Source organism: Gymnogyps californianus, chromosome 3 (genome assembly GCF_018139145.2).
Source record: "Gymnogyps californianus isolate 813 chromosome 3, ASM1813914v2, whole genome shotgun sequence".
Classification (NCBI taxonomy): Eukaryota; Metazoa; Chordata; class Aves; order Accipitriformes; family Cathartidae; genus Gymnogyps; species Gymnogyps californianus.
Window position 1 is genome coordinate 6,077,256 of NC_059473.1, and position 288,358 is coordinate 6,365,613.

Genomic DNA, 288,358 nt, shown 5'->3' on the forward strand with positions numbered 1-288,358 from the left:
TGCCCACAAGTGTGTACCAGCTGGCACTATCTTATCAAAGACCTAGGGTCAGAGTGAGAGTGATTTCTTTCAGGTTTTTTGGTTTTGTGTGTTGGTGGGTGTTTTTGTGGTTTTTGGGGTTTGGTGGTTTTTTTTCCCAGATCCTGAAAAAATTTACAAAGTAAGAAAGGACCTTTTAGAATCTATATGTCCAGATTGCTGTATAGGGAATTTAGGTCTGAAAAGTGTTAAAAATTGTGTGCCTAAAAATAACTAATAAACAGATAAACTATGGTTCATGTTCCTTTTTGGTACAAAATGAGTGAAAGTTTGGTAGGTAGTGACTGTTTCAGGATATATTGACGGAATAAAATTGTCATGTTTAAGTTTCTAATGGTCTTTTCTAAATTGGGTACTTGTACTTCACTTTTAATTAGAATCAGGCAGAAGGTCCTTATTGGAATTCTAAAGTTTCAGTCTCCCAGTGGGTAACTCAAGGAGGTGCTCTTTATCTGTAGCCAAGTGTCTATAGATGGGAAACAGTTACAGACTTCCAGAAGTGTGTTCCTGTCAGGTCATTCTCCCTGATCATTTCAGAGAATGACAGGTGAAAAAGAAACTTGTATGTTATATCCCTGTTGATTAAAAACTTGTTTTCTCCTTTAACATAAAAAAAAAAAAAATAAAAAAAAAATCTGTTGACAAGCCCAGAGTCTCGATGAAGGCTGTCCATCCTTTTGAAGGATTATCATGATTTAGCTGGGGGTTTTGAAAACTTAAGTCCATATGGACTTAAGTCCATAGTAGGTTACTAGAGGGTTAAGTCACATGGAGAGAGAGAGAGAGAGAGGCAACCCATATGGTATATTTAAGGTGATAGGAAAGTTCAGGTGACTAGTCAAGAAGCAAGTCTTGCCTTACTGAACAGTAGTTAAGAAATCTGTGTTGTGGCTAATGATGGACGTTGGACACTTCAGAATTTGAAGCCTCAACACCTGGTTAGGTGTTCAGTTGCAATTGTGAACACCAAACCAGATAGATACCACAGGATCTCAAAGTGAAGAACATAAAATTAATGATCCTCTGCAAAAAAGTAGGTATCAAGGTACTTAAGACCAGCTTATTCACCTCTTCTTAAAAATTATTTATTTATTTTTTTTTTCTTTGGAACAGGGGAGAAATGAAAATTGTTAGGTTTTTCCTATTTTAGCCTTTACAGCCAGCTGTGGAACAAAGGATAAACCTGAGGCTGCAGCTGCTGTCCGTTACCCCATCAGTAGTTAGGTTACTGTGAATTACGAATTGCTCAGTGTTTCTGCCTCTGTAACTGAGACTTGACTCTGGCTCTAAGTGTTTCCCTCAAAGAATTTACAGTCTTACTAAAAGGGCCATTGGAGATTTTGAACACAAACAAGCTTCTGAAGAAATACTTAACTCGTGAAAAGAAAAAGATTTTTGGTATTTGCATAACTAAAAAGAAACTGTTTTTTTTCGTTAAATTTATGAGATTGTACTCATCTGTTTACATGGAACATGAGAAATTTCAGAGCCCAATGGCAATTTTACCCAGAAAGCTGTAAATAATTAAAACCAGTTGAGAAACAGATTCTGTTTCTGTTATGTGCATTAGGTATGGTATGATGCTACTGATTTCAGTGGAACTGTGCTGGATTTTACACTGATGTAACCGTGTTGAAATTTGACCACAATCTGCAAGAGAACAAAAGTATCTGAGGTGCATCTCTCATTGCACACTAATAGAGTAGCTTGTATGCTTGAAAATGTTTTTGTAATGTCCTTGTTTTTCCAACAGAAACATGTTTTGAATAGCGAGCTTATTTTAGCATTAATTTAGTTGACCCTGGAAGTAAGTGTAAGGACACTTTTGTATGCAGCTGTGAGATGGTGGAGACCCAGTGATATCTTGTCATGTAATTATGAGCTACTGAGGCCAGCCTGAAAGTGCACTAGCAAAATGAGAGAGTTTCAGGCCTTTAAAAAAAAAAAAAAAAAAAACAAACAAAAAAAAAAAAGGCACTGTGTAGTCTTTTACTAGAAGAGTGTGCTGTCAATATTTAATGAGAACAAAGTACCTAGCCATCATCCTCTCAGAGTCGCTATTTATGTTTTGGAAAAACTTCTGTTTTAATGGAAGTTTTTGGCAACTTTGGGAGAACTCAACAGAACAGGAAACTATTTTCTTTAACTGCTCTCATTGCTATAATTGTGATTGCTGTGGTTCTCAGTCCCTCTAGTATACTACTTAGGGCATTTTATGCACCGTGAGTTTTCAAGGCAAACACTAGACCTACAATATGCTCTGGCCTCTCTTGGCTGAGATACTTGTTTTCTAGAACTTCTCTGTTTCTGATCTTGCTGAGGCTTTTTCTTTTCTTCTTTTCTTTTCTTTCTCTTCTTCTGTACCTCATAAACCTTAAAGTATCAGGTCAGATTTAATCCTGAGTATGCGCATAGTGGATGCTCTCAATTTTAGGCTTCAATTTATTTTAAAGGAAAAAAGATGAAGCTTAATGGGATAGAGAAAAAATACAGCTTCTGTCCTAATGTGCAGGAGCTCTTGATAGAGATTCATTTGAAAGAGCTACAGTTAATTTCATATTATTTTCAATGCTGAACACACGTTATTTTTTTTCTTTTAAAACATCTTCTAATACATCAATTTTTAATCTAAATTTGGATTTGACTTCATTTTTGAACACTCTTGCGTCCTTTTCATTCCGGTTTCTGTAAATCTGCTGCTTTGCTTGTTGAGTGGCTGTTGTGCTCATGTCCCTTTTAAGCTCTCATACAAATGACTTAGATAAATCAATTGGTTTTGTGCATTTTAAGAGAGGGGAAAAAAGTAACAACAGCAAAGCAGTTGGTATTATTGATACAGATGTGACAGCCACAAGATCTGTACAAGTGCTTCCTCAGAGGAAGCTTGGGAAGAGGTCAGTTTTTCCTTGAACCACGCAACTTCATGATGCACAGAGTATATTGCAGGAGATGAAAATACTAGAATGTCACTAGGACTCTGCTGTGACCCTACTGCTGCCCTGCTGTCTGGAGCTGAGGGAACAGTGTGAATCCCTTTACCCACTTGTGCTGCCCAGAAGAACGGAAGTGTTGAATGCCCCTGTGCTGCCAGCCCTTTTCCCACAAAAATAGAAGGGGGAAAGACAAGTGGACATCAGTGAATTAGTTGATGCTTTCATCCTTCTAAAGTGTTGGCAAAAGCAATGGGGAAGTATGTTTTAGCACTAATAATGATGGCATAATTTACTTTTTACCCGAAGATGGGATGAGAAAAAGACCTGATTATATACCTCAGAATAAAATACATTTTTTTTTTTTTTTTTTTCTTCTCTGCTCCTGACACACTGCTCCATTCTTGGCCTCCATTGTGTAGGGTTACTTTCTAGTTTTAAATGCTTGGAAGAATGGATACCACATGCTAGTTTCACCTGCAGCTATGATGCTTTTGCTTAGGTAACAAAGAAGGGAATTTCAAAATAAAATGAACTTCAAACAAAAACTCACTGAGCGTGCAATATTTATGCTTGCCATAGTGTACGTATTCTGATCCATAAGGAGAAATTACTTCTGGGGGAAAAAGAAGGTCTTGAAGTAGTTCACTGTTTTTATTAGGTAATTAAATATTAGTATGCACAATTAAGGCTTTTTTCTTTTTCTTTTAGGGAAAGGAAGACATTCTCTACAATGGAAATTCCTACAGAGTAATTTCTGATTTTCAAAAGGTATGTGTTTTTCTGTTCTTTTAACATTTTAAATTTGTTTTTTTACTAGATTATTTACTTTAGGTTTAAAATGTGGTTTAATGTCTCAATGCTGCGCTGTCCGTATTAGCAGAATGAGAAATGTATTCTGAAAAAACAACGGCTGGGGTTCACGAGAGGAGAGAAGTTATTAGAAATTTAGGTCATAACTCTGCAAATTCAGAGTATGCTGCGCTCTTCTGAAAACCAGATACCCTGACACTGAGAAAGCAGTGTGTGTGTGTGAGGATGATCAGTGACACAGACAGATGGGGGTATTCTAGGTCCTTGGTGGCCTCATCTTTTTGTAGTAGCCTAACATTCTGGGAAGTACGGGTGAGTAATAAACTGATCTTTTGTTCCCCGTCCCCTCAGGCTTGACTAAACCACACCGATAATGTGAACCCATTCTTGAAACAGCTGTAAAGGCAACTGAAGTGCTCTAGTCTCTGTGTGATTCCAGCAGATTCCTCTCACCTCAAATTTGTGGAAAACAATTTTTTGATACTCAGAGTTGGGTCACTTGCACACCAACTTACATTCACTTCATACATACTCCTAGTCTGCGTGTAGTTTTATATAACCCACTGGCATCAAGGATTCTTACCCTCTTGGCTTCTGCTGTCTGAAAGCTACTCTTCCTCCAGAACCACCAAATTGGCAGAGAATTCTACTTGCTTTAGCATCCAGGCCTTGAGCAGGCTCAAAAGGGTTGTTGAGGCAAATGCTAGTTTCTCACTAATCCTGAGTGAGACCTCAATCTTGCGCCGTTGGTCAAGCCATTCAGTTTAGCTTAAGAGAGTTCTTGGAAGCTTGTCCTTACTGCATAGGAGCAGAGCACTGCACATGCACGTAGAGTGTAGAACTTCATGCACTATTCTTTCTACTGAAATTTTTGTAAGTGACCATGACAAGATGGTGTATTTACTTTGTTGTTGTTGTTCATATAAAACCGTATCTAAATTCACATCAGAATTATCTGATATAATTTGAAATGATTTCTGAGATGAGGATTCTAATTGCAGATAGATCCGCTCTAGAGGGATCTTTCGCAGGAAAATCTCAGTGCAGAAAAAGTCACTGACACCAAAGGCTATGATTGCATTGGTCTTCTAGAATTTTAGAATTAGAAGTAACGGTACAATGGTTGTAGGCAGTGCTTTATGTATGTATAACCTTGGCATTAGTCATCAAAATGCACTTCTGTTTTCCTTGGTTTTCACTTCTTGATTGTTGGTTTATCCCTATGCTGTACACCACAAGGACTTGGGAATTTGTTGCACTGTGACCTGGTGTTCTATCACAATTGGTTTGTTTATTTGTAACTGATAAAAATAATTCTTCTGTGGGTACAAGTAGTGTTTGCTAAAATAATTAAAAAAGAAAAAAATTAAACCTACATTGGCCAGAAATAGCTTTCTTGGAAAGTAGAAACTACTATAAATCTTTTCTTAGAGCAAAAGTCTGAAATACAGGTAGTGCTAACTTCTTAGCCAGGTGTAAGCAGTAGAACTCTTACTAGAGATTTAGAATGAAATCACACCAGTGACAGAACTGCTGTGGTAATTGGTTTATTTGTTAAAGAAGTAGGGGATGAATCAGTTTACCTTGAGTAGCTATTGCATTTGAGCATCTTGCATGCTTTCAAAATAAAACTCTGCATAATAGAGGGAAAAGCCACTATGTATGGAGTTAGGTGAAGGAAGTTAGGGATGTTGCTTTTCATTTTCCACTTGGACTCATTTTTAACCATTTAAACATAGCATGCATAAAGATATGCTGTAGGTTTTACACACTGTCTTGAAAGTCAAAGACTTCAAAAACTTTTGGAACAAAGGAAAAGCAAATTCCAGAACTTCTGAATTTACATCAAGTAAATATGAAGAGAATTTGGCTCAATAACAAAACAAAAACAAAACAAAAATAGCTCCAGGCAGTCACAACTTGTACAGTCGGTTTTAGGGTCTGTGAGCAGTGTACTGTAGTTAATACTAGTTACACTGAGGATGCCTGGGAGAGGTTTTTTGGGTAGCAAGCATGCTAAACTATCATATTATTAAAGATTAAGTGAGACCATAATGCATTATTGTCTGATTCATTACAGTGTGATTCTAGACAGTATTTCTTCAGGAGATGAGGTCAGCCAGTGTGTCCTTACAGGTTTGTTCTGTTTACATAGTGGTGGGAGGACAGGGGTGTGCAAATGGGAGATGTTGCCTTTATCGTAACACATCATTACTTGCAATCATGCTCCTTTTAACGGCATCAGGAGCTACAGGAACTTTGACCCCTTTCCTACTCTGGAAGAGATTGAGCTGAAGAGAGAACTAGCCAAAGAAAATTTTTTTAATGAACTATGGTTTCCAACACTGTTGGAAGGAAGAAGCGCTGAATCCCTGTCAAAGTTTATAATGTGAAGCTGGCATAATGTTCACTGGGCATTCCTGACTGGAATAATAATTAAAACAATGTACTGATCATCACAGTTACCTCATTGATTTTATTCATCACCACTTTTTAGTTGATTTTTATAAAGGTGAAATAAGATCCCTATGGTATTTTTACAGGTTAGAATTGCGGAATTTTTTGTTGATTAAAGGACAGAGTCAGATTATTTGGCATGTGTATTTCTGATGAAATTACCTGTGCTCTTGTGTGGGGACTCATGTGCCACTGTATCTCCCAGATGGGGAGCTAAGAGCAGCATTCACCCCGGCCTCATTATCAACCCCAAGGGGATTCTTAGTTATCACTGTGTCTTGTGTTCAATAAGAGCCAATTATGTGCTGCCTGTGTTAATCCTATTTATGTGATTGTGTACTTTGTCATTGGGGGAGAAAAAAAAGTATATTTACATGGGAAATATGAGGAAAGGCCTCAGTCTGATTTGGGTACAGCCCAGCCTTGTGGAAAAGAGAGTCTGGTAATAATTCTGTTCAGGATTCAGCAGCACACTGGAGCAGTCACTGGTTGACTCTGTTTATCCTGTAGGCAGGCAATAGCTGAATTGGACTATAGTGAAGGAACGCTAATATTTTTCTCAAACTGCTGTCTGACTCCCTCCTGCTTTGAAAATGTTGAAATACCACCTTCCTGACTGAGTGAAGGTGAAGGAAGGGAGAGATGCAAATTAGAGCCATCACCAAAGATAAGTTGAACTGTAAAAGAAAGTAAGGATTCCCACTACTAAACCACTGTCCATTAATGTGGTTTAAAGGTGTTTTTGAATAACTGGATCCTCAGCCCCGAGTTTATGAGCATCTAATGGACCACTGGCTAGAATCACAAAAGGAGGGCAGGAATATTTGGAGCTAATGTGTTAGGTATATTTATCTGTGTGTATGACTTTCTTCTGTTTCTCTTTACCTGTTTCTATATGTTCTGCAGCTGTGCAGTCTGTAGTCTTCATAAAAAAAAAAAAAAGTAGTACTTTTTCTTAACTTACTCTTGTAGTTACATTAAGGATAATATGAGGGTACTGGCAAACTGCTTCAGGGTAGCAGTTCTTATAGCATAGGTAACGAAACAGACTTCAAGAGAGATACTCTCAACTGCATCGTCCTTACAGGGCACATAAATAGTGTTTGTCCACCCTGCTGTATATTCCAGATTGAAACCTGTTCATCAAGGGGTCTGTGTGCTCTGACGGACCCCGGCAGGGTGGGGGCAAACGGCAGAGCAGCTGAACCTCAAGGTTGATAGAGGGTGGGGGTGAAATGATGCAACTTTGTCTTGTATTCAAGAAGATCATTAACAGATCACTTAATCGTACCATTGCTGAAGTTTTCCCTTCCCTTTGTGATGACAAAATAGAAGACTGGCTACTGGCTCTTCTAAAACCTAGGTTCTTAAGAGTATTGAAGCTTAACAGAATATGTCTGCTATGATCTTTGTAGCTGAAGCAACTACTGTTTTTGCTTTAACAGTTGAGAGAGTACTTAGTAGATTCGCGTGACTAACTTGTTCACATGTCTGGGGCCTCCAAAATAGTGTCATAAAGCCACAGATGACATCTCGTAGCTGTGAAAGTACTGCAAGTGCAAACACAAACACTGTTAATGTGGTGCTGCTCACACCAACGTACTTGAAAGAATTATCTACTGTAATTTCTAATGTTACACTACTTACTTGCTTTACTTGAAAAGACCAAACCTTGATGAACTTCTCTCTATGTAAGCTGTCTGCTACAATCACAGAAATATTTTGCGCTTGTTTTCCTTATGCCAGTGTGGATCTGCACTAACTCCATTGTCACACCTGCTGAGCATATTAGTGTAAGCACTGGCATAATTGAGGATGGGTTTTAGTCCTAAAGTATTTGCTTCCTGGTCATTATATGGGGCATGGTAACTGCTCCCAAAATGGAAGTGACACTTTGTAGGGGAGAATAAAGAAAAGTTGCCTTCTTGTTAGAGACTAGTGCAATTTGCTCAGATTGCTCTTCTTGAAATAAAGAGGTTTTTAATGCTAGCTTTAGGCTGTTCCCCCACTGGATATCTTCTTACTGTCCCTGATAAGCACAGCAATTAAGGTATTTTGTGTGGGTATTTTCCACCTGAGCTGAATTTTGCTCTGTAGCATCTATTTTGGCCATGAATCCTACTACTGTTCTCTTAATCAGGTCCACTGAATCCTACAGCCTATCTGATTCTTTATACATGTTATCTCTGGCTTCTGGAAATTGAGTTCTTTTAGGTCTGAAAAGTTACCTGCTGCTCATAAGCAACATGCATAGCTTGCTTAGGTGGAGCATACACCGAGTTTCCCTTCAGATAGACAATATTTTCTTTATAAAAAGTTCTCTTATTTTTAGCACATTTCTAGGTCAGGGATGCTTAAAGTATCTTCTGTCATTAAAACTTTGAGTCAACAATATAAAACAAAAATAGAGGCAAAAGAAAAATAAATGAAGCTTACTGCATCCAGATGAAGCATTGTTTTCCAAACATTCCCTGCTGTTTGTGATCATGTAGTCTTCGTATTTTCCTTTGAAAGACTATTCTGTTTAATTACAGCAAAATCCAGCAATGGGTAGACCTTTTTGGTGAGAAAGGTGAGCATGGAAGGAGCAGAAAGTATATACTGGCGAAGATCTCAAACTGAGAAAGGTTGGTGGTTTCAGAGAGGAGGCAGAGCTCTGGGAGCTAAAAAGCAAGTGACAACAAAAGCATACAGATAATTTATGGCAGTAGTTACTGTCTCAGTTGTCAGGTTTCCTGCAGTTTCACATACATTTAAACTGACAGTTCTGATAAAGAAAGTAGTCCCCAGTCTCGCTCCCAACCTCTAATTTCTTGTCCCTGGATGCTTGTTCACACCAAAAGCCTGTGTAACTAACTAGTGAATCAGGTAACTGATCTGGCTGAAAAGCAGACCTGCTAAATAAAATTCTACAAGGTTATTTTTAACCCGGAGAAGAGAAGGCTCCGAGGAGACCTTATTGTGGCCTTTCAATACTTAAGGGGGACTTACAAGAAAGATGGGGACAGAGTTTTTAGTAGGGCCTGTTGCAATAGGACAAGGGGTAATGGCTTTAAACTAAAAGAGGGTAGATTTAGACTAGATGTAAGGAAGAAATTTTTTACAATGAGGGTGGTGAAACACTGGAACAGGTTGCCCAGAGAGGTGGTAGATGCCCCATCCCTGGAAACATTCAAGGTCAGGTTGGACTGGGCTATGAGCAACCTGATCTAGTTGAAGATGTCCCTGCTCATTGCAGGGGGGGTTGGACTAGATGACCTTTAAAGATTCCTTCCAACCCAAACTGTTCTATGATTCTATGATTTTTTCAGCTGAATCAGTTTTCATTTGTGCTGGCAGAGCAGAGGTTAGTGGGGAAAGAATGAGTGACTGGTGGACTTCTGGAGAGGACTCTTGAAGTTTACCAGACTATGGCCTCAAATTGTTCCATGGTAGGTCTGTCTTAAACCATGCCTGAATCTTCAGACGTTCTAATGCAGAAAAAGGGAGGAGACAAATCTTGGTTCCTGTATATTTTGGTTGTTTATGATATGAGTTGTCTTGGGCTGAGAAAGGTTGTTTTCTTTTGTCTGGGTATTTCCTTAAGTGACTGCCTTGTAAAACTTTCCCCTTAAGATTTATCTGCCACTCCCCAGGAAGGAAAGACCATTTGCCCTTTTTTGAAAAGGTATGGGAATGTTATATAAGGAACTAAGCTATGGTGTTATTTTATTCAAAATTTATATTTCATCAGCGCCCAAAGTTAGAACCTTGTTCTTTTAAAATGTGCAAAGACCTGGTCTTGTATGCAAAGGTGGACAATGTGGGAAGAACTGGTCAGAAAATGAGACATAAAATGACAGCTTATATTGTTAGGCCTCAATAAAACCTGAAGAAAGTGGAGATTTTGGAAACAATTTTGTTCTGTGCAGGCTCAGCTCACTAAGACATATTGGGTTCTTTGTGGTTTCCTCTCCCCCCCCCCCCCCTTTTTTTTTTCTCCGGGTGGCTTTCTTCCTTAGTAGTGAATTAAATTGGCTCCAGGCGGAAACCAGAGCACAAGAGTCTGCACTAACCAGCAGGAGTACGTGTCTGGAAATGGAGAGAGTAGAGTAGAAAGGAGTGGAGGAAACTATTCCCTTTCTAGTTTCTCAACCTAAACTCAGATGGCATGATTTGGTGTAAAAGCTGAGGGGCAGTGGGGGCAGAGGCAGAGATTGTGAGTGACATTCCTATGTTCCCTAGGGATTCCTTTGCAGACAGATCAGTGGGATTTTTGCCACTGACTTCAGCTGAGGCCAAGTGTATGAAAGAAAGAGAAATGGAGAGTGAAAGAATAAGCAGAACAATCTGAAAGGTATGGGGAGAGCTGCAAAATAAATGAAGCAAGATAGAAAAAGTGGAAAATGTAATAATAAAACTGTCAGATACGGGAAATATATATGTGGTGGGCAAGAAAGCAAGAGGTCATCTGCACAGCTGAGTTTGGACAAAATGTTTTATTTATTTCTGACTCTTCTCCTGTTGAAACTATCTGCCAAGCCCTACTATTGATACACTAAGATTATTTGCCTAGTAGATATTTTCTTTTAAACTGATGTGTCTTCTTACACCACATGAATAGTGCATTCATCTTTAGTTCTTATTGTTTTCTGGTGAAGCGAAAAAGAAAATTACTAAATTACTGCCAGAAAATGCATTGTCTGTGGAAAGGATTTTTTTTTCTTTCCTTCCAGTATTTTCAACTTCTCTAAACCCCAAAACTATGCAAAATTTCAGAGGGATGTTTTCTCTAATTACATTTGTGGTCTGGTTCAGAGAAGCAATGCTTGGTTGAGTGTTTAAGTAAACAGATTCTAATCAAAGGCAAAACTCTGCATAATCCTGTGGCTTTCCCAGAACCTGCTTTTGTTCTAGTTTTCATATCTCATCTGTTGTAATTTTGTTGCTCTTGAAATGAGTATTGCATTAGAGAGCAGGGAGTGTGCATGTGTGAGATAGTTATGGAGTCTGCCCTACTGGCAGCTGTTTACTTGAACAAATCCTTTTTGATCGTAGTACCTGTGAAAACTGGAATCTGAGAAGATGGCATGTGCTGTTCCACATCAGAATGATTTCTTGCAGGCAATGGAAATATCTGTGGCAAATCAAATTTGCATTCAAAACTTCATTTATAATTATTGTGGTTATTATGATTTCGTCTTTCTCTGTGTACATCCTCTTAATCTACTAAGTGTAAATTTTCCGAACTCGACAGGTTGCATAAGCCAGAAAAGTAGGAAATAACTCCCAAAAGAACTGCTGCCAGATCTTTGAAGCACGTATTGAGTTATTGGATCTGAAACACAATGTGTAAGAGTTGCTTTGCCAAGTTTTGAAAGTTACAGTATGTGGAGTGATGAGACTGCTGTCTAGTTATTTTCTGTAAAACAAAGCGGAAAGACAGAGAAATAAGGAATGTTTTTTTTATTTCTTAACGACACATTCCACTTTTCAGTTGTTTATATTTTTAACTGTTGTTTCTTCTTTTCAAAATTAATAAGACTTGTTAAATATTACAATGAAAAGTGGCGAGTAAATCTACTTAGATTTCATAACTGCACTTTTGCTGTTCTGTACCAGACTGAAAATTTGGATTGTAAACAAGATCATTATGAGATCTTTTGCAGTCTGGGTTAGCAGTTGGGAGCACATCTCTGGAGCTGCTGTAGATATTACAAGTAATTCTTGTGCTGATACATAGACTGCTTTTTCAAGATCTGCAGAGTCTTTTCAGGCATTTGTACATTTGGAAGACTTTACCATTTATAATTGTTTTGCAGTGAGTGTTTTTATAAATGGCCTGATGATCAGACTCTTCTCATACAAAGGAAGCAGTGCTTCACTTACCTTATTAAATCAGGTCTGGATGGTCAGATGTGTATGTCCAGCTCCTGTTTGTGAGCAAGTGGGTTGCTCAGTCTGACAAATTCATTCAGTTGTTTTCTTCTTGCTGAGCTATATTTTAGCCTTGAGAAAGCAGCCCCGTCTTTCCTTCTTTAGAGACCTTATGGGAGGAGAAAAGCCAGTTAACCTAGCTGTTAAAATATTTGTGGCTTGTATTTGGTTTGTATTCACCTATGCTGAGCAGCTGGCTCTATGAATTCAGTAGGTCCTTTCCAGCAAGATGGTCAGGCATGCCTGCCTCATGTTACCACTTGGTTACTCTGTTGAAGTTATTTCTGAACCTTTCTCTTTGAAAACTAAATAAATGAGTTTTTAAATTTTGCCTAGTAAGGTGTGTTTTTGCACATGTTGAGCCTTATATGTAGTCCACTAAGCAACTTAACTCCCTCTGAAAGGCAGATCAAATATTCTTTAACATCTGAGTTATAACGAGGGAAGTTTTTGGTTCAGATGAATCGGAACTTGAGTTTGCTGAATTTGAAGCTGGTACCCATTTTTCCTTTAAAAAAGCAGTTCTGCCTGCCTTGACTCTGAAGGATTCATATCAAACATTGGTATGGTATTTGGCTGTGACTGCGTTGGAACTAAGCAAGGTGAAATCTTTAATCAGACATAGTGTCTTTTATCAGACCCAATAATATAGTTGAATCTTGGGGCGGGGGGAACAGAAACACATTTGGGCATACAAGCCTGTCTACAAGTCATCTGGGTCTGTCTGCCTGAAAACTAGTTGGCTTTTTTCTGTGCAGGCCTTTATGGCCTGCTTTTGTGTAAATGCATTTGTTTTTAAGGATGTAGGTAAGCAACTAGCAAGATACTCTGAAAAGCCTAGAAGATAAACTTCTGTAAGTGTTTTTTAAATTATTTCTTTTGGCTAAACTGGCCTTTTTCTACATGTCTTAATTGAGCAATTTGTTGCCTGGACTCTATAGAATATATTTTTTTCTTTGTAAATTGTGTATATACACAATCGGTGAACTGGGGAGTTTACCCTTTTAAAATGTTAAATAGTTGAGGCAGTTTCCAGGTGAATATTTTTAAGGAAATCAAAAGCTTTCCTCTCTTCATCATTGATATATCAGCATGGAGTGTTCTATTGTCACATAAAATTTGGAATCAGATTTGTCGTTATTAATGCTCTACTTTTCTGTGTTAATCTACAGGTGCTGTGAAAGTGTAGTAAAATATTTTTACATTCCCTTTAATGTCCCTTTCATCTTAGAATCATAGAATCTTGTGACGGTTTGCAAATTGGCAAGAGCATAAATGGGAATCAGACCCTAAGAACTTACGTCAAAAATTATTATGACCAAAGCAAACACATTACAGCAAATGCCATTTAAATATGAGGTAATACAGCTAAAGCAACACTGTACAGAATGGCTAATCAGTAAGAGCTGGAGCCTATTCTGTGATGTGGAGCACATAGTTGTGTCCTGAGTATTCCTTAATGGAGTTTCTTTTACTCTGTAGTATGATTCTGCAGCCTACCAACTCTTATCTGTTCATCCAGTGGGATCCAGGGAGAGCTTTAAAAAGCCAGGGCTTACCTGTGAAGAGATTAATTTGCCATATCCCCTAAGACTGCATTTTCTGGAAGGCTTCCCTGTTTCTGTGTGGTATGGTTTCACTGCTGTAAAAGATGCTTTGCAAACAAGATGGCAGAGGCTGGTGTTGCTAAAACGCACTCCTACTCTGGCATGCCTAATGCACACGTGTAGAGCTGGGCACAGTGGGTAGTTGAGGGTGTGTTGGTGGGAAGGCGGTTGTCTTGTCCCTTGTCAAGTTAGTGTGTTCAGGAATTTTGGCTGGCTGTACCCTCTCTGTTCCTTCTTTTCTTGGTGGTGCACATTAGCTACTGAACCTTGGCAGTGGGTTATACAAGACAGCAGGTAACGGACGAGCAGGACATTACGCTATTGAATCTGCTACCTGTTGTACTTGTGACCTCAGCAGAATGTACTGGAGTCAGTATTATAAAACCAAAACACACGCTGTTTGACAGTTTATTGCTTATCCTTATATGTGATCTTTGCTGTGTGTTTTGTTGTTGGTTTTTTGGGTTTGTTTGTTTGGTTGGTTTGTTTTTAAGAATTGTGTCCAGAACACAAGGCGTTTGTTTCTGTATCTGAGTATTTTTGCTGGCACTTGATGTGACTTGATATAAACAATATGAATTTGAGTCAAGTGGTTAAATGTTAAAACAGCTTCCCACATGTGTTGGTTTACTGCCAGGGAAAGGTGAACGTTCAGCATAAATGCTGTATTTAAACACTAATCAAACATTTATTATTGTTGAGTGAATGACCTGACAAGGATGCAGTTGAACTAAAATGTACAGGTTATATTTCATGGAAATGAAAAGCTTTATTAATATTTGAAGAATGGCTTTAATTAGTCTGACTGTTGGTAGGTGTGTTCATTTTCTCAATGTACATCCGGTATAGCGTTTTTCACCAACTTATAATTGGCAGTTTCCCATAGGAAATAATCATTATTGGTATTATAAAAGCACTCTGTATCTATCACATTTGGGAAATGAAAGTTTTGCAAAGGTCAGAATAAAGTGTGCCCCCAATTATGCTAATAACTCATACCACAAATGATCCACTGGAAAGTTTAATAGCTTGGTAGTCCTCTTTAGATTTTCTTAGAACAGGAAGAATTAATATTACATTTTGACACTTTACAGAAAGATGAAAAAAGAAATCTTCCTTCTCTCCAACTTTTGAAGTTTTTACCTGAATTCTCTTAGTGACTTGACGATCTTGAAATGGTGGGTGGTTTTTTGGTTTGTTTTGGTGGGGTTTTTTTGTGTTGTGTGTGGGTTTTGTTTGTTTTTTTAAGAATTCTTTTTAAAAGCATTTTGTTCCACTTCACTGTGAAGTCAGTGTCTTTTTTTTTTTAAGGAGCCCAGCATTGCAAAAGACACCATGTTTTGACATTTGGAAATATCTATACATTTTATTTGCAATTTGACAGTATAGTCTAATAGACTTTGATCCTTTTGCTAAACAGAATATGCTGAAGCCATTTAAAATAATAACCTGTTCAAAAAAACATTAAAGGTATTAAAAAAAAACCCTAAAAACTAGAATTTTACAGCAAACTAAATTTTCGTTTTGCTTTTTACCTGTCAAATAAAGTTTACCTTGTTTCCTTTGAGGGATATTGCACATCTGCACTGCACTCCAAAGGTTCAAGTAACTAAACCATCCAGAAGTTTTCCAAACAGCAGAACAGATATTCAGGATATAATTATTTAGAAATTATTTGATACTGGATTTTCTCACTTATGTAACATGTCCACCAGACAGATTTCCTTTGAACCAGAAGGTCTGTGTTGCTTGAAATGGCTCTTTCTTTTTGTAATTTTGAGGTTAAAACATTAGTAAAAGGCTAGATGGAATAATTTACTCCTGAGACTGATTATCCTAATATACCCACAGTTACTGTGCATCTACGGAGTTGTTAAAGAACCCATTAAGAGGGCAGTCTGAAAGCTAACATTTGCAAATGTCTCCAAATTGAATTATAAATGTCTCTGGTAAACAAAATGTTTGCTGCGCTGTGTCAGTTCCACTTAGAGGTCTGGCTGTATCAGGTATGCATGTTTTGTAACATACTTTGAAAAGACAGAAAAGGCAATGAAATAAATAGCTCAGATATACTAATTTTTTTTAAGTGTAGAAACATTTTTAATTATACATGTTTTAGTTTAAAATATTTTCTTTTTTTTTCAGTGAAATATACTGTTTTCCATAAGCTTTACTTCGAGAGATGCAGATGGTTTATTAGTCTTTTTAGATGAGCCGTAAATGAAGAATATTGACATGTATGGAAATTGAAACAGAGGGTTGTTAGAAATTTGCATACACTGATTTTATGAGCTGCGTTAGGAAAGCTGCTGGCTTCTGCTTTACTAACGGTATTGTTTTGCTTCATGCAGCCATTAGGGTTCTAGCAAGACTATCTTCATAAAATGTCTGTTACAAGAACATTCCTTTATAACAATTTTTCAAAAAGCAGTACTAGCAAGGCCTTTCTCGTGCAAATATTTCTGTATTAACTGCATTCTGGTGCAATTGACCACACTTATAAATAAAGAGCAGGATGGGAGCAAGCTGTTGGTAGGCTTAACCTTGAATCTTGATTATGTCCTCCTGTAAATATTTCTCTGTTTTGGCATTTCTTTATTTTTTCATTGTCAGTTGTGACAACATGCTTAGTATTAAGTGCAGAGACCCTTTGTCTCTGCTTTTTATACTGAAGTTGTCTCCATAGGCAAATTACTCTTCTTCAGCATAAACACCTCAGTTCTCCGAGGAGACATTATTAACTCCAGTCAAGCCAGTCCTGTTTTTACCTAGAAGATTATTTCTATGCAAATACACATAATCCTGTAAGGAAGGGATAAAGGCAAATTTGTCAAACTTATCTGGTAAAATACATACACATGTGATTCAATAAAGGATTCTGTTTTCTGTAGCCTACCTACAAACTGTGTTGTACAGTCCAAAACAAATTTTCCAAAACAAATCCGAAGTTTTGAATATCAGGCACACAACAGAAGATAAGGTTAGAGTCCAAAAGTAGGTTTATTTAGCGTAATTAAATACATGGCAGTATTTACAATTGGCTAGATGTGACACTCCTTACTCGGGTGCCGTTTCGTTAAACTTTCAAAATGGTGTGGATTTTATTTTGTAGCTATGTGAACAATTAAATCCTCTGAAATTTTTCTGACTGTCCTAATTATTTTTTTTCATGTGAAGCTTGCTAATGCAGGTCTCATTGCTGCTCACTCTGCCAGTGAGTCAGGTATGTCTCTTGATGGTACTTGTGCTTTTAGACCAATGGGGACAAAGTGATCCAGTTTTTCCTTCCTTCCAGGTGCAATTATGGGTCTCAATATAATAAAAATAAAATGATTGAATATCTACAGAGGTTCATATGGCATATTTTCCATTTATTTTAAGTTTGGAAGCTAAAATATCTTAATTGATAATCCCATAAGGTTTATTTTTTTCATGAGCTCTCTTTTTCTCTCTGAGGCTCTGTATTTTCAGAGCATTGCTAGTTCTGTAAATTTAGCTATCAGACTATTGTAACTGAAGGCCAAAGCCTTCTCACAGGTGAAAGAAAAAATCCAATTGTTTTATTGGAGTAGAATTTAAGGGGCAGGGCCTGAATAGTCTTTAATTGTTCTAATCCCTGGACAGCTTTCTAGCCAGGATGCTTCACAGGCACTATAATGTTTTGTATCGGTTGAGTGTATGTAAAATATAAAGAAGATTTGTTATTCATGAGTTTGCTATAGAGCCTGCTAAAATCAGTGGGATCAGTTTTTCTAGTTGCATTAATGGGTTTTGAGAGAAACCATATAGATTTTTGTTGTGGTGGTTTTTTTGCTGTTGTTTTTGTGGGGCTCTTTGTTTGTTTGTTTGTTTATTTGTTTTTTTTGACCCTTGTCTCATGTTTCACTTCAATTTGTTTAATTTGGTTGGCAAAACTGTTGATATGATGGGGTCTTTTCACAAAGCCTTGCAGCTCCTCTGGCAGATTGTGTAGCCTGCACAGCTTTTGATGGCATCAGTGTTTTGGTAGTTGTTTTACAAGTAATACTTTATTTTGGTGCTTAAGTATCTCATATATACGTGTCCCTATAAGCATGTTCGTCTCTTGTACTGATGTGTTTTTACTCTCATCTTGTAGTCCCCTGTAAATCTATCAACTGACAGGTCCAGTGGAGACAGCACTGATCTGCGATGCAGGAATAGGTCACTTCGGTTCAGTTACTGATTTTGGATTGCTCATATCACTTTCTTATGCTGTTTTTCCACCACTAAGAACTCTTCAAAGAAATATGCCCCTCCATCTGTCAGCAGAGCAGTTAGCACAGTGAAGTTAGGATCTCTGCTGGTACCATGACGCACTTTTGCATTCCTGGTATTCCTTGTTGCAGGAACCATCCTGTTTGAAGTATTCTTGCTCTCAGCTTTCCTGTTTGTATCCCAGTTGCGTTAAGATTAAATGAAAGCTAGGAAAACGGAGCATCAGAAGAGTATTCCGGTGTGATGATGTGTCAATCACAGTGATGATTCTTACTCGCTGAACAATTAGTTAATTTTTTAGGCAGGCAAGAGCTGATGTTCTCACTGTAATTGTACTGAGCAATTTAAAAAAGTGGCGAAGTTTTATTTATCGATCGGCAAGCTAATATGAAAAGAAAAAATATGGTAGAATACAGTCATTGGCAGAAGAGTAATGGGTCAAGGGTTTGTGTGAATTTAACATGCCAAATTAGTATTTCCATTTCTTAGAAGATATGAAGAAATGTAGCTCAGGATCTTATTCTGAATTTAGTATGGTCGCAGCTAGTCTTGCTGTTATTTTCTGCACGTGGTTTCTATGATAAGAAATATTTGTGGTCAGCTTTTTGTTTAACAGAACCCTGGATCTGCCCTGTAACAGAAAACACTAAAAAGTGAGGAAGCTATATCAGGCCCTTCTGTTAGGTGAAGGCTTGTGGAGAATGAGATTTTGTTGCTTTCCATGCATGTGCAGAAGGACAAAGAGAAGTTCCTTCCCTGTGGCTTCTCTAATGAGTTCTAATACAAAAGCTAAGCAAGTTAGAAGTTTCTACATGCTGTCGAACTAAGCAAATGATGTGGCCACTTCTTTTTTTCCCTATTCTGCTGTTGCCGAGACCATATTCAGAGTGCAGAAGCAAATACCATATTTGTTTGCTACTGTGGCAACAGATGAAAATCCTAATCTGTTTAACATGGATGGGAATATTGCTCTTCTAGTTTGGGATGCCAGGATTTCACCAGCTGTGCCTATCTTAGACATACTGCTGCAGAAATTAAAACTAATTAAAAGCTAATTCTAGGTTACCAGTAGGCTAGTACTGCTAGAACTAGTTCTTGGCCTTGTCATGGATACTGTGCTTTTCATCACAAATGGATTCTTCTCTCTTTGTTTTTACTGACCACATGCAATCCACTGCTGCTACATAAATGGTTGTTCAGCCCTTTCTCAGTACAGTGCTTTCCCATAGTGTATTTCAAGTGTATGTATTTGCATTCTGTCTGCAGAGTTATGGGAAATGTTAAAAACACCTCGCGGGGTCCAGTGAATTAAAGCATTGTTGCAGAATTGCTGAATAACAGGATAGAGCAGCACATAGGTAACCATTTGTTGGAGTTGATGGGGTAGATATGTTGGACCACAGTAGTCACTGTTCAGAGCTAAATTAGAGGACAGCAAAACACAGAATTCCTTCAAAAGTCCAAAGCATCACATGTGTTTGATTCTGGTTTTCTTTCTGAAGACATAAAAAGCTATGTACCACACCCAGAAAAGTAGCAATGAAACAGGATTTGTTTGCCAGTGCCGGCTAAATGGTGTAAAAGGGAAACCCATATATCTTATAACTCTTGATTTTTATTTTTGTGCTGATATTAAACATAAAAATGGTTTTAATGTACAGTCTAAACAGTGGCATGTACAGTTTTGTACAAACAGTGGAGGGAAATATCTCTGTTAAATTTTTTCTGCTAATGATTAATCTCTCTTAAAAAGAACTCAAACCAGAACACATGAAACCTAAAATTGTGAGCTTTTTAATCTGAGTGAGTAGTCTCAAGTCCAGTTTCTGTCTCGCAGGTAAAACCATATAGATTTATGACAGGTAAGGGCTGAAAATGAAACTCAAGCATCCTCATGGGTAGGAGGAATAAATGCTGATCTGCAAAGACACTCTTTATGTGTATCATATGAAGAAAGCTGTTATATGAGGAAAACACTATATATATATATATATATATGTAGTATATATTAGTTCTCTTTTGTCTGTGTACAACTTCTGCAGACTTTTAGAGGCAGTAATTAAGGAGAATTTGGGGAACCAGAAGGCATAGTGCTGAATACTTGAGAATGAAAATATGTGGAAATTGTAAATAAAAATATTTGAGAAGAATAACTGTGATGCCCTGTTGGACAAGAGGACCTCTTTTAGAGGGGTGAAGAGTATTAAGTGGGGAAAAGCAAGACCAGTGGCATGGGTAACTTGCTGAGTGAAAAGGTTAGGGCGAGTCTGAGACAGAGGTGCTGAGGGTAGAGGGCAGTGTGTGATACTTGAGTCTTCCACTTATCTGGAAGTGAAGACCACGTGATTTAGCAGGAGACAGGAATTGTCTTAAAAATGTGTCTGTTCTTTGGTCCCCAGTTGTGCCCTGTGATACACTCTGTGCTTGTGACCGATGATCTCTTTTTCTCAAGTCCACAGCATCACAGATGTACATGTGTGCTTTTGTGTGTGGATAAGGGCCCTGGGGATTATTGCGATGCTCTTACCATCTCCTTTGCCCTTCCTTTCTCTTTGCTGATAGATGCAAACACCAGGTGGAGAATGTCAGCTGCTGCTTCTTTCTTCTACAGCAGCAGCAAAGAATAGGATATGCTCTTTTCATGGAGGCTCCTCAGATACTGTGGGACTGAAGGGTATTTAATAATCAAAGAGAAAAAGTTGCGGAGTTATTCCAAATAATCTTTGGCTAACGTGCAAGAAAAATGTAGTGTGAGCTTAGCTAACAGAAGGAGCTGTAGTTGGTCAATTGTTAGCATAAAGGGAGTTTGAATAAGTGACTGATTGTTTCCGTAGTATTTCAGTAGTTTCAAGGTATGTGTTCTAAAAAGCTTAATTTGGTGTCACGTAAAGTACCCCCTCATAATGCAGGAGAAGACAAAAGCCTCTTAGAGGCTGGCCATAAGGTTTGTTGTACAGATTTAGTTTAGAAGGAAAAGTGAATTTGTCTGACATTATAAAAATCAACCTTGTGTCCTGCAAGCTATTGCCTATTTGGTGTGTATGGAAAATTCTCGATCAGTGGAAGGTGAGGTCAACATAAACACAGTCCACTCCCTAAATAATTTAATATTGATATGGTGTTTAATTCTATACTAAACAATAAACAGGGACAGTCCTTTTTTGTTTACATAGAGATTTAGAAATAATTATATTGCCCTTCATTCTTCTAGGCTTTATTAGAAAAGACATTGAAGACAAATAGAACAGTGACAAAGCTAATAATAGGTCTTTATGGAATGCGACTAGAACATTTTTACATCCTTGTGCTTTTAGGTTGACTCTTCTGTAAAAGTGGAAAAAGGGCTATACAAAGTTTTGATTTAGATTTTCTTTCAGCTGTGTTGATTCAGAGCTGCTTGTTATTTTCTGTGAGCTCCACGTATAGTTTTGGTGGTTTTTTTTTTTTAGAATTGAAGTAAACTGCTGCCTCTGCTTTCTTTTAGTCATGAAAGATCTCTAGAGATGTTCTGTCCAGCTTGCATATTTACTTTCCTGGTGGTTGTCTGTGAAATGGGTGTACGTGCTTACCTGCAATTGCAGTTCTAATGTCAGTCATGAAAATGGACTTGGGGTTCCTGTAAATTACAAGGCAAAATGCTGGAGCCTCAGGAGCTAGGGATGGGGCACACTTGTGCATGTTACTTAACCTACGGAGTTTGGCTTATTTCCTAGCATGCATAATGCTCACATTGCTGTGTGTGTTTCTAGATACTTCATACGCGAGTACTTGCCTAAGTAATTTTTAAGACAACTCTTATCTTCAAAGCCCCTACAGTGCTGCTGGCACAATAGGAACATGTAGCTGTGTATGAATAATTGAATGTCAGCAATTAGAACTGTTATTAAAATAGGAAGCTACTATGACTGTGTTTTCTGCTCATTGTCTCTGTTCTATTTGTTCCTCTTATAAGTGGTATGCTTGGCTGACAACTTAAAGCTAAATATTTCTTCCTTCCCTTTGGTGTTATATTTTGTCTCACACAGTAGTAGCATTCCACAAATGATAATTACCATAGGTAGAAATATAGTCTGCAGCAATGCTGTGTTACTCTCACCACCAAATGCTCTGGCCTTGCAGAAGTGGGAATGGTAAAATATGTGTATTCCTTGGGTGCAGTGGGGAAATGCTCCACAGGGTGATTGTTCTTCCTTAGCACACAACACCCCATCTTTTCACTCTCAGCTCTTGTAGTAGGTGCTGCTGGTGTGCAACATTGAGAAGGGGCTGAGGTTTCTGCATGGGTTCTGGGTGGGAAATTCAGTCTCAGAGCCGAGACTGGCAAGGAACCGGGCACCAGACTTGGTGTAGTGCCTCTGTGCTATGGAAAGGCATGGAGGGACCCTTCTCTCAGGGTGGGTTTTGGGCAGTTCTGAGCAGTGACAGGGATTAAAGCAATACTGCCTCTGTGGCTTTCTGCTGCTGTCTCTCCATGGGAGAGGGAGAAGACAGTGGAAGAGCACAAGCTGGCCTGTTTGAGACTTGGTGTTCAGTGGTCCTTCTCTACTCCCCCAACGACTGCCCGACAGCTTCCCTAAATTTGGATGGATTTTGCCCATAGTGAAAAGGCATATAGGCAGCAATGTATCCATCCCCAGCCCCTGCAGCTGTTTGGAGATCCTTGCAATCAGCAGCTTGATCTCCACTGCAGTATGGTTCTGGATTTCCTTCCTCCCCTCCTCTAATGAAGGAGGGATTCACCTTTTCAAATATAGAGCAGTAACCTTCTTCTGCCTCCTCCCACTTCTCTCAATTATCAGGTGTGCACTATATCTAGGAATCTAATTTTAAATTAACTTGTCACCCTACATCCCATCTGTAGGGGTTTACAATTTTAAACCAATTGCCTTTGAGGTGACTTTATATACTGTTCCATTAACATATACATATCAATTCTAGGGCACTTACAGACTACAGAATAAAATCCCCTCTTGAGCAAGACATCTTCAGGGAAAAGAAGTAGTTTGCATTTGATTTGCTGTAGAATGAGAGCTGTGATATGTCAAAACCTAACATTGAGTGGGGCTGTTGAATGACTTAATTGTATTAATACAAGACATTTTAGGGCAGTTGTAGTCTAGATACCAAGTACCAGATGGATGACTTCTTATCTTGGTGGTGGTCCATTATCTGTGGATATTTTAGTACAATGTAGGAGAGAGTAAAACTATACTTGCCTGAATTTGTGAATGTTTGCATGGCCACCCAAGGTATTGACTTCCCCTTGAAAGCATTTTTACATTAATTTTATTAAAGAATTATGTAAATAAAATGATGGGAGCTTATTTTGTATTTGAGACTGTTAAATCTCTAGATTTTGCTGTTGTACATCACACTTATTAGTGACATGATACAGAGTGGGACTCCTGTGTGATGCTGCTGTGTTTATGCTGTCTCAGCTACAGAAAGGACAGTATTCACGTGTAGGCCAGCAGTCAGCTTACAGTGCAGTGGCTGCAGTCACGTGGGGCAAGAAGCAGCTTTCTGTGGTTGGAAAGAGCAATATTTAGTGTTATGGTGTAACGCATAGTTTGTGCTTCATTCTTTATCCTGAGGTAAATAGCATTAGTATCATGATACAGAAAAGTAATTTTCCTTTGGAAAAGAGATTTTTCCCTTTTCCTTTCATGCCCCTATGGTTGTATTCCTGTCAGTAAAGATGAAGTGATTGGGATTTCCATGGGTTGTGACATAACCGATAGTTTCTTTTAAAGCAAAAGGGAGCCTCCCTTGCACTTCTGTGAGAAGAACTGAGACATGAATAACTTGAATACCAAAAATCAGTAGATCTCTGTCCCTTTCCCATTAGCCTGCAGGCATCTAACTCTGCTAGGCTCCCTTTTGAAGAAAAGGCAAGTTGGTGCTGAAGGGTCCCTTGGAAACAGCAACACGGGAGGAAGGAGCAGCAACAAAGGCAAAGAGAAGGTGCTTGTGAGGGAAGGCAGGGAAGAGATGAAAGACTCTGGCAGAGCTGTAGCGTAGAAGCAAGGGAGGATGACAGCTGTGTCAAATACCTGGATCAGCGAGGGACTAAATTTTTAAAAAGCTCGTAAATGCAAGGGCAAGATTTTATTGTTCTATTAAGAAAACAAAACAAAACCTGGAACCGGCTATTTCTAAAAGCACTTCGGCAGATGCTAAACATATCTTGCATTGACCATTTAAAAATTCAGTAGACTGTTTGTCTCTACTTAGTTTGTGTATACTAGTTTGCATGTTGTGTATATATATCGTACAACTTGTGATGCGTAAGTAGAAAAATACAATTATCTTTTGGAACTTTAGAGCATCAGTTGAGAGTGACAGCAAATGCACCAATTAATTGATAGAACCAAAATGCAAGCTGTATATTTGAGTAGCAAGAAGACTGGGGATCATTTACCCCAAAATAGCAACAAGGAGCTATGTGCTTAGGATCACAGATAGGCCACTAATTTGAACATAATTTTCAGGAATTTATTATGCAGGCCTTATTTTCAAAGACAGATATGCACAAATGCTATATCTTTGGCAAAGGAGTCAAAGTACAGTGAAATGGTAGATTATTGTCTCTAAAGAGAGTGAAGTGTTCTCTCTAAAGAGAGAATGTGCCTTGAACAGAGGACTCGCAAGCGGACAGACATCCAACCATGCAACGTACCCAGAGGCAAACTTGCAGAATGAAGTCAGGGAGGCTGTTTATCTCAGTGACAGTGGATTATTTTCCATAGCTGTGCCTTAATAGCTCCTGTGTAGACCTGGTTTTATTTTGTGGAGGGGTAAAAAGACAATCAGGTGGTAGTGACAAGGAACGTAATACTGGCTGTGGAAATAAAGCTGAACTATTTTAGGATTCTCAGTGTTTTTTCTTTTTTTCCCTTTTTTCTTTTTTAAAATTTTAAGATATAAATCCAAGTATTTTTTCAGTTAATTGCTAACTCTTCTTACAGTGTGTATCGCACAGCTCTGTGTAGTTGCCTATACAAGGGCAGATGGGTGGAGGTCTGGTAAAACTTTGGACCACAGTTCAGCTGTCCTCCTGGCAGTTTCCTACGTGACTACTGTTCTGCAGTCACTAAGGCTTTGTCTAAAAACCCTTTCTTATGCTATTTCTTTGTTTATGGCTTAAGGAAAGTAAAATCTCTAACCGTACAAATGTGCTTCAGATTAATACTGTGTGCATAGTAAAGGCTAGTCAGTGAGACAGAAGTCTTACATTCTTGATATTTACTTATTTTTAAGTAAATGCATCTGTTGGACTGACATTCACACCTGTGCTATGTGTATACAATCGAAAATGCCAACTCTTCCATGACACAAGGGTCCGTAATACTTTAAAAAAAAAAAAAGCCACAAAACCCCAAAACTCCAGGGTATATGTTGATGCAATTTTTTTGTCCTTAATGTCACTCTATCTCATCAAAACTTTCTTCAGCAATGAAACACATGCTATGCATAGGAAAAAGGGTCTAAAAAATAAATGTAAAAAAATAATCTTGACTTGATTTCCTGCCCCACCCCCCCAAGTTAGACAAATGGTATGTTGTCCTGCTGGACTACAAATGCTTAATTCTAGGAGGGAGAAGAAAAAATACAACAAATTTTGTATCTATCTGTCTATATCTTACCTGCAAATATGCGTCTATTCATATGGATATATAAAATATATATAACTATAAATAACACTTATATTCAAAATGTTTATAAAATAGAACTATAAAAAAACCTCTATACAATGTGTAAAGAGATACCAAAAAAAAAATTGTAGATGGGGGGTTATATATAGTTATATGCATGCTTATGTAGAGGTACCCTTCTAGAATACATAAAAACCTAGTCTTCGGGGGGAGGGAACAAAAAAACCCAGAAAAACAAACAGAAAATAATTAGTTGTTCCATTTTAGAACAAAACTAGTCTGAGGAGAATGTCATGAAAATAATTCCAATGTTTATTTTTGGTAGTTTCAAGATCAAGATCTCCATGGATGCTCAGGGGCTGAGGCGAGCTCTCAGCTGTGGCTTCTTCTGAATCTAGCCCCTCTGGAACCTGGCAGATCTGCCTGTCCTAGCCTGAGTGGGGCTACTGGAAGCACTTTGTGGGTGCTGGAGGACACCGAGCACGTTTGCTTCCATGGAAAGTTGTTAGGCACATGAAAACTGTGCTTGAGGGAAAACTTGCAGACATTGACTTAACACTTTGATTCTTCAGGAATTGTCACATGTCATTGGAGAAGTGGCCTGGTCAGAACATTCTGCGTGGTTTCCATTTGTAGTCTCGCTAGCTGGTTTGGCTAAGTGAGATGTGACCTGGTGAGGGTTTTCCTCAGCTGCTGGAAAACTGCAAAACCTAGAAAGCCAGTAATGTTTCAGACCAAACTGTTGAAACATTTTATTTCTCCTTAGTAATATTCTTCCAGTTGTAAGTCACCTTCCAACTGGTAGATTTCAACTTTCCCCTTTATATTTATCAGAAGGTGACCACAAAATAAATAGTGGGTTTTTTTCATTCTTTCCCCAGTTTGTTTACTTTGTGCATTAGACAGTGCTCTGTAAATTATAGTTCCACTTTTTCTCATGAATGGTTAGTCAGCCATGTTCCTGGTTCACTTGTGCTGGAGATCCATTTAAAGGGTACTCAGTCCTTGGAGAGAGAAATATGTTTTAAAGAAGTAGGAAAATGAAATAGTAAAATGAAAGAAATGGTTGGGGGGAACTAGGGAGGGAACAGTACAATGAAGTTTCTTGGCTCTGTTTTGTTAACGTACTTGTTTTCAGATTGATTATATTCTTGTTTCTTATGTTTTGCTCATGTCACTCACAGCTTCATTAAAAAGTAGTAATGAAAGCAACATTTACTTTATGGTGTGTCTAAATGTAAGAAAATTACTCCTTATTGAAATAGCAATTTGGTTGGAAGACTTCAGTTATTGGGGGGGTGAGGTTAATTAAATTGGCTATTAGAAACATGATGTCCTGCTGTCTTAGTGTGGTGCATTTTTGTATGTCCTGTTTTAAGAGCTTGCTGCTTTCATTTCTTCCTGTTCGTTCCCTTCCTATTCTATTAGGCTATGAAAACAGGAAAGCAATTGAACTGAACCAAGTTTGTCTGTGGATACCTTTTGGTTTGGCTAGCAAATTGAAAGCAAAAGGCCAGGATGGAGGAGTGTCATTTGGGGGTAACGCAAGAAACTTTATGTATAAAGGTGGATTTTCTCAGATGCCGGAAGATTGCTTGGGTGGATGTCTGAAATAGCTCAGTGCAAGGAGCCAGTAATGTTGTGTATTCTGCATGGCTAAAACATGTTACGCCTCTTGGTCCCAACCTAAAACTTCAAACTTGTACCTGCACTGCAGTTAGGTGGTAAGATTTGTCTTAGCTTAAGACAATGTCAGATACACTTGTATGTGCCCTAAGCACTACTTTCATTTTTCTGTTTTGTGAGTGTAGTTTAAAACTATGTAAAGAAGAGAAAGTAGGTATGGAAGGGAGGGGATTATTCCAACATAGGAAGATGTTTTGAGGTGTTAGCGGCTGCAAAACGGCTTACTCCTGGTGCTACCATACAGCTATCTATAAGGAATAGCTTGTTTTGATTTTTCACTGTTCAAGTGAAATATAATTCAGGCTTTAAAGGATTTTTTTTTGTGAACTGCAACATTTTTTCCTATAAAACTAAAGAATAATCTTGTTTTATTATGTTTTTTCTTTCCATATTAGTGGTTTAACTTTTGGAAAGTGGGAGGGCATGGAAGTTTGCCAGTGTTAATGAGGTACAGTTTTCTTATTTTAGTTTGGGAACTTAGCAAAAGCAATTCATGGAAAAATTGTGTTTTGTAAGTATGAATAGTGGCTGTTCTGCATTATTTAGGTACTGCTTCATACTGTGCAGCTCAAGTAAGTGCTCAAATAATAGAAATATTGGTAAATTTGTGGAGGAAAAATGCTACTTGTAAACATATTTTCATTTTCCATTTTTCATACAACTTTATAGGTCTCAGACTTGCTTAATATGTATTGAACAAGAAGATTGTTTAACATTTACTTGCTTTAATTATAATTTGAGATTTGCGTAAGATTTCTTTGTACTAAGTTGTTTCTGTTAGATGTGTCAGCTGTTTTCATCCATCTTGAGTAAAAAAATTACCTTTTTGATAGTGCACTGATAAGTGAGCCTCTTTGTTAAATGTAGTAATGTACACATTAAACATCTGCTGTCAATTTAGGGTTTAAAAGAGAACAGATTTCAAGGTTTGACAGGTGTATGCAGCTGTGTACTTTTGCTTCTTCTAAACTCTGATTGTATTGCAGCACAAATACTTTATGAATATTTATTAGGGCATCATTCAAGTTTGCCCAGCCATGTTCCCACACTTCATTAATTTGTAGGTTATAGGAAAAAAAGTAGAAAAAGATCTTTCTCAGTACATCTCGATGTTATTAGTGGAGTTACTTCAACTCAAGTTGATGAACATTTAGTTTTCAGCTCTTCTGGGAGCAAGGTTATTCTTCCTCGGTAAATATTCACAGCAGTTTGTTCTTTTTTTTTTTTTTTTTTAAATGGAATAAATAAAAAATATAAAAATATGAATTAATCTCACCAACAGAAAAACTGAAGTATTTTATTCCACTCAGAGGTTTTAGAATAGGCCTTTAAATGTTTTTATTCAATTGATGATTTTACAGGGAGAGAATTTGATATGTTGAATGTCATGCAATTTTATTTGTGGGACTGTTTTCATTAATGGCAGTGTGAATAACTGCTTTCGTGAATTTATTTCTCCGTTTGCTTTTGCTGAATCAGAATCTTAATAAGCTCAATGTGTGGAAAACTGTCGTAAGTCTCATTTTTGTGGCTTCCACGGGCTTTAAGGGGCCTGTGCTTATGAAAATAGGGATAAGTCTTCTGTTAGTCAACGAAGAGCAATTGGGAGAAGGAGGAATATGTAGCAATTTGTCTGTTCTTTTAACTGTGAGCTAAAAGAAGTAGAATAGCTTTTAAAAGGTACATGTTAAGAGCTTTATCAAAGGACTACTGCAGAGTATGTTTTGTAGATTCCTTTTGTTTTCTCTTTCAGGTGTGATTCAATTCCTATCCCACTTAGTCCTTTATTGTAGGCTTGACTTCCCTGCCCTTTTCCATAGGACAGGCTATTCATCTGTTTTCTTTGGAATACCCTTGGTGATGAGAACATATCTCAGGGGTAGGGTTTGTTCATCTGAGCTCACTGGGATGTGAGCATCTGAAGTCTGTCCATCTTTCCCCACCTTTATTCCACTGGGTGCATGTGTTTTGCTTTCATTTTTTAATGTAAAATGCAGTATGTAGTGGATTGTGGTTTTTACCTCTCCCTCTTTATTTCCTGGAGTGAAGGGATAGGGGATTTTTGCAATTTAAATTCCACCTTACATTTTAAAAATAAGCCTAGTTTAAGATGAAAATTTAATGATAATCTGGTAACATAGTTTATATCAGTAAGAAATATAAAGCAAATATGTTTGCTGCTGAAACTGTAAATGCTGAAACTGTAAATGCATTCTCCATAATGGCAATAAATACTGAAGAACTGGCACAATCTTTGCTGAGAAGCTCATGCAACTTCCGACAACAGGCTTTTCCAGAGGCAGAAAGTGTGTTTTCTGTGGTTCGGGTCATTCAGCTATTCCATTTCAGTGGTTAGCTCAGTTCGGTCACTGTAGAGGAAGTTGAGAACTGAAAAAAGTATCTTGTTTTGCCTTTGTGTTCCTATGTACAAAAGCAAGGTTTTAGGCAAGGTTTTAGGAGAGAGCACTACACATCTGAAGTTTTGGAGAACATAGTAAACAAAACCATGTTGTTCTGTTCCATCACTTAAAATATACCTTTTTTTTTAGTAAAATCGGCTAAAATCTAAAGTATAGACTAGAATATCTGCTACATGTTCAGATCTGCTTAAATTGGTACTTTCCCCAAAACAGAGAGGACAAACAGAAATTGTCTTTCTCATTCTATTCTGAACTTCGCCTTTTTTAAGAAAAGGTGCTCTTTTTGCACAGCGGACTTCTCACACATTTATGAAGGTCAACCTTTCCCATGTTCTGCTTATGTATATGGGATGTATTTATGTGTCTGCGTATGAGGAGGAAGCTCTGTGCAAGGCCCAGGCAAATTTGCTTTTGGTTAATCAAACTCCTTGGTGTCAGGACAGCAGCTGTGCAATAGGACCAGCAGAAGGCGTTTTTGAAATACTTTCCTTGAGGATCTCAGTACTGTGAAAAGGTTACTTGAGCTGTTTTGTGCATGTTTAATGGCAGGAATATTTGAGGAAATACTGTGACACCAGCCAGGTAGTAGATTGAGAACACTGTACTGTTCTCTTATTTATTTCTAATATAGTTGCAGGTCCACGGGTGCTCACACTGAGCTGCTATCATTCTAAAGTAGGTCACTTCTTACACCTAAACTGCTTAAGAGAATTTTTAGGAACAAATCACATAGCTTGATGTAACGCAAAATTACAGCCTTCTTGGTTTAAAATAATAATAAAAAAAAAATTGCATAATAAGGAATATGTTCTTTAATATCTGTACTTTTTTTTCCTTTAAAACAAAAATGTTAGCCCACATCTTTGGATGTCGGTAATCTCAATAAAATTTTGAGTTTTCATCAGACATGCATCTGTTCCTTCCCTTTTTCGTACTTATCAGGGAAGATATATATTCTAACTGTGCTCTCATAATTACTTTTTCCTGGTATTCACTGGATAACAACAGCTGCCAATGTTCTGATCACTTATAATCATAAAATGATCCACATGAGTTAATTTCTGTAGTTAACACATGGTGATTTTTAAGTAATTGTAAGACCTTACCCTGTTTGCTGTTTTTCTTTTCATTTGACTTCAGAAATTGTCTTTTCATTTCTAGTACTTTTGGTTGAAGAATAGCATATCAAGCCAGTGGTGAACACAGTCATAAGTGCTTAAAAAAGCCCTGTTCCTGCACTCTCCTGAGCCTTCTGTATGTCTCTGCCCATGTTTTCAGACTGAGTCTTTAGAAAAGAGCTGTGACTGATAGTAAGCTTTTTGTAATGAGTAACGTTCTCAACTACTCATTGCTACGCTGATTACATTTTGTAGAGCGTTAGCCTTCTGGTAAAATGCAGTATTTCTAATGATTTCATAATTCATTACATTGGGGGAATGAGGTGAATTTTTGATAAAGTTAATTAACATGCATAAAGAAAAACTTCACAACTTTTTTTTTTGATGCAGAGGAAGTTCAGAAGTTATTTCATTGCATAAAGTTGTCGTGGTTTAACCCCAGCCAGCAACTAAGCACCATGCAGCCGCTCGCTCACTCCCCCCCCTCCCTCAGTGGGATAGGGGAGAGAATCAGAAAAAAAAAACCCTCGTGGGTTGAGATAAAGGCAGTTTAATAGGACAGAAAGGAATGAAAAATAATGATGATAATATGACAATAGTAATACTAAAAGAATTAGACTATACAAAACAAGTGATGCACAATGCTCACCACTTGCCGACCAATGCCCAGTTAGTTCCTGAGCTGTGATCTGCCCCTCCCAGCCAACTCCCCCCAGTTTATATACCGGGCATGATGTCATATGGTATGGAATATCCCTTTGGCCAGTTTGGGTCAGCTGTCCTGGCTGTGTCCCTTCCCAACTTCTTGTGCCCCTCCAGCCTTCTTGCTGGCTGGGCATGAGAAACTGAAAAATCCTTGACTTAGTATAGACACTACTTAGCAACAACTAAAAACATCAGTGGGTTATCAATATTATTTTCCTACTAAATCCAACACACGGCAGTGTACCAGCTACTAGGAAGAAAATTAACTCTGTCCTAGCCAAAACCAGGACAAAAGGAAACTTACAATGCAGTGGATGTTTCCAGCTGTTTTAAAAATTCCTTTCAGTTAGTGTAGTCTAAACTGAGATTTCCACAATTTTAAAACCCAAAGCAACCCTAAAGCAACAGGAGCTATGAGAGAGAAATGGGAGAGAAAATGTTTGCAGGAGAGGGCATAACATTAGAGGTTAGATAGGGGATGAGTTAAGCAGAAAGAAAGTATGAAGTTGCTGTACAGAAGAAAGGGCACATAAATGACAATTTTTACATGCACAGAGAAATGTAGATATATAGTATTAGGAGATATGTTGTCTAGCTCTACAGGTAGGATTTATCTTGCCCTAGCTGTTGTGGTTTAACCCCAGCAGCAACTAAGCACCACACAGCCGCTCATTCACTCCTCTCCAGTGGGATGGGGAAGAGAATCAGAAGGGTAAAAGTCAGAAAACTCGTGGGTTGAGATAAAGACAGTTTAATAGCTAAAGCAAAAGCCGTGTGTGCAAGTAAAGGAAAACAAGGAATTCATTCACCACTTCCCATCGGCAGGCAGGTGTTCAGCCGTCTCCAGGAAGGCAGGGCTCCATCACACATAACGGTTACTTGGGAAGACAAAACGCCATCACTCTGAATGTCCACCCCCACCTTCTTCTTCTTCCCCCAGCTTTATATGCTGAGCATGACACCATATGGTATGGAATATCCCTTTGGGCAGTTGGGGTCAGCTGTCCCAGCTGTGTCCCCTCCCAGCTTCTTGTGCACCCCCAGCCTACTCGCTGGTGGGGTGGTGTGAGAAGTAGAAAAGGCCTTGGCTCTGTGTAAGCCCTGCTCAGCAATAACAAAAACATCCCAGTATTATCAACCCTGTTTTCAGCACAAATCCAAAACATGGCCCCATGTTAGCTACTGTGAAGAAAATTAACTCTATCCCAGCCAAAACCAGCACACTAGCTTTGGCTGCCTAAAGCTAGGCATCCATTTAAGCTATTGTTTCGGATCATTCTGAAGTTGCAGGAGAGAATAAGGCACCTTTGGGGGAATGATTCATCTGTCTTATTTTAGACAAATATCCTAGAATGGTATGACTTGTCCTCTGGAGGTATCTAACATTTTGTATTGATTAGAGAGAACTAGACAGATAACTTAGCTTGGGCACGTAGCTCTTAGGCTCCTGAGGTAGAGGAGAGAGATTTCAGCTGTGTTAAAGTCATAGAATCATAGAATGGTTTGGGTTGGAAGGGACCTTAAAGATCATCTGGTTCCAGTCCCCTGACATGGGCAGGGACACCTTCCACTAGACCAGGGTGCTCAAAGCCCCATCCAACCTGGCCTTGAACACTTCCAGGGATGGGGCATCCACAGTCTCTCCAGGCAACCTGTTCCAGTGCCTCACCACCCTGACAGTGAAGAACTTCCTCCTTACATCTAATCTAAATCTACCCTCTTTCAGTTTAAATCCATTACGCCTTGTCCTATCACTACATGCCCTTGTAAAAAGTCCCTCTCCAGCTTTCTTGTAGGCCCCCTTTAGGTACTGGAAGGCTGCTGTAAGGTCTCCCCAGAGCCTCCTCTTCTCCAGGCTGAACAACCCCAACTCTCTCAGCCCGTCTTCAAAGGTGAGGTGCTCCAGCCCTCTGATCATCTTTGTGGCCCTCCTCTGGACTTGCTCCAACAGGTCCATGTCCTTCGTATGTTGGGGGCCCCAGAGCTGAACGCAGTACTCCAGGTGAGGTCTCACAAGAGTGGAGTAGCGGGGGAGAATCACCTCCCTCGACCTGCTGGTCACGCTTCTTTTGATGCAGCGCAGGATGCGGTTGGCTTTCTGGGCTGCAAATGCACATTGCCAGGTCATGTGGAGCTTCTCGTCAACCAAGACCCCCAAGTCCTTCTCTGCAGGGCTGCTCTCAATCCATTCTCTGCCCAGCCGGTATTTGTGCTTGGGATTGCCCCAACCTGTGTACATGACCTTGCACTTGGCCTTGTTGAACTTCATGAGGTTCACATGGGCCCACCTCTGAAGCCTGTCAAGGTCCCTCTGGATGGTGTCCCTTCCCTCCAGCGTGTCGACCGCACCACACAGCTCGGTGTCGTCGGCAGACTTGCTGAGGGTGCACTCAATCCCACTGTCCATGTTGCCAACAAAGATGTTAAACAGTGCCGGTCCCAATACCGACCCCTGAGGAATGCCACTTGTCACTGCTCTCCACTTGGACATCGAGCTGTTGACCGCAACTCTTTGAGTGCGACCATCTGGCCAATTCCTTATCCACTGAGTGGTCCATCTGTCAAATCCATGTCTCTCCAATTTAGAGACAACGATGTAGTGCGGGATGGTGTCAAATGCTTTGCACAAGTCCAGGTAGATGACGTTAGTTGCTCTTCCCTTATCCGCCAACGCTGTAACCCTGTTGTAGAAGGCCACCAGATTTGTCAGGTACGATTTGCCCTTAGTGAATCCATGTTGGCTGTCACCAATCACCTCCTTATTTTCCATGCGCCTTAGCATAGTTTCCAGGAGGATCTGCTCCATGAGCTTGCCAGGCACAGAGGTGAGACTGGCCTGTAGTTCCTCAGGTCTTCCTTTTTTCCCTTTTCCAGTCATGTTCCAGCCTCTCATTTTCTCTGTAAAGCTAACTCTGCAGTTAAGGTGATTTGTAGTCCTTCCTTTTTACGGTTACCACATGTACTGTTGTCCAAGGCTTACACAGAATCATTTTTTTCCTTGTGTTATTTAGTTCAAGTAGTTGCTTTTGCAATTGTCAAGTATGCTAAAAAAATTACTCATTTTGAAGTGATGCAGTGTATAATCTGTTACTGAATTTTGTTCAACATTATATTATCACGTAAATTAACACCGTGGTTTGTATAATTAACAAAGGGAAATAGCAGGCACTTGTTTTAATTTTAGAATAGCTGAAAAAGGCTGTATGTGTGTTTTCTCCAAACAAGCAGATAAAACCTTAACTGAAAACTAAACTGAAGGTACATAGTAACACAGCTTTGTTCCCTAATGACAGTGTCTGCAAAAACATCCATTTGGTCTTTATCCTCACACAACAACATATCATGGGAAACTATTCACTTGCCTATGGCCTGCATAAATATTGTAACAATAAAGGGGGAAGAGATCTCTCAGTCATGTTCTTCATAATGGATTAAGAATTTGATCTCACTTTTTTGATGAGAAAGGTCGCGATTACTCACTGTTGAACAGAAAGTCATTCTAAAGGTTACAGAACAACAACCAGTTTTCAGCAATGACACAATAGTCTCTTTGGCCTTTCTATAGTTTGTAATCATGCATTGCTTATTGACCTTCGCAGATTAAATTTTTTTTAATCCTCAAAAATTAATACCTTCTTTTTATTATATAAAACTTTCATAAATGGAAGACAGCACAAATGTTATGTCTCTCACACACTTCTCTGCCACTGAAGGAAGCTTTCTTTTCGCTCCATGCTGCTAGTCAGCTGTCAGTTTATTGTGGTGGGTCTGCTGAAGCCTTTGTCTCGGCCTGAGGCAGATGTAGGAACTGGGGAGGGCCTCAGTTCTGCTCCACTCTGAATGCTAGACTGTGTTCAGACTACATAGCCCCTTCATTTCCATCCCATCTTCCTCCCGCTCGCGTAGCCTGCCCTGCCTTATCCCTCCTATTTAGGGTGCCACAGCAGAACTGGAAACAGAAAAGGGAAGGCTGTGTTCTTTCAGTTCATGCTTATTGTCTCTCCTCCTCCCACCTTGCACCACTGTGAAGAGCCTGGTCCATCTGCTTGATAACACAGTCATAGATACTAGTGGAGCAGCTGTTGGGTGTCTCCTAAAGCCATCCTTTCTCCAGGGCAAACAAGCCCTGGTCCTACGGTCTCTCCCAACAGGGCAAGTGCTCTAGCCCCTGGCGGTCTCGTGGCCTCTGCTGGACTTGCTGCAGTTTGTCAAAGTCTTTCTTGTATTAGGGATCCCAAAACTGGATGCTATTCCAGATGTGGTCTAACAAGTGCTGAGTAGGAGGAGATAATCACCTTCCCTGACCTCTTAGCTGTGCCCAGGATGCTGTTGATGCTCTCTCCTGCCAGAGCATGTTGCTGGCTTGTGCTCTGCTTGCTCTTTGCTGCCAGGACCCCCAGATCTTTTCTGCGGAGCTGCTGAGCCCAGCCACCTAGTTGTTTACCCACCTAGTTGTCCATCTCTGCGGACTGTTAACATCTCAACTGGGATACAAGGAATAGGCCAACCTGTTTATTAGCTAATAAATTTTCCTTTGTTTTCTTATACTAGCATTAAATTTTTGTGAGCCTTCTTGTCTAACAGTGCAACCTCATTCTTGGTTATTCATCACTGCATAAATGACTGAAGTAAACCTAAGTTACAGGTGATTTGCTGATATTCATACAGCCTCCTAATTACTATGAGAATATGGTACATGTGTGTATGTCCTTTCCCTGCGTATATCCACAGTGTGCTGCAGAGACAGGATCTTCTCTCTGCTCCACTGCCAAGGACAGTTCAAAAGCCTTGCTTTTCAGCAAGAAGCTTAGTCTCATTGTATGCTGATCATCATATTCCTGTGCAAGAGCAGGGTGAAATCAGTAAGAATCCTTATCAATTTTGATGGTTTTCACTGGTTTCTTAAAAGCAATTTTAAAATTAACTAGTCTTTCATTCTTTTCTATCTGAGACTTGAAGTGGAAAAGCAGTTGTTTGCATATTGATAGGGTGTGGCATTTAACTACTAATGCACATGGAAAGGAATGAATTACTGATGATCACAGCTAGTATTTTTAGTTGTATTTTTGTGTTGAAGGCAGACTATGCTCATAACAAAAAAAGCTGAACTGAAAGTAGTTCACTTTCTCCTGAAATATAATACTGAATAATAAGATCAGCTTTTTTTTTTTAAGTCTGACATTCTCATTTGGTTTTCTGAAACTTGGGAGACACTATCAGAACTGAGAGAATTTATTAAATAGAGCATTCTGTACTGAGGTTTTTAGCTGCTGTGTGTTTGGAGTGAATATTAATTTTCTAATCCATGCTATATCATACTCATTTGTGTAAATAAGCAGAGCAGTACCTGACTGGTGAGGGATTCACTCTGTAATGGCTTTGGGCAGGATTCCTTCTGCTGGTCCCACTTTTTGAGCTGTGGAGAAACAATACTTTAGATGTTCAAGTTGCATAAAGAGTTGAATGAGGAAGCAAAGCAGTGTGCAATGCAGAGGTGTAGTGGAGCTCTGGATGTCTGGGTTGAATGATGATCATGTTCTGCTGCAGCCCTGCCTCAACGGGGAGCAAGGTCTCTTCTGGTAGGGGTTGCCTTGATACCTTGAACATCCATACTGGCGTAATCTAGAAAGAAATATCTAGGTGAGATTGTCAGATGACATAATTACAGTAGCTCAGAATAAAGCTATTGTTTTGTGAAATCAGAATAAGGACTGTATCATTTTCATGTGAAAATACAGTCCCAAAGGTTGATTAGAGGTACTGTGGGAGCAGCCCCACCTCTTTCGCATGTGTTACTAGAAGCCTTTTTTTGGAGGGGAAAGATGGCAGCCCTAAAAGAAAAGAGCTTGTTATACAACCGCCTGTACCTTCTGCACAGAACTGACTTTCCTGTTATGTTAGAACTGTTAGCCCCTTTCTTCTAGAGGCTAAAACATTTTGAGTCCTCTACTTGTATTTACAGATCTTTACCAACTCTTTTTTTTAGCTAAGGGCTTTGTCCAGGAGTATTGAAAGCTCTTAAAATTTTGTCCAGTGCTTAATACAAGAATATTCCTGTTAGATTTATTGCAGCATTTAGATAAAGAGAATTCATCTGTGTGGGAAAGTCAAATAGATTCCTTTGTCACAGAGCCTGAGGTTTAATTTAAATAATTCACACAATCTTTTGTATGTTTGTATGCAATGGCACCACAGGTTTTACATACATAACATAGTCTGGCTTTATTAGCTAGGATTGACTGCTGAGGGCTGTAAATTACAAGTATCTACATTATGGATGATACTAATACTTAAAATAGTGCCTTACAGCTGAGGAAGTCAAAGTCCTTTGCGAGCAATAATTAATTAAACCTCAAAACAGTCCCATGAGATGGCATTATCCCCTGTTTTACAGATGGTAGAACACAAAGGCTAAGTGTGTTGTTCAAGGACAGGTAGCCAGGCATTGTCAGATCAGAGATTAAAACCCAGATCTCCTTTTTATAGGGTCATGTTCTAATCCACTTTGTGTTTCTAGTGCTTTGAAATTTGCTGATACTTACTCTCTAAGGCAACTTTTTCATCTCATTGGATCTTTGCTGTATGAGATCATCCTTGGGGAAAAAAGAGGGCATTCCACTAATCTGCTTGTCTTGTAAGTCTCCAGAAGGGAGTAGGTAATAAATTCTGTCCCTTTAGTACTGTCCAGGCTAACTCAAGATGTAAGAACATACTTTTCTTTCAGAACACAATATTTTATACTATTACTTTGCCTGTACATACTAAGAACAAGCTTATAGTGCGATGTGTTTTTCCTTAGCATAGCCAGTATGGAGGGAGTGGGAGTGGGTATTGCTGATACTCATATAAAGACAGCATTAATGGGGGGACAAGGGGCAGTTCAAAAGCTGTAGCTTCATGTAAGCATCATTTTAAGAAATTTTGCTAGTTAAAACTACTGCTCGTGGTTATATAAAGAGTTTCTCCTGTTTGAGATTGAATGATGTCAAAGACTTTATCTCTGTTTTGGCATGTGGTATCACACAGCAGCTGAGGCTCTTTGGCTTGTGAGATTTTTTCAAGTGAAGAGGGAGCACATGTTCCAGTAGGAATCTCAGCATTGGTGTGTGTTTCCTCTGGGGGTGATGGGGATGTCATGTTGCGTCCGGAAGGCAATCTGGAATGCTGCCCTCATTGAGTTTCTTTGCAAGTCACAGTGAATGAAATCATCTGCTTTCTGTCAAAAGATCTTACGGGAAGGAATAAGATTTTAGAGTAACAAAGTACTGTGTAGTAAACTCATTGACAAAATCCTTCTCTGGTTTGGTGCTTGTTTTAGAAGCCTTTCTAAAAACCTCGTCTCTGAAGTAGTCTGTGATAGGTTAAAGTATACTTCCAGGGTAAAATATGTAACATGTGTTTACTTCTAACATAACTGAGTTTGCTGACAGCTTTTAGTTTAGTGCATCTACGAAACCTAAATAATATCACTCTTGAGAATTCCACTGGGTGTGATAAGCAAATAGGGTCATCTGTGTTTTGATTTCCTTTGGAAATAAAAGAAATCAAATAAATTTGACAAGTTTCCTTAAGCATTTGACTTTGTTAGGAAATAACCTGAGGACTAGTGAAGCTGGTATTTTCTGTTTTAGTGTAATTTATTATATTTTATGTTACTTTTATGCACATCAGTTTTTGCAGAGTGCCTCAATGAGGTGGACTGGAAAACAGCTGTGGTGACAGACTTGACAAAAGCTTTGATATGGCTGTATGCAGTGTTTGAGATGCCAGGCATACAAACACAAGATGCAGAGTACTCACTCAGAAATGTGTGGAAATACAGCTGCTCACAACTTGTTTTCTCTTCAGAAAAAAAGACTGGATGATAGTATCGGTATGATGATGACAGCCCAAAAATGGAATCACTGACAAGAATGAGGGTCAGGCAAAATTTAATGTAATCAAATGCATGTTTTCCGTAAAATCTCAGTTTTGAATGGAAAACTTTAAACTAGCCCTATTAATAATCTGGGTCAAAGTAAGACAAGATTAAGTGAGGAAGAAACTATTTGAAGAGGAAGTGAATTTAGTTCAGACTTAGTGCTGGCTGCTGGCTTTCATCAATTTATTACCATTTCAAGGTAATATTGTTAATATTGCTGTTTTGAGGAGTGAAGAAGTGAAAAAAGTGAGTGGCAGAGAAAGAAAGTGCATCAGAGTGTGTATGATAATAAAATGCTAATGGGACGACACGGTCAGATAATGAGAGAACAAGGACTTTCCTGAAAGGTGTGACAGCTTGCTGGTAGGAATGGGGATGTAACCTGGATTGCTTGCTCTCCCATGCAAAATTAAGGCAGGGGCAGTTCGGCAGGGCATTTCCCATGTTGATGGAAGTGTAAGGTAAACAGCCCACGTTCACCCTTGCTTTAGTAGTATTGGTCCCTGCCCTCTCCTTTCTCCTTATTGTAATACTACTTCTCTCATCAGGTAAATCTTTCCTTATGCTGAGACAGGGTGAAAAGCTGGGAACAGTAGTAGTTTTCTCATCTGGACCCTTTGCTCTGGAATCACTCTGTTTGCTCAGTTGTACACTCCCATGTTCCAGTGAATTATCTTCCTCTGTTTTTAGGTCACAGCTTGCTTTCCAGAGAAGGTAGAAGGAGGCATTTCCTATTACAGAACAGAAGTTAATGGAGGGTGGGAATGAGAACCTCTACTGCTGGCTGCTTGTGGAGCCTGATGGTCCTAAGTGCTTGTCGCCTATCCTTGCTCATTTTAGAAGCTAGACACTGTATCCTTCCCCCTGTCTCAAAGCTGGGTTCTTCCTCCATATGTGCCATGAACTGATTTATGTTTAGGGAGTCTTGGCTGTACAGAATGAGTACCTCTGCTGGAAACAGTGGAGCTCAGGAGAAGCTAGCAAAAGCTGTATTGGTTGTGAAGCTTATGTATAACCTCACAGTAGGAGTTCCCTGCGTAACTTGATCAGGAAGTACTGTTCATGTCAGCAGCAGCGTGAACTTCGCAGGCTGCATGTACATCGTCTGACTCCTGAAATTAGTCACATCTCTCCTACTTTCTCTAACTTTCATTCTCTCACTGTGCTTCCATAACTTCATGTTCTTTATCTTTGCCATCCTACTATTAGATCTTTCTGCTCCAACTTGAGGTATACACTTCTCTTTGCGCTCTCTACCTCCTTCACCTTCATAATACACACCTTCCCATGTGTAGTCTAGGAGCTTATACCCTTAACCTCGATTTTTCCTACTCCACGGTTGCACATTCCCACAGCCCTGACCTGAGAGCGTCGTTCCTGCCTCAGGCTGGCACAGTGCCTGAAGCAGAGGTAAACCAACTGGCTTCACGGGGTTGCAGCTGCCAACTTCCATTTTTGCATGAGGTTGTAGCAAGAGCAGCAGCAGCTCTAGACTTTTGCTTATGTGCAGGATCTAGCAGGAGGCAAGACGTGCTTTGTGATTCCCTGTAAAATTTTGTATATGGAAGAGTCAGGAACAGCCTCTATTGCATGTTATCAACATATCACTTCAAGGAGGTTTACCTACCAGATTTTACCAAAGCATAGTTTGATAATCTTAAAAAATAACCTTTTTCCTAAACCTGTCTTAAATGAGCAACAGAGAACTATCAGATTTCAAACTGATTTTAATCCTTTTTCTCTCTTTCTGTTTTTGGTTGTTTGTTTTTTTTTTTTTTTTTCTAGTGAGTGGGTTTGGTTTTCATGGAGGGGTGAAATTATTGAAATGTGTTTCAAATCATTGATGCAAGGGCTATCATATTGGCCTGACACAGGGAATAAGCAATAGTTCACCCTCCAAAGCTGCTAATGAATACCCAAAGACACACTAGGAGTCCATGTAGTGTTACACATGCAATTCATGCTCTGTAAAAGTTAACTGCAGTGATTCCCCACACAAGAAAGCTTAACTATCTGAGACTCTCTGGCTTTTGCTTGACTGCCTGTTAAATAACTTTATTACTTTTTAAAATTAATTTTTGTATGTGTGTGATACTATACAATAATTAAAACCAAGCATTATCCTTCTTGCATTCCTGCTAAGATGACTTAGCATCAGAATCATAAGCTAATTCTGGTATGACTTGGGCTTTAGAAGTCAAGACATTAGATTTGTCAAAAGCTCTTAAAACTTAACTCTTCTCTCTTACATAATTGGTAAGATTTTGAGAACCTATCAGTTCCTGGTTAAATGAGTCCCATATTTTCAGAACCATTCAGTATCCAACAGCTCTCGGTACAGACAATCAAATTATTGAATGGTGTTGCAGTCATTTTAACAATTGAGTCATGTAGTTGCTAGAATTCCACAATAGGTATTTCGTTCTCAAGCTATGAACAGGCAGTGCCTGGAAATGAAACCAGCCTTCCCTTTTGTGTCGTATAGAATACTTTTTGAAAACAGTACATGCAAAACTTTCTGCTTTTTAGCTTAAATGTTAATTGTATAAGTTATGAAAGGTAAATAGAATTATCTGATGCTGTTTTACCTTCTAAAGCCAATGGTTTCTTCATATTTTTGCACTTTATTGCTAAAATACATTTTTTATTAAACAAAGTGAGCAGTTGAGTAGAGTGAGTAATAAACATTTTTTATATATCTGAAGAAAAACGATTTTTCCCTGACAAAGACATGTGGGCATTAGACAATACGCAGAATGAACAATGACTTATTTTATTGTATGTTCAAAACATGCATAGTTTCCAAAATTTCACAGTTTTTTTTTTTTAGCCTCGTTACACTGCAGCTTAAATGCATGATGTTTTTTGCAGTGTGACCAGTGGATTAGAAATTGTGATAACTTGCATGCAACAGAAAGAGTAACCTGAGTACAGACAGCCCGCTGGATTGTCTACCTAACGTGACCCAGGGGTAGGCATAACCCTTTGTTTATTGAGATACCTCTGCAAATCCCAATGTACAACTTGAATTAGTTATGAAGACCTGAGGAAAAAACCCGTTATTGCAATAATTATGACTGAAGAGAAATGATGAAGCAACCCTGAAGCTTGAAATCCCCTGTAAAAAACAACAACAAAACCCCAAAACTCTTCACGTATCTCAGGTCCTGTTTTACCAGTCAGTTCTTCCAGTTTTTCCCTAGACACTTTCATGGTTAGAAAGCAGGAGGAGAGGTTCCTCTCAAGGTGTTGCTGTTACAGCTGCTACTGACACCCTGTTCTGCAAAAACATGCATTTGTGCTTCATGTAGGCACAGTGGGAAATTCTGCTGCTTTCCCTGGCACTCTCCGGAATTATTTGTGATTTCAGCCTGTGCTAAAATCTGTGGCAAAACGCCAATCTAGTTTAAGTAAAACCAGGAATTCAAAAGCCATTGTTTTCCAGCCTGATACTCCTTCTTTTCATTCGGTTTAATGAAGTGTTTCTTCAGCCATGGAGAGCTGGACTGGAATGTCAGTGATATCCATTACTAGCGCCTGTATATTATTCAGAGGGACTGACTGATAGCAGCATGAGCTGTATTAATGATTTCTACGGATGTGTGTGTAAAGTTTGTGAAAGATAAGATGGCTTGTTAGTTAACATGAGGTTTTCTGTTTTTTTCCATTAGTGAAGCGTAGTATATTTAGATCTCTTTATATGGAAATGAATCCATGTTCTATTTACAGACATTCAATAAAGATTCATATTATGAAGAGAAAATTGGGTTCTGAGTAGCCAGAAAGATTTAATTAAAAAACACGATATAAAATTAACGCAGCCTATCTTCAGCTTCCTTGCGATCTGAATAGCTATAAACAAGGGGCTCTGGCTGGTTGTGCAAGTGGATTCAGGGAGTTAGTGTCTTCTGTGTGTTTTCCAAGTGTCGACTGATTTGTTTTGGATTATGTGTCCATATACTCTCACAAGAGCTGTTCCCATGCCTGAGGGCTATAAGACTGGATTTTTTTTTTTGTTCAACTTGCAGTGCCCTTTGGGGCCAAACACGCACTCATATATTCGTAGTATTGAGGTTTTTTGTCAAATTGGGCTTATCTCTGAGCACAGTGGTAAATTGAAACATCTCAAACTATTTTCAAGGGAAGTATGCTCTCTTGGAATGCATGTCATTTTGGGGGGCTGGCGGTGGCCCTTCTCCTCAATATCAGGGAGGTGGTGGGGTGGTGGTGTCACAACTCCAGTTTTCTTGCTATTGGCATGTGAAAGTACTGGGGTGACCACATTTTTATTTGTTTTAGTTTAGGATCAGGTCTTCACTTTCCCCATTAGGGTTTTCATCAATGGGATCTGTGTGAGAACCATTCTAACTCAGTTTTATTATGTACTGAGTGGGCTACTTCCAACCTTTTATTAGTAGAAGCACTGCACATCACACTTCTTGCAGGCCTGCATTCAAGTTCTTTTTCGTTCAAGGATTTTTTTTCTTTCTTTTTTTTTTTTCTTTCTGGTGGTGCTGGCTATGCCCACAGTTACAACTTCCTAACACTATTTGCAAGGCTGTTTTTTTCTAAAAGCTTTTATTGCTTTGTTCACATTTAAAAACTGCGTGTCATTCTGTTTGACAACTCTTTAGTCTCTGCATGTCACCAAGTACCGTTTGAATGGTAAATGATGGTTCCAAATGTAAGAGTTTCAAATTAATGAATAGTGTGAAGCAGCAGAATGACTTCTAATATCAATGAAAGTGTATCTTGTATTGTCAGGGAGTGATTAAATAAGTAGCCTAAACTGTGACCAAACGTGAAAGGAAGGGGAATAATTTGTTAGTGGTCTATTCCCTGTTCAAAAATTAAACTTATCTCAGGCTAATGAATGAGTAATATCTTGGATACACCAGCTTCACTAGCTTTACCTCACTGATAAACATGGATTACTCATGATTTGCTTTGTTTTAGGTAACGTTTAAAGCTGGTTGAATATATACTGACAGTGTGAAATTGATTTTCACCTCCACCCTCACCCCCCAAAGCTGAGCTGTCAGTCAGGTTCTGTGGTAAATGTCAGCTTTTCAGGAGAGCAGTACACTTTCATCTCAGGTTTGCTGTCACGAGAACCTGCTCTTCTGAAAATCTGTTGGTGAGCACAAAGGTTACATGCTGTGTGTGCTGATCACCCCTGAAAAGTGGGGATTTTTGACATGTCTGAGTGGATCTGGTTCTCGTTATGGGTACCCAGTGTGTATTCATCAAATATCCTGTTAGACATATTGATACAAGTCTGTGTAGGAAGTTGAATATATTTTAGGTAGCAATTAAAAGAATCAGTCATCTTTGGCCATATAATTTCTGGTTTTTTATGGGATAGAACTTTTCTTTTACAACTTTGTCATCTCATCGCCTCACTTCTGTATTACAGGTGTCATAAATCCTTTCAAATTGAATTGCTGTCTTGATTTTAAACAAATGAAAGCATGTTTTAATGTTTATGAGTATGATTTGTTGAAGCAGATGATTGGCAGCAAGAAATGGAAGTTTTGGACTTAAGTTAGAGGAAGTTGGCAGACAATATGCTCCCCTGCAGAACCGAAAGCTGCAGTACAGGTAAATATCCATAGAACAATGTAAATTGATTGTTTGCTACTCTTCCATTACATCAGTAAAGATTTAATCAGCTTCAGATGAGATTTTATCCATTGTAGTTTTATAGTAGTGGTTTAAGTAATCAGGCAGGGCTGAAAATGAGATTTTTAAACCTTTGATGCTATAAGATATTCCAGCCTTCCAGGCACAACATTTAATTATACCAGCCAGAGTTTGCTTTAGCTTTAACGAACAGTTGTGTCTGTGTAGACCAGTTCAGATTAAAGAAGAGAAGTTCACACAACTGCCCCAAACTGGAAGTGTACCTTCCATGGAAAAACTCTTCAGTCGCTGTGGACTCCAACTCAATCTGTGACTGAAAATCAAAGAAGGAATAAGATATTTATGTGAGGGACAGAAGTATGTGATGTGGCGGTTATGAGACGCGACTAGGGATGAGGGTGTGGGAGAGAACAGCTCTGCTGCTGTCTGCCCAGTGCCATTTAGGATCAGAGCCTTTTGGTGACCTTTGGCAAATCACGTAAGCTGTCTGCACCTTGTCTTCTGTGCAAAGAGAATATGCCTTCTTCACAGTAGTGTTTTGAGACCTAATTAAGATTTTCCAAGCAATTCCAGAACCTCAGATGAAAGGCATGCACAGAAAGCATTATAATTAACAGGAGTTTATCAGCTGAGCTTTACAGACTTTAGATTCTTATAAATATAAAACTGAATGCTTCTTTAGAAGCTTTTCACTACATGCCGTCCCTAAAAAGTATCATTTGTAGATATGATATTTTAAGATTAGTAAAAAGAAATGTTTGTTTGCCTGTACTGGGATATTCTTCTGTGTGCATATCAACTCACATGCCTTATTGTGTTAGGGATCTGGAGGTTTGGGAGTGTGTGCATTGCTCTAGGATATATCCACATAAGGGAAAAAATTGATTAGACTGTGTCTGCAGATACTTTCCCATTTCTCCTATAAACATATGAGTGTTTTAAAATTACTTTCTGTTTTCCAAAGACAAAAAAATGCAGTTAAAAATTAATTTACTTGACTGCCTTTTCCTATGCGTTTTCCGTCTCTACATTTGACACATTCAAATATTGCTACTACTAGAAGGAGAGATTGAACTGCTGATGACTTTTAAGGCCATTTTGCTTACTCCATTTATCTGGCAAACATAGGAGTGACTGGACCTAAGTTAGAGTCAGGAGGGCTGCATGACCTGCTTTGGAAGGAAGTTGTGGCTGGCTTGTATTGTACCAAGAGGCTATTGCCAGTACATGGTAGTTACAGTTACAAAAAAAAAAAAAAAAAGGCAAGTAACACAAGTAGTGGGTGCAGTACCACTACCCCATAGTGCACACTAATCCTTATTGAATGTTTGTGTAAGAGATGGTGAGCTCTTAGTTATACATGCCCTTACTTTAATAACAGCACAAGGCCCAGCTCCTGCTCTAGACAAGTGCAGAGTTTTATAGATCGGGTCCAATACTTGATGACTCTGATTAAGATTATTTATTTATTTTCTGGAATTTAAACCATAAAAATATTGCTTACAAAATGGATCTGATCTGCAAGTATATTCAGGGAACGTATAATAGAATTGTATTTAATGATCTGGGTGGTCTGCTGGGTGGGGCTGTTTTGTATTTGACTATAAAATCTGTCACCAGGCATTCTTTCACAGTAGTTTGCTGTCTGGTAGGAAATGTATGTCAAGCAGAATCAATATTATCATTCCTTTTGACTTGTCTCTGCTTTTAATCATAGTTGGAAAATAGTATATATGGTGGGGCACTGAAACCATTTGTCACAATGCTTTTATTGTCTTGTTCAGCTGCAGTATAGCATTCATTTAGCTCTCATAGCATGTCATTTCCGTTTGCAATACAGCACAAGGGAATTCTTATTTCATTTCCTAGAAGATTTTGGCAAAATTAGAAGGCAAGTAACTCATCTTTGCCATATTTTGGCTGGAGTTTTTTTTGTTTTGGGTGTTTTTTTTGTATCAGCAAAATGGGAAATAACTGCAGAGACAGCACCAGATAATTTGGTTTCTAGGTTAGGTGGTGTTATGAAGCAACAGGCAGTGATGATCTCGTGTCTGATGATGATGATGTGATGATGCAGGCACGGGTGTTTATTTGCATTACACTGTGATTTATCACAGTATTTATCACGGAGCACTTGAAATACAGGATCTCTGTTCTGAATTTAGCACTTTGCTCGCAGACTTTAGGCACTACTTAGCCTGTCTTTAATGCAGAAACTGTGCTTTGTTAAAGCACTGTTGGCTTGCTTAAAAATCAATAGAGATGTGGAAGGAAGAGGGCTATTGTGAGAGAATGGCATGTGCTAACAGATCATTTTACAGGTTTGCAGTAAGGCTAGTTGTGTGCCAGGATGGCAGATATGACGGATAATGAAAGCCCTCTGTTTCTGAGGGTTAGCCTCAGCCCAAGCAGTGACAGGCACTGGATCAATTGGTAGAGTTTCTTGGCAGGAGAGGATAAGGTACTACAACATGTGGGTTGCAGTTGTGTGCGTGGGTGGAAGTACTTGACTTTGGGGAGGCAAAGAGTAATTAATTTCCCTCTTTTGCTTCTTTCCTTTCCTCTATGCTCTGTACAAGTCATTCTGGCATAATGATTTTGTTGTGCCCTGCAGTACAGGGTGAGACAGTTCAGTCCTTAGGAGAAGGAATTGGTTTCTCACAGGGAGAAGGACTGATAGAATAGCACTGTCAGAGTTAAGTTCTTGATGTGGTTATGCTACGTCTGTCCTGCAGCTAGCTGTGTGAGCGCAGCATCAGGAGTTATGTTTGAAGTGGCTCCTGCCTGCCTTGCTTGGGTGGGTGCCAGTAGCGATGCAGCAATGCTAAGAGAGATGTCAGCATCACTGGAGAAGCAGCTACGTCTGGGTACCCACGCTGAGAGGCAGCCCCCTGCAGCATCATGCTGATGGGCCTCACTAATGTTGACAGGCTGAAGACTGGCTGAGCACGTCTGTGCATGCGGCAATCCCACCTCCAGCAGCAGTGTTAGCTGTACCCGGCATTAAAGGTTGACAGATTTAACACTGACACGCTTTCAGGCTTGTTCTTGTGCCATTTGTTTTTCACAGATAAGTTGATGTATAATGGGATGGTTAGATTGAGAATAGCATTGGGGTAAACAAACAAACTTTTACTTAAGAATAAATTTGTATAATTAATGGTTCTATACAGTTTCTTTGTGCAATTCAGACTTGTTTGGATAAGAAAATTTTTTAAAAATTTAGTTTCTGGTAGGTTTTGATTGATACAATTCAACTCTCACCTGAATTTAAATTGTATTGATTATGATTTTGCCAGTTAATATTGTAGCTTTTTTATTTATTTGTTTTAGTGGCTAATATAATTGAACGACTACAAGCCCAAGGGTGAAAGCAGTCATCTTAGTAAAAAATGATTTATTTACACTACAAGAGGATATGTACTTTGTATTTTAATGATGCAAAACTGATAGAGCTAAGATAAATCAATCTTCCAGTGTAGGTTAGGCCTCACTCAGTAGAAAGAATTATAATGTTTGAGAAATACAAACAGCAAAGGAATATTTAACTTTTTTGAATAAATATTTTAACTTCTATGAAGCCTCTTTTCCTAGTACTTTTCTTGTTGTCAGACGCTTTTTGCATCCTTCATAATATCTGAGGTATCTTAAAGGTTACAAGTCTGTTTCAAGCACTTCTGGACTAGTACTAGTATGCTGTAATTGAAAGTAGCAGAAAAGAAAACTCCCAGTAAAATACAGGGGTTAATGTTATTTTTAATGTTTCCTTTATGCATTCAGTCAATTAGGACCTGTAAACACATCCTTCATGAGCAGTTCCACTGTGTGAAGTTGCACACTTGGTCACTTTCCGTGTTACTTTTATTATTGTTGTTTATTTGTCTGATTTATTTTTAACTGGAGAACATTTATGGGAGTGGCTAAGAGTAGAATTATCTTTCACTCACACAACAGCACGCAAGAAAAGCATAAGACATTGAAAAATACTACTATAAAATCATAAAAATGGGCCAACAGTCTGATAGATTGAAGCTGTAATGAGGGGACTGTTACTGTTTTATTCGAAATGCATCAGATTTTAAGTCAATGATATCTTCCTAAATTAACAGCCCTTCTAATTAAGGGAGAAGTGTTGAATTGTAATCTCTTAGTGGCATAAAGTCAAAGAGCATTTTATGGATGGGTGGAAGACTGTTGATTGCATGGGGAAACAGATGATATGAATGGATGGCACGGAGCTGCTGGTAGGGAACAGCAGTGGATTGCAAACTGATGAATAGCAAAGGTTCATCGACTTAGAGGCTGCCTGGATACATTACCGTTAAATTATGGTGTGCATAGTTGAGGCACGCATAAGACATTTTCAGTTTTAAAAATAAATGAAATAAAATATGTACCAGTTGAGTTGGATTAATCAAGTATGAACCATTTGTTTATTCATTTTTGTTTTACAGAACTGCAAATAAGATGGGTACACATACACAAATAAAGGCAAAACTGGCCTAATACACAGTGTTTCATATAAAGCACCATTTTAATTCTAACTTGCAACTGGAAGATATCTTACATGTCAGATAACAGCTCATATTTTCTTTTTAATTGGTTGTGCGCATAACTGATTCCGACTTTTTGGCAGAGGAGTTGTTGGCTTTCTTTGCCACAGACATATGCCTGTTACAGTGTAGAAAAGTCAGCAATTTGAAATACCAAAGGATTTAAGAGGCTTTTTTCTGTAAATTCTTATTCTTACCTATTGGGAAAAAAGCGATAAACCTTTGCAGAGACTGTTGGAAATCCTGTAAAATGTAATGAAATGTAATTTATCTATTTAAACTTAACCTACAGAATTACATGAGTAATGTAGTACTCTTAAAATAAGCAGAATGGTTCAAATACCTTTAGAAAAGTTGTGAAACATTGCAAGAACCTTTACATAAATGTTAAGAACAGAAACTTTACATGCAAAGTATGAAGCAGGATTTGCAACAGAATCTAGCAAAGCATCCCCCCTTCAAAATTCACTGTTTGGCTGGCTGGGCACAAAATTCAGAGAGAACTTTGTGTGAATAGGAACAGATACCCTAATTGTTATCTACGTGAAGAACTTCCATTGTAAATCACCATTTTTGACTGTGGTGTAGTGAAGACTATCCCATGTAATCTGTAAATTCAGATGGGCTACATCTGTACAGCTGGTGATAGCTCTAAGCTTAAATCTGCAACTGAACCTGGACACGTTGGTGATCTAAGCTACTTACATGAGGTCTGGTGCTGTAGTTGGAGCCTCCAGTGAGCCAGCTGACTTTCCAGGCAAGGAAACCCTGGATGTCTGGTAGGGGATGCTCAGGTATTGCTGAGGTTCACACCTTGCTCTGTGTACAGCACGGGCGCAGTGTCTCTGCAGGCCAGTTGCAATTACTCTGGCATTTTTGTAGTATGGCATTTGATCAGGGATGCTGCCAGCTGAAAAGTGTAGTCACCTTTTTTTGATGTACAGTGCTTCTCATGCCCTCTTTCCTGCCAACAACAAACTTCTTGTATTGACAAACCCCCTAATCTAGTTGTGCAGGTAACTCCCTTTTCTTCTATTTTAAAACACTTTAAATGTATCTTTCATCTCACCAGCGATGTAGCTAGAAGAGTCATGCTGACTGCCTCTTTGCATGTGGGTCAATTTATTCATGATCAGATGCTTTGAGCAAGAAGTTCTGTCTTTACAGTGTCAAGAATTCCATTCTTTGTATAATTTCCTGTCACTCCTATTTCCAGTCTTCATCAGGTCAATCATTTTGATAACTTGAAACCAGTCAGCTACAGTACTGGTGAAAATTTATACTTAGGAATGTTCTTGTTTTTGCATGGCGAAACAACTTGTTAGCCTTTTATGCCTTTTAATTTTTTTTTTTTTTTTTTTTTAATAAAAAAGCTCTTTTGTAGAGACTGGAAAAAAAGGAGCTTGGGTTTATAGCAGATAAATTTTTGAAAAATGATGAACCAGGAAGTTGCTAGACAGTTTTCTGGTTCTTATAACAGTAGACTATATTTCACATCACACTTTACATTACAGATAATGTTAAATAACATATGGTAACATTCTTTGGATGAAATCCTAGCTCTTCTAAGTCAGTGACAGAATTCACGTTGATTTCAAAATCATACTGATTGTCTGATTCATAACCAAAATTCTTTGAAAAATGGTGTCTTTGGAAGAAACTGTAGCCTGCAAAAGCCAGGAATGCAATTTGTTACTGTTCTAGTCTTGTGGAGTCTAGGGCAAAGGAGAGAGCGAGCAAGTGTTATAAACTATCTTATACTGGGCAGTTTTAGCATGGCTAGTAAAAGCTCACAGAACAGTTCTAAAAAGCTGGTTGTAGTTCTATAGCTCAGCTGTGGTTTTACAGCTCTCATGATACTACTTTTTTAAACAGTAACAAATATGAATTCATTGGTTTCTTTCTGTATTCTTAATGTATGGGAAATATAAGAGATCAGAGAGGTATTTGGTTGACTTTAAAAAAGAAATCTGATGCAGCTTCATTTGTGATCCTCTTAAACCGCAAAGTAACCGTATTGTAAATTATTTCATGCATTTTCTCTAAGCTCATTCCATACAGCTTTGTAATTAGGTCTGTAAGGGCCAAATGCAGTCCAGATGAAATCACTTGCATTCCACCTGCCTGCACTGAAGCAGACTTTGGACTATATATAATACGTGGGAGTAAGTGATAAGATCACAATGAATAGTCCCTCTGTTCAGTAATGATCATGGGGAATTCTAAGAATGCCTAAAGAAAAGCATCTTTCTTTTGGAAAGAATTTATTTGTAGCTTTAGGAGATTTAGGTTGCAAGGAAATTATATAGTGACTATGCAGACTATTGCCTGTATTATTATAAGTAAAACCCAAGAATGTTACTGTCAAGCTATTTCAAGTTCAAGTGGAGAATTTCTCTCATCAAAATGATAGCAAATTTACTTTGAAAAGTATATAAGTATATAGACGTAGAAATATTAAAAAATCATATGAGGGAAAAATATAAAGTTTTGCATTTGTCCTTAGGTCATTTGCACTTCTTTGTCTTTTATCACTCTTGGTTTTGCTTACTGCTTGCTTTTCTGGAGCTCTACAAAAAATCTTGAATCTTGTTCCATACAAGAGCTGCCCTGAATGCTCCTCTATTTCTAGATCTTGCTTTTATTCAGTTTTCCCATAGAATGGATTGACTGGTGATTTTGTTCCCCTTTTTGCAAATAATTATTTTTTAGCCTTACTATTTTTCCATGACAAGCCTCATTGAAGTGAATACAATCATAGGCTTAAACATATGCAAGATTAAAAGAGTAAGGCCTTTCTGTATTGCAGTGCAACTTTATACAACTTCCAAGTACTCTTTCTAGAAGTCCTAAGTGAAATTATTGTATAAGGCTTTGTCGTCTGTTCAGTGTGTTCTCATAATTTCAATAAAGGATACTTCAGACTGATCTTTTTTTTGTAAGGTGACAGTTAGAAGTACTTGACAGTCTACTCTTTATTTTTTAATTTATTTTTTTTAATGATGTTAGATAATCTTACATGCCAACTGCAGTGGTGTTTTTATGATGATTTATTCTATATAAAACTTCATGGAAAACAGTAGTAAACAGCAATGACCCGTGAAGTTTTTTGTGGCATTTTACCGGTAACCATTGCAAAATGAAACAGGGTTAGCATAAAGTTTGAGTAAGATTTAATTCATACATTGAAATTGATTAGAGCATTTAAGTGATGAATGACAATTTCATCATTTTAATAGTAAACTTAGAATTAAAATCTTTGCCAAAACTGTCTTATTAAATGAAATGCAAATTTCAACTGTTTACATCGTATAGTCCAACCACTTGGATGAAGGTATATGTTTGGCTCTTTGCAAGTTTGCATATTTCCTTTATAAATTATACTTTTTTGTTTCTTTAGTACTATAATCTATTCATATCTCTAAATACATCAAACTGAAAATGTCATCATAGTTTAGTTTTTAGTGTTGATACTGGAAATGTTTAACTTAATGTTCTTAAGAATAGAACTTTTTTACTGCAGTTGTATATTAAATGTCTGTATATGTTTTTATTCAGTTCTAAACAGGATCATTTGACCAAAGTGAGATCATGTACATTTGTGCGTGTTCATGAACTCTTACTTGAATAAGAAGCTTCCAGTGCTGAAACCATTCCCATTCAAATTACGTGAAAATATTCAAAGCTCATTTATCATGTATAAGTTCCAAAAAGAATGCTTTTTAAAATGGGAAACATAGCAGAAAGTTTAGTGAGATCCATGAGTACTGTGTTGTTACAGATGCATCTTCTACTAGCTGACTTAAAATGAAAACAGAAATAGGACAGCATTACGTGCCCATATGTGCACAAGTGTGAATACTCCTGGGACTGATGACCCATCAGCTGTTGGGCCAGTAGCAAACTTGAGTTGACTTCAGTAGAAGAAATACTGTTGTGAATAAATCACCGCCACAGTGGTTTCCAGTCTCTCAGAGCCTCGTTCATATGAATACATCTAGAAATGTAAATACCCAGACTCTCCAGGAGTCCAGAATAGACAACTTTGTTGGAATCTTCTGGGATTTCCTTAAGAAATCAACGTTTTGTTGCATTAGGAAGGTCTTGTCGTCTTCTTCTAGTGGTGGTTATCAGTTGGATTGCTCTTTTCAAAAACTGCTGATTGAGTCTTAGCAACATTGTCAGGTCTGCAGAGGGATTTTCCCTGTCCCCAACCAAGGCATAGGAATTGAAACCAAACTTTATCACACTTGTTCATATTTGGTGTGTGATTTTTCCAGGAGCCCTCATATAATTCCTTGTGCTGTTTTGCCAGAGGTGACCTGTAACACGTTTGTTCATCCATGGGGATGGCAGTGGTGAAAACTACTGTTAACAGACATGGCATGGTCTTCTGAGGGAGAGAAGGGAGAGAAGTCCTGCCGCAGAGCACAGGGGATGACGTTTGAGGTCCATTTCTAAGAGAGCCCCATGGACTGACTGTCCAGGCAGTGTCAGTGCCCCAGCCTTGTCTCAAAAGGAATAATGATTGCATGTACGTAAAGTACGATTCTCATATGCTTCATCTTGCTGCTTCTCATCAAAATAACAGCTCCCCTGTTATTTCTGGTTGAAATGGTAATGAATATGTAATTACTACAGATTCCATTTCAAGACTGAGTATACATTACATAGTTGAAATCAGTGGCCCTACTTGTGTATGTAAGCTAAGTGTATGTCCAAGTGTTAACAGTGGATTAAGCCATAGTGCACATGATATGCAGAATTGAATTTGTTCAGGTTAAGAGAGAAGAATTAGAGAAAGGAAAAAATAAGGTGGTGATAGGCTTCATTATTAGACGGTAAAAATTTAGATAAGAATATCATTGCCTCAAGGATGTAGCAGACAGTTTAAAATCTAAAATCTTGGTTTAGAGAATGTTTGTGTACCTTTGTGAGCGTTTACTGAATAAACTTAAATTACTTGAGACTTTCTGTATTACAGCTTACTTGCGGGTAATTCCACAGCATGATACGCTAGATAGCTGATCATAGATGGCATTGTTGTGGCACACATGTCATTTGCCCTGGGAAACTAGGTCTCATACGGACTACTAATTATGGAAAGTACCTTGTTCACTTGTCAATACCCTAGCCACAAGGAAGTCAGCATATGGCCTTACCGTGAAACCTTAGTTAGGTGCTACTGGGGAATAAAAATCTGGATATGACTGCACTGAAGCAAGGCTTTGACAATTAGTTCATGTTTCAGATCATTTGAGTTCAGAACAATTGAGTCCCTGTTGAACAAGTGGTTGCAGTGTTGCTGTCCTGTACTGAAGAAATCTGCATAATTTGTAAAATGCATATGCTAACAAGAGCAAAGGCAGTGCTCTGGTAAGAGTTTCTATTCAGGCATTATAAATATTAACCTAATTTGTGGATTTTGTTGTTTTTTGGTGTTGTTTGTTTGTTTTTAAAAAAACAACTTTTGTCACTGAACTCTACTGCCAGTACCTAGAAATGAATAAATAGCATTATGTAAATATGAAAGTGGACCTAAAACTGAAGGTTTAAAGACATACCATTGTTGAAAATTTTCTGGTCAAAAATAACCCAAATCTAGCCTGTCTAAATGATATGTGGGACATTAACATAGTCATTTAATTTAATCACTTGGAGACAAACCAAAAGCAAAGAGTGAATAGAAAAATTCAAGATAGTATTCCACTGGAAAAATAAAAATAGTTACTCTGTCACTTCTTTATTTTTCACATAAGAAGGAATAGCATTTCTTTCAATGTTTCTTCTATAAGAAAGTCTTCCTTTATTTCCTTAGCAAAATAAGAAATAACACTGAGTAGTGTATATAGAGAAGTCATGATAGATTCTCTATTTCCGTCACCATAAGCCAAGAATGGACACTTAAAATTTGCCAAAATACTTTATGATGCTCCAAGCAAGTTATAATGAGAGTCACTGTATTCTTTTTTCCATTCAAATCAGCAGTGAAAGAAGGATATGTAGGAGAAAATCTGTTTTATTCTGAGTTATGAAGAAAAAGGAAATAATAGACAGCTAAAAGTAAAATATGCTGCGTATTTTATTGAGATTATATTATTTTGCTCTGACTTCATTATGTTGTCACAACCTTTTTATGCTGTCAAACTGCCACCATCTAAAAAACTTCATAAATTATTTTGCAGCCCCACTGGGGCCACCTTTTTCTGTTTTCAGGTTTAATCCTTAAGACCACAAAGTGAAAGTTTTGGGAATCATCACTTGGTATTTCTGCTTAATTTTTTTCTTTGCAATGCTTCACAGAATTGTGCTAATCAGAGCACCCAGATCATCAGCAAGTATAAATAAATTTTTACAATTGTTTTATTTTCACTGCTTGCAGACTAGCTAGGGTTTAGCACTTAATTTCTGTTCCATGTGTATATTTTCTACCTTTGAGCATGAAATTTGGGTCCATTTGCAAGAAATCCCCACCTATTTTGCTGCTTCACCAGTTCTTTTTGCCTGGCACTCTGGGAAGGATGTCCCTTGAACCCTGCTGTACTTGGGAAGCATGGAAAAGGTCTGAGGACCTCACTGCTGGCACCTTCTGAGTGTGGAGAAGGGAGTGCACAGTCCTCTTTTAATCCCCCAATGTTGGCTGATCGTTTTGGCACAATGATTTCAGTGTGGCTGCTATGCAGTGGCAGTTCTGTATCACTCCTGAGTCATTGGTGAAGGAATTGGTGATGCCTCTAGTAACAAACAATGGGTTTCATCAAGCTGAATGAGGCAGTTACTGCTGTGATCAAAGTATTTTCTTAGCTTTTTTCCTCTGTTCCTGCCACAGCCTGTCTTACTGAAGGTTCTTGTTTACTTTCTGTGGCACCTGTGGGCTTCTGTTTGACCATTCTGCAAATCTTTGTAATTGGGTTATGGGTATGTGTTGATATTTTTCTTAAAATGGCCTTGTGGTTTTGGAGATCTTCCTTATTTTACATCTTAAATGTTCTAAAGTGAACAGAGAAAATAATATAAAAGATTGAGTGCAGTGCTGCAGGAAAGAGGAGTGATGTGTAACTCTTATCATTTCAAGACAGAATGAGTTCCCATGAGTTCCTGAGACTTAAGGCTACAGAACAAAGTTGTTGCTGGATACTTTGAGTAGGCTTATAGATTTAAAACTTGAGTCTTTGCGAAGAGGGATGTATGGGATTTTGATGCCAAAAACATACAAGAACATCCCCAGAATCCAAGGATCTTCTGTGGAATAGTTGTGCCAGTCACTGCAGAAAGTAGCTGTAGGAGAAAGATGAAAATGTCTCTGACTGCTGTGGGCTTATGCAATTTAAATTCCTTCAGTGAAGCAGTGATCTTCAAACTGAGTTTGCACGGATAATACTAGTAACAGACAGTTGGGCAAGTGACTTTGCTGGAACTCACAGTAACAACTGTGTACATACAGGTGCTTACTGTGTTCAGGTGAGAAGGCTGCATGCAGGCAGACATCCTGAGGCTACAGCTAAAATGAGTGTGACAGGAGACCAAGCTAAAAGCAGAGCTTTTCCTCTATTCAGGAAGAGCCATCTCTCTATACCCTTTAAAAGTAATTTCCTTTACCCCAGTTGTAGAACCTCTGCTATAGTTTATTGGCATCGGTGCAAGTATCCCTGTTGACAAATGTGAATCCAGGATTTCACACTAGGAATATAATGGTGGACAGGTCATTGGTTGCAATATATATGTACACCAGAACTAACAGAAAGATGCCTGAGTCAAAAGAGAAGCAGCAAGTGCAAAGTCCAGCAAATAGTTAAGAGTTTTTAGTTCTCCAATTTCCATGTATTGCTCTAGATGTGGCACATTACTGTGTGCTGATTCTTAAAATCTCATCATTTTGAACACTCTTTCTTCCCCATATCCATTTGGACATAATTTTTACTGCTCCTGTTACGACCCTCTGTAGAAGTCAATGTTCCTTACAATTGTAAAGCAGCTTGAAATCACAGCCTTTAAATCCTTTAAAACATTAATCCCTAGTTCCAGCATTTTGTAAAATGCCAACTGCTGTTAGCATGCTGCAATTAAAGCACACAGAAGGCAGTGCTGAAGAAAAAGATGAATGTGTCTGGTCTGCATGAAATAGGAATGTGAGAATGCAGGTCCATGTTGTATTGCCCTGGATATAAAGCTTTTTAGCAGTTCCCTGTCCCAACTCAATTTGCTTTTTCTCCTTATTCAACTGTAATTTACTATTCCCTCAGCTGGGCTCATGTATCTGTTTGTCAATCCAAACCTTAACCCTCGTCAGTGAACTGAGTATAGAAAATAAGAAAAAAGAAAGAAGAGGTAGGGTTTGGTTGGGTTTTTTTCCTCCTAAAATAATTTTAGTCTCACAAACAGCTGCACAGTTGAAACCATGTGAGTAAGATAGTAGCAAACTGCCAATTTACGTAGTTATGCACAAAAGGTAGTGGAAACCTTGTAAAATGTCTTTGCCACTGGGAAATTGCAGTGGTCAGCTTAGATTGCACATGGTGAAGCAGTCTCCCTAAAATAAGTACCAGTGTTCTTGTGTAATTCCTGTGTTCCTTGTATAATTCATGTATATGTTTTGGTGGGCCTTCAGAGGAAGCTCACATCTGCCTAATGGAGGTGTTTGAACTTGAATGGACAACCCCCCCACTTTCTCTACTTGCTTGCTACAAGGTTTTTAGGAATTTTTCTAAGAACGTGGCTTCTACTAGGTGCCAAAATTAGGCAGATATGATCAATTTGATCTGGCCAGAAGTACTTTGTGGTCATAGAACCTATTGAGACCACTCTTCTTCAAGAAAACAAAACAGTACTGCTGTTTCCTCTTCCTCCTTCCTGTATCCCCATCCAGCAGTGTTGCTGGGAATGCTGGCCTTCTTATTAATCTTCCAAATGGTCTAGCAGCCCTTGTATTATGGCAGAAATTACTGCTCTGCCTGGAATTCTACTGCATTGCTTCCAGTCACAAATTTTTTGCTTCAGCAACAATGAAATATTTCAACTTTTAACATACTGTACAGCTGACTAGCTACACTGGGGACCAGAAAGATTTTGTATTGTTGGCTTAGGCAGTTGTTACATCTAAACATTGCTCTGTCATTTTTTATTGTGTTCTCTTACAGCAATTGAATATTTGAGTTTTTAGAAACAAATAGAAAATGTTTGCTATTCCCTCCCTTTTGGGTTACTTTTCCTGGTCATGTACTAGCAGTGCCATTCACGTTTGAATAGGTTGTTAGCTGTGTGTCTAACCCCTTTGTTGTTGTCTCTTTATTGATCAAGTCTCCAGGAGCAAGGTTCACTGAGTATAGAGAGAGATGCAGAGGCTCTGCAGTGGGATGCAGGACATCTCAGCAGGAGCTGTGCATTTGCTCATCATGGATTTTTTTCGTGGCTTCAGCTTTAGGTTAGAGGTAGACAAGTAGAAATGAAGCAAGGGTCTCCGTATATCTGTTGTCCCTGTTACAGCAATGGTGAAAAGGGATTTCTTTACTGCCTGTCAGTGTGGTTGGTAGCTGGGGTGGCAATCCGTGCTCAGGTTGAAGCGAGGATGGATTCTGTCCTGTCTGATTCCCTCTGTTATTCAGAACCTCTGCGCTGGTAGCAGTGGCAGTGTTCTTTTGTGTGGTTGAACTAGATTGTTAGTGCCATTTGTGCCTTTGCTATGATGCTGATTTGAAAAAAGATAACATATAAAAGTGTTTTAAATAACAAAAGGCTTAACCAACCCTACCATCTTGTAATTTACACGTAGCTATACATTACTATTAAGTAGCAAATAATTAACATGTATGTCAGTAGTCTGAAGGGCCCAAGAACAGTTCTGTGGTTTCCACTGGGTCTGGAAATTACTTAGTTGAGTACTGGCATGCATAGTATAATCAGCAGGTTTCAGTATGGTGATTTATATATTACACAACATGATTTAAAGCTCGGCTTCACAAAAATAAGAGAAATGAATTGCTTGATGTACAGCAGGCCAGCTGTGTGATTGTGGACCCATTAATGTAATTGCAAACTGAAACTTACCCTGTACTTGAAGTCTGTTATTGTTGATAAAATTAATCATATGCTTTAATTTATTATCCTGTAGCTATGCACATAATTCCCATTTGACAGTCCATTTCATAGCTTGTTTAAGTAGGCCCCAGACTGCAATTAGCACCATGGGATATAGTTAGGCCTCAGTGATACAGTTAGGCCTCAGTGCCACCTCTTATGAATTGTTAGTAAATATTGCCAATCAGGTGCGTATATATAAAATACTTGTTTCTTTTTTACCTTGAGAGAAGCCAGATTTGTAGGAGCAGATGATATCTTTTATCAGGCTGATGAGACCAGCAAACAGCCTTTTGGACACAGGCTCTTTTCCAGGTCTCTGAAAAATAGCTCTGATAATGCCAACTGATCATTTGTGTGTTCTGTCCTCCAAAAAGATTTGCGACGATGGTGATTGCAGTTCTTCTTTCCTTGAAAAAGGCTGACTGGAGATTACTTGTAAAGTTGGCGGAGGGGTAGGGTTTCCTCATGGAAATAGGGATTAAAGATTATATAAAATTTCCCTTTTGTTGCTTCTTCTCACAGAAGCGTTACTGGGTTCTTTCTTCAGTGAACAAGGCTAGAACAAGGCTAGAAGCAATTCCATTTTTGTGCCTTAGTTTCATATAAGCATGAACTTACTTCTTTTGGAGAGCATTCACAGAAGAATCAGATTTCAAAATCTGTCCTAGGAACACTTGTTAGATCCCTGACAAATAAAGCTGTTCTTAGGCTTGACAGGCTCACTGTACGTTGCCTAATACAGGAATCCATTTTATGCAGGACCAGGGTTTGTTTTTTTCCCTGTTTACAGAAAAGTTTTAAGTAAAATTCATAGTTCCATCTGGAGTTATTAGAGTTGTCCAGCTTTGTTTTGAATCTGGATATGAAGTAGAGCCTGTGTTGAAGTCCATTTATAGACTTCCTTACGGTGATAGAGTGATACTAGTTGTCTCTGCAGATCTTTTTAGATATCATTAGTGTTCATTAGCCCTTGCGTCACAGTATTACTTATTCCTTTCCAGACATCAACAGACTTCTCATAATTCCTTTATTTTTAAGAGAACTCAGAAAATAGTACAAAAGTCTTGTCTGTGCTTCTGTGAAAAATTTCAAATGGTATTAGCATGTAGTGTAGACTGCAGAGCATGAAGAATGTGAACAACCCCTCAATATAGTTGTTAAATCAGGTCGAGTTTGTGTTTGCCTAGTGTTTGGCTGATCTTGGCACTTGGCTGACAGCAAGCTGGCTGGGATTTAACCTGCATTAGGCATGGACAATTTTTGCTTATCCAAGGGCAGGAAAAAGAGGTGACAGGTCATTTCAGCTCTTTCTGTGCTAACATGGTATGGCTGTCACATCAAACTCAGCTCTAGTGGATTGTCTTTCATGACTTAACATGAAGGTAGGGTTTTATGCCTTCATTTTCAGAATTGCTATTTTAACTAGTCCCCTTAAAGGTTAGATTTTTCTCTTATCTCACAGCTCCATCTACTGTTGGTGCACTTGGTTATATTCAGTCTCCCTCTTCATCTTCAGTTTTCTCTTAAACTCACACGCAGAGCTAAAAGCTGTTTTCACCTTTCGTGCACTCTTGCTGTTCGGTACCTCCTTTGTCCTCCTTGGTCTCCCCCAAATTCCTCTGCAACTTCCCTCTTGCCCCTGATTTACTTTTAAGTGCTGTAAGCACCAACATGACGTTTCTCTGACTGACAATTTTAGGTGTTACTCAGATCTCTTTGGGTCACAGACTGAAGACTGTTGCATGAGGGGATTGCATGTCAGATGCTTAAAATCTGTTGGAAAAACCTTCTTATCTGTGTACACATCTAATCATTTCTCCAAATTCTTGCTATGTCTCATCCCTGTTACTGTAACAAACTTGCCTTGATAAATGCAGTCTTACTTCACTCATACCAATTTGAAATGATTCCACAGTTTTTAGCCTGCTCCTTTGATGGTGTCATTGCCCTGTTTGCTTCTCCCTCTCCTGGCTTCTTGTACATCAAACATCAACTGCCCTTTTGTACTTTCAGGGCTTTTCATGATTCCCAGTGGCTGTCACCTCTGCTCTGTTTCTCTCCGTAACAAGAAAAGTACTCTCACCCCTGATCAGTCCAGGACCCAAGCCTTCGTTGTTCTTTTTTTCCATTCTCAACTCAAGACCTTTATACTCTAATTTTTGTGGCCTCTTACAGCAAAAGATGCCACCATAACGTCTGACAAGCTGCCTCGTTATCCTTCTTCAGTTCCTCCTCTAAAGTCTCTTTTCTATGAACAAACCACTGTTTTGAGACTCTTGTGTAGAAACTATTATCTCGTTATTTCCAAGGCCACTCATACCCCTCCAGTTTAGCTATGTGTATCTCTGGCAACTTTTCCCATGAGCTGTTTGGGACACAGAAGAACTTTGGTTCTGTTTTGGTACAATGCCAGACAAAATAGTGTGTGGCATATGACTGCAGCTCTGATGTGGTGTGGAAATACAGATGATACTAACATGCCCTTGCTAACCGTTTTAGTTGCAATAACTTGTGAGTGAAACCTGGCCACATGGCAAGCAAGATGCTTAGAAACCTTAGGAATGGATGTGCAGGAGGATCATTGTCGTCATATTTTGTAATGCTTATGCTCTGCTCCTGTGTTACTAGTCCTGTTTTACTGGAGCTTGTCTGTTACTCATTCTGAAATGAAATCTTCCCAACTTTATGTTGCTCATCTAAGGAAGACATGAAACACAAACAATTAGAATCAGCTAGCATTTATTCTGGGAAGATATAAATGTGGCAGCACTGTTCAGCTGCTCCTTTGTGATGATTATTAATCATTCAGGACGCTTTATGAATGTTAAAAACTGTCCTAGTATGGTGCAGTGGGGAATGGCATGCTTCATCCAGAGCTTCCAACACTACCAGCCACGACTTATCTTTTTCTATGCAAGGTTATATAGCAAAACATTTCCCATGGAAGATTTAGCAGTGACGTAACCAAATCCTGTTCTGAAAGTGTTCGTCTTGATACTGTACGTTTGTGGACTATGAGGGGTGCCAATAGTGAGATCTAGTGGATAACACCAGGTTTTACACTGATCATCTTGTTCTATTGCTTCACAGAAGGAAGAGTTTCCCAGCACATCAGTCTAATTAGACCACTGTTTATCCATCCAGTCCAGAACTGCTTTGTAAGTTGCTTGCTCGTAAACTAGAAATTACGGTTGAGTAGAATTTGCAAGTGTGGTGCTAATGGATTCTCTCCCTCTCTCAATATATCAGTTTAAACTTTTGGTCCACTATTGTATGACTCTGAATCAATTGTGTATGTGTGTATCTATATAGGTATATGACTTGGCTTCACATATGTTATCCTGTAATTAGTAAAATGAAACTGATGAAGAGTATCGGAGAACAAAGAGGCTGTTATTTTGGCACATAATTTCTAGGTCTTATGTGTTTCACAGCAGTATTGGCTTATAATATTATAAAATCTCAGCCTGCCACCATCTTTCACTGGTTTCTGTGGAGATGTCAGACTGTGAACCTCATCAGGAGCCAATTTTGTTCTTAAAGAACAAAGGAAAATACACACACACTTTTTTTTGTATTGTGGTGTAATAGCTGCTGGAGTAGCACATGTATTACAGAGACACGAACAACTTGCTGATGTTGGAAGGAAGGTCAGGGAGCTGATAGTGTCACTGAAGTAACCTGATCTCATAGCTTAAGATAGCCAAGACCCAAAAGAGACAGCTCTATTAATTGAGGAGGCAGCTTGGGGGAACAGTGGGGATTGACTGTAGCACGTGGGGCACGGGTTGTTGCCCCACTAGAAGACTAGTGACTGGTAGATTCAGAGATAGCTATTAGTAGCATTATTTCCACAATGAGAGCCTGCTCAGTTTGCAAGGGAATAGTCAGGGGCCATGACATGTAGATGACCAGCTTGTGAAGAGGAACTTCATGAAGTAGCAGGCAGAAACACACTTCTGTACAGCAGGGCTGCCTAGGCAGCTATTAGGATTCCAGAAGCACTCCCAGATTGCAGCTTAACAAAACTGTAACATAGCTTTTGCACTTGCCTACCTCTTGTTTGGTTCATACTAACCTCAGTAATTGTCATGACAAAACCAAGCCAACAAAAAGGTCAGCCAAATGTTCCATCTAGTTCTTGCTCTCGCTAAATGGGAGACATGTTCATGATTGAATTTTGAACTCTGTTGCCACGGATGAGTGTCATGCAACACTGGCACCAGATGAAACTGCTGAGGTGCTAAGTCTGTAGGCTAATAAGAAATGTTGGATTGGTGACCTACATTTAGAAGTACTTTTTTCCATCCAGAAAATCCAAGATTTCAAGCCTGAAGGAAAGTAACTATTCTTCCAGACAAATCCTTGTGGTGCACCTGAATGTCTTGCTCCTTGATGCATATCTGTGTGTTATGGGAGCCCATTGCTATGGTCTCTAAGTAATCTATTAAATTCTCCTGGAGAAATTAGGATGAGGTTCAGTGATAAACTGCCTAACGGTCACTACGGAGTGGCCAGTCTGCTTAAATGCTCTCATCTGCTGGACCAGTGTCACCAGGGGCTCTGGATCACCCAAGTGAATCTCATAGTGGGCAACGGAGAATGTTTCAATCTTTTTCTCTGCAGTCAGTACTGTGCAGAAAAGTCTACACATACCCAGCAGTGAGGGAAAAGGGAGTACTACCTGGTACAGGCATTACCTGGAATTGCCTTTTTCACCCATAAAATAGGCTCAGCTCCAGGCCAAACAACTCAGCATTCTCTCATCTCATATTCCCAGCTCCATATGGGATATACCAGAGTATTGCTCTATTTTGGTTTTCGCCTTTGCCATTGCACGTGATTCAAGTGTCACTGATAATGCCTAAACTGAATCTGTTTGTTACTATTAAAGCTTGAATCAGTGATGAGAACAGTTGAAAAGTGTTACCATTTTCCTGGAAATATAGCTAGTGCTAGGCAGAGCTCACTAATACAAACTTGAGAAATTGTGGGTGGATGTTGTATTCCCAAGGGGTGAAACAGTTGACAATAGCATGGCGACTGACGAACAGCAACAGAAGTCTTTTTTGGCATTCATATGGGGCCAAAGAGAATACATGCTGTTCAGAAATCAAGTGGATAATGAAGTATTTGGCTACGGTAGAACAACAATATCCAGGCTGTCCTGGAGTTCAGAAAGCATTTGTATTGTTACTGAGCTGCAGTTGTTGTTTGGTGCATATGGATGCATATGTGTGTGTGTATATCCTAAATGAAAATGTGTCTCCAATTATTTAAAGTTCAAAATACCAAAAGTGATGAGGTTACATTTGGACTTACTTTTAAACTAAAGTGCTCTTTAAGAAGTATAAGTCAGTATTTATTTAGAACCAAAATAAACTTCAGCATTGGACTCCAGTGCTAAACCTCTAATGAGATTCTGTGACCCATGAAGGCTCATCTTAATCAACTGCATTTGCATTCTGTAATTAAGCCTTATGATGACCTTGCTGGCTTTGAATATTTTATGTGTAGCTTGGAAGCCTGTTTGAACCTTTCTCGGAGTCAAATAGGTTTTTCGCAGCAATCCTGAAAGTAAAAACCTGCCCATGAGGTCCTTGAAATAACAGGTATTAGAGAACTTTCTTTTATTTTAGTTAAGTATACAAGATTGTACAGTGGATGAGATCTGTTTAGCATAGCAGCTTGCTGGAAATACTGGGAATGAGAGCTCATATTCAATAAGCAATTTTAAAAAAATACAGAGTTTGTTTAAAACATTTCAGCTGTTGTTGTGTCTGGTGCTTCTTGTATAATAAAATGACACAGTGACTTTACAGCAATTGACAAACTCCTTGTTTTAATACACCCTTGGTGCTTCAGTGTGAGTTGCCTAGCAATGTCAGGCTGCTGATACAGCCAGAGTTTTTGCCTTGCAAGGATACGTATGTCACCTTCTTGTCAGATGTTACCTGTTTTGATCCTCAATCTCTTTCATAAATGCTTGGAAGTTCAGTTGTCTCTTGTGGATTTTTTTTTTTCTTTTCTTTTTCTCCCTGCTGCTTCTGTTTGTTACGGTTAATTGTTATAAGACCAGAATGAGACACTTTATTGTGGTAAGGATGAGTAACAAAAGCAACCAGGACATGTTGTTTGTTACAAAAACTTGAGTACCCCCTTTGAAATTTAACATCAGTTGCTACAAAAAAATTACTTGCCCTTTCTTTCTGTTTTTCAAGTATGTCATACCTTGATGTTCACTGCTACAGGCAGTGTTTTGTATTCTATTTGCTGAGCTGGTGAAGTCTGAATGTTTCATAAAAGCCTCTTTGGGAGAAGGAACCAAGCAATTTCTCCTTCATGCTAGCAGCAGGGTTATTAAGGCTTCATAACTTCTTACTCTCAGAGGTAGGAGCCAGAGAAAAGGAAGGTGGGCCAGACTTGCAGAATTAGGGGGAAAAAAACACAAGCAGCAATTTATTGCTCTAGTTCTAATCTAATTTACTGAGTCATTCTTCTGGTGGAAGGGTTTTGTATTCTCATGTTGCACTGTGGTTCCCATAGTTTTGAGGCCATTATAAAAACGAAGGGAGGCCTGGAGGAAAAGATACAGAGATAGGCGTAGGCAGCAATCCCACTGCTGTCTCTCCTTGGACGTCCGTGCCTGGGTTCCAAGGGTGGGGTTTTAGTCAGAGTTAGCAGATTAGATTATATATCTGTTAGCTTGGTTTCATGTTATTTAGAGCTTGTTCTTATAAATTTAATAAGTTGATTATACAAACTCATGAAAGGAAAACTCACCAAGAAAACTGTTTAACACAAAAATACTGCTTATGGCTCAAAGTTTCTGAGCACCAAACTGCAGAAGAATATTATGAGAAAAGTATAGTTACATGCTTGGTCTGATCAGGTATGCTCCCCTAGGTATCGCTTCGTGGCTGCCATTGGTGGTAGGATCTTTGATTGGGCCTTGTATGATCATTGTGTTATTGGATGGATACTTCTTTAAGAGTTAAAATCCAGTGTTTTGTTGCTTCTCTTCCAGGCAAAAATCAAAACTGCACAGGTGACATTACATTGTTAGCAAGCGTAAGGTACAGCATGCACCAAACTACAAGGAACTCCTGGAGGGAGCAAAAGACATTGCTGCCTAGCATTTGCTTTCCTCTCCTCTCACATTAGACAAGCTCTGTTTGTTGCCATCCTGTTGACTCTGTCCCTGTAATCAGTAGTGAGCACAAAGACAGGGTAGTGTGTTTGGTTCCTCCACAGTGAAAAAAAGGTGAGAGCCTGCTGTGTCCCCTAAAGATGCATGCTTGTAAAACTGGCATCATTCAGTCTTTAGGTTTTGATGAATTCACTCCTCTTTCCCCAGCACTTCAGAAATAAGAATGCCACCATGCAGCTGCCTTGTTATTTCTGCTTGTTAGTTGGAGAAGGGACAAAATTAGAGAGTGTGTGGCTTTGAACACCTCAGTTACTGGCTGAAGGTCCCAGTCCAGCATCTTACTCATCAAATGTATACCTCCCATCCTCTTTTCCCTTTACCTCATAACAGAGTAGGTATGCAAAGGGCCTGACACTTGCGAAGCATGCAGAGGGCTTGTTGATGATTAACTGAGGCTTGTCCGGAGACTAGTGCTAGCAAAGACTATATCCTGCCATTCAAAGACATAAAGTCAAGGCCTGTGATCTCTCGCATTAGTTTCCTATGAAATACAGCAAAGCTCCCATTCAGGGGCGTGTTTGTGTCCACTTATGAATGGATGTGGGCTTCTCTACACAGACACTGTGGGTGTCTAGTGTTTCACTTAGCAGCTTACTCATTAACAAATAAACTCATAAATTCAACATATATGTTAAAGGTATCAATAAGTCATCTACCAAGTTCAGCCAGTTCTGTGTAGTGCACATCTACATGCTGCTGAGATAAAACAAGCAATCAAACAAAAAAACCGAGACTTGACCGTGTACCTTGGATGTTATTAGCAATCAGCAGTGTTACTCAAGTTAGTGAGCCTGTTAACAACCCAGTATTAAGGTATTTCTGTTTTACCATATTATCATAGTATCTAAAAAAACCAAGCCATACAGAGAGCCCCAGGACTTCATTGGGTTTGAAAGTGGTCAAATACACTAGAAAGAAGTTTTCTGCCCAGAACAGAAATAAACTGTGATCAGGGAATGACTTGTAAGAGTTAAAGTTGGGAAGGTCAGACCTAAGGAAGTAAAGTAGGTTTTTTTTTTTTTTTCCTGGAAATGTCTAAGTACTTTCAGCTGTAAGTAGAGGTAACTCCTTTTAGGACTGCTGAAAATGAATGAAATAAGTACAGATCCTTATATAGTATTTTAATTTTCTTTCCCTTGATTTCTTTTGCCTGTCTGTCTGTTCTTTTCTTTTTCTTGCATCTGTCTCAGAAAAATTTATATGGCAATTTATGTTAATTATCCCTGGAAATTCGTAACAATGAATTACATTCAAGAAAGCAAGTTTTAGTGCAGTGTGACACTTACAACTATGCAAGTCTCACATCTCCTTTTTACAGATTACTTTCTCAATTTTGGTCTATAAGAAGCCTAATTATTTATATATATGTATAACATATGCATTTGTATACACCCAGGCAGTATATTGTCCTTGTAGAAACATGGACATTTGTGTATGTGGCTTCTTGCCAAGAAAACAGCTTTCCTGACGTTTAGTATATCTCTCTGTCTCAGTCTGTCAGTTTAACTCAGCACAAAACTCATTTACAGAGGACCTGTTTGCTAGGTAAAATGTCTCTGAGTAACTGCCTTGACCCTGTGCTGGGAACTTTAGTCACAGAGAGTGGCTGCTTTGGTATGGAGAAGGAGAAAGAAAAACCCAACACGACCCCTCTGGTTGCACTCCACTTAAAATGGGCATTTCCCTGATGACCCCCGAAAGTAAATTTTAACAAATACCTTTAGAAAGGTCTCTTTGCTTTGCCCTGCTCCCTTCTTGTAAGGGGATAATGCTGTGCAGAGATATAGCGGATTTTTAGGAGCCTGGTCTCCTAGCTTTAATCATCTTCTGACATTCAATACAGACACATCTTTTGGGTTTTTTTCAAGTCTACATCTTACTCTAGAAGTAGGTAATCTTTGTATCTCTGTATCTTAGCCTCAACTGGAAAAATAGTTCACCTTATGTATGTTCTGATTGTTAGGAATGAAAGCTCTGTTTCATAGTGGCTGCAGGAATTCTAACTCTTCAGCTGTGCTCACTGATAAAAATGTACAGCCAAAAAATATGAGATATAAGATCTTTTGCTGGACTACTTTTGAGTTGATCTGGGATGACAGAACCTATTTCAGGCCAACAGTCATTCTAAGGTTTCCATGGAGATTAATGATGTCAGAGGAGCAACATCTGAGTGCAGTTTGCTAGAAAACAAGGCTATAATGTTATAGTGGAGAAGTGAAGTCTTTGCGTTTTTGTAAACTCATAGAATAGTGAAGCACATTTTCTCAGTGGATTGCAATTTGCTTTTGATTTGTGCTGAACATGAGCTGAAGTAATGCTTTTGCAGTGTGGTGGTTTTTCTGCAGTTTGCCTCAGTGCTGTAAGTGATGATTTCAGTACCATCTCATATACCATCTGTTTTAGCTTTGATTGCTGTTCTCTTTACTTGCATATTTTGTGTATTCTCATACTACCTTATTAAACTCTGGCATTTTCTGTCTGCACTGAATTGCCTTGTCTTAAGGGTGATGCCCAGGTTTCCCTGTGAGTATATTTGCAATGCATGAGCATCAAAATTAGAGTAAGTTACAGCTCTGCTGAATTTTCTGAAATTTAGAAGCTGCCACGAAGGATAGTAGGCGTAAGAGAGGGGAGAAGTGAGAAAATGTAAAAGTTTAACAAAGGCATAATTTAAAGCTAAAATTTGACCCTTAAGAATTTGAAAACTGTTACCATTGCTTGCAGTTTTATAAAACTTAAAATGCCACTCCACTGCAGAGAGATTACTGACCAAGGAACTGAATGTGTTAGAATCAGTAGTGAAGGTGTAGCATTTTTGCATGGGGTTTTTGCAAAGGGAGGGATTAGGAGATCTGAAGGTGCCTTGATCCCACTGAAATTTTTATCGCTTTTTAGCAATTCCTGAATGGGAAGTAGGTTCTGCAAGCAATGCTTGTTCCCTATTATTACCTAGGGTTTTTTTTCAGTTCCACAACTGCGGTTTTGCTATGCGTTATTTGAGGGATTCTTGTAAAGTTAAGTTTACCAAAGTAAAAGTCAAGAAGCAGTACTTAAATTTGACCAATTTTTCAGGTTTGAGCAGAAAATGGGGAAAAAAAGACTTGTTGAAAATAAGAAAAATGGGGAAAAAAGTCTTAAGATTTTATGCTTAAGTTGAATTCAGTTTTATTACTAAGCCACTTGTTACTTCTATAACACTGCCTATAGAAAGGTGCTCGTGCATACATGCACACATACTGAAGAACAGTCAGAGTAACAGTAATGATGGTAAACAATGTCAAGTCTCTGCTTTGCCTGTTTTTCTCAGAAGATTATTAAACAGAGAACAGTCTTTTCTGGAGCATCTACTATGCTTCAGTCACCATACTTGGCTCTTGTTTCTTAACTGTAATTGTAACAGAAACATGTTTTGTGTAGAGGGAAGCACCAGACTATGTAAACTTGCTTTTATGACTTGCACGAATTATCAAAATGTACTCATATTTTAGAGAATTTATTCTTTACAAAGCAAAGTCACAAAGCACCTCTGAGCTTCGGATCCTTTTATGTCTGGGTTCAGCAGTAAAGGAATTATTTTTTCCCCCAGGCCAGTTTCTAAATTCCTGAAATGCAAAGCTTACACAGCGAGAGAATGGCCTACTCTTGTACAAACCAACTGACAGTTCCTCGTGAAAATCAGGACAAGTTAATACATTCCACATGTTCTCTGCCCCAGTTTTTCAAATTGATTATTTTGAAAAGCTAAGTAAGCCTATCTTTATTTTGCAGGAAATGTTTGGTGCCATTCGGCAGCAATGCTGTTGAAAAGAACAAAGCTGGAACAGCTTTTGATCATGTCCTCTGAGAAATGGCCAATTGCTATACAAGTGATATGAACAGGACTGTTTGTTCTCACTGGGTGCTGAGCACTTGAAAATTCATGCACTTCACTCATGAGCCTAAAAAAGAGTGAAATTCTTTTGAAGCCTTAAATATTGAGCCATTTTGAAAATCTGTCCCTGTATGTGTAATACGAATGTATGCTATATGACTGTTTTACAGTAATGCAGTTAGAAGTGTCTGACCATTACCTGGAGGGCTGAAGCTTTTATGTATTACTTGATTTAAAAAAAGGGGAAAATCTGTTATGGGATTATGTCCTATGAAGCAATACAGTCTTTCTGCAGGTCTGGGCTTAGCGGGTTAGCGAGTTTCATATTTGGATAGCAGGAGTTATCTCAGTGTGGGAAGTGAAGCCTGCGTGAAACAGCTACAGGCTGCAGTCTTGTTCTTGTTATTTACTGTGAGAGATTAAGGTTTAATGAAATGTTCTGTAATCCAGAACAGTGTTGAAGCACCTTTTTGTTTGTTAAATGGACAGAGGAAGTACGGAGTAGAGGAAAGTTATGGAGAAAGAATATTGTTCCATATGTTTTTAAGAACATTCCTTCAGAAGAATAATTCTTCACATCTACTGAGTCATGCAGATGGTTGCATAATTGATTGACATTTTATATGGAAGTATCCTCCCATCCATCTAAATTTCTCTCTTCAAACAATGCCTTTTGACTCGGTTCTGTTACTAGCATACCATGTTTGGCAATGTTTCAGTATACTGAGTTTACTTGACCAAATACAAAGTTTACTTGACCAAATATAAAGTAATGGCGTGACAAATATAGCGATAGGAATCACTAAGCTTGCAGCAGAGCATAGCATCTTTTTTAATATTGCTGTTTTTTTGATATTTTGCTGTAAAAAACCCCAGTCAGATGTCTGTTTCCACCTCCTTATCCTCTCCTGACCTGTCACCTTTTCTCTTCTCTTTGCCCATCGTGCCAGCGGCTTTGGCAATGACAGAGCCTTTTGTAGGTATTGACCTCCACATCTCTACTGGTGGACTGTTTGCTAGTGGGAGACACCACAGCTGTTGGGAGCAACTGATCCTGGACAGAAAAAGAAGAGAAGAGGGGGGAACCCTCCACCTAGGCCACATTTAGCAAATCCTTCAATGCTTCTTGTTGTTGTTTTTAAACACTGATTTCCCTTTCCCCCAAGAAGCAAGAGGGAGTTTATTTTATACAGTAACCTCACAAAACTGGTACTGGAAAGGCAGATGCATAAAGCACAAACTAAAAAGGAACATCAGACCGTCTGCCTTAATCTGTAGCCGTGTCAGACCTTGGTTGGCAGGAATAAGGAGAGGCTTTAATTATTTAGGAATGAGAGCTAGGACTTCTAGTGTTGGATGTCTCGCATGGAAAGTCTGCTGTATGAGCCTTATAATTTCACTTTTTCACTTGAGAGGCATGAATGTTGTGCCCTTCAAGTCCAGCATTTATACATGGAAGTGGACGTTTGTAAGTGCACACTTTGCAAATAGCTGCATGGCTGACTACTTGTTTACCCTCCGCATGAATGTCTGCATGCAGAGTTTTGCAGGTGCAGCCAACACGCAAACATTTTTCCCATGCTCTTCAGCCATCCCATTGTTTTAGAACAGGGCCCTGTAAGTTGATATCTGATACTCTGAGGGTTTTTTTAATCAACTTTGCTATGCCACCATAATACTGTTTGTTTGCTGCAGGAGTTTTCACTTTTGGGATCAAGTAATTCCCTTAGTCCAAGATTTTCATATTAATTATTTCATTATTTCAACTAAAGAGTTACCAGTTCTTTACATACTCTTAAGAAAGAAGCATTTTTAATTAAGTATTGTTTGATTTGTGTTTTGATGTAGTAGCATAAAAAACCCTGATGTGTCTGTATGTTCTTCAGTTTATAAAAATGAGTGTTTTGCTTCTGCATGGGAAAAAAACCCTGAAGTTAGTAAAAAAGTTACCTTTTATAATTTGTTCCATATTAAGAGCCTTGAAGGTGCTCTGAAGTATGCAGAATGAACAGTCACTGGCTCTTACAGTTTGTACTCAATAAGGTGGTCAAAGTGGTATTGAGTCAGTGATGTCCAATCTGCACAGAAAATCATCCAAGTTTCACAAAGTTTTAGACTTTAAAAGACTGTTCCTTGTATACTCAGAGTTTTACGCCTAAATTCTCCAAAGATTTTGAATCAGTGAGCAGTGAACATGCTACGGCCTCTCCCTCTCTTTCTTTATCCTCATAGTGCTAATATTGAGGTAGGAAAACTGCAGCATAAGCAGGGTTGCCTGGGGTGGCACAGGAGCTGCAATCGAATTGGAAATTGAACGAGGGTTTGAACTGAATCTTGGTAGGCATTGCCTGAGAGAGGAGCCTCCCTGCCTGATAAACAAGTTTTAAATGGCTCACAAACAGTCAAAGATGAGGGGGAGGAGGGGGCAGAATTTGGAATTAATGGTGGAATCAGAATTTGAAGGCCATGAGCAACTTGTATTTGGATAAAGGAGACAAGATGAAGAAAGTATGAAGATAAAGGAGAAGAAGAAATGAGATGGGTATGAAAGTTTGGAAAGGAGGCAAAGTGGCTTGAATAACAGTAGAGGAACTCACCAATTCAGCAAAACAGGGAGTCTGTGAAGAGCTGGGGGATGTCTGAACAGAGGAGAGAGCAAGCAGAAGAGGGAGATGCTTTGGGGTGTGTGTGGAAGGTGCAGAGAGGGCACCAGGGGTTTACATATACAGAGCTTAGGAATAGGAGAGGAGAGCTGCCTTACCTAGTGATGTTTGATAATAATGAGTGAAAATTAGTTTCTGTCAAGTTGGAATAGTGATCTATCATAGAAGAGTCCCAGCAGTTAAGCCACTACACTCTGTGCCTCTGTTATTGTTGCTGTAGAGAATTGCCTTCTTCATCCTAGGGACCGTGAGCTGTGGCTGCAAATGTTGTCAGAAAGATCAGCAGAAGATCAAGGGCAAAAAAAGCTCAAATATAACCTGCATTTAGTTTCAGCTTTGCTATTTCTGTTTCAGTCCTAAAAATATGGCTTCCATGTCCAAAGCTTGTCTGTTTTCTTTTCAGCTATTCTCAGTTAAAGTTACTGGGTAATATCTGTAAACTTCATCTCACCTAAAGTGCTGTACTAGCTTTATCAGTGTACCTCATGCAGATAATGTGAAACCTTAAAACCTGGTAGAAATATATAGCATTTTTTTTCCCTTCTGCAATGTAAGTTTTTTTATTTCTTTAAAATCTATGTGTAGACTTCTCTTTTTTGAAGTCTATGGGAAAACAGTGAAGAAAACAGCAGAGCCACATGAGGGAATTCCATATTTATTTTTGGCATTTAATTTCCATGAAGAGGAGGATCCTGTTGATGCAGAACATTTCTTTCTTTTTTTCCAACTTGCAAATGTTTTGGAAGCATTAAAAGTTAGTTCCTTGTTGTCAAGATTCCAAAATAGATGTTTGCGTAGTAGATTAGATGTAATATTTGTATAACTTTGAAAACAGCTTTTGGGCTGGTGCTTCATAAGCAGGATATGAAGCTGTATCATCAGAAAGAGTATTACTTCTTAAATGCATGTTGCATATACAGAATTGATCAGCTTGTAGACAGATAGTATATCACAGTGATTGAAGAGCCATGTGCAGATCATTAGTAGTATAAAAACAGGTACGTGCAGTTATAACTCTTCTCCTTCTCTATGTAAAATATGGTTCGTTGTAGCTAAGGTCTCAGGCTTGACTTACTGTGATTTTACCATTGCAAACCTCAGAAGGAGATGGCCTAAAACTGGAGAATTAGAGCTTGGGAAGATAAAACATCATATACCTGAAAGGTAATTGTTGTATTTCAAAATAAAACCCTCATCTGCACCATCTGAAAAATCTGTAGAGATATAATTTACCACCTGTAGGAAATGACTGCAAAATACTCATTCTCAGAGAAAACTGACTGAAGAAATGCTTTGGCTTCAACCTCCCATTTCTTTTAAAAGAAAATATCAAAGCAACAAATAAGCTGTAAGAGGTCCCTTGGATTGCAGGGTCACTTTCTTCTTTTCTGGTTGGTAGTTAAGTTAGCAAAGTTGAGCAAGTGGTGGTGGTAGTGGGGAGAGGGGAGGAGGGGTATTAAAATGCGCTATCTTTTTGAATGCAAAACTTTTGGGGGGCAGATCTGTTCTGAGGTGGGTCAGCACAGTGCCTACCAAACTACCCAGGACTTTGTAGTTAAAACACTGTCTGGGAGACTTGCACTGTGTTGAGGAGTGATGGAGAAGTGAGGATCAGATTTTACCAGGCCACTCAATTTGGTGTGAGGCCTGGTCGCCAGCACTGCAAGCTAGAAGCTCTGCTGCTGAGGCCCAGGCCCAGGTCTGCATGCATTTTGATCGCTTTCTTCCAGCTGTGCCTGCAGGAGATGCTGTTTGCTGTTGGAATGTAAATCGTCCCTGAAAATGAGGTTGTCATGAACAAGCAGTACTTGGTACCTGATAATTCTGAATTATTGGGCTAGGGGTCAGTGTTCCTTAATAGATAAATAGAGAAGTCTGTGGTATTTCCAAGGGCTATCACAGCATCCATAGAGCCTGTGTGCTGCTCCATAGCACCTAAAGCAGTTCTCCTGAGTTCAGCTTTGACTGCCCTGGTACTTTTCCTGGTCACAATCACAAAGATAGCTGGATAAACCCAAGAACAACACCTGTTTTCCTACAGGGAAACGGGAGTTAGGGTTGGATTCATTTCTTCTCTTGATCCATCTTTTGCAGTGCACTTAAATGGGAGTCTGATTAGACTCTTTGTGAGGAAATTACATATTTAACTGTAAAACTGCAGATGTAGCTATTTTCAGAAATCTACCCGCCCATCCTTGTACAGCTAAAAATGGTTTGTCTTGCCTCAGACAGAGGGATGACAAGATATGCAAGCTAGCTAGCCAGTCGGGCAAGGCTGTCTTGCCCCTTAAAGATTATACTGCTGGAATTCTTTTAAATACTGTTCTGCACAGAGTCCATGCAAATTAGCTAATTACCAGCCTCTGCTCAGGCTTCCATGAGTGCTGAATAGTGGAACAGAATGATTTAATTTCTCTAACATATTCTCTTGGCACCTTTGCATGCAGAATATGTTGCTCTAAAGTATCCCTTGATACTAGATCCTTGGCAGTGTTCCAAAAGGAGTTCAAGTTAAAAACCATTCAGTGTAATTCAAGGGTTGGTAAACCTAGATTTGTCACCTTCCCTGCATCATATGATTTTACCTTCTGTAATGCAGGCTTTCCTCTTCTCTCACAGAAGTAAAGAGATGATCTTACATAAATGTTTAAACTGTGATTCAGGGAGCATAGCTGGCACCAGTTATGCACGTGATATTCTCTTGGGAGAGTAATTAAACTGAGGTGAAGTGATCATATGAATCTTAATTTTTGCAAATTCATTACGCTTAAAAAAACTCCAATGACTATATAGAGTTCTCAGTTACATTAGTAAATGAGTGTGTTTTCCATTGTGATTTTCAGTTTTGCATTGTGCTTATTCTAAAATGCATGCCACTGTCAGAGACAGTAGTAGTGTACTTTAATTTCCCATTGAAATTCTTGTAAAAGAGTTTGTATGTAGGGTACAGGAACATTTTGACTGGCTGAGTGTAAATTATTTAAATCACGAAAAGTTTTGGGATGTGGCCAGATCTAAGCTAACAGGAAAAGGAATTTGGTCAAGAGGTTCTGTTTCTCCTCAGTAGTTGGGTCTGAATCCTAGAAACACTCTCAGTATGTGTTAACTCATTAATTTTACTGCAACTATCAAATAAATCTAAATATAGGCATAAGCACTGGCAAGTATTTTCCAGCTAGTTCTATTAATTGAAGTGTGCTGATGTCATTGAAGATTCTTTTAACGGTAGCTGCATTCTTTAGCTGTCTAGATACCATTTAAAAAAAAAAAAAGCATGCCTTAAGCCTCAGGCAGGAAGGAATAGTGTCTACACATTATTTATAATAAGCCTTGGCAATCAAGAGGAAGTTGTAGATCAGCTAATTATATGTTGTTGGTTGCCTGTCTGTCATCTTACTACAGTGTTTCAATGACCCGAGATACCACAATTTCAAATTGAGAAAATTGATTTCATTTTCATTATCTTTAATAGTTAAACAATAGTGTTCTCTCCCTATAAAATGGTAAACATAGAACAAAAGTATGTATTGAAAGTTCAGAAGATCAGTGTATTGTATGTGTTTCTTTGCTTAGTAGAGGTTCTCTTTGCTGTGTCTTTCAAAAATCATGGATTAAGGCCCCATTTCAATTTATTTCAACAGCATCAATCTCATAAATATCAGCATAAGTAGAATACCCCCCCAAGACACAGAGTAGTTGCTAAGTGAAACTAGCTGTAATATGTGTAGTTAACCCTTTGTAAGTATTTGTAGATTATAGTATTGACGTCATAGTTGGACCTTGTTAATCACATCTTTGTTTAGATGGGACTACATGTAGATCTGTCTCGAAAAGCTCATATGTTCTCATTCTTCCTTAATTCCTTGCATCTTTTTAATCCAGGCTGAAGCTGGATTGAAAATTATAGGTAGTAAATCTCATGCAAGTACTATAATTTATTTCAGTGACCTAAACATGATAATAAGGATTGTGTGGAAAAGCACTTTGGTCCCTAGCTTGTTTTCTATTTTAAACAGCTAAAAGCAGCAGTCTGGCACTAAGCTAAAATTAAGTGTATTTTGCAGCCCCTAAAGAATTGTGTTCCTATTTTTTGGGCATCCTTATTTTTATAATAATTAATTTCAAATCAGTTAGACTATATTTAAAAAGGAAAAGTGTTTCAAAATTGTGTAAACTGGAAACTACGTAGCAAAAACATTTACCAGTTTTCTTTCAAACTTGTAATGGCTTATTCTTTAAGCAAAATATTCCCAGCCAAGTTCCATAAACTGAGATGCTGGCCTTTCAAGATCGCTTCTGACCACTGGCCCAGCATGTGCTGATATCTTAGCTGTCACAGCATGCTGTTTTGTCATTTCTGAAAGAGCCTGCACATCTGAATTCCTGATTGTAGGTCATACTGGAAATCAGTATTTTTAATTACCGCTTGTATTTCAGGGGAAAAAAAAAATCATTTGAAGTACTGTGAACTTGCCAGAATTCCTAAATTAATATCTGCTGCCAAGTTTTCAAAGAGCCTGAAGGGAACATAGCTTCTCTAGGTGTCTTCAGGAAATTGAGACAGGGCTTAATGCAAGTCCAGTACAAAAGCTAACAATCATGCCTGATTTGGTTTTGTTTTGGATTGGGTTTTTTTATTATAATCCTCCCCATGACTTCTGAATGAATGGTAATAACTGGAGTTTGTGTGCTTCCTAATTGATTATGGTAACGAAATTCTAGGAAGGTTTTGTTGGAGTACCCAGTGTTGGGCACACTGGGTGCCCAACAGGCAGAGGAAGTGTGGTCCCTGGACAAAGAGTTGAAAGGAGAGAGATGGTATGATTAGACTATGAGAAAAGAGGAAAGATTGAATGAACTGGGATTGTTTAGCCTAGAAACAATAGAGTCTTCATATTCAGATTGCCAGTTGGATTTTTGGTTGCATCCAGTCATCAGTTAGAAAAACTGATAGCAGCTTATCTGTGTCCAGTGCTACTTTTTGTCTTCTGACATTAACAATACTTGTGCATGCTCTGAGATTGCTAAGGGACAATGTCTATTGAGTAGCAGTAAACATTCGCTAAGCAGCCATGTTCATTGCCTCTTTTCAGTCTCTTATACATCTACAGTGTGACTCCTGTGAAGGGCAGCGCCAACCAGCAGTGCGTCTATTCAGAAACGGCTTTTAGATGGAAACTGAAAAACTTCATTGCCTCAAGAGTTTGTTTCAAATTTGTCATTCAAAAAATGTGTGTAATTTAAAACAAAAAATACCAGCCATTCTAAAAATGAGGTAGTCATTAGCCATGAGATATTATCTTGTAAGTACTGTGCCACCTTGTTTTGCCCTTTCTTTTTAAGGTTTCCCTTCCTTAAGCCTGGCCTCATAACTGTTCATTTCCTCAATGGCCATTAGGTGCAAAACTGTACTGATCCATTGGATATCAGCTTTACACTTATTTTACTGATGTCCATTGCTGCCACTTGTTGCAAATGTTGTGCATGGGCGAGCAAGTGATGATTGCTCAGTCTGCACCAAAATTCATGTTCTCAGTATTATCCTACCTGAGACCTCTCTGAGACATCCTGTTTGTTATATTGTGCAGCAGACATTTGATGTATCTTTGCAAGCTCATACAGACCGTGTCCAGTTTTGGTACCTCACTCTGTGCTGTGAGGTAGGTTGCAGGTTGCCAGACTTGTCCAGATATCTGTTGTACTTTGGGACAGTGCCAGCGGGATCTGCAGGCCTCTCCTGCAGACGCATGAACAAATCTCCCATGGGAATGTTTTTCTCTTCCATCAGCCATCTGGAGCTCTTGTAGGCAGACTTGATGAATTGCATCAGACAGGTAAGAATACCTGTGCTTCCATGAGCAGTATGGAAGCGTATTTCCAGCATGCCGCTTTCTGATAGCCTGCCTGCTTGTCTCCCAGCGAAGGTCTGGGCTATGTCTGGGACTCCAAAGGATCATTCATTTTTGGATGCTAAGCTCTGATAAGATGCCAGTGCTCTACAACAGGAGCACAGATATCAAACTTCACTCCAGTATCTTACCCTGAGTACTTAAAAGCATTATGAGGCATTGTCTGCTGTGTTTCTCTGCTTTCTGCAAGATGCTTCCAAGTTTCCAACTGATTTTTTTTTTATTGTTATTACTGTCTTTGTAAGTTGTGACATTAATTTTTCCATAAAGTGACAACCAGGCTATGAGGCAGATGAAGCTGCCTGTCCTAAACACTGTGTGGAGTGAGCATGTTGTCAGCTGTCTCTCTCATTAGTCATCCTTAACATTAGATCATTTTATCAGTTGAATAAATTTTAGAGAGATTACAGTCTCTGAAAATGATCATTGGAAAATTGATCATTGGTTAACCATGGGTTTTAAATACTTGAGAGGTTGCTGCAAAGAGAAAAGGAAAAATCCATGTACCATAGTGTCTAGGGTAAGAAATATGGAAATCTTTGAAATGAGAATTATTTAAACTAGGAAAAACTTTTCCAGGGTAAAGGATAGTGAAGCACTCAGATAGGTTGCCTGTGGAGCTTGTTGCCTTTGGAGCACTGAAGATGTTTACGTGAAGGTTAGTCACGTCTGTCAGAATGGAATGGGTTTGGCCCTTCCAGGGGCTGGACAATGGAGTAGATAACTTTTCTGAGTCTCCTCCAGTACAAGGACTTAATGGTTGTTGTTGTTGTTTTGGGTTTGGGTTTTTTTGGAAGGAAGAGGTATTCTGATGAAAACTTTCTTCTAAAGACACATTCAAAAGATGTGCATTTCCATCAGTTTAGTACTGCAGAATTTGGTGGCTTTCTATCTGGAAAAGATGCACACACCTTTTAAAAACATCTTTCATGAAGCTCATGTCATTATTTAATTTAACAAAAAATGTTGAAGTTATACATTAACATTCAGAGATCTGCAAAACTGCCTGAAATCAGATATTTACTGACTTACTGTGATTTAGTGTGTCAATAATTTATTAAAACTAACAACTGTGTCTCTTTGCCCAAGACTTGCAATCTTCTAAATCCTTTAGAAACAATTAAATTTTGCACAAAAATTTTAATATGGTTAACTAACAAAATAATGAGGTATCTCAAAACAGTCTCTGTGCATTGAATAATGCAAGTTATGTATATATTATTTATTTATATATATGTATGTGTATATATATAAAAAATCTTAAAACCTGCTGTTAAGACACAGGCCATTTTGAACGTGATTGGCAGCACATCAGCAGATAAATCTTCCTGATTACTTTGGACCTTTTAGTCACTAAATGTCAAATGTAGAAAAGCTTACTCATTTTATAGAGAGAAATAATTTGAAGTAAAGCTATCTAAAAGCTAAGATCTCCTCTAGTAGCAGAAGCTGTACTTGTTAATTTTTCCAAGCATGTAGAGGACAGCAAGAGTTTATGCTGAAAAAAATCAGATTAAAATGAAGCTAGTGTTTATTATTCATAATTGTAGCTCACCACTAGGCACATCTTTTGCAGCTGACACTCACTTTGATATGCTACTGTAGAATCATAGAATCGTTTAGGTTGGAAAAGACCTTTAAGATCATTGAGTCCAACCGTTAACCTAGCACTGCGAAGTCCACCACTAAACCATGTCAGTAAGCGCCACATCTACACGTCTTTTAAATACCTCCACGGATGGTGACTCAACCACTTGATGACATCTTCATATTGATTTTAATCTGTCCTTTTAAGTCTGCCCAATCTATTTGTATTGTTCCCCCTATGTTAAGGGATCACTGCAAATGGGAGTAGGAGACTTACTACTTTTAATATGACTGAAGCCATATTTTCAAACAATGACCATTCTGGTAAAGCACTCACAGTAAGAGTATCTAATAAAGGTGATTTAATATAGAGGGAATTACAAAGCTAAGCAAAAGTTTAAGTCTTACTATAAATTACTGATTCCTCTGTGGCATTTAGATTGTGAATATTTGGAATGTATCTCGGGGAAATGGTTTTGGAGCCAAGTATATTCAAAGCATGGAATAAGAATGAATGAGAAACCTGCAAATTAACATGAAAATATTGCAGATACAACATGAGGACATTATAAATTTTACTTTGGCTCAACTATTAGAAATGACAATTTTGCTAGCTATGATTGTAGAGTACCAAAATGAAGTAGAAGCAGGGTGCTTATATCATCTTTAACTTGTATGATAATGGAAATCTGTTAGATATTTCTCTGGGGATAATTCTCAAAATAGATTGGGATAAATCCTGTGATGACAAGAACCAAAAATCTATGCTTTATGCTTGGAAAGAGCTTCCAGGCTGTCCTGGAAGAATTTGGTAGGTCCTGTGGCAGTGTGTGACATTCAGGATGTTGACCTTATGAACAAGTCAAAAATCATAGAAAAATTATTAGTAAGCATTTGTGATGTTCAGAGGAGTGGTCTGGGAGATCCAGATAGAATTTTGACGCCAGGAAGAAAATGGCAATGTCCTCAGTACCTTCAAGGGAACCAGACTTTCAGGGACCTAGCTGTGCTTTGATGTGGTTTTGACTTCACGCATCACTTGTACCAGATTTGCAAGCGTATTTAAACATGTAGTAGTGCAAGTAATGATTCACTGGAGTTTACAGAAGGGTGTGAATTAACTGAGTCTCAGAGGTGATTCTGGCCATTTCACTAAACTTTTTGTTATTATTATTATATCCCTGTGCTCCTGTGGAAGTGTAGTCCATGGTCTTCAAACCTGTAGATCAAGTAGCTGTATAGATCTAAATGAGCAAACTTCTCCCAGCTGGCTATTTGGGTATGTGTAGGTGCTTAACTGAAAGGACAAATGCAGTAGTTGTGCAATGTCAGATTAGGTGTTCTGGTGAAAACAGACCCTCTGGTATATAAAATTAATACCATTACATATCTGGTGGATGATAAATTATTCTCTTAGATCATCTCTGTATTCTGTCATTCATAGCCTTTTTCTTGTCTGAGAGGGGTCTGTTTTTCTGGGGAGCTTTCCAACCATCTGATGAACAATGCTGTATATAGCCAAGTTTATTACTGTACTAGAATTTGATTTTTAAATCCTGAAGAGATTTAAAGAGGAATTTTTCCCTTCTACCTCTTCATCTTCCTTTGTTTACTTAAAGGAAGAGTTGAATGCATATACAATATGCTGAAAATTAAGGTAAAAATATCAAATGGTGCTTTTTAAATTTAAGGTCATTGATTCGTCCTGCTGTATACATAAATTTTAACTTCAAGAAGCTGATTAAGTATATGTCAGCATATGTTAAAAAAAAAAGAAGATTAGCAGTCTGTAAAAAAAAGGTAAAATTGTACTATTTATTATAAGATTTGGGTGGAGAAAATGTCTTTGAATTCACTAGCGTTGTCTAATATTTTCTCTTCAATTTATTTTTTGTTTTTTGGCTTTACCATTTATTGCCGTTTTCTGCCCATCAGAAATCTATTTCAGTGGTTTTCAATAAATAACATAAGACTTAAGCACAGATTTTGTCACTATGTATTGCTATGAAGCAGAAGAATGTTACATTACATAAGAGTAGGAAATGAAACAGGTTAGCTTTAATTTTTCTTCCTTCTTTCTGAGAGGTAGTATTAAATATGGCACTATATATATGAAGAGTACACATCAGATGTATACAACAAGAATTTATCACCAGGAAGAAAAAACAAGGAGAAATGAATATGTTACATAAGATCACCATGCTAATCTTGAAAAAAAAAAAAAAAAAAGAGTATTATTTCTCAGTGCCTGTTAACTAAACTACATTCTCTATCCTGAAACATCTTTTGTTTGTAAGACACAAAGAAACAAGATTCTGAGATGTTAAAATGGGGTGAATGTGTAATGTATCCAAGACTGTACTCGTGTTATTATTTATCTTTGATCAAGTTTGTCCTGATGTTGTCCACAATGCACAGAAACCTTCCTTAAGTACTATCACTTTCAGTTCATTCCACCAATATTCCTCACTGTTCTGGTTTTCTGCTTATTATATCTGGTTAATATTGATATTCACAATATCTATTCCTGTTGCTTATTCTTTATTATTGGTTATGTACAAAAAAGTAGTCCACACGATTGGGTTTAGCAGAAATGGAATCTCTAGGTTCTATATGTTTTGAGGTAACATTCTGTTGTATTAATCCTACACAAAACAGGCAATGCAATTCAGTAAGACTTGCTAGTAAGGCATAAATTCCACTTCATTAAGCAGGTGGGACTGCCCTGGGAGGAAAATCAAAAGTTAGACCAGATCATCTGGTTCTTCATCAAGGTATATGTCCACTGGATTTTCAGTCTCTGTGACCTTTTACAACTATGTTTTCTTGTTATACTTTGGTTCAGCATCAGAACACTATTTTAAAAAATATTTATTGACTGTATTTACATTTAAACTGTGCAAAGACCTTTATAAATGGTATATAATTAAGAGCTGAGCAAAATTTCAACAGCCAAACCAAATTATATTGGCTAATCTTTACCTGGAGATTTCCCAGGTTAGTGATTCTGGATTTAGCATCCGTCTGTCCTTCTGACTAGGACTATATTCTTTTTTTTAATTTTTTTTTTTTTTTTTTTAAGCTGTAAGCTGTCTTCTGTGAGATTCATTCTGCAGCCATCTCAAATGTTTGGCAAGCAACTTTTTTTCTCCTCATCCATCAGAAGGTGAATAGAATATAATTCTACTGATGCTTCAGATGGCTTGTATCACTTAGAGACATGCAAGGTGCCTCAGAGTACATTATACTGATGAGAAACGTCTGTTACTGCTAGAGCTTCAAACCCTTCATGCAGCCAGAGCTGTATGAAACCATGTAAACTAACTGCTCAAGAAGTATCCAAAAGGAGTAACTAAAATTTGTGTGTGTGTGTTTGCATTCATTTATTTGTCTCTGATCTTAACGATATTTCAGAGACATTCAAGTCAGATTTCCAAGTTTTATTTGCAACCATGTGGAAGATAGATGCAGAGATTCTTGCTTAACCATGTGCTGTCAAGGGCTTTAGGAGAAGCAGAAAATGTTGTGAAAATTGTGATGAAACTGAGTGTCTCACACAGGGTGATACTGGCTGATCCTCTGCCAGCAGAATGGTGGGGACTTGCGTCCTTTGCACCTCCCTGGTGTCCCACCATCCCACTTCTCTATCCCATTGTTTATAACAGAGGCACTGGCCTCTTCCCTGAAGGAGAAGCAGTGACTGAGCAGTTTTATTTCATCTCTGTATGTTGACTGTTACCATCTATAATTGTTTGCTTATGTCTTTTACAGAATAAGAAAAAAATAGGTTTGACATGTCATTCAAGATGTTCTTGAGATGGGTCACTTGAATCTAGCGAGTAGGTTGCTTACATTGACACACTGCTTGCAAATGCCTTACGGGGTTCTCTTGGGTCCTTGGGAAGTCCTTGGGTTCTTGGGGAGTGGTATGTAAGCTGAACACAGGTCAGAGTCAGTGGGGAAAAATGCATACTTTTTCACAGTTGAATTTGCTTCAGTTTCCTGAGTTTCAGTTTCAACTTAATCCTTAAACAATGGTTTTATTGAAGTAAACTTTCAATTTTCAAGGCTAGAGTACAAACCTGGGGTTTGGATTTCCCCTGTGCTTTGGATTTCCCCTGTGCTTTGCTGAAGTAATCTTACCTTGTAGTGCACCTGCCTGGAGAGGCTCATAGATGGAAGACAGAAATCTGTTAGAGACCTGCTTTTTCACCGTGTTGATATGTTATATAGGAGCAGGTACTGTTTCTATGTTGTGAAAATGAGTATTACAGCAATACTGCTAGTATGGAGTAATTTATGGAGGATTCAGTAACTGCAGGCTGTTATTCTGAACAAAGACAAGTGTTACTGAAGAGTCTTTGAGAATATTACTGCAGTCTAAAATAATCTCTGATTGCTTAAAGATTGCTTTGCGATATTTTAAGGCTTTCAGCCAGCCTGTTTTGAGTAACTGTAAATGTACTGCAAAACAACATTCACACTAGAGTGTTGCAGCAGAAGGTATGTTTGCCCTACATATCATAATGGGTAGAAATCCCCAAGATCCCTGGACAAGCACTAAATGAGCTGGAAGCAGCCTAGCTGTAGTAACGTGGAGCTCTGCGTGGCTGAGAAGCAGACTAAATTAACCTGCACAGTGAGGTTGCTTCTAGCACCCCAGAAAGCGTGGCAAAACACTGCCAGCTCAGAGCTGACTCGTACATCTACATGTTACACTGCACAGCATAAATATGTCTTCACTGAAGACTTGAATAAAACATTTATGTGCTATTGTAGTCTGAGCTGCTTATTCTCCGTTACCAGCTTGTGTATCAGATATACCTGATCTTTGGCCAGTGTTACCACTGAGGGACCACCTAGTTCCAATTGGAAACATCACTTAATTCATGCCAGAAGATTTTTGTGTGTGAACAAAATGGTGGATTGAGGCATCCCATTCTCGGAATCCTAGGAATGGATCTGTACTAGGAATCATCTAGGAATGATGATCTATGATGATCATCATCATCTAGGAATGATGATTATCTAGGAACTACTGATCATCTAGGAATCCTCTGTACTCTTGATGCAGGAAAAAAGGGATGCCTCTTAATACTTGTGTGAAAAAAAGGAAAAAAATCTTCATTTTTATAATTTTTTTTGTTTTCTTGTTTAACATTGACTGAAGTTTTAAAGATGTAGCACACTTTTTTCAAGAATATTTTTATAAACAGCATTGAGTAAACTGGTTTTATGGCATGTCATCTCTATAGCAGGTCTGTGGGGGCATGTCTTGATTTCAGCCACAGGTATGATTACAGAGTGGGTGGCTTTGCTCTGCAGTGTAGTATTGCTGGTTAGATTTTGTGTTCCTCGAGTTCAATTTGTGGCACATGCCAGAGACCACAGTCATAGGGGTTCAGGTAGCATGGCTGGAGCTCTTATTTATAGGTGTGCCTTTTTGTTAACTTTGGATCTTCTGGCAGTTTTTATCCTGGTATATCAACCTGGTTTATATCCTGGTTTCATTCTTCTGCTCCAAAACAAAGCCACACTTTCTAAGAAAGGCAGGTTGGATAGAAATGACATTACCTTGTGCCTATCAGGACCCAGTCTGAAAGCAAAAGGAAGTCTGATTTCTTTAATTGTAACAGAGTACTGTCCGCTATAGAAGCTTAAAAAGAGCGGCCTTTGTTTCCTAGGTCTGATAGTTCTGCCACAGTGATGGGTTTGCCTGAGTAACTTATGCCTTCTTATCTTGTGTGCGAATCTGGATTTCTGACAGAAAGTGCAGTTTCTCTGTCTACCACATCCAGCATCTGCATGATCTTATATTCAACTTGATTTTCAAGTATTGCCATCTTGAACTTTAAAATCAAGTTCTTCTTTAACCATAGCTTCAAAACCAAAGAATAAATTTTGTCCGTCTTCATTCTGCTTAATAGTTCTGCTATGGGTTTCTTTATGTTCACACAGGATTTATTTAAAAAAAAAAAGAAAAAAAAGTAGCTCTTGAAAATATGTTTCAATGTACCAGTGATGGTAGCTGCAGCTGTGGGTTTGCTTTTTTACATTACAGTAAGCAAGTTCTTAAATGCCTTTGTAAACAGGTAAGTTTCTACTTAAAGCAGAGTTTGCAGTCTGTTGTAAAATTCACAGAAATAGCAAACTTGTTGGAGAACTGGTAGATTAGACCAACAGTCCTGACAAAATGGACTGCAGAGAATCCGTGCTGAGAGAAAGCATACTCAAAGTCAACCAGTTTTCAAAATCACAATGGTCTTTCCCAGTAGTGTGTGTGAGACCAGCTTAGCTGACCCAGTATCGCAGTTTGCTGCCACCAAAAAAGTTGGTACTCTTGCTTTTCTCAGCCACACACTTCCAGTCTTTCCTTTATGCTGGTCCTGGTCATGACTTGACTTCTGTGTGACTGGGATACAGTGCACGAAGCTAGCAGAAAATAACAAGTGAATAGCTTTCCACCACCATACAGAGATGAACTGGCTAAGCTGGGATCACTCGGGCTAGCAGGAATGGGATCATCCAAAAGGAAGCAGAAGCAAGGGGTTAGGACTGCTCTTTTCAGTGAGAAAGTTGGATCGGCTCCTTTTATCATCCCTGATCACTCCAAAAGGGCTCATTTTTTGCTGGCACTCTGAACAAGCAGCTGTGTATTGCGTTTTCCTGGTTTTTCTGCGGTTAGGTTACTCTGGTTACCTCTGATAAGTGGTTGTCTCCAGCACACACTGGTAACAATTAACTTGGGGACAGTGGTGTCCACTGCTCTGCCTGTTTACAAAGCTAATAGGTATCTGTGCCCTTAATGTGGTTAATCAAGGATACTCTAAGGTGGGCACAGTTAGTTCACACTTTCTTACACACAAATCTTTATGCATGTTAGTTTTCATACTGCAGTGAATAATATTATTGATTAACCCTTAACTAGCCCATGCTATTGAGATTTTGGAGAAAGCAGTAGAAACGCAACTTTGGAAGGGAAAGCTGTAACTTTAAAATCTGTTCTTTCTGCTTCTATGCCAGCCACTTCTGTTTCAGGAAAAGCAGTAGCCTCTCTATTCCCTGTGCTGCTTTTGTCTCCCATCCAAAAAAACCTTGCCAGCAACCTGGTATCTCAGTAAGCACAGCCTGGGTGCCTGCCTTCAGGAGGCTTCTGCCAGCTGCTCAGCATAAAAAACTTGCAGACCACTCTGTGTCACTTGGGATGGGATGGGGCTTTCCAGAGAAACACCAGCCGGGCCTATTCCCTTTTCCCTACATGTGCCATTTCACTCAGATGCCCAAAAGAACTGTGCATATATGGAGCAAAGAAGGGATTTAATTCAGCAGTGCTGTGATTATGCAAAGCACCCTCTGACATGGATGGGAACTGTACAGAAACAAAGATTGCAGGAGAGCGTGCTGACAAAAGGAAAGATTTATTGATCTAAAACCTATATTAATGTTTATTTTAAGAAAACAAGCAAACAAAAAAACCCCAAAGTGCAAGCTTCCTGATCCAAGCTTTCAACTTGTATGCGTAGTTATTTCACAGAAGACTCATTTTAGACATCGGCACCTTGCTCGGTCTGTTCTCCATTGTATAGCGTAGTTGTATAGTATCCAACTGCTTCAGAAACAATAAAGTCACCTTCCCTGGTGATGGTCAAAAACCCCATTCTTGCTTTTAATAGAGGGGAACATTGTGCCTTCCTCAGGAAAAATAGTATCTTAAGGCGAATGGAAACCAGAAGTGCTCAGTGGTGGGCCAGTACCTTTACTGTACAGATCTTTCTGCCCACAGTGTTTTAATGTCAAAAAGCTGCCATTTTCTTCCCTTGAAACAACCTTCCCGTAGATATTCCCAAGCCCTTAGTAGTTTTCCTGTGGAATGGTCAGTTGTCTCTTCTTCAGCTCCTCTGACTGGCAGTGCACTTTATGGTCCGATCACAGAGAACAAGAGTTAGTTAGGGTCTTGGATGAGGATGAAGAGCATTTTAAACAAAAAATTATCCTCAGGATGTTAAGACTGCTCTGGGAACAAATGGGGTACAGAAAGATGGGAAGCGAGACTTTGATACATGATTTGACAATCCAGTTGTGACTGTGCCAAAGTGACGTTTCTGTCACATCACATTGTCCATTAACTCTTTTGGCAAGTTGTATTTCCTATGGGAGTCAGATACAATGAGTGGCGTCCAGGGATAGTGTTTCTTCTCGAGGTTTTTCCATGGTATGCAGCTTGGTTTCCAACATGCAAGTCGCACACGCTGACAAGAATCAGATGCACCTGTTCTTGACCAGGACCCGCTCCACAGATGCAGATTTATAGAGCCTAAAAAGAAAGGGCTGAAGGGTGTGTACCAGTTGAGCTGGATAATTTCACTGCCAGAGATATTTTTAGTATAAATTGTGTACTTGCATCTAAGTTTAGAGTGATTGTAATTATGTCAGAAGTTTTGTTATGCAAAAATAAGCAGCTGCTAAAGACTGAGGGCAACTAGGGACCACAAAGTGCACTGATTCACATGTGGTAATGCTTTTTCTAATGTGCCCGGTGGGATTTCTTGCCTAAACTCTACCTTTACTGCCTGCTTCAGCAAAGCATCTTGCTCTTTACCAACCTTAACAGAGCTTCTTCAGTTATTTTTCTGCTTGTCTTGTTCACTGGACTGTGAGAGGTGCTCTGTCATCTTTTCCTCAACAACATCTGCACTTTGATTATAAGCTCCGGATTTTTCCTTGCAAAGCAACACTGTGCAGTATTGTATGTACATATTGTGTGTATAGTCTTCACATTTCCCTGGGCTCATCTCTAAAATCTCAGAAGATTTATAAAGATATCAGAAATGCATTTATTGTATGCATGCAGAAAGTGTGGTCTGCGGAAGTACAGCATGCACATTATTGTGCTTACCAAGAAAGGAGCAAAGGGGTTTGCTAGCCAAGGGCAAAGAACTCTCTTCTTTAAGCTTTCAGTCAAAAAACAGTCTAGACATTTTTATCACATTAAACAGTCTGGAGCATTTAATAGGTATGTGACAGGAAGAAAAGCAGTCTGAACTAGCTGACCAGTTTTCTTATGGGAAAAGCCTGCTGGGCCCAAGTTTTTATTCTTTGCAATGGTAATTATTATGCTGGAAATGCTTAATGGTGATATATGAAGCAAAGCTGGTTTTAGACATGTAAAAATGTTACCCTCACTTTCTACGGGGTCTGCTGTGCTTTGCGTGTGACACTGCTCTTGATTTTGATGGGCGCTATACTTGATGAGTGTGTGTGCGCGCCACTTGTTACTAAGTTGTAGGAGGCCAGAGTGGATAGCGGCAGCATTAGTTAAGCACCACAGAACACTTCGGTGCATGCAGCCAGTGCAAATGGCAAAACATTTTCTTTCTATCGCTGCTAGGGTCCCTTTATCAATTTTTATGGTGTAACAAGTTGCATCTGTTGATTTCCATTGCATCTGATGGCTTCCAAACAGACTCCTCTGCCTTTGACCTCCACCCTCTCATCCAGAATCAGTTCTTTGACCTTCCCAGGCATTTTACCCATGTGTCCCTTGGTTTGTCTGCAGCATGGGGGAATGCTGAACTCTTCTCCGGGAACCCTGCCATCCCCACTCCCAAGCTGTCACAATAAATAACCCCACTCTGCTATTGCCTGGAATGTTGGCACTGTTCTTGCCACTTCTTTCTTCTTCACCCCACACACATAGACACCAGCATTTTGTTTTGTTGGTCTTTCTTAGTGTATATCCCACCCTGTTCCTTCCTTTCCAGCCTTATTGCAGAAACCCAGCTTCATACTTGGAATAATCTCTAAAAATAGCCTTGCTTGTGCTATCCCAAACCATTTCTATTCCAGCTATTCCAAACTACCCACTGTTCTTTTCTAACATTGTGAAAATGCTGCCACCTTCCCTTTTCATTTTAGCTGTATTGGCCTGCTCGGGCACTTCATCATTCTATCGAAGCCCACATCAGTGTCAGACATCCCATCCTTGCTTTCTGCATTTTTTTCCTGTTGTTAGTTCCCTCCTCCTCTTTTCAATTCTTGTGCTCTTCCCCACACATCTGTTTCTTTTCTTTCTCCCCTAATGGTTGTCCAGAATCAAGAACGTCTTCATATTCCAGCGTGATGTGCATGCTCTCACCTTTCCAGGGAGAAAAGAGAAAGCACTGCTTATCTTCCTGCCTACGTGAGCATGTTCCATCACGTACCTGTCTCAGCATGAGGGCAAAAGTATGCTCCGCTCATACTACGTGTGTCCCTTTCCACCTCAGTAGAAGTGGAGGTCTCAGCAGCAGATGACAATAACGAACAGTGATGAGGAGGCTTGGAGAGGTAACAGCTCCCCCTTTTGTTTCCTGCTGTTCAACACTGAATTGCATCTTAATGTTAGGAATTTAGAGAAAGTAAGTCCCCTGACTCTGGTGTCTCCAGTTGGTCCAGAAAAATCTGAACGAATTGAACCTCTCAGCATGCTGTAAAGCCTGCTGTTTATTATGAGATGTCAAATAAGTGTTCAAAATGGGTTGTGTACACCAGCATGCCATACCAGCACTCCTTACTGGCAGACTGGCTCTCCTTTTTGTCTCCATACTGGACAAATAGGTTACATACCAACACTTTTATTTTTATCCCTTTTGGAATACTGTGTCAAATCATCCATGTGGAGCAATACAAAAATTGAGATGCCTTTCCTCCAGAAATTTTCATATGTATTATGAATAGTAGAACAAGCCAAAATGCGTCCAGCAGGAAGATTTGGAGAGGCTGCTGGCTTGGAACACTCTCCCACCCCTCTCGTTAATAGTTGATGTGCCTGGTTTTGCCCCATTTTTTAAACAAGCGACATTAATATTCAGAAGGACATTTTAGGGACATTGTTCTCAAGTAATGTAAACAACTGAATACATCAATAATGAGTATATTAGCATTCTGAAATGTTTTATCAGATAAACTTATCTCAGATGTCTCATGCAGTCTCATTTTACCCTGAAGAGACAACAACTGTCAATTCGATAATGACTGATGCGACAGGAAACATAGCACAATGTCAAGAGAGTTGTTTCAATATTTGATTAGTAGAAACGTATACGCAGATTGTACGGTTTCTCTGAAGCAGGGATTAGTGAAAGAGACTATGATGCCATGTTTTATGCATCCACATCTTCTGTTTATGGTTAACTACGAACTTATCAGCTAAAGGATTGGTGACATTTATTTTTTTATCCTTGGTCCCATTACCTGCACCATCTTTCTTATTCTGTCTCCATTGCTTTTAGAGCTTCTGGGCAGTGGCGCAACAGCCATTTAAAAAGAAATCTGGCTGAAAAAAATTTACAAGAAGTGCTTACTCTGCCCACCTACCTACGATAATGAAGTAACAATAATAATAATAATAATTTAAAGTTCAGAACCAGTTGTTTTTCCTCTTGAATCTCTAGGAAATTAAAGCTATAAATAGCTGATAGCCTGGTATATCCGAAACATGGCTGTCCATATTTGGACAACTGTCCTGCTGGGGAGAGGGCTTCTAGATTTCCAAACTATAGGCAGCATTTTATTTTTAGCTTTGCCTAGTTGTGATACGTTGTGTTTAGAACTGTGGCAATCTCATCTTCAGCAAAATGCCCAGTTGTTTGTTAACGAGTTAATACTGGATGTTATTGGCGATTAGAGTGTATAACACAACTTTTAGCTCTGGGATATCTTGCTGTCAGTGTTTTCAAACTCTGTATATAAATAAATAATTAGCATCACTTAGTGTGTAATTAAGACAAGTCTTGCTAGCCTCATTCTTTAGAGGGGAAAAAAAGGAAAATGGGAAATGGCAAAGTGTCCCTCCAGGACTCCAGAGCAGTCTGGCTAAACATCAACTGTAACCCAGATCCCTTGACTCCCAGCTAGCCCAAAGGGGCTGTGTTTTTCCTGAACAATTGGTAGTGAATGTTGTTTTCTGCATACAGCAGGTAGAGTGTTTGGGAGTGAGGAAAATAGACAAGTTGAGCCTATACAACAGTGTTTAGGCCAGGCAGTTTATGATTATTTTTTCCCCATCTGTTAAATGTCATCCTGATTCATAGATCTGCTTTTTGCACAGTAATGTTGAAGTGCACACCATGAGTACCACGTGTGTTTCTTTTCCTGATACTGACTGGGAGGAATCAGAGAAAGAACCTTTATTAAAGATAATTAGTATGTTCTGTTTCTTTCTGTTTTGTCTGTGATTTGAACCTGAAATCTTGGCAGAAAAATAAAATTAAACCAACCAACCATTAACACTAAAGCTCTGAGGGAGCTGCAGTCTGCTCCAGCCAGGCACGAGCTAGGGCAGGTTACAGCTGCCCTGCTGCTGCCCTTGCTTGAGCTCAAGTTGTGTCACAGAACTGAGGAAGGAAGAAAGGCTGCGCCTACAAATCTCTGCTACCCAGGGTTTGGATTTACCACAGCCACTGGGGCTGGGTGGTCAGAAGGGTGATGGATAATTTCCATTCCAACCAGCTGATAACGCTGTGCCTGCATTCCCCTACCTCCTAGCTGAGACTTGATTCAGGACATGAGCCAACATGCGAGTGAGCAGGATAACAGGGGAAGTAAAGGGTGATGAAAACAAGGAAAAGGATATCAGGTGCAAGGAAGGAAGGAATGTACTGATCAAATGCAGATACTAGGTCTATGTTTCTTGCTTTTCATTCCATTTTATCTTCTCTTGTTTAAAAAAGGGGGTGCAAAACCTGCTAACTCTAGGGTGTAAGGTGGGTGCTGAGATGAAATCTGAGTAGCATTATGACTTCTAGAAAAAAATTTTCTGACTTAGAAAAATTTTCTGACCAGTGCCATGGGTTAAATTGTACAATGACAATCTCACCTAAAAAGTATAAAACCCCCCTGTATTTTCATGGTGACTGTAGTTTGTAGGCTTTATCCAGGGTAGCAAGAAATTTGTAATTCATTTAAACTTTGAACAAATATCTACTTTTAACACACTCCCAACTGTCAAATAATGAATGCAGCTTTTTGATATTAATGCATTTTAGGCCACTGGAATGATTGCCAAAGCAGATCATCTTAGCTTTGTCTGAAATTTTAAGCCAGCGATGTGGCTCACTCCTGTTTTCTCAGAAATCATCTAGAAAACCAGTCAGAATTGAACCCTGCAAATCATAATGTCACTTTCCTAATTTTAGATTTTAAAGTAACGTCTATGTTCCTCACAGCTTATTAGTTTTTAAAATATCTGTATATTTTGAACAAACTGATATTAAGTCATGTCAAAACTTTAATAAAGTTTGGTTTGAACTAAAGTACCTGACCATAGAAGGGATTCTTTCAAACACACAGAGATTTAGAAGTTATTACAAAAATGTGATCTTGACCTTTCATTACATTTTATTAATACAAGGTCTGAGTCTGTGTCATTGTTTGGAAACAGACAACTGTGTCTTCAGGACGTGGTCATGGAGCAGCTGATATTTGTAGTTTGTTTTATTTTTGTTTGAGGTACTAGCTTGTGTTGTTTCCAAAACTTTTCCTTGCACTTAAAAATGAAAGACTGCTGATATTAATCTGGTTTGGTAGTTTGTGTTGCCCTTTCTATGATATTTGTAGTTAATAATTTGGTCTTAGAATTTTGCAGTTGTTTTATGTCCTAGGATCCCCGAACTCTTGCATTCATAAGAGGAATGATGCTCACTACGTTACTTGGTGTTTATCTGTACTCCCACCTGAATTCTTCTTAGGATTTTAATTTCAAACATTTATTTATGTCTTCCTATCACATTAAAGTACAGGAATCGCTTCTGCTTGAGATCTTTTAGAGCACTAAGCCCCAGAAGGAGGCTAAAAAGAAGAAACTGAAGTTCTAAATGTCAAAATCACTCATGATTTTAATTAAAATAATTGACGCAAATACTTCATGCAGGTGTACCTAAAAGGGAGAAACGCTACTCAGTAACTTAAAAGATGTGTTATTTGTCAGCTACAGATTAAACAACAACAGCAGAAATCGAGTGCAGTATTAAATGCCCAAAGAGCACATTGAAGACTCTGGGGTTTTTTTAATAAATCTCACAAGTCCCTTTCCTTTAGGGTTCATTGCTGTAATTATACAAGGTGCAGATCTTACAAGACTGTAAAGAGAGAATTTGGGCTTAAGTAATTCAGAAAATACTTGAGATGTTTTGCAAGTGCTATGTATTTGTGATTTTGTTTTTTTAATTTTATTATTCTGTGAAGTAGCCTTTGTTTTAACACTGTCTTCAATTGAAAGCCACAGAGTGAAGTAATTAAACTTAATAAAAGTCACTGCTGGTTAAATCAAGATACATTGTATACATACATCAGATGCTATAGCAATTCAGAAAAGATATTGACAAGTATTACACAAACCATTTCTTTCATCAAAGTCCAATTCGTTCTCTGTTACTACCTGGGGAGGAGATGGCTTCCAGGAAATGGGATGCTTGACATTATACTAAAAATAAATCTTGAACGCCTCTAACACTTCTGCTTAACTAAAGATAAAACTGTAGCATCTTCCACATTTTTAGACAACTTAATTTTATATATGGTTAGTGTTTATTATTGGAATGAGACCAAACAGTTAAAGTTCTAGGGAAAGGTTCTTCATCATATGCTCACGTTATGAAATGAAGTTCACTTGACAGGTCAAAAGCAAGAAGTTACTGTTAGATGGATACTGAATAATACATGTAAATGAAAATAAATTGTCATTTATTGTATCTTTTGATGAGTCAGATTGCTAAATTCTCTGTACAATTGACAGCATTATGAGCACGTCTCCTCCTGAAATCATCTCTTGAGTAGATTCGTGCCTTTCCCCTTGCCTTTCGCCTTTATTGTTACAAAATTGAAAATGTGAACACCAAATTTTCTATCCCCAGAAGGAGAGAACAACAATTAACTTATTCACTAATTCAGTAGAGTTTATAGTTTTGTGTGTATAGTTCATTATTTTTTAACACTTAAATTTTCCTAACTTCCAGTTACGATAGCTCTGCATTTTGGCTTACTATTCAAATCATACTTTTCCTAGGAATGTGTATAGATGAGCTTCTGTTATTGCTGTAGGAGTTTCCTTGTGGACTATGAGTAAAAACTTACCTTTTTATTTTAACACTTTGCTGTTGAAATTGCCAGGTTGCTTTTGTTTTTCCAGACATTTCAGGTGGCACCTACCTAAAGGCTCATTTTGGTCAGCAAGTGAAGCTAATAGTGTTAGTTTACAATGGTGGCACACAAGGACTGATCCCAATCCTATCAGAAGCTATGTGACGAGTCCAGATGACTTCGGTGATCAATTTGGATCAATTCAAAAGGGAAAATCTGCTCCAGTGACTCTGTGTTGCTGCTGAGCGTAGAAATAATTTGCCTTCTCAGTACGACAAGTATTTGTTCTGAGGATGAGATGGGTTAATTAACTTTCTGTTTTTCAGTGGAGTGATATTCATGCCATCAAATTTAGGCTCCTTAATAGAGTGGAAAGAAAGGCCCTTAATTTAGTTTCGGATGATTCAGCTCCATTGATGAAAGAGGCAACCATGATCAGTAGGGTTAGCATTTGAGCAGGTGACAAAATTAGATGGTTTTGTTGTTACTGGTATTGGTTTGTTTTCTGTTTTGGGGGGAATTTGGTAGTTACTCCATTACATATAAGCATTTCTCATGTTGGATTTTTCTGCGGATTCTGTGTTAGTATTAGTCTGATTAAGCTGTCTTTTAACATTATGACCATAATACATGCTTTTTATTTTTTCTGTACAACATAAAAAAATTATATAATTTATAAGAAATAGTCTATTTCTTGCATCGAATTTATTGAATATGTAATGTCTGTTGTATCACATTTATTTTTGAGAATTAATGAACTTTGAGTTTATAGCGAGTTCTATGGAAGTCCATTCTCTTAGAGAATTTGGAAATTTTCTTTTTTCTGAAATATTCCTGATGCTACTGTAAACACTTGTTTAAGATTATTTTTTGTGAGGTTTGTGTGTATGTGCAGGGTTAAGTTGTTGGTCTGCGCTGTGTAAGCCAAGCTGATACGTGCTCCTAATTTTTTGCCTCAGTCCCTGTTAGGCAGGCCCCCACTAAATCAATTAATTTAGAAGTTTGTGAGGAATTAGACTTGGGTGAATCATCTGACCGAGAAGCTTTCTGTAATGGCTTGATTTAAGTATATTTCTAATTGTCAGAACATAGTCTTGTTTTACTGTTGCAAACGTACCAGAATAAGTTTATTTACATAACCAGTATGTCTCTTTACCATTCACTTCTCAGAAAGGGGAATGCCCCCCCAAAAAAGGATGAGTGGTAAGCACTTAAGGCAAATAATGAGAGTTTTAGAATGAATGGGAAGGCTGAGAAAAACTGTGGATATTAACAAACTAGGAAGGCCTTAGGACAAAAAGAAGAACATTTAAGGAAGCTGGGAGGTCACGTTTGGGTCCTATGATCTATCCTAGGACTTCTACTTGTTAGAGATAATGGCTGTCATCAGAGGTGATGACTGAACCACACACAGTTTGGATCTTAAGTTAAGGCAGGACCGTCTCATTTTCAGCACTATGGCATAAGCAATTGTTGTTTTCTGCTGTCAGCAACAGATACACTCATTTCTTAGCCAGAAGCAGAGCTCTGCAGCGGGCAGCCTCAGTGAACTTGTGTGAAATGCTGAAGAAGAGGTTAGTTAAGAACAGGCCACTTGTTTTGGTCTAACCTCTTAGCTACCCCTGCATGCCAATGCATTCCAGCAATTGAAACAAAACGGAAAATGAGACAAAATGGAAATTGAGACCATTACTAGACAATATATGTTTAGGCGCCTGAGCTCTGTTATATGTCTTTGTTGCTTCTGGACCTTGTTTTTGGGACAACTGTTTTAAGTTGCTTGCATTAGCAGTGGGAATAATGCGTTTAAAAATAACCTGCTGAAAAAGCACTCTTTTTAAAAAAGAAAAAAAAAAAACCCAACAAAATTTGACCGTGGAAGAGCCTGGAGAGCTGTGAAATCTTGGAATTGCTTTACAGTATATTGTGGATACTGCAGAAATTCAGCAGTGTGGCTCTCACCATTACTTTTTACATAGGACTCACACTGTAGTGGCTTTTATTTTCTAAATTTTCTTAAAACTTACTCCGAATTTTAAGTTCTAGTGTAGAAACTGAAGTTTTGTGTTTAAAAAACACCCTGTCTCTGCATTTTGCATATGGTAATGGTGCTACATTTATGACCAAATAAATTTGACGCTGAGGAGTAAATGTATGAAGATCTGAGTTTTCTTCCTGTAAATCTCTAGAAACAATTGTAGTATTTGAATATGAAAGTACTTCAGAGCCTCGTTAAAAAATGAAGGGGGCATTTTATAAGAATTTCAGTGTTGCACTGCCTGTTTAGCCTTGGACAGCTAGTTTCTCACTCTAGTCCACAACACTGCAGGTAAACTTTCTGGACTGGGACGAACTCCATAAAAAACCCCAAAAAGTTACAGAGGTCTGCTGATGTAGATCTGGTTCTCTTTGTTACGAAGACTCTTGTTTACCAAAGAGAAGTGGTGATGAAGGATATATGCACTTCAAGGGGGGAAAGAGTGGGAAATATATTAGTTTTATTTTTTTTTAAAGTTGCTTTCTTGTATCTGTAAGAAAAATATATATGCCTGGGCAAGATTACTAAACTCAGCATAGTGTTCTGTGGGTGCTTATACTTCCCCCTTGACACCCACACAGATGGTAACTGGTGCAGGTTTGGATGGTGTGATTTGAAGAGGTAGGTGGTGAAATGGCAAACACAGAGTATGGAGCCTCCTCACTTTTCACTCAGCAAATAGTGATTCATTCCAGAGGCAAAAATAATAATTACTAACAAAAATTTCCAACTATTGTTATAATATTTGGGGCTAAGCAAACTGCGGAAATTGTGAATTACTGTGTTTTAGACTGGGGGGGATTGGCTCTAAGGAATACTGCTGTCCTTTCCAACAGTGTCTCAACATTGACAGGATGTTTATGGGATCCAAGGAGTATCCTATCCATCACGCTAGCCAGCCCTGTGGGTTAGTTTAGAATATCACCTCTTTCCCCAAACATTTCCCTGCTTTGTATTAACAGAATCCTTTCCTCCTCCTGTTCAGCCACACCTTATCCTTCTTTCGGTCAAAGAATGAAAAGACCCAAGATTTATAGTCCCTCCACCCCCCACGCCCCAGATTTAGCTTAGTACAGCCAAGCTTACAAAAGAGGAAGACTTCGGTGTTAAATAATGCTATTATGGATATGGTTAATTTTGTGTCCTCACTCTTTGGGTACTCGAGGTGAATCAAAAGGTGCTTTTTTTTCATGTGATCCAAATCATGTCTTCAGGCATAAATCAGTGTTGAAAGAAAGGGAGATAGCTCAGAAGGCATTTAACTATTGCACTTCAGAGACTTCACCTACTTCTCCCTTGTGGTCATTGATTAAGTCCTGAGGTGTATTTTATATGGGTCTTCTTTCTGCTTTTCTGAACAGTATGTATTCAGAGGCGTTTTTATACTTTAAGAACCCTAAATCAGTGAGAAGATTTCGATTTTAATTTTTAAAGGCTGTTAAAAAGTTTTAAAATTAAAATTTTACTGTTTAAATTTAGTTCCTAAATCTTCTATCTCTCCCAGTTGAATCTTTATATGTTTCATTGTTATTAAATTTCTTTAAAGAGAGTAATTCTTGATTCTCATCATAGTGAGGGTATATGCATGCATACATTTGCAACCCTATGAATGTTAGAATGTCGTGTTTGTTCGGGTTTGGTGGGTGGGTGGGGTTGTTTTTGTTTTTTACTTTCTTTGAACTGCTTAAAAATTGATGAAGATTAACAGAGGTCCAAAGAGTGATAGGGGAATATTTTGTATTTTATTTTTGCGATCTTAAAAGCTAACAGGGTTACAGAAGAATGGATTTTTGAGAGGAGTGTAAGAAAAGTGAGAGACTGAAAAGAGCTTTTCTAAAGGCAGAGAGAATTTTCTTCACCTTCTGCACAGCTGCCAAAGCATATGGCTTAAAAATCTTGTTTGTTACAATTCATCTGACTCCTTGCTACATGTACTCAAGCCATCTTTCCCTCACGCTTCATCTGTCTCAGTTCATCTGTAAACTGTATTGACCTGTGAGAGAGCAGAGCTAGAGAAGAGATTGGTAAGATGGTAAATAACAGCGAGCTTGAGTCCCTGAGACAGAACTTGGTTGCTTGATAAATTATGAGCCATCAAGCGTGTTTTCTTGCAGCTAAATGCAAGGTTATGCAAATAAGAAGAAAGGCTGTAATTCTGGTTTGTATGACAGAGGGCTGTGCTGGGCTACTGTGTCCTGGTCCAGACCCCTGACTTCAGAAAGGCAGCTGGAAAAGTGGAGAGGGCTCAGGCTGTCTCCAAGATTTAAAAAAATATGCATTGCAGCAGAAACTGAAGAGCTCGATCTATTTAATTTATCAGCGATGAAGTAACGAGACAACTTCATCATACTGTGTGAGTACCCAGACAAGGAGAAGATATCTGTAAAGGAGGGATTTTTACAGAGCTGCAAAATTTTCACATTTCTGTGACTGGATGATGAACTCGGCAAAGTTCAAATTGGTAATAAAGTGCATGTTTGTAGTGCTAAGGTAATTAGTCTTTCTGGAAGGTAAGCGTCTGTTCAAGCACTCTTTACATCCAGGATGTAAAGTGCCAGATCCAGAGTGCCAGATGCTGGACGGAACGTTATGATGTGTCTTGTACAGGAGTTCAGAGCAGTTGCAGAGCTTGTAGTTTTTAAAATCTGTGTCTGTATGGTGTTCAATGTCAGTAAAAAAGGGTAAAGTCCATGTATATAGGCTAGGGACTGTGGAAGAGTATTCTTCACAGTCTTACAAGTGTTACCACATTTCTTATGTTTTAGCACAGAATGCATCTGCTTTTCCCAGAAAGACTTCACACGCTGGCAGCATGTATTGCTGCGTGAACTACCTGTCGTATTTGAAGTAACTTTTCTTCTTGGGAATATTCTGATAGTAAAAGTCATTTAAACAGATAAGGGGATGGTCGATATGCCATAAAAATGGAGTGTTTATCACTTCAGGTGTGTATGTTTTAAGTTTCCTTTAAATCTAAGGGATATTTTTCCAAGACCTTTGAGGATTTGTTGTATAGTATGGGGTTTTGTTGGTTCCGGTTTCAACTTTGCCATTAACAAAGCCTGTGAAGTCAAAAAACAGCTTTCTGAAGCTGCGTTTCTCTAAATATAGCTTTGCTTTAAGAACAAGCACTAAGTTTTCAAGGTGTTGTGATTATACTGAGCTGCTGTGTGAAGTCTGTGAGCTGTATAGAACAAGTTGCCATCAATGCTACTGCAATGGGATGGCTGTCTTATTATGCAGCTTCCTCCATGGAATGAGGAAAAAGCAGCTCTATGCTGATCTAAACTGGAGGAGACCCTAAAATTTTAAGTATATTTTTAAAAAATAATAAAAATTCAATAATTTGGCACGTTCCCTGAAAGGATCTCAAAACATCTCATGGTCCTCATGAGAAAGATATTATGACTCTTTTACAGAATGGTAAGAGCCAAATGCACAGAGCTGGCAAAAAGAAGAGGGGGCTTTTGTTAAGATACTAAATGTAGCTGATCACTTCTTGGCCCTAGTTCCTTGTCCTCTACTTTGTTCAAAGCATCTTTTCATCGGGGGGAAAAAAAAAGTACAGATGAGTAGTCTTAAATATTGTTTAGCCTCTTTTTTAACTGGACAGTACAGGTATGTTACTTTGAGTTTTCATCCCATTTTCAACAAAAGTGAACACTTAATGGTGAGATATATATAACTGTCAAATTGTATTTTTGATAGTTATGGAGAATGAATTAATTTATCTTATTCCTAAGGCTTTGGAAACATGATATGTATTTCTGATATTCCTGTATCAATGACCAAAAAAGGGCAGGAGATAGAGATGGGCAGCATCAAAATGTGTTGGACAGTCTTTTAACAGCATCCTCTGAGTTCTTTTGTTCTTGTTCTTTTTTTTTTTTTGTTAGAACATTTTTGATATGAATGAAAACTAAGACAGAGGAGGAGGATACTACAAAAATCTTAATTTTTTTTTTTTAAACACTTGCATCTGTTCTGGGTTTAAAGTTCAGTAAAAGTAGACATTTCTGTCTAAGAACATTGTGGAAGCATTGTTACCTAATTGGTAATATTTTAGTCTGCTATTCAGAGTTTTGGCATACACAAACACTACAAAGATGGTTTGCATAGCATAGGTAACACAGACTGTCATGATCTCCCTTGAATTTTATGTATGCTTTTTATTCTTCTCACTTAGACAAACTTTGCTTGGGCTGGCTGCCTGCATTGTAACGGAGTAAGAACTGTACTGGTTACGCTTAGCCCTGTATCATGCTGCTAGAGACGGTCAATAGTAGATGAACGTTGTCAGAGGAGGGCTAGGGCAAGCAGACAAGAACAGGGTACGGGCGTTAATCCCAGCCTCATTATACTCTAGAAGTGATATACCAGATATTTAAGCTAAAGCAATGTTACAGTGCAAGGGTTGGGTTTTTGTTTTTTTTTTTTTTTTTCAAATAATTAAGTTCAGACACACATTTTACAAGTATTTTTCATTTTAAAGTTATGAAATAAAAATACTCATGAGGAAAACTCTTGATTTGGAAATGCAGTGTGACTTTTTAATACTTCTGTGTGAAAGGAAAAGCTAAAAGTCACTTTTTTCCCGACTTAGACTTTGAATACTCCTTTTAAAAGACAGTAATTGAACTCTGCTTTTTCATTTCATTTCAGGTTTTTCTTCTATAATCATGGCAAAACCTTATGAATTTAACTGGCAGAAGCCAGTTCCCTCTTTTATGCAAGATGGAGCTGTGTTTGATAGATATGAAGAGGTAAGAGGCCACTTGCATTTCATTTGTTATTCTCTCTTAAATATGTAGATGTTACAGAATATTTCATGTTTTGCTTTCATTGTACACAAATACTTTCAAATAACTCCAGAAATGTGTTTGGGGGGAAATGCTAACACACTTTATTGCTGTACAGATTTTTGCTTTTAAAAGAAATAACTTCAAAATATATTTAATCCCTCTGATTTGAAATAAGCCCTAAGGAAGAGAAAGGGAGATTTGGATCAAAATATCTGTAATGTGCATAAAGCGCTCATCTTTGCAGATTCATAAAGCACATTACTGAACAAAGTGAATCCTTCCATTTTTTGTACATCTATCAAATGGAGGGGGGGAAATATGTCTTTTTTTAATATATAAACTGAGGACCTGCATCTCACAAGGGAAAGTAAGAGAACACGAAACATTTATATTCTGATTCAAATGCATCATTTGAGATCTGGAGTGGTTTTATCTACTTTAGAAAATCAACCTGTACTCTATCTGAAATATGATCACTATGATCCCGCTTTCAGCTGTGCTTTAATCCAAATTTATTAAAGGAATGCAAAACAGGACATTTTACACAGGCAGCCGAAATAAAGTGCTGAGACATTTAGCTTATACTCAGCATTGATATGCCTGTGAGAATAATTTTATCAGGGTCTATTTTTAATCTTGTTTGGACAGGAAATCTCTGAAAGTTGAAGGTATCTCACTAAGTGCCTTCAGGGGTATTAGTATTTTCCTCTTATCTTTTGAAATGTAAGTAAAAGGTATTTTTTATCATGAGGCCTGCCAAGATAGGGATAGTTGTTTTACCCTGTATTTCCAGTTTTGGGGACAGATAAACTAAGACAATACTAGTAGACATTGAATTCCTTAGAAAAAAGATTCACAAAAGGTTTATTTTTCTTCAGCAAATATTGCTTCAGAAACTCAGCCTGTGAGGATCCAGGTGAGGGTGTGTGGCCCATGGTTGTTCTCTTGCACCTTAGATGAGAAACAGCGAATGGGCACGTACAGAAAAGAGTTTAAGTGCTCAAATTTTGGTGTGAGATCAAGAACGCTTGGTGAAGCACCTGGGTCCTTGAGGTAGTGATAGGGAGAATGAGACATCTCAAAAAGTAATAATTTTGCACTGTAGGTCGGTGTACCCAGTAGGCACCTGTGTGACACTAGATAATGCTGGGCAGACATGGGGTAAGATGGTAGCACCAGAAGTCTTGCTCCTTGCAGCTGAATTTACTGCCTTCCAAAGCCCTGTAGAAAGGGGGTCCTACTTGCCACATGTGGAGCAAAATGTTGTTTGTCCATCCACGTGATATTCTCTAGCTGCGTTGCTCGCTGCAATGTTTGCTACAGTTTACTCCAGCTTTGCTATGGTACAGCTGGAAGCCTGGTTTGTTTTCCTGAAGGGGACTCTTCTGGAAACATTAAAAGGCTTTCACTTAGGTAACTAACCGTATATTTTATCTGCAATTTTACAGGAATCATTCAGGGCTGTAAAAAAACCCCAGTGACTCAGAAGTTAAGATCTGTAGCCTGTAAACAGTGAGCACTTGATGGTGTGGCTGTTTGATATTATCAGATTTATGATATACATAGGCTATTATTTAATTATGTTGTGGTAGTAACTAGATAGCCTACCCAAGAGAGAGACCATTGTTTTAGAAATACTATGCAAACATTGCCAGATCCAATCCCTGTACTATAGGGCTTGCATTTTTCAAGAAAAATGTTTCAGATCTAGGCTTCTAATTTTCATGGAAATTCTGTGCTTAATTCCCCACCCGAAAGGTCATATTCGGGTAAAAGAGAAATGGTAAGTGAACTAAGGTCGTACAGCAGGTCAGTGCAGAACTGGGGCTCAGGAATCCTGGTACAGGGTCTGGGTGACTGAACAGCTCTAGTACAGCATGAGAGGTCTTCTACGTGCCCAAGTTGCATTGAGTCTGTCGTGGTTTAACCCCAGCCAGCAACTAAGCACCACGCAGCCGCTTCCCTCTCCCCCCTCCCAGTGGGATGGGGAGGAGGAAAGGAAAAAAAGTAAAATTCATGGGTTGAGATAGAACAGTTTAATAACTAAAGTAAAACTAAAATACACTACTAACTAAGAATAATAATAATTGTAATGAAAAGGAATACAACAACAACAACAAAAAGAAATAACACCCAAGAAAAGACAAGTGATGCACAATGCAATTGCTCACCACCCGCTGACCGATGCCCGAGCCACGATCTGCCCCTCCCGGCCAGCTCCCCCTGTTTACATACTAAGCATGACGTTCCATGGTATGGAATACCCCTTTGGCTAGTTCAGGTCAGCTGCCCCGGCTCTGCTCCCTCCAGGCTTCTTGCACACCTGCTTGCTGGCAGAGCATGGGAAACTGAAAAGTCCTTGGCTTAAGATAAGCGCTACTTAGCAACAACTAAAACATCAGCGTGTTATCAACATTATTCTCACGCAAAGTCCAAAACACAGCACTATACCAGCTACTAAGAAGAGAGTTAACTCTGTCCCAGCCGAAACCAGGACAGAGTGGCTAGAAAAATCTGGGTCATTGTCATGTGGAGCAGTGTCTTGATCCATCTTTTGCTGATAGATGAGTCCCTTAACCAGAAGGATTACAAAATTATGGAAATATATTTTGAGCCAAGCATTGTCATGTTTGACTGCTGAAAAGTGAGTCTAGAACAGGGTTATCTCAGCAGAATATGAGAAATAAAAATCAGACATGATTAGGAATCCTGCTGGTCATGTTGCATCTACATGATCTGATGGTAGGTGCTTTTTTACCATACAAGAAGACAAATTGCAGAAAAAGTAATTTGATGAATAGAGTCAAGGCTGGGGTGGAACAGCAACATGAGTGCAGTTTACATAGACACCTTTGTGAAAACAACATTTTTGGTCTATCAAGAGCTTTTTGATAGATGGTGACACAATAAATGACAAAAAATTGCCTGCCTTTTATTGTGTGAGTAATCTTTCTGGGAAACACAAGAGACACTCATTTTGATTGGTAGCTAGCTGCATTTTCATGTGAAACAGGTCTCCAAGGGCTGTAAAACTAGTAAATCTGAGGTGTCTGGCAACGAGTAGGTTTTATGAGTGCTAGGGTGAAGGCAGGAAGACAGAAGTTATGGTGAAGAAAGATGGGCAGAGCAGTGCATGCTGGAAACTCATGCATAGTGGTGTTGGCACAGACTGAGCTGCAGCAGCTTTATACTTTCTATCTCAGCTCCCCTGCCTGTAAAATTAACATAGTTGTTTGCTACTTGGATGGAAAACTGCAGTGTGTCAGTCCTTAAAACCTGTAAATCTTGTTTGAGGACCTAAAATGTTGTCCAGAAGTGGTAGACACCATTCAATAATTAATGTGTCCAGGGAAAAGGAGCAATTATCCCAAACACAGTGTATCCCCTTTGGCTGTGCCCATCTAGGAAGGCTCAAGGACATTACCCAACCGTGGATCCAGGAACTTGCTTGCCTTCATGCCCAGTGTCAAGTCAGGATAAGACCTGACTGGAATGTGAACATTCCTTAGCCCACCCAATGCCCTTGTTCCATGGCAGAGGCCAAAAAGGCACCTGTGGCTGCCCCCCTGATGTCCTGCATCCTGGGTCAGGCGGGGGGGGCTGCCTCAGAGTAACCCAGTGAGAACAAACTGTCCTGGATAGACTTACTGACTTAAAAGCATGCTCCATGTATTGAGGGCATTGGAGTTTTTACCTGGTTTTGTTACCTGAATTCAAATTGTCCTGTATGCAAGACTCTGAAAACAGCTGTGTACATTCATGTGCTTGCTGCCCTTGCTATATGCACAGGAGAGAACATGGCATTTCAGAAAGGTACGTCAGTCTTTAACATAGAACAAAGCACTGATCTCTGAAACAGTAAGCAGTGCTGTAGCCTGCACACATGCTTGTTGGTTTTCAATTAAGGAAGTCAGGAAGTCCTGGATCCTTTTTTCTTTAAAAAGTGATTGATTCTGCACAGTGTTATCCTGCATTTTAGCTTAATTTATGATACATTAATTGAGGCTGGAGGTGTGTGGAGGAAATTTCTTTTTTAATTCAGCTAATCTGATTTTTTTGCCTTGTCTAGTCTCTTTGTTATGCCATTCTTTCTTGATTTCTGTATGAATCAATATCCTTCAAACTCTGCTTGCCAGATACTCTGGCTACAAAATGCTTGCGGCATGCGTGCTGTCGTAATCTAACAGAAAAGTGTTTCCCAAATTCTGAATGTTAAAATGAGATGTGGTCATTTGATCCTGAAGGTAGTATTGGCAAATGACATATTTTTAACCTTTACGTAGTTTGAAGCATTTGATTTTCAATAATTATTTTGAAGTTCCATTTCATTAAGGTTTTTGATTAGGTAAGAATCACTGCTTTTATTAAACAAAACAAATCTTCGTAGTTGCAAAGTAGTAGGAGAATATTAATTAAGTACATCCCAGTGTCTCAAATGGCAGCAAAAAGACAAATCATTCAAAATGATCATTTTTTTTAAAAGCCTGCCCTCCCTCATTTCTGATTGCTTTGGGAATAGCAAATTCTCCAGGAAGGCATTTGGGGAGAAATGTAACAATCTTTTATTTTTGAACAATAAATAAATTTATGACATTTGTCAAACTGACTAAAATAATTGTCTGTATTTTCTTTTCTATAGGAATCTTTTGCCTTTGAAAGCAACTGTCTCTTCCAAGTGGATGAATTTGGCTTCTTTCTGAGCTGGAAAAGTGAAGGAAAGGTATATTACAATTATGTCAGGAATATATATTAGATATTATTGCACTTGGTTTATATTCTGGCTAGTTTTTAAAAATCTAAAATACTGTGTTAGTTTATTTACAAAACTAGCCTTAGTCCTATTCTTTTAGAATTGACAGAAGTGAAGTATTTAAGAGGGAATTAACTGATATAAAAGGGAAATATACTGTTTAGTGTTAATTAACAGTGTTTGCAAATAAGATTCATTGTTTATTTTTGCTGCAATTCCTAATGGAGCCATGTGTCAACAGACCTTTGAACTTGTTCCTTTTTTTGCCGTTTCAGGAAGGACAGGTATTAGAATGCTCCCTGATCAACAGTGTTCGTTTTGGAGCTGTACCAAAGGTACTCTATAGTTAGTTTATACTCTTCATTTAAACAAAGAATATTCAAACTGAAGGTGAAATGCAGGATGGAGTTCATTTCTTTAAAAAATACCGGCAACACAGCTTTTATTTTGCAATTACAGTCTAAAACTTTAAGTTTTTAAGTCAAGTAATTTGGTGTGATTGCAGTGGGAAGGTTCTGTCATCTGGTCTTTCTGATGTAGTACAGTGCTCAGCGTTCAGGATGCGGTGAAAGCTGAATAACAGACATTAAGAGCATGTATCAGGAGTTTTTAATTATTTTGTAACAATTATTTGTGATACTTGTTTTAGGGATCTGGGAAAAAATGTTTTGTATTCCAAATTTTGTTCTTATCTTTAAAATTTGTTGTATCTTCTTGCTCCATTGACATAAAACGTAGAAAGTTTTGTTTGCATCCCTCTTTATGCAGTTAGATGGTCAGAGAGGGCAGCTGGTCACTGTCTGCCATTTTGAAGAATATCAACAGAAGTACTAGCTAGGAGTTCTGGAGAAACCCGAAACTTTGGAAATATTGTCAGTGGTATTCTTCAGAAGGAATACGTAGAATTTTCTGAAGTGAATTGTGGGCCTCTCTCCTACAGGCCTTTAGTTTAGAAGATTTGTTGTGAAGCAAGATATCTGTTAACACCTCTGCATTTCCACTTTCATGTGTTAAGTGTTTCTGTGTTAACTGTAGATAACTGTCTCTTAGTAGTTCTCTTGGGAATCCATAGACTAAAATCTTTCCCCCATAGAGAAGGGGCATGAGAAGTGGTGGTGCAGACAACCCCCTGCTTCATGTGCTGACAACCATACCAATATGCTTCAGACTTCACCTCTGTCTTTACATAGGTAATTTGCTCTTTATGCCCATTAAATCTATAGCCCTTGACCCTCAGCAGAGATACCAGCTTGTACGACGTGTCATTAAGAAACTGCCAGAAAGTCACACAGATCATAACTCTCAGTAACTATGGACTTAACTAGATTGGAATAATTTACTTAGAGATTAATACTGTTCCTCTATTTCCAGTCCTTGGAGTGATTAATTTTTATTTTTCGTGATGAAAATGTATGTAATTTCTAATTTAACTTTCCAAAATATATTTAAAATACTTCATTTACTTCTGAGTTCTCACAATTGTGTTCCTAATTGTTAAAATATATTGTTTTTCAGGTTTACACACAATAATTTTAAGTGAAAGCACTCATTTAAGATGATTGCAAAGGTTTAAAGGTGTTAATGTATATGGCGATGCAAAAGCATCTTTACCATAGCGCATTGCATAACAAAAGTATTGCAAATGTAACAAGTTATTTATTCTGTTTAACAGGATCCCAAAATACTAACTGCACTTGAGGCTGTTGGAAAATCAGAAAATGAGTTGGAAGGACGGATAGTGTGTGTTTGCAGTGGCACAGATCTGGTGAACATCAGCTTCACTTTCATGGTAGCGGAAAACACAGAAATAGCCAAGGTATTTATTTCACAATTAAACAGCGTGTGGGAGTTAAAAAAAAAAAAAAGGACAGTTCCTCAGCAGTACTTAGTTGTTTTTCCTGAATAAGTCAGCCTGCTTGGCTGACTGAAATACCTGTTTTAATGTATGCTGCCACACTCTACAAAAGGACAGCAAACATCCATTTGGAGCATTCTTTAACATGTCTGTGTGCCATGGTGAAAGGAAATAGTGACTATCGGCCTCTGCGTGCATGGTGATTTATGAAAAGTAGACACTGAGACCATTAAATATAGGACACAGCATTCCCTCAGCTGTTTAGTATCTCTGTGTGGGGCTTGTACAGCAGGCTATGTGACGATTATGCAGTGGATCTGTAACACACAGGGATGCTGAAGGGAAGTACAATTACTTTCATTTTCCTGATGGGTGGAGCTCAGCCCTCCAAAATTTTGTTCAGCGATAACCTAATTGTATTGTGTGGTTCATGTTATTTGAAAAGACAAAAGCAGGAAAGAAAATTCTGTACAGTTAAGGGGATTCCAGTGTACCCAGGTTCTTTTCTGTTTCCCGTTGATGTGAAACAGTCTTAAGAAAACAATGGTGCTTTTTTACACGTCATCTTTCCTGAGAGCTTAAGATTGCAGTTCACAATGCAAGTTCTGTGGCTCCACCAAGGCCTGGTACTCAATCTATCTGCTGTAAACTGCTCCGAGAAACTTGATCTGGAGTACTGATAGTATGCTACTAGCTTAGATCCAGAGATTCAAGGGATTTTAAAAATGCACTTTTTTTGCTTTTATTTTCTGATTGTATGTACTTATGGTGTATTATAATCTGTTTTGCCTGCGAGATAAACATTGAATAGCGATCAGTAACACGTACCTGCTAAATCCCCTCCTTTAAAACTGAGTATCTGTTTGCTGAATGCAGCATTACTAAATCCCTTGGCAGACCTGGTTGATATTTCATTGCTGTGGATCCATACCTCTTTAAAGACTGGCAGTACTGAGTAAACTCCGTGATAGGAGAAATACTTGTATAACTTACATGGGTACACTAAATTGATTTTACTGTGTGTATTTTCAGCAGGCTTTCAGGGAAATAATGTGCCACAGTTATGTTTTCAAAACATTTAAGAAACAAAGAAAAGGAGATGCTGGCAGCATTCACTTTTATACTTAACCCAACAGTGTCTCTGATTTATTCTGAAAACAGAAAGTTGGAGTTAAGTTTCTTAGTCACCTTAGATCTCAATAAACTGTATTAGACTGGTTTGTGAGGAGTATGTTGGCCAGTTACATAGACTGTCACAATAGGTGAGCTAATTATACTGTCTAAAAGATCTACTGCTTCGTTAACTGCCAAGATGCTTACCAAAAATGGTGTGTCATGCTGCAGTCAGCTTGTGGTGGGCTCTGAGGGGCCCATAAATGTGAGAGTACTGCATTTGGGAGCCTTTCCACCAAAATATATATCTAGAACTTGTCCACAATGGTGATCCACCTGATCTGATGTTTGAGGCACAAGGGAGAGGGTAAAGTAGATCAAGCCAAAACCAATGTAGAGCATTCTAAGTTGCCTTCGCTGGGGATATGGGCATGTGGGAAGTAAATTGGCCTGTACTGTATTGGCCTTTTGTATATGGTAAGTACATCAACTTGCTACTATACTTCTGTGCTAAAATAAAATTTTCGAGGAGTTATCTGCACATAGAGCTGTTCCTGCTTAATTTTTCCTGTTTTGTTCATGAGAAGACATCTTTCTTCTGGGACATAGTAGATTTTCTCTAGAAGTGAGTCTTTGCATGGCATTAAGTAGCTATGCAGCTACTAACTGCAGTTTAAAATAGGCCTTGATTTAATCCATGTTCAAAAGTAAGCCCCCCTTGTGAAATGACAGAGGCAAGAGTTTGGAGAAGAAGGGGCAATGGTTGTAGCTTAAGCAGCCCAGATATGTGTAAGGGATGCACCTGTAGTGGTTTCTGCTGTTTCTCCCCCTTTTGCCATGAGGAAGGCGAGCATTACTTGCTGTAGAACTTTTGTCCCTTCCTCAGATAAACCAAGGTCAGGATTCGTTGGCACCTGATTGGGATACTTTAAAGCAAGGAAACTTAGTGACAGATCCAAATACAAAAGCCCAGAACCTTTCTGCCCAGAAAGAGGGCAAAAAGGTATTCTGCTTCTGTAGCTGATAATTTACAATTGGAAAAGAAGTAATTGTTACTCACTGAAGGCTGGGTTATAATGGAACTGAGTAACCATGACGAAGAAAATTAATGCAAGTTCCTGGCTTCTTCAGGCTACCCATGGGTATGGTATCAGTGGGAAGCAGATTCTGCCAGGTCCCGTAGGACAGGGTGGCAGAGTGTGGGGGGCAGTCCACCGACTGTGGCAGGTGGGCACGTGCAGAGCTGCTGCCTGCTGTGGGCAGTGGTGAACCCTCCCCTCCAGGCAGGGCTCATCACAGGCTGTGCGTTGTGATCTGTCATCATCTCGCAGCCCCATGTTCCTCTGCCTCTTGTGGCAGTGTGCTCAGCAGGTCTGGCCAAGTCATCGCTGAGCTCCAAGTATAGCTATTCCAACAACAAGAGTGTGTTTATTATCTCTCCACTTGTCTCCAAGCTCCAACTCTGGTATTTACATTCTATCTACTTAAATTTTATTGGTGTTTTCAGCTGAGAAATTGGTTTTCATTTCCACTCTTATAACAAAACAAGCACAAAATAGGGTGTACTCTGTCTCTGATTGCAAGCAGCTGTCATGGTCCACTCCTAAAGCAACTCTGCTGTGGTAGTAGAGAGTGACTGTAAAAGGTGGAATTTAAAATCTAATGTTTGGAATCCTGATTAAATCAAGTTATATAAATTACTGTGAGCTAAAATTACAACATGCACACACATATTAGAGGTGTGAGCGTATGTGTGTATTTTTCTTTTTTTACTTCCCGGATGGACTTTCTGTGACCTAATAATCTGATAATCTGCTTTCCTCAATCTAGGACATTTGAAAAGGCCAGTGGGTATTTGGGGACGAATTTCCTTAGTGCAGAAACGATGTAGGGCTGATGTGAGGCCTTCACGCATGGCATGTAGCCTGCCTATCCAAAGTTGGCCTAAGTCCAGTAAAGCTGTTGTAGTTCAGCAACGCAAAATCCGGACTTCTTGTCGTCTTTGCTCATCTACTTTGGCAATGCATTAAGGAGTTTAACTTAAAAGAGTCAAGTAAGCTCTTTTTACATTCTTTAATATTACTGCGTATCAGGGGTAAATTTGTCCTGGCAGTTGTTCTTTCCCACATCCAGCTGTGTTGTTGGGAAGGACCATCTCTCCAGCTGATAGTTTTTGCCCTTCTGCCAGAAAGTACTGTTCCCACTGCCCTGCTGGCAGAGGACTTTATGTGAACGCTCCTAGTTCACTTCAAGGAAGAGCCACAGCATTAAGCTCATGTCGCCTATTTAGGGGGGAAGCTCACACCAGTGCTTAAGACAACCTGGCTCTGGAAAGCGCTGATGCACACCATTCCTCTGGCAGTAGGTAGGGATGGGAGCAGCCACAGGGGACAGGGTGGGAAGGAGAGTGGCATAACCTTTTACACTGGCATAGTTGGATTTGATAGAAAATAGGTATTTTGTACAGGTGTGTTACTCACTGAGACAGTGAATCACACATTGATGGCTAACCTGTGAGGCACCAGAATGAAGAGCATGTGCTGAAATGCTTTATTACTCATATGCTGACAAACAACATAAAGGTAAAATGCAGGCTTTATCATACAGATAATAATATTATGATGTTGAAGATGACTGCAGTTGAAAGCATTTCATTTTGACATTCTTAAACTTCTTAGCTTTTCAGTTGGAATAGTATTTTTCATTTTTAAATCTATTTCAGTTTGTTTAAAATGGTTAAATGGACACCATATTTTTGGTAAGATGAAGCACTTCAGGCTGATTGTTTTTGTTGCTGTTTCTACTATATGGCTCTTCTTGACTTACAAAAAAGTTCTGTTTCAGTTGACCCTGATTTTTTTTCCATGAAACAAGCTATTAAATATTTGCCCAAATCATATTGCTAGGAGGGCAACTAGAAGGTAGCAGAAGATTCCCATGGGAATATCCCACAGTCACATTACAGAAAAGTTCTGTTTTCCCATAGCTTTGGTTTGTTTTGATGTTTCAAAGCAAAACTTTCCAAGAAATCTGCAGAACATACTTGAACAGAACTCTAGAAGTCTACTGCTGTTCTGTGTCCCATTATGTTAGTCTATGGCTTATGTCTCATAGCCTATATGATAAACATTTCTAAACTATGACTATCTTAAATATTTGACCACTGCTTGCACGTTCAGGTAGCCCTGTGCCAAGTGTGTAATACCATGTTCTCTAGAGAAATCTTCATATCCTAGCCACCCTACATTTAAGTGTCTGTGATTTCAATGTGCTTGCTTTTCTGCTTTTTTGTGTTCTTTCTTGGCTACGCCACTGCAGAATTATCAGTAAATTGAAAACTTCAGCCCTGGTTCTCCGTGGCCAGGAGGTTGATTTCACTGTGTAAGGCTCCACTATGTTTGTCTCAGTTTGTATACAAAAGCAGCCAAAGTGAGTTTTCCAGCTGCTTTCAGAGTAGACCCCTCCAATGCTGGAAAAGTCATTCCCGGGTGGAAGGCTTTGTTGAAGCGTGGTAGCAGTCTGGACACATCAGGCAACTCCCAATACAGTGTGTTTGTGTGAGCCTCAGCTTTCCTGATGAAATACTTGAAAGTCGGAAGAGTCCCTTTTATCTTTGTAACAGAATTTTCACAGCAATATCCTGCAAGTCTGTGCTGCAGTGGGTCAGGTAGGGGATAGGTTTTACACTGTCACTAGTCTAGTCTCCTTGCTTTTGCTGTCTTACGTTAGAGGTACGGTAATTTTCATAGAACAGAAATCCCTTCTGAGACATCTGTGTTGAGAGAAGAGGGACATCTACTGGTCACAGCATCGCTGAACGAGGGCACAGTACCAGGGAATCCTGCCAGGCCGTGTCTGTCTTGGTAAGAGTTGGGAAACATGGTTCTATTCTCCGTGGGTTTCCTGAAACTTCAAGCTATCAAGCCCTTGACTCTTGACAGCCAGTCACCGGCACTGAATACCAAAATCAGAGGGCAATGCCTCCTTGCCTCCCCAGCTTTCCTGATGCTTGAATTAAGTAGAGTGCAACTGTGGAGAGACTGCACTGAAAAAGTGAAGGTAAAATCTCAAGAGGTCTGGATAATACTGATCACATCTGTAAATAAGCCATGGATGACCTTGTCTGGAATTTCATGAGCTGTAGGTTACAGTGATTTTTAGCCTTTCATAATTTTTGCCCTTTTTAACCCTCCTAAATGAAAGTTTGATGGCTAAAAGGGAGCTGGGAGGTTAGACTTACCTGTGTGCCCTGCCACTGCTGCCTGTGTTTCATCGATGAACCCCAGCTAATGCAGGGTCACTAAATGCCTCAGATGCGTTTGAGTACTACAGCAAAAGCTGAGAGAGTGCTTCTTCAATCAATTTTTCTTGCACCTTCTCCTTATAGAGATATTTGACAACATTGGATCTTGTTAGAGAAAAACAATGCAGTCTGCTTATTCCAGCCTGCAGTATACTTAGATTTTGGCCTCTTGTGTCAGCCTAAGGGTCTGTGTTTAAGGTGTGCTTCTCTGAGCTCTTCTTTCATCCCTCCCGCAAGGTCATCAGACAAGTGTACATTAAATCTGGGAATGGTTTGTTGTCAGGAAAGCAATATATTGCCAGCTTGACATTTGTCAGAGTATTCAGGCTTTGGATATTTTGTGACTATCTGTGCGCTGGATCACAGTGCCTTAAAAGTGATTATGAAGATAGTTGTTATTTGGAGACTGTTCTGGCTGAGAAGGACAAAGTTTGAATGTGTTGCACTGAGCCTGTATATTTATGGATGAGGAAATTTTTTCATCTTAAGTCATTTTAGTTCTATATAGTATGTCCACAATCCAGAAGCCTTTTTTTTTTTTACCTCAGCTCTCTTATTCCTAGTCAATTTGGGGCCAGCTGGTAACCGTGGGGAATATCTGATGAAACGCTCCAGAAACTGCTTTAGCCCCAAACTGAAGTGCAAGCAGGCAGATGCTACATTGTAGTGCAGCTGTGTGGTGTGGAACAGATAGGCAAATGTGTCTCTCGAACTGGCATGTCTTGCCCAGGGGACATCATGCCAATGTAAAGATGATTCATAGATGAGCAGAGACTCTTAGGTTACTCCCTTGCTTGGTGCCAGCAGAGATATGATGCTTTTGTGGCTTACCAGTGTTTGGCTGTAGTTCTGTGCTCTTTTGGTGTAAGAGAATGCAGTTCCTGATTTGGCATCTCTATCAGGAAAGGGCATTATCACTGAACAAAGATTAGGGAGTCCTCTAAAGTGGGAATCATCAGGACAACTCCTGCAAAGAAATTGCTTGGTATGTGGTTAGTGTATTGATTTATCTCTAGACTTTTTTTTTTTAGCAGTGTTCTTTTTTGGCAGCTGTTCTTGATGTACAGAAGTAACTTCAGAACTGAGTGCTGGGTTGCCTTACTCTTAAATGTTAGATTTTGTTATATCTGGTGTAGTCGCAATCCGTTGCTTTCAAATCAGAATGGATCTGTGTGTGTTTATTTCCTGTTGAAATGGTGGCATTGCCAGTACTGCACCAATGACATTTTTTAGCAGAAAAAAATGGGAGTTTTCAAAGACTGAAGCTTATTCACAACATGCTTTGTGCATAATTTAATTTTGCAAGGGTTTTTGTTTGCACTGTATATGCCATTTTACTGTATGGGTCAGCGTTGAAAGGTTGAGGGGCTTTTAAGGGACTACAGACTAATCCAGGTCATACGAGGATAAATTCTTGTATAGCTGTGACAGTGTTAATGCAGCAGTAATGTTACATTTTACTGTTAAAAAAACCCACCAAAACGCACAACAAAACCAAACAAACCTCAAAAACCCAAATGTAGATAGCTGATAATAGTCGAATGATAGTTTAATTTCGACAGTTCTAGGAGATAGAAATATACGTAAGACTTGTTCAGGCATTTATCCTGAAATTATCACAAGCACTATTCCTATATCATCTTAGGTGAGGGAACATTTGTAGGAAAAGATAAGTGTCCCCTAAATCTGTCAATGGCTTCCAGTTACATCAGTTCTAATAAATAATATTATCTCTCCCCATGAACCTTGCTTTCTTTGTATCCCTAGGCAGTACATCCATACTATGACTACTAAGTCATCTTATTCATGCAGTTGGGAAAAGAGAAATGGGAGGGTAGACTGTTACTGGTGGGTTGCTTTCAAGCACAAAAACACACCTAAGAAAACCCCAAATGCTAGCTTTTCTCATAAGTCAGACTTCTATTTTCAAACGATTCTCAGATACACACTTATTCTAACTGTATGCATATTTTATGCAGTACTTCTTAAAAAGGTAATTCAAAAAGGAATATTTAAATATTAATAAATGTCTTAATGGCTACTTCTCCTAAAGCAAAATAAATTTATAAGGTCCATGTTTAAGGGAGTCTGATTAACAATTTCTTGTTTAAAAAGAAGTTTGTGATGTACTTGTAATGTGTCACGAATACAAGGGTCTGCTTAAGTGTGTTTATCTGCTGAATTGGCACCTTGGACCTCATTTTAGCCCATAGGGATTTACTGCCTGCAGTTTACAATATGCCATTTTCCAAAGACCTTAGTATTCCTCCTATATAAATGATGATTTTTTTCATCTGTTTTGCAGATGTACTGCACTTATTCATGAAAAGAAAAATATACTCATCTGCATCTATTTCTAAGTGTCAAATTCTGGATCCTACCCAAGTCAGTTCAAGCTGCACGCACAGAATTTGGCCGAAAGCAAGACGCTTCTATATTCATAAGGTTAATGTTAAGCAGCGGACCAAATCCCATCTCAGTTCCACCAGTGTAAACCATCTGTTGAGTAATCCTAGCATTACAGTGGCATAATTGAGATCGAACTTGGCTTGTAGTGCTGTCATTTTTTTCTCTTCCTATAGCTTTATCCTGCCAGGAGTCTTGCTGAAATCAATGAGTCTTCATGTTAGGGCCTAATCCTTAAGCTTCTTCTATACAGTACTGCAAAGTCTAGGTACAAGCTATAGTAGAAAAATAGGTCCATAAAAAGGAATTACATAAGTAAGTGCTGTAATGCTGCTGTTGGCTCAAAGTCATCCCAATGATTATTAGAATGTTTTGATTTTAAGGAGGAAAGCAAGAAAGCAAGCAGGACTTGAATACGTAACAGGGTGTTAGATGAGGTCAGTGACACAGAACAATTGTTGTGCTTCCCTGTGGTTTGCTCTAGCTTATTAATATTTTGTTTCATTCCTTTTCTAAAACTGGACCAGTTAAATATATCATATATTGTATAATGTTGCATAGTAATAGCTAATATTGCCAGCCGCAACTGAGAGGGAGGCATATGTTTATACAGGCTATAAATAGAAGGCTTAATACATCAATCAATGGACCGCTTGCCTTTGCTGGCAATAAACTGTTTTAACAGCACCACTGAAGCTACATGTAGTACTTGGAAGAATGGAAAGCACAATCGCTTCGTTTAGCGAAGAATGAAATGGTAATGGATAAAATGTGGCTGGACTTTTCCGTGGTGTTATAGGCTGTGAAGTGGGCAGTTTTTTTCCTCAGTTCAGGTTATTAACGTTATCCATAGCTGCAAGGAAGAGCAGCCTTCCCCCAAGACAAACTTTCCTACATTTTCTCTCTTCAGTTTTCCTAATTTGGTGTTTCTGTATTTTTGTATGTTTCAGCAATGGGTAGAAGGGCTTGGATCCATCATACATAACTTTAGAGCTAACAATGTCAGTCCAATGACATGTCTCAAGAAACAGTAAGTTACTTTCTTTCTTCCCCTTTCTCCTTTATTTTTCTGTCCTTGTATTTTCCTTCTTGGAATTTAAAAAAAAATTAATATTTTGTTTTTCATAGTTCAACATTTGCAATCACAAAACAGTGTAATAAAGAAAATTGTGTTAAATTAGTTTGGAGTTTATCTTTCATTGTGACCAGAAGAGGTCTCAAGTCTGTATCTGGCACCTGCCCAGGAGAAATTATAAGAGAATTTGTAACTGTTCATTTGATTTATTGATATTGTATGTTTTAATTATTGTCTGGTTTGTTCTTTCATTGCTGCATATGCAAACAAAACCCCATGAGTCATTCTTGTCTTCACACTCGTGTTAATTGATGTACTGATTCTTTTGGGCTGCTTTTTGCCTTTACAGTTAAAGAATTGCTCTGCCTCAAGCACTAAAAGGTTACAGAAAAATGTTTTTATGACAGAACAATTATTTGTTTGTACTCATTTGACAGACATGGCAATAATCTTGAGCTAAATATAAGTATCTAGATCCCAATTTTAATAAATAGTATTTTAAAAATATTTCATTCTTAATTGCAGCTGGATGAAGCTGGCCTTTCTAACAAACACAAATGGGAAAATTCCAGTTCGGAGGTAAGCACAGTTGGGAGTTCCAGTTTTTATCAGGTACCGGTTGTATAATGTTAATAAAATTCTGTTGCTTAATAATGAAATATGGTATCAATCTTATTACTAATACATATGTAAAAATAAGTACAGAACTAGACATACTTAGCTGAGTTCCATACCTCCTTGGTAAACTAGGCAGGACTTCTTATCAGCCTAGTAATTTTTTTCTTTAGTCCATTGTGATGAAGATACGAGTGTATCTTGTAATTGTTTTCAAAGTCACTTAGAACTAAGAGCATCAGTTTTCTGAGCTTAAAACTCCTCAAACTCTGGGATGGGTTTTTCAGTTGTAAAACTTCATAAAATACTTATCAAAAGAACCGTAAAAGCTTGCAGGCCAGTTAAGTAGAGGACAAAAAGGTACATTTTAAAATGTAGTTCCTTGTAAAAGAGACAGATACAATTCTGCCAAAAATACTTCTAATTTTATAGGAACCCCCAGGATAATATTTGGTTTTCTCCACATGGTAAATGAATCGTTGGGTTAGTTGTTGTCAGTAACAGGAAAACTAGAACAGTGTATTTCTTCCTGTATAGCTATTAACTATTACAAGTAACTGATTTTCAGTCCTCTCTGGCTAGGCAGTAATTCTCCCCCCTCCTGCTCTAGAAATTAATTCTTGCTGATACATTGAGCTTCTTTCCTCTTCATGCAGTATGTGAAAACACTTTTGGGGCATGCTGCTTTTTCGTAAATAGAAACTCACAGAAGGGAGCAATAAGGAGGACTTGGTAAGATAAGCCTCACAGAACATTTTTTTTCAAGGGAGAAAGAGAGGATTTTGCATCTATAGAATCTGCAAAAAGACAAAGGGCCTGCCATGCTGTCTTCCAGGTTTCTTTAGTTTCATGACTCAAGTGACACCTTGACAGTGTTAAGGCTGCTTCAGTGTATTAATCTTTCAGCTTTCACATTGCCAAGCCCCTCCTTGTTTCTCAAACTTGAACTAAACTGCCATAAGGCACCTTCTGTGCAGAAGTCCTATGAGGAATATCAACTGAAGGGTAACGATGAGGGAACAGTACTACAGGGGCAAATTCATTTTCAAGACTTTAGAGCTTTATGCTTGTGTTTGAACATAGACTTTTATTCCTCAGTATGAATTTATAGTGCGCTAGCTTGTCTGAAACTGTTTCTGCCTTGAAATATTTTACCTCACGTTTAGCGAGGCTTAAATTCTCTCCGCTGTGCTACAGCACACTGATTTGCATATGCAGACAAGCCCGCATGTTGCTGAAGAGAGTCCAGTCCACTGGTTCCAGTGTATTAAATCTTTAAATTCAAATTTGCGCTATTTCCAGGTTGACATAAATCGATCTCTAGCAGCTTAATTTATTGCAAAAGTAGTTTGCTTATAAATTTGTAAGGGATCTACTATTCCATGCTGTGCAGAGGGGAGCAGAATCTTCTTTACACCTGGATGCTCCAAGGAATGCGCTATGTTGGTGTGGGTGAAATGTGGCAGCTTTTGGGGGCTCATCCGGGAAGCACTGTATCACCCGCTGAAAGGACTAGGAGAGATGTCAGTGAGAGGCTGGAGGAAAGTTGTAGAGAAAGAATGTGAATGAAGGGGAAAAAAAAAATCAGTCTGTTCTGTAGACCTACATTGGAAAAGAGGGTGAATCAGAGCCCCTGATGGAGGACGGCAAGATCATGCGATTAGCCTGATCCAGCAACAGCTACTTCTCATGAAGTGGGACACAGGCACCCAGGTGTCTCGGCACTGGGCAGCCTCGGATGTGGGGGACTTCGTTGCTTCCCTCCTCCTCCCACGGACACTTAGTGCAGAGATAAAAGAGGGAACAGAAGGAGGTAGATGCATAAGGAGAAGGATATGTGTATGAGGAAGGCAATCCAGGAAGCACTGGGAAACGTGGGCAGAATGGCTCTGCTATGCAAGGTGCACCAAGTTTCACATTGTTTACCCAAGCCTCCCCCCGGTAACTCTTTCCACTGGTTTAAACCACTGATGCTTCCCCTTCAACTGACCTCCAGATCGCTATGGTCAGCCCTTCCCGTATACCTGTTTGTAAATACAATATTATCTGGTTGGCCCTGCTTCATCAAACCTCCACCTCCTCCTGCTGCTCAGGGACTGCTGTAGCAATTGCTGCAGCTCTGGGGATACAGATAGGAAGGTTATTCTCTCAGAAACAGAATATCCAGCAGATCTGTTAAGCTGTAGGAATGTGTATCACAAGATCACCTGTGTTTCATTTTTACCCAGAAGTGCAGTAAAAGAGAGGGGGAAAAAAAGCTCACCTGGGAAGTCAGAGCTCCTTGCATTTCTTTTCAGGTTTAAGACAGATTTTTGCAGCTAGCACATAGCCATAGGGAATGATGAGCCTTGAGAAGGTGAAACTCCTTAGGTTGTCGATGGTAAATGGCATAAATATTCCTGGCTCCTCGTTAGGACAGTTGGGGTTTGCAGAGTCATGAAGATTCTTCTCAACTACTTTTGGATTTTAATGTACTCTGGGGCATATATCTATTACTATCAACCTACTGTGTTCGGGAGAGAAGAGATTCTGGCAGTTAGTAGTGCGAAAACCTTAGGAGAGCACCAGTTTTGCCTTTTGGGCTTTAATTTTAGCAGTCTGAGTCTAGAACTACATCTACAGATCTTATAATGACAGGGCATTTGGTAAGATATTTTGTATTTTCAGATTTTAACACTACTGTAAATGATGACTAAAAAGGTCAGCATTTGTTAAAAAAAAATGCTACTTGGTTTCTGCAGCTTTCTGTTGGCAGAAAATGGATTTTCTGCATGTGCAAGTTGCACCTGTTCAGCTAGAGCCTGTTTAGAAATGAGCTTTGCTCAATGTGTGCTTATCCCTTGTATAACTACATTTAAACGGATTTAAGCTAATTTAGCTTCTAACTATGAAATACATAAAAAAAAAAAGGCTAAACTATGACAAATGAGACTTAAATCTGTTTTACAATAGTTTAATTAAGTTAATTTGAAATGACACTTTTTTAGTAAATATGTTTTGTATAGATTACTCCAGAGTGCCTGGAAGAAATCTGTTTCAATGCTTAGATGATGGTTGGAAATCATAGTTTTAGATAATTTCTTGTACACTGTAGGCAGTGGTACTTCCAGTTCTAGCCAAACTGATAAATTCAGTGGAGCCATGATAAAAGATTGATTTGAAGAGTTTATGTGTTGGCTTGATTTTTGAAGTAATGGTTGGAAAGTGGTGAAGTTCTGAAGTAACCAAGTCATTTAATCCATCAACAAGCACGATAGAGTCATACCACTCAGTCCCAGATTTGGGAAGTATTTTAAATATTTACAAGGAAGTACATTGACATGTTACCATAAAAAGCCCCAAACCACTGTAGAACATGAGGAGTAAACACCTGCAGGTATCTGTCGACCAGTAACTTGCCTGCATCTAAAGTAGCCCAATTTTCTTTCAAGGCATGCAACAAGGTGAATGTAAATCTCTCACTATGAAGTCTCTTCCAATAGAGGGGAAAAGTACTTTTATTTACAATATCCTTAGCAAAATGGAAGTGTCATGCTGTATTTTTACAATCTTTTTTCATGCAATCTTTTCTAGACTGCTGCTCTCATTACAAATTACTGCTATGTTTGCTGTCATCTTTGGTGAAATAAAAAATAGTTTGGCATCAAAAATAAGTTCCCTGCAGCCATAGAATCTTAGCTTACAGTTTCTGATTAATTACCTACGCCAATATTACACTTTACATGGCATTTATTATTGGGGCCCGATTCATTAGAACAGACATAGAATTCTTTACAGGGCTGGAGATAGGTTGTAAATTATAGAGCTAACATTACTCTATTTTAGAAATAGCAGAAAAATAGATGCCTGAGATTTTTTTTAAGAAGCAAGTGCCTAAAGTTAAACTCAGTCTATATTTTAGTGAAAACATCTCGGTACTTATCAGCTTTGGAAAATCAAATAACTTATTTAGGTGCCTAAATAGGGACATAGAAATCTAACTGTTGTAAGAAAGCAGTAAAAAAAAAATTGGCTAAGATTTGTTAAAATATTATTTTATCGTTTAGATCTTTTGCTTTCTGATCTTAATTTTATTAGCATGAAAATATTTGCATAGGCGGTTTAGAGTGTTTTGGAGAGTGAAACAACTGTGAATTGCTATGGCAACAAATAACAGCAACAGTTTGTTTCACATCTTTCACCATGTGAAATTATTTGGTATGCATTAGAAAAGTCTCAGCAAATGTTTGTCTCGATGATAAAGAGCAACATATTCTTATCAGGCAAGTATAGAGTCTTTCCCAATGTACAGCTTTTGTTAGCATTAGAAATAGATATTGGATACAGACTTCAGTTTTTCTCTCCAGATTGAGACATCAAAATCAAGGGGTTGTGGGACACATCATTTTAGCTTAGACCCTAAACAGAAGGAAGGAGAGCTGTCAAGTTTGGATCTGCTTTTCCAGAGTTAGAGATTATTCAAACTCAGCTCAAATGGAAACAGAAATAGACCAAATATTTTCCCATTAATCATACCAAATAGGTAAGCTTTAATTGGATTTATTTCATTTCAAGTGAAACCAGTTTGTCAGTCGCATGCAAGGTGAAATCACCCCTGTTTTGCAGAAGGAAGAGAATGTTAATCAGTTTGGTGGAAATGTTTCAGTGGCAGCTGAGACCTACCTAAATGAGTTGTGCGTAGTATGTCTAGAACAGGGATATTCATAATGGCTGTAAGGTGCAGGAGCATTCAAAGGGAGGGGTGAGCACTGCAGCTGGTGAGGGAGCAGGGAATGAGATTTGGCATTCAGCTGGGAGTCTCTTGCTAGCAGCGACTGCTTGAAAAGGAAAGAGGAAGGAAGCTGCCATTGGGAATGGTTTACGCCTACCTTATGGGTGACCTGGGAGGCCTAGGTTAATGCTTGGAAAGGAAGGGAAGTCACCACAGCCAGGAATGGCTGGAGACACAAGTCTCCTCACTTGTAGAATCTGCTACTTTTTAAACACAGTCATTTATCTATGCATAGAGTTTAAAAGAGCCAACAGAATAATGCTTTGCATGGCTCTGTATCCCAGTATATTGGAAAAAAACCCTCTTTTGTTCTTTTTGCAGTTCATTATTTTGATATATTTTCTAATGGATAGCTTGCAGGCAGAGCAGTGCTGCTCTGTGAAGCTTAGAGCACTTTTTCAACTGCACCGTTACTTGGAAGATGCTTACATTCATCAGTTGAAGCCAGAGGAAAATGTTGGCAGTAAAAGCAAGAGAGAACTGATTGTTTAAAAAGTGACTAACATTTCTCTTTTTTTCCTCCACTCTTTTTTGTTTTAGCATTACCAGAACCTTTGCATCAGGTAAAACAGAAAAAGTGATCTTTCAGGCACTTAAGGAATTAGGTCTTCCCAGCGGAAAGGTATTTAGTCGTTTTGAATAACTTTTTTGTATACTAATAAATTGATGAATCATTCACATTTGTAGCTGTCATCTAAGTCATTTGCATCACATAAAAACATGCGTATTGTTCATGAGTAACTTATTAATCAGTGTAGGTTGTTTACCAAAACCAAAATGTAATTAAATCTGTATTACATAGTGGTCCTTAAACCTCTTAGATGAGGCTTCACTTCTTTTCTGTAACAGACTACCTTTCATTCATTTATACAAAGTATACGAGCACAGAATATGCAGGTAATACTTTTTTTGTTGCATGCTGTCCTCTTGGGCATTTCTTGGACTCCTCCTGCTCTTTGCTCCCTTCCATTGGAGAACCGCTGTCCATCTCTGTCCCACTCGCAGAAGGAGCCCCTGCCAGCAGCCCCAGAGAGGTGACGGCTGGTTACAGTTGCAGCTAGTTTTTTCGGCTTTACCCCCTGCACAGTCTCTCTTCTTTCATTTTGGAGACTCCAGCCCTTGGTTCTTGGCCTGAGTGCAGCAAGCGCCTGGTGAGGCTGGTGAGCGGCAGCCCTGCAGGCTCAGCAGCACGCTGTCTCCAGCTGGGGAGAGGGGGTGTAGAAAGACACGAATCCCCAGCCGTAGCAGTGCCTGGCACCTGAGATGAAGTTTTTCCTCACTGCTGCAGTTCTCATCTTATTCAGAGGAGGACATGATACTGAATGTGTTAGCCATATGTTCCCTCCCTCATGGAAGTTTTACATGCCCCTGTATGAGAGCTGCTTTGCTTTTTAAAACCATTGCATCAAACCTGGAACTTTTTCTCAATGTTCCTTGGCTTCAGTATAAGTATCCTGAAGTTTGTACACTGTTTTGGACATTCTGGGTTTTTCTAAGCTTCAGAAGAAAAATAAAGACTGTTTTCCAGTTCTGTGTTTATGTAGAATTAATGTTACTGTGAGGTCAGAATATAAGCACATCAAACAGATCTATGATAAGGAAGAATTAAGAACTGTTTTCAGAAAATACAAAAGAAACTAGGTAAATGTATACTAGGTAACGAGCTAAAACAGTTCTCAGTTGCTTTTTCTAATATAAGATATGCTCTTGGGAAAAGAGCATAAAAGCTGTCTTTTGCTGGATAAATGTACTTTTGCGTTTTGTTGCAGAATGATGAAATTGAGCCTGCAGCATTTACTTATGAGAAATTTTATGAGCTCACCCAAAAGATATGTCCCCGTACTGACATAGAGGACCTCTTTAAGAAGATGTAAGTTCAAATTTAATATAATCTTGCTTTAAACTAATTTTGCTGTATTTTTAGTCCATATCTAATAGTGACAGAACACTGTAAAGATTATCTAACCTTGAATCCTAGTAGCATCAGCAGTATTTTAAGACAAATTCAAGTTATGTTTTTTCCCCTTCCTTCCCTCTCAGTTGTTAATGTAAAAGTTCACTCTGTATTTTAGAGCAACTTTTACATGAGTTAGAGGAAGCACCTGGAACTTTTTTTTTTTGCATTGGCTTTACTAACTACTGTAATTTTAACTTGCTCCTTTAGGTGATTAACACAGTATGTGAACTAACGAAATTAAGTAATTTAAAGTTTTAGAAGTTTCTTCACTCAATTTATTCTCGGCTGGAGGACTTACATGTTGTTTTATGAAGTAATGCTTGTTAAGTTATAGGAAGTATGGGAGATATACTACGCAAAGCATAGACAGTATGTTTTCTGTGACTGTTCATTTTGAGATTATAGAGCTACTTCAGGTAGAAAAGTAGGTAGTTTTAAAAGTATCAACAATGTCAACATGTAAATCATACCTACTGTAGCATCGTATATGAAAACTTACATTCTCTAATAAATTTCTTTTCAGCAATGGAGACAAAACTGATTATTTAACGGTAGACCAATTAGTGAGCTTTCTAAATGAAGTAAGCTTTTTCATACATTAACTACCATACAAGTCTGTCTGCAGTGGCTTGCTTCTTCCAATCTTTCCATTGCATGAATCGTGCCATTATTTGCTATGCTTTTGATCCGCTGATCTTTCCATTATGGTAACATCCAGGTGCAAAAATCAGCTCCAACCTTGTATGTTGTGCTTTCTACATGTTGGCTTTGCAGCTTGCATCTGTTGATTACTTGCTGTTGTGTTATGTTGTGTGTTATGTATGTTTTATACATTTTATACTGTTACATTCAATGCAGTTTCAACTAAAATACACCCAGTATTTTATTATACACAATTACTTTACCTGTAGGCCACAGCTAAATATATCTGCTAATCCTTCTGAATAATAGAAAAAATGAGGTAGGCCTTTATAAACAGTTGTTTGATTCTTCTCGACAGTATTATTTCAATCTATTACAAATCTAAGAGCTAAGAGGATATTTTAAGAGTTTGTATATGATTTTTAAAATACTATGTGTGCAGAATAAGAGGAAATATTTTTATTGCTGTGTTTCCAGAATACAGTTGTTGGCAAGAGTATTTAGTATTTCTTAAAAACATCATGAGTGTGCGAAGTAGTTCAATAAACAGTGTGGGGTTGTTTTTTTTTGTATTCCTAAAGCACAGTAAGTTACAGAAGACTCAGTGATTCGGAAGTGCAACAATAAATGCGCTATGTAGATTTGATAAGAACGTACACATGGAAAATAGGCACATTCTACTTGCTTTTGTACCAGTAGATTCTTGTCATCTGGAACGTGGATAGCTGCTTTACCTCTCTGCATGATCTTTTAGGAACTGGGTGCATTACCAAAAATCTCTCCATCTAAAATTATTTTACTAGCTATAAATCTATTTTATATATACTTATATATATATATTTATTTATATATCTGATACTGCTATATGAAGATTCAAGCAGTAAGTTCCCCATATATCAAATTTAGAATATAATTTTCTTTTTCAGTAGGGAATGCATGCCTGCTTTTTCACCAAACCTGAATTACATGTAGAAAGAGTATTCAAAAAGAAAAGATAGTGAGCAGATTAACAGCTTCAGGACTAATGGTTACATACTTGGGGCCTTAGTTCGTATCCACATAGTTCTCTCTGTTAGCAAATTGGAGCACATGCTTAATCTTACTACTGGGAGATGTTCTTTTGTCACAGCTATTTACAAAGGTCAGTGTCTAAGTGTTTGCAGGACTGGAGTCATAGCTAAGGCATGTCATTTTTGCTTTTGCATGGAGAGAGAAAGGATAACGTTGGGATTTAAATTATAAATTATCTCCTTAAAGTACCTCAGCCCCCCAGTTCACTTGTAGTGATAGATACTCTTCACTGCTTGAAGCACACGGCCTTGTCCCCACCTTGAACCATATTAGCTTCTGGTTTTTTTAGTGTTAATCCTCATTTTTCAGTAAATTACTATTTTATCATTATTTTAAAAGTGATCTCTGTAATTGTTTTAGTTTAGTGTGCTTCCTTGAAGCCCAAACTTCTGAAGAAGAGCTGCCAGCAAGTGTAAGAACTTCCTGGCTATCTCCAGTAACTGATTAAAAAATTAAAATAGAATTGTTGTGCTCTCAGTTTTGTATTGTTTTAGCAGTTCTTTTTACAGAATTAGAAGCCTTATTTTATGGGTACTATTGGAGAAAGATGCATCTTGTTGGCTACATTCTTTTCAACACGAAACATTTTGCAATTGGAAATCTTGTAGTTGGCCCTTTAGTTGGTGACCAGAGTTAGGAAAAATTAGTCAAGTGGTTTTATAGAGTAGGACATTCACTCTGATGACTGAAACTAATGCCTTTGGCTCTGTGCTGGAGGTCTTTTGGTCTCCAAATAGAGTTGAAAGTTTTGGTCATGATTTGAAAGGCACTAAATGACCCAGAATCTCCCTCCTGAAGTGATCATTTCTGTCCCCTTGACAGCTGGCCAACACTGCAATTAGCAGTGGTGTTTAATGCTGGAAAATATAAAAAGATTATTATCATTATATAGGAGAGGGGAGTTACTTGGCAGAGCAATTCTTCATGAGAGTCTTTAACCTAAATTATTTTGCATTCAGTAACCTTCAAGGCATGCTGCAAAATCTCTAAGTGTTACAGGTTTTTAAGCGAGCCTGAGGATACGTTACTGGGTATGAGTGGAGAGTGAGCTGCTTTCCTGGAGTTTTTCCAAACTACTGTCTCTGTTTGACTTTTAAATGCTGCTGGCTGACAGCTGATTTAATTGTGTATCAGTATTAAAGCTTCTGGGAAGTTTTTAGAAATGTAATTATTGTCAGGCACTGAGTATTTTGTCTAGGTCTTCTTTTTTTGAAGTCAAATTTTGGAAAAAAAAAAAAAGTAGTAGAAAAAGAACTGAAATCACTACTGTTGAGATTTGCTCCTGCCATGCATTTGCAGCAATAAATTAGTAAGCCAAGTAACTGTCAAAATGGAAATTCAGTAGTCTAACCAGGACTCATCCTTTCTTCTGGGAAGGAGGTATGAGGAGATCTTTTTCTATCCCCCCCCCCTTTCCCACTGCCCCGCCCCTTTCCCACTTCCCTGCTCTTCCTCCCTCCCTCCCTCCCTCCCACTCACTTGCTCACTCTTCCTCCCTCCTTCCCACTTGCTCGCTTGCTCTTTCTATCTCCCTCTGTTTTTCATCTCCACAGGACACCCTTCTTACCGCTGCACAGGACAAATTCAAGAGACAAAATTGGTTCCAGCACATTATTAACTGCTGTGCATCTCAGTTTGTATCCACTCAAAGAGGAGACTAGAGGCCAGGTTGGGGAGGCTAAATGATCTTTCTCTCTTTGCAGAACTGTACAGGTGTTCTTTCTCCCCATGCTTTTAGACGGTTCACCCTCATATGGTTAAGAATGTCTAGTGTAAGGGTGTCCTGTCTAATATGGTAACTAGAACAATCAAATGCAACTTTGTTGGACATACACAATTAGTCCTGGGGCATGTTGTCTTTCTAGATGAAGCTTCATGCTTTTAGTTTTGGTCAGCTTTTGTGTTACAATTTTCCTATGCCAACAAGCTCAGTAGTGCAGAAATGTTTCCCCAAGAGACACTAGTGAGCATTCTTCCTTTTTTTAAGTAAAACTTCATCAGTTGTCAATTTTGCTTTATTTTTTAAACTAAGTAAACATAAAGACATGCTTTTGTTCAAATGGAAAATTGATACTGAGCGATGATCATTGCTACAAGAAGAATATTTTGCTCGTAGCTCCTTCCGATAACTCTGGGAGTCTTTCTCAAGAGGACACTTTTTGCTTTATCCCATTTATTTTCTTCTGTTTGCTTATGACTAACTGTGGAAGAAAGAGAGTGGGGAAGAGCACTTTTCTTGAGTTAAGAACCTTCCCTACTATTTCTTACAATTTTTTGAAGTGGTGTATTGTCACTAATGGTATAAAGCTTGTCATTTGTCACAGTAGACTGTGCTGTTGCATGCCAGTGTTGTGTTGCTGTTGTGTGCTGCTTAGCAAGTTATGTCCTGCATCCATCTGCTCTCATATCATATTTCATCTGAGTTTTACTTAGATATCCAGACAGCCTATCTGTAGTGAATGAAACTGCTGTATTTAGATGCTGCAGACTGTCAGTAGCATAACTTGAAAGATCCCTCCTTAATTGCATGATTAAATTGGCATTGGTTGTAATTTCTTGGCATTAATTAAGCACATGCACCAATGTATTGATTGTAAGAAAAGAGATCAAGTGCTTATTTTGATTGGCTATTGCTTTTTTCATGGAAAAATGTCAACAAGTTTACACGTAAGGAATTACAGCAAATGCTGACAGTGCTGTGCCAAGCCATATCAACACCATCCTGTCCACTCCAAATTATTGATCACCAATATGGGGATGGCCTGTTACATTTCTGAATTCTGCTTAAACTAAAGCTTGAAAACTATGCACCTACTGGGGTAAAAGAGTGTTTTCACAGTCATATTTATTTCTTTATGTTTTATTGCATCTGCTTACATGCCACTACTCCGTTCAATTCTGTTTTTAATTTTCTTTTAATGGAGAATCAGGCACACAGTGTGCAGCTCTAATCCAGCATGGAGAGAAACAAAAGTTACGTAGCACACTATTAAGTGAAAACTTAAAAACTCTGAGTTTTAGTAGTGTATTAGAAGTCACTGCTAAATTGTATCTAAATATTACATATATTATGAAATCCTACTATTGTAAATTACTGTGAATTGAAGAGATGATACTGTGAAGCTCTTTTAAGTTGTACATATTTCTTCTAGGAACCTACGCTGTTTTTTGAATAGTTAACACAATGTTTCCACGATTCACAAATAATCATCAGTAGTTGCATATTTCTAAATTCGGGTTTCAAATTCTGTATTTATAGTATAGCTTTATTTTACTTTTAATTTTTACTTTAGCTGTAGATATTGCTGAAGACATGCATTTTTGCAGAGGTGATTATAGTGCCATCAGTCAAGTCTGTCAGTTTACATGACCTGCAAAAAAGATTAGGAAGAGAGAATTTACAAAGATGAGAGATTTAGCTATTTATTTTCAACATTTCATTTGCATGTATACCACGTGCAGTCATTATTTTCATGAACAAGCAAGAGTAAGACCAGTTATACGATTGCACTGGTTTGGTTTTTTTAAAATATTTTTATACTCAAACTGCCTAGGTTTCTTATGAAAGATAAGGTTCGTTTTCTGTCTAAAGATAAAGTTACTGTTGAATAGTCTGTAAGTTTTAGGGCGCTTTTTTTTTTTTAAATGTCCACTTCTTTCTTTCTCATCTGCAGTAATGAAATGCTCTTGGATGATAGCCATGCACTATATTGTTTTGCTGAATTCCGTTGTTTTCTAACCTTAGCATCAACGAGATCCTCGGCTCAATGAAATTTTATTTCCCTTTTATGACACAAAAAGAGCAATGCAGATAATTGAGACATATGAGCCAGATGAAGACTTGAAGAGTAAAGGTAAATGTGGGAGGGAATTCAGTATTCACTGGTTTTAGGCATTTGGGGAATTTGTTCCAAAGCATCCAAACTTTTAAAAGGGAGCTCACAGTCGTTGTGGTCAGGGGGCAAGCACTTGTGTGGCCACCCAGTGAACTAGGTCAGGAAACTGATCTGGTGAAAAATATCTCCTCAAAATCTGTGATTTTTTTAGAAGGATTATTTCCCTGATCCAGGTTACAGTGTGGCTACAAAGACAGCCATCCTGATACAAAATGGGAGAGGCTAGGATTGGGTAAACAGGCAACAACGTGGAGACTCCTTCTGGCAACAAGGCAACATGCATGTGGCTATGGCCAAGGTCTCAGAGAGACTGCAAAGCTGTACAAATATTGTGTAAAAATAAAAAATTAAAAAAAAAAAACTACCATGTGCGCCATTGGATATGTATCCACCTTCTTATATTATAATCTGTATAGTGCTTGAGGGCAGCAGCGTAGCTTAGAACAGGGTATTTTATGTGCGTGCATTGAAAAATGTTCTCTCTGAGCAAGAAGATTGCAGGAAGAGTCTCCAAGCCATTCTTGGACTGCTCCTGTCCTGAGCTCCTATGGGTGTTGGAGGTGTCAGTGGTTGAACTTAGCTCCTAGTTCTTATCCATTCTGCTGAACAAGCTGTATAGGGATCAACCGCAGCAATTAAAAATGTTGCTATCCCCGTGTGTCTTCCCTGCCCTTTTCCTGGAAGTTACCGTCATTGTAGGATGCAGAGGAGGAGACTGCAGCCTTGCAAAGCCTATAGACCTTCAGGCATCCTAACAGGAAGCCACTTTCACTAGACATTTAGGCTAATGTACCAGGCTAGCACTGGAGAAGCTGAGTAGCTTTTACACATCCACTAGTGCTGCCCCTGCTGATGAAGGATGTGCAAAGCAGACAACAGAAGGAGGCGGTATCTTAAACTGCTTCAGTAAAGCCCAGGGCAGCTCTCACTCAGTGCTGCAGCCTTGTTGGGTCCCCTGTGTGCCTTTATGTTGCTTTATGGTCACAGCGTTGACACCAACAATGCCTTCCGCAGCAACACCTGCCCCTTTCACTTCCTCTGGGCCAGTGGTGGGGAAGAGTTCACAGTTCTCTTTCTCAGTCTATAAACTTAAGGAATTCCTTTGTAGCAGGATGTGTAGCTTTCACCATTCCTTATAGCAATTTAGTCCTTTTGACCAAACCACTAGAGGAAGAGCTTGTACTGTATATGCTACTGCAGACACTGCGTTGTACGCTGGGTTAATAGATTGCTCTTTTAGTTCTGTGAAAAAATGGACTTGCCAGGAATCACCTGAGAGAGGAGGAGATACTTCTCTTGTCTAGGGGTCATTTATAAACGTTATGAGGATTTTCCACTCACAAGCAGTGTAGCTTATTTCTCTTCCTCTCTACATGAAGTAGAATTCTCCAAGTATTAATTACTTGATTTTAGTCAACTCTGTCCTTTTTTATTTTTTTTAAAGGCACTCATCTGTGATTCCTCTTGATGCCAGTGTGTTTTACATATTTTCCAAAATGAGGAAGGTGTACTAACGTAGCTGCCACCTACCACGTAGCTGTTTGGGATGGAAGATGTAAAAAGTGTTTTATGAAGGTGGAAATTAATCTAGAACTGGAAAACAATGTTCTGTAATTCACAAAGAAGAGATTTTGCAAGCACCAGGCTGTAGCAAGGGGATGATATTGGCTTATTGTTTTAGCCAATAATTGAATCTTGGCTAATTATTTAGGTTCTTTCTTTGATTTATATTTCTAACATGTTTTAAATAAATGTGGTAAACCTCCTGCAGGGACAGGGTTATGGAGAGTAACAACAGAACAGCAGCAGTGTCCTCTTACAGTGTTCCTCCATTGATCGTATTCACTGATGCAGATTTTATCCCAATGGAATCAGTAGGATAGAGAGGTGATTTCGTATACTAACATGTTGAACCTTAGCATGTAAAGAAGGCAAGAATTTATCTCAGCGGTGGCTGTTCTCTGCAGTCTCTTTCCCCTTCTTCTTAGATATAACTTTGCTGTTGCACAAAATAATTAAGCTGAACACCTTTTTTTGCTAAATCATGTAGTTCAAGCAACAGGGCTGATGTACAACAAGGCAGTAGCAATAAGCAACTGGTGCTTCCTCAGTTACGTTGCAGTAACAGAAGGAGTAAGTAAAGCTGTACAAGTTAATGCTGTGCAGTCTAGTAACCAGAGTCTGCCTAGGAAGACTACAAAAGCAAATTCTTCCACCTGGTCAGTGCATGTCAGAAATACAAAGGCCGGTCTGTTGAGCACATAGAGCTCCGTTAAAATGCTGAAGTTTCGGCCATTGTTCGTCTAGAACGCCTGCCCAGCTGTGACTTTTCTCCACTAGATGATGCACTAAAAGTGTGTATCTGAGAGGTTTTGTGCTGCTGCTTTTAAGTTCTCAGTGACCAACAAAATAAAAACATTCTTAAGTTGAAAATTCCATTTCACCCCCTTTTTTTCCCCTTCTTCCAAAACTCAGAATCAGCTGAGAGGATTTGAATAAGACGTTCCAGAACAGTTCACCTCTGGCTGACACCAAGCACAGAAAATGGAAGCTCCGGTAGAAGATTTTTTCAGAAAGCTAGGAGCAGAATAAAAAGCAGGATTACTGGAGTTCTCTGTATAAGAGAAAAGTTGTCTTAAACAAAATAAAAATAGGACTGCTGCAGCCTGTGCCTTAACAATAGCTGAGTGTTTATACATGACTTTAGGGAGAGCAATCTCCAAATTAGTGCCAGATAACCATTCTCTGCAGTGACTCTTTGTGAGTAATCCCTTCTTCTCTGCCCCAGATCATCTTTGAGTCCCTTGGCCACTTTAAAACTGATATTGCAGTACTGATTATTCTTACTTTGTTTTCATTAAAATTTATCCCTTGGTTTATATTTTTTATACTTTATGAAGCATATAACAGCAGAGAAATAAGAGAAAAGTGTTATGAATTCTGTCCTTTGAATTACTGTATGTCCCGTATTCATAGTAGAAAATGGCTTGCTTTTCATTATAAAGGAATAAACTTGTATTTCAAACAGTAAACTTGAAGGTATCTTAGATTTTCCTAATGCTTTGCAAATGAACACGTGCAAACGTTTTCAGGTACACCTCTGCTTGTTTTTGTCAGCGGAGAACAGTCTCTGTACATGCTGCAAGCTGATTAACAGTGATGTAGCACAGCCAGGGCAGGACTGAATATGAAAGAGGGGAGAAAAGTACTGTAGAAGACTGGTACATGCAAGCTCACAATTTCTGGCTGACTAAGTCCCAGAGCCCAAAATCGTTGGGAGTATTCTGAGGAGGTGTCACTACTTACTTGCCTTCTTCACATCCTCTTGATGCCTTAGGTCTACTAATGGTGAGTGCTGGACATAGGATATTGAGCTAGATGGGCACTTGATTTTTTTTCTTTTGTTATCTGGGAACACGGTGGCAGATTTTGCACCAGGGACACAGTTGCTGGTCAGCTTGGAGCACTGGAAGGGGAGAGCTTCTCTTTGCTTGCAGAAGCCTGTGTAAACATAACTTTTGTGTTAGGGTTCCTGCTCTGTGAGACAGTTTGATTCCTGCCCACTATAAATTTCTAGTAGTAATTTACCATGCTTTCTTCTTCCTTCTAGGTGTCATATCAAGTGATGGGTTTTGCAGATACTTGATGTCAGATGAAAATGCCCCAGTTTTCCTAGACCGTTTGGAATTATATCAAGAAATGGACCATCCTTTGGCTCATTATTTCATCAGTTCCTCTCACAACACATATCTGACAGGCAGGCAGTTTGGTGGCAAGTCTTCGGTGGAGATGTACAGACAAGTGCTTTTGGCTGGATGCAGGTTGGAAGCAGGAGATAACAGCCTTTAATATTTGTGAATCTAATACTTTAAACCTACGTAATATACCTTGGTGGTGATATATTGCATAATTGAATGTATAAATATATTAATGTGGTAAATGAAAATATGCATATTTAAGATACTATTTTTCTCACAAAAAAACATTGAAAGGCAGTGGAATGTAGAAATTGATGTCAAGAGAGAGTTTGCAAGAAAGATAACAGAAGTTTGATCTCAAAATGACAACTGAAGAATTTCAGAGGGCTTTCTGCTTTGTAATTAAGAAGTTTGTATGTAAATGAGAATCAGTTTATGATTTCCTGATTAATTTCTTGACATACTGGAATGTGTCACAGTTAACTAAGAGAATAAGTTAGAAGAGTGTTACAGTGCTAAAAACATCATTGTTCAGGTGTAAATATATTGACCCACACATACTATATTTAAGGTAGCATACCCAAAGTTATAAAAGCAGTTTGAAATTACACATGTGCAGCTTAAAAGGAATTGTGTAGTGCCCAAAACTGCTTTGTAACTTACTGCTCTGAACATCACTGCTCAGAACGTGTCCTGAGTAGCTCGCCTGTACTGAAACACTAAGAAAGCTGACATAATTTTTCTTGGGTCTTTAGGTGTGTTGAGCTGGACTGTTGGGATGGCAAAGGTGAAGACCAAGAACCAATAATAACGCATGGAAAAGCAATGTGTACAGATATTCTTTTCAAGGTAAATGCCTGACCTCTACACCTGGCAGTATGCCCCAGTAGAACCCCCAGACAAGAATCCATGCAGGGCACCCTCCCCTCCTCAGCACCCAGACACTGCTGTCTTGTGACAGACTGACAAATCGCATAGGCACAGTTTCTTGTCCCCAGATCTTGGGGCTCATTTGTGACTCACATCATACACCCCCTGTGTTACGTTTGCCTTTCCGCAGAAACTGCAGGAAGGGGACTTGCTTCTTTTGCCCCGTATTTTCACATTCTGTGGCTCTTTGCTCCACAGAATAAGTATCTTCTCCATTGTCTGAGAAATTCCTTAGCTGTGGAAAAAGCCTGAAGATGCAGGAGTTATTCTGGGAGTAGAAATTCTCCCTGGCGAGAGAAGATGGCAGCAGATCCAGGGGTAGCAGTGATGGGTTCTGGGTGAAGCTGCCATTGCTGCTGCAGGTGCAGTGAGGCACCTGTTGGGTGCTGAGTCCAGGTTGTTGCAGGGGAACAGAGAAGAATGAGCATACAGTTTGTTCTAGTTCTGGCTTCACTTGGCACATTTGAGACTCAGCTCTGTGTTTCTTAGGGTGGGGTGGAGAACAAAAAAATCTCTTTCATTATGATTGTAATTTGATCTGTTCTAATTTGAATCCTATTATTGCATTTTATAGGATGTAATTCAAGCCATTAAGGAAACAGCATTTGTTACATCAGAGTATCCTGTCATTCTTTCATTTGAAAATCACTGCAGGTATATAGTGCCCTTTTTTTTTTTTTTTTTTTTTAATAGTGCAATGTATGAGAGAGATGATACAGCTCAAAAATACTATAATTTGAGTGTACTTGAAAACTGTGTAGGGACATGCAGGTATACTGAATGTCACTTGGAAGAGACTGTACTTTAATATACTAGTCGTTCTTTATCTTGCTTAATAATAGCAATATTTTTATCTGTGGTAAAGCAGTGAAATATATTTAGATGTTCCACTAGCTGTGTGGGATTCAGTTAATCTGCTTTTTTGGTCTTATTAAATTCATCTATGTCAGATAATAGACTTTTACTGACAGTATAATTACAGTAAAGTAATACTTCTCAGTTGAGAGAAAGTGGGCAGTATATAATTTGGGATGTCTATATTACTTAGTATTATTCTGTTTTGCTGAGTAATAGTAATTTCTTTTTTATATTTAAAAATTAACCAACATCATCTTTTCTAGCAAATATCAACAGTACAAGATGTCAAAATACTGTGAAGATCTTTTTGGGGATCTCCTGTTGAAGCAGCCTCTAGAAACACATCCAGTATGTTATATTCTTCCAGTCTTTTTATTTTTTTATATTAGCTGTGTTTAAAAGAGATGATAAACTGGGATCATATCACCTATAGTGCTGTTTACTGCCAGTCCTGTGCTTTCAAAAATGACTAGTGATTTTTGGTGTCTATGCTTTTTGGTACAAACTTGTCCTTATCTGATTTGTTTAATCTCTTCTGTACAGGGCTCTGGCGAGCAGCCTGGGGAAATCCATCCCCTTGATGTGTGACGTAATATCAGCACCTACATAAAATACACCACATACATTGTATTTGCAGGTCATACATAACTCTGAAATTGCCAGTCACTGTTGAAAACCAATTAATTATAAATTGCATGGTCTCAGCTGAGGAAACCTCTTCTTTCAGCTGCACTTTGCATGTTTCATGCTCCAGATCAGGTCCTGCAGTCTAGGTGGCCCCCACTACTGCATTAAGAATTAAATTAAGCACGAAGAGTTCCCTGCAGTCTCATTTGGACTATCAAGTGCACTGTAATCTGCATGCACTTCACTCTCCTGCATGGCAGGAGATAATAACAGACACTCCTTCACAAACACAATATTTGAGGCTTTAATAGCTTGTTACCCAGTGCTTGCAGCTACTCCTCCAGGCCTTCCTTACTCTCTTGAGCAACGTGCTCACTGTCTGCCAGCAGCTACCCAAAACCTGCAGATGCTCTTTAGTGCGGTGGAGGATCACTGCAGAGAACTCTGCCTTACCTTTCAGCTCCTGTCCATGTGACCCTGGCAAAGGGGGCTGCTGGCATTTATCACCTCTGGAGCTGTGCTTTTCTTGGCTTTCCTTGCATGTTGCAGGGACAGCAACGCACAAGGTTTGGTGAATATCAGGTTGTTGCACTGAAAAGTGCATCCCAGAGAACTAAATCTGTAGTGTTGCCCTGTAATGTATGTAGCACCTTGCCACATTCCTCACAAATGACACCTTCCAGCAGCTTTCAGGGAAGCCTAAAATAGAGCTGGCCAAAGGCTGCCATGCTGCTACCTCAGGGCCCGGTATTAAGCCTCAGCTGCCTGTGCTCTGTAGCACTACTGAGCCCTCTGCATTTTGTGTCCATTCCTCCTCATGGGTGAATTCAGTCCCCAGCTGCTCACAAAGCAAATGTTGCAGAGATGGCAGGAGGAGCTTGAAATGTGTATTTTATGAGTGCTTGGTTTCTGGTACTCGACTAGTGGACTGAGGAAGGCAGACTTAAGAGAGACATGGCACTGGCTAAAGCAGATTTGGTTTTAAGTAAAAGCAAATATTTATCTAAATGGACATCCAACTATGCCCTTGCTTGGGGATGCAGACTGGCATCCTGGAAGCCTGGGGATAAATGAGCTCTGCGGCACTGACATCTAGTGGAATTACAACCCAAGTGCTCTCAGGAACAATTGTGTTTTCTCTTCATCCAACATGCTGAAACTCCCATGACTGAGCTAGCCTGGTGGTTGTGGATAATCGTTACCCTCCTGCAAGGAGGTTTGCACCCATTCTTGTGAGGTTGGGTTGGGCTGATTGGGTTGGTATTTGTCACCTCTGCTGCTTTTATTTGGTTTCAAGTTGCGGTGCTTTGTTCTTTTGTTTCTTCATCTAGAATGCTGCTTCTGCCTAGCTCAGAGTTGGATTTAAGGATAATAATATCTGAATATTTCTTCTAAGAATTTTTACTAGTCCTGGAAATATCTTCTACTCCTGTATCGCTTATGGTTCACTGGAAACCACAGTCCATTATACCAGCAACTCCCTGCATAATATTCTTAGCAAGCCTGAGGTGGAGAAGGTGCTAATTACCATACCCAAATCTCTGTTTCTTAGCCTGAATGATGTGATGGGGCTTAAATCAGAGGATTTTGTACTTTTTCTCTTTTCTCAATAATATTTTTTCTCCTTCCCCAAACTGGAACAAACTTTTTAGTAGTACTTCCTTGTGTATGTGAAACTTGCCATTTGCCTTTCATAAATACTGAAGATGTGACCCTGTAGTCCTACTGGCAAAAAGAGTCCACATTACCTAGCTAAGGACTGGGTAGTTTTCCATTCACCAGTGCCAGCCCATTTCTACTCTGTAAGTATGTGTGGGCTGCCTCACTTGCGTTATTACAGCTTGAAGGGACCATAAAAGGTGACTTATTTAGAGATCAAATGATAATGGGCTAAACTGTGACTTGGACTGTGTGTGAACCACAGGGAGAGAGGGAAAGTAGGAAGGCCTCTGATGAAGAGTTGCAGGTCACATCCGTGCCCACTGCTAGGCAGGAGAGAGGGAGACGTTTTGACCAGTGCAGCTGAGGATGGTGTAGGCTGGAGACCAATGTGCTGGCTTCAGCCAGCAACATTTACCTGAGCACAGCTTTCCCATGGGATAGGGAAGAAGCAGAGGAGACATAAGTGCCAGTCACACTATCTCCAAGGGTTGTGCCTAAGGTGGTACTGCTTGTTCACTGCCCCCTACCATTGCTGTCCTAAGGTCAAAATCCCAAATAGGGATACAGAGTGGCCAAATAGCTGTTATTAAGCCTTTTCTTTAAATTATTTTACAGCTTGATCCAGGTAAAGCCTTACCTTCTCCTAATGACCTCAAAAGAAAGATTCTCATAAAGAATAAAAGGCTGAAACCTGAAGTAGAAAAAAGTAAGTAAAGCTTGTCAAGTATTATATTAAACAAAAGTCCAGATAGATACGAATAGACTTTGTTACTAAAGTTTCCAAATTGCTTGTACTTTAGTGTTGGAAGAAAATGAATTATATGTAAATGACACTTTGTTTGCCCTTGTGTTTCATATGAGTGCCAGAGTCTAGGCCTTGATATCAGCATGTAGCATAGGCATAGATAGACCTAGAAATGTAATCCTGGGACTTTTATCAGATTGCTGGTTGAGCTAAAATATAATGCAGATAGAATCTCTTGTAAATTCTGCCTATGCTGGTATGTTTGCATTGCTGTGTTTTTCCAGGATAAGCATAAAATGAAATGGAATTTCAAATTGATCTTCTTGCTATTGTTGCCAGTTCTGATATTTATCTTCTTTCAGTAATAATAATGTTGCTATATTAGTTTCCAGTATGGCTGTAGTGATAAACTCTGGTCCTTCTCCATTCAAAGATAAGCATGCAGACCTTCCACTGGCTTCAGTCATACATGATTGTGTTCATACTGTCTAACTGAAATGCACGTGGGAACACAATTGAAAATCCAAGCACTTTGCCTCAATTTGCATAGATCAAGCACCAAAGAGATAGCTGTCTATTTATTCTTTGAAGAAGTAATATGCTTGCTCCAAAAAGCTTTGAAGTCTATGGAAATATTTTTCTTAACTTCAGTGAGCTTTGGATACAGCCCTTACTGACCACTTTTCAGATCTAACAACAGTGTATGTCTAATGATGCTCTTACTCTGTAAAATTTTATTGCTAACTGAGAACTTAGAGAACCCATTAAATAAAAGTAGGTCTTGGGATCAGAGAATCATTTATGATTGTTCTGATGTATTTCTTTGTGCTACAAACTGTTCATGTCATGACTAATTTATTTTTCTTATTAACAGAACAGCTTGATGCTCTGAAAAAGATGATGGAGGCTGGGGAAACTGCTGCTCCTGTAAATATCCTAGAGGATGATAATGAAGAAGAAATAGAAAGTGGTGAGGATTTCCTAGAGAAGGGCTCTCAAACATTGCCTGTGGTAAATCAGTCGGCTGGCATGAGCAGCTAGTATGCATGTTACCCACATGCCCATGGTCTGTGGCAGCAGCAGTAAGTCTGGGCTCAGTGCAGGACCATTTATACAGACCCTCCAGCCTTACCATCTCATCTCAGATACATACCACAGCTGCTCCTGGCTCTGTGGCAGGCTGTGGTAGGAACGTGAGTTCAGTTGGTGGTACTAGTGGTAATTTTAACTTCAACTTACTGTTTAGAAGTCATATTGGAGCAGCAACCAAGTCAGATTTTCACTGTGTGTGTATGTGTCTGTGAGAGAGACTGGGAAGCTGTGATCTTTGCTTTGAAAACAGATTTTGTCACTATTTTTAATACTTGTGTCAACATCAGATTGGATTATTGCATTATACTTTATAAGGATAAAATGAGGGATAGGATTTTTTCTTGCCAAACTTCAGATATCTTCAGTGTAAACATGCAGATCTGAGCCTGTGATGTGGAATGTGTTTATGGCTAACAGAGAAAAATAGACATATCTAGGGTGTGATTCACCTTGTCTGTTTTAAATGTCCACCTTCAGAAAAGGTAAATCATGCATTGCCTGCAAGTGTCTGAACCAAGATACTGGCCTGTGACCCATGTCATACTGAACATCCCAGCTTTAGCCTACACCTTGGTGCTCTTCTTGGTTTTGTTTTGGTTTTTTTTTTTTTTTTTAAACTAGCACAAAGCCACTGCTGTTGCAGTCAGTAGATATTCTTTGTATTCTTTGGTATCTGTCCTTGCAATGCTAAAAAAGACTGAAGTACAACAATTTTTTGGAGAGGCCTCTCGGTATCTTTCTTCAGGTGATCAAGGAGCACAGAGGAGATTCTGTTGTTTTGCAGGCTGATTTCCATTGGAATGCGTATTTCTAACAGTGTTCTTATTGTGCTGTGTTATTAATTGTGTGCTAGACTACCAAGAGGCTCAAATAAGTACTTTGTAAAATTATTGTTTAAATCCATATGAATAATGTGATTAATCGTTTTGTGTTTGTAAGAGGCCTTTTTAGCTTCTTTGAGTATCACTAGGTTCTAACAGAAAATCACCTGAAAAACAAATGAAAATGATTCCCTATAGTAGAGGCATATAAGGAGACTGTAACAATGCACACAAGAAGCCTGGACACCAGCAACTTTTTACATCTTTATTTAAAGAACTCTGTCTTCATTTCTTGCTATTTCCCCAAGCTTACTGGTTTTTTTTTTTTTACACTTTCGCTAAGCAAATTACTGATTCCTTCAAAAATACAGTAAATAAAATTTCTCTTACTAACCACGTCAAAGCTGTAACAATCTCAGGCCTTAGCTGTAATTTACTACTAATGCTTGGAAATCTAATACCCTGGATTTTATTTCTGTTTTAAAGAAATGTCAAAACCGAACCTGTGCATTCAACTGTCATTTGTTTCATTTCTCACACAAAACCAGCAGTTGCTGTGGTTTTTTGCACTGATCCTTTTTCTTTTCTGTGCAGCTGACCAGGAAGAAGAAGCTCATCCAGAGTACAAATTTGGAAGTGACCTTACCGTAGATGATTACAGTCAAAAAGAATCTGTTGCCATCAGTGTCAAAAAGGTGGGATTGCTTCTTATATATATTTCTTTGGGAGCTTTCCATGGAGGTGGGTGTAAAAGACACTCTGTTTTGTGGAAGCATTACTTCTGACATGTTGTCAGAAGAGTCAAATCCGAGATCTTCACCAGGTTCCTAACTTTTAGGTTCATGAGAAGACGCAATTTTGCAGCCGAAAATACTCTCTGCTTGTTCAGGTAGAATACTTATTGAGGAAGCAGAATCAGTATGTACGGAAACAGTATACAAGTGGAGGATTTGATCAAAAATACTAATTAAAGGCAGCAAGCAGTTTCCTGCTCCTGCCTCTGATATTTTACTTTGCATCTCAGTTGCAGAGCCCTAATATGAGGTGGAATATCGGCTTCCTCGCTCAACAATGTTGGTTTTTTTTTTTTTTTTTTGCAAGGCTGCATCCTGTGTCTTCGTTACAGGGATTCCCTAGGTCATTTTTTATTGTTAACTCTTCAGGTAGGTTCTCCCTTCCACTTACAGCAATGAAAGCAAAATAGGACAATCATTCCGCAGTGGGGTGGTATGGCAGTGGGGCTATACCAGAGAGCCAGCTGGCAGACAGGGTAAGAGTCCCCTTTATTCCACTCATACCTGATTTAGTGCAGTTTATCAGTCTGTGCTTAGTAATTTGAATATTACTTGACAGTAATTAGATACAGAATATTGGAATTCAAAACTAAGCCTGCTCTGGCACTAAAGGCGTTTTTGCTGCTTGCTACAGAAAAAAACCCCACATGTGAGTGCTAAGGTACCTTAGCAGATCATGCTCCTCTGTCACTCAAGTATTTTGGCCACTTCTTCTCTCCTGCCTGGCTACCTTTGCATCTTACTCCAGATAGAAGTATAGGTATGGAAAATCTTTCATAGCACAGATGGCCCTTGGCAGTATGTCTCTAGCAGTATCACCAAGACATCAGACCTGCCTTCTTGGTATCTCTTCAAGTCAACATCTTTGCTTCTTCAGGACTTTTATGAATCCTCCCGTTGAAGTATCGTTTAACTTCTTTGCTCTAGGGCTGGTTTCACTTACTAAGTCAGCTGGTCCTTAATTACCTGAGTGTTTTGGGTTTGGTGTTTTGGGGTTTTTTTGTTGGTTTTTTTTGTTTGCTTTTTTTTCAGATTAGTCACTCATCCTCAGCATATGACCTTGAGTAACTTCTCTGCTTCTTTGCTGATCAGTGATTCGATCTTTATTCTTTAGGAATGTATATTCAGTGCCAAGTCAACATTTATCTAAGATTCTCAGTAGTGGCAGCTTGTAATGGAAGACAGACAGCAGACTGTCCCATTGCAGATAACATCTTGAGATAGGCCTTTTCCAAATGTGGAAATGTAAAGCACAGTTTACAGCAGTCTTAACCCTTAAGTTTTCAGAGCCTGGGCAGTTTGCATATCCAGATCAGATGATCTTTTGTGTTGTCTGGATGTGTCATTCTTTCATTCTTCTCTGTACCTTCCTGTCCACAGCATCTATTGATAGCACTGGTTTGGGCTTAACTGTCTGGTGTCCTCCCTCCTATTCCCATTGCTAGCCAGCTGTTGAATTTCATATCTTGTGTACCCAAACTTGAAAGAAACTGCAAATTTTTGCAAGTGTATGGGACAGATGAGCCACACAGGAAGGTGGAAAAGGGTATACTTTTTGCTAAATGCATTAACTTTTTGAGGATTTTTTTTTTTTTCCTTACTGTGAGTGTTTCCTATTGCTTTTTCTTTGGGTAATGTATATATATTTTTTTTCCTTAGGCTGTTGAAGATTCTGAGCAAGAAAACAATAAAAAGGTGACACATAGGATGTTATGTAGTTTTTTTTTTATTGCTTTATATATAACATACATATTACTTACCATGCATTCATAGTGGTTTGACAATTTTATGCTCAGTTTCACTGCACCTACAGAGTATTTCTGAAAGTGAGTCTACCTCCTTTTGTCCTCTAGGGTTTCTTCTGCTGTACTTTTATACTGGGGTTAGGGCTGTCAGAAAATTTGGAGACAGACAGGAGTGCGTGACTTTTGCCTGCTTAGAAGTGTCTGATCTCAGTCTCAAATGTCATGCACTGGGAAACAGCAGTTCTTTGAATGGTGTTGAGATGTATCATCCCTGCTTCTTTTTTTTTCCTCTTCCCTTACCCTGACTGCACTTTGTTTTCCTCTCTTTTCTTCCTTTTGCTTTCCCTTGGGACTTCTGCATTTATCTTCTCCCAGGAGTCCCTTCTGTAAGACTCTTCCCACCTCCTTCTGGTCTCCTCCTCCGTCTCTTCTCTCATTAAAGCTGCTCCTGTTCCTAACCACACTTTGTTTCAGTCTGTGTTGTTTTCTAAGTGGGTTCTGCTTCTTTTCTTGAGGGGTGGGGAGGTGTAAATAATGTAGAAAGATCAACTTTCCCCCGTTGTTTTTTCTAACCGCTAAAAGAGTCATGTACTGTTGTAACCATTCCTTTGTTTCCGTAGGCTTTAAGAAACATTCCATCCTTACCCCTTTCTAATTCATAGTTTTAAAGTTGTGAACACTGCAAAGAGTATAGCCCATTTAATCTAAAAATTATGGGTCTGCAAGTGCATAAAATAAAATCCATAACCAGTAGATTGTCTTAGAACATTGTCTTAGAGCTAGTGTGTCAGTAATGCAGTCATACAGCTATAGTCTGCAGGGTACTATTGCCTTGGTGCTAAGGCATGCATAATTCCCTTTGACTTCCTTTTCACTGTGATTCATTACTTAGACGTTTATGGATCAAGATAGTAAAATATGATTAGCAATTCTGAGGAGTCAGCAAGAGGCATATTGAAGGAGCCTGGTTTTTTAGAAGATGGGTGGTGAGTTCTTCCTGAATTATTGGCCTTCCAAAAATGAAGACACTGAAAAGGACTAGTTCCTTTGAAGAAATTTGGCCTTAATTTGTTCTAAACTCTATTAACAAGTATTGGCCTAGTAACAATGTCTGTATTCTACTAAGAAAGGGATGTGCCATTTGGCATATTTAGGGAACAGATCTGTGAACCCTCAATATGTGGATTCCTGAAAAGCCGTTGGATTGAGCCCTGGTGATCAGCATTAAAATACGGTATCAGTTTGATTTCATGGGCCACTGGAAGTTTAATTCAGTCTAAAATGGACATAAAACAATGTGTACCTGGACTCATTCTGATAACTCAACTATTCTATGCAGCCAGAAAATGATGTTCCTTGTGACTATAATTGTCTTATCATATCAAGACATAAACTGTTTCACTTCACATGGAATTCACTTTTTTTGAAATGTGTCTGCACTATATGGTAGGTAAAGGTATATGCCCATAATACTGGCAAGTAGTTTCACATTTCCTTTACTCTCCCATCTCCTGAGTAAATGAGTTGCAGTAGTGTAGGTTCTGTGAACTGCATTCTTCTTTCATGAGAAAGGGCTTTGCAGTGCTTCCTGTTACTGACTATTTCCTGATACAATAATGAAGAATTTTCTGACAAACACGGGTTGCATTCTGAAAATAAAAAGCTGTACTGTAAGAATTTTTGAATATACTTAGTACTTCCTTGCAGAAGTTCACTGTCAGCCTACAGTACATTAGATTTTTTGGTAACTGGTTCACTGGTAGGAGAACAAGCAAAAATGTTTGTGGGGAAAATGCCATGAACAGTAAGCCTTGCGGAGTTTGCTTAGATTGACAGAGACCTTTTTCTTTCCTTTCTTTCAGTGAAAAGAATGTGTTTCAAACTGGTTTAGGGAAAGGAGAAAGTTGGACAGGTAGATCCACATGAGAAGCGCTTCCTATTGTGGGTTTCTAGCAGATGAGATACTTGTAGAAAACTTTTGAAGGTCTGTTATAAATATAGTGCATCTTTATGTGAATGACGGATTCAGATTTTTACTAGTTTAAGTGGCTAGGAATATGAGCTTGGTACTGTGTCTCTTGTTGGTCTTGTGACATCTGTTTGTCCAATGAAGGTTGTAATCCCTATATTTTGGTCATGTTTTATTAGTAAAGATTAGCAATTGAACCTATTTGTGTTTTGATGTTGAGAAAGTTCTACTCGGTACCAAGTATGCATTACCCCACCACAGTTGCTATCAGAAAATGTATATTAAATCACAATTCTTAGGAATTTAGTTGACAAAGATAGATCATTATCTCCCACCATTGTTCAGTCTGTTGTAATATTTATCTTTTATCCCAAAGTTATCCTACTAACATCATGTAATATTTACCTACTGCTTAGGAGTTTTTCTGTCATCAGTCCTCTTGCATGCATCCTGTAACATTGAGAGTGTTTGGTGCATATATCAGTAAGAAAATAAATCTTAATTTGTGACATTAAATTTCCACTTTTCTTGTATTAATTTGCACTTTCTTTAACTTTCTGCAGATTTGGGTATAATTTTGTGTCGTGTTTGAAAATTCCAACAATAGTGTTTGCACACACAAATGGTGATTATTCTTTTTAATGTGTTTTCAGGGTTTAGTAACTGTTGAAGATGAACAAGCGTGGATGGCATCTTACAAATATGTAGGTGCCACAACCAATATACATCCATATTTATCAACAATGGTCAACTATGCTCAACCTGTAAAATTTCAAGGTTTCGATGTAGCAGAAGGTAACATAAAAGGTTGAATGAAATAAAAGTATTTGTCTGCTTACTCTAGGTAGTTTTTTAATCTCTGCATTTCCTGAGTTTAGAAATGGCGTAAGACTTTTATAGTTTAATGACCGTCATCAGTATGCTTTTAGATCTCTGTTTCCTTGAATGTAAAGTTAGCATGTTATTCTGTTGGTCATCCACACGGAGTCACTAAATTACTGGGAGAATATGAAGCTGTTGAGGTTGATTATATTCTATAGGCCTTTCCAACTAAACTGGGTTTTTTAGTTCATCTTTCTGTAAAGTAAGGTGAGCGTGATTGTCACAGTGGTCAGCAGTTAGCTGATGCTTTCCTATTGCACACTCGACCATTTATCATGTTGTTTTGCCTTATCTAGCCACACAACACAGGCTCTGAATCACAATTTTGTCCTAAACAAGAAATGAAAGTTTTGTTGATCTCCCAGGAAGTGAAAGAAAAAAGCAAGTCAGAAATATTATGAAATTTCTCTTCAGTATAATTTGATTCTATAAGTGGCAGATAATGGGGAAACAGACCAGAATTTGTTATATCCTACTATTACATATAGTGCCTGATTTTGAATTTTGATTCGTCATTACAGAAGTGTTTTAAAATGTCTTGTCTTTTCTTTCTAGAACGTAATATTCATCATAATATGTCCTCTTTCAATGAATCAGTTGGACTAGGGTATTTGAAGACCCATGCCATTGAGTTTGTGAAGTATCCTTTCACCTCCTCATACCACTTCTCTACTAATGCTACAAATAAACAAGTGTACCTTTCTAGATTTAGTGTTCCATGTCTATAAAGGAAAAGGGAAAGTAGGTCATAGGATGAGAGATAGTAAGATTAACGTAAGAAATATTGAAGATACCAGAATATGACCATACATTTCTATGATGTTTTTATTTCATTTTCCTTGATGAATTATACAGTTATAATAAACGACAAATGAGTCGGATATACCCAAAGGGAGGCCGAGTGGATTCCAGTAATTACATGCCTCAAATTTTCTGGAACGCTGGCTGCCAGATGGTCTCACTGAACTATCAGACCCCAGGTAGGCAGCAGCGACGAGTGAACCTCAATCCTAAAGAATGGCTTGGGCAGTAACTGTCAAACAGATGCCATAGATTTGCTTCTGGCATTTTTTGAGGAAACAGACATATGGCTAAATAATACGGTGGGTGGAATTACAGAAGCGTAAGACAAGGAGCAATAAAAAAGCCATACATAGAAGGAAAATTCAGTTCCCTTTCATGGAAAAATAAGGGAGTACTGCAACTTCTCACATAAATGATAATGTTTTATTAATAAAAGTATTAATTGCAGGGAAATCACTGTTTTCACAAAACACAGCTTTAGCAGTTAGGTGCATGTCTCCAAAGTAAAGATGAAGGAGTGAACAAATTAAGATGGTAAAAAGTAATGACTATGTGCCAAATGCATTTCTAGACCAGTTATTGTGAAGTGTTAGAGTCATGTGTTCAGCATCAGAGAATGGGGTCTGAGATCCCAGCTGAGAGAATGATGCCAGGGAATGTAAATGCCTCTCCACAGCGTAAACTGAGAGAGGTATTGTTCCTGTTCAATGAAGGTGTGAGTATAACAGGGTAGGGTTTTTTGTTGTTTTGTGGGGTTTTGTTTTTGTTTTTGTTTTTTTAATTATTCTAGGAATGTCTTCAGTCATATATGTAACAGACTAGTTTTTCCATTTTCTTTTTCTGGCTGCGATAGTGCTTTTGTGCTTGCTTCCCGGCCTCCCCGCCCCCCCCAACGGTGTCTTTGGTATAATGATCATACCCTCAGTTCTGTCCCGCAAAGCTTTGCACTGATTTCGCTAGCTGAGGAAGCAAGAGAAAGCTGTACTGGAATACACTGCTTGTAAAGCACTCCACTGGACATGATATGGAGGTTGGAGCGGATATGCAAGCTTCACTCTGCTCCCAACACTGCGTCTGCCCACTGCATGTCATTCTCAACCCCTTTATATTGCAAAATAAGAGTGGTAATTGTATAATTGGAAGTGAGCAACTTTCCTGTATTAGTCTTCTATGATCCAACTGTGCTGTCGGGCTGAAGAGTAATTGAGGAAATACAAGTTAAGGCAGCACATTAAAGCGAATAATAACTGATATGAGCATATGAGAATCTTGTATTTTGTATAATGGAGAACATACAGAAAAGATTTTGTTCCCTTTTGAAGGTAGGGTCTGTTGGGCAAGAGAATACCTGCGTTATCACTAAACAAGGATATTGTATTCTAGTGTAATGGGAAACCTGCAGGAAAACATTTTATTTTTTACGAAGTTTGGGAGAGGGTTGGATGGGAGGGGGGTTATTATGTGTTTACTATCTGTCTTTATATACAAGTGCCGTAATAGTGCATTGAATAAAACTCAGATGCTTTAAATGTTGAAAGTAAGTAATGCTGCTGTGATCTTTGTGGTTTCTTTTTGTGGTATTTTATTCAATTAAGCCCATAGAAAACCAGTGTGATATTCATCTCACCTTCTTTAAGACATCAGGATACAGACAGCTTCATCGGAGGTAGTTGTCAATGGTCACTGTAGAGAAATACATAGTTCTAGGATGTCTCATCTAGTATATTTTATATGTTTGTCTGAGACTGAGATTAATTGCATTGTTAAAGTGCCTGTATCCATCCATTATTCGAAGTGATTCTAGATCACTAGCAGAAATGGAGACATCTGTACTGTAGATACCAAAAGTTAGATGATGGAAATCCCATCCCAGGCACTTAACATGACCACAGTGTGATGCTTCTCTGCCTACCAGGTGTGTTTGAATTCAGGGAGAGACTGTTTTCTAAGCACAGCGTAGACTTCAGCTTGGTTGATAAAGCTGTTACTACTGTGAAGAAATCTGAAGTTTTCCTATTGCTTCCTTTTATTTCTTAGATGTATGTGTTTTATATGCATTAAATTTAATTTTTATTTAAACTGATTATTCTGGACAAACAGTCTTATTTTCTTTTCTAAAAAGGACTGTTCATGATCTGCATTATTCAGAAGGAAAGATAGTAATTTTTTTCTCTCTTGACAGATTTAGCAATGCAGTTGAATCAAGGAAAATTTGAATATAATGGATCATGTGGGTGAGTGATATGATTTAAACTGTTGTCACTGTGTATCCCAATCCTTTACTATGGTTTTAATAAAATTTTGTCACTATTAATTATGTGTTACAAAAGAAAAATGGGATGCTAGGTGAAGAGTAGAAATTAGCAGAATTCAGGGAGAATTATCCCCTGCAAGGAGGTATTCTGATGAATATGCTTTTTAATTATGCCCAGTTTTTAAAGATGAGATAGAAGAGGCTTTGTGTGCAAATTATGAAGAAGATCATGAATACCATACACAGTTATTTAAATACATCTTCAGCTTCTGTTCTCAATCTTTCTTTGAAGATATGCCTCAGAATGGAGATTCATTGCACAGTTCACAGAATTGCCAAATTTACTTGGACAGGTTGAGTCTTAGTACATAGGGAACATTTTTTTAATCTGTGTACTTTAGTTGGAGAGCAGATTTCACAGAGAATACTGAACTGTTTCATCTCTCTAAGTTCTTGCTCCTGACTTTTGCATTAAAAGGGATGCTCAACTGATGTTGATAGATTTTTCTCAAATGTTGAGTTTATACCTTAATTGGATAGGCTGTTCGTTAACATCAAGAGAAGGGAGAAGTTTGATGAATTATAGGAAATGACAGTCCAGAAACACATTAAAATCTGCAAACTCATCCTGGGAAGAAACAACTCTTTTACTAATGCAGATCTTATTCAGAAAGAAAATCTGAGTAGATGAAGCTTGGTAAAATTCCTCGTCTGCAGAATGGGCAACATAGTGCTTTGCCACTCCATGCCTTTATTTCAGTTGTGAACTCTCCGGATAGAAGCTGTTGGGTTTCACAAAGGCGCAGTCTCTGGTCATTTCAGTCAGAATAACAAAAATAGAAGAAAACCAAAACTTTTTTTATGCAGGGTAGGGTTCCTTACTTGTTTGACCCACAAGCCTCGTAAAAGAGCACCTATTCATTCTTGCCAAATGTTCTGAAGGACAGGCATAATTATCAGCTAAATTCCTTGATTCTTATGTCAGTCTTCTGGTATTACAGTAATATAGTGGTATATTTTTATATGCATTATAAATGTGGTGCTGTTTCAGTCACAAAAACATGCAGGGCAATGAAAATAAAAAATTACATTTCCTTCTGTCTGTACTCCTTTTTTCTCTGAATTAGAGTTTTCATGCTGGTGAAACAAGATTGAGTCACTCCAGCTTCAGCATTTTTTACTTCAGCAGGCCTGAAGCAGAGGCTAAGGATGTTTCTGATAGTTCCCTTATGCCCATAACCTACTTTAAATTAATAAAATATTATGAAATCACACACATTTATAATGTAAGAAAAATGAGGAATATTACTTTCCTAAACAAAAGCCACATTATGAAAAAATGGGAAAAAACATTGACATTCTTTCCATTGGAATTTTTCCAGCATTTTTAAGTTATTTTTTAATTCTATCTAGGCCTTTATAACATTGTGTACCAGTGATTCACTAGAGAGACTAAGGGTGGATAAAAAATAATCTTTTAGCAGCTGTTGTCTGTCAGGGCTGCAGAATTAGCAAGATCACTCCAGTTACACGTTTTCTTCCACCAGTGGAAGAGAACCCCTGTCATGTGTAGCACAGCGTTTCTGTGATCAACTGCTATTTCGTTTTGATGGCAGAATCCTTGGGTTTTGATTCATCAGAGCACGTATTGGCTTCATTGATATGTTGATCAAGTGTATAGTCCTCAGGGATGTATTGTAAGTGTTATTATGGTAGTACCTTTCATGCTACTATAATTAACAATCTGTCAGCACTGACATTATCAGCTGTTTCCCCCAAGGTTTTATAACCGAGATGAAAAAATTAGCTTCAAGCTGAAATTTATTGCATGAGTCTTGACTCTATGGAACTGCTTCATTTAAAAACATAAAACTGAATAAGCCCTCTGTATTTTTCCAAAGTGTTAAAGAATTAAAACAAATGAGAGCATCTACTTTTTATTATATGATAACTCGCTGTATTTTTAAAATGTATTATTCAATTATTTTGAAATGTCCTTGATTATATTACATTTATTTTCATCTTGAAATCCAGGGTTGATTTCATCTCTCAGTAGCTGGTAATTCAAAATTAAGATTAAAATTTATCTGTATTCTAGGCAACCATCATATTTCCTTCTACTTCCTCACACTTGCAGCTAGAATGATAGTCTGTATTTTACAGTGCTGTAGGAGAGTTCATTGTTTAAAGCTAGAACATTCATTTTATTTGTATTTAATACAATTTTAATTTCCACACAAGAATAATTTTCTTCTTCTTTTCCTTGAAATAAGGTATCTACTTAAACCAGATTTCATGCGACGACCAGATCGAACGTTTGACCCTTTCTCTGAAACTCCTGTAGATGGTGTAATTGCTGCAACATGTTCTGTACAGGTAAAACAGCAATAGACAAACTTCTGTCATCTTACCACATCCAAAATCACATTTAAATGTCAATGGAAATAGGATATCTACAGAAAAAGTGTTTGGATTGTGTGGATTTCATCAGATTGTTTCCATTGTTGTTTTTTTTTTTATATTTCTGGCTAAGCCACCTATGTTTACTTGATCTGAGTGGAACATGATAGAATTAAAATGGTTTGCTATTACACATTATCACTGCATTTTAAACCCCCTCATCCTCTTTTTGAATTACATCAGTCCACAAAAATGAATGAGTGAAGTTCATTTCTGTGGACACTATGAAATTGTACAAATATCACTTGTCACCATAGAGCAGGGAGGAATATGGGCACACATGGACAGGATATTTTCAAAATAAGTAAAGAAAAATGGTTCATGTGATGGAGGTCCTTACTTTGGAGTTATCTATGAGTAACAAAGTCCATAAAACTTCTGTTGTAGTTCTAAAGCATAGTTAGGTATCACATTTTGGAAGGAGGCTGACAATTGTAAAACCTGGTTTGTGACTTGACACTCTACTGTCTTTGCTCAAATACCTTATGTGCAGCTTAACAGAAGACTTAAGCTTTCAGTTACCACATTCTATGAGCAGCATGGAAATTTCAAACTCTCTCCAACCAAGGGTTCATTGTGCATTCTAGACTTTTAACTAAGTTTCATTTGCACCTCCAGAAAAACAAAAACTTTTTATTGATGTTGTTTTTCTTTAACGTTAATGACAGCACAGTCCCTCCAAGAAGGAAGTGGGATCTGATGGTGAGAACAGAAGTTCTAAGTATCACTAGAGATAGTTCTTAGATCACATATTTTGCCACTTGGTCTTCTTGTGTGACTAAAACTAGTATAAAATTCCATATAAATTCTATTATAAAGGAGTTGAGTGGACCGAAGCCAGTGATGGTACTGCTCAGCCACATAACTTTTCAGATTCATTATCCAGAGTGTTCCCTTGGAAGAATCTTAGATCATGAAAAGGACAGGACTTGAAATGAGCTTAGGTCTGTGAAATCGTGTTTCGTGTCTTTTTTCTTCCCTCCTTGATCATAGTAATGAAAACATTAGCTGTATTTTTAAGTAGTAGATCATCTTGATGGAATAAAAATTTTCCCTGGAGTAATCACCTGCTGTGGCTAGATTAATCTTGACTTGGAGTAAAATTGCAACAAATCTTCATATGCATAACAATATAGAGAAGTTGTGCGGGTTTTTTGTTTGTTTGCTTTTTAAGCATCCTACGCTTCCCAGACACATAATATGGAGTTAGACTGACATGTGATTAGTTTAAAACCTTTACCTAAGTGAAAGCAGAGCAATAACTTCCTTTCACCTCTTTGTAGTCAAGACACATAATAGATGACAGTGCTTCCAAACAGAAGGTTTAAAGTTGCAGGATAGCAGTGCCCAACCTGGTTGTTTCATTCAGTGTTTTTCAGTAATACAGTGAACGCATCTGTGAGACATCAGCTAATTGGGCTGACTGACTTACAGCTGTTAATACCATAGCGCAATGAGCACAATCATTTCAAATTCAGGATATATTTAAGGTCTTATCACAAAAGCTTTTCTAAAGAAGTGCAATTTTAGCACTAAACACACCATTTGCATATGATGAAATAAATATATCTGTTCTGTATGAAGCATTTTTCAGACTGCTGTCAATAAAACCCCCCAATATTTCCAGTATTCATAAAATGCTGTGTACTTTGTATTGCTTTTCCTTACTGCTCTGTTATTATGTTGCAGGTAATATCTGGTCAGTTCTTATCAGACAAAAAAATCGGTACGTATGTAGAAGTGGATATGTATGGTTTACCCACGGACACGATACGTAAAGAATTTCGAACACGCATGGTGATGAACAATGGTCTGAACCCTGTTTACAATGAAGAATCATTTGTATTTCGAAAGGTAGGATATTTGGAAAGCACAGTTTGTGGTTGCCAGCCCTTTTGCATATGAGCATCTTTGCTCACTTGAGCCGCCCCTCCCTGCTTCAGTGTGACTGCTCACATGAATAAGTACTGCTCCCATGAAAAAGGGTTTGTAGGGTTCCTTTTTACTACAGTAAACAATCTAAAGCTGAAATAAGCTTTCAAGAGGTTGTTTGGGGTTTTTGTTGTTTTTTTTTTTTTATTTTGCTTTGTTTTGTTTTTCTAATGGATAACCTCTGTAGCTGTCACATGATTTGTTTTGTTTCTGTTTGGCTTTTCCCTTCCCTTTGCTTCCTCCTCCCACTTGGAGGTAGCCACCTCTTCTGTGGCCATGCCTGTGTTCAAGGTATGCAGTCTGCTCAGAATGAGCCCCCGCTGGTGGACACCATCATTCCTTGGAGATTTCTTCTTCCCTGCCCTGGCAGTGGCTGCTATCTTGCACTGTTCCTTCAGCCCAGAGGGCAGGTGAGATGCTGCATCCAAAGCTAAGGTCAATGTTATTACATGGAAAAGTTGGAAGGGTGCTGTGTTCCTCAGACGTGTTGCCAGCTCCCTCCTTCACTAGTCCATGTGCATCATGTACCTTTTTCTTTTTATTTTTTTTTTTTAAATAACAAAAGAAAAACAAACCTTTTTTCTTGGTATGGGGGATTTAAAGAGAGAGATCAGTTGTCCGTGTTTAGGTTTTCTCTCTCAGTCTTTATATATATGATACTTTTTTTTTTTCTGTTGGCTGGAGTTTCATCCAGACTACATGTGTTAGCAGTGCTGTCTTTGATAACGTCTGTTTTGCTTACACCTGTTTTGTTGTCATGCAAAATTGTTGCTCTTTTATTCCAAAGTGACAGACTTTGCCAAGTGGTGATAACACTTCGCACTTGGTTATATTACATACATAATCTGCTTTCTTAACAGTATAACCAGTTTTTAATAGAAATGTAGTTAATCCAAGAAGTTTTTCTGGACTCAGATCTATTCTGGAATGAATGGGACTTCAGGTGCTTTTCTCCGTATAAGAGGAGGCGCAGGGAAGATGCTTAGGTACAATGACAGGCAGTCATGCTGCCCATGGCTTGCTGGCCATATGGCCAGCATCTGCTGCTTTCTGATTTCGTAAGTCAAAAGGCCCATAAACAACAGGGTGCACACAGCTTCAGTCTAAAAGGGGGATACCTGTGTATTGTGGCATGGGTACAGTGGCTGATGCCAATATTCCTCGGACTTTCTGCTCTACTCTGCAATGAACAATTACATGGTCGCACATTCTCTCGAATAACTCATACTGTAAGTCAGCCAAGAGATTATTTTCCTTCATCTCAGATCCTTATCATATCAGGCTTAGCATTGTAATCAAGACATACGTTGATGACCAAGCAGATGAGTGGCATAAACACAGCAGGAACAATTCCTGTGGTTGGAGGAAATGAAGGCGTGGGGTGCACAGTGCTAAAATGTCATGAGGGCGGAAGTGCCTACCAGGATACCATAGAACAAATTAATGGAGAGGGAACGATAAACTACATAGTCCCCACTCCTGCTCTCTAGCAAATCTATACCTGAGCCCATCATGTAATGAAAGATGTGCTGATCTGTGGCCTGTAGAGGAGAGATCTTACCTGCCCTGTTTGGGTTACAGTGTTCTCCTCAAGCTGATGTTTAATCCTACACAGTTGCTCTCAGGTAATGTGTTTGATTGTTCTTCTGTCATGTTTTCTTGTTTTTATTTAATTAAAATAAAGCTTCAGTCATTCTAACCCAAGTTCTGTGTTGTCGCTCTGTTGTGTAAGGGGGAGGACGGGGTGAGTGCTGGCGGTAACCTGTGCTGGGAGTGCTAAGTTATAATCAAGTAGAGCAGGATATCCCTGAATAGCTCAGGTGGGTTCGGAGACCAAAAGCATACTTTATTTTATGCCCTCTAAGACTGAAAATGAAAGTGGTAGAGGGAAAGTCTAAGGGAGATAGCAGATGCAGTTTACTTAGGTCTTCCCTTTTGTCCCATAAACGTTGATGAACAGAGCCAGGTAGGGAAGGAGTGGGAAGACCTTTCCCAGCATACAGTCGAGGCAGGCTGGTAGAGAAGCTGCACCTCTCAGTTAGGCTGTCTTCTCCTCACTGCTCTGTGCACAGAGGCAGCACCTTTGTTCCAGGGAAGGCAGGGGATTTTTTTGTTACTGTTTTGATTGATCCAGATGGGGGCTGGTAGCATCCCTGCCCACCACGCATACCATGTACCCTTTGTGTCGTGAGTACAGCACACCCACTTCTGCTGGCAGCACGCCATTTCAGCAGGTCTGTCACCCTGTCCTGCTTCTCCCCTTTGCAGAACTCATAGTTCAGCATACATCCCCATCAGCTTGTGCTTGCGCTCTTTCCGTTCTTCATTGTCCTTTTGGATACATCCCAAATCCCATCTTCCTGTCATAATTCCTCCTGATTCAGCACTATCTACCCTTCGATTGCCACTGTATCTGTCATTTCCCATGTAGTATTTACCTGCCTTCTTATCGATGTCACCAGTCTTTGGTAGTGAAAAATAAATATGCAAAATATTTAGCTAGTGTAACTGTAAGCTGCAGGATTTGCATATTCTGAAATCTACCCATTATTTAGGGTGAAAAAAAGCTTTTCTAGGAAAGATTAATCTTAAAGTGTGCAGTTTGCAGGGAATGACATTATCTTACAGTGATGATAGTCTGTTTCTGGCATACAAAGTGAATGGTTCAAACATGGGAGGCGGGGAGGATGCTACTGTATTAGAGTCACTTAATTTCTTCATTTTATGACTTTCCAGGTTATTCTCCCTGATCTTGCTGTCCTGAGAATAGCAGTGTATGATGACAATAATAAGTTGATTGGTCAGAGGATCCTGCCTCTGGATGGTCTGCAAGCAGGTTACAGACACATTTCCCTTCGGAATGAGGGCAACAAACCACTCTCTCTTCCAACGGTTTTCTGCAACATTGTGCTTAAAACATATGTGCCTGATGGTTTTGGAGGTGAGAGAAACCTGTGTCTCAGTGTGCTGTAGATCTTGAGCGTTGGTGTGGAAGTACTGAAGTACTGTGGTGTCAGTATGCCAGCCAGAAGCAGACACACAATGCTGGAGGATTGGAAGGATTTAGTATTTTAACTCCTTGGAAACCCTGCATATTCAGTTAAGAAATCAGCTTTCAGACCAAGTGCCTGCCTCAGTGATAATGATAATGACATGTATCTGTTAAATGACAAAATAATGTGGAAAATAAGCTAATACTAGTTAGCTCAATTTGATTTTCTCTGTTGACATTTTGGGAAGATTCTTATTTTGATTTTTTTTTTTTAAATTACATTTTTTCTGACATAAATATTTGTAAGGTTAACATGTACTTTAGCTATATTGTTTGGCTTATAGGTATAAACAATTGATACAGAATCTAGACGTGTTTCTTCAAACACAACCACTTTGGTATTCTTGAGAATATTAGCATATTGTTAAAAATGGACAGTGAAATAATTTAGCATCCAAAACCTTTCTGCATTTTTCTCTCACAATTTTACATGTTTTTAGTGTGGTTTAATTATTTTTGGGTTTTCAGGAAAGTCATTTTTCATGTGAGCCATTTCCATGATCAGGTTGGCAGGGCCATGGTCATTTATACTGAGCTGTGGCAAATTGCCACAAGTGGATAGGAACAAACAGCTGAGAGTAATCATTACACCACTTAAATCAGTGTAATGGGTAAGTTCACCCTGAGGGTGTACTTCTGGGAAATGTTTTCTTCACTGCAGATGAAGTTCGCTTGTACGTTAGACAATACGTAAACCATTTAAACCTGTAAAGTAGAAATTGCGCTAAACGTTAGTGCTCTGACTCTGCAGCAAAATGAAGTTCACCTTAGAGTTGATTGGTGAAACATTATTGATAAAAATGATGTTTTGCTCTTTGCAAAAATGATTTCAAACCTACTGTCTATGCAAAGAATTACTGCCACTTCTCTGAGTGTCATTTCCATAATACAAACTGGAGAAAGGGAAGGCTTACCTAACATATTAGATAGTGTATCTTTAAGTCTATGTTTGCTGGTATGTATCCAGGCTTTAAAAAAAAGTGAGCAGGCCTAGACTTCAGTAACAATATTTCATGGAAAAAGTTAAGCATTTACAGAAGCATTTGTGTTGTTCATACGTGAAATCTTGGTTGCTGGCAAGTCAGCTGGACTTTTGCCACAGGTCTTGGAGCACTATCATGCCTTTATGCAGCATGTTTCATCTATGGTATTTAACTTCAGAGACTTAGTCTCAAGACAAATGTAAGCTTCTGCTTAAGCTTCAGATTCTCAAGGCAGTAATTGAACCTTGAATCTAAGGGACACATTTAAGCATGTGCTTTAATTCTTTCCTGAACTTAAGCTTTTGACAATAAATGACTCAGTTAAAATATTTTCTAAACTAGGAAGATGCTTCTGATTTGGGATTGATGTTTTTCTGAATGATACCACACTTTTTCTAAGAGTAGAATTTAAACTTAGCAGAGTTTGATGTGGCTCAAGCTGCTGAGTGTGCTGGTCACATAGGGAGGAAATATTTTTTATTTTCTTTTTTAAACTGCATTATACAAATTCAGAAGTGAAAGGCTTGTTTTTCAAAGAGAATTTGAACACCAGTTTAGAATTTGCAAATTGTGTGCAGTTCAATACTGGATGATTTACTACATTGTCAGCTTTTCTACAGATGATTTATCTGGTAGAGGTAAGGACATAGAAAAACATTACTACCCCTAAGTAACAGTATCATTACAGTAAAATGCTACTAGAATGAGAGAACTGGTTGTCATAGATTACTGTCAGTGTTGGGAAAAACAGACTCCATATTAACATGAACTAAAGGAGTTTAATTATTAGTTCTCTTCTCCCTTCCCAGATAGCTTTGACGCGTCTCATGTGTTTTTCTCATCGATACAGAACAACAGCATGATGAACAACTGGGAAATAAGTTTTGACACTCGAGTGGAATCATTAGTATTCTGTTGGCATGTGTTTTTTAATTACTTATCATCTGCAGGGACCCTCTCATTGGTTTATGAGCTATCATTAGGATCTCCATGGTTGTTTTAGCAAACCTGTAGGAAGGTATAGCTCAATTCAATAGCTGCCTACTTTCTTTTTTATTTCTTTTATTTTAACCTGTATAAGTAACATTTAAAAACTTGCACCGAATAATAACTAGAATTGGTAATGCATTGTAGGCTTTAAAAGATGCATAATTTTATTTTTCCTATAACTTAGTAATTTCTTGTGGTTTATTTGCATCAGCTACTCTGTTCCCAACAAAACACAATACTAGTATAAATTAATGCAAATGAAGTAGCATTCTCCAAGTAGAAGCTTCTATAATAGAAGTCTGTACGTAAGTAAGCATGGCTACTTAGGTTAGTGGTTAGAGTTCTCTGTAATGTACTCTTGCAGTGATTTTCCTAGTTGTATATTTAATTGCGACTCTTTTACAAAGTGCTATTCCCTACCCCCAGCTTACCTCACTGGGGAGAAAGAAAAACGTAAGCAGAGGACAAATGACAATGTGAGAAGCAGTGATGACTCACATCCCCCTTGTAGAAATGCTGAGCCTTTGGTGATGTGCTTGTCTGGTTAGTAATACAATTTACAAAGGTCTCACTCTCCCAAACATGTTAGTCATTTTTACCTTGAAGCTCGTGATAATCGGGTCCCATTTTCAAATGACGCATCATGTTAGCAGGATAGTCTTGGATTTTCATTGAAGAGTGCATGCCAAGGACAAGAAGACATGCTTATTAAGTTAGGGAAAGGGGAAACAGTCAGTGCTGAGCTACAAGGCCATTGTTATGGCTAAAAATAAATTCTACATGGTTTTTGTGTATATGAAGTAAGTTTCAGAAGACGTCATTGGGTCACGACAGTTATTGGAGACAACCTGTTTGTGCAGATAAACAGAGCTGTCAAGGGTAATGCTATGTATTTAATACAACTTTTGTTGGAATGGGAGCCCTGTCTGTGCTTTTTTTGCTTGAGAAATGCATCCAGTGACTTAAGAGGAACATCTCATAGAACAACTTAGGTTCGAAGGGAGATTATATAGTCCAGCCCCTAGTTTGCACAGGGAGGATAGCAAGTTTCTTCCCAAAGCTTTTGATGGGTTGGCTATTTTTACAGACCTGGTCAGTGGACCAGCTTCTCTGTCTTGCATCATTGTAAGCTCACTTGGAAAATGGCTGAAGAGATGACCTGAAACATGGGCAAAATTCAAATGATGATGAAAACCATGAGTGTCAGAACTGTCATTGCAGAAATAATGGCCTATTATGCTAGTGAGACCATCTAGAATAGGGTACCAAAGCATTTATCTTATAAGCAGCCAAAAATAGGGCTTTGCAGCATTCTGCAAAGAAACGGCTTCCTTGCAAGTGAAGCTCTGTCCATGGCCCTCCTAACAGTCGTGACAAAAAACCTGAGTTAATTAAATGACAGTATTTTGTAGTGAATGATGAGTCAGTCGGGCTGCAGCATTCAAACTTCCTTTCTTAAGTTACTGCTCTGACAAGGAAGGCTCCTTAATTGAGACCAGTGACCCTTTTCTCCATAATACTGAAGTTAAAGTTTCAGAGGGATCATCAAAACAGATCACTGCTGTGGTCTCTGAATGCATTATTATTGTAGGTTCTGAATCAGTTTAATTTGTAAAATCGTTTCTTGCTGTGGAGGGCCTCCTTTGCCATTTGTGAATTCTTTGACTATTGAAATTAAGCATGGAAAGGGATTATTCAATATGCAGGTAAAGATTCACGTATCTTTGTCTTCCTGTAAACCTATGCTTGCACATTTATCACTGCATATGGAAGACAGATTCAATAATCTATACGGTATCCGATGCTGGGTAGTGCTATGATACCACAAGTGGTACTGTGTCATGTGCAAGATTCAAATATTGGTCATCACGGTTCATAGAAAAGCCGTTTCACAGCCTGTCATGTTCCAGACGTGGAGCATCACAAAGGCCAGTGAGAACAGATTTCCCCGATTGCTTTAACCACCCATCTGAAACTGCTATTTAGCTGGGAAATATAACAGCATTTTCTACAGTTTCCTGCAATCCCAAGTCAGTCAGCACCCCCTCAAATAACCAAGAGACAAAGTTGTTAATGCTTTGTGGCTCAGGAGATCCCATTCTGGTCTCAAATTCTAGTGTCATCAACTGAGGGTAAGTTAGGGTAACTTCAGTCTGATGGAGTCAGTGTGTTTTTCCTAAATAAGGTACCTGGATTAATACCACTCCCTGGGTGCATTATAAACTGATTCATGCTCCTAGCGTGTTCAAGCACTGTGGCGATGAGCGCTTTCAGTCCTGCCAAGTTCACTGTGGCAAGTTGGACTATTGTTGCAAGCCATGGTTCATAACAACAGGGGTAGAGTAAAGCTCTTACAAAAGATTAATTTCCAAATTAATGCCATTAATTTAATTAATGATTAAATTCCAAAATGCCTCTGAAGATCATAAAAAGTTGATTTTTTTTTTTCTTACAGATATTGTGGATGCTTTATCAGATCCAAAGAAATTTTTGTCTATCACAGAAAAAAGAGCAGACCAAATGAGAGCTATGGGTATCGAAACTGTAAGTAGAACTTAATGACAAACACAGCCCATTTATGTTCATGCTATGTTCTTTTTTAAAGTAAACTGATCCTTCTCCAATCAATGCATGTTATCATTTCTCATTTTCAAATATAAGCCTCTTTGTCCTGCTCTGAAATACATTGGCTTATGTTAGTAAACATGTACTGAAATACCATTCACTAACTGACTTTTCACGCATCATACTAACACATCCCTTAGAAGCAGAAATTTTAAGAAATGAGAAAGGAGCCATATTTTAGTAGATAGCCATTTAGAATAGATTACAAATACTTTACTGAGTATAGTGTTTGAAAGTATGTTGCAATTTTCTTAATTATGTTTAAGCAAGTTCAGAAATTTCCCATACCCCAACTTTTATACTACAGGTAAAGCAACAATTAATTTATTAGGATGTGAATGTTTCTTTCAGAGTGATATAGCTGATGTACCAAATGACACTTCAAAGAATGATAGAAAAGGAAAAGCCAATAATGCCAAAGCCAACGTAACGCCTCAGAGTAGCTCTGAACTTCGACCAAGTACCACCACAGGCTTTGGATCTGGGACTGACGCTAAGAAAGGTAGACAAAAATCACGAGGCGCTCCCTCAGTTCTAAAGTGATTCAGAAAGTCACAGAGAAGTACTCGTTACTCAATTTTAGTTTTGCAGTTCTGTTCATTCTTACCCTTTTAGAAGGTAACTTCTTCTGCCATTGAAAGTGGTCTTTGTCTAATTGCAAATAAATTTTGTGTATTACTAAAATAGCTGTATAAAGCCAATGCAGTTTTATTTTACTAAGTGACCTCTTTGTGTAGCTGTATACCTACTGCCAGTAGTAGTAACCTGCATGACTGGGAGCAGTTAACTGAAGATCTACTGGAGGAACACCAATAGGAATGACTATTTTCTGGTATACTCCACAGAAACTCTTCTGCTTCTTTTCTCCTTCCACAAATCCCTTGGCAGAGTTGCAGATTTAAGTAATTAAAAGTATTTAGAATTCATTGGATTCTGTAGAGATTTCCCAACAATTAGAAATGTTTTCAATGTGTGGTTTTACTCTGAATAGGGATTATGGAAATGGCATGTTTATTGTAAAAAATATCCATATTAAATGTGCTTATTTATTTATAAGTGAATAAGTATTTTTTCCTCACTATTCACTGTTCACTCTACAAAATCATCTTAGAGAGTCAAATGGGATTATTTGTTTCTCACATATCGTCACAGGTAATGAAGATTAAGTGAGAAAACAAATTTGTACAGCTGAATGAAACACAATAAATATTTCTGTTAAAGGGCCACAAGAATTAGAATCTGTCTCACTCTCATCCACCTTGGCCCAAAGGGATTGATAGGAGTGAGAAAGTGCACTGACTGCTCTTGTTCTTAAACTTCAGCAGACATGGCTGAATACACACATGTGAAGGGATCTCTTGAGAAACAAGATGCCATTTCTCTGGAGTCACTTTTGGCAATAAAACAGGTCGTCTCTGGCACCTGAACTCTTTCAGTTCTTCTCTGGTGTAAAATCCATATTATTTTATGTAGTGAGGTGTTTTCGTATTTCATGTATAATCACCAAGATGCACAAGTATTAGTTTTATTGTGCATTAATTAAGCATGAAATTTGCTGGGGTTGGCAACTAATTCCTGGTTGCCATGGTGTCAGACCTGGTGAACAAAGTAAATCAATCTGCATTTTAAAATAAAATCCTGAGGAAGTTTGTTTAGAACACAGCATGCCTGATGCAGCCCTGGTCTTAAACTGAGGTTTCAGTACTTACACATTCTTGTCTGCAACCATTTTTATCCGTATTGTTGCATGTTAAAATTGAGCTGTTCATTTTTATATCCCATGTAATGATCCTTATTTTGTATTACTTATCACTATGAGCTTTTAAGATCTGAATAATTCTACCATTTTTACAATATACAACTCACCTTGCTATTCGAAATTGTGTATCCAGCAAGATAGGGTCTCTGGGGAAGGCTTTCAAATGCACAAGAACGTTGGGGTTTTTTGTTCTCTGACTTTCAGTAATAGTTGTGATTTGTGTTTTTGAAAACTTCAGCCTCTATCTGTGCCTAAATCTGTTCCAGTCTCATTTACTAGACTAATCTTAATACTATATAATTTAGCAGAATCTTATGCTTCTAAGAAAATAAAAAATTCGTGTTCCCTAAGGAGATTGCCTACCTTTCACCCCCCCCATTCCCTTTTTTTGTCTTTTACAGCATCTGAATATTTTCCAGTTAAATTTACCTTAAAAGGCAGAAAGTCCTTTTCAAGGCAGGGCGAATCTTACAGTCCACAGACATGATTAAAAGCAATTAACTAAATACGTTTGCAGTGTATCTATGTACAGGCGAACATTTTTGTCTAAAAACTCAGAAAAACTTACGCATTACCAGTCTCATGGCATTGTGTTGACATTTTTATTAATGATTGCATGTAGGATGTGCTTAGTAGTTTAAAAAAAAATCATAATATGTCACAAAACATTTATTAAAGCATAAACATGAAATGAGATTGGGTTTTGTTTGCATTGCAGTTAAGGTGATCAAAATATATTTTCCTTCATCTAAATAGTACTGTTAGTCTTCTATGATGGATTTGCTTGTTGTATTGAATTTTCATTAGAATTTTCACTCCTTATGATTTTGTGTTTCTGCTCCATTTTTAACTCTCCTTTAGTCTTGGAGTGTACTGTTGCTCCTTTTAGGAGCATTAACCAAAATGCAAATTTTACTTCCATTAACATACAGGCTGCAGGTACATTTTCACTCCTACAATTTTTGTGTTTTAAATTGAGGAGGAGAAGTATACCTAACCTCAGTCAACCCTTTATGTAGTCATGTAGAACCTTACCCAAGAAGCCTCCCCGCTGAAACGAGTGGTGCCAGAGCAATCTCCAGCTATGGACCAAAATTCTGAAGTTTGCGTGGTTCAATTTTAATGTACATAAATGGTTTGCTGTGTTTTCAGAAAGGAGCTTTTTCAGTTCTTAGATTGCTGTGTTTTGACACTTCAGTCCAGAACTGTAAGAGATTAAAATACACTTATTGATTCATTTCTTTTTTCACAAGGCCATTGATTGAGCAGTGCATTTGAAAAGGAAATTAACTGTATCTTAGCTATATCTTGATGAATAATTTTCTCATTAACCTGCAATTATTTTTTATGTGGTGAAAAACATTAATTGCTAACTTAAATGTAGGTTTCTGTGGTAAAACTCAAATTTAAAAGTATGAGATATACTAGTATGTATGAAGATTTAGACAAACTGTATCAATACCTTCCTAGGTATAGACCTTATTCCTCAAGTGAAGATAGAAGATTTAAAGCAAATGAAGGTAAGTATGGACACAAGCTTTTCAAGGTGTGTTCCTAATTATTTGTTTTAAGCAGCCAGATTTTATCTGGTTAAAGTCAATATGACCACAGAAAAATTGATCCAACTTCTCTTTTTGTAGGCTTATATAAAGCATTTAAAGAAACAGCAGAAAGAGCTGAATGCCTTAAAGAAGAAACATGCAAAGGTATGATCATTAAGAGCGCTCTGAGCAACACACTCTAATTGAAAAAAGTTGCAGCACTCACTAGCACAGACAGCTCCTAATTAAATTGTAGGGAAAAACTAAGGAACAGTAGTTGGACCACCAAGAAAGGCCCTATATGTTTTAAATGTACTGAAATATGCTCCAGTAAGCAAATTTTCCCCTTAGCAACCCTTTGTATGTCTCCCTGAGTTTCGGTGCGCATTTGTTTGACCCATATAAGCACCCAAAGCTCACCTTCTTCCAGTAATGATTTTATCTAGCTCCCTCTTGCATGACGTATTGACAGGCAGCTTGGAAAAAAAAGGCAGTAATGATGTGAGAGGGTGCTGCATCGAAGACAGGCAGTGGAGAAACTGCAAAATCACCAAAGAGAACTGGAAGGTGTAACTGAAGAATGAAATGCCCTATTCCTCCTCGCTTATACCTGTGTTAACCACTTTATAGTCAGCTTTTTGCTTGGTACTGTTGGCAGTGATGTCCCAAATACATACAACACTATCACAAATATACTTTACATTAGAAAAATCACAGCCAATGTTCTCCTGCCCTTTATCATTAGAAAACCATTACTCTTGTTAAAGAGGCATAACAAGTGAAGAAAGTATCATGAGTTCTGAATTTTGGCAATACATACAAATCCATTCTGGGCTTTGGGGGCAGTTACTCCCTTGCTGTCTTTGATTGCAGATTTCATTACAGATCTGACGTAATGTAGTTGCCTGGGCATTTTTAATATCAGTCTGTGTGCTTATTTTCATGACTGTCATTCAGGCGTGGGACTCTATGTCTGTACAATGAAGTATGAAGAAATTGCTTGCAGTAATTGGCACTTTTGTGGGGCTCTTAGTATTAAAAGTAGTATAAGAAAATTAAATAGTTACATTTCAGACTCCTTATTGACTCTATGCAGAAGGGAAATGAGTGATTTCTCCATTTTAGTGTTGTGTGCAAAGCCCATGCTCAAGAAAAAGTGTCTGTCATCCACACTTCTGGGCATGGACAGTTTCTAGACCTTCCTAGGGTTGATCTTTTAGGGGGCTTCTTATTTTTAAACACTACTTTCTCATTCATTGGACAACATCCAGCAGTTTGCTATAGCAGCTTTTTGGTAATGAAAATGGTACCATGGTTACGTAGAAAACAGCCATACTCAATGATCTATGTCCCTGATGTATGTGACCCACAGTAGTGTAAGGATATCTTAGCCAAGACTGCGCTTGCTAATGTTAAAAAAAATTGACCCATCTGTTGAGGCTTGCACTTGCTTCCTGTAATCTGAGGAAAAAATTGCCAGCCACAATCTGAAAATGCTGTGCACTTAGGCTTTCAGCATTAGCTCAAGCACGGCAATTTTAGGTCTGAGCCAGCCTGTGTCCTGCTGGTCTTAAGTACAGAGTGCAAGTCTGTCCTAACAAGAAAGTGCCTGTCTAGAGCATGCCTAGTAAGGGCAACTTCTTGAATTTGGAGAGGAGAGTCTGAGCAGAAAAGCGTGGCCATATTAGCTCGCAGATGATCTTAGGGAAGTGCTTGGTGTACTCATCACTGTTTTTAATGCATTTTATCAGCTGGGGTGTAGCAGGAGAGCTATGCAGTTAGTTATCCATGATCAGCTTGAGGAAGCCTGTGTGTTAAGCAGACTGAACTTAAAAGTTCCAGAAATAGGTTGGCTCTCATTTAACCATAGACACTCCAGAGATCTGGAGGAATAAGTAAACGGAAGGGAATTGTTCATGTTGTTTAAGGAAAGAAAAGTCCAGTACTTTTCCATCTAAAGTTGGCCTTGGAAAATGCATTATGGAAAATGAATGCATGCAAGTGTGTAAGAGAGAGTAGGTTGAGAGGAAGGAGTTGTGATCTAAGCAGTGTAATAGCTAATCTGGTAGCCCTGGGCAGAGCTAGTTAAGGAAGACGACAGCAGTAAGGGTCACTTTTACTGACAGCATCTACTCAGTGTAGAGAAGTATTAGCAGCTCCACTGAAATGGTGGCTGGTGGAAGTTGGTTGCTCTGTATGAAAACACGTCAGTCTGTTTTGTCAGGGTATAGGACTGTTAGAGATACCACATTTCCAGATTAATAGAAAAATTAACTGGTGCCAGGCTTTTCAGAATACAACACTCTCTGTCTGTGTGTTTCTTTGATGCTATCTTTCTTTTTATTTACTTCTGTTCAGTGTTTCAGCCATTTTGACTCCAGCAGCCATGATAACATTCTCCTAACATCCCTCTGCACATTGTCACTAATCTGTTTTTCCTACATGGCATAGCTCCTTACAACTGTAATACCCAGTATATACGCACACACAGACACATCACACACTATGACTTCACTTTGATGGTTTTGATATTAATCCGTTTTTTTAAGAGAAGGATGTTTTGGCAGGTGGAGGTACAATCTTCACTGTTCCTTTTTTCACTTTTGTGTAGGAAAAATAAGACATCTAGTCTAAGTAGGGTAGAGATCATTAGATTGGCAGCAAGGTCACTGTTCTTAGTATCATCATTACTACACAGCCAGTCTGTGACTGATAGAACTAAATTTGCCCATTGTCTAATGTCAGATTAGCGTCTTGCAAAAAAAATGCAGAATTTTGGATTTCACAAAGTCTATGAATAGTTAAGAGTTGAGATTTCACTCAGGATTGAGAATCATGTAAAAGGTACATATATAAAGCTCTGCAAAGACAGGACAATGCTTTTAAAGAAATCCTGAAGGATTGTAGGGGAATAATAGAGCAAGTAGAAATTAAAGGCAGGACAAACTGTAGGGAATACTGGAGAGTGTCAGTATTTCACAGCAAGTTCAGTTTCAGAGTCAATGTGCAAGTATAGTTTCTCTGCTTCATAGAATCATAGAATAGTTTGGGTTGGAAGGGACCTTTAAAGGCCAGCTAGTCCAACTGCCCTGCAATGAGCAGGGACATTTTCAACTAGATCAGGTTGCTCAGAGCCCCGTCCAACCTGACCTTGAATGTTTCCAGGGATGGGGCATCTACCACCTCTCTGGGCAACCTGTTCCAGTGTTTCACCACCCTTATCGTGAAAAATTTCTTCTTTATATCTAGTCAGAAGAACCTGTTCAGTTCTGCAACAGAGCTGTTGCCTCTAGTTTTTGAACCAAATCCTCTGCTTAGTTTGTGGCCTGGCTATGAAGGAAGAGAGAGTTGAAGGGGGGAGAGTGAATATTCTCCAGGCTGGTTTAGTCTCTGAAAAGGTAAGTCTGCATGAGTATGACTGAAGTAGCATTGTGCTGCTGTTGGGATTGCTGAAGAACAGATGATAGCTCTTGTGAGCAAAGAACACGATCCAAACCTCAGCCCATTTACTTTGTGAATTAGTTTCACGTAACAGGGCATTCTGAATCTGGAATGAGACAGGTCACTGTGAGAAAACAGTGTAGGTTTGCAGATGTGCAAAGAATGTGGGACATAATTCTTTAAAAAGGGGGGAAAAAAAGCCAAGGAGTGGGAAGCTAACGCAGATTTCTTTGATGATACCATGAGAAATACAGTATTTTTAGGGAGGAACATGTTGCGAGGATTATATGTAAATCTTTGTAGTTAACTCCTAGGGCAAATTATTTGTCATCTGTTGGACAGTGAGCAAAGCTGGTCCTAGAGGCTGGGACAAGAGGAAAAAATGAATAAGTGTTCCTGAGAAATGGGTGAGCTTTCTCAAGAATCCTCACATTCACAAAGGGAATTTGGAAAAAAAGTTACTTGTAAAGAAACGTTTACATATCCTTATTGCTTGAGATTATTGAGGAGCCACAAGAATCGGTGGGATCTGAGAAGCTGGTACTAGAAAGGCCAGGCCCCTGGGATTCTGTCTGTGTGACAGATTTCATCATGGTCGTGTTCTGTCACTTTAAAGTAGATCAGCAGCTGCTGCGAGGAGTTTGAAACTGTTGGCCCATGTATGGATTGTGTTCTTTTACATCATCTGTAATACTGCCATTATTTAAGGGACAGTAATGCAGTAGCGGTAAGATCTTCAAAAGTACAGAAAGCAACAAAGATATTCTGTCCTTCATGGGTCTGTTTAAAATCCAGGCATGTGAAATGCACCTTTTTGGCATCAGTAGACAGGACTGCCAACAAGCAAATCAGAATACTTTTGTAGTGGCACTTATTTTGCAAGCTATCAACCTCTGATGCTGTAGTATTCCTTTTGTTTGACTTCTGAAAAACAGTGGCAAATTAATGTAATGATAACCATTTAAAAAAAATTCAATGTTAGGAATAACTTTCTCTTGAATCTTAGGTCTGGTAACCAGTGCTTTTGGTGATTTTAAAATAATATGTCCAGCCACTTCTGCATATTGCAGAAATGTTTTCCTTTAAACAATGCATTCATAAAAATGCCTACACTGGGCAGCTTTTGAAATAAAGTATTTCCTGCCTACATTCCCTGAAGTAACTTTAATCTCCCAGTACGAATATTACTGTGCAACTGCAGAGTGGCTGATGTGTCTGAATGATGTCCATTGGTTTATATCTTTTTTTATCAAGTTAGATCTTGAGTACTGTTTAGGTGAATGATCTGGGGTGGCAACACAGGTGGATGGGCTATAAAGGCAAGGAGACGTGCATATGTGAGGGTCTCAGTCACTGAATTAATCTGTTAGCAGCCTACTTCTATGGGCCCCTACTGAATTTTAATATTTTGCAGGGATGTCACGTAGTTCTTGTGCTTCTTGGGTTAGACAGAAGAGGAAGGATAGTGAGGGATTATCTTGATATATTCTCTTAACAGTCAACAGCACAACAGATTGTAGTATACGGTTCTAGCGGTTTCAGACAAGACAGTGATAGTCACAAGTGCCTCTGTAAGGAATTTAATATGGCCATAGACAGTAACCAGAATTGTATAATTACCTCCCAAAATATGAATCCCAGAATTCATCTCCTGCACATTTATATTGATACTGAATATATGTACTGTTTGAAATAAAGCCTAGTAAAAAAAGAACGTTTAAAAAATCTCCATTTCACAATGCAAAAGTGACAGTACAAAAGACTATGGGACTCTAGATTAATAAAGTTCTGCAAAATGGATTGCTGATTTGGAAATGATAGTTTCTTTTTCTTTATTTCCTCATTTTTGTATTCTGTAATGAGAATCCTCCAGACTTCAGTTGTCAGTTGTACACAGAAGTATTTATGTTGCTTTAGGGAGATACTAGGCAGGAATAACAGTTTGTATCATAGGAACTTACTTTCTCTTCTCTTCAATAGAATGAATTGTGATTTCTGCCCCCCCCAATGGAACTATATATGATTCTTTACTTTTTTTTCCATGGATAGTCTTGCTGTGATCAATTAGGTGGCCTCTCAGAATGCTGGCTGAACTGTAGCTTCAGTTTGTAATATAATCATTAAATGTAATTTGTGAATATATTCATGTAAAAGGCATGTGAATTCAAACTGCAAATTCAGTGGCCTTGAGGAAATCATGAGAGACCTAGCTGAGGCGACTTCTATCTGCAAACATATTCTGAATCAGCCCAGAACACGTTACCACCTGAAACTTTGCATCTGAAAACAAAGTATACTGAGAGTGTTTTAAGATGCTACAAAACCACTTGTATTTCTTAGAATCTTGACAAAAGTTTGTGACACAGAAGTTTGTGATGAATTTTCCTTTAAGCATAGACAGAAAATCAGCTAACCCCTGCATCAGCTAACCCATTTTAAATAGTGTTCCAGGGGTTGAAGGTCATATAATTCAAGGGACTTCTGGTAGGGAGTTGACTCCTAGTACTCTTTGTGCCTTGCATGTGAAGGTTATTAGTAGCCCATCTTCCTCTTCCAGCTCTTTTTATATTGTGCACAAACAAGTGCATATTCCGTGAACTGGATGGGGAGAAGGACCAGGGAAGGAAATGAGGGGGATATGGTCCACAACATATGGTTCAGGTACAAGATAGAGTTGTGCCTGAGCAGTAAGTAGCAGTAGAGGGGAGTCTGCAAAAGATTACAGTGGGTTTGTGATAAAGAGAGAAGGCTTAAATCATAGTTGTCCTGAGGGAAAAGCAGGGATTCTAGTTCTACGTGATGTGCCATCCCAGATTATGGAGAAGTGTCACGTGAATGGGCAGATGTCTCATGCTTTGCAATGTTTGCGCTTAGTCTTTTATGGCAAGAATTGTATTGTTCTGTTCATCTAGGGGAGAGTGGGTAGTTTGAGAGATGCTCTCAGTCACTTCACCTGTGGCTGGCTGGTACTGTCAAGCTTATGTCATTCTTTTCGCTGTCCATATTTTTTCCTACCTGGTTAGTCAGTGTAAATACTCCCTGGTGAAGCTGGCATGTTTTAATGTTGATGGAGTCTATTTGTTTCCCTTTAAATCCTCTGCAGAACAGAAAATTCACTCTAAATACAAAATTTGGAAGCTGTATGCGTTCCCCAGGGAAGTGCTTGGCAGACGTTGGAGTGCTGGGGTACAGCCTAGGGCTAGACTTTTAAAAGCATCAAAACATTTGTATTAATGTTTTGGTAAAAGTGAATGTAAAAGTCTTTAGTATTTTTAGAGGAAGAAATAGTGATAAGGCAAACACAGGTGTATAGAAAATAATAACAAAAAGCAGTAGAACAGCGAGGGTAGAATAAATGCAAAATGAGCTATAAAACAAAACAGAGATAAAGTCCTGGAAGAGGCCAAATTAATTAATGCAAGGCTTTTTGTCACGATTAGATAAAATGTGGAGCAATTGCATATTAATAAAATAACATAAATTAACAAACAACATTTTTTTTCCTATTGTAATGTAAATTCAATATTTAGTGCTCTCCGTGGTAGTTAAATATTTGCATCATTATGAGCAGCTGTTCTGATAAAGGAGAATACGAAGTCAAGTTCAATAATGAAGTCTACATGTAAGTGCCAAGTGAAGTGTGTTGTTTCTGGTACAGTCTTGTAATGGAAAGGAACTGTCTGTACGCTAGACCCAAGTGTGTAACATGCGCATTAGCGATTCATCTTTTCATCATAGGAACAGTTTTTTCTTCCCCTTCCATAGATAACCTCCTCTGCCACTTCACCAATGTAAATCACATAACTATAGTAGTGACAGCAGGTGAGCATTGATGTGAAACACTTCACAGGTAGCCCTTTATGTCCCATTTATCAGCATGTGCTGTATTGTTGGGGGGGGGGGGAAACAGGGGGCAATGGTTATTTGCAGCAGTCTGCATGTGTAATTGAAAGTTGTATTGCACAGCTTACTGTCACTTGCAAAGGGAGATGATCTGCAACAAGGTGGAATTTCTTAATGATAAGATCGCTGCTGTCATTAGGGGTCATGGGCCAGATCTTCAGAATGTCAGTTTTTAACGATTTGATTTTTAGCTATTGTTTGGACTTCAAGCTATTTGATTTGCAGGGGCCAAGGGGCTAGCACTGTATTCAGTATGAGATACGTAGAGGTAGGGAGGACTGGGTTGAGTTTTTTCTCCTCTGCATTCAGAAACTTCGAATGATATAATCTCAGCTTGTAAATCTGATTTTTTACATTGCACTTAAATGGACATTTATTCAAAAAGATGAAATTTTTTCCCATCATTCTTTTGTTTTAAGGTAACCATATGCCATATTTTTAAGGTCCGCTACAGATGTCATTTTTCAAACAAAGAAGAAATGTTTTAGCACCTATGGTGGAATATCTGGAACCTTTAACATCAGATGGCTAAACCAGATTAAATTCCATTGTCAAAGTTATCTGTTCATGCACTGCATTGATATTTTTACACTGTAAGAAAACTAAACATTAGAAATCCAGCAACCTAATTGTAAGGTCCTACTGTTTTCCAGGAGCACAGCGCTATGCAGAAGTTGCACTGCACGCAAATTGACAAAATAGTGGCACAATATGATAAAGAAAAGGTATCATACGAGAAAATGTTAGAGAAGGCAATCAAGAAGAAGGGGTAAGATATTATTTTAAAATATTTTTTTAGACTTAAAATAGATTTTATGCTTTTGTGGTCTGGAATAAAACATTTGTAAAAAGGTTATTCATATGAATGAATTGCAGCTTGAACCAGCATCCTACATCAAACTGAGTATGAGCTGCTTGAAGGCACTAGCAATGGCCATAAATATTGTACTCACTTTGCCTTTCTCTACTCTTCTACTATCAGAGTTTGAAAATTAAAAGCAAAGGAGTTGCCTCAAATTTTTATTTCTGTGGTCTGATCTGGTCTCACTGCATTGCCCGGGGAATGTCGCTGTTGTGTTCCGTGAGAGCAGACCAAGGTCCTCAATAGCTCTAATGACCAGAAAGAAGCAATTATTTGATTTTGGGAGAAAGCTGGCTTCTAAATCCTGAACGTTTTAGAATGATAGAGTTGTGCTGTGCTGTCAAGTTGAAGTTTCTTTCTAACAAACCTTCAGATCCTTAGCTGGGATAAATCAGTATTGCTCCTTTGACTTGAGTGAAGCTGTTTTGGTTTGCACTAGCTGATGGCCTGGGACATTATCTGTGTGAATCTCTTAATTGTCCCAGAAAAGTTCCTGGAACATACTGGTGACTTTAATAAAATGTGCCTTTTACAGTGCCATTTGGGATTATGTAGCAGGACCTGCTGTTGCCTTGCTGCTATCGTGTAATCTGGCAGCAGTTTCTCATCTCCATCTTTCACCCTATGACTGGCATTTCATTGAGACAGTGGTTTATACTATAATACTGTGACCTAAAGCAGCAATTACTTTATTTAGTTCTATATCAAGCTATGCTAATAGTTAGCCTTAATTTCATATTGTTGTCATCTGGCAACAACAAGTGGCAACCGACTCACTGAATACTGAACATAGATGCCTCTGACATTGGATTCTTCCACAAATACTTTTTGTTTTATAAATTATTTGGAATGGCGGTGGGTTTTGAGTGTGCATGTTATAAACTTGCAATGGAACAGAAATAGAACTGTCAGAAGTAAACAAGGTAAGGAGAATTCTCCTCACTAAATTATTAAAAGCTCTTTAAAAAGCTTGTGTTGGTTTTTTTTATCCAAGAAAGGAGAACTGTAAGCATGCAAATACTTCTAATCCAAGTAGTTCCTTCCAGAAAATTACTACTACTCCAAACAGAGAGGGAACAACTACAGGACTAATTAATTTAATGTGGCTTTGATTCAATTTCCATTGAATATAACACAACAGAAGGTTATTGATATAGCTGGATTTATAATTACAGTCAGGGTATTTACTCCAGTGGCAGTGAACTAAGCCCTGGACATTGCACCTTAATTATCATGGGGGGAGACAGACTTCCCTGTGCTCTAGTATTTAAGAATCTCGTATCAGAAGAGTCAGGAGTGGCCTGAGAAGAAGCCGGTGCCTCTGCCTGTCTAGGCAAAACAGCAAATGAAGGTGTGTCAGGAAGTTAAAGGTGGTAATGGCTGTCTCTGTGCAGTAAATAGTGGAAGGCGCTGGGTAACAATGCTTTCCAGAGTAACCCCAAATGGGACAAGTATAAAAGCAGTTGATAATTTGATTCCCAGTTTGAGATCGCTTCATTGGCTACTTGCAGTGTCTTTGCTTAATTTTATAATGCTTCTCTCATAGATGCCAAAGCCTTTATGATAGTTTTAAATTATCATAAAAAGTTAAAATAAAAAAGTTGGAAATGACTACTCCAGAAGCAGATCCAAACACTGTTCCTCACCATGATTCCATACTTTCCATGTACTCCAGAGGTCTCAGTCATCTGATGGCTCTTCAGTGTTACAAGAATAACTACTGGTATCTAATTAACAGCCAAATCAAATCCAGCATCAGCACAGACTTTCTGTGAAAACACTTTTTAATTCTGTATCAAAGTGTTTTAAGGGCTTCCTTCACGGTCATTGTGTATGCAGCCCTGAAAGCCCATTCAGCAAGTTACTTATGCACGTACTTCTCCTCACCCCAACTGTGCAGTATATTTAAGGGCATTCTTAAAAGTGAACACATTGGTTGAGACTTAAAGATTTTATTGAACTGAAATGATCTGATGAATAAGGGGTCCTGGGTTCAGTGAGTACAGGACATGCTCCATTTCCTTGGCTATCATTTTGGAACTTTTACAAGCAATAGAAGTTGTAAAAGAACATGTAAAAAGTGTTTTCAGGGCATTCATATTGAAATTGTCAGATACTTCCTGAAAAAAAGGCTTTTTGATAGGTGTATAGAAGACTTCTGATTTTGTTGTGCAGTTTTTCGTGGTCCGTTTCTGCCACATGGTGTGACAAATGTCAACTGCGTATTGTTCAGCAAAGTAGAATTTTTTAATCACATCACTGACAGATGGACAGGATTTTGCTCCCTGTGCTATTTCTGTTGTACACTTCAAATGCTTACAAGTCTCGGATAGCCTTATGGGGATACGTATGCTCGTGTTCTCACTCTGAAGTGGAGTTGAGGGCACATAAAGATCTTTCTGATTTATCGGGACTGTCCAGAAATTCAAGTGTATGTGTGTGCGTGAGCATGGACATGTGACATTGGGTTGGGCTGTCCCTGGGTATTTGTTCCCAACTGTGACTTGATGGTTTAACCATGGACTATGCCACTGCACTTGGGGACAATTCTCGTTATGTCCAGCCTGGCTGGAAGTTGCCTTGAGATATAATGAAAGCTGCATTTCCAGGGAAGGGATCAGCTGGTGGTTTTGATGTCTGGGGTTCTGAAAAGTCCAATGATTGAACCAATTAGACTAATTTGGGATAAAATATGTTTGATTCACCTAAGAAGCAGTCTCTTTCATAGTGTATGACAAATCATATATGAATTATAGCCAGACTCTGACTGCAGCTACCCACATGCATAATCAAAGACACTTTCTTTCCAGCTGCATTTTTTTTTCAGGCAGAGGTAACAGTGGTCAGAACCTGTCTCTATGCCTTTATATTACTTCCAAAGTGTCAAATGAGTGTTAGAAATCTCTACAAAAATTTCCTTGCTATGACTAGAAAATAAATGACTAGTCCTTCTGGTGGCCATTGGGAACACAAGGCACATCACACTACTATTTTCAGTAAGGGCTTTCGTGGTACTGTTTGATGATAAAATTTTCTGCTAATTTCCATAAGTTTAGCAGTACCTTGATATTAAAATAGGATTTAAACTCGTTAAGGGTTTCATAAATATCCTTTTCTAGAGCAAACATGGATTAATGTTACTGCAGTCAAGCAATAACCATTCTTACTGGGGCCAGCTTCAGATGATAAAATGAACGTGGCTCCATCCACTCAGTGGAGTTACACCATTTTACGTCAGTGGATGGTCCAACACAGAAATATTACCGTGATGTTAAAATAGACTCCTCTCAATATATTGTATTATTCCAGACAAAAAACCAGAGACTTCCCATGTGTGAATTTGTATTCTGTTGTAAAAACCCTTCACTGCAAAAAAGGGAACAAGAAGATTGGTAAAGATGGAGCTTGTCAGCCTTCAAAAATTTATTGACTTTGGTGAGACAGTAATTGAAATTCCTGTTGTAGCTGCAATGGAATGGTTTTTCTGTACATCCGTCCCACCCAGTGCGCGGCCCAAGTAATTTGGCTTAGAGAAGGAAATTCTGTGGGTGAGAGGAAGAAGTCATCCATCTCCTAACCCACAGGCACGTCAGGGGAGCTTCAGCATGGGCCCTCTGCAGGCATTTTACCAGCCTGTTCCTTAGGATCATGCACCACTCCTGCATTAAACAAGCTTTGCAACTTGCATTCAACACCATTAACTTTACCCAAACACAAAGGCCATGCTGTATTCAGCTTATTGCAGGAGTGAGGGCTGTCTTCAAGATTCGTTGCTTTTCAAGTCGTATAAGGTGTCTAATGTCTTGGATTCATCCACATAGGTTGGTGTGGTCTGCAAGGGTAATGAGGCCCCCTTCTTTGCAACCCATTTCTCACAGAGGGGCACTTACACTTTCAATAGGCGTTCAAATTTAGTATGCCCAAATTGCCCTGTGAGGTAGTTATTCAAATGACTTCTTTTTCTCTGCCTCAAACTAAAAAAAAACTAGCAAAAATTACTTCTAAAACGGAGGATAAAATCATGGCAAGGCAATGAATATGCCTGTAAGTTTTCAGGCAGAAACTGGTTTCTCTTGGCAAGGTATTTTAAGCCTGGAAACGGAACCAAGTACCATAAATGGAGATGCTTGACATATCCTCAGCAACAGAATAATTGCTGGGCCAATCTAGAATTAATCGTGTGGTGTTTGAACTGAATGACCGTTAATCCAACAATATTTTGTAAGTTGTGAATAAATTGCCGGAAGAAATAATTTCATTCCAATACGCTGCAGCACTTCAACTTTGATTAACATTTTAATTAGTAAGAGCTGACTGAATGGGAAGATGTTTAACTTGTGGCACACATTTGCAATTTTCCTTTTTTTAGAGGAAGTAATTGTCTTGAATTGAAGAAAGAAACGGAAATTAAAATTCAGACACTAACATCAGATCACAAATCTAAGGTAAGCAAACAGCCAATTTCAACACATGCAACATCTGAAAGAGAGATTTTGAGACCCAAGTGGTAGTTAATTTTCTTGGAAGCATATGAATGATTTTCAGCAATAATAACGTGTTGAAAAGAATGGGAGTAATCGAGTGTCTAAAAGTGTTTCTTAAAAAAATTTTTAAAAGCAACATCAATTTCCTGCCCTTTTAAAATCATTGAGGGAAGTGCCATATTCATGCCTCATGAAAGTAAACGGGTCATTTGTGTCAGTTGTAGCTAAACAAAGAGACGAATATATTCTATGTGAAATTTAGATGCTAAATACTTTCTCAAAATATATACATAAAGAAGTTTCTTTTTCATTTTCCCTCATTGTCACCATGGCCAACACTTGCTAGTCTGTCTCTTAGGGAAGGAGGGGTCCAAGTTGCTCTTGAACCAAGTGCCTCCTTATTTCTAATATTTTTTTTCTCTATTGCTTAGTTGCATTGTTTTCTCCAAGGTGCTGGAGAATAAAAGTGCTCTGAGACTCAACCTCAGTTCATTTGAAAAAGCTATTCTCAAGCTGTGATTCGTGGCTCACATTGAGTTGCTTAGAGCTGCTTCCTCTATACTTCTAGACCATTACTATGCTTACCAACTTCATATTTCCTTTGAAAGTTTTATCTATCACTTGTTGACATGCTTTCAAGTTTCTGAAAGATATCCAAACTGGAGGGTGGCAGGTACACTAGAAGACACATCCGTGTACAAAATGATCTGGAGGGAGAAGAGTACAGGAGACTGACACGGTACAGGAGAGTTACTGTAAAAGCTGAAACCTGTGAAAAGAATCAGACAAGTATAGAAAATACAAACAAAAGCAGCCACATCTTTGAGACTAGAATAAGGTAATTTCCATCTTTTCTTCTCCTACTTTTATTCCTTGGTGGTATTATTTCCTGTGGAGAAGATCCTGGTTTTCTAAACAAGGTTTCTTTCTTGTTGCTGCCTGCTCAGCCAAAGATGTAGGAAAATCCCCAGGAATAAAACCTAGTATACTGTCTTATCTCCCTATCTCCTTCTCCTATGAGAAGTCCAGAACCGTTTCCTTAAATAAAAGCAAATTTGTTGACAACTTAAAAAAAAGGTAATTAATTCATTTCTTAGTGAAATAAACTCTCTGAGGAGCACTAGCTCCCTATCATCCAGACATAAGCTCCAAAACTCATTTGAAGTTATATGGTGTAGAAAATTCTTTGCTGTGTCTCTGCTTCTCACCTATGTCATTCAGAGTCTGGAGTTCAGAGGTATGATTTGTACACAAGGGACATCCAAGTGTTCATTAATCTTCCAAATCCAATAAATGTGACTCACGTTTTCCCTTTCCACAAATGTATGCAGTTTCTGAGCTCTTTTCCTTTTAAAATCCTGCTTTCGAACTGGTTCCCTTCAATTTAATGCATACCTGGAAAATAGATTGATTTTTGTCTGCTCGCATGTCAGGTTTTAGGATGACATTTTCAAAGGAGACTTAAATGTAAGCTCCTTTGAAATGCCAAGCCTCTGTGTGTTGGCTAATTCCTGAAGAACTCCTCTGCAAGTCATCTACCTCTGTGGTTTTCTCTAGGTCAGTGATTTTCAGTATCTTGCTCACTGTGGTTCCATCAAAATTGTCCAGATTATGTACTGATTTTAGTATTCTCACAGACTTCTTTTGTTTCAATTGCTGTGTGCGGGCCCTTGAATTATTCCTGGAGATCATTCAAAGGTTTGCAAGCAACAAGTTGGAAAACAGTGCTCAAGACCATAGGGAAATTAACTTTTCTCCTAGACGAAAGTAGGTGCAATTAAATGAGATTAAATTCTGAGATGCTGAATGCATTACACTGATATAGTGGGAGTTTGATTAATTAACAGTTGTTCAGCATTTCTCAGCATTTGGCACACTAATTTTGCTATCAGATTGTACCATAATTCAGCTTTAATTACAGCTCATGTCCTCCAGTGCAGCTCTGTGGCACAATGTGCGTGTACACTTTCAGCACCTAAGAGACCTTTTCATCTACAAAAGTCTTCCTGTCATGAGGAAACATCCAGCCCAAGTTTGGCATAAAATATTTAAATTAGATCTGAATGTCCCAACGTGTACTTCACACACAATTAACCTAGCAGATGCAAATTACTCCCCTGCATTAGAAAAGTAGATCCCAATATCAGGCAGGCAGAGGATGAAAAGAAAAAAGGAAAGATTACTTCAAAGATTATTTCTGCTTGAACTTAGTGACTAAACAAACATCTTGCATATATGCTGTGCAAAAGGAGGTTCCTTATCAAGATTTTAATTAGTCTTCTAGGCCCAGTGTAGGAACAGATGAAAGGACAGGATTGCAAACACAGTCTGTAGAACAGGAAAGAGAGAAGTTAGCTAATGGTTATTTTTCTTATCCTTTTGGATAAGCAACACTACCGTAATAGTGGAAAGTAGGACAAGAGCACAGCCCAGTTGCAGATGAAATAGTCATTTTAACTATGATGCTAATAAATTGGAGAAAAGCAGGGATGTACACTGAATTTACTACATCTCAACTTTGAAGTGTATCACAGACTGCAGCAAAATTGGATTTCGGATGATTTAGTGGTGTTGAGTTCTAAGGTTGTCTGAATCTGAGTCAAATTGGGTATTTCAAGTCTTGTAACTGGTGTTTGGCAAATCCCTTACATCCTTCTCATCAGGTTATATCTTGCTCTACCTGAAATGAAACTTCTAGCTTGCAGGATATTTAAGAAAAGAAATCTGCCCTTTCTCTCCCACCCCCAGAGAAAAACTTGTTTTACGAGGAGCTGTACCTGCTTTCATACGCTGCATGCTGATTTTGAAATTAGTAGCACATCACTAGCACATCTGTCCATGAGCACCGGCAATTTTTTTATGATTCTTACTTCCTGTCTTCTCAGATTAAATACTTAAAGTACTGCCATGCTAAAGTCTCCTTGCAGGTTTCTTCTTCAGGAGTTGGACTCGATGATCCTTACGGGTCCCTTCCAACTCAAGATACTCTATGATTCTTTGGTATCAGTGTACGGGAGATATATATAGGATTCCTGCCTTCGTGTTCCTCTGTAGTGTATAATATTAACTATTTAAAAACAATGATCACATTATTCATTTGCCCGTGAGTCTTTGTTCCTCTGCATTTGTTTGGGCTTTGTAAATGGTCTTAGCAGTTAAGTCACAAAATACTGGCTTTCACCATGGCTTCCACTATACACTGATTTGTTTCACTATTTTATTAAGTCACTGTTCTTTTTTATGCAAAGATTGTTTTGCATTTCCTCTACAGTGTAAGGAGGCTTTAAATAGAAGCAAACTCTTTTTTGTTTACTGGAATGCCTGCCTGTCCTTTTAGGGCAATGTAAAATGTTCTTACCGTGACTAGGAATCAGATCTCGTATGGTAATATCCCCTGCATTTTCTAATACTTCAAATTAGTCTGAAACCCGGTCCTAAGTGGCAAACTGTATGGAAGAGTTGCACAGCAGCAAGCGCTGGAGGAGAATACTTGGCCAGCTCTGTCACAGTTCCCGCTACAATTTTATTGATGTTTGAAAGGGGGCAGAATCCAGTCAGAGCATCCTCTGCAGGAAGGCAATTTGAGTCACAAACCTGCGTAAGGAAACATGTGTTGGCTCCTGTGCCAAGATGTGTGCTACACAGGTGTGATTTGCTGCTGGCTCTGCCTGCTTCCTGGGTCACGTAGTAGCACTTGTCTTTTTTAAATATTAATACTTTCTAACATTGTGACCATAGAAGTTTTCGGAGTATGTGGTCCTTCTTGTGCTGTGGTCCCAGTTACACCCAGTTACTCAGGCCTTTGGGTCTACCTGTACCTTTTTTCCCCAAATCGTGGATGGAGCTGACTTCATCTGGAAACTCTGCATTGAAAATAAATAAATAAGGAATGGGTTTTCCTGAGAACTTCAGCCATGACTTACTTTTAGCTCCCCTGAAGTCCACTCTAGGTCTCCCTGAGGGTTGATAAGACAAACAGGGTCACTATTGAGAGGAGATTCATGCAACCTAACTGAAGTGTCTAGTTGCTTGAGGCCCTGTAGATATGAGGCATCTCCAGACAGTGTTTAGGTTTGATAAACCCTGCTTTGAAACTGCCCACCTTTTCGCATCAGCAATACAAGGAGGTTGGACTAAACTTGGTCCTAACTTGTGCCTTAGGTGGGTGCCAGAGGTGAGTTGGAGTGTCTGCCCCTCAACTTTTGAAAAACTCCATCTGAAAAATGAGTCTCTTCCTTACCAACATCAAAGCATTTATTTTGACTCATTTTAAAACTGAATCCTCATGTTTTTCTGGCTCTGAAGGCAGTACTGCCTTATGAACATCTTATTAAAGATACTACTCCCACCAACTGCTCCACATCCTTCAGTGTATTTATCACTTCATAGTTGATAGGCTCTGGCTTAGTAGTACACTGACCCACATGCACAAAAGTAAGCGTGGCTCATTTTGCTGGAGGTACACTCACTCTTAAACACCCTGATGAATTAGGCCTATATTAGTAGTACCAATCTCCTGCCTCAAAATGCTTTCATTGTTTTCTGACAGCTGCAGAAAACTCCAGGTAGCTCTCTATCAGGTGCTTCTGCCTCCAATCCTATCTGTTTTGATAGGGGACTGCTATTTAACTATAGTTAAATCCAAGTCTGGCTTTCAGGTAGTGGTAGTCACCCTGATCTGTTACAAAATTACTCGCCTTTTTTTTTTTTTCATTAGGTGTCCAGCTTTATTACACACCATGAGCTTTGTGTAGGAGGGCCTTCAGAGGAGCCTCTCCAGGGCAGAATGGAGACTGGGGCTGTTAAGGTCCCCTCTTCTTTCACCATCATCAGTGTGTGCAGGAGAGTCTGTTTCACATTATGCACAGCCCACATGTGGGCCCACCCCTAAAATACTGGCATCGGTCTCTCACTTTCTGAGCAATATGGTGGCAATTTTTGATTTGAAGAATAAGGTTTAGCTTTCATAGAAGATGACCCAGATGCTGTTAGTTACCATAGTAGCAGTTGAAATGACTACCTGAAAATAGGTTTATTGTGAGGCATATTTGGTATACCATTTATGGAAAAGTAGGATAGCTTGTCAAAATACCCAAAGATAATTATTAAAGGATAATAAAATATATCTTTCTATTAGCTTCTTTTTGAAATCATTGAGTGCAATATATTACTATAATAACTCTAGTGATTTAGACTTCTTCATATTGTCTCTTGGGAACATTCCAAAACTTTAATCTCATTATTCTTGTGAGTCTTGGGAGATAAGCAAGAGAAAAATACTTGTCAGATACCCTGCTGACTTAATGAATATAAAACAAAGATGCGTAGCCCATCTTCAGATTCAGGTTGTATTAAATATAGGATTTCTCTGTAAACTGACTGTGTTTGTAAAACTGTCTCCACAAAATCAAAGACTGTATTTAAGCCCTCAGAGAAATCCCGCTCATTAGGTTTTTTCCATTGTTAATTTCAGTACTTTTAATTTATATATTTTTTCTTGGTAACCAAAAATGTGAAACCATTTTATTATTAACTCAGTGTTAGAGAAGGTTTTAAAATAACAGTAGTACAGTCAAGAGCATAAATGCAGCCAGTTTATTCAGGGCACTTTAAATAATAGATTCCTAATAGTAGGGGTTGGTTCACATCTGTTTTTATAATACACGGTAGTGTCCCCGGTGGCTTTGTTACTCTGTGAAGCAACTTCATTTGTGTAACTTCATTCTTCACAATTTAGCTGCATTTTTTATGATCTTTTTTATGATTGTCTTTACATCATCTTCAGCAGCAGTAATAGTTGATCTCCTAGCCTATCTGAGAACCTCTAGCAAAGCTGCTGTTATTTCTCTACAGGTCAAAGAGATTGTGGCACAGCACACTAAAGAGTGGTCTGAGATGATCAATACACACAGTGCCGAAGAGCAAGAAATCCGTGATTTACACTTGAACCAACAGTGTGAACTACTGAAGAAACTGCTGATTAATGCTCATGAACAACAAACCCAGCAGCTAAAATTTTCACATGACAGGTGAGCAGGGCAGTGCTACCTGATAATGAGGGCTTGATTTATGTCCGTGTGCTGGTTTTGGCTGGGATAGAGTTAATTTTCTTCATAGTAGCTAGTATGGGGCTATGTTTTGGATTTGTGCTGGAAACAGGGTTGATAATACTGGGATGTTTTAGTTACTGCTGAGCAGTGCTTACACAGAGTCAAGGCCTTTTCTGCTTCTCACGCCACCCCACCAGCGAGTAGGCTGGGGGTGCACAAGGAATCGGGAGGGGACACAGCCGGGACAGCTGACCCCAACTGCCCAAAGTTCCCATACCATATGACGTCATGCTCAGCATATAAAGCTGGGGGAAAAAGAAGGAAGGGGGGGATGTTCGGAGTGATGGCGTTTGTCTTCCCAAGTAACTGTTACATGTGATGGAGCCCTGCTTTCCTGGAGATGGCTGAACACCTGCCTGCCGATGGGAAGTGGTGAATGAGTTCCTTGTTTTCCTTTGCTTGCACACACGGCTTTTGCTTTAGCTATTAAACTGTCTTTATCTCAACCCATGACTTTTCTGACTTTTACCCTTCCGATTCTCTGCCCCATCCCACCAGGCTTTGTGGTTTTGTATAATGTTTTAGTTTCTTGTGTTCATAGCTCCTGTACTGCTGTCAAAGATACTGGGCTGTATGCATGGTAGAAGTAAAAGAAGGGATCATACAAAGTTTAGATAGATGCAGGAGTTGGCTTCTTAGCTGGTTTAGATTATCTGAACTTCATTAAAGGCAGCAGATGTGATGAAGCAGTGGTAGTTTGCATCAGCTGTGGATGCCTAGACTTTACCCAGGAGCTTCAATTCAGAGGCTGGAAACTGAGAAGTATCGAATATGGAAATATCCTTTGGAGTTGCTAGCAGTTGTGGACGCGTGTGTTTATAGCATTGGTGATTATAAGAAAGATCCAGGAAAAGTAAGATCATAAAAGCAATGAGTAGCAGGATAAGCTACATTAGACTGACATATTATCTTCATCCAATATCCTGTCATAATCACTGGGAATACAGAACATATTGCATGACACTACTGTCTTATTGCTTTTGTAATTAACTATCCTGCCCATTTGAAATTAAATAAAATTAAATACACATCGTGTCCACAGTGTTAAAAATGGCAGTAAGTAGAGGAATCATTTTTTTATGTTATGATCTATTATGCAAAGCAGCCTTAAAAGCGTATGAATACAAAATGTGTGTGTACATACATATGTGTATATTCATACATATATATATATTCATATGTAATTGTCTTTAGCATCTTTCACATAAAAAGCATGGGGAAAAAGGAATAAATAAATCACATTTGAAGAAGGAATTGAAATGATTTTTTAAATTCCTGAGTGAAAAAACAGCTTATCTTTGCATCAGAGAGAACACATGCTGGGACCTGCAAGCTTTCCATCCAACAGAGAATTGTCCCAGCAAAAGGCTTTTAGTGAGCTCATCTTTATGTTAATCTCTGTGTTAACCCATCTATTCAAGCTGTCCTGCAATACATACCCAGTCAAAAATGAAGTCCAAAAATTGTTAAATTATAATATAAATGCATCATTCAAAAGATACTAGCCAGAGGAAGGCGCAGTCCTTCCTCTGTATCTCTAAATCATACCTGGCTGCCCATACCCAGAGAAATCACATCACTTTTTTTTTTTAAGAATCCTGTTTTCTGTCCTATTTGAAATTCAGTACAATGCTTAGAAGATAATTTACTAATATATAGCCTGTGAAAGTAAGTTTTTGTTTTCTTTTGCATACATATTTCCTTATTCTCTTAACTTTGCTAAAGGCTGTCGTTGTAGGCAGCTATTGTATCTACACTAGGGCAAAGTTTAATTTTTTTTTTTAAAGCTTGCTTCTCGTAGTTTTTGTCTTTGGGTTTAGAATTTCTGTATCTCTACATTGTTTAAAGAGCCCGATATCATTTCTTGTAAACAGTTCTTATATTCTTAGTTATGGATCTTGCTCTCTTATTAGAAATCATTTGTGTTCAGTCCATGTATTGTTCTATTTTCAGAGCTACTAAGAACCAGACCTGAAAATCTACATCCTGATAAATACTGAGAACTGTTTTTTCTCAGCTGTCCCAGGAGCAACAACCTTCAAAATTCTTTCTGCTTTATTCATTGCAATTTAGTGTGTTTCTGCTTATTTGGGAGTTTGTGTGTAACCCCTCAACGTGCAGACTGGGGACTTTCCTGTTTAAAACAAATCTAAGACTGTGTCTGAGTCTATGAATATTTCAGAAGAATTTGGAATGTGAAATATTGAAATGTGAATAATAATGCCCCAAAGAGACTTCACACTTAATTTGTAAACTTTTTTATAGAATATATTGTGTGTAGGAATACGTATGCATTTATCTGTATAGGTGTATGTAATAACCAAGAGACAACTCAGGTAACCATAGGAAAAAAAAGGATCTATCTGAGAGCAGCGTGGGAGGTGGACCATGCTCTCAGCATGCTGTTCTTGCCGCTTCCCTCTCTGTGAGCTGAGGTAATGAGTTAGCTATCACAACAGAGGACACAGGGCTAGTAGGAAAGATCAGTAATCTAAAATGATGTAGTTATCTGCTGTAGGGTGGATACTTTCCCTGCATGTGCAGTACAAAAAGCAATTACAGTTTGTGCTTTGAGCTCATTTAAAAACAAAGCAGAAGACAGCAGATACTACTAAAAATCTGAAGCTTATTGAACTCCGGGGGTGCTGTGCCCCCTGCCTCCCCAGACTGGGTTAGCCTGAGTGACTTGGATGTAGTGAGCTTGCAGCATTTCAGAAATTGGGGACGTGAAGCTGTTACTCGCAAGCATTATGTACTCAAGATGAAATAACGTGCGAGAAAAAGAAAAATAATGTGTGGTGGTTTTTTTTAACAGAAGAAGAGATTTCTAGTCATTCAAACAATACTGGTGACAAAAAATAACACGTTAATGCACTTTAATGTCATCTAAATATATGTATAAATTCCAAGGATAGACTTACATGCTTAAAGTTAAGTATCCCTTTAAAAGACATGTTTGTATAGATTTCAGAGTTGCAGTCAGTATGATACAGTGGGAAATCAGCAGTTAAATCTTGCAGTTCATGTGCCACATTTTTCAGAATCCTTTTTTTCTTTACCATCCTGTTCTTCCAGTTAACTCTGGCTACAGGCATCACCACCACTTGTGAGCGGGAGGGTGTTCTTTAATGGTGGCGTGGCGCTGCCAGCCAGGTTGAGCAGTGAACTGACACTAGACCTTTGGCCCCGTCTTTGAGAAGTGCTGTTTTAGAAACAAGGAGTGGTTCCTACAAGTGCTTCTTGATGATTTTAAAAGGAAAAGAAGATTTTTTCATTTTTTCTGTTAATAATACCTTTAATTTCTTGCAAGCAGTGAAAACCCAACGCACCCAGAAAGACCCATCAGCAGTGCTACTCAGAGCTAGATTATAGTTTGCAGAATAGAGAAGCAGTTGCATATAGATGTGTTGGCTCTTTCAGCCATATCCATGGCCAAAGCCTCATTTTGAAATCATCAGTGATGCACAGTAGCCCTCTAATCCTCTTAACTTCTTTCACTCTAAAATTATATCTGATGCAAATAGGCTAAATCAATTTGAACACCTACACTTAACTTTTGTCATATCCTTGAGCACAGTAATAAAAATAAATTATTTCAGTACTGCTCTTAAGATAGTGTGCTTGAAAATTACTTCAAATTCAGTATAGAAAATAAAAGCTTTTATTTGGAGAAAGGACTGTTGGAATGAAATGTGCTCTTGCCACAACATTTTTTAGAACCCAATCTAATTTTTGCTGTGATACCACTGCTTTTAAATCTGTATTCAGGAAATGTTTCACTCTGAACTCTTGGAGGAAAAAAAAGCACTACATTTCTTTAATAAAAATTTTAAACTGTGGAAAATTTTTAAGTCATGGAACAAAGTTTCCTCATGCTACTTAATGATTAATGTCTTTTAGAGATGAAAGAAAGCTAAAAAAGATTCAGTGACAACATTTCATTAAATTAAGCACTCTCTTCTGTGCCATACCCTTCCTCTTCTGTGCATACAAAATACGTAGAATTTTGGGTTAGTAAGTACAATAATTGTTTAGCGCTGTACTTAAGATCATGTCCAGAAAAAGAGACTAAGGCACTGCCTTGGCTTGCGACGCGTAACTTTTAGATGCTTATGCACTACTGGGGACTTTACAATCTGTTACTCGCTGCCTAATTTCCATGTATAATTCCTGTTTAAATAAGCACTTAAGATCAGGAGCTGCAAGAGCTGGAATGCTAAGCAGGCAGAGCTAAGCAAGAGCTAGCCTTCAGGGATGGCCTTGTTGGAGCTTGGCTGGCTTACGTGTGACGAAAAGCCTTCCACTCACAGTTCATAAGCCATTTCTGAAAGTCAGCATCTGTGCTGTTACTCCCAACAAAGAATCACGATCTCTTTTTCTTTATAAAACAACAGGATATTTATTTACTTATTTTCTGTTTTTCTGCTACACGGGCTGAAATACTGAAGAGGTTTTCCACCTCCCGAGTCAAACCACACCACTCAGGACATTACCCCTGGAAGATGATTGCCACCCTCCTGTTAAAGCGATCTTGTTTCACACAAGAGGCTGCAAGGTTCACGGGGCCAGAAGGGGAAACCGAACACAAGTCTGACCATAGTCTAAACCACAGGCTTTTTTCAGGCCCAAAGTGGAAGTCTTAAAAGGAAGTCTGTCAGCTCATACCACAACTAGCAAATATTATTATTATTATTCATACTACAGTCACGTTCTTAGTGCAGGATTTGTAAATGTTTTAGGCAGTTTTAAAAGACAAATTGCATTTTCCAAATGGCTGATAGTAGCTCATACTCCAACAACTCATATACTAGGGAGAAAAAAAGAGTATTTTATACCCTTTTATAACATTCAAAGTGTAAAAATGCTTTAAACTGATCTTTCAGATTACATTCTCTGGAACAAATGGAGATTTCTGAATGCTTGCTCAAATTGTGTAAAGTCTGCCCAAAGGAAGGCAATTTTTGTATGGTTTGTTCTTTCCTCTTCCTTAATGCTTCAAGGTCAAAATTAACCACAGAAACCAACCTCAACAAGAATTGCATCTTAGGCATTAATAACTTTGTTTGCTTTTGCCTAGGGAAAGCAAGGAAATGCGTGCCAACCAGGCTAAAATATCTATGGAGAACAGCAAAGCCATAAGCCAAGACAAATCTATCAAAAATAAAGCTGAAAGAGAGAGGTAAGTATCAGATCTCCCTTCTTGAGAAGGGAAGAATGCAGTGAAAGGCTGACAGGTGAACTCATGGATTGATTCTATTAAAACTGTGCTTTTATGTATGGAAACGATGTCTAATGATTGTGCTGAATATATTTTTTAGATGGCCATTTTAGGAAAAATGTTGCTTTTCTCATATTTATTCTTTTAATAAATGTAATGTCCTGATCAGGGAAATAAAAAGGTTCTTTATACTCATCAGCTGTGACTGACTGGTGTAGGTCTAATCACACTATTAAATTGAAACACATCTGTAAGAGTTTTAATGATTGTACTTAAAGTGCATTATACTTTTTTGCTGTTGTTTTTTAAATTAAATGAGGGCTATACTGAAAAGGGAGTCTGAGGTTTGGTTCTAGTTGGAGTTAGAATGAGCAGCATCACTAAAAATACAGGAGGTGGTGCCAGTGAAAGGCTTTCTCCCTCATCTACTGATAACACGGAGGAGAGGTGGAACAGAAGGAAGGAGTGCTAAAAGTGATGATAATCAGCAGAGAGGGTGATGGAAGAGAGGAGTGAAGAAGCAGGAGATGTACTCCACAACAGCACACATGTTGCTTCTCCGCTCCTGAACTGAACTGCAGCTCTCTCCCTCGTTATGTGCTGGCATTGGAGACCTGGCCAGCATCCAGGCTCAGCAAACCAAGGGCACTGCTGCACTTGCAAAAGTGGGTTATTCACAGCACGTTTGGGGATGACAGCCTTAATTGACTTGAGAGACTAGAGAGACACGTGCCAGTACCAGCTACTGAGACTTTTTGGAGGATTGATCTGCATTATAGCTATTTTTAGTTTCTTCTATTTATCCTAAAAGTTTCCAAATAAATAGATAAAAGCAGAGTCTACATGATGATGTCTCATAAGCCTTCAGGGTTTCCCCTTCACTTTGGGCTTGCCATCTGTCTCGTTCTTTCCTCTTTTACATTCCCTCCTTGGCACTGGGCTATTTTGGTCAAAAGGCTTGAACTTGTTCCCACTGAACTAAGTCCCTTGAGTGTTACACACTCCTGACTCATCAGGAAGACGAGTTGTCGGAGCCCTTGGTAACTGTATGCTTAGTTAATGTAAGACCTCCACTACTGACTCCAAGATAAATCTGTTCCCAGATTTGAAAGCAGGCTGAATGCAGTTCTGGTTTTCAGGCTTTGCGATTAGTCTGATTCAGCTCTTTGAACTATTTTTGGTATATTTCGTGATGGAAATCTTAGGAAGATACACTTTGCATTTAGGTATTTTATGTAAATATTAATGTATAGTTATGCTTATATAGTGTATATGTACAGTATATACTTACAAAGTATACTTATCTTTTTGCTTAAATAACAGCTTTAAGAACCTTGCAGCATTGGTACGCTGCAACTTTACTTATGATCATCGGATGATTTTTCCATTAGCACTGTTAAGAGATGTAGCACTTTTTATATACCAAAATAAATTGAGAGCGGAGTGTAGTAAGGGATACACAAATGAATTAAACATTTTTTTTTTAAGTTCTGTCCACCACTCTTGCGTAAGGGAAAAAGAAAACTTCATTCGCAAGTGTCTTGGTCTTTTTTTTGCCAAGTCTTCAATCATACTGTCAGTGTACTTGGAAACCTTTAAGTGTAAAGGTGCATAGCCAGAGGAGTGTACAATTTGCCATTAGGCCCACATGGTACAGATAATCAGAAACCAAAGTATACCTTATGAGTTTGTGATTCTCTCTATTGTAGCTTTTGGGTAGCTTTTGGGTTTCTTTTTTCCCGATGAGTCTTCATAGACAATATTTGCATTTTTTTAGGCGAGTCAGAGAACTGAACAGCAGCAACACAAAAAAGTTCCTGGAAGAGAGAAAAAGGGTAACTATAACCTTGACAAAGTCACTGGGCACTATTTCTGGATATTCATTTTCATTTCTCTCTGTTGAGAATCCAGTTCTAGTAAACAAACAGATGTTTGTCCTTGCTTTGTTCCACATACTTGTAGTGTAAAAGATCTAACATCTGTATAAGAGGAAGCTATGTTAAATTAACAAAATTACTATTCATTGTTGTGTATTTGCTACTTTTATGTAATATATATTATATATGTAATATATATAATATACATATTCTATTAATAGCTCTTCTTAAGATTGGGTGATATAATAGGCCTCCTGTGATGTTTTGTGCCATCCGAATAGGGCAAGACAGTGTATATATGTGTATGTTTCAAGTAAGTTTTTATTTTGCTTGTTAATAATGTGTTACATTTCCCCCCATTATTTTCTCTTGCTTACAGCTGGCAATGAAGCAGTCAAAGGAAATGGACCAGTTGAAAAAAGTTCAACTTGAGCATTTAGAAGTCTTGGAGAAGCAGAATGAGCAGGTATCTTATTTTAAAGGCTTAAAAGAAAAGCAAGCTAGTGAAAACAGTAACCAGAATCAGGCTGAGTAGAATGCTTCTGAATGTAAGTCATTACCAAACTTGGGAAAATGACCTTGTTCGTGGTCACTCGCTCACTTGGGGAGTTAAAATGAAGAGGTGAGGTGACTTAAATAATGATACAGAACCAGATTTGTTTCAGATAAGCATGTGAAAGCCAGACTGCTTAGCCAGAGTCTGTCCTTTCAGCTGTTCAGCCACATTGATACTTGTTAGCTAGATACGACAGTCATAAAAGGCCCAGCATATCCGTTTTAATATCTCCCAAAAAGTACCTCAAGCAAATCTGTTTCCTTCATTTTGGAACTTACATTTCTCGTTCTGATTGGAAAATAGAGGTGAAACGTGCACAGAGCATCTCTGAACTCTAAGAGACAGTTAGTTTGGACTGAATTCTAGAGATGTATAGTAGCATGGGGAGTTTTATCTGTACTAGTACACCCTTTCCTAATTAAAATACCTTATTATTTTCTGCTAGTTTATAAGCTCTTTTTTTTTTTTTAAATTGAAAAACCACTTGGCAAAGAAAGGAAAATTCTAATCTTACTTGTGGTAGAAGCAACACTATGTTCTGAGCAGTTCCCTTGCTGAAAGGTTGAGCCAGGAGAGCTGTAGTAATTGCATGGACTTGCAGTACTGCACTTACACAAATGTAAACTGCAAGGGGAATATACCCAGCAGTTCAGTGAGATGAGAGGGAAGGGGTGCGTTTAATGCCCATTACTTTCAAGGGTTATGTACTTACTTCTTTGTTTATTAAATGTTCAGAACTTGAACTCTCTGGCAGACATTATAGTATGAATTAAAGCCATCTTGCAGAGGGGGAGGGAAGAGAAGAGTACATGCAAATCCAGTATTTCCACTGTCAGGAGAGCCCTACAGCCCCAAAAGCTGCAGCCTGGTTAACTTCTAGTGGGGTGACAGCATGTAGGATCGCAGGCAGCTGCTACCACTGAGTCCCAGCCACCATGGCTCTGTCTTCTGATCGCTCCACCTTCATTCTGGACAACAACCAAAATTCCTAGTCTGTTCCCTCACAGTGTTTCTGTAGATGCCATCTCTAACATCCAGCATGAATGGATCTGTTAGTCAGTCTGCTCCTGAGCAATATCTGCACATAATCAAAAGGCAAGGGAGGCAGGCACCCGGGGGAGGCAATTGGGCTACAGCAGATCTGTAGCGTCACTGTAGAGAGCATGACAGAGAACTCCCTGTAAACCATGCTAGTTGACAAAAATGGTGGGTTGGATCCCGAGACGGGTGTTATCAGTGGTTTCTTTCCATTGGCTTCAGAGGGCTTTGGATCCATTTTTTAAAAACATAAGGACAAGAGAGAATAGTTATACCTGTACTTTTAACCACAATGTGATAAACACATTATGTATAAAGGAGGGAGGTTGCTGGGAAATAAGTGTGAGTCATTAAAGGAGTCACCTCTTTCAGCAATTAGATACTTCCCTCACCTGGGGTTACAGCTTCCACTGCTGAGAGATTGGTAACAGCCTACATGAGCTTGCTCATACTCCATTTTAGTGCAGAGATGAAGTCAGCTTAAATCATCAGTGATTAAATGGAGTAAGATCATTCACGTGCTGGATATCACTTTTGTGTGGGCATGTGGTGGCCTCCACCACAGGGGTAGTCCTTAACAGCTTTTTAACTCACTCTAATTTGATCCATCAGAGCATATATTTTCATACGTGCTGTTTTGACCACTTCCTTTTAGCCCCAAAAGTGCACCAATGCAAACCCTGAGCTGGGTCTGGTTTTGTTGTTACACACATTGATGTATGAAAGCTAGCTGGATCAAGATAGAGGTGGTATTTGTTTAATGAGAATTTCAAAACATGATTTTTTTTTTTCCTGATCAAACAAGAGAAGAAATTTTTCATACAAATATACAATGTAGAAAAGTACAATTATGGGTGGAAACAGCCTTCAATACAATCTGTTATGAATTTAAATTTGTTTTGTTTTATGTATGTTTTTCTTGCATTAATTTTTCAATCTCACTTCAGTTTTCATTCATTTAATTTGCTTCTTGTTGTATTACTCAATTTTGACATTATTATTTTTGTACAAACAGCTTTTGAAATCCTGTCATGCAGTGTCTCAAACACAAGGTAGGATGGACGTATACTAAGCAAACTATTATTTCAGTGTGCTTTCCTTCTAAATTAAATCATTATCATTGGAGCCCTCCTTGTAAATGCAACCATTGGGAAGTACCATTGACATAGTGAACACAATGTTAATCTTGTTTGCACACAGATATTTGAGCCTGACACAATATTAACAGTATTTTGTGCTTTAGCATCTCAAATTCAGATGCATATGAACAGTGATGTGCAGAGGAAATATTTAGAGATTAACTTGTATTGTACATTAGCTGTCGTTACTGAAAGATACGCTTAGAGTTCTAAACTGTGTCTGTGAGAAGTGTCTTTTGATCTAAGAAAACTATTTTAGTGTTAACATACGTATGATTAACTACTAATGCTGATAGTCAGACAAAGGGTATCCACATATATTAGTATGGTAATAAAGTAAGTAATTCCACGCTAAGAATAGCAAAATATAGAATGGATGGCTAGAAATAGCTTTTTTGTGTCTAAAGAAGAGAGGCTTCCAGTGCTTTAAAATTCACTTCAAAATCCAACCCGTTACAAGGTATGGCAATTATACTTACCATGTGGCTGTGCTGCTGTGGCTTCCTAAATAATCGTTACTCACAAGAAATCTCTATTAACCCCTGTCTTACCAAGGGAAATAGTTGCATTAGGCTTGAACGTTCAGTTGTACAGTATTGCCTGATCTGAATTACTTTCTTGAATTGATAACATTTTGCACCACTGAGTCTGACAGCACCCACTTTAACAACATTTATTTATAGACATATACTGAGGAGAAAAAGCATTCATTAGGCTAGGAAAAAAATATTTTTCTTCTTCTTTTACTGTATATGGTTCTTAGCCTGTCTTAGATCACACTAGAGAGCAAGCATCTTGAAAGCAGAGTCCATTATCTGCCACTTCATGAATTCACTGTAGCTTCAACGCTGCCTTCCAGAAGGCTCGTCTTCAAGTGTTGTGCTTGTGTGTTCACGCCAGAATGCGCTGTCTGAACCAGCCTCAGACTAGCAAAAACGGGCATCCGGGTCCTATGCTAATGTGTTCTTTGAAGCCAAGTTATCTCTAAAATAATTCTGTACGCCATACATTGGCATGCAGACTATTTATAGGACATTATGTGCCAGTAGTTAAGTCACAAGCCTAAAACGTGAAACGTGTGAGTCACTAAGAAACAACCACAGGGTTTTGTTTTATCTGGAATTTCATTTCACACACAGGCAAAATCCAGCCAACATTTCAGAAGAGGTTGTACATATTGATTTATTTATTATGTTTCCATATTTTCATGTTAAAATTATTTCTTCATTACTTTCAAGCTTTTAACTCATTTAATTGGAGAACGTTGATTAATTTTTAATCATATTTATGACAGTTGCTTTGCTATTATCATAATTACTTTTTTCCCCAAGATGATGATGATGAAAGTACAGGGCTAGATTTTTCAAGAAGGCATGTATATCACATCTGCACAAACCCACGTTTACCTTGCAAAATGAATAGCTGTGCATCTCATTACTTTAGATCTACATCTGCCCATTTTCGCATATGCAAATACGTGTTTGCACATCCAGAATAGGTGGCTCCTTAAGTAGGAGCTTGTTTAGCAAAGTTCCCTGTCTAAGCAACATTTACAACTTTTTGGGGAACATAGTTCACGTAAATCAAGTCCAGTAACCATTCTTCCCTGCATGACGGATACAGAGAAGTTACACCAAAGAAAATAGTAGCTTGGCTTGCCTTTTCCTAAACGTATCCTAATCCTCGGGAGCTTGATTGTAAAGATACATGGGTTAGCTTGCCCTCTGGGTCAACTTATTCAGAGTCCTTTGGGTTACGGATTTAAGTAACTTCCCATATTGAGAGCCCTCAGAGAAAATGAAGAGATGCTGACTCCCAGTTCCTTTAAACTGCAGAGTTTCAAACCAAAGCGCAATTTCTAATCTGTAATTGAGCCACAGGAGGAGTAAGTATGCGTGTGTGCATGTGTGTGTGTGAGAGAGAGAGAAAGGGAGGGAGAGGAAGGGCATTAAAAAAGCTCTCTCTAAGCAGGGGATTCCCAGGCCAGTTACCATTTGTATACAGTGCTTTAACTCTGCTTGCAAAGCCTGAGGCATGCAGAGTTTATAGCGAGATCTGGCATACATTCATTGCTGTGTTTTGCACAACACATTTGGATACAGTTTCAGGTGGATTCAGTGTCTAATCCCATGGAGCATATAGCAGTAGTCTAATCCTGAGGTGAAAATCACCATGTCTGTAATCCTAAGGATCTTCAGGCCAGATGGAGATTATTTTTTAAAAATTATTATTTAAAAAATTACTACTTAAAAAATCTTGCCTACTGCAAGGAAGATGTTACACTGATGGATTTTTGTCATTCATTGTCTTTATGAAAGAAACGAGTCCAGATCGTAGATTAACTCTCTAAACATTTCAGGAAGTAAGACATCGCAGTATTCACACAACAGCAGTAAAGCATACATTCCCAAAGACATTTCCTATCAGGAGAAACAGTCGAATCGGCATCTGCCTAGTTTTCTTCCCCAAAATTGGAGCTTCTGCATTTTACTGTACACTTCTTCAGAAAGTCAACCCACGAGTCTTGGAATAGGATCAAAAATATTTCCCAAGAATTTGTAGACATAAGAATTACATCTGATTTTGAAAACAGAATGACACTGGGGGGGTAAACATAATGTTATTACATATATCTTCAGTGTGTTTTGCCTGTAGTTTACTCAGATACTATCATATAAAACATGTGCTTCATTTTGAATGAAAGCTCTAATGCAATGCTTCATGCGGTTATTTTGGATTGCAGGCAAAGGAGATGCAGCAGATGGTGAAGCTGGAAGCAGAGATGGATCGCAGGCCAGCAACAGTGGTCTAAAGCCTCAACAAGCAAATTGAAGTTGGAGAACACAGCATCCTTAAAATGAGAGCAAAATTCAAAATAACGTTGCTGAGGTTGAAAAATGGGCTTTTTTCTTTTTTTTTTTTTTTTTTTTTATTTTTTGGGGTGGGGGGGTGGTTTGGTTTTTTGTTTTTAATTTGTAAAGTAAGTGTAGCTGCGGACCACCAAGTCTTAAGGTTTGCATTATTTGTTTTTTAACACTGGGCACTGAATTTCCTTTGTTGGATTTCCATAAGAATTTCCTTTGTTCAGAAAAATACTAATAGAAGATGAAGATAGTTTTTTAAACCCGGTCCTGTATTCCTTTCTGTATCCCAACAGGCAGCTTGCCTGCATCAGAATTACACAATCAGAGCCTTGAAACACAACAGATATTTTTAACGTCATCTCAAATGGCAACAAAACTGTAGTCAAGTCATGTTATTTACCATTTGTGTTCTCATGTGTGATATATAGTGTAGAAACCCCATGCTGCCAGATCCCGACAAGCAACAACTCGTCAGATGCTCGGCACCTGATGTCATCGAGCCCACTGGACTGGATCTTCTGCTAAGTCACCGTAATTATCAGTATAGTAAGGAGCTGAGTTTGGGCAATTTTAAATTATATTTTGAAGTATTTTTCAGGCAGCAGACAGTAGGCAGTTGAAAGTTAACTGCATATATTCAAAAGTACAATATGTACAAAGTCATCGGCCAAATTCATCAGCTGTAACAGGGGCTTGACAGGATATTTCTGCAGTCCAGTGATGTCATTCACAAGTGCCATATCAACTCTTGTCATATCTGAAAGAAGGTGATATCCTGTAAAAGTTACTGCAATGGTTAGCATGAGGGAAATACAGTGTATTTGTGCCAAAACTGATCAGTGCTCTAAGGAATTACGTACTAGGCACTTTAAGAAAAGTTTACATCCTACATTGCTTGTATAGAAATTGCATTTTGATCCTGTTGCTGCAGATCCCAGATACTACAGTTCATTGTAACTTAAAGATTGTTTAAATGGCTTTTGGCAAAAAGTTTGTAACTGTGAAAATGTAAAAAGTATTTATACACTTCAGAATCACAGCATTGTAGAAAATCACATACATGTTGCCACGTGATAAAATTAGTCAACAGAAATGATAAGAGTATGTTTGCATGTGATACAAATGCTACTAAGACTGTAATGCCTACTATATGACCACAGTCACTCTACTAGCTGGTAAATACTGAATAAATGTATGGCACAGAATATTGTTTGATTAATTACAAAGACTTCTAGCATAACAAGGTCTTTATATATATGTGTGTATATTAATTACGTGGGCATTCTTGATACTTGTAGTAAAAGAAAAGTACATAACTAATTTAATTTTACACAGAAGTATTTATGCAGATTTTCAGAATTTCATATCAGGAATAACCTTTTTATGTCCATTAGATATAAAAACAATTTGCTAATATGTTAATTTGCATGTTTCCAGAGCTTGCTGTAGTTATATTGCAAAACAATGCATGTAAGCATTCCGCTTGGAATTTGTCCATGCTGCCAATTCAAAGATGACTGCATGGAAAACTGGTAGTTTAGAACAAATCAGATTCCTGATTTCAATGTACTAAGCACCAATTACTTTGTTATATATGCTTGTACAAACAAATTCTACATATTCCTATAAACAAAATAAATGAAAAGAGATAATTATGTTATTGTCAGTCCTGAGATGAAACTTTCAACTTCTCTAATAAAAACCTTAAAAATTCAAAACCTTTAGTTTTGACTGTAGTGAATTGTAGGGTGGTGGTATTATTACTTACAAATTTTTAGTAAGTTGTATTTCCTGTAAAAATGTACATAGTGTAAATATATTTCTATCACAGCTTATTTAGTCAAAGGAGTCTTATTTCTTTTAAGTGATAGAAGAATTGTGCAGCATCGGTCCTCGCAGCACTACAGAACTACCCGAGTACAGTGTAGCGGCACTACCTTGAGATGCAGCAACCCAAGTACAGTATAGCAGCACTACCTTGAGAATGCAACTGAGAGAGAGGTCAGTGAAGTCTTTAGGTGTTTAAGGCAGGATTTAAACAAACTTGTGATGCCTATTCAGAATTCCCATTCTGATGCCACTTAACCTACAGAGGCACGTCCTGCTCCTTATGATCCATAATGTTTTAAAGACAAGTTGTGTACTGGGAGCAGCTCTCCCTGCTCTCTAAGCTTGGCTCGAGTGCTGGAGGGAGCTGTGGGAGCAGCAGTGTTTTCAGAGCATGCTGGACAGGATCCGGCATTTCAAACCAGGCAGTGATTTTTTTTTTTATTATTTTTATTTTTTTTAAATTAAAAATGTCTTCTAAAACACAGCTGGTGGAGACAGTGCTGTGAGCTGGAATTTTATACTGTTGCCTACCGCAGTGGTTTCTAGCCAGTAAGGAGAAGCAAATGACAGACCAGATACAGAGGGAACTGGATGGTGAGGGATTGAACATTACCTGGGCTCATGTAACAGCCTGGCTGGAAACCACTGCCCTACCTGTTAAATAACTGGAAATGGAGGACTTGGGTTCAGCTCATGTCCCCCTCTGAGGAAAATCAAACCTGCCTGTCTTAATTCCCTGGCGAGTATCCTATGCAACAGCAATACACTGGGTTTGGAAGGCTAGAAAATACTGTCCACAGCCTCCTTTTGAGTCTCTGCTCGCTGCTCAGCCAGGAGCGAGACATTTATCAAGTCAGAGAGAAAATGTACTGTGAAACCGCGGAGCTGGGTAGCCTCAGCTTCCAGGCTCAGCTCCCAGAACTGTTACATATTTCATCCATTGACAATTTAGCATAAAATGCAGACAGTAATTTGAAATTAAGTGATGAATTTTGTCAGCGAAGTATTTTGAAATACTGTTTAAGTAGTATTTGATTCAAAAACTATTTGAAGTTTGGCCGCTAATGTAATGAGGTGAGAATTTCCATTGAGATGAAATAGGCTAATCAATTTGAACATTGATACCGAGTTAAAGCAGTTTAAAATGTCATTCCCTGCCGGGGTGATGGATTCCACTTCAGTGAAATTTCATCGAGGGAAGTGGCAGATTCTCCCTCTCTGAATCTCTTCAGATAAATTCAGTGCAGCTGTGATGGGGAGGGTCATGACACCCTGACCTCACAGGCAGCCTGCTCTTCTTCCAGTAATTTGGGGGTTGCTCATTAACTTGACTGTTTCCAAGTGGGGGTCTGTTTAACCCCTGCCCCACTCGAGTGCAGTCAAACTGCATTTCCAGAGACCCAAAATACCCCTCGGGGGCTGATTTCCTTGCAGACTCCACATGCTGTTGCCCACAGGCTGCCTGTGAAACCGGCTGCCAGTGGCAGACACATCCCAGAGCCGCTCGGCCGGAAAACCCCGCTCCCAGGGATGCGCCAGCAGTGGTCCCAGCGCTGCAGCACTGCTCTCACTGCACTGCATGCTCCCTGCAAGGAGGCTGGTAAGAGTTATTGCTGTCTGGTAGTTGGGGGGTAGCAGGGGGGGATTCAGCCTTCAGAGATACACAGGCAGTCTCCACAGTGGGGGGTAAGGGCAGGTTGCAGGGCTGGCTCCAGGTGATCTGATCTGTGACCATAAATTGGCCCAGGTGACAGCATTTCAAGTCAGCTAATGCTGCACTGGCTCTCTCAGGTGAGAGCTTTCTGCTCTGTCAATGTTTTGGGGCTTTCTTGGTGTTAGGAAATTTTAGGCCTTTCCCTTTTTTGCCATGGAGAGCAGGATAAACGTGGCTCTGCAGGCTAGAAGTGAGGATTGTCACTGATGCTGAAGGCTTTTTTTGTTGTGCTGTGCAGCTGGCGGGTGCCGGGAGAGCACGGTTCTGTGCTGTGGGGCTCAGGGGGCTGTGGGTCAGGCTTGCCCACACCTCTAACACAGCTGCTCTCTCCCAGCTGCTCCCTGTGGTACCCTCCTACACGGGCTGGATGCAGGGGCAGCTGCTCAGGATCATATATTTATTTGGAGGCTTAGAAGCTACCTAGAAACCTCAAAAAAATTGGAAATTAAATAGGGGGCTAGAGGAAGAAATAGAGGCTAGTTAAATACCGAGGTCATCAGTGAAAGACCTGAGGAAGCCAGGCATTAAAATCACCACAGAAATACAGTCTGTTGCAGTCAAAGAGCCTCACATAGAAGATTTTTTTTTTCCTTTATATAGTCCCCTGAAACTATTATCTGTGTGTTAATCCTGTATCATGACTGACACAGGTCTGGCTCTATTTTGGGGGGCAGGAATGACTCTTTATCATGAAACAGGAGAGAGCAGAAATGGCCAGAATATAGTATTTAATAGGTACAGCAAGCAGAAAAGGAATTTCAACACAATAGTTACAAAAATCACTATGTTCCTTCAGTATCTGCTTTTATTTTTAAAGAGCTATTTCCCAGCAAGAAAACCCCTCTCTGCAGGTCTGCCCTGGCAGAGAAAGGGCAGCTTCCCACAGGCAGCTGCCCACAATCAAAACTCACCTTGTAATACCTTGCTTCGCAAAACCCTGGACTGTTTCCTCCAGACTCCTTTTCCTGAACTAGAAATGGGAATTGCTAGTGAATCCATGTAACGCCAGACATGCCAAATAGCTGCTGTCCCTTTGGCTTTTTACAAAAAAAATATCCTTGGTAGTAGGCTCCTGTTCCCCGCTGCTCCTGGGACTTGTGTCTCTGTAAATGGTAAATATTCGGATGTGCTCTTCGTACTGGGGCGACGGTGGCAGCGCATTAAAGGACCGTAAAAGCTCCCGATGAGAGGCGAAAAAAACATTTTAACGTCGCATCGCCCGGCAAAAGGGAAAGGCGAAACCCGGGAGCCGTGGGGTGGGAGGCAGGGCTCCGCCGGGGGTGTCGGTGGGGCCAGCGCTGCCCCGGGAGCAGGCGGCGGCCGGGCCGGGCTCCGCGGCGGGCCGCGATGCCCGCAGCTCGGTCTCGTCTGCCGCTGGCAGTGCCTCCTGCCTCCCGGCCACCGCCTCACACCCCCCGGGGGAACCCGGGCGCTCTGAGCTGGGAACACGACTGCTCCTCCTCGGAGATCCCTCTGCCGACAAACCGGGGGGTCCATTTCACCCCCCGCCCCCGGGTTGAGAGGGAGGAAACGCAAGCGCCGGTTTTACAGTGAATAAAGGGGATTGCCCAGCTCGGGACTCCGGCAGCACTGCACATCCCGGGGCGGGCAGCCCTGCCTGCCCTCTCCTTTCCTCCCCAGCAGCCGGCAGGGATGGGGTGCGCAGTGCTTTTATTCACCCCGCCTTGCAGCCCCTTCTCCCCTAAGCGCCCTCAACGCCGGGCCGCCATGCCTGCGCGCCCCATACCCTTGAGCCTGGCAGGGACAAACTCTTAGCTCCCCGGTACAGTTCGCCCGTGTCGTACCTCTGAGACGCACCCCTAGGCGTGCCCGGACACCCCCCCCCCAATAACGCTCCGCATAGGCACGGCCTGGATTGTTTTAATGCATCTTCTGGGTGCTGTCGGGACAGCTCCCCGTGCTACGTGATGGTATGTTTTATGGTATGTCACGACATCTTAAAAGCTCAGGTGTGTTGATGGCCGTTTACAAAAGGGTGCCGAGTTTGCTTCTGACCTTGCCACACAAAAATAGCTGCACGTTTCTTTCTAAATTAACACACAAAGCAGCTGTTCGCCTTCACCGAAATTACTGACGCTCGGTGAGCAGCCGGCGCTGGACTAGATAACCCCTCCTCCATCCCCTCCGCTGTCCCGGTTTAGCGGTTCGTTTGCCTCTCCGGCGGCGCTGGCGCTGCCCGGGGACAGCAGTTGTCCGGCGGGAGCAGCCGCCTGGCGCGGCACCGAAAGGGAAGGGTGGGTGGGTGGCAGGACCCCGGAGGAAGGGGGACCCGGCCCCGCGCCGTGCCCCGGCGAAGCCCGTGTGCCCTGGACCGGTGTAGGGCTCACCCCGGGATGCGGCCCCGCTCCCACCCCCTGCGCTGCCCCGGGGAGCGGGGGGCGCTCGGTGCGGTTCAACCCCGCTCCAGCGGCACGTCGGGGCGGCCCGGCTGGCCAGGGCTCCCCCGGCTCCCTCCTCCGAGGTCCCCGCTCTCCACCGGGATCCCCGTGGGGATCCCCGAGAGCCCCTCCGCGGGGGTTGGCGGGGCCCCCCCAACGCAAGAGGAGGGGGAGGAATCCCTCCTCCCCGCCCTGCCTCCGCGTACGCCCCGTCCCTCGGCGTGGGCGCCTCCATCAGCTCTGCCGGCATCTCCCCTCCTCCTCCGCCCCCCCACACACCCACGCACTCTTCCCCGTCCCTCCTCCCCGCCACTCCACAGCAGAGTGCTTTTGCAGCCTGTGCAGCTCCTGAGAAAGGAGGTGTTTCAGCTTCCCCCCCCCCCTTTTTTTTTTTTTTAAATATTTCTTCTTTTTTTTCTTTCTTTCCTCCGGAGCGGACCCTTTCGGAGAAGCAGCAGCAGCAGCCGCGGACACGCCGGGGCCGAGCAGGGAGGATGGCCGGGGGGCGCCTCCCGGGGCTGCTCTTCCTCTTGCGTGAGTACCGCGGCGGCGAGTCGCGACACAGAGCCCTGTCGCGATGAGGCTGGCGCTGAGACAGACCCGGCGCTGCTAGAGCACCGGACCTGCTTCACCGCCACCGGCTGCCCCATCTCCACTGCCCGCTCTATCGCGACAGGGATGCCCCGTCGCGACAGAGGAGCTTACTCCAGCGGGCTCGGGGGGGGAAGGGGGGGGAGGATAGGTCTTAAGGTGAGCCGGCAGAGGCTTAGGGCAAAAGGCCCCGGGCGCTGCCGCCGCTCAGCGCCTCTCTGCCCGCAGACGCCGCGGCTCGCCTGGCTGCCGAGCAAGAAGTTGAAAACCTCTCCGGGCTCTCCCCTAACCCCGAAAAGGACATTTTCGTGGTGCGGGAAAACCGGACGACGTGTCTCATGGCGGAATTCGCCGCCAAGTTCATCGTCCCCTACGACGTGTGGGCCAGCAACTACGTGGATGTGAGTGGGGTCCGGGTCCGGGGGAGCTGCGGCGCGGCCCGGGGGGCGGCCGGGGTTCGGGTTTGCAGCGCTACAGCCGCAGCCGCGGAGCCGCCGCACGTTGTCACGGCAGGACCGGTGGTGGCGGCGGGGCGGGGTGGGGGGGGTCGGGGGAATCCGCCGGTAGTTTTGGAAAGTCCTTTATCCTCTCTGAGGATATTCAGCCGGGACTGTGGGGGGGCTGTGGGCGTCCAGGGGGGCCCCGAGGCCGCCCCCCTGAGTCCCGCTCCCCGTTTCCAGCTGATCACGGAGCAAGCCGATATCCCGCTGTCGCGGGGCGCCGAGATGAAGGGCAAGTGCGGCACCAACGAGTCGGAGCTGGAGATCTCCTGGCTGGAGCAAGCGTACACCCTCAAACTCTTCTTCCTGAAGGTACGGGGCTCCCCCTGCACGCCCGGGAGCTGGGGGGGGGGGGGGGGGGTGTGTGTGTGTGCATGGCGGTATTGCCGGGGTCCTGACCGGCCCTGTCTCGGCAGGAGGGGCACAACACGTCCCGGGGGCAGGAGGCTTTCTGGAGGCTCAGCCGGATCCAGTTCAGCTACGACACCGCCGAGCGCACCTACTTCAAGGACGCTGTCAGCCGTAAGCGCCCCGGGGGGCCGGGATTTAAAGCAGATCCGTGGGGTCTGGCGAGCGCAGAGCCGGGGGGACGGACGGACACCCCGCGGGCTACTCGCCTAAATGCAGTTTAACGGGGAAAAAAGAAACCCCAAACCTGCCCGACAAAGCCGGGACCAGGTGCCGGTTTTAAACTGCGTATTAATTTTTTTCCCCCTTTTTCTGCTTGTTTCTTGTTTTTAATCACCGCAGTGGCCGTGGGAGGGAGAGGCCAACCTCTGCCCGTTGGCTGCGCTGCCCCGGGCCCTCTCGGCGGAACCCGGGGGCCCGAGGGGGTGGGCAGCAGGGCAGGGGTCCGCCTGGTTTGGAAAAATTTGTCTCCTTTCCTGCAGGAGATGTTTTTTAAGGTTAATTATCTCCTCGATTCTGATGATTGTTGAATAGGTGGGAAAGCAGCCATTTCCCAAGATAATGATGAAATCAACATCAATATCCATACCGCTACACACCTCCACACTCAATAGCCTCCTGTTGTCTCACTGGGTTTCCTTTCTTTTGGCTCTCATTTTGTTTTTAGTTCATTTCTCCTCAGAAATGAGTTGTCTTGTATTGAAAATTGAAATACTGTCATTTGCAAGTTGTTGTTCTTCAAGATTTTCAAACTCCAGTGAATGGTGCACTAAGAGTTTGTGGCATAAGGCACACTGGATGTGGAGCTGTTTTTCCCACTGGTGTTTCCACTGTTTGTGTCCCCAAAACATGGTGGTGGCCATGCCTCATCACCCTCTGCAAATGCGAAACACTGATTGCCTTTCTGTGCTGCTGAAGGGAAACAAAGGGCTGCAGAAGAGCGGGAGGTGGAAGGCATCCCTCATTCCACCTTGCTGAGCTGCATTCAGCCTTCAGTTATAAAACAAGCTTGATGTGATGGGAAAATATTTTCTCGTAATCTATACTTGGGTGAAATGGTCACGTTGTATTTTCAGGAAAGGTGTTATGGCCTGGTTTACTTTGTAGTAAGATCCCCAAATTGCATTGCTCCTTCCCACCTGAATTCAGAGCATAAGTGCAGCCGCAGGAATTGCTGTTTCCCGAACGTAGGGAGTACGAGCACAGTCCGAGGCTGAAACCTGTATGTACATCAATAGAAACCATTCCTCTGACTTTATGGACTTCACGTCCTGTGACATGAGCATAGCTGGCAGCGGCAGAGCCAGCTTTCCCCTTCGTGCTGGCAGGACCACATGCTGCAGCCATCCGTTCCTGCTTGCGGGCAGGCAACCCCAGTGCGGGAACTGCCCTGGCTATGTGGGGGTGTCATGCCGAAACCATGGTCCCACCCCAGGAGAAAATGCTGCTTGAAGAGCAGTGGAGTGTGCGGCCGCCGCATTGCACGCTGCCTGCATACCCTTGTGTTCAGTTCATTAGCTTTGTTAACAAAGTCACGTCGGTCCCCCAGAGATGGGACCTGACCTCTGCTGTTTCTGCCCCTTGGCCAGCTGGGAAGCACACGGCCAGCTCGCACCGGCTCTCTGCCCTGGTCACCCCGGCTGGGAAGTCCTACGAGTGCCAGGCACAGCAGACCATCTCCCTCATCTCCAGCGACCACCAGAAGTCTGTACAGCTCTTGCTGTCGGAAGTGCGCATCCAGCCCTTCGACTTCACCGCGGATTTTGTCTTCAGTGAAGGTAAGGTGCAGGGCAAAGGCATGTCCTGCATCCCCGAGATGCTGACGCTGCCATGGCCTTTGGGAATGTCACAATGTGCTTGAAGGAATTTGGGTCTCACCTTTATCAGGGCACCTTCCCCTCCCTCCAGCGGGTTGTCAGTGCTCCCTGCAGTCCCTCCAACCCGTTCCCTGCCTCCGTGGTCACCCAAAAGCCGTTACAAATTCAGCCCAGCTGCTCTTTGGTCAAAACATGGGCTATCATTGCGTGTACATTGGCTTCCGTAAGGACTCATCTAGCTAGGTTGCCAGCAAGCCCCAGAACTGCCTGGTCCCTGGGGAGCCCTGCAAGGCTTAGGTGTCTCCTCTGCAGCATGGAAGGTGCTTCGGTACAGCTCCAGGGGCTTTTTAGGGCCACTGCACGCTGAGGAAAGCTTGGGGCTGCTGCGGTGGAAGGAAATACTTGTGATGCACGTTGCTGGCTTCAGTTTGATTAATGCTCATTGCAAGGGTGAAGGAAGCATAACAGGGACTTCAGTGAGGTGCTTCATGTGCCAGACGTGGGATGCTGTTCCTCTTCTTAGGTTTCTTTAACGTTAATTGTAGTTAAAAGAAAATTTGAGTTAACACATGCTGTTCGTATCAAATGGTTGTACTGAAGTCAGCAGCAATACTGCCATGGGGCAGAATTCCTGCAGATTTTGCCTTCCTTTATCCTGAGGAACTCGTGGTGCTCCTCCTCTCCAACTTCCCCCTGCCTTTTACATCAGGTTGAAAGAGGGAGTGTAAACATGCTCACCTGAATTAGGGCTTCGAGACTAGTCCCCTTTTTATAATGCCATCTTAGCAAATTAGTTAACTCCATTATCGTAACAAGATGCAAATAAAATTTGTAGTAGCCAAATCTTTTAATAACGAGCTAGAAAATGGTGGTGTTATTTTCAAGCCTAGCATTAAAAACATGGGGCTTTATTATTTTGCGTGTGGGAAATATTTTAGAACACAATAAAAAACCAGCACTGACTACAGAGCCGAGCACTTACGCTCATGACTCACATTCCTCTAACTGCAGTAGTAAATACATGCTATTATGTACACTGGCTCTGGCAGAGCTCTGCGTGGCTGAATTACTCATGGCAAGGCCGGTGTAGTACGGAGTAGGCTTTATCTTGGGCACAAATACATTTTTTTTTTTTTTCCTATTGAAGTAGTACCACATTTTGCATAGGTTACAGGGAGAAAAAGGTAGAATTTAATAGTTTCCTATCATTTTTTGTTGGCACATCTTCATCTTCTCCCTCCTCCTGTGGATCCAGGCTTCCTGCACTCAGGGTTTGGCTGGGCAGACCTTGGAGGCTGAGAAAAGCATATTTAAAATACGCAAGTCTGGACTCAGTTTTAGCTGCTGTGTCTCTGTGATACCAAACTTGTCAAGTCTAAGAGCTCATAGTTAAAACAACCAAACTCAGGGTTCATTGCCAAAGGGAACTACCTGCCTTTTTCATGATACGCTCTTTCATATCAGACAGTAAATTTCTTTTTTTTTTTTCCTTTGTTGTTGTCGTTTGGATTTTTTTTTCTCCAGGACACAAAGAGACCCTGGTTGGTTTAGCAATCTTTAAACATGTGTGGGGAATTCCTCCTCCTGAGGAAAGCACGGTTTCTCTCTTTGTCAAGCTTTCTGTTTTTTTGTTGTCGCTCTCATTATTCAATGACAATTCTTTTTGTTTAATTCCACTGGAAGTTAAATAGCAAAGAGCACCTGGAGAGGATCGTCAGAAATGCCCGAGAGGTCATTTATTAATGAAGCTTCACATGGGGCTCTGCCACTTCTCCCAGCGGCACGTCCCCACCAGCGTGTCCTCAGCACATGCATGGCAAAACATGATCCTTTGTGGGGTCTGAGAATCACTGCCAATCTTAAATTACAGTAATTAGCCTTCTCCTTTTTGGTTCATTAATTTCCCATTAGGTAAAATTCCTATTAATTATGAACAAGCTACAGAACATTTTAAAATATTTTAGAATAGAGAAAGAGACCTGCTAGAGCAGAAGAATTGCCGAGATGCAGGAGGGTCAGGGCCCTTTTAGCACAAAGAAATGGGGGGGGAAAGGTTTTGTCATTAGTCCTGACACAGTCCTGTCTGGAATAGATTAAAAACCTTGTAGGGAGTGATTGGATTGCTTTTATTTTTTTGAATGCTTAAACTCATGTGCTAGAATATCTTTTTTTTTCTTTTTTTTTTTTTTTCCAAGACACGACTTCCAACCCTCACAAATACATACATATATAAATATACGTAATTATATATATTTACCTTTTTCAATACAGAAGCAGCAGAACATTTTTTTTCATTCAGAGCTTGGGAAATATTTTTTTAATAGGGAAAATGTGTGTACATTTTTCAGCTTAAAAGATCAGTGAAGAGAGGGCTGGATCTAGAGGGTGTGAAGAGAACATTTAAATTGGCGAAAGAACCCCACAGAAATTGTCAGCTCTTTTGATTTTAATGAAAATAACGCAAAATACTAATACAAAGGAATACAAAGGCTGAGAATTAGGGACCAGGATCCTGGGAGGTCTCATCTCCCTCTGAGCCACCCCAAATGAGGGCCACATTTTCTCAAGGGTCCTTGGCACCAAGTAGCTTCTCTTTGCAAGGTACGCAGCCACATTTAAAAAAGTACCCAGTCTTTCTTTTTTTTTTTTTTTTTTCTCTTTTTAAGCTAATCACTTATAAACGCCCATCTCAAAATCTCAGAAATCCATCCTATCATGCCAGATACAACTGGGCTGTTTTTCCATCCCTTTGAACAGCCCCCGCACCGGTCCTCAGGCTTGTGGTCGTGACTATGGGAAACTGCTGATTTTTTTTTTTTGCTGTGCTGCTATTTGTTCTGCAGAGGGATGCTGAAACAAGAAAATGGGCCTGTTGGGTGGTTTTGTAGCCTAGTACTGAAATTGGACGAGCACTCACCATAGAAACCGTGGCGGTACGTGAGCCTGGGTGCTGCGCGGTGTTGGAGGAGGCGCAGCACAAAAGAACAATGAGGAATGATACCTCCTTTGTATCCGCCTGCAGTCTCTGTTCGACGGGGCAGGGACCCGGGCTGCGGGGTGGCACCTCTCTGGCAAAAGGGTGACCCCGCCGCGTTTGGGATGCAGCAAAACTCCCGGCATCACCTGAACTTTTCACGTAGTTAAAATTTGCCAGGGACCTTTTTGCTTTCCTGGACTGAGGGTAAAACCCAGCAATTTGGGAAATGCTGAGATCCCTGTGACCTGAAGTAAAATACTCAGGAGAATTTGATGGAAAGGGCTGTTTTCCTGCAGAAGGCATTGATTTAAAATACATAGCAGTTCCCAATGTGATGGTGTTTCATTTGTTGTGCATCAACCAAGCCCGCGTGCCCGCACTGTGCTTGATAGGGTTGAGTGTCTGAATTTGTGTCTGCCGTGGACTTTATGCAAACCCTTCTCCCCTCCCACTCCCCCTTTGCATTTTTCTTTGCTGATAGACGAGGAATGATACCTGTTACCTACCTCCCCATGTGTTGTGGACCTCAGTGCCTATGCAAGGCTTTGAACTCTTGGGGTGAAAAATGCTATATAAATGTTAAAGTACATTGTTAGAAATGTGAAAATATTTTTATTTATTGCAAAATAATATTTTAACATTACTATAATGTTAAAATACAAAATTCATCCTCCTAGCAGTCAGCATCTGGAGAGCCTTAGTTCCGCTGCAGATGTGTTTGTGCTTAGCGCTTGCCTGTGCCTCTGTGCTGGGTCCCCCACAGCCCCATTCCCATTCCCCCTATGCTCTCCGAAGATCCCAGACTTTGGCGATCTGCTCCAAAAGGAGAAAACGGATGTGTCTGGTGAGGAGAAGATGTTGGTAAGGCAGGAGGTGGCTGCTCTGCAAGGCTGCCTTTGCTGCTGGGCAGGGCTTTCTGCCCTGGGGAGGTGCAGCAGGGTCCAGCTGGGGAGAGCAGCATGGTTTGTGGATGTGCTGCTGGAGACTGCGAGCTTTGCTTTGCTTTTTATTTTTCCTGTGGGCTTTTTTTTCTTTTAATCCTCTTTAAAAAGTGTCAGGATAAAGAACTATCTTCCTTGGCTGCTTGCAAGAATTGACACCTTTTTGAGTTGTGACTCAGACACTTAAATACAGCCGTGGCTTTCTGTGGACACCAGAGCTTTGGTCATGTCCTCTGGCACATTTTGTGCTCTGCAGCCGGTTTGCTTTGGCAAAAGCTGGGAATTCAAATATTGCAAGCAGGTGCTTTAGAGTTGCGTTAGTCCTCTGCATCACAGCACTGGTGCTTTTAGCTTTGCCTTCTTCACTGGCTGCAGAACCCCACATTCACACCATTCTCCTGCAAACGCAGCATCGTTCTTGTTTAAGGAAAGGTGCATGGGCGAACCTGCCATGTTTGAGCACAGGTGAACGTCCTCAGTTGGGTTTACAGCAGGCTTGTTTCAATTTTCTGTAGGGTTTAAGCTAAACCACTTTCAAAGCAAAAATTAGTGCCTGCAGGAGGAGATTGCAGTGGCTGGACTAAAACACTGCTAATTGGCACATAAATCAGCACCCCCCGGCCCGTGGGCTGTTGCAGCCGCATGGTGAGTGGACAGGAGCTCCTCTAGCACGGATCCTTGCTGTAGGAAGGGTGCTGCTTTGTACCGGCACATGGGCAGTGGGGTCGGGGCGTCGGAGGACCCCTGGCCCCACGATACTGCCCCGTGCGTGGCTTTTCCCGCACTTGGGTCTGGGGATGTCAACCTGCTGCTGTGTCTCTGCCTTGGCGCTGTAAGTCTGGTCAGGCCTTAGCATCCTAAACCGGGAAGGCTTTCTTAAAGTTCTAGAAACCCAGTTTTGGGAGCTAAATAATAATCAGGGGTTTTTTTTCCCTTTCTCCTGAATACAAACAAACAAAACCCCTGCATTGCAGCAATTGCCGAATCGCCTGTAACACAGTCCTGGTGATTAATCACTCCTCTGGTGAAACAGTGAGCAACTGGAACCGAAAAGGACATTTTTTTTGTTAGACTACATTTCACTTTTGCTTTTTTGTTTCACTTCATTTACAGCTCAAAACGTTTCCTGACGACATCGCTGTGAGCCTGGTGCTGGGAGGAGGGCTCCGCTCCGGGAGGCAACGGAGCTCCTGGAGGTGCTGGCACCGCTGGAGATAACGTCCCTGCTGTCATCTCCTGCCTGGGCCTGGGGGGTCTCTGGGTTCTTTCTGCTCTTTGCCACATGCTGTTAGATTTGCAGAGCGTTTGCCGTTTGTGGTTATCACAGATCTCTGTGTCTTGCAGTCAGCTGCCTGGGGAACCCATCTGGACAGTCTTTAGTGATGGGAGGAATTAGTGGTGCCCTTTGTATCTGCTCATCTAATATGCAGCCTTCCCCCCCCCCCCCCCCTTTTTTTTTATTAAAGTAATGGCTGTTTTCATTGTTTTCAGCGCAATTCTAGTACTGTGAAGAAGATGGTCCAGGGGCCAGAGCACTGTCCCTCCTGTACCCCATAACTTCCCCCCCCTGAGTTGGCATTTTTCTTCCTTTTGGTCTGGCAGCCCAATCTCAGCAGCATCGGCTCTGCCAGTCCATCAGCAACAGTCCCGTGAGGAAAAAAGTAAATCATGATCCTGTCATTCAGGCCTGCAGTAGACTCTGGAAGTGTAAGGGAGCTGAACCGGGATTACCAGCGTAACGTGCTTCCTAACCTCGGTGGCCTTTGCAAGCTAAATAGAAAAGTGTTCTCCCTTTGTAGCTGTGGTTATTATTTTCTAGTGGTTTATTAGACTATGACGGGGACTCATAAGCCAGAGAGAAAAACACTGGGGAGGCTTGTGTTGCTTGTGCTCATCCTTTGCCATGTTTGACAAAAAACGTGGGGTGCCGGGATGCTGTTTGACCACAAACACGCATGTGCTCTGCCAGTGCTGGTAAACTCCCCAGGGGCAGCTCACAGAGAGGGGGAAGAGATGCTGTTAGATCTCTGTTAACTTGCAGATAGAGGGGAAAAATCTTTTAACGATGAGCAGGGTAAGTCTGATGCAGGATTAAAGACGTACTGATGTTGAGGTCTCGTGATACAAGATTTATAGACTCTAAATAAACAAAGCAGATCTTCAGCCACAGTCAGGAAAATTGTACTTTTGCTGTCCCGTTCCCAGCAAGGCCATTGCTGTACTGGTGTGGCAGAGAGGCCTGAAGAGGAGCTTACAGGCATGAAAGCGTTTCTTCCCACTGCGTCGGCTGGTTTGATAGATGTTACCTCTCCCTCCAAACCCTGCCTTCTGACTGTGATTTCACTTTCTTCCAGAGGAATTGATTTTCTCCCTGGGACTCTGATGACGGTTGCTGTCTCTCCTTGCTGCTGCGGCTATTTTTGCTGCGCAGGGACCCCCGGCACGGAGCCGTGACTCCGAGGAAGTCCGTTCGCTACAGCAGCAGGAGTTCAGATGTGCGATTTCTCATTCATTTCTCTCTTTCCTTTTTTTTCTTCCCCTGCAGAACACAAGTGCCCTGTGGACCAGAGGGAGCAGTTAGAAGAAACCCTGCCTCTGATTTTGGGCCTGATACTGGGGTTGGTTATCGTAATAACCCTCTGCGTTTACCATATCCACCACAAGCTGACAGCCAACCAAGTGCAAATTCCTCGGGACAGATCTCAGTACAAACACATGGGATAGGGGACAGGATCGAGCAGCCCAAATATTTATCAGGTAGAAAAAGCAAAAGCACTTTTTTCTAAGGGTGAGGAAAGGTTATGGGGGGCAAGAGACGGTATTCACAACACCTAATCGTGGGTATTTCATGGAGACACACCGGTTAAGGTTAGGCTTTAATATAGTCAGTGCAGAGACATAGCCGTCTCTGTAAGAAGACTCGGAGCATCTGATTTTAGGAGTCTGTGGCAGTAGGTGGTATGAATACCTTCTTAAGCAGCTGGGCTGATGATCTGGAAACAGAAATGCTTCACATGTCAAAGTTTAACACTGGGGCAAAATTAGCTTTTTTCTTTTTTTTTTTTTTTTTTTAAATCTTTTTTCCCTTTTCAAGAGGCTCTTGCCTCCCCAATGCGCTGCTCTTGGCAGCGTTCAGCCCTCTCCATTCATGTCCGTGCAGGGAGTAGGGCTGGGGGACAGAGCCATTGCACAGACTTCATTAAGGTCCTCTAATGAAGGGACTCAAACCGCATTCCTGAAGTTTGCACTCATGGTAAGAGAAGCGTGAAGGCAATACAGGTGTGGTTTGGGGGGGGGGGGGAGGGGGGGGGGGAAGGGAGGGAGAAGGGAAAAAAAGGCCAGAACCTCAAGCTGGTATAAACTGGAGTAACTCCAGTAGAGCAGATTGCAGCCAGCTAGGGAGCTGACCCCACACTTGAAACTGAGTGAAGAAAGTTTGTTTTTGCTTCTTGAGCCACATCTGAACTAAACTTAAAATAATAAAAAAAAGAGTATTGATACGCAAATTATAAAGTGCCATGCTACTGCAAGTCAACTGAGAAATGCTTCTGGCTGGACATCCTGCACGTATTGTGATTGTCATTGAGATGTTACATTGCTACCTGCAACCGGTATTTTCACAATGGAACAAACAAAAAAAAGAAAACAGAAATGTTAAAGTTACTATGCAGATTATTCAGGTATAATCTAACGTAACAGAAGAAAATATAAGGGAACCCTTGAAATCTATCCTTAAATGTAGACAATTTTTAAAATTAATTAAAACATGTACATATATAATACTTGATTTGCCTTCTTATTTTGAAATGATGCAATGCTTTTTACTAACTCCATGGTATCTAATGGAATCAGTGCAAATATACATCGTCTGAATGGATGTTAAATGTAGGATTTATTCTAGCAGTATTTTTGGTGCAAATGGTTTGGTGAAGACATGGTGGTGGCTCAGTATTCTGTGATTTGTTGGTTATTTCTAATATTCTTCTAATTTCTCGGCTGTTTCTTATGTGTTTTGTGGACAATGGCGTGTTTCACTCTGGTCCCGTCCAGTTCCCACTGAAACCTTTGACTTCACTTGGCTCTGGTGTTACCACAGCAAGAGTTAGTCCAGACCTTGTGTTAGTTTAGGGTATGGAAAATACCTTCTTGTTCTTGAACTGATTTGATCCAAGCCAGGGACTCATACAGACTGTCCTCTTTCAGCTTAAAACAGGGTAATAAGAAAAGAAAAATAGTAATTTCAATGTTGAGAAGTGCAAGAGAAGAAACTTAACTGCTTTTTAATGCTGCAGCCTCCTCCAAAATTTATGGGGTTTTTTTTGATGAAGGTGGATGCAGCAAGAGCCTTCCTTTAGTCCTGTCTTATTCCTGGTCTCATTTCTATGTTATTGCTCTGCTTTTTGTTTTCTCATTTGAATGTAAGAAGCAAAATTATGGCGCTAATGATGCTTGTGGCTTTGCCCTTTTTTTTTAAAACTCCAGTGAAAGTGTTCTGGGCGGGCTTTAGGCTGACCAAGCGCCACTGCCTACAATGAGCTGATTATTATTTAAAAAAAAAAAAAAAAAGGCTCTTTCAGAGGCAGCCGGAAAAAGCCATAGGTAGCAGAAGGGTGAATAAAAAGATTAAAGGTTCATACTTAATAGAGAGGGGCCATAGTTATCAGCTTTGTCCTGCCTCGCTCTTGTCTGCCCTCCAGCCAGAAAGGGTCTCCTAGTCAGTTCCCGTCAGCCTGGAACATCTGCTCCTGTATTTGACATCCAAAAAATTAAAATAAAATAAAAAAGGAAGCAAACGGCTGAACTGCAGATGCCAGAGGAGCCCCTCCGTTGTCATTTGTCTTCTGAATAGCACGTTTTGGCAAGGCAGCTGCAGGAACGAGCCGTTGGGATGGCATGGTTGTGCGGGTGAGCAGCGGTGGGGCAGGACATGGTGGCAGGATGGGAATGGAAATTGCACCAAACTGGAGACATCCCAGTTAGTAAGAGGCTGGTCCCCACCGGGCCGGTTTCCTCCCAATTTGCTGTGAGTCTTTGGTGTCAGCAGGAGCAGTTTCTGCTGGTGCAGTTGAGTATAATTGGAGATATAAAAGAGTTCGGACATTGTCTGTGAAAAATGGGGGATGAGAAGGACTTTGTGGCTGGAAACAAGGAGGAGGATTCTGTTTTTTCCCCTGTGCCATCTGTTTCTCTAGGAGAGCCCATTAGGGCTTTTTTCCCTCCCTCTTTTCACATCCGTCAGCACCTATCCCCTTTCTTTTCTTTCCCCCTCCCTTGCAAAACTTGAGTTAGTTGCATACCTGCTTGGATATCAAAACTTTAAATGGGTGACATAGAAAAGAGATTCTTCCTTTTCACTTGCCTTTAGTAGAAGCTTTACAGAGATAACGAAATGCACATCGCAGCATTTTTATAAGCGTTTTTGATTTCTAATCCTCTCCCCCCCCCCCCCCAATTTTTAACCCAATGACGGGATGACCGTACCAGTAGTGGACTTGCGTCTCAGCTGCTTTCCATGACCCCTGGGTGCATCCAGCCTTGTACTGAGGCCAATGCATAGCCGGTGGCAGAGACAGGGTAGGTGCAAGGTATTCCAAAATACACAACTAGGCGAAGTCTTTATGCTCCTTCCTCTTGGCCTCCTGCTTTTGCTTCGTGTGATGGCTCCTCGCACAAGCCATCGGTGGCAATCCCATTTGCACTATAGTTTCTTATATCCCGCAGAAATCATACTTATTTTGCAGAGTGAGTTTGGAGGCAGGAAGGATTGTCCATAGCTGGCGAGGGGTTGACAGATACTTCTGAAAACCAGAGCAGGAGGTGGGAAACCCATTGCTCTGCACCCTTGCAGCGTTTGATGTGCTACATTTAACCTTTCTTAGCCTCCCTTGGAAGCTACGGTTCAGGGTTTTACATGGAGCTGTTTGAAGGCAACAAAACCTGGGGCTTGGCTTAGCGGCCTTAGCGTCACTCTTAGGAGAGGCAGTGGCTGGTGGATGGAGCTGCGCGCTGAACATTATGTCCAGGCTGGTTTTTGGAGCAGTTGAGAGTTTGTTGTGTCTTGTTCAAGTAAAGCTGCTGGTGGGTTTTAGCCCCTTGTAGGTCATGTTGTTGCTTCCCCATTTGTAGAAAGCGAGCAAGACCCACCTGGTTTAACAGGGGGATCCTCTCAAACATCTACACGTATTTGAGATGGAAAAAATGCTAAGTTATGACTTTGCAGACTAATTTTAATTCAACCTGCAGTGACCCTGTAAGGGCAGTCATAGCAGAGCTGCCCAAGGAAAACATTGTTTTCACCGCTCATAGGAAACTGTCCTTGACTGATCCCACTGCTTCAGCATTGGCCAACGCATTGAAGTGGTGGCATCGTCCATCTGACGAGAGGACAGCCCCCCAAAAGCTCATGCAGCTCTTGCGACCCTATGCCTATATACCTTAAGAACTTTTGCTGCTTTTCATGGCGGATGATAGAGGTTTCCCTTAGGTAGGACTCAGCATCACATTCAGGTTGAAAGTGTCTGTCAGCTATCAGGAACAGAGTTGCATGAATAACAGTAATTAATTTCTTGGTTTTCTGAATTAAGATAGAAAGTAATTTCTTGTTGGACTGAAATGTTTTTCCTCTCTTTTTTGGGAAGAAAGGAAATAGAAACAATAATTTCAGCTCAATGACAGTTTGCATTGTGCCCCAGACTGATGTATCTTGTTTAAAGAGAAAACCCTTTGAATCTTTTAATTCTTTCCATCATTTTGCTAACAATTATTTACTGAATTTGATCTGAATTTTCCATTTGATTTAAGCTTTCCAAGCCTATTTTTGAAAAATTATTTATAAGAGAGGTTAAAAAAGCCATCCAACTTCCCTCCTGCCCATCGAACTACAGCAGCATCTTGAGGATGGCAGCACTTTTATTGTGATTTCATTTTAGATTTAGCTTTCATTCATCAATAGTTTATTATGAGCTAGCTGCAAACTTGAACACTTTGCTTTATAGATATTTATGAACACACTAGTAGAAGGTGGATAAATACAAGAAACTTATCACCCTACTGAGCTCTGTAAGGACCTGTAATAATTAAGCACTTACTAAAGCAGCTGTTAATGACTTACAAAGTACTTATGATTAGAACTTCAATTATAAATTATTGATGTATTGCCAAGGAGGGGAGTTACATAGCCAGTAAATGCCCTGGCCTCTGCTAATAAAATTATGAGTATTTGTGAATACTTTTAGAACTGATGACCTCAGAAAAAGCCATCGTTCCTTAGTGACAGGCGGGAATAAAGGCATTGGAGTAACTGGCCATATATGGAGCTCAGCCTCAGCCGGTGCAGCAGATGAAGACGTCTTCTGGGTGAATGGATGCTCCCAATATCTGGTATCTAAAAACCTAAAACTAAAGAGTATATTTTTTTGCTGAGAGGCCCAACAAGGGCAAGACTGCACAGCCCACAAGGTGATAGTGATGGAGGAAATGGCTTCTGCAGCGTGGACACCGCAGGGACCAGGATAAGGGCTCGAGAGCCATCGGGTTGCAGGAGACGAGACCTGGGAAGATCCTACAGACGTTACCCAAGGAACAAATTTGCAGAGAGGGTGATGAACGCGGCTCAGTCAACTGTGTACCCAAGGTAACAGGCCATGGTTATTCCCTGCTTTTTTGCCTGGCTCTGGCTTTATTTGAAGTGCTGTGGATGAAACAGCCAAAGTTAAGCTTTTTTTTTTTTTTTTTGAGTGATGGCTAATGCATTTTGAAACATTTACTGATGTCAGCAACCAAAAGTAATATTAAACCTCATTTAAAAGACCTGAAGATGCTTAAGAGAGCAAATAATATTGCAGATTCATTAGCTGACTGATGCTACTGGGGAGCCTGGGAGGAATGGTTTCAGTAGGCATGAGAGCTGGATGGTTATGAGCCAAAAATTAAGGATGTGTAAGGCAAAAAAAAAAAAAAAAGGATTATTTAGGGGGCAGGGAAAGAAAGGCGGAAATGTTTCAACAGAGTCTTTCTGGAGTACTTCATATGCAGAGCTGTATGGGTGTGCTAATCACTTGTCAGCATTTTCTGTACTATATGACTGACCACAACGGGATGTCTGGTGTTTCTTTCAAGTGCTGGCATTGCCAACTCGCGTTGAGCCATCAAAGTTTTTTTCTGTGTGTAGAGGAGAAGTTGTGTATTTTTCTAACGTAAGTGTGTGTGTGTGTGTGTGTGTGCGTGCGTGTGTGTTTAGGGGGGGCTCTTGGAATGGCTAAATCACGGTATCCTGGGTTGAAATGGGTGTTTCTCTAATATTTCTCCAACTACATAATTTGCTTCAGCCTGACAAACCACACTGGTGATTTCTGCTGCGGGGAAGTTTCTTTTTTGTGCAAGAAGAGGGGAGCCTGGTGCATGACAAATGGGTGCTCCGGGCCTGATCAGGACTGGCCTCTTCAGGGGTGGGAAGGTCCCAGGGAGAAACAAAGTAAGTCTCCCACGTTAAGGTTTTTGCAAAGGCTGATGATACGGATTTGAATGATTATGTCCCACGGTTATTTTCCCCCTCACTTTGGTTTTTTTTTTTGGTGATGTATTTAGCTCATAGGCTGCCTGGTTTTGCCACACCCCGTCGCACTGCAAACCCTAAGTCTTTGCACTTTCCTCCTTCCGGCAAATTAAAGACAATTTTTTTTTCAGTCATGTCGGGGCTCTTTTGCCTCTTCCAACCTGCTGGTCCTTGTTCGTTAAGTCTTTTTCTTTCTTAATTTTGGGTGGAGGCACAGTCAGAATCTCAAGCTTCTTATTCTTACTCATGTCCTGTAGTTCATCATAGGTGTTTATGCAGTGATTGTGCCATCAACCAGGAGAAAAATTGACACTGAGATGTTCTTTTTTTGAGGTCTTATTCCTACCTTCTTAATTTGGAAAATTATAGCTGGACAGCAGCATTTCACTCTTCAAATATCTTAAACTAATAAATACAATCAAAAAGTACAAACCAACCTATTTTCTTGTGCCTGTACAGCCACCGACTCCTGACTGTCAGCTTCCTGTGGCTGGTGCGTAGGCACAGGTTTTATTTTGGATCCAGTGGCTTTCCTAACCCCAAGCCCTCATGGTACTGGAGCTCAACCCGAGACCTTCACTGAGGCTGGGGTTTCCCAGCGACTCCCCACCCAGGAGTCGGGACGCGGCTGTGATGAGCACCAGGGGACCAGGGCTGAGCAGCTGCCTTTCAATGCAGACGCAGCCACTGACACTTTAAAATCACTAGCGGCAGCTCTGTAAATCACTCTGTGTATATATATATATATATATATTTTTATATATACGTGTATGTGTGTATGTATCGCACATATATACAAGGACCCTCTTTTTTTCTTGTTATTTGCTTGGTCCAATACTGTGTGACTGAGTCAAATTTAGAAAATTGAAACAAGGTATGGGGGGAAAAAACCACACTGAAAATGAAAGCGTTTATTAAGTAATTTATTTAACTTGCATGTGCATTTGTCTCACCGGTAGTTGGTGTTCACAAAAAAAACCCTTTGAAATTGACAAAACTTTCAGTAAACTTGATGAATACCATTTACAGTATCTAATGATAAGAAAGTTGCAGAAAATTCTTCACTTGTACAGCCTAAAATGTGCTGAATATTGAAGAAAAAACCCCTCACCAACCCCAACCCCTTTTTTATTCAAAGATGGTTAAAAAAGTTTACTTTTGTGGCTAGTATTACAGTTTCGCCTGTATGTCATTGCCTTTACTGGTGCAGCCTGTTTTCCTGAGTTGTCAAGACTACAAAATAGAAACACCTTAGAACGCCGTGGGTGCTGCGCGCTCTGCCAGGTTGCTGTGGGTGGGTGCCGGGAGCGTGTTTGCGGCGGGGCGGCAGGAGCCAAACACATTTTCTTTAGTGTCTTCTTAAAATGTGCAAACAGGGTTAAGAAGCGAAAGCAGCGGGGAGTAAGACACACAGATGTAAGAATATTTATTCAGTGTTCAAGTTCATGTTTATCTCCTCTTTTTTTTTTTTTAATTGTTTCTCTCCCTTCAAATATTCTTTAACTTTTTAAGGGCAGTACTAAAAGAGCTTCTTTACTATTGGCAACTCTTTTGTCCCGGAGGAAGATCTTTAAGAAACAGCTCCTGCCAGGTTTAGATGTTTGGTTATAATTTACTACAATAAATAACAATTAATTTATTCACTATGAAATTCCATAAGAAGAAAGAAACTAACTGTGTTTTCACAAAATTGGCTTTGTGTTTCTTAATGATATCGTAAAATGAGGTCAGTAAGAAAAAAAACCCTTGAAAAACATGGCTTTTGTATTATACATAATTAAAAAGAACTAATCATTAATAAATAAAATTCATTTATCATTGAAATAATTATGAAGCACTTCTAAAAATTTTAAAGGCAAATCTATTTAGGCCTACAGTTAACATGCAAAGTCATCCAACAAATAACACAAAATTGTACCGTAGTAGTCAACTGTTGCATCAACATTCAAAAAGGTCTAGACAGCAGCACAACTTCTTCTATATGGCAAACATCTCGTAACGCATCACAAGGTCTGTTTGAGCTCTGGAGGTTACCCGCGGGGCGGGCGGGCAGGCGGACTCCTGCCGTCCCTTTCCACTTCCAGAGCGTGACAGAAATAACGGAGATTTTTGTGATAACAAAACTGGCCTTGCGGTGGCATAAAACGAAGGGACCGCCACAGCGTGAGAAGATGACCCTTGAGCAAAGGTACGCCGGATGCCTCAGCTCCCACCGCTGGAGAAGCGGGGAGGGACACCCTGACGACCGCTAACAGTCAGCAGCGGCTCTGCTTGCCACCGCATCACCGGTAGCGCTGAGAGGGTGAGTGCCCAAAGCCAGACTGCCAGTGCTCCCGCAGGCATCAGTTATTGTTGGCTCTTCAGGCTGCTGTGACAGCAGGACGAGCGCTCTCCTCAGCCCAATGGAAAATCTGCAAAACCTTCCAACTTCCTAAAGGTGTGTGTGGGGTTTCTGTTTTCAAAAGGGTTAAAAAAGTAGGAAACTTTATCTTCTCAAATTCTTGCTAAGTTACACTTATTACTTCAACTAACACAACAGTTACATGACAAAGTACTGCAAATTATCAAAACGTACTGTACAGAAAATTACAAATTTGTTGCAAAATACATTGCGCTGCTATGACTGAGATAAAAAGTGCTTTTTCATCAGAAAAGTATTCTTCTGAAATAGAAGTGCTGTAGCCTGCAATAAAATTCTGGTGTTTCACTCTGGTTGTGCTATCCTCTACTAATTATCTTTCCAACCTTGTTTGCATTTGGTGCCTTCTGCCTGGATGGCCAAGACAACAGCGCTGGGGAGCGATGGTCCACGGCAGAGCGTGGCCACCCAGGTGGTGGCCAGGATCGCTCCCCGGTCCCCTCGCAGCCCCGGAGAGCACCTCCTTGGGTTTTTATACACCGCATTATTTCCGCGGGGCTGGTTTTCCTCCGCAAGGTTTCGCTCATCCCTGCCCACGGTTCCCACGCAACCGCCGGGATTCCTGCGCGGCCGTCATCCAGACTCTGCACCGACCTCCTCCTGAAAAGTCGCCGGCTTCAGCGATGCCTGTGCTGCCTCATGAGGGGCACGATGCAAGAAGGGGGCCCAGCCAGTTTGAGAAATGGATGTCTCAACAGTTCCTGTGCTGTGGCTCTCTGCGAGGGCTCCCGCACCAGCATCGAGTCCAAGAAGCCCCGGAGGACCGAGGAGACCTGCAACATCGCACTGGCGTTAGGGACGGACAAAGACACCCGACTCCAGCCTACGCTGGGTCTGTGTACGCTGCTTTTCTTGGGAAGACAAGGGACACACTGAGCTTTCCTATGGCAACAGATATACTGAGCTGAAGGGCCGTGAGTCTTCTATGTGCCATTCGTGTTGAAAGTATTTGGGTATCAGTGGGGTGCGGAACGGCACACACTGCATAGCTTTGCATGCGGTGGGTGAGAAAAGCATTAACATACGCTGAGGGCTCAGGTCTGACTTCTAGAAGCACACCCAAAATGGGAGGTACCCAAAGGCTTTGGCACGGGGCGTGGATGTACCAACCCATCCGCAGCAGGGCTGACGTGCCAACTTGCGCCGGTCCTCGGGCAGGGTGGGAAGCGCAGGGAGCATGAGGCTCTGCCCAGCTCCCTTGGCTGTCATTCACTGCAAAAGCAAAGCTAAGGCCAGGCACAAAAAGGCTACGGTTTGCTGATGGCTTTGGCCTCGCATCCTCACCACGTGAGTCCTATGTAGGACCCACTGCTCAAGGTGGTACCTTAAAGATGCAGTTTATCCTTTGGGCATGGAAGTGTGTGGCTATGGTTTTACTAAACATTTGTACGTGCAAGACCCTCATCACCTATGGAAAGCCTGACCTTGTGCATGTCCTTCACCCGGGGCGGTAAGTTATCCCGGATTCGGCGCATGGCCTGCAGCGGCGGCTCGTTGAAGTAGGGAGGTTCGCCGTCTATCATCTCTATCACCATGATGCCCAGGGACCAGATATCCACCTGTAACACACAGTCCGTTCGTAAACACTGCTGGTAGTGCAGCGAGGGGGCTAACAGGCTCAACACTTGGGCTCACGCAAACCTCTGAGCTGGCTCACGCTGTTGTACCTGCCGTCCGCGTCCAGTCTAAGCCAACAGAGCCATCACCATAAATCGTTCTTTTTTAACCACCCGACAACAATTTTTTCTTCTGAGCAGCAAGTGTGTTGAAGAAATAGATTGGAAACGACTTACAAACCTGGGTCTGCAGCCGGTTTAGGTGATGTCCACTGGAAGCACTGCTAAGGCACGCTCGTTTGAGAGGCTGGCTGCACCCTACTGCGCTGCATTTCAGCTGCACTGATTTCCACCCACTGAATATTTACCCCAGGTTGGCTCTGCAATGCTGCAGCAAGGTGCAGCTAGTGGGAGAGCAGAGTACAATTCAGCTGCTGTGAAATCAGTGACTCTACTTCCCCTGAATCTTAAAGACTACAGGAACTCCACTTGAGACCCCAAGGCAAATGCAAGCACTTACTACACCGGGGCCCGTTTCCAGCGAGCACAGGTAACACGTTATATAATCCCTTTGGAAAGTGATGCAGCTCCAGCTCAAAAAAAAACCCCACACCTTTTTTTTTTGGTCCTGGCCCGCTGCAGAGCTGCTCCAGAATCCCAGTCCTCTGATGACTGTAATTCCTGTCATTTGCCAGCCCAAATACAGCCAAGGCCAGTTCATGCTGCGCTTGCTCTTTTGCCAACACTATCCTTCAGCTGAAATCCTTTTTTTTTTTTTCTTTCCCTTCTGGTGAGGAGACCTAATGTAGCCGTAAGATCAGCCACTTTATAATCCCTTCAGTGTTATTAATGGGCTAATAATAGCTGGTGTTATTACCCCTGAAATGTCTTCTACAATGCCACATGTCCTGGGTGAACGTCGGTGCCTGCAGGGTGCTCTCGCCCTCGGGCGGGCGCTCTCCCTGCCTGCGCCAGATCGGTGCCTGCTGCGCGATGTGAAGATGCAGCGTCTCCCGTCTCAGCCCTCGGCTCATTTCCTCCTCTGTGTGTGTGTGTGTATGTATATATATATGCATGTACATATATATAGATGTGTGTATCTGTGTGTAAATATATTTATATATCTATATTTGTCTTGCAGGTTTGCTCTCTGCAGCTGTTACTATAGGCACTATCAAGCAGAAGATGACTCCCCTCACCACGCAGAGGAGAAAACGCAGCCGCGTCTCTGGCTGGGGAGGCGTGAGTCACTGTCACAGCTGAGCGTGGGAGAGGGGATTGCTCTTCCCAGGCTGGCAGCGCAGAAGTGCCGTGACTCAGAGCTTCCTAACGGATTGGGTACGGCACTGCACAGCTGCCGAGTCCCCACCTTTCTGGTCTCATCTGAAGGGCTCCAATAAAAACATGTGAATCGCCTTTTTCAGACCATTTGGCAGTGCTTAAAATAGTTCCCACAGATACGCTTTTTCCCCCCTGCCTCTCAGCTAATGAGAGCAATGACTGCAAAGAATGAGCTGATGTGGAGATGAATGCTACAACAGAGGGTGGCAACCCAACCCACCCAGCCGGCTCCGGTGTTTGGGACCCTACAGGACCATGCCTGTGCTTTGCAGCACTCCCGGAGGAGGGGATCTCAGGCTTCAGCTGGATGAAGCAGAGTGGATCTCTGCTGCAGGCCTGTGCAAATACTGATGTGACCTGGCTGTGCAGTATGGGCATGTGATCTGGCTGCTGGTTTGGCGTATGCAGGTGTAGACACCTATAACTGCAGCTCCAGCTTGCAGGCTTGGTATTAAAGATCATGAAAGAGTCTTTCATGCTGTGAAAATGATGCCAGTTTCCTTTAATACAGCACCCTAAGCTAAAATATGTAAAGGCATTACATTGTTTAGTGCGCTAAATGGAGTCGTTATTTAACAATGACTTCATCTTGGAGACATATACTTTAAAACAAGGCACGATGTAGCACTTCGGGGCAAACATAATTACTGCTATTTAGCATATCTGCGTAATGCATTTGAACTGCACGGTTCTGACAGGGCTCGGTGGGGTCGACCAAGGCACCACGCAGAGGGAAAACAGCTGCCCTGGGTCTGCGCGGGCGCGCAGTGCCCCGCTGTACTCACCTCGGTGCCATAGGGCAGGCGGGATATCACCTCTGGCGCCATCCAGTACGGCGTCCCAACTAGCGACTTCCTCCTGGGGACCTCCTTTGACACTTGGGCGCAGAACCCAAAGTCGGACAATTTTATCTGAAAAGTAAAGAAAAAGAAAAAGCTCCTCTTGAATAACAAGGTAAATTCCTCCGAGACACACGTGCCTCCAAGACACACATCTCCAGCTGCAGCGTTTGCCTGGGACAGGACAGCAGCAGCACAGTTTTGGAAGTGTGGCTGGAGACAGCGATACAGCCTGGGGAACGCGCGGCTCATTAAAATGAAGGCAAGGGAAAGAAGTAGGAGAGAGTGGCAGCGGTGCTCATTACTAAGATCACCTGTCATAGCTCATTGCCTCTCCACCAGCAAAAGATGCGGAGGTGATAAATGGCTTACAATCTTTAAAAAATAGAAGGAAAGCAAAAAATTCTGAAGTAACAGTGTTTTATAATGAATCTATTATTGCATATATATAAACCCCATGTTTGTAGTCTATGTATGTATCCTGATATTCAATAATACACATATTGCAATTGATACACACCACTCCTATTATTTGTATCAGGTATATGATCTGTGCGTTTGCCAGAAAACAGATGAAACCAGTGGCATTCACCTCGTTTTCTTTTACCACAGAGAGCATGATCCAAAATTCACAGAAAGCAATACCCCTGCCAATGATTTTTCGAGACCAGGACCTCACACTGTGGCCTATCACTAAAGAAACTGTCTTCTTTATGTAGTCGGGGAGCTAATTTGGGGAAGGCAGGGAAGGGTACAAGACTCTTCCAAAATGATTGTAAGAGGTAAGGGGACCTGCTCCCTTTGCTTGGGAACTCGGGAATTAAAGACGGGACTGTCCTTGAGTAGCTGTGGCAGTGACCTGAAATAGAAATAATGGGATACACAAGCACTCCGGAGAGCAGCGCTTGCTGCATCATGTGCCTGCTCATACTTTTATGCCAGGTTTTTTTTTTTACAACAAAAATTACGGAAAATTATCGCCTCCCCCTCCCTGTTGCTGTACAATGCCAAGGTGAAAACTCCTCCAACCCCCAACCAAAACAAGCTGATCTGAGTCTCGGTGGCATCACCCCTTTCCAGAAATAGCTTGTTCCTTAAGGCTAACGTCTTTTTTCCACCCCAAGTATTTATTTGGAGACCTAGAAGCTATCAATCATAAGGGACCTGGACCTTAGCCTAACCCCCATCACCCCCAGCTATACACTGCACTGTGCAATGGTGATCCACGCCCAAAGTCCATAAGCTGCATATCTGATCACGTACTCGGCGCCTGGGATTACGAAGTGAGCCCAAACAGGCCCAGGACAACTGAAGTGGGAAGCTGCATAAATCCCTGCATTGTGTAGACCAGCATTTTATTATCAGCACTGATTTGTTTTCTTTTGGATTCAGTACAGACATTACTTTTTTTAAAACTAAGGGTATTATTTTTAACAGAATTACAAAATGATTGTTGGTATTTCTAAAACAAAGCCAATAATCGCCAAGTTCTCCGTGCTAAATGTATTTTTCAGTTTACAGGATGAAGAATGGAAGAAATAATGCGTATTTTGGAAGCAGAGCCCAATCTTCTTTTGTAGGAGCACAAGAGGTTTTGCATATCTATTGCTCATTCGAGTACATAAAAGAAGACGATATTCTAAAAAAAGGTAATTGCACAACACAGCCATGAAGAAATCTGCAATGCAGATAATAAGTACTGGAGTAATGAGTATAATGAGGCACTGTATGCAGATCCCGAGAGCAGATCAGATGCTATTTCAGCAACATGGATTGAAATAGCAACTCAAAAACTCCTACACACGTGGAATTTTCTTCCCCCGACAGGATTAACAGGAGCAGCCTGTGACCGCGGCAGGAAGAAAATCCCTCTCCTTTGTGAAGTGGGAATCAAATTATAAAGGCGAGCCTTTGATTAGGGAATCAGACCAGGCCTGGGAAGCCAAAAGTTTTACCTTCTGTAGGAAAAGATCTAGATTTGGTTCCAGACCAACCGGGTGCTCTTGGGCGCAGTCCAACCCGCTAAGTCTTGCTTTAGACAGGTGTGTAACGCCAGTGGAGCAACGCTTAAAGCCCTGCTTATGGGACTCACTGGCCATGAGTGCATTAGTTTCTACTCAAATTACCCAATGGGGCCACAAGGTGAGATGCAAAGTAGTGCCTAACTCAAGCAGAAATTAGGGTCTTCTATTTAAGAGTGATTTGCCTCCCTCCATCTAAGCCTTTGGGTGCCCCAAGTTTTAGGTGCCTCAAGTTTTACGGCTGTGTATGCCCAGAAATACCACTGCCCAAACCCACCTGTCTCCTTGTAAGGAAATAATAATTTCTTTGGGACCAAACACTGCTGAAGTAATACTTTTGCGTGCAACCTTTATGTTGCTTGCTGAGCAGGTCACGTGCAGCATTTTGTCTCCCTCTCTCCCCGCTCGCTAACACCACAAAGAGAGACCAGTTCACTGACAGCAGCATCCCATCCAAGTAAATGGAAGTGTGGGACAGGTACTATCGAGCATCTGTAAGTGTACCTATAGTAAAAGCTACTCTCACCATCAAGGGAGTGTTTCAGCAGTAATGCAGAGTATTTCCTATTTGTGTAGATTGATGTTAGCCTCCTAACTAGCTTGGGAAAACAGCAAATGTATAGAAGCTTGCTAACTAAAGGATAACTAAATGTAGTAAAAAAATACTTTTGAGAGGCATCAGAGTAGGAGGGGTGCAGTGTAAAAGAAGGTCTCCTGTCACCTAACCGTCACCCACGTGGCATAGTTTCTTCTGCCACTGCCTTTTGACGGCTCTGATCCCCCTCAGGGACTCCACATGCAGCGCAGATGTCAATCACTGGCCAGGCCAGGCCAGGCCTGTGTTTTTCTGATTCAGCTCTCTAACAAGTTATTCACAGGTCATATCCCTTGGTTTCACACGCCTGGCTTATTTTTTTAAGTTAGTGTCACTTTGAACGTGCACAGCTATTTTCATGCCAGCCCCAAGAGACGGGAGGGGAAACGTTGGGCGCTCACCCTCCCATCGCTCGTGAGAAGGATGGAGTCGCTTTTGATGTCGCGGTGGATGACGCCTTGGTTGTGCAGGTAGGACAGGGCTCTCAGGACGGACAGGCAGACGGTCGCTATCTGCTCCTCGTTCATCCTGAAACAGCAAGGTGGAAAAACGAGCTGAGCGTTAACGAAGACAGCGGGAAAGGGGAGCTGGAGCAAGGAGGCACAAGTCCCCCTTCACGCCAGGATGTAAACAGCCAGGAGATCTTTTAGGCAACGGCTCTGTGGGGCGACTCTCTGGTCCTATTTCTGTCAAAAAAGGGGAGATGAGGGGTGAGGAACAACTCTGCAACGAGGCCTGGATAAGTCTCCCTGCAGCACTAAAAAAGCAGAGCATACCATGTGATGTAGCCTGTTACAGTGAGCCTGCTTCCCTCTGGGAAATAACGGAAATGCCTTATTTACAGTAAACTCACTGCTTGCCAAGGAGGGTAAATCACTACTGGGATGGAAACAGACATGGAGTAAATGAGAGAAAACACACTCTTAATTGTGCAGACAAAACATCAGGCCCTGGGTGTAGCTCTTCGAGAGCACTTCTTTGCTTTTATGCCTTCTATAAAAATATTCGGGGTATTTCAGTAGAAAAATAAACAGCAAGAGTCCTATTTCCGTGCACGTGTGCAAAACCCCATGCTGGAAGAAGCCATCTGCCACAGTGCGATGGCGACGGCCGAGATGGGTCGTGTGCCCTGGTACCGCTGTCCCATCGCTGGATGTCCCCAGCATCTCTACTACGTGAGCAGAAAAATACCCGTGGAGATTTCTGCTGTAACTTTGTGTGCCATTTGCAGTATTTTAGCAAAATCTTTGAGGGAAGGTCATCAATATAAAAAAAAACCCAGAAGATTAAGGAAAGTCTATTTTGAGTAAAAAAATAGATGACAGCTCTTAAGAAGTGGTGTTCTGGGAACATCTGTTTGCCATTAAACTCCTGTCAGAAATATCTAAGATAGAGCTTTTAATGTTTTGGGGAGCAGTAGTTAACAAACGACTTGCAATATTGTCATTTATTTCAGCACATCAGCTAAGGCAACACTGAAAAATAAAATACCTGTGTTACAACTCTGACTTTGGTAGGATCTAAGAGCATCACTAAACTATGAGAGAAGACAAATTTTCTAATTTACTATTCCTTGCTTTTCTTCTTGCCCACCTAAATACTCTCCCACTGGTTTGGTGTGGAAATTTTTATTTTTTTATTCAAGAGGAAGAAATTAAATAAAGAATTCCTCTTCCCTATCTCATTTTATCCTGCTTATCAGGAAAAGATGAGTGAAGAGCAGATGCAGAGGGCTGTAAAATCTCATGTCTCCACTCAGAAGAGGAAGAGCGGTTCCATACGCTACAGCTTTTGTGCTGGCGAATCGCCTTCTTTAAAGGTACGGTATTAACTGAAATACGGGAACAAGCTCCACCGTAAGCACAAATATTCTGATATAAAAATACTTTTCCCATTATGTTGTAGGCTTGGTTTGCAGTTAACATTTCTGACAGCATGGTTACATGGATTATGAGTATGGAGAGAAATCACCCTTAGAACTGACGTAGTTACGACAGCAAAAACAACAATACAGATCACGAAACAGGGAAAGGAAGATTTTTTTTGCCATTTTAGGAAATAATGGATAAATGTCGTGTTGCTGCTAAATTACCTCCTAAAGCGCTAGCAAATCCCCATCCATCAGCAAGCCCTTTCAGATATTTCTTTCCCTTGAATTTAAAAAATCCTGGTACTGACAGGAATTCATCTGCAGTGGCTTATTTATGCTGGTAAAGTGAGCATGCTACAGTATGTGTATAAATATGTGTGTATACATATATGTACATACACACACATGCATATATAGCTATACACATACATACATACATATTTATGTACATCTATTTTCCATGTATGTATATTGTATGTATTTTTATGTTGGTATATATGTATTGTGTATGTATATACAAATATACAGCAATAAATATATATATAAAAATACATATATAAAGCCAGGAGGTACCCAGCTTCCCTCAGCAGGAGGCGAGGTCCGGAGGGCACGGTCCGGAGGCATCCAGGAAGGAAAGCCACGGCATCTCCCTCCTGCCTGGCTTACGCTGTGGGCTTCATGCTGCTGGTCCCCGGCGCAGCACACCCAACCCACCTCGTGTGAGTCACTATGTCTGTCAAAGCGCCGCCCTCCAGAAACTCCATCACAACCCACAGCTCATCGCCAACAAGGTAACTGTTGTACATGTCAACCACGTTTTCATGATGGTAATCTCTCATGATTACAACCTGTGAGGAAGAAAAAGATGATATGTGAATTGCTACAAGCATTACCTGACACTTGTTTTGACCTTCTTCTTCACTGTACTTTTCTCTTTGTGCTTAGTAGAGGTTCTGCTATGAATCACATCTTCCCTTATGCCAATGCATAAACAAAATCAATGTATTTACATAAAAATGACAGTCATCCTAAGTGCATTCCGAAGAAGGAAGAATCTTTAGTTGCTGAAGTATAATTGGTAGATTATTGGGGTTTTTTCAGGCTGCAGGGACAGGACTGTTTATTTCATTGCTTTTTATTGCCAGTTGCTTTCAGTACAACAGAGATTTTTTTTTTTTACCTGATCAATTGGTCAACCCATCAAAGTCTTCTTCATTATGTATCAAATGGTACTTTGCACAGAATTTTAACAGAATGCTGGTAATATAGGGGATATTCAGGAGACGACTCAAATCCCACATCTAAAAGGGACTGTACAGAATTGGGACCACAGTAACAGCAGCCCAGCCAAAGCAGCGACCGTGACCACACGGTACTGAGGGATGTCAGAAAGGCCATCAGGAGAGAAAACAACAGCCAAGGAAGGCTTCATTATAGACGGAGGAATTTCAGCACTGCTGAAAAGAAATTTTCAGATGACACGAGTGACTGGAGCATGTCGGGGAAGCAGCTTGGTCCTGCACAGCATGTAGGACCTGCTTCAAGATGTTACCATTCAAGAGATGCTCGGTTAGAGCTACCACAACGCAATTCAGTGCAGTCTTCCAGCAGAGGCAAAACAAAGCCAAAATACCCAGTACAGTCATGGACTGTGCAAAGGAGAACTGTGTGAAGTTCATTAGAAAATAATATTTTAATTAAAAAATGTTAAGTTTTTAACGACTTTAAAGAGACCAGTCTGTCATATGCTGAGAGAAGATCCTCTTATAGTTAAAATACAGGAAACAAATGATAGAAGCAAACAGTTTGTTCTCACTATAGGTTTCCTTGGGACCTGCAATTTTTTTGGCGTTGATCAGCATATTCACAGGTGATCTCGAAAAGGGAGCGGAGAACATGCACCACTAGCTTCTTTAAGGGAGGTAAGAAGAAAAAAACAAGAAACTCTTTGAGTTGCGGAAGGAACTCGCAGCACCAAACAACTGGGTGAAAAAATGGCAAATGAGAACCAGTGTTCTCAAATTTAAAATAATGTATATGGGGAAAACAATCCTCCATAAGCAGTTGTGGGCTCTAAACTGGCTGCAACCACTCAGGAAAGGAGATGTGGGAATTAACGCAGATGGTTCCATGAAAAAGGGACCGTCAGCTCTTTGCTAGGTAACCGTCAAGAAAGCAAAGGGACTGCTAATGGTTAGGAGACGAAGGAGGGAGGAAACAAAAAGCATGTATATGCCAGAATACGGTGCACGTGCTTCTTGAATAGTCAGGCTAGCCTGGATCCTCCATCTTGGAAGAATAAACTATACAAGAAAACGGTCAGAAAAAGGCAACCGGGCTATGTCTGTGCACCTGATATGCTCCATGGACCAGCCGATAGATTTCTTAGCTGTTTACTCTGACCTTCCACCGTGTTACAGGTTTAAAGCCAGGAGGAGATGTAGCTCATTTGAAACTGGTCTGGTTATACAATATTTATACAGCCTAGGTGTGCGTGGGACTCACCACCTCTTTTAGAAAGACATTAACTTGGCTCTTGAGGTTGCCATTTGGCCCACGTCTCCTGCTGAACCTATCACCTGCAAAACCCGTCGCACCATCCAAAACAACGTACCTCATTAAAGAGCAGCTCCCTTCTCTGCTGTTTCCTGAGATCCATTTTCTTCACAGCAACTTGCTTCCCCGTGTGCTTCTCAGTGGCGATGCAGACAATCCCTGTGGAGCCCTCCCCGATCTTGATGAAGTTGTCCAAGTACTCCCGGGGGTCGCCGGGGCTGACCACAAGCTGCAGGGCAGCTCTGAATTGTTCGTGGGACACCCTGGAGGGCTGCTGGTCTGAGGAGGATCCCCAGCTGGGTGGAGGATAAGCACTTGACGTGATACTTGGGGAGCTGGGGTAGGAGGCGGTGGAAATATAGGGAGAGCTGGGCTGGAGAGATGGCTGGTGATAGTGGGATGCTTTGTGGTAGACCAGAGGGTACTGGTAGCTGCTGCTTGAATAGCTGACTTTGCTCTGACTTTGAGGTAGCTTTACTGGGCCCCTGGGGTAGGTGTCCGATCCAGAGAGCGGTGGGCTCACGACCAGCTGCGCTCGATCATAATCCACCTGCAACGCAAAAGCAGTCGAGTGAACGTGGGTGAACAGACGGCTTTCTTGCTGTCCATCCACTCGGTTCGTTTTCGGCACCCCCGGAGGTCCTCAGCGGGTGCCGGCACAACGTGCTCCCACACGTACCCGTTCTTCTCAACATGACACTGCTGCCCTATATCTGAAAAGAGATTTTTAGACCATTGGGCTGCTGTGCTCTCATCAGCACTAAAATGAGGCCAGGAAAGACCACGAGATCTTTTGTACATCTCAGGTCCATTTTTCTGTCCAGGTACCCATTTGTAGATACAATAATCTTTGTTTAATAAAAGCATATGCTCCAAAAAGTGTATTTGCTCTGTATTTGCAGTGCCCTGCAGGCTCTCTGGGCCATTTCCTCCAAGAATTCATCCCTTTCACAACCAGCAGCCCTTTGGCAAATTCTGATTTATGTCTTTCCTTTCAAATACCACTTCCTGGGTTTTGTCTCTCAGCCGTTAGTCTTTTCTTATGCTTTTCTCCAGCAATTCAGGGATGACCCAACCTCCTCTTGTGGAGGTGGTGGTAGCCTGAAATCCCTGTCATCTCCTGCCTTGCCCCGCTACCGGCTGCTGTTTGAGTGACTGCATACATGAGTGTGACGAGGAGCCTAATTCAATTTACCATTTCTTAAATCATTTTCCAGAGTGACACACTACTTAACTGCAGTGTCACGAAACTGCTAATTTTCATCTGAAATCAGAGACAATCGCAGAGGAAATTATCCTGATAGGAGGCCTTGTTCATTTGCAGATTCCTTTCTTTCTTTTTATTTTCCAAGCTTTTCTAAGCTTCTTACACTGAAAGCAAATGAATACTTCACATTCACAAACATGACAGTTTGCTTCTATCCAAACTAAAAAAAAAAAAAGGATGTAAGACAAAAAACCCCACCCGAAATAAAAATACATTTTTTTCCCCCGGAAAAGAGCATCCCCACATTTATGATACAACATATGTGACTCCTGACGACGTGTGGAGCATCTCGGGGCAGGGGGGTGGTTCGACACAGGCTCATGATGTAGCACAATTACAAATAATTATGGCAATGAGCTCATTTAATCAATCAATTTTGGTGGCGGTGCACAGGGGTGGACAGAGCAGCAAACTCTACACAGCTCACGGTTGCTACTATTACTGCTGGCTGCCAGCCAGGAGTCCCTGATCCATGTTAGTTAAATGCACATTAATCTGAATTTGGCAGTGTAATCAAGGACCCAACTGAACTGTGAAATTGAATTCTGCGGTGGAACATCATTTGACCGTTTTATGCTAAGACTGCAAAAAAAAAAAAGAGAAAAAAAAGAAAAAAAGTCTGCCGCAGCATCAATTTATCTCTGTAGGCTGCCGCACAGCGAGGAGGAGTTTCTAGCTGGAGTCGCCTCGGTGCGGGGAGAAAAGCCTCCGAGTGCAATAATATATCAGCGCTTTCCTACCTCATGCGTGAGCCGGGCGTGCCCGTCTTTTCATTCCGCGTGAGGTTTAGCAGGGAAGAGGGAATGCCTCTCCAGAGGGGCTGCTCAGAGATTTCCCTTGGAAACGTGAAGCTGGAGTCTGCTTCCGTCTGAGACTCGCACGCTGACAGCTACCAGCCATATGGAGCATCCAGCGAGCACGTAACAGTGTTGTACAGCCATCTCCTAGGATGCTGGTTTTGTTTAAGCGAAACATCCATAGGATTACAGCCACAATTTCACTTTGTCAGGCAGGGATAGGTAGCCGTAAAATCGAAGGGGGTCACAGACACCATGAATTTTGTGAAGGACATTACATCTGCCAAACTAATTAACACGGAAAAGTGCTCAGATGGTTTGGTGGAGGGAGGGGAACTCAATCTAGCCCTGTCCTATATATCTGTGTACGTAGGGACACATAAATTATCGCTTTGGCTGTAAATACACCATTTTCTTTTAACTACTGAGATGGGGAAAGCCTTGTCTAGAAATTCAAGCTGGATAAATCCACACTACTGAATTATTTGAGGCTTCACCCATGCCTGATATTTCTGAGCACGTCCTAAGCTTAACACAGTGGCAAAAGTAAATTCCGCAGTAAAATTTTAAAATGAAAATTCAGGGGTTCAGTGTGCTTGCTAAGAAGTTCTGAAAGCTTTTTGAGGCTAGCATTGCAGTACAATGTAAACTCATGCACGTCCTGAATTCCATGAAATGTTACAAAAAATCTGGAGCTATAATGAGTAAATCAGCTGAACCTCTCCTCCGAGGCAGTGTCCTGACGCAGTGCTTCACATCATGGCAAAATCGAACACACTTTATTCCGCTAATAATTCTATTTCTGCTACTGAATGCAGTTACCTGCTGAAATGAAATTCTTTAAATACTACAAAGGAAAGAAGAAACCAGTCCTGCGCTCATTCAAGATCAGGTCAAAGGAGCAGCCGAAGCTCTGACACAACATCCATCACGGCACCGCGGTGCAAGGCGATACCCTGCTGCTGCTGGCTGGGTCGCTTCACCGGCTCGCACCATTACCCACATCCGCATGCGGCCACGTCGGCAGTCGGGTCTTTTCGTTGTTGAAAGGTGGATGTAACACCGTGTTTCAACTCATTTCAGTTTCCACTCTGATGACTGCGATGCCCGTTTTGTATCGCATGCGGTGGAAACACCCGCTTGTTCATGAGGGGTACGTACCTTCCCGGCAAGGCAGGCTGCGTGAGCAGCCTTTCAGCCGAGCGGGTGTCCCCATACACTCTGCAGTGGGACTGCGGCAGAGATGGCAGCCGCAGCCCCGCAGCCGGAGCCCGGAGCCTCCTAGGGGAGCGGCAAGCCCCTGGCGAGATGGACTCACCTTTCAGTAAACGTAAAACGGATTTCCGTTTGATTAGGTTTCAGTTTGCCGAAGCAAAAGGTGTGGAAGGGATGGTCTGTAAATCACACGGAGATTGCAAGGGGAAAGATTATTCCCTGGTGCTTTGCTGGTGGAAATCTCCAAGACTCCCTGTTCCATGCATGGAGGTGACAGGCAGCGCTCGCCGAAAGCTACTGGCATGTGAATGAGAAAACAGGGGAAAAAGGAGAGGGTTTCTGATAGTAAAGGCTTGGCTCTGCCTTCACCAGGCTGGAAGTGTCTTCCTGGCGCAGACTGCCTGCAAAACACACAGCAGGAAAACGGCAGTGCTGAGCAGCGGCCAGATTAGAGAGAGACCTCTGCTACGTTACAGCAGTACGAGGTAGCGAAGGGGAGAGCAGAAATCACGGCCCCTTGGAGGAGGGACAGGAGAGGGTCACGGAGAGCTGCTACCAAAAAATGACAGGGAAAGGAGCTTTGAAACAATAGGATCCAGTGCAAAAAGTTAAGAGGGCTGCCTGCGATGAAGAGGAGGCTAAAAAGCAAACATGCAGGACAGAGCGTCCAAAAATAAGCAGACCTGGTGGGTCGAGTTTGATATTGTGTGACAATATTGAGGAGACTCCAGTGAACAAAGCGGGACACAATCTCTGTGTCGTGAGGGTAACACAGCAGACACTGCGACCCCATGCAAGTGTTACTGGAGTCAGTCTGCAGGAATGGGAGGCCAGGTGGGTAACACAGGGGTGGATTGGAGGGAACCAAGTCTGAGCCTCCAGCTTCCTACACCTCCATGGTCCCACTGCACGGCGGTGGCCAAGCCCAGCGCAGTAGAAGTCTTCTGACGTAATGCCTCTGAAATCACTGATGATGAAACAAGGCAGACACGTGATTTACCTGACATCTATCACCTGCAAATAATACTGAAGTAAGCCTGCTCTTCACAGTTACAAGCCAAAATGAGTATCTTTGTTAAATGCATTTTGAAGCCATACATTTGTGCCTGCAGACTTTTTCACTGCTTACTTTTTCCCCCTTTTAATTATACTTTAAAGCCAATCTCATCTGTAAAATATCTGATTTGAGACCTGATTCTCATTGAGTAAGCCCATTTGATGAACCATTATCTTACTAATACCTCCTTGAAAAAAAGACTCTTCAGCAATCATCCAAGACAAGAAACTGCTATTCACTTCCAGGAGCTGTGGACTGGTTTGGGAATTGAAACTGCTGCATTTAACAGTGAATCATCAAGTTTCAATACACCAAGGCTGTAGGAGTGTTTTCGATGCTCTGAGGAGAGGAACAGCTCACAATGAATCTTGCACAGAGGCATCTTTTTTTTTTTATAAAAGTTGTTACTGCATTTTAATGGGATATTTTTCAAAGTGTCTGGAGTGCTTTGAGTCCTGTAAAATATACCTCTGTCTTCGCCCTATTGAATGCTGTAAAACTGGCAGCAGCAGGCGCAAGAGAGTCTATGAATTACTGGATTTGTCCTTCTCCCTTCTGAACTCTGACAAAATGATTGCTTTAAACGAAGGAAATGGCAGATAGCCCATCCCAGGCTTTCCTCACAACTTCCAGAATCCATATTTAATGCCACACTGTGGTGCACAGTTAACTACCCGCACGCATCCCTCCCACCACACCATGAGCTCGGGAAAGGCATGCAAAGAGACCTGGTAACTTTTCTACTCCCCTCAAGATGTCCCCTCAACCTCCAAAGCCCAGCTCTGTGCTTTAATGCAATGTGGAATAAAAAGGCATCGCTCTCCCTTTACTGCAGGGCACCAATTACAACTCTGCACCCCAGGATCAGCAAAGCAGCCAAAAACCTGAGCAAGCAAGACACAGGCATGCCTCCAGCATAGGGCTATCGTGGATTTGCAGAGACCTGGGACTTATTCTGGGTCTGCAGCTGGACAGGACCACATTCTCAGTGCACAGAGCCAGTAAGAAAATGCACCGTTCAGATCATCATTAAACAGCAGAGTGGATCTCGCCACCTAACAAGCTACCTACCTCAGCACACTTGGTAAGTCACAGCAACCAAAGACTGTTTCAGCCCTGGAAAAATGAGCTATCACCTCGGCGCCCGTTGCTAGGGGAACTCGGTAATGTTCAATGCAATCTACACTGAAGAAAAAACATCTCTCACAGAATATTAGATGTTTAAGCAGGTCATCATCGTAACTATGTGACTAGAAGTGTAAGAAAAGCGTTATTCTCTTAACTGAACAAATAGTTACAGCAAACTATTGCAAGTAGGGTAGGACAGCTTGTATGGGTAATATTCCTCATGTGACTTAGAAAAGGCAGAGCAGACCACAAATTTGTGCAGAGGAGCTGCTTGTAGGTATCATGGTTGAAATACTTTTTTGCACCTTAACACTTTTTTTTAACTACATCTAAACTGTCTTGGGTGAGATAAGCTGCTTTGATTTAATTTCACTGCTTAAAAACAAAGCGGAAAGGGGTAAACCCCTACTCTCATTAGCGGCAAAGAATTAAAAAAACCTTGTAATATAAATATAGCATAAATACAATATAAATATTAAAACACAGAGGGTTCAGCCTTGCACAGTAATAATTCAAATACGAAAGTATCTGATATACAAACCAGACCAGCTTCTCACCTCCCGCTGAGATCTGCACAGGCGTATGAACTCCTCACGCTACAAAAACTGCCAAAGAACTTGGGGTTATTGGGAATCCCAAGTAAAACCCCCGGAGGCTGGGCATCTCCAAACCTGCCTTTAATAAATACCTTAAACCCACTGGTCCCTGACATCTGTTTTCAGACACCCAAGTAAAGCGGGTGGGTTTTCACACCCGCCAAGCGGCAGCCACGCAGCTCCCAGGGACGTTACCGGCCGCGTTTAGCATCGCGTGCCCAAGCATGGCCCCTTGCCCTCAATTTTTTGCACGTGCTTAATTTTTTGCACTCCCCTTCTGGAGAGGTTGATCCCTGCCCTGGCAGCACTGTCACCGGGGTTGTCACGTTACCTTGGGGATGCCTGCTGCGGTTTCGGACAAGCGGGGGTAGGTGTAGGAGCTGTAGGAATGTCCTTGCTGGTGTGCTTTAAAAGCGCTTGCTCCGTAGGGCATGGCTGGCTCCTGCAGACCGGAGCCCGACCTGGACCTCTGCCTCATTGCTGGCTGAGGGCTCGCTGGGTCCACGTACGATGACTTTGGCCTCTTGTCGTAGTCGTCCTTGCCCAGGCCATGTCCCCAGTCGCCGTCGCTGTACTCCAGCCTCTCCTTGGGGCACTCGCTCTGCACTGATGCTCGGGATGGGGCATAAGGAAAGGGATCTCTATAGTCCAGGGAGGATCCACTGGGGATCCGCTGATACTCCAGCTTTAGGCCGCCGTATTCCAGCGGTTTGGGCTTTGTCTCCAGGTGTGCATGGTAATCTGGGAGGAACCTGGAGAGGTCTGACTGCAGGGGCGTCACTTCTGAATAATAGATGTCCCGGGAAGTCACCTTCATCATGTGCCCGTTCTGCTTGGCGGCATAGCTCCCTTTGTAGTACCTGTCTAACTCTTCCCCATAAAGAGTCTTGTCTCGATATTTTTCCATGACATAGTCTGTTGTAGTGTCTGACTCACTGGAGTACTGGGAATACGTGATATAACCATTTTCCTCCTGGTGCCTTGGCACATGGTTTGCATTTCCTTCATGGTGGGTGGGAGGACTTTCCTTCCGCAGGGAATTGGATCGTGTCACTGAGATATTGTCAAACTCTTCCAGCAGGCCGTTGATTGAAGTATCCTTTCGAGGCTTATTTCCTCTAACAATAGTCTGGAAATAAAAAATTGCTTTGGTTAAATACTGATTTTTGTTTAATACCTGACCAAGAAAACCACCAAAAAGAAAAAAAGTCTGTGATTCGCCCAGAAATACCCGTAGCGGTGTGTTACGTTCTTCAGTCATGTACCTCAGAATAATCCATTGCTAGAAAAAAATATCTCAATAAATACTTACAATAGGACATGCAGAAATGAATAAACAAAGAGGGGTTAAATTCGGTGTACATCATAAGCTGAGATTTGGCATGCAACCCCAAGACACTCTTAAAAAGCCCAGTTCAAGAGGTGGGTGTTCAGCAGCCAACAGCAGAGACGTTTAAAATCACTGCTTATTTTTTATTTGTTATAATTCAGTTGTCTACATCAAGGCAAACTGGTGGACTGAATCTGGTTTACAGGGTATGGATAAGCTAAACGAAAATCATTCAGCGGTCACTTCTACATGTTATTTTAACAAACTGTTGGAATGGAAAGTAGCATATAGTTTAGTAGGCCCTGGGTTTGGTTTTTTTTTTACACAATGGTATGTTCCTGTGTATCAGAATTACCACTGGGGATTGCCTCTTAGTTAACTTAGCATAAGAGACACTTGGGGAAGACGGAAAAATACTTAACTACATCTCCTTCTTACAATACACAGCATCCAGCAAACCACTGTGCACAACCATGGCTTTGGGACATCCACATCATGGATGCCATGTGGTGGCAGCGGTGGTGGCCCTGTTTGTGTCCTAATATTGCAAAGTCCTCTATAGATCCCCCAGCCATGGATGACGGGTGTGTAGGAGCACCGCAGACATGAACTTGCTCCCATTGACTGCCCACAACCCCCTGCCCATCCCTACTCCTTTCTGTCCAAAACTCTGGTGCTCCTGGTAGGATGGGAGGCAAGCAGTGCTTGGTTACAGCTCTCCTTCAAGAAAGATTGACTATTTTTAGCTAGTACCATCTGAAGACTGTAACACATGGTTGCATCCATTTTTCAGCAGTTGACTCCCATTGAGCGCCGCTTCGCATTTATAAACACCCCACAAGAATAAGATGTACAGATTAAGGGCCAGGGCCATAAATCAGCGCGGCTCTACTAAAAACACATTTGCTTTGCTGATTCACTTTGGCTAAATATCTACGGCTGTATCTTATTTAATTTGCCGAGTTTTTAAACAGAGTCACTGTGGTCACCCCCAAGGAGACGTCCCTCTGCGAGCTGCAGCCTGCCTATGTTGCATGCCGACTGTGGCCTATCAGACGCCAACCGTGGCATATCGGATGCCGACCGTGGCATCAGATGCGACTGTGGCATATCGGACACGATGGATGCCGACCGTGGCGTCCAGCCTGGCCACTGGCCTTCATTCATTGCAATGCCGACAGAGGAGGCTCCGCTCCAGGCACGGTGAGGCTGCTCAACCCCTGCTCGAAAGCACGCAAGGGCTCAAACTTTGATAAAATATGCATTTCATCACTAATGAAATCACTTTTTCACAAAATTAACAGCAATGTACTTCTCTGTTACTCAGCAAAGACAGCTGAGAAAAGCTGGGCTACAAGCAAAGCAGTCCTGACCTCATACTGATCCCTGCTCTGATTTATGTCCGTAATTACTTGCCTAGTTTGCTATTTTGAAGCTAGTGATACTGAAACAATAGGACAGCAAAAATAAGGGACAGCAAATAGATCACTCCTTTTGCCTCCAAAGCCATTCAGCAAGACGAAAGGAATTGGTTTCATTCGGCTACAGCCTCTTTGGCAGGATGACTGCACGATCATTCATATTTAATTATCACATAATAAACCAGCAACATTCGACAATGAAATGCTTATAATTGAAAACAAGATTGAAATACCCAACTGCCACCCCGCTTCCCCTGTGCAAATGCATGCCAAGGAGTAAAATGCCAATTTAATACTCTCCGCGGGACTGGCCTTCACAAAGGAGAGGTTTCCTGGAGCAACCTGTGTTGTGCCTGCACAAAAGGACCTCGGAGCCAGAGGGAGCCCCTGGGAGCAGAGTGGCCTCTTCGGTTATAAGAAAGAGGAGTTTTCCTTTTGCTCCTCCAAGCAGATGCTCTCTGGAAGCAGGATTTTTAGATACCTTCAGAAGGAAGATTTAGAAGAATGCAATTGAGGATTTATGTGTTAGGGAATTCATTGATGACAAAACCCTGCAGTTTAGGGATTTTCTGCAGACAGGTGCACGCTTGGGAGCCACCTTTTTGATTATGAGGATTTTAAAAAGTACTAATAGTAAAATGGTTGTTAGGAAATTCCGATTTTCAAAAAAAACATTTGCCACCGAAGCCCCAGTCTGATGAAGCAGTCTTGGTTAGCTCTGGGACCTCAGTGCTTGTCTCACCTCGACTGATGAAGTTAAGGACAGGGGATTAAGAACTAAAAGCCTTTTCTTTTCTCCCAGCACTTTGAGGACGACCACTGGCCAACATTGACTTGCAAGGGTGACGGCTGTAATTCCTATTTGCTTCAGGCTCCTCTCGACGAGTAAATTAAAAGGGCCAGCACAAAGGGAGGATAAAACTTACCTATCCGAGAGGCACATTTTCTACAGAATAGTCAGCGCTTTATTACTATTCATAACAATTATTAATATTATCAATTATTATAATTATTATTAATAACAACAACAACAACAATATTTCTATTTGCTTTAGCTTCTTTTTAAATTTAGCACTTCCCTTATGTGAAAGGACATATATCTTGGTGAGATGCCCCTCTGGCTAAATCAGACAGCCTATACAAGCTTGATTTTTTTCCCAAGGAAACATCTAGCGCTATTCCTATCAAAAGAACAGTAGTGTCCATAGAGTAGATAATTTAGGAAGTGTTTCACCGAGACCCTGTGAAATACGCTATACTGTCAAGTATCTTGCTATCTGAATAGAACTTAAGATGTTTATACACAAATCTGAAACACAGCGGGTGCCTCCCTGGTGGGCAGAACAATTTACTAGGCTTAAAAACCAAATTAATATCCCAAAGCAAGTATCATTCTATAAGAGTAATAATTGCTCTGTAAGGATGCCCACAGAGCATCAAAAATTAAAAAATAAAATCAAAGAAGGTGTTATAAAGAATGAAACATATGTTGTGCCATGTTAACCTGTCCTGGGAATCATTTACTACAGAGAAAGTGTGTGCCGGGGGCTCGCCAGCACCCACAGCTTTCCTGGGAAGCGCAGTATTTGCAGAAAGAAGCCAGAGATTGAGAATTGCCATAACCATGGCCCAAATTCCCAAACCCGAAAGCCTAATGTTAGCACCAGGGCCAGAAGTACCCAGGTTCAAAGGTATGACTTCAGTGAAAAGACCAAATTGCTGATGTGGGGCTTCTCGGTTTGGGAATGTAGACTCTGGTTACTGCATCACCAGGCTGTGTGCTGCATCGGTGAGCAGAGGGAAAACCTCCTGGGACTGAAATGCAACGGCAGGAATCACAAAAGATGCAAAACTCTTGCTCTAACTTAAAAGGCAAAACAAAAAACTTGAGAGAAAATGTAACAGAAAAAGGCTACACCAAAAGTGATATAAACACAGTTATCCTGGTAATTAGTGTCATAGGAACTAGACTAGTTTTTGCAATTTTAAAGGCTTTATAAACTGAAAAAAACAACTCGTGTTTCCATATAAGGAGGGAATTCTAATTTTATATATATTCTGTATCTATTTATATAGATTTTTTTTCTAAATTTTTTTAACCACTTACTGGTCTCCAGATTTTTAAACTTAAGGAATTTTTGAAGTTGCGGCAGGCAAAGTAGATAGTTAAAAGCAAAGCATTATTCGCGAAGGTTGATGGGCTAAGATTTATGAGGCCTTTGTTTCTGTCTATTGCGATCATGGAATGGAAACCTGTACAATACCCCAGCATGCATGAAAAACAGAGATCGAGCCCTACCACAGGTGCAGCTTTCACTGGGTTCACCATGGAAAGATGGCATTTGCTATAGTCGATACCCCATGTTTATTAAAGGACATTTTTCAGCGCATTGTGCAATTTAGAAGGGATCAATGTTACAACAGATGAAGGAATGCCGGTGAATTTTATGCTACCGTTACCGTCATACATTAAAATCAATGGGGCGCAATCTCTGTGAATTAAAGCGCGGTACTCTGAAGCTGTAGCTCTCATTTCATTGCCATTGCTCTCTGGACAGGTTTGGCGTTTGCTCTGGAGCCTGGTGACAGTAGACATCCTTCATGATGTTTCTGTAGCGGTCTGTCCTCTGGTGATAAGCTATAATGGATCTGTCTGTAAGAAATGCTGTCTTGCCTTGTTTCCAAAAGGAGATGAAAAACAGCTTTTGTGCTCAAATACTGTATTAACCTTGACAATAATGAAGTGGGTAATTAACTGTTTTGCCCTAATTCGACCTTGCATTTATTGTCTTTAAAACCACTACACTTTACACACTCGTTAAGAATATATCATCCTTTGTCCTCCCAGAGCTGTGTTTTCAGAAGTTGATGAGGATTTAAAATCTCTGTGATGTGCAGGGTGAAAAAAAAAGGTCTTTTAAGGAAATGTCGCCCTTATAAACAGCCAACCCAAACTCTGATTTTGTTTCTAGCTAGCTTCTCCCCTCATTTGCATTATACATAAACTAAAAGCACAGTCCATGCATATCTGAAAATCAATTTTTTCTTAAGAAAAGGTGCATAAAGCACAGCTGGTCAAAGTAATCTAACTGTAAGTGATGGACGTGTCAGTAATTTATCTTCTTGTGTTGCAAGACATTCAAAGTATTTGAAGCTGTGTTCATGACACCACATCTTACTCCTCAGCATAAGCAAATGTGAACAGCACTACACTGGGGAGAAAAAATGATCCTTGTCATCATGTCAGAAGGAAAACTCCGGCTTTCCCTGGAAGTAACAGAGTTTTATAGCTGCAGCCAAGGGTGTAAGAGGTGTCAGGGGTCTGTGGTTGATCTGTTCTCACCAGGAGAAGAGGCTGTGAGATCTCAGACCAAACAAAGTCCTTAGAGGAGCTCAAAATAGCTTGAGAACCTCAAAACTTCTGGAGATGGCCGCAAGCGTGCAGCAAAAACCTGCTTCTTCCAGCAGCCTGGGGCCAACACGAGGTGGGCTCCTTTCCCTTGTTTGTGAGGCTAAATTTTAAGTCTGAGCTGCCATCTTGAGGGCTGACACAAGGATCAGGCTCAAAGGGGAAGATGGGAGATGAGAGATAAAGACCTGCCCATGGTCTCCAATGGCTGACTTTACGTGGATAAATAAATATGCTGCCAGGGAGAAAAAGCGACGGCAGCTGAAAGCCCAGCGACTGGGGAGCTCAGCTGGGATCCAGGACAGCTGTTTTCAAGCAGGCCGGCCCACTGTTTCACTTAAGGTTTTTCTCCATTGAATATTCACTTGAGGACGAGCTCTAACCTCTGAGTCGCCTTTCCAAATGACGGTGTTGGAGCTATTCTCGCAATCCTACTGCGCTCCAGTGAATGCTTAATTACACCCGAATGCGGAAGCTTCATGAGAAAGGACTGAAAAACATTTCTGTACCTCCGTCCCCTCTTTCCCCCACCTGATGACGGCATCATGGCAGGTTGTGCTTCCCATGCTCATGGCAGAAGTGCCCAACCAATGCTGCATTGCCAACTGCAGGACATGAGCTTGTACATCAGCCTTGGACATTAGATAAAAGACCATGTTTAAAAGAAAGTGCACAAGTCCTATCTATTTTTTGGACAAAAGGGGTTTGAAGACAGAATTAAGGATTGGGTCTGCACTGAAGTCACATCCCTCTCCTCTGCATTTCCTCCCACCCAATGTAGGTGCAAGTGTCTTGGGGAATTCATTTGTACATTGCGCTTCCCAGAAGTCCCAGGGTTAGGAAGTTGGCGACTTGTCCCCTAGGTCTTGGCACAGTGACCTTAGCATTGGGTGACCTCTCCACGCAGCCGGCAGACCTGCTCCTCACCAGCGGCCACCCTAGGGCTCTCTTCCTTAGGGTGCCATCTGCTCCCACCACCGGTGTAGGGTCGTCTTTGTAACCACGTCTATGCTATGTCTGTATGGTTGTACTGCGAGGTAGGTAATCGGATGTATTTGCTGCTTTGAACTCTGAGACCTGGATCGCGCCAAAACCCAGCTTCTGACTGTGGGACCACCAAATCCTGAGATAGAATTGGAGATGATACAAAATGTGCAAGTTAGAAATAAGTGCTGCATTTGGGCAGCTGCCTCCTGACCTCGGCAGGCAATGAGCAGATAGAGCCAGACAGATGGACAGGCCAGCACCAGCGACCCCCATCAACCAAACACCTCATTTCTCCATGGTAATAGAAAACATTAACCTAAGCGGGAAGTTTAGGGCGCTTGTGCCATACAGCATTACCCTGGAAATATCCCTTTTGCAACAGAAACTCATCAGATACGTGGCGAGATACGGTGCTGGATGGGAAGGGATGTCATTTATCACTCTGCACCCTCCAGTAGTGTCCTACGGGATCTGCTCCAGTTTTGATCTACAGCCTGTCTACAAAACAGCTATTACTCAGAGTTAGTCACAAGGAATATACAACAGACAGTAAAGTATGTCAGAACATTTCTTCCTGAAGCCTGTAATTTAGAGCTTGGTTTACACCTGGAAGCCTCAGAGTTTATATCATTTCTGTTATGAATTCCTTCCCAATGCTATATATTCTTATCCTCCCCATAAAAATAATAAAAAAAAATTTAATTGTTTCTGGTATCCCACAGTTCCCTCCTAGGGGAAGGAGTTCTGCAAATTTCACCGGTGTTGCATGCCTCAGCTGGGCGAGGAGGTATGGGTCTCTGCTCCCTGGACCGAACATGCACTTTACACCACAGAGTCACCTGGCAAAACTAGGAGCATGAGACCGTGTCACCTGCCCCTTGCCATGAAGTGTCTAAGCATGCGAGCCATGATCCTGTCTCATGAATTTCTCTAATCCCTTTCTAGGAGATCCAGAAACTCCTGTTTGGGACAGCTCTTAGACAGGACCTTTCCCATGCACACGAGAAACTAAATATAAATGAAAACCCCCAAAGTAAAACTCAGCCAAGTCCACCTCTGTGGTTCTGCCAGCTGGGAGGGCAGAAGCCCCCAGACATCAGCCCAGGGGTGCTGCAGGATGTGCCATGTCTCATCACCATGAGCTGACTCAACATCACTGGATACAAAAAAGCAGGTTTTACTCTGTCCACCAGCTATCATTCAAAAAGTTTTTCACCTCCCAATGGATGCAGCAGAGTGTACAGTTTCTTTTTTGTGTTATGACAGAAGAGGCAACTGATACCCGTACCAACACCTCGCCGCAGGTAATATCGTGCTTTCCAAGGGGAGAAGGTCACTGGGTAACATCAGTTCAGAAATACCTCCCTCAGAGAGGCTCATTTACCTCTTCTGTATGAAGTCCCCTCCACCATTCTGGTTCCCTTAATATCCGACTAGAGATGCTGAGCCTGGGGGAGCATAATGCTGGGCTATCCAACGGCTGTGTTACTCCAGGACTGTGCCCTTGTCTCTCTACTAAATTCAATGGAGTAAGAAAAATAAATCATTCTCACAATTTCTCCTTTGGAGGAGGGATGGGTCCCAGAGACTCCTTCCCGTGCATCCACCTGTACAAACATATCTCCCACTCGCTTCTGCAAGTGCTACCTGACAAAATGCCGCGGCTGCCCTGGGCTGAGCTCTGCAGTGCATTTTGGTGGGGCTTGTCCATAGGGGCTGGACTGAACAGGTCAGATGAGCAGTCATCGTCAGGTTCCTGCTGCTGCAAACCAGCTACACGGAGACCCATGAAATACGCCAGTCTATGCTGCAGTCACACTTCTGAGTGCACATCGGCATCGCCCAATTTTTTTTGCTGCTGCACAGCAAAATCACTGCACAGCAGAGAGCTGAGCCTCGTAATATGCAGCCTTCAGGTGCATACCTCCAATACTATCACATTAATAAACCTGATACTGGCAACAGCACAGGATAGGAGAGAAGCTGGGAAAACGCTGGCATGGTCACGTGTTAATTATTGAAAGATGTAGATGATGATGATGATGATGATGATCTACATTGATGATGTAGAAATGAAATTTACTCAGCCTGAAAAATATCTATTACTCGATGGATCAAAATAAAGGTACAGCTAAAGGTCTGAGAAGTGTAATATGCTTAACACCACCACTAGTGCCAGCTGTTTAAAATTCTTCAAAAGTAAAATGATGGCAAACTATAAAAAAAAGGCTAACCAAAATGGCACTGTGTAATTTGTCACCCTTCCCAGCAGTTTTAAAAGTTAGTTGCCATAACAACAAGAGCAACATTTCATTATAATCACATTCATTTAGTTTTAAAATTCCACTGAGATATCTACATTATAGTAACTTTTCCTTCTTTTTTTTTTTAAAATACACAAACATGGTTGTTATATGTAATTTGAAATACTATTAGAGAATATTAAATGTCAAAAATAATTATTCTGGGTCTACTTAAAACACATCAGGTACGTGCAATTTTATATGTAATATGTATACACAGATCTCAGACACACAACAAATGAGAGTGAAATGTGAATTAAAAGTTTTAGTTTAAGTGAGAAAGTTAGTGTACTTATTACTGATGAGTTATACAAGCACTTCACAGGGAGTGGAATGGAGAAATCTCAAAACCACAGAATTTCTATTTCATAGGACTTAGAACACTTCAAAATTTTCTTTTATCCCAAGACGGAATGAAAAAGCAAAATGTCCCACAAGATGAAATTCCTCAAAAACATTAACTGTGGGAATTTTAACTGCCCTCTTAATAGTGCTGCATTTTCCTAAGGCTGATGGCAATCGTTTCAGCATGACAGCGCACAGAGTGGACCTGCTAAGGCAAAAAGCTATATCAAACACACCAAGACTGTAGTTTTTTGGCCACATTCTGGATAAAATCTGTCCATCAATGTCAAACTTTCCTATTTTGTCAAATTAACATTTTCTGGCAGGAAAAGAAAAAGATTGCTGACTCAGAAAGCCTGTGGCCAGCCCTGTTGATGAACACCAGCAGGACCAGGTATCTTATTCTCCCTCTTTCAAAGCCACGTCATCTGCCAGTGCCTCTGTGCTAGTGGAATTTTCTTTTTTTCTCCCAAGAAAGTTGTAAAGCAAATTCAGTACAATCTACTGAAGTATAGCTGTGGTCCAGCGACCACTGGTGTGGTTTCTGCACCACGCAGCATCCCGTGGTGGTTCTGGGGGAACCCTGCAGTGGCAACTGGGTTTCCAACTGGGCTTCCAACTGGGCTGACTTCAGAGGCAGCTAAAAACCACAAAGCAAAGTTGGGGATGTTTGGGCCAGATGACAGAAATCCTTCTCTCTAAGAAACACAACTCTGTTTTTTAGTCTTGTAACACCAAGACAGCAGCAGACTGGAAACTCGTGACGTGTCACAGCTCCAGGACCAAAGTTTGCTGCAGGCAGGGCTGTGTGTGACTTGAACAGGTTTACGTCCAAATAAAAATGACAGAATTAAGGGCAGTTAATATAAAGCAATGAAGCTGCAGTGTCTCTAACTGGTACCTCAGAAATCTGGGGAACTGGTTTGTGCCTGGATTACTGATGCACTACGGGAGAGACGTGGGAATGACACCTTCTGCACTACAGCTCCTCATCGTCAGCCACGACGCAGGTGCAGGGAACAGGAGATGAAGCAAGGGGTGGTGGCAATCCTGATGCCTCTTTCGGTTCTGGCATCACCACTTTCTAAGCAAAATGCATCGCAAAAATGCATCTTAAACCAGGTGTGAACTGACTGCTGCCCATCGCTTTGAACTTGGTGCAAGCACTCACATCTGCAGAGAAACTGCAGGGAGGTGAGATAACAAGAGGACCCTACAGGGGCTTGGGGCTAGCCCAAATGGCTGTAGTTTTCTGAAGCTCTCTCTGCAGCCGCAAGACAATCGTCATCAACCTTCACGTTGTATCAGCCAGTTGTCCTTACATCTAATATTTGCAGCCTAGACTGTTATTTTTCCGGGTTTTTATGTGGGGGAGTTGTGAGGAAAATAAAAACCCACTTTTCTCAACAAAGGCACGAGAAATCGCAAGAATTAAACAAACACTCAACCACCACCTCCCCAAATACTTCAGCTTTGATAACCTACCGCTACGTTTCACGGGACCCGTGGGTCTCCCACGCGGTGTCGACGCTGAGGCACCCGCCAACACTGCTTCTGTGGCGCAGAGTTAGTATTTTACATCTACACGTGATTAGTGCTGGGAACTGGTGGGGCACAACATCGTGTGAGTCTTCCCAGGGCTAATATGCATTTAAAAAAAAAGTCTTTCTACAACCGAGGTGCATGACACCATTGCAGATTTTATTCTAGGGGCCAGAAAGGCGTTGGTGTGGGATTTTCACGGGGAGAGGAGCCCCACAGTAGGGTGGGTGGTGTAAAAGACAGTGCCCCATCATTTCAGTCTCGCTCACCGCCATGTATGTTTATTGCAATGACCACCGCAGTACAGGGGTACTGACTGCCGCCACGGAGACTACAGTTTGCTCTCGACCAACAACGCCAATTAAAAAAGCCTGAAGAGAGGGACAGTCTAATTCATAAAGCCGCATCACAGTGTAAACCGTCTTTGTAGCTCAGATGACATTTCCCCGAATGAGGTTCCTCTCGTGCCCTAAACATGCCCATTAACAAATGCAAGGTTGATGGAGCATTAACCCAATTAATGATCCCAGCACTTTTTTGTCAGTGAAAGATTTCTGGCTGTGGCTTGATTGAGCTTTCTGAAATACTTAAGCAAATTCCAGTGTGATAAAATTTTATGCTAGGGAAGTACTTGCCTTCATCTGACAGCTCTGGCAGTGGGGCACTTGCTTAGGAGGGCAGAGGCTCTTGGGTCACTCTGCTGTGGTTGTGGTCATCTCCCCGCTTTTAATTAAAATGAGGATTTTGACAGTCTAATAATTTAGAAGAAACAATTTAAACTGTATTACTTTTTGCTGTGATTTACCACAGCGAAGGAGGCTTTATATACGGCAGATGCTTGAAGACAAAGTCAACATTTCTGTTTCAGAGCATACAGAGGCCAGCTCGAGAAGCTCCTTGTGCTCTGCAAGCCATGGCACAGGGTTGTGAATTACCTTCCCACTTCATAAATCATCAGGCAAAGGCAGCGAGCGGAAGAAGATGCTGATGAGTGCCTCAGTCCCAAGCACCATGCAGCCGGCGTTTCGCAGATCGATGGGGCTCGTCTCCTATCAGCCCAGCAAAGTACTGCTCAGGGTCGAGACAGTCACTGCAATCACAGCCCTGTGTATTTGGGATTAACACACCGAGGAAGGGCGGGATGATGTCTGCGGTGTGCTGGCCATGCTGGCAGGGAAGGGACTGTCAAGGTACAGCAGAAGAAATCACCCTGCAGCCGGTGCCGTGCCAAAAAATGCCTCAGTCCCATGGCCTTAAAAACAGCGAGGAAGTCTCACTTCACTAAAATTGTGCGTTCCTGGCCACACACATGTAAGGTGTGCTTTTTAATCTGATTGATGTCTCTCAATATTATGGGCTCCTTCATCTTCTCCTGAAAGCTCACTCTTCGATTTCAGGGAATTCAGGAATTTGTATTAGCAAATTAAAAACACAAAATAATTTCATATGCATTGTAAATTGCAGTATTCTTTCTTTCAAGGAAGTATGTTAGTTTTCCTTTTCAAAGACAGCTATTAAATGGGAAGTGCAGCAATAGGAATGCCCTAAGTAAGTGGTACTAACTCCCACTGAGTGATTTGCACCTGTAAACGTGGACATAGAGCAAAGAGTGCCCCTGCACAGAAATCTAATGGTTAGGTCAAATTTACAAGGCAGATGAGAGGAAAGACATGAGGAGCTTCCTGTGCTGGTGTTTTAATTATTCGCTCTTGTAAATGAGAAGTGCAAATCAAACATCTTCTCGGCAGGAACAAACCGAGGCAGAAGATTTCAGAGGATGCTCTGCAGCAGACTAACTTGCAGGGGCGATGCCCGGCACAGCAGCACAATATCTCATTTACAAGAAACTGCTGAAACATTTCTAGGGTAATCTCAATTTGATTCGATTTGCTGGGCTGCGCTGCTGCCAAGTGCACTCTGTCCCCAGCGGCAGATTGGTCCTGACACGCTTAATAAATTAATCTGCCCGACAAAGTGCTGCTCCCTTCCCTTCCTCCAACCCCCCCGGACAGCACGGAAAGTCGGGAAGAAGGAGAAGGGCCATGCAGCCGCTGCTGATAAGAGAGAAATGGGGCTGCTCCCCCCAGCCCAGGGTGTGGGATGGGAGTCAGACCCGATTTCCTGCCCCAGAGCGTTTTCCCAGGGTGGTTCACAAAAGTCAGCGTGTTTAAACCAGTTTTCTATGCCTACATATCCCAACGCTCCTGGAAAATGCTACTTCATATGGAAGTGTAAGTCTTAGCAGTAAGCATCTTACTTGATGGAGCACTTGCGCTGTGCTCGGTGAGAATTATTAAATGCAAACTAGGACACAAATAGCAATTACTGTTTTTGTTCAGACTACAAAACAGTAAAATTCAGTAAAATTCAATCTCTTGCTATTCTTTTAACTGTGTGATCTTGATAGGTAACTAAAGCCTGTTGGATCTGATCTTGGCAATTAAAAAGCAGAAATGCTGATCCTAAATACTTCTCTTCTGTTCACTTTTCTCTCTCCAAAGACCTGTATCTGAAATGCCCTTTTTTTTCTGGCCCGCACAGTTCATCCCACAGACAACAGAAAAGGCATTTAAAAGTCTCTGCAGGCAAGTCAGCGTTGTTCCTCCGTAATACATAGCACTTGTCTAGTGTAATTGGATCCTGCGTGAAGGGGAAGACAAGAAAGAAAGAGTAGCAAAGTGCTTTCAAATTCCTAAAGAGCCACCAAAGCCCAGATCTAATCATATCAGAGTAGGAGATAGAAAAAAACACCCGGAGCTTTGGCTCCACAGGTAAGTAAGTGAGCTGTTTGGCAGCATTATTTTCCCCCTGATCCTACTACTCTTTTTGAGCTAAACTGTGCTGGGATTGAATAAACTTGGCTGTTTGGTTATAATATAGAATATAATACAATGGGACTATAACCAGTACGGTTTCTGTTCTGGACTACAATGGAGCAAAACAAGTTCATTAGTAGACCTAGGAACAAATATATCATGGAGATGTGCAGAATGTGTAGTTACTGAATGATTATTGTCATTGCATGGTTAAATGGAAATGGAAGTAGCAAACACTGCTCTAGTGCCGACGTGGAGTGCAAATGCTGCGTGACCGATTTTATATGGAAATCCCCTCCACAGACCTGTTATGAAGTGGGCTAAAACGTCTACCTTGAACAAATGTCATCAGGATGCCCAAGCAGATTTCTCCTTACTTCTGCTGTCTGGGTCCACTTTTGACATGCAAGGAGATGAACTTCCAGAGATTTCTTGCTGCCACCTAGTGTTTCTCACGGCCGGCCACTGATGAAATGAGCAGAGATTTTCTAACATCAACACAACTTTATATCTGAGGGACTTCAGCAGCACTATTGGAAGTTCAGCCAGTCCATGGAAATAAGAAGTCTCCCAGGGTGTTGTACTCCATCAGCCTTCTCAGCTGAGCCAAGCGAGAGCTTGCCGGACTATTTGACTGAAGCTTGGTAGAACACATTCAGCCTTTCCACAGGTTTACTGGGGAAAGCATTTACTGCTTACGCTTTCCCATTTATTTTGACGCTTTGCTCCGGGGGATCACTGCCATGGTACAGAAACCAGAAGGACCCTCCCACCGCAGCAGCCGTCTTGAAGCATCACCTCCACCTGCCTGGTCCTTCACGGGCCCGAGCCTTGCTTCTGGCCTCAGAGATCTTATGGGTCAGTGCAGGGAAAGTTTTGGAGGCAAAAACTTGGCTAAATGAATGAGAAGGAAACAACAGCCATGTTAGCAGCAATGGAGCCAGAGCCCTCCACCTCCAGGCAGCAAGCTGGGAGCATGGCTCATTTGTCAGGGCAGGCAAGCCAGCAAGAGAAGTTACTGGAACAGTTTCCTATAAATTTGTCTTCAGGGACTAACTTCCACGTTAAAAAAAGAACCTGATTACGAGTGTCCTTGCTCAGGATCTAATTCCTGGCTCGTTTCAGGTTATACAGCGCTACCTGCGGAGTACTCCCAGTCTGGTATTCCCAGAGGAGACCAGATTCAATTTCTGAAATGCTGACACTGAGAGTTTGCCCCTTTTATGTGTAGACCTACAGGTTAACGTGTTTTTTGAGCTCTAAAGCAGGCTAGTCTGCCTCGGCAGATGTAGACTGTGAACTCTAAATTTGCTTTCACTCTTTACTTAGCGTATTGCAAAGTTCTGCTTACCCATGTAAGCCCTCATTAATAGAACTAAAGCTTGCCCTTGCAAGATTCCTCTGATGCTAATATTACTTAAAATCACAATGCTGATGCAAACAGCATTTAAAAACATTCTTTTACTAATCATATTAGAGAAAACTACTTTTACCCACAGAAGTCTGTAATCCATATTATTGTCTATTATTGCTGCAGGCCCAGGTAAAGTAACTCCTTTCTCATGTGAGCAGACCAATTCAAATCAATGCCAACTGTTGCACGAACAAAGCTTACTCAGATGACGAAGGATTTCTGAACAACATCGTTAGATCTCCACCCTGCAGACAGCAAACTCTGACACTACTCCTGGGAGGAGCTCAATGGGCTCAGCGGGACTACGCAGGTGTAGGTGCAAGCCTGTCTCCAAGTGTCTGCAGGAGTAGGGTATTGGTAGCGCAAGCTCCTTTGGGGATGTGAGGGACCTTTTAAATGAGGGACATGATCAGCAGGTAACCGATCGTCACTCCTCCAAGGCAGAGGGGCAAAACGATGCACTTAAAGCCCCAGTGCAGTGCTGAACTTGTCTACACGGTCCAACGTGGACCAAAGCATCGTTCCTTACCCAGCGCTATCTGCGTTAGCTAGAGGGACCACCTCTGAAAACCACGTTTCTGCAGGCATTACTCCTGGGTCATTTGAGCACATTTAAAGGACCGAAATAAGTTGGAATGTGAAAAACTTGTTTTGCCACTTACAGTATTTATTCTGTGTGCTAGGAGAGATTTCTTTACTGGCAACCTCAGTGTTTCTCTGGGATAGCCAGGTCCTGCTTCTAAACCCTGACGCGGGTGTCTACAATTCAGGTGCAAGCAGACCCTCCAAACATACCTGGCTGAACCTGAGGGGTTTGTTATGAGGGACAAATATCTTGGTCAGAAAAATTATGTGAATAATTGATTTTCTGGTTCATTAGTTGAACTGAGAAACTGAGGAACATTTTGTGTTTTGAGTCAATCTGAAATGATAATCATGCTGTTTTTGCTTCTTCAAATAAGGCTCTAGAAAAACAACTTCAAGTCAGGCTGGATGAAGTGCTTCAATAGCGTGAAACGCAGTGGTATGAAAATGAAAGAGCTGCTGCTAAAAAGCCGATCAGGAACTTTGCTGTTCAGAAAGCCAGAAACTCAAAACTATAAAGAAGAACTGAGAATGCATCAGTTAAAAGCACCATGGGAAGAGGTGCTTCCTTAGAATAGAATAGAATAGACTATTTCAGTTGGAAGGGACCTACAATGATCATTTAGTCCAACTGCCTGACCAACTCAGGGCTGACCAAGTTAAAGCATGTTATTAAGGGCATTGTCCAAATGCCTCTTAAACAGTGACAGGCTTGGCTTCATTTTATGATGACTCTAGGTTGCCAGTGTGACACGGTAGTAAAAAAATCCGTGTACCAGTTAATGTACTTTTGGTAGAGATGAAGATGTACTAATGTCACTGAATGTATGTGGATATGGGTATGGAGAAGACCTGAGGAGGGTGCAAGGAAAGGAGAAACTAGTATTACTGGAGCAATAGCACTCCTCTCCCTTAACTTTTGTCCTCGGGCAGTTTTTTACCTCAACTGATGTCCCTGCCCAGGGTCCCTTGGCGGAGAGGGACAGGCAGCTCCCGCCCCGGTGGTGCCAGAAGACAAGTTGCTGTAACATCCCTGCTCTGGGCTGCTTCCTGGGGCACATCCAAGGCTGCTTTGATCTTTGAAACAAAAATATTTAAATATTTTGGCAGAAAAACCTGAAACAATTTCTGATCTCCAAAATGTATCCTCTTCCAGCTGACGCTCTTTACAGTGAAACTGCATTTTCCATAAAATGAACTACTCATCTGAAAAATTTCTTCCTATTCTTTTACTCAGGCATTTTCTCTCTTGTTGAACTCAACTTCACAGGCAGCAGCAATATTCTTCTAAAGGACTTATGTAAAAACCTATAATTTTCTGAAATCAGACAATCAGAAATAAACCCGAAAGTTTCCTCTGTACAATGCAGTACGTATGAGAACATATTAACCTAGTGATATAAATTATAAAAAACTTCTGAGCTGTGTGCTTCTTGCATTTATTCGTACTGTGGCTGATTTTTATTTGTACAATGATAGATTTCCTGCAAGATTACACAAAATTGGCAACTTGGCTCTTCTCACACCAAGCAAATGTCACAGTAAGGCACAACCATGGACACTAGGTGGCATATTTGTATTGTGTCTGTACAGGGGGGTAGAGAGATTAACTGAAGTAGTAGTGTCACTTAAAAACGTGGTAAATCAAATAGCCCTCAAGAGTGAAGCATTATCCTTTTGAAGGAAAAGGTTCTACTTAAATATGTTGCTGTAGTTTCTTCTGGGACTGTGTAGCATCAAACGCATTCCTGTTTAGTGATCAAAATAAATTGAAAGTGGGGCTGCCTTACAGGACAATTGCAAATCTGACCACAATCACTTGTAGATGAAGATAATCACAGAAGAACTCAGGCTGGAAGGGACCTCAGCAGGCCATCCAGTCCAACCTCCTGCTCAGAGCAGGGCTAACGTCAAAGTCCAGTCAGGCTGCTAAGGGCACTGTCCATCAAATTTTGCCCTCTCCAAAGGCTGAGATTCCCACAGTCCCTCCAGGCTGCTGTCCCACTGCTCAACCACACTTGCTGGCAAAACATTTTCCTTCCACCCAGAATTTCCTATGCTGCAAGGTGTTGGCTCTTGCCCTTTTTGGAGACACCCCCTCCACCTTCTCCCGGCTGAGCACGTGCCAGGCCCAGCATGCGACTGCAAAGCATGTGATTAGGAAACGTGAGTTATTCAGCATGAATTTTCATGATGTGGTTACAAGGAAGGCCCACGAGATGTCAGCAGCCTTCCAGGTCCTGTCCCGGCAAGAGCAGCACCATGGGTCCACGGCATCCTGGTGGGGTAGGAGTCAACCTTCTTCAAGCAAGAAGTTCAGACTGTCCCATCTACAGAGGTACCATGGGAGGAATAACTAAAAAGAAGGTCCTATCAAGAAGGAGAGGTAAACATTTGGGAGGGCAAGGAAGAGAGGTCAGGACAACCACCGCTTTGTCCACCTGCCCCCCAGCAGCAGGCAAAGCCTTTGAGCAGCTCTGTATTTCTAAATCCCCCTTTTCCTGATCAGGCATTTCCCCTGTGCAATTCCACGCGGGGGGAGAGGGCTGAGGGTTATCTAATGAGAGCTGGACATTTCTGACTGCTCAAGCCCGGACAAGGACCCCTGCTCACCTCCCCTCTTTGAGGTCTTCGGCCACTCACCACCGCTGTGCACAGCTCTGTGCAAATGCTCAGTGTCCTCCATCTAAGCAAGGAAAGCATATAAACGTAGGAAAAAAATGACACCTTAAACAAGGCTTGAATTTCATTGCTGGAAATACTCTAAGAGGCCAAATAGGATGGGGAAGAGAAATACCTGCTTTTCCTTCTGTCAACATGCACAGTAAACAGAAGCTTTGATTTTCATGTCAGAGCTATTAAAAGGGCCACAACTAGTAACTAATTTTCTGATTATTTTTTGCCTGTCCAATAGAGAGGCTGAAATATAGCAGTAGAAGCTTAGAAAGGTTTTAAAGATTACAGTTAACTTGCCAGTATCGGGGTCAATGTTTGAGAGGTGCAAGTGAGAAAAACTAAAACTAATAAAACAAAACATATAGATTAGACCACTGAAACATGAGGATGAAAGAGAGAGAAAAGCCAGTGACCCTGTGGTCTGAACCCTACAGAAATTCTCTGCCCTGCAACACCCACGCATTGCAGGACATGAGGTAAATGAACTGCCGCAGGTTAATGGCACAATTAACGTGCATCTCAAATTAATGCGCATCTCAGCCCAGCTGTGGGGCACTCAAGGGCATTTTGGTGAAGCGATGGAAAGGACAATGTTTTCTCTACTTTTAAGGCAGCTCAACCCACACGGCACAGAAGAGGCTCGTTCCATTTTGCTGACAATACAGCATCGATGTCAAGCTGAGGATCTCGCTCTGCCTTTGGTGGCTGAACACTGACCCCTCCATATCGCCAAGCTGTGCTAATGCTCATCTCAGTACATGTCAGATACCACAGGGCAGTGAAAGGCCTCATCCCCTTACACCTTGTGTTTTTGAGGGAAGAAAATGGGGCAGAAAATTCAGGAAACGTGAAATTCCACCACATGAGCATGGTTGGATTTATTGCAACATGCTCAGCGGAGAAGGACATGCGGAGGTCCCAGCAGGAAGGATTCAGTCCTCTTGATGCCTCTATATATTTGGCCACCCAAATACTCACAGCCATGTCCCTCCTTACTCAGGGACAAGCCCACCACCATGTCATCCTCAAGTTGGGTACCTTGATCTTGCTGACAGTGTGGATGGGTGAGACTACCCAAAGCATCAACATAAGCAAAGTGATGGAGGCTTCACGCATGTACCAGCAGAGACAATAACCCCAGCGTGGTGTTTTTTTCAGAAACAAATGGCATTTTTTCCTCCAGTAACTTGACAGTGAGGATGCTCAGCTGTTCACTGCACTGGGAAACATAAGAAGGGATTTTAACAAGTCTTCAGTGCCGTCCTGCTCCCACTGACAGCAGCAGACATTCAAGCATCTTAACAGAGCATCTTTACAAAGCCAATGCTAAGCTCTTGGCAAAAATCCGCAAAATAAGGGTTCTGGTGTTTGTTTTCCTAGTATTTTGAGCACAGTGGAGAAATCATGAAGAGTGAGTTTTGCTGCCTAAGGACAATGCATTTGCTTAGTTATTGATTCTGAAGCTTTCCAAAAATCAAAGGGTGGCAAGAAATTGAAGCTCCTGTGTAGTGTAACAGTGATGACAGGCCATGCATATTGTGTGCTGAGGGCAAACATGCAAACCATGAGCTCCAGGTACACACGGGACAACAACAAAGTACTGAAGCAAGAGGACCGAGAGGCATCAGGATCTCAGACTTCATGAGGCCTATTTTAAGTACAGGAAGACACAGATGGTTCACATTTTTCATGCAGAGATGTTTTCAGTGAAAAATCAGCCCTTTTTCAAACCCCCCTGTCTTCACACCCCAAATGTATCAAGATCACTGTCACTTTCTATTTTTCATGAAATTTTCTGCTGCATTTTACTGACTCGTGTTAGCATCTGAAACACACAATACTCTGCTGATATCTGGGTCACCCACACCGAGAAGGGGAATCCCATTATTGTCTCTCCTCATACTTGAAATGAATGAATTTGTACAGTCAGCTCAGGTTTGGATTCAAATGCTGATATTACCATGACAAGCTGCCGCCACCCGCGTGCAAAAGCACTACAAGCCTTTCATCCCAGCCAACGCAGAGGCACAGCGATGACATCCCCCAGGATATTTGGGAGCCCAGGGCGCTGCCTCTTTTTGTCATTGCTGCTGCTGCCGCCTTTGAATATAGATGTAGCAGTGAGAATACTTATCATTTATTGGTTTTACCCAAAGGGATACACTATGTATGACCAGATCTTACCTGGTTTGCAGACTGAGAAACAAGCAAACACCACTAACTGGGAAAGCTGCCAAACCTACAGAAGTCAAGAAAAAGTCTTTCCCTTCCTCTGCTTCAGCTTTGGGTGAAGCCCAAAGCAAGCAAACACCAGTTCTGTCTCAAAAACAAGAAATCGTGCTCTCAGAGTCTACCTCTATGACCTGCGCTACTCTTCAGGCACAAAGGAGCACCTATTAGCAGGAACACTTCTGCCTCACACCATACAGGTAGTCAATACTGAAGTAATTAAACAGAGAATAAATTTAGGAGTGCAGAATAGCGGAGTTACAGAGCTGCTGTATGACCTGAAACCACGGCATGAACTAACTCTGGCCAAATGCCTCAGCCTGACTTACTACTGTGACTCAGGACACAATTATGAATCTTCTTCTGCTACACCTCAGTGCATTCACAAGTGCATTAATTAAACTATCAACTGCTGGAAGGAAAAGAGGAAAGTTGTAAACAATATTGAGATCTCAGAACCTTTGGTTCCTATCTTCACAAACTGCAAGTGTATCTTAAATCTTCAGTTCTCACTGAAGTTACGAAATCCTCAGTGCCTAAATAACCTTTCAACAGAACTAAAGGTGCTGGTGCATGTGCATACATAAAAAATTCATCTAAATTAAATGATTATGCTGACCTAGTTTAGCAACATTAAATATTCTTAGTTTTAAAGTGGCCACAACTCAGTTTCTCTCCATACGTTAAGTTATATCAAAACAAGGCATGTTATTTCTTTATAAATATACCATAAAATGATATCTTGCAATAGAGTTAAAAGCAAATTCTCAGATGACAGTCAACACCTCTAAGTTGCTATTAAAACTAATCTGGTTTTTCTGGTACTATTATGGAGGCCCATTTCAATAGGCTGTAACTGAGTCTCAGACAGGGAAAGTAACTGGAGCGTGAAGGCACAATTTCTTGAACCCTTCAGTCTTAACCCCATTTCCTCGTCTAACTATACCTTCAGAGTGGTGGCATGCATTTAACTGCAATTTGGGTAATCTGCTTCCAAATTCACATCTTCCATCTACGCAGAAAACCGTTCCTGCGGGTCCCTCTGCAGATGGGCTTGTTTGTGCTCAGCCCCACGGCCACTGCCGAGATGGGGACCAGGTTGCGGGCATCCTGTCCCCAGGACACGCATCCTGGGAAGATGTCGTGGGATGCACGGCTGCATCAAGGACCACCACAGCCCAAGGCTACACTGGAAGAACAAGCTCGGCTTGGGAGCTGCATTTTGGCTCCTGGCGCCAGCCCTTTCCTGGCACAGGATGGTTTAGTTCAGAAGTGCATCCCTGGTATATGCGCATATATAGTCCTCTGATATATAGACATACGTAGACCTCTGATATACAGACAGAAAACCAAGACTTGACAATTTCTTGGAAACAACTGACATTGATTTTCTCCACTTCCAAATATGGCAATTACTCATTTGGGGCTTGATCCTTCACACCCCAAAGTGAGTACTGCTTCAATGGGACTCTGCACATGAACCAAGCTATGCATACGTCCATTTGCAGGCCCAGACCCAGAGTCATATTGCCTGCATGGTGCTGAGAAAGCTAATACATTTTAAAACTTTTTAAGCTTAATGGATTTACAGCTCCAGAACTGGAGAAAAGAGATGGTAATGCTGCAAGATAGTAAAGTGATTTTTTTTTCATTTTAAAACATCTTTATGCATTCATGTCAAAACACCAGGGATATTTTGGTGTTAAGAAGGGCTGTGGAACAAAGTTGCTCTCCTCCCCCAGCAGGAAAAGGTTTGCCTACTTTTTTCCTCATTATTCTGGGCCTCTATTATACAGTGAGATATTTTATGACAGAAGAAAATCATGACTTTGGTTTTATCCCCCTTGTCCTGTAGCAACACCCAGCAGTCCTGATCAGCAAGTGATGAGTGTCTGTCCTGGTTTCGACGACAGTGTCGAAAAACCACGACAGTGTCCTTCAGGAGCAGGCAGTAAACGTAAATTTAGCAAAGAGCACTTATCAAATATAAATACAGGGTCTGCGCTCTCAGGATTATCTGATTTTCTCTTGCTGCAGAAAAATCCACATGAAAATGAAATCCTAAATTTATTTTGCAGCTGCATGATAGCGAGATGTACATGGCCAGCAGGGTATAGGCTACCATCAGCACACAGGTGTGATTTACTGGGATGTTAGGGTTTGCAATCCCAGAAACACTGCTAAATCAAGGGAAATTTGTCTACCAGAATCCTGAGCCTCTAAGGACAAGGATCCCAGAACTGCGCTGGTGCTCTGTCCAGTGCTGCTCTACCCTCTGAGCCATGTTTTTTCCCCAGCTGTCCAGCTTGAACCTCCCAAGCCACAACCTGGGGCTGTTTCCCCTCATTTTACCACCCAGCAAGAAGCTCAGCTCCATCACCTGCGTTACCCTCTCCGGGTAGCGGCGGGTGGCAATGAGATCCCTCCCTGAGCTCCTTGCCCAACTGAACAAGCAATTTAATTTTTTTCTTTTGGTGTACTTTTCCCTCTCTCCCTTGCTCCAAACTGCCTTTGCCTAAAGCACCGTTCTTAAATTAATTACCAAGGAACTTCATGCTGCAGAGGAGCATCCTTTTGGGCCTCCACCGCGACTTGGGGCTTTTTCTTCTGCAGCCCAGGAGCGTGAAGGCACAGCCCCTGCAAGACCTGTGACTCATGCTCTTCTGGGACATGCGTACAATTTTTATACATATAACAATTTTTCCTTGCAGCCCTAGTATTAAATATTTGGATTTGCAGCTCTCTCTGTACTTGCACACTCCCCAGCCATGCCTGCCTCCCAGGACAGCCACTATTGGTATTACTTCATTAAGATTACATGCAATTAAAGGTAGGTTAGGAAAGTCAAAGGTGACTTTGCACGATACCTTCATAGGCGCGAGCTGGATGGGAGTGATGCATGACGGATCCACCATAGGCTTTGGCCTGTTCGCCGTGTCCGCCAGCAAGCTGTGCCACTGCTGAGGTAGTCCCGTGAACTTCTGCTCCCGGTGGTCAAAGCCAGTGTGAACCCGATGTTCGAAGTTAGAGGGCCCAGAAATTTCAAGCCTTTTCTTCTTCTTTCCGAACATGGTGGAAAAATCTGGAGAAGTCGTAGGGAAACAGGAAAGAAAAGAAAAAACCAAACATCTTTATGCTTTGTTGCAACCTAGAGCCATTCTCTCCACTGCATAGATAATTTTAGTAGATGTTATTAGTCAAATACCTACATGAACATTACTCCACACATACCATCTTTGAGATCTATGCAAAGAAAGCACTTATCTGACCTCCTCTCCCAGGATCTGAGATTTTAGGAAATTAACCCAGTCTCTAATCTATGCATGTTCATAATACCTTATGAAACAAGTAAATGCCTCTATTCCCAGGAGAGAAAGCCCCAGGTCCTACTTTCTACTCCTCTCTCTGCTGATCTGCTCATGCTGCAAGATGCGTCCCGTGAAAGCTCACAGCCCTGAGCTCTCCCAGCTGCAGGAGCATAAAGCTTTGCTTGGAGGACAGCACGCAGTGCAAGTGGTGAGCCATGCCCTGACACACCGTGAGAGCAAATGCATACACAGCTTTGCATCTTAAATCTATATACCAGATCTTGGAAAAAAACCAACCCATCCCAGATGACAGCCTGCCCCCTATGTTCCTATCTAGATCTCACCCAGCAGCAGTGAAAGTGCGATTTATTCCTATGCCATTTCAGCAATACAAATAGACAGAGCGCTCAGATCTGATTCAAACCTGGTCTAAGGGCCTTCATCTGCATTTGTAAAGGGTCCTCCTTAAAACCAATATCAGGTATCAGCTGCTATAATCATCATATTTACATGGCATGACTTCTCCTTCAGGAGAGAAACAATTTGCTGTGAGAGCACCACATGCCCGAAGCACCTGGGTTTATGGCCAGGTGGGTGCAGCTCTCTGGCTCCCAGCCAGCAGCCTCAGGTAGGATTCATTACAGCAACGGCCCTCCTCCTTTTAATGACCAGGAGGAAGACTCAGTTCCTTTGGTCTTTGTGCAGGTGGTGTGGAGAAAAGAGAGGAGTCACTCCAATGCTGTGCAAGCAAGGAACTGGAGGCTGTTGGAGGAAACGTGACCTTCCTGGCTCGTGCATCGCTGGAGACCTGCGTCGACCTGGCTGCCCGGTAAAGCTAATTATTACAGTGCTTTACAGAAAGTGAGCTTTTTGGTCAACTATGTTAGTTGTTATTTCCTGACAAGAGGGGGTTTGTTTGCCGTCCTCCTGTCTGCTTTGCCCCTCCTGAGGAGTGTGGGGAAGGCAGCAGGAGGGTTTGCAGGGCACACAGGGAGCATGGGCAGATAGCTGGGGCAAGAGAGATTTCAGAGGCAAAGTGGAAGGAAGCATGAACGACAAACTGAAAGGGATGAAGGTATTTGCTTACTCTATTGGCATAGGAAATAGCTGATACACTCACAATCTGGATTAACCCTTGGGTTTGGTGGGCCCACCTTACAACAAAGTGGAGCCTAATGGTTATATTGAGGCAAGTTCAGACTTGACTTTCTGAAGGACTCCAGAAACCTGCTGTGTAAGGCAAGGAGAAATTCCTAGTCCCAGGGAAACAGACAGAGGTCCTGTTGCTTTTCAGTGAAATACTGTCCTGTCCTGGAAAAGTCCTCTGCCTGCTTTCTGCTGTCTCAAAATAGTCCTCCACCTTGATCTCAAGGGCTCGGTAAGCCCTTGAGCAGCATCTGCCTGAAACAGCAGCTGGGCGAGGAGGTCGGCAGCTCTATAAAATCTCTTGTATCATAGGAAAGACTCAGCTGTAAAGGTGCTGCTCTGACTTTATGATTCAGGAGGCGGAGAGGAGAAGCTCAGGGAAGAAAATACAGCTGCGTTGCTGCTGCTGCAAAAAAAGATGGGATGATAAATCAGGTATTTATTCCACCCTCATTCCCTTTTACTAGTTTATTTAAAGATCAGGTCCATTATTTGAAAATTGATTGCTGGCTGCTTTGTAAGTCCCCTCTGTGTGTTTGCAGATGATTATGTCTCTCTTGTGCATATTTTCTTTAGATGGAGCAGACCTGCTCCTGTTGGCCTTTCTTCACAGGTCTCATCTTCCACACCTCCCTCTGGCTTTGCTCCCCTTCTCTGAACTCCCTCCAAATCTCCTGCCCTTTTGACAGTCCTCCCCATCTCTGTTAACTCTGGTATCTTCCTCACCTTCTTCTCCTGAAACCTCTTATGATCACCTTGCTCTCTAGCCCTTTTTCCACTTCCAACATTGTGATCTTTTTATTTTTAATGTCAGTGGCACGTCAGGTACCTTGTGGCACTTGCGGGGAGGTGTTTCCAGCCTAACCCAAAGCCATCATGGTTGGTCTCTGGTCAAAGATTATTTATTTTCAAGGCTCAAACAGAAGCAGTTGGCAGTTCAGGTAGTAGCTTGTATTCACCGCTCATCGGCGGGGCTTCACAAATCACAGCCGGCTGCAGATCAATGGCACTGGATTGATTTCATTCACCCTCTGGGATGTGAATCTATGAGACCTATTGGAGTCACATTTTAAACCATCAGCTCTAGACATGTAGTTCTTCATCTGATCAATGCCAGTACTTGCAGGGTTTCCCGCTGGACTTGCACCCTAATGCAGCTGTTGGATGCCTGAAGTTCTCCAGAGCCCCAAACAACATCAGATAAATAAAAGCACATCACCTGGCATACTGCATATTGCCTTTTTTAAATATACAGCAGATTCATTCAACAAGATATTACTCTCTTGTTTTTAAATCACTCTTTGATATTATTGCACTCTCCTGTTTCAATACCATTGCAGCTAGAAGCAAATGTGAAATTTGGCCCAGTGGGACCTTTACCTTCTCAGGAGAATATTTCAGTTTAAAACCTGATGCCAAGGCCACATTTTTGCACAGGGATGGTGTCTGAGGTCTGGGTGGTGGGACTTGTGCCCCCATTTTGACTGCAGCTCATGCTTAGATCAGCTTAAATTGACCATGACGCTATAGCAGGAGAGACAGGGATACTGGCACCTCGCATAGCAAGGGATGGATTCAGCCATGCAGGCAAATGCAGAAATGCTATACATCTCAGTTGCTGGAGAACATCTCCTGTGGGGCTGTGCCTCTGAAAGGTGACCAGGAAACCTGGCTGACGGCAGCCCTGGCCTAGTGGGAGCGGGGCAGGAGCACTCCTGGGCTGTGCTGCCTCTCCACCAGCTCTACAAATGGGCTTGGTGCTACTGAAAGGAGCAGAGCCTCAACCAGCTCTTAAGGGTATCAATAATAAATGCTGCGCACTGTTGCTTTGCTTCATCCCAATGGTCTCCCCATTTCACTGCAAAGCAAAGCTGACCTCTCCTTACTGAGGTCCCTCTAAGTAACTGTATTTAATATACACAGCAATCGCAAGGAAACTTCGTTTCCCCTGATTTCTCCTGAAGAATGGGAATGAAGCTACTTGTTTTCCTTAGCTGTCTGAGGATGCGGGTTTGGGGCAGCCAAGCCTGTGAAACCTCTTGTTCCTGGCTTGTAAGAGCTCTGATTCAGTCCCCGCTAATGTGCTTGGTCCTCAGGCCTCAAAAAAGGAGAGATGATTTGATTTTTGCCATAGCTTTATTGATATGATACAAAAAAATAAAGCATTTACTCATTTAATCAGGTGTGGAAGCAGAAAACATCCTGGACAAGTGAATAAATGAGAAAGCTCTCCAAGGCTTATCAAATTATTTTAGGAATAACAGGTACCTGAGTGCTTTGAAGAGAAATGATGGACCTTTCCAGCATGCTGGATAATGTGTGTGCAACATGAATGTTATGAAAGTGTACGAACTTAAGGTTCATTCAGGCACCTATCCATTCTCTGTCACGCAAAACAGCAATCCTCTCTCAGTTGTTAAGAAACTCTAATTTCCTAATGGGATTAGCTAGGGATCCCACAGACAACGGGGCAATTGCCTGCATTTAGCAGAGGCAAAGGGAGGTAAGTGGCTGCAGGGCAGCTCTGTGGAGCTGGTCATGTGGCATCCTCACCCAATCCTCCCCACGCCAGAGCGTCACCCTTAACTTAATTCCTCCGACAGCCTCCAACGTACTCCTGATTGTGCCAGGTCTCTCGGCAAATGCCATCTTGCTGTCCAGCTCCTCCTGCGCTTACCCCGACAGAACAAGAGGAAATGAGAGGTATCGTACTTGTAATTTGTTGCTATTTTTGTGAGGATGAGCGCAATCAGGATGTCTGTCCTCTACTTGCATGTGCTTTGCCAATGAACAGTCTGGCTGACTTCAACACCACATACGTGGCACAAGGTGATACTCAACACGAGGGGGCTGGGGGAGCCTGTCCTAACAAAAGCTACTATTGATGGCAGCGGGCTTGAGCTAGCTTTGGGGGAAAGAGAAAACAGGACTCATCATTACATGGTTTTAATGGGGTGTTTCTATGGAAAGATTTTACTTACCTTATGCTGAAATGATGCAGCATGTTAATTTTGTGTTTGTAAATGGGAGGTTTGAAGGAGTGGTCCTTCAGTTACAGCAAACAAAGAATTTAGTAAGTGTGACAGCATGAGACCAAAAGCAAGTCTGTTCTTAAGCGGGGGAGCCAGGAGATAAGTCTGTGTTCAGCTCAGGGCTGTGATGCTGAGGGGCTCCTCTAACTGTGGCATAAGAATAAAGGTGAGGGACTTTCTTTACCAAAGGCATGACAGAAAAAATATGGACATGACATTTACTGGAGGAAAACATAATACTGGTGGGGAAAATCAGGCTATCATACCACCTCTCCTGCTGATGATGGCTGAGTAACCCACAGCAGTGCTGGTCCCAGCTGTGCCATTGGGGAATGGGAAAGGAGTAGGGATAGCAGGAGAAATGTGTGAGCTGTGCTCTGTAGATACATCTACCCAAAACCTTTTATAATGGCAGTATTTGTGTTATTCTAGCTTCTGCCCAAGAAAGGAGTACCACCAGCTCTGCTGGTGCCTGCTGAACAGTCATAACACAGCTCCATCCAGCTGCTGCAGGAACCGAAGTAATGCTGAAAGGGTGCTATCAGGAGCAATCACTGCATTTTGCACTTAATGTTGTTTACTGTAGTGCCTAACAAATTGAATTACATGCTAATCAGCACACCCTGCCTGTTAAATCTATGGCTCCTTTTCATTTCACTTCTTTCTACACACAAATAATTCACTGAGCGTCACAGTGCCATGGACTCCCAGACTGGTCCAAATTTCACACGTGACCTTCAATGACACATCAGGTCCCCACACACAGAGAAAATTCCCTGTGTCTGAGATACTGCCCATGCAAGGTGTGCGACACAGACCAGCAAAGCAAATCCACTCTGTCAGCTACTGCACCATCATTGTGCTGCCTCCCAGTCACAAATGAAGGTATTTTTCCAGCAAAAAGTAGCCTACAGCCCTACCCTGGAGCAAGAGAGTGGCAGTATTATTTTGGGTGCCAGGGGAGCCCATTCAGGTCCTCCCATGAGGGTGTCTGTGCTCAGGGCAGGATTTCCGGCAATAGCCTTCCCACAAAAGTTAAAGCCTTGCCCAGCTCATACCCCTGAGCTCACGTTCAGAGATGACAGGTTGCTCTGTTTGTTCAGTCTCATACACTTGGCCCCATCCTGGGGTTTTGGTGGGTTGTCCCTCCCCTGTACGTGAGACCGGGGGACACTCAGGGGGGACTGACGAACTGAAAAGCTTAAAGTCCAGATTTATGTAAACAGCCTCCAAGAACAAATTTTTGCACTTACAGCATGTAAAACCCAAGGCAGTTGGAATAAAAGGAAAAAAGGATGACTTCAATCCTAAAGTTAATTGTATTCTGTATCTTTTATCATATTCTAAGTAAGAGTAATCCAGTCAACCCACCAAATAAGAGAGAAGTCTGCTCAACTCTGCCTGACTTACGGAGTGCCAGACTCCGTTCCCAATGAAAAAGTCAGAGCCACTTTTTTCTTCCCATCCCAGAAGTTATTCTTTTAGATTAAAAACTAGGAAAGTTGGAAAGACTTATTTCGTCTTGTAATCTTGAAAACTACCAAAGAGTCCCAAGTGCATCCACTAAGCACTGACAATGGCACTTGCCATCCCAGATGACCCCACAGACTAACACTGAGCGAAGGTCTGTGAAATTTTGCCATACATAAAAAACATAAAATAACCTTATAAAGTTAGTAACTAGAATAACAAAGTGAGATGGGTATTTTTACTTAAAAATGGAGCTTTTAATGATTGCATACCATAGCTACACAAACACTATTTTTTTTCATTATAGTATTTCAGCAGCCAGATGCTGTGTCCCACTAAGCCAAGGAAATCATCTGTGCCCAGCAGCAGCGCCTGCCAATAACCCTGAGCTGCCTCGGGAAGCCTGCAAGTATTTCTTATGCACACCTTTCTGCTGCTTAAGCATGTGGCTGGGCTGTAAATATTCCCTCAGGAGGGGCTCGGTGTTCATCGTCTGCCTCAGCCCAGCAACACATTTGCTTTTTAAACAACCAGCAATTAGTTCATTTTCAATTAGGAAGCGCACACCGCGTTAAGTCCGTCAGCCTTTATTTTTTCCACAGGGATTCCCTGTAGTTCCTCTGCCGAGCAAGCAGCTGCAGAGCCCTTTTCCCTTAGGGACAGGCATGCTATTAGCATCTGAAAATTGCCTTCATGCACACTGAGTATCATCTGCAAGCCCAGAGCCGGGGGCAGCAGTGAGGGCTCGAACCCCCCAATGCCCTGTGAAAAGGCACATTTTCCCCCAAGGCAGGCACACAGCCAAAAAAACCTGGTTACAGCCAGGAGCGTTAATAAAATGCTTCATTTCTAAGGACTTTTAAGAAAACTGTTAGAAACACAGACTGCAAAATGGGAGATGGGTGGTGGTTGCTTTTCTTTTTATAAGTTTTACTTACTAATAATAGTTTTCTGTAGCACAAGGACCTCAATTATTCCCTTCCAGAGCAACCAAAATGCAGTAATACATCATTAGCTTCACCAGCTTCTGTTCCCGCGCTCTGATTAATTGTAACCTTTCCCGATATTAGATCGTAAATGAAAGAGTATGAATTGAGAAGCACAAATTAAATTAACATGTCAAGTCAGCTCGCATAGCCAGTACTCCAAATAAATGTGAGCTGGGCTGATACTCAATCTCGAGGAGAAAGCAAATGTCTGGTATGGACTGATGGCAGCATAAATTGCTAAGAAATACTCCATAAGTGAGAGGTAAAAATCACGTTGGTTCTCCTTCAGCTCACACTGGTGCAACTCCCTGCTGCTGAGGCAAGCCAAAGGAGACCAACATACACCTGTGCATCTATATAGCTAAAAAATGAGGAAAATGCTTAATTTTTTTTTTTTTAATAAGGAATAGCAACAATAGTTTTGTATTTCCTTTTTGTTTGCTTTAAGGGTGGTTCTAAGCTTCTCGGTGGGGACCCTCTGCTGCTGGCTGCAATCAGAGCGTGAGTTTCCTTTGCAAAAAAACCCAAGTGTGCCTTGATTGCAGGCATATGTTTTTTAGAACAATTTACCTGTATTTTTCTATTTTTAACTGAAAATACAGAGAACACTACCCTATTTCTCAGGAGATGAAACAAGAAGCAATACCTGGAAAAGCAGAGCGGACTGAATGAGAAGCCAATAAAGTCAATGGAAAGGCTTGTAAAAACCGCACTGGTTTCAGGTCAGGCCTGACATGCCACTGTGACTCCGGGACAGAGGAGAAATCCCGTTCGACTTCCCAGATAAGATACTCCTAAATACTTCCCTAACTCCCAGAGGATCTTTCTGGATGTACAGGATGGAGGTGAACAGGGGGCACCCAGGAACCGGGGGGCAGCTGCCTGCAGAACACAGTCAAACCACAGGTAGGTGGGTCCTGCGGTCGTGTCTGGTATTTATTCATTCATTTAGTGGTCTTATCTAGAGGGAGATCTCATTACTTCTTTAGATACAAGGTAGTTTCAGACCTCGTGAAAGGATATTGTTTGTTTTGTCATGTGGCTGGACAACACTCCATGCAGGAGAATACCAGGTTGGTTCATCTGTCTAATTAGAGACCCTGTTTCCCGTGATCCCTTTTTAACCCTCTGCTCTTATCAATTATGATTTGAGCATTTCAATCTGGGAACAATAAAATAAACCCTTAGAAAATGTGCTGACATACCCTACTAATGAATCAAGATGATGGCTTTAAACATCGACTCTCTGGCAGCAACAAAAAGGATCTACAAATCCTGAATGAACTAAGTCAGCCCATACAGCCCAAATTTTGATAGTCTTCTACCATCCTGCTAAGTTCTTCCACATGTAAATAGTGTCACTGATGAAAAATTAATCACCTGTGACCACACAGTTTTTCCAGACTAACTCTGAATTAAAAAAAGATAAAGAAAGTATAGAAATATCGTTTTCAATACATGCCCACATGAGTTTTAGGCACAAAAAAGCTTGACTCTCAATAGGAATCAATTTATTCCTATGGATTTTCAAGATGCCTTATTTTTTGAGATGGGACAGACTCCTAAGTCATTTAAGCACTATTGAAATACATGCTTTAGTCACGGAAAAATATATACTGATGGACTAGACCACACCCAATGAACACAAAAATGCCATCCTTCCCAAATCCCTACGGCATTCTGCTCACTTCAACCTTAGGTCAAATCAGCCAATTTTTCAGAGTTCCCATGTCACTGCACAACATAATAAAAATACATTTAAACAATTACAAGCTGTCCAGGACTTGTCACTGTCCACATTTCTTTTGAATCCCACAATACCTTGTTTACGGTTGAAAATGCCTTCATTTGTCACAGCACAGTAGGGTGTCTCTTGATAGCTGGCCCATGAGACATATCTAATAGAAATGCACAATGGAACAAAACACAGGAAAAAAATAATAGTAAAAGGCAATGCATGCTTCTAGAGAAATAGTAAAAGCCGGTACAGAGTGGCCAAACTAGGATTGATGTACTCCAGGGAACAATACTCATTCTTCTTATTGAAAGCTACTCTTGTAAGAGGACTCATTTCCACACACTGACTGACATGTGCTTTCCTAATTTAGAAGTCTTGTGATTCCCAGTGGATTTTAATGCTCAGTAATTTTCAGCTGAGTAGCTTAAATGCATGTATTGTAGTCAGTCACTCTCTATTATCTTATACACATGCACACATATATAGCAATGTACAGACAGAGGTTCCTGCAGTGAATTAGTGTGCAACAGCTCTAAAGAGGGGAAAAAAACCTCAAAACCCTACCAACCCCTGGAGGTAACTCAAATAATTTCTATCTCTAGCAATTGAAAAGATTCCAGATTTGCAGAAGCAAATAGTCCTTAGGGTGCTCGGCTTGAGATAATTAATGGTATTAACTTTGTAGGAAATGCTGGACACCCACAGGGAGGGGGTATTAAATAAGGCACCCATTAAATGAGACACCCCAAATCTCAAGCTACTTCTGAAACATCAAAGCAGTTGTAATATTTTTTCTGAGTTGGTATTATTATTAATATTTTAAAATGTAGAGTTCTATATTATAAACTATGTAGGTACTCTATTTCTATGTTTTGAATTAGGAAAAAATAATCAGTAAAAGGAAATACTATCAAGAATGAAAGTAATGATATCTCAGTAGAGAAGACAGAGTGAGCAGAGAGATCAGAGAGATCAGGAAAGCCTGCCAGGAAATATCAAAACCCGAGTTGTGAAACAATATTACTTAATTCTGAGTATTAGTAAATATCAATGTTTCTATAGGTTGGGGTGACTGTATGTCCTGGTTTTGGCTGGGAGAGAGTTAATTTTCTTCTTAGTAGCTGGTACAGTGCTGTGTTTTGGATTTAGTGTGAGAATAATGTTGATAACACGCGATGTTTTAGTTGTTGCTAAGTAGTGCTTATCTTAAGCCAAGGACTTTTCAGTTTCCCATGCTCTGCCAGCAAGCAGGTGTGCAAGAAGCTGGGAGGGAGCAGAGCCAGGACAGCTGACCTGAACTAGCCAAAGGGGTATTCCATACCATGGAACGTCATGCCCAGTATATAAACAGGGGGGAGTTGGGCGGGGAGGCTGGGATCGCGGCTCTGGCATCGGTCAGCGGGTGGTGAGCAACTGCATTGTGCATCACTGGGGTTTTTCTCCCCCCCCCCCCCTTTTTGTTATATTCCTTTTCATTACTATCATTATTATTATATTTCATTATTATTATATTTCACTATTATTATATTTCATTATTATTATTATTGTTAGTATTATATTTTACTTTAGTTATTAAACTGTTCTTATCTCAACCCATGAGTTCTCCTCCCCATCCCACGGGGAGTGAGGGAGCAGCTGCATGGTGCTTGGCTGCTGACTGGGGTTAAACCACAACACTGTAGGATAAGAACTGCAAGGATATGAAATCCTACATCTGCCAAGAGAAAGGACTGAGCAAAGTGCTTGAAAAGCACTTGGAAAATTGCTCTGATCGATCATGCACCAGGTTACACCTTCTTTGCGTTTTGGGCCACATCCTCAGTGGGGTCTGCTGGCAAAGCCTCAGCAAAATAGATGGATTGGCACTGACTTGTAGCACAGCGAAGGGAACATTAAAATGTCTTGTTTTGTTTTTGCATGTAAAGCTTTAGTTTTAACCCTCTGAAACTGAGTTTCCTCCCCAACGCTTGATGATAGTTGCAAAGCCGGCATTACAAACATACCAATGACCAAAGTGTGTTAGGCTGTGGTAGGCTTTTTTACAGTACCCAGGAAAGACTAATCACAAGACCATGCTGTTCCACACAAGTGCCCTGTATTTACTATTGATATATCCTGATAATTTGTAAAAAACAGCTTTTACTTTAAAAAAAGGACGCAAAATGTTTTCTAGGTCTCAAAACCAATTTATCTTGTGCTGGTTGCATCCATGAAAATACCAAAACTGCATCAAGGAGGGGCTCTAGGGGGGTGCCTGCCCCAGCACAGGTTATTTTACAGCACCCAGTGAGTGCCACGGGGCAAGAAGTGACGAGCATGAACAGGACCAGAGGGGGACACATGCCTGCGACAGCATCACGTGCCACTGAGACATTAATGAGATGGGGGCTCTGGAGCTGGCCTTCTGACATAAATCCTCACTGGTATGTTTGCATTCAACACACTGATTTTTTTTCTACAATAATGTGCTGGTTTTGGCTGGGGTAGAGTTAATTTTCTTCATAGTAGCTAGTATGGGGCTATGTTTTGGATTTGTGCTGGAAACAGTGTTGGTAATACAGGGATGTTTTTGTTATTGCTGAGAAGTGCTTACACAGAGCCAAGGCCTTTTCTGCTTCTCACACCACCCCACCAGCGAGTAGGCTGGGGGTGCACAAGAAGTTGGGAGGGGACACAGCTGGGACAGCTGACCCCAGCTGCCCAAAGGGATATTCCATACCATATGATGTCATGCTCAGCATATAAAGCTGGGGGAAGAAGAAGGTGGGGGTGGACATTTGGAGTTATGGTGTTTTGTCTTCCCAAGTAACCGTTACGTGTGACGGAGCTCTGCTTTCCTGGAGACGGCTGAACACCCGCCTGCCGATGGGAAGTGGTAAACGAATTCCTTGTTTTACTTTGCTTGCGTGCACAGCTTTTGCTTTACCTATTAAAACTGTCTTTATCTCAACCCACAAGTTTTACTTTTTTTCTGATTCTCTCCCCCATCTCACCGGAGGGGAGTAAGCAAGTGGCTGTGTGGTGCTTAGTTGCCAGCTGGGGTTAACCCACAACAAATAATATTAATTGCATTTCTTATTTTATTTCTAAAACAGTACAGGCTGTGCTGGCTCTCAGGAATTGCTCTATTACCATAACATTTGTAATAAAGATTGCTTTCCAATGAATGATCAACAGAAACAAATGCTTCCTAATGCATTATTAATGGCAAGCCTCTGATAAGAATATTCTTTAGGATGAAATGCATCTTCTGACTTGTAAGTGTTTACCAAGAAATGGAACAAAATCAGATTATTTGATATGTCAAAATATCTTTAAAATGCAAACAAACAGGTCTATAGCTTAATGTATCCACAGCAAGTGCCTGGAAGATGAAAATCACGCCTGTTGTTATCACTGTGGGTTTCCTCCCTTAGTATCAGGTTTTGCTCTGTATCACTCTAACATATAACTGAAGGAAAAATATTTCTGTAGTCTACAATAAGCTGCAAATGTATAGATCCTACTTTAAATTTTTATTCCTTACATATTTTCTTGTCTTTTTCTCACTCTGCATTGTACTAAGAAACTGGTTTGAAAGTCAATTCTTATCGTATTATCTACTGAGTTGCTGTCATGCAATACTCTGTTTCCATTAAAAATGAGAACTGATCTCTGGAAGGGTTTGCTAGAGCTTACTATTTATTACCTCCTTCAGAAAGTTTACCATAACCTCTTTATACAGAACATTGAATGTTTATAAAGCGATGCCCACTCAGTTCTCCTCCTTTTGCATCATCCACAACAATCAATAATTGCAACTGAGGAATCCTCAATGCTGATTTTTTTCAGAGCTAAGCAACCTTGCCATGTAGATTTTATATTTTGCCACCTCCAGACATCAGTTTGGAAGTGGTGGGTCTCACCTGTTTGCTGTTTAAATGGGAGATAAAGGTTGTGGGGGGAAACGGAGACCCTTTATGCTGTATGTCTGAAACCAATGGGAAAGTTTTGAGACCAGCCACAGAAAAGCAAACAAAAACCATAATATAATGTAAACTGAACAAAAAAACCCACACATTTTTATCTCTGGGCAATCAGTGCAAATCCAGAAAGATGAACGCTGCTGTGAGGTTTTTATTGTTTTCCAGCTTTTAAATGACTAAAATAGAAATGGTTTTTGACTGCAGGTAGGTTTTGAGCAACTGGAGAGGTTACTGTATCTCAGATGGCCACCACCTCCCAAGAGATGATGCTGCAACAGAAAGCGGCTCTGATTCCTTCCTTAGGAGGAAGGATGCATACATGTGAATCACTGCATTTTGCTGGGCCCATTCATATGCTGTTTCTGGGAAGGGCATGTTTTGCCTCTCCACGATGAAAGGTTTCCTCTGAAATGGTCTAAAAGGACACTTCCAACCTCTCAAAAAACCAAGGAAAGGAGATTGCCAGGTGACTATGTGACCAGCTAAGATGACTCCCAGAAACCTTGGTCTGGAAACACCAAGAGAAGCTGCCAGATGACCATGTGTATGAGCTGGTTCAGTTTCCAAACTTTTAGACAATTATGTCAAAATGCCAATTCTCTCCCAGAAGAAACGCTCCTGCTTGAAGAACGTGGCATCACCTCTTCCCAGCCTGCAACCCAGACTGACTGAGTTTGCAAGCAGCTCCAAAGGGGGCTGTTTCGTTGAGAAAACGCCATCATAACAAGGAGTCTGCGAGAGAAGGCAAGATCTTCTCCAAGTATTTTTTGAGAAATCTTATTTACTGCAGAGGGGGAGATGCTGAGCCTGCGCAGAGGTGAAGAACTTGGCCGTCATCTCTCAGGAATCAACAGCCCATGGCTCCCATCCTGCCCAGGGAAATGGTGCCAGTGGCCTGCCAGACCCTGAGCCTTCTTTTTAAATCCAGGAAAAAACAAATTTAGCATATTTGCATCTGGGATTACAGGTCCTTCTTGAAGTCTCAGCAGCAAAAATACACCATCAATTAGAAAATAATAATTAAGAAAAAAAAAAAAGACATCTCTGCATGCTAACTCTGGTTGCATTCACTGCTGTTTCCAGGGGGCAGGGAGGTTCATTCATTCCCTACTTTGTTAAGGAACGACTCCAACAAAGCTGCTGATACAACTGGGAAATCAAAAGATGAGCGCGGAAGTGACTGCAAAAAAATGCATTAAGGAAACATGCATAGTTATGCTGGGTGGTGGGGTAAAGAGTTAGCACTTAGTGAAAAAAGGGACTGCAAAATCTGCTGGCTGAGATAAGAAATGTGTGCAGAAGGAATTCAGATCCTAATGGAAATATTTTCTTACTGGAACAAAATTCTTGTTTCTGGTCAAATGAAATACATTGTCCTACCAAATTTTCACCATCTTCCTTTTGTTCTTAAATACAGAATAAGATAAAACTCAAAAGCTATTTAAGTTAAAACCTCCCAAATGTCAATTTAGGTTTTTCCTCAAATTTTTGGACATATGATTCAATACATTCCCTGGTATCTTTTGTTTCAGCTGATCTCAAAATTGTCTGTGCTCTGGGTGGGCATCAGAGATGACTTACTGTGTGCTTCATGGGGCAATATAAAAGTTTTAGGAAGATGATTTTTCAGACAGCCATGATATTCAAATTATTTGAGACATCACAAATGAATGACAATAACATCTTTACAATATACCCCTGTAAGTTAGTCTGTGCCCTCCACGCATGCTACTGACTCAGCCTTCGGCTGCACCCTGTGCATGCACCCCGGCGTGTGTAATTGTGTGCAGGGCCCAGCCTTGAGTTCAGCCCTACTGACAACCCTGGTTTTCTAAATTATTTCCAGCTTCTTCAGGATAAAGGCAGGAAGATGTCCTGAATGGCTTTTAAAATGATTATGCAAAGCACAGTGGGCTGTATAATACCTTTTCCAGTAAAACTCCCTTTTAGTACTGTGACGGTAATCAACCGTGTTATTATAACTATTCTTTCTCCTTATTACATATAGGCTGAATGTTTTAAATGGAAGTAACACCATCTCGTCCCCCCGTGTTTCTTACTTGTGGCGTGTCCTTGAAAGTAACCAATGCTCAGGACGCCAAAAGCTGAAGGCTCAGCTCGCCCACATGAGATGTGATATGAATAAATCAGTGCAAAGTCCATGTGAGCTTCTCTCTCGCTAGCGGGGGCTCAGGCTGGAAAGCTGTATGCAGCAGAGCTGCCATGCGGCCTTTAACTACCCGTGGTGCCATTTAAAAACATCAGTTCATTCAGTATATCGATTCATTTTTTTAAATGCCAAAATATGCAGCTGGGTATTTATGGAGAAATGAAAAAAATGTATATTTACCAGGGTGGCGTGACTGTTTCTTCTACAGAGTTTGACTTATTGGGAAGGAGTTTCAAAACTCAAAGGAAACTCCAAATCCAAAGAGCTTCAGACTTCATCCTAAGTGTCACTGTCGGACTCGTTAGGGCAAATCTTGCTCCTGCTTACCTGATGAGAGCAGAGCTCGGTACCCGCTGCTGTGTTTTGTACCTCCCTGAAAGTCATCTTCAAATGCCGTTTATCTTTTCCCCGGTGTATAGCTGTGTCATCACAGTCTTGGGCTTTCTGGAGCATCATGTGGGTCCCGATTCAACTGTTGCTGGCTTCAGTGGGAGGACTCTGACCCTAGAAATAGCCACTTTCTTCTCTATTTCCCTCTATTGATAGCAGGATGGGAAAAATAACCCTATATGGTGACAGCACATTCAAAAGCAGGGGAGAGGGGGAGCACGGTTGGCTTTATTTGAGAAAGCTTATTTCCTATTCCCTTCCTTGTAACACAGGCTAGAGGAGATGTTGCTTCCCTCCCTCCCTTTTGCTGCCGCTATCTCCCACGTCTCAATAGAAACCAAAGGCTCAGCAACTTAAACTATGCCCCTTCATCAGTGTTTTCTGAGCCAACATTTTGTAAAGCTGGACAACGGCTGACCTGCACATTATCTGCTCTGAATCCAGCAAAGTTTATGTTCATCAGAAAAGGAAAAGGAAAAGATAGAAATTTCCGACTTGGAAAATCTCTGAGCCAATATTTGTAAATAAAGTCTAATTTAATTACCAATATATGTATTTTTCAGCTGTCCAACCTTGAAAGAGTACAATCCCGCTGGGATGAAGCAATCACACTATTTAACATGCAAAATCACTACTCGCCTGTCAGCTTATTAATAGGTAGTTTTCTAATTCAGAGGAAAAGGCGAGTTACAGGCAAAGCATAAGAATAATAATCTGAACGCGAGCATCTGACATGCTCCACTGAACTCTGCTCCAGGAAACATAAGAAAAGACTTTTTTCTCTTTTCCCCCCCGATGACAGCTTTCCAGTGCCGCTGGCATCCATCACATGTGCAGAGGCAAATGCTTCCACACTTGGTAATAATCAGAGCAAGGAAATTACGGATCGGGGGGAGGAGGAACTATGTTTTTTTTTTCTCTTGGCTAAAGGCATACTTAAATCTGAAGAGCACACCAAGGGAACTCAGTAGTAGCTTCCTCCTCCATTTCCACTTTCCAAGTAGAGCCAGGACTCCCTGCAGCTCTTCCACATCACCCATTTTTCCTGGGCTCTCAGCTTTGCCGTGCTCCTGCTCCCTGCGCCGAGCCAGGGCTGGCTCCCGAAGGACTACCTCCATCAGCTCCTACCTATCCTTCCCCGCACCGCTCCTCCGTTACCTATTTATGCAAAATAATCTTCCAAACTCTCTCCAAACTTCATGTCAAACCCAACTTCATCGCCAACTATTACTCTGTCCCTACGCTCACTGTCACCTCAGGTTATCAAGAGCAAAGTTACTTCCCTCTCACTTTTTGACTCCCGATGTTTGCTGCAAAATAATACAAGACCAAAGAACTGTCCTCGGCAGAACAGCTTCTCACAGTAGCAGATAAAAAGGATTTTCCTTAACGTCATCGTGCACTGAAACTAACAAATACACAACAAGGCAATACAGAGGCAAACTCAGGCACTGCAGGGACTACATAGGAAATATATATAAATTATGGTTACAAGGACACAGAGCAAAAGCAAAAACAAATGTAAAAGACACTACCAGATGCCTAAAATCAGGACAGAATATTAATAAATTATTAAAATGGCAGGTTTCAGGACAGGTGTTATACATTCTGTATCTCTACAAAATTAGCTTTCAAAAGTCTAAGACACTAAGGCTTAAAGAATCAGAGTACACTGTTTTACAGATGAGATACCACCAGTCAGTTAAATTGCAGGAATAAAAGTGGGGGTTTAATTCAAGCTTCTCTAGGGAAGAGATTTGTTTGAAAGAGGTCATTTAAGCCTTCCACTCAAGTTAATCTCTTCTGTTTATTTTAACAAATCTGGAATGAGGAAAAAATGACGATAGGCCAGCAAAGCAAAATTTTCCTATGGATGCACCAAAGCAAAAACCTGCAGGTCAGCTTGCTTTCAGCTGGGAGAAACACAGGCAGAAATTGCAATCAGTCTGCAATTCATACGGATGAATCACGTGGAGATGATTCAGACTGAATTATTCTCTGAATTAGCCTAATGAAACACTCTCCTCTGAGGAAGGTAGCAGTACTTGAATCGTTTTCGGCAGAAGTTAAAATATTAACTTCCAAGTCTGGTTTGGAAAGAGTCTCTGTGGTCAGGGCAGAAGAGAGTAGACCCTCAAAGAAACTATTTCCATTAGTTTGCATTTTCCTCCAGAAGTTAGCAGCTGCCCATCTCTGCCTTCGGAGCCCCTTTTCCCTACATGCCTTCGTGCTGTTAATGGCACCATCACCATTTACATATATTGCCTTTAAGCTTTTGAGTCACCAATGGTCATTTAGGTCAATACATTTGTTTCTTCTGCTCTTCCGAATATTGATGGGTTTCAATGTTTTTTTCCTCTTTCTTTGGTCCCACTATAACTCATTTCTGAGCTTCTTATAGCAAAGCAGCAAATGCCAGGCAAATCGCATACTGTGCTGCCCATCTGCTTCCCGCTGACGCCTTCCTCTTCGCCCCGTGTTGCATCCGCTCGGCGGTGTATGTGATCTTTGTGGCAAGGTTTTCTGTATGTTAAGACTATCTCTCCTGCTGAATCAGAAAACAGGAAGAGCAGCATTATCCCTTACCAGAGCCATCACTGTATAGTGTTCTCCAGTGCTAACTAGCACCAAGCTCTTTCCCCAACACAAAACACTAGAAAAAACTGCGGAAATTTTCAGCGTGCAACAGTTCATCAGGCAGGCGGGGAGCCACCACTGCGTTGTGACACCCCCAACCAGCAAAAGCATCAGTTCCCATTTATTTGCTGCGACATCGATTACATTGAAGGATGTTCCCAGCATTTAAGAAAAAGCCCTGGTGCACGTGCCTGTAGCAAGGACGCAAGGGACAGACAATCCCTATAGGGAAACTGTGCACAGGTCAACAGGGTGGCAGGGAAGAGAGGGGTCCGCAATGGGAAACAGAGGAGCGATGAGGGCAGGGCAGTAGGCACAAACGTAGAAATCAGGTTGGGTTTCTCCGGGAAGACGGGAGCAGCACAGAGGCATTGACATGAGCGGCTGGTAGAGGAGGGGGAGGCTCAGCCATCTGAGGGGACAGATGCAATAGAAAACTGAGTAAGGGAGGAGAAGCCAGGCAAGAAGGAGCTGAATCAATCAGGTAGCTTTGACTTGATCCGGTATCGAAGGGGAAAGCCAGCTGCGTGGCTCTTAAAGGGCAGGGAGGAGGATTTGATCAGCCACGCTTTACACGGGGTGAAGTGACAGCAGCACAATTAGCTTGGCGTCACGTGGCAGCTGCTGCGGGTCCCCTCTGCTGAGTCTGCCCTGCGTATTTCTCCCAGCACCCTGATCACTCAGAACTGAGTTAATTAGACACAGACCCAGCCTCGGCAGCTCCCCTCCCCCAACAGGAGGGCTTCACAAATCCATAAAACTCCTTTGGGCTCAGCTCTTTACCCTTCTCTCTCTTCCCTGGAAACAAGACTTTCTGAGATCAGTAACATCCCATCTCCATCCGTGGCCCCCGGAACGTCAGAAGCCACCTGGCACACGTGAGTAATCCTTGGCTCTCTGCAAAAACATGCTTGCAATTGGTTTCTAGGAAATTCATTTATGTACGAGCAGCTAAAGGGGCCTCACTTTCTGCACAGATTTATCAGTACCAGTGCATTTCTGCCAGGGTTTGGTAAAGAACTTCCACCCGTTTAGAGTACATGTGCTTTGTCCCATGCTCTGCCCTTCTTTAAAAGGAAAAATCTGCTTTCACAGCTGCCTCCATGGAAACAGGAACTCTGTGGTGTTGGCAATGCTCCAGGCTCGATGGGCTCGGTTCAAACATGGAAATCTGCATTTCTTGATCGCAGAGTGCTGAAACCTCAAGCCGGGATCCCAGAGCTCAGCCAGGTCTCCTCTGGCTTGTTTGGCACCACCAGTGAAGTTCCTGTGGGTCAGATCTCACACTTGGCGACATCTGTGCAAGCCTGCTGCTGAGGAATGGGCCGAGTCAGGCCTCAGTGATGCTTGAGAAAGTGGAGGGACTAGACAAAGCTTTTAACTCGCACACTTCGTTAACTCTAGCAGCGCTAATGCAGTTCCTGGACTACCAAAGTAGCTAATGGAGATGAAGGTAAGTGTTTAGTTTCCCTCCTGTAATGAGCTTTGAGACCAAATATCCAGTAAATTTAAATTAAATTTAAAAAAGTTTCGTCCAATTTTCATTTTGAAAAGCTTGCTTCCACTTGCGCTCTGCTGGTTTGGCCCCCTATACCCTGCTGCATCCCCCAGAAAGGTCATGGCTGGTGGCAAACCACAGCAACACCTACTCCGTTCCTGGGCCCAACTTCCAAAGGAGATTAAATGACTCCTTTGGCCCCCTGAGTCCCCTAATCTGCAGCTTTCAGACTATCGAAGAGGATGCATGGCAGCTGCGCAACCAGAGCGCAGGTAGAGAAGAGGGGATTTGCCCTCTGGCTTGGGAAAATTGGTCCAAGTGTAATAAAATGCATAGCTCTTCTATAATCATTTGTTCAGCTCCATAAATCCCAGGGCATAAATCAGGCTGTCAGGGAGCACAGCTGTGTAGGAATCTCTGCAGGAGGAGAAAAAAATGCTGCGATCACCTACAGCATCACGGCACGCTGCCAGAGAGCCGCGCCGCGTGCCAGTCCCAGTGCTCTTCTGGTTTCACGTTGATTTACTGCCACTGACTTCAAAGGAGCCGCTCAGTCATAGTACTATAAATATCAGCAGAATGGGGCTTGGTGGCAGCTTGTGGTGAATATTAGGGAAATGTAAAATTCAACAATCCCTAATTGTCCTTCAGTCAACAGTACCTGTTTAAATTACTGTTATTATGGCAAAGATATTGAAATTGCTAACATAAACACAACCAAGGATTGCAGATGCTGTAGCTTTCCACCAGCAAACGTTTTACTTGCTGCTAAATATTTTTCCTTTCAATACAGGAACTTCACCTACGGCAGTAGATACCCAGCAATCAGGGGCTACTCTGGGATTTGCAGGAGGGTGCCCTGCAAGCAAGGACAGAGCTGGCGAAGGAGGAGAAACACATGACAAAGGCCTCGGGGAGCTCACAAAGGAAAGGCTGAGCATGGACCCACCCCGGGGCTGAGCTGACCAGGAGGTCTCATCCCATGATATCAAGACTTGCGGGACCCGCATGAGCCAGGGCTCATGGCTACTGCAGGCTGAAGAAACATCTCATACGAGGGCAATCGCTCAACCTAGCTGGGAAGGGAAAGCACTCATCCTGCTAGTAACGATTAAAAACAGTTATGGAAAAGATTTCAAGAGACACCAACGGAAACAGCCATGTGTCAGATGAAAATGGAAATAGGTCTTTTTTTAAAAATGGCCATGGCGTATTTGTCAAAAATACTGTTTTGGAGGATCTAAGTTAGGCTGAATCCAGCACACAGGTTCAGCTATCTTCTGCCTTAGAAACGCAGGCATTGCTCATGAAACTGCTGTGGAGGAGGAAAGGTGACAACACTGCTCCTATGCCAGAAGGCTATGCAGTTACACAGCTCAGCTGGGGTGGGAGAAGCAGGTCCAGATCTCTTCAAGGTCTTAGTCAAAGCAGGGATTTAACAGAGGATCTTCAGAAGGAGTTTCCTTATCACCATCTCTAAACGTTCTGGTATTGGTGTCTCTCAGTGTCTCCTCAAAACACGGAGATGTGCACACAGACTGAGGATGGGACCTGGGTCAGTCACCCGCCAGCAGTACAACTCAGATTTTTCTTTCCTTCTCTGCCAAGAAAGCTGTCCATCCTTCCCAGATTTGCCGCTTAGGATCCCAGACCCAGGAACAGCGAAGCATGCTTCACAGCTGCCAAAGCCAACAGAAAGGAGAGGTATCTCTGGCAGTCTCAAACCCAATGGGCCCTACACTGTTGGCCAACGCAAGGTTCAAGACACATTTCGCCAGCACCAGCCACCGCTGCGCTGGGTACCAGGAGCCCTCTGCACCCTGCAGGATGAGGCCCCATTGCTTACACCTCAGCATCCTGCCTCGGAGAATTACACAAGTGACTCAGTCACTGAACAGCAACAATAAATTCAATGAGCAATGGTATTTCCACACACAGGGAAAAACTCTGAATGCTTGGTAAAAACACAGCCTGTGCAGACAGGGAAAAGATCTTGAGTTGACACGAGGCTTTGCACATCACTGAAGTCCAAGTAACTGCAAAATCTGGCCCAGAATACCTTTTACTTGGTTACGTGCTTGCATCGCGGGGAATTTTTTTTAAATACATTTCTAAACCAGACGTCTTAGCACCAACGCCCCCAGCTCCACCAAGGAATTATGCTGATTTAACTCTTCTGAGGGGTTTTGTCTGAACTTAGCTTAATTGATGTCAAAGAGCCAAACTCATCCCAATTATTATAAAGACTGTAGGTACCGCTACCAGGCGAGAGCCACATCTGCTGCACATACAATGCAGTCCCTACCCCGGCAGGCTCGCTGCCTACATGGAAAAGGCAGAGCGGGGAAAAATTGAGTGGGACAAGCCCCATTCTACTGCACGGTGAAGTGATTTGTCTACGTTACCCCAGGAACCTGGGTTTGATTTCAGACCTTTGAGTCCACCTCTTCTCATGTGAGTGCTTCCCTGGGAAATCACAAGCTCAGAGGCACAGATCAGGTCTGATGCTGAGGAGGGGGTTTAAGCCCTGATTCTGCCCACACACAGGCATAACTTGATTCCTGCTGTTTGGTCTTACAAGGGTTAATAAGACTATTCCTGTGCTCAAAGCGAAGCAAGTATCAAAGCTCACAGGACCAAGGTCTGATTTTCTTCTCCGAGGCAAGAAGTAGCTTAATTTGCAATTGGTTTTCTCAGGAAGGTAATCGTCTTTTTGGAGCTGCTCTTTGCCGTAGGTTCTAACTATTTTGAATCTTTTCAAAATGCCACTGCTAGAGCCACTTTAAAAAGCACCAATAAAATTAATATTAAAAATGACTTAGTGCATAATTCATGGCCTCTAGAAACCATTTCTTATTCGACTGGCAAACCAACCAGTCATGCATTTTACATTGCTTTCTCATTTTCTTAGAAGTGATGTGCTACTTTAGGAACAACATATCTGTGCTGCACACGTAAGTGAGACAACACACAGCTCTCTAGCGGACACCCCGATGCTAACATAAATCCAGCGTGATCACCTGGGATGGGATGCAGCCATTTGTTATCTCACATAGGAGGGAAATTGGAGAGTTACAACAGATTTACAATCAGGCTGAATCAGATCAGGGGAGGATCTCTGCAATATCTGTCCAGGTACAAAATGCTCTACTTCATCTTTGTATTTGTTTCCTTTGGATACATTAGCCTGAGAATTTATGGCAGCAATGTTTGAAAAGCAGTGAATTTTATGCAAGTATCAGAGAAAACACCTGGGAAACATTTAGCAGAATAAGCTCACGAACTGGTACCAGAAACATAACTGAGAAAGCTGGTGCTATGCATAGCTATGGATAAACCTGCTCCAAAGCATCCTAGAAATTCAGCCACCTGGTGCCCAGCTCTTTCTCCAGATAAGCCGCGTTTTGCAGTGTTGCAGGTGGGAGGACGGCTGATCTCGCCAGCTGGGGCTGGCAGTGCAAGAGCCCCCACCAGCATAACAGAAAGCTTTCCTGGACCAGGTCCAGGGGCTGCGGATCGGGTGGTTGTATTTTTCGGATCTACTTTCCTCTTCGAATGAGCACCACAAGGGCGGTGCTATGCCCACCAGAAAGACTTGGGGCACATCTAATTAGTGCAGGCACTCACCATTGCAATCTTCTAAAATCACAGATTTGCAAGCACTGAGCAAAACTGGGCCCCCACCAGAACGACCTTCAAAGTTTTTTGTCTGCTAAGAGCAAAACCACAGCCCTCCCAAGCCAAAGAACCCCAACTTTCCAAGCCCTGTAGCTTTATTCATAGGTTAATTCTTTCATCAAGGTAGATTAATTGCCTCATGTTCCACCCAATAAAGATAGATCATTCACTTAAAGTAATTACATTACAGTACTACATAGCTGAAGTATCTCATAAGAACTGTCTACAATATGCCACATAGGAAGGCACACAAATTAAATAAAAAGCACATGAAAATCTAAGTATTGTAACTGTTCAATCCTTTCAAAATAAATCCAGGACAACATTATATTTATTAACAGTCAGCTCTGAAGCCCCTGGTTAAAATAAGATGGACTGTAATTTTAAAATATTGGTTTAGACAGCCCATCTTACCTCATCTGTGATTTATACTGCACTCGAGGAAAAGGTCTCACACACTTGGTGCGAGATGATTCAAACAAGATATAAGCAGACTCCTGAATTCATAACTGGGAAGGCTTTTCTTTAAAAAAAAATATTAAAATAAATAAATAAATAAATCCTATTTACAAGCTTTTATTATGGCAAAGCATCGCCCAGTATTTAAGACAGGGCATGTCTCCACCACGTCAAACTCGAACATCAGGCCTTAAAAACATTCACCTCAAGAAACCCATGAGATCTACCTCTCTTATTCAGTTTTAAAAAGTTTAGCTGATACTCCTAATGTAGGTTATACTGGAAAGGGAATATTGTAATTCTTTCTCAAGAGATTTGAAGAACGGAGACCCAGAGTGGCTTAATTAAGGTTAAATAATCAAGTTCAACTTCACATAATTAAATTTAACCACCTATCAGAGTTAATAGGCCAAAAATAATAAACCGCATGAGAAGAATGAGAAAGCAAGTCCAAAAGGTCCTAGAGTCAATAATACAGTTATTAAAGTACTCAAGTCTGGCATATGTGCTGGTAGGAAAACAGAGTACTGGAAGACCTGTGTCCTTCCAAGCAAAAGGCTACCAGAAAACAGCAGGAAAATCAAGGCAGTGGAAATTCAAGCTTCAAAGATTTTCCAAGTAGAAAAACATCTAACTTTGGAAATGTTTATTTTTTAATTAATTGCATGAAGATTGAAGAGTAAAGGCTGAAAATAAGATTCATGCAGCAAGGAAGAAAATATTTAGGAAGCCAAGGATACAGTATGATGCATACATAACAAAAGGCAAAAAAAGAGATGATAAAGACTTTGCTGGAGGGCCTTTTCTGCAGTCTTCCTCCTAAATGACATTCGGACGAGTCATGCAACAAATCCCTGATAACTACTGCAATGAGAGGTCATCATAAAGAGGTTGGTCAAAATGTATCAGAGAAGCACATGGATCAAGAAGCTCAAAGATCTCAAAAGATGTAAGAGGCTAAAAATAATGGAGGAGATCAAGAAAGAATTGAGGCACTTGAGAGTTTTGCTTGCTGCCTTTTTGCTGATGTCATTTCTTTTAGGATATTTTAATTCCTCCTGAGAAAAGCAGATATAAATTGCCAGAAAATATTGTGTTTACGGTGGACTCAGAGCTGTGTCCTAGAAATTAAGAACAAAAAGTTTTAGCCCCACTTATTAAAGGTTAATTGGCATTCTTTTCTGTACTACCTTTACAATTATACACTGACATCAGACAATCTTTGCTACATCAAACACTGATTTGAAACAGAAACAGAGCTTATTCCCATCGAAACCGTAAGACACGGGTATAAATTTAAGATTACAACTTAAGAAAAAAGAAAAAAGCTATTTGATATTAGTGGATAACCATTTTGAATTCCACCTTCCAGTCTCAAATGCAATCATTTTTTGAGTAGAAATGGATTTAGCGTCCTCAGCAGCCCGCAGCAGAACCTCCTCCTCTAAATAACTGTGCATGCCTCAAACCTCTGCGCAGGAGGGCAGGATGCGGCCCCGAGACCGAATCAAAGCAGCTGCGGCGGGGCATACCTCCCCGTACCTGCACGTGAGCCAGCAGCGACGGAGCTGTCGGCATGGCCGTTCCCAATTCCCCTCTTGCTGTTGCAGATGTAATCCCCCACCCATCTGGTCCCCCGTCTCTCCCCACAGGGTTACGGCAGCAGAGCTGCTTTCCACTCTCTCCGCGAGCGGCTGACTGACAGATGTACAGCAGGGGAAAACTGAGCCTCTTCATATGATTATCTTTTGCTCCCCGAGAAGGATTTAATTCATTGAGGTTGTTGCTGAGAGACTGCAGTTTACGCAAGCTTTTTGCTTGTGAGATATAACCTGGTGGGTGTGTTTTTGTTTTACTCGGGTTAGGCGAGACCACAGGGAATCATTCATGTGTCCGCAGGAAAAAAGTGCAAAGCCTGAATGAGCTTACAGGTTTTGGATTGCAGTAAGGTCTAGTTTAGCTGTCAGGGTACACCAAACTTACCTGCCTGCCCCCCAGGATGAGACTCCACAGGAGTTTTCTCCTATCACTGTATTCTCAAGCTTGAGAGTAAAAATACTGAATCTCACTCTGCCATTAGAATGGCTCGAAATACACAGTACTGCATAACATGTGCCTATATATACATATACATGTGCAGAGATATATATACATGCATGCATGTGTACACACACATGCATGACTAGATGCAGCTTTAATCAGTTTTCCTGTGCCTGAACCTGTGGGCTTGGCTTCATTCAACATTTTTTCTGGTGGCAAAAGTGCAGGAAAGTCATTGTGAAAACCCAAAATCTGAGATTCCCCATCGCCTCGTTTCAAGACACAGAGCTTTGAAAAAAAACCCGAATTATTGTGACCCTCACGATCTCCCTGTATGCTTCCAACACAAAAATCAGAATGCAAGTTTTGCTCTGTTTCTTCCAAATGTTGCCAATTTTTGTAACATTGCAGAAAGCCTGTTTGCTGTTGTGATGTCTCCTCCACTACTTGCAGCTTGCTATTTACAGCCAAACAGCCTCTCGCATGGCCAAGCACCATGAAAGCAGGAATGGGGGAGCCCTGTGAGCCCCACCGCTGCACCCCTGCAGCAGGACCCGCACTGGGGCTGGCCCTGCTGGGGCTCTGCAAAAAAAGCAATTCCCATGGCTGGCGTATGGCTGGGTGTCTGTAAGCCTCTCCCGTGGACTTCAT

General features: G+C 40.8%; 3 protein-coding genes and 1 long non-coding RNA gene across 4 annotated transcripts; 3 read left to right on the plus strand and 1 right to left on the minus strand.

Annotated features, from left to right (window-relative positions):
* Positions 1-3,678: 3,678 nt before the first annotated feature.
* PLCB4 (phospholipase C beta 4) lies at positions 3,679-197,175 on the plus strand. The gene is made up of 38 exons (XM_050893592.1): positions 3,679-3,740; positions 102,834-102,934; positions 107,613-107,693; positions 107,999-108,058; positions 109,396-109,539; positions 118,351-118,430; positions 119,001-119,054; positions 124,402-124,483; positions 125,631-125,731; positions 126,342-126,399; positions 131,277-131,385; positions 135,038-135,248; positions 135,881-135,974; positions 136,630-136,709; positions 137,177-137,261; positions 139,818-139,908; positions 140,822-140,917; positions 142,455-142,555; positions 144,314-144,349; positions 147,022-147,163; positions 147,806-147,890; positions 148,106-148,230; positions 150,237-150,288; positions 152,582-152,684; positions 154,458-154,622; positions 157,437-157,641; positions 162,181-162,269; positions 162,702-162,852; positions 165,580-165,629; positions 165,750-165,815; positions 173,648-173,763; positions 178,226-178,301; positions 184,194-184,369; positions 189,528-189,629; positions 191,446-191,503; positions 191,925-192,011; positions 194,155-194,191; positions 197,022-197,175. Exons 2-38 carry the CDS (start codon positions 102,851-102,853, stop codon positions 197,108-197,110), a joined length of 3,621 nt encoding a protein of 1,206 aa, XP_050749549.1. The 5' UTR covers positions 3,679-3,740; positions 102,834-102,850; the 3' UTR covers positions 197,111-197,175.
* Positions 197,176-203,573: 6,398 nt separating this feature from the next.
* On the plus strand, positions 203,574-213,399 carry LAMP5 (lysosomal associated membrane protein family member 5). The gene is made up of 6 exons (XM_050894745.1): positions 203,574-203,619; positions 203,905-204,077; positions 204,357-204,488; positions 204,593-204,698; positions 206,174-206,362; positions 212,865-213,399. Exons 1-6 carry the CDS (start codon positions 203,580-203,582, stop codon positions 213,041-213,043), a joined length of 819 nt encoding a protein of 272 aa, XP_050750702.1. The 5' UTR covers positions 203,574-203,579; the 3' UTR covers positions 213,044-213,399.
* Positions 213,400-221,170: 7,771 nt separating this feature from the next.
* Positions 221,171-262,269, minus strand: PAK5 (p21 (RAC1) activated kinase 5). Its single transcript, XM_050894792.1, has 8 exons — positions 262,055-262,269; positions 238,462-239,259; positions 232,129-232,620; positions 230,229-230,362; positions 228,046-228,172; positions 224,975-225,100; positions 222,717-222,851; positions 221,171-222,065 (listed from the first exon to the last, which is right to left on the minus strand). The coding sequence occupies exons 1-8, from the start codon at positions 262,256-262,258 to the stop codon at positions 221,910-221,912; spliced, it is 2,172 nt and encodes a 723-aa protein (XP_050750749.1). The 5' UTR covers positions 262,259-262,269; the 3' UTR covers positions 221,171-221,909.
* A 1,020-nt stretch (positions 262,270-263,289) lies between these two features.
* Positions 263,290-268,069, plus strand: LOC127015063 (uncharacterized). The gene is made up of 4 exons (XR_007766267.1): positions 263,290-263,324; positions 263,954-264,076; positions 266,245-266,344; positions 267,106-268,069. It is a non-coding gene; the product is annotated as an uncharacterized LOC127015063 (long non-coding RNA).
* The last annotated feature ends 20,289 nt before the right edge of the window (positions 268,070-288,358 follow it).

What these genes read in the sequence shown, in the direction of transcription:
- PLCB4 (XM_050893592.1), top strand. Translation starts at nt 102,851, where the DNA reads ATGGCAAAACCTTATGAATTTAACTGGCAGAAGCCAGTTCCCTCTTTT. An exon ending in GAATATAATGGATCATGTGG is followed by an intron (nt 150,289 to 152,581) that starts GTGAGTGATATG and finishes CCTTGAAATAAG; the next exon opens with GTATCTACTTAAACCAGATT. An exon ending in TGTGCCTGATGGTTTTGGAG is followed by an intron (nt 157,642 to 162,180) that starts GTGAGAGAAACC and finishes TTTTTCTTACAG; the next exon opens with ATATTGTGGATGCTTTATCA.
- LAMP5 (XM_050894745.1), top strand. Translation starts at nt 203,580, where the DNA reads ATGGCCGGGGGGCGCCTCCCGGGGCTGCTCTTCCTCTTGC. An exon ending in GGGCCAGCAACTACGTGGAT is followed by an intron (nt 204,078 to 204,356) that starts GTGAGTGGGGTC and finishes CCCCGTTTCCAG; the next exon opens with CTGATCACGGAGCAAGCCGA. An exon ending in TCAAACTCTTCTTCCTGAAG is followed by an intron (nt 204,489 to 204,592) that starts GTACGGGGCTCC and finishes CTGTCTCGGCAG; the next exon opens with GAGGGGCACAACACGTCCCG.
- PAK5 (XM_050894792.1), bottom strand. Translation starts at nt 262,258, where the DNA reads ATGTTCGGAAAGAAGAAGAAAAGGCTTGAAATTTCTGGGCCCTCTAAC. An exon ending in GGGAGCTGCTCTTTAATGAG is followed by an intron (nt 230,363 to 232,128) that starts GTACGTTGTTTT and finishes TCTTCCTCACAG; the next exon opens with GTTGTAATCATGAGAGATTA. An exon ending in TTCTCACGAGCGATGGGAGG is followed by an intron (nt 225,101 to 228,045) that starts GTGAGCGCCCAA and finishes TTTACTTTTCAG; the next exon opens with ATAAAATTGTCCGACTTTGG.